The sequence below is a fragment of the Sus scrofa genome, chromosome 3, assembly GCF_054392235.1.
Source record: "Sus scrofa isolate SSC_HxYL_T2T_F1_AM1 chromosome 3, Sscrofa_HxYL_maternal_Yorkshire_Landrace_v2.0, whole genome shotgun sequence".
Taxonomy (NCBI): Eukaryota; Metazoa; Chordata; class Mammalia; order Artiodactyla; family Suidae; genus Sus; species Sus scrofa.
This window is the reverse complement of record NC_139385.1, coordinates 22,460,005-22,716,453: the sequence shown is the minus strand read 5'-3', so window position 1 is coordinate 22,716,453 and position 256,449 is coordinate 22,460,005. Positions and strand designations below refer to the sequence as shown.

Below are 256,449 nucleotides of genomic sequence, written 5' to 3'. Positions count from 1 at the left end.
TAAAGCTGTATATGATTTTAGTGCTGACTGAGATGACTACCTCATTAATGTGAGGTCACAGTAAGTTCTTTAGCGGGGGGGGGGGGGGTGTTTCTGTGTGAGTGTAAAGATGCTCTACCTATCTGGAAATGGGTTATAACCACGAATGCAGAGACATTCTTTAAGGGTGTTGTTTGTTTGGCCTGTGATCTAATGCCTTTTTGAGAAAGGCATCCATAGGTATATTAAAAGTCATAGATATGTTGATGTATGTCTTTGCCACCAATGTTTGGCATCTTGGAGGCACTTCTCCACTTCTCAGTGGACATCAGGGGTGAGCAGCCTGCTTTGCCTGGATCTTGCTCTCATCAGTTGTGGCCGGGCCTTGTTTCTGTCTCTCATGGTTGGTTATACTTCACTCGGCCCTGTGATTCCCACAGTCCTCAATGTCCTCACTACTGTCGTACTTGGCATATGACTTTTAACCTTTCCCTCTACTCTTTTAGCAAAAAGGCATTAGGTCATGGGCCACTTGTCCTCAGGGCTGAGTTTTAACATCTGTCCTGAAGGACTATATTGAGAGAAAACAAGGAGCACTTGGTCCACAAGAGTTTTCTCTTGCTTTCTCCTGAGTCCTAGTATATACTGTAATAGTCATCACAAGCCCCATTTTTGCTTTCTATCATGAAACTTTCCAAGGACTAAAAAACAGATATTAAAGAAAATAAAGCTCTTCTTTCTCAAGGTTAAATGTTACAATAGAAATATATTTTTATGATTACTGTCATTTCATCAAATCTGGAATATCACTAAATCATATTTTTGGAAAGAAATTCCTCATAGCTTACCAGGTTTTCATGCTTTCATTAGAGGAGTTTGTTTTATTTTATTTTATTTTGTCTTTTCTAGGGCTGCTTCCCATGGAATATAATGGTTCCCAGGCTAGGGGTTGAATTGGAGCTGTAGACACCAGTGTGCACCAAAGCCACAGCAACATGGGATCTGAGCTGCATCTGCAACCTACATCACAGCTCATGGCAACACCGGATCCCCAACCCACTGAGCAAGGCCAGGGATCGAACCCACAACCTTGTGGTCACTAGATGGATTTGTTAACCACTGCACCACGATGGGAACTCCTAGAGGAGTTTATTGATGCTGAGTTGATCCTGTTTCACAGGTCACCTTTCAAAATAATTTACTTTGTTTTGCCTTACAGATTATTTCTGTGGTCTTGCCAAAGGTTTGTAGCAATATATTACTATTATCCATGTCTACAGTACCATAATGCATTTTTATAATCAACACCACTTTCTAAGCAGAAAACTGAACTTTTTGGGTGACTTTCTCTGAAAATCGATTAATATTCTTCAGCCAGGAACATGGCCCTTTTCCAATAGAAACACACTGAGAACTCTTAATGGACTTTGAGGAGCATGGTGATGTATCATGGATCATATGTGATTAGAAGCAAGAAGGAGAAGAAACTGTTGATGCCTTGGTTTCTTTAACAATCTCTCAGTGTTGGCATAAATGTCTACAAACCATCCACTCATCTTCACCACGCCTCCTTCCGTGAAGGTTCGGCTGTTTTGACAGGATAATCTGAAGATGTTTCCTGATGAAAAAGATACTTCGCTGCCTGGATTGCTCTGTGATAAGCACTGTTAAAGATCATATTCAGTGAATTGCAAAATTCTCAGCAGGAGAAGGTAGATGAAGAAAAGCCACAAAGACATTGCAAAAGGTAAGGAAAAGGACAGTGGGCAGATTATAAGAAAGGGGAGTGGAAGGGAAAACAACTGTACAACTTTACCAGTGTGATGGGAAAAAAGGACAATTAAGGGATACTTCACGCAGGGCAAAACACACAAAAGCATTCATTTTTAAATTTCTCATATTTGTTTTTGCCGAAAGATGTGTGTGTATGTAATTATTACTCTCCATTTAGTGAATATCAGTGGTGTAGATACAAAATGGCACAAAACTGATTTTCTTTCCTTCCTTCTCCTGACTAGCTGGAAGCGAAAAGTTCCATAAGTGGTGATTAAGCCATAGACTCTTGAGGTATCCGTTTAATACACTGGTGGAAAAAAGCCCTAAAAATTAGAAAAAGCTTATTGAAATGAAAATTCCTTACTTCAGTCAGTTCAGAGATTCAAAAGAGTTTGGGGATGAACTAGGAATTTATCAAAAAAACTAGTCTTTCTTATCAGAGTCGAAAAACTCGCACTCTGAGTCTCATAGTATATCTCTTTTAGGATTTTGAAAACTGTGACCTGAGGGCCACATCTGGTCTGTCACCTGTTTTTTGTTGAAGCTGTATGGTAACTCTCACTTGCACCTTTGTTTGCATGTCTCTGTTTCATCTGGCTGCTTGGGTGCTACAAATCCAGAGGTTAGTAGTTGTCACAGAGACTGTATGTTCCACAAGGCCAAGACTATTTATTATTTGACCCCATAAAAATTTTGTTGACTTCTGTATTTATTTTAAACATACCTATTATTCCAGGTTCAACTTGAATCTTTCTAAGAATTTTCTTGCAATTTTCCCTGCTCACACTGCCCTCTGTATCTGTAGATTGTTGTTAAAATTATAGATATATCCATACCATCCACAGCTTAACTAAACTTCAGGTAAGTTTTTTTTTTTCTTTCTTCATTACCTTATTCTTGCAGCATTTATATGAGAAAACAAAATTTTAAATTCCTTCTCCTTCCCTAGGATATGTGAAAGTTTTACAACCCAGGAATGTCTTGCTCAAGAACCTGGGAGACTTCCTTTCTCAAAGTAATAATTGAGAAAGATAAGGCCCCTTTATCCCAGTCTCTGTGCAGAGGTAGACACTAACTCCCATTAGTGCTACTTAGAAGGCCACCCTTCAGGCTAAGGACCGGGAGTACTTTTTAATTAGTTCACTCTGTGTTTGCAAATCCACCCCCATCTTTGTTTCAGAGGAGCTGAGTTCAATCTCTTGCAGTCATCTTTAATAATCTTGACCTTCAGCAAATTGTGCTTGCATTTTTTGTTTGTTTGTTTGTTTATTTGTTTTAGGCTATACCCTAGGCCTATGGAAGTTCTAAGGCTAGGGGTTGAATTGGGCACAGCTGCGGGCCACAGCCACAGCCATAGCAATGAGGAGCCAAGCCTCCTCTGTGACCTCTCACAGCAACGTTGAATCCTTAAGCCACTGAGGGAGGCCAGAGATTGAACCTGCATCCTGATGGATAGTAGTCAGATTGGTTTCCACTGAGCTGCTACAGGAACTCCTATCACAAAGTTTTGGATAAAGTTTTCCTTGCCAAGTTAATTCTATCTAGTGCAATACTTGTTTGAAACATCTGTGACTCTTTTCTATCAAATAAAAGTCTTACTCTCAAAATCCATAGTGATGGCTGCCTTAGTGAGCTTGGACTGCTACAACAGAATACACTGCATGGGGTGGCTTACACAATAGTTATTTATTTCTCATATTTCTAACAGTTAAACATTCAAGATCAGGTGGAACAAAGTCAGGTTCTGAGGAATGCCATGTTTCTGATTTACACAGGGTGGGTCATTTTTCTCATGCATCCTCACATGACAACAGAAGAGGAAAAGGGTAGAGCTCTTTTCTTCCTAGAGGGACTCCACCCTCATAAACTAATTGCCCCCCAAAGGCCCCAGCTCCCAGTACCATCCCTCTGGAGGTTGGTGTTCCAATATAGGATACAGTATGGGGCATCACAAATTTGCAGTCCACAAGCATAGTAGCTTACACTATTTAGAGTCAGTGGGATTTGGTTAGACTCTTCATGATACTCTGTGTGTAAGAGTGATAGTCTCCAAGTTGGCCTTATTTCATCACTTTTATGTATTTACCTTGATTCATTATGATAAATAGTCACCAACTATAAAAACAGTTGTTGGATCAAAGATAGGAGGGTTTTCAAAAGAAAAAAATATGACCGGGTCAAAGAAATGCCAATCAGGTTGGCATTTGAATCTATATCAAAACCCGGTCAATTCTCCACTTCTAAAATCAACAATAGCACATTTACAGATTTCTTTTAATCACAAACTCATTTAATGTGTGTTAACTAACATTTACTGAGTATGGCCCTCTTTCCCAGCAAACACCTACAAGTTCATTATTGGATAAAGAGGCACATGGTAAACCTAATGTGTTTAAGTGGATGAATCATTAGTGCCCCATCATTATCACATCCAAAATGTTCTGAGGTTTTTATTTGAGACATAAATAACCACGTGTGCTTTACAACACCTTTTATGAATGGACTGGGATATTTCTGGCTGTACATAACTTCTGGGGAAAAAGTCCTTTCCTTTTCCTGAAAAGGGATGGTGGGGCCGCTTACGCAGCGCTGGAAGTAAGGACAGGGGTTTCCTGCGGATCCCAGGCCTGCAGCCTGGCCTTGCACCATCCGAGCACCACGCTTGGCCAAACATTCCCCCTGCAGAGGCAGGGGCTGCTCCCAAGTGTTCGCATCCCCCTGCGATGGGTGGCGGGGGCTCTGGCCACCTCCCTGTGGGGCCTGTGTAAGCTGGGCCAGCTTGGCCATGCAAACCGCTGCCACTAGAGGGCAGTGCGGCACCATGCTGACTGGACTCAGGCTGCCAGCTGATCTTTGGGAGGGGTGCTTGGGCAGGGCACCCAGCGCTAGAGCACCACGTTCCTAGCGCGATGGGCCCTGGCATTGTGCCACAGTGTCTTTTCCACGGCGATGGTGGTTGGCTCCGTGGAGGGGCCTGCTGGCACCATCACCAAGGAGACTGGAAGGGTGAGGGGGTGGGCGCTCTCCAGCGGGGATTCTGGGTCCCAGAGGACCCCTCGGCGACATCACTGGCCACATTCCCTGTGGGGCCAAGCTGCGGGGGAGCCTGGCAGGAACAAGTAGGGTGGGGGGCGATGGCACGTGCCACTCCATGGTTGCTGGACATCCCCAAAGCACCCCCACCCCCTCCAGACCTAGAAATGATCATGCTAAGTGAAGTCAAACATGCAATGAGACATCATCAAATGGATTCACTGACATGTGGAATCCAAAAAAGGACAGGAGGAGACAGTTTTGGGGGGTGGCGGGATGTGCCTGGGTTGTGGGATGGAAATCCTGGTGACATTAGCTTGTGATGATCATTATACAACTACAGATGTGATATATTCATTCGATAATTTTTAAAAAATGAAAAGAAAATTAACACACCAAGTAAGAAAAGCCAAAAGATTATATCAATAAATGTAGGAAATGCCTCTGACGAAATGCAGCATCAACTGAGAGTAGAAGGAAATTTCCCTAACCTAATAAAGAACATGTATTTAAAAAACTACAGCGAAGATAAAAAAAAAAAAAAATCACCTCCCTCAAGTAGGTAGGTGGTGTACCCCGCCTCACCCTCATTCATGTGGTGTGTCCACAGCTGCAGGACCCATGCACCTGGCTGGATACTTATCAGGCTGGGACTTCCCGGGTCACTGAGCCTCTGGCCCTGGGGGCGGGCATTGCCTCCAACAGCATGCCAGACCTGACCGCTCAGTATGCCTGCACCCTGGCCTGAGACAGGCTTGGCAGCGACAGCCACAGTGTTGGGGAGGCTGTCCCCAAGGCCACCTCCAGCACGAGCTCTAACAGGAAGGTGCCAGCTGCATGCCTCTGGGTCTCTAAGATGCTCAGGCATGCTGAGCGGCCAGACAGAGTGAGGAGAATGGGACGAGGAGCTCTGGGGGTGGCTACAACCAAAAAGCACACCCAAAGGATCTTTGCCGCTGCAGCCTCTGCTGCCTCTGAACACAGGTTCTAGAAACAGTGCAAACTGCAGGCTTGGCAGCATGCCTACCAACTGCTTTGCACAGTTCCCCACTGCGTCCCAGGTGGCCAACCTGGTGGCCTTCCAACGACCAGAGAGGGGGACTGCCTTGGGTCCTCAGAACCATGGGGGACCATGGAGGCCATGAAGCAGGGAAAGTAACGTACCCAACCCCACGGAGAAGGACCTTGCCTATGGGGGCCAGTGGCCAGGGCCCCAGGTCCAGGGCGAGGGGGGCTGGGTGAGCAACAGGCCCCACCAGCTGGCCCTCCCTGCCTCCATCTGGAGTCAAAAGACCAGTGTCCATGGAATCCCGCAGAGCTGAGCCCGGGAAGCTGGTGCCATGCCCCTTGGCCCCAGGCTTCACCACAGGGGTGGTGGCTGGGCTTAGGAATTCGGCACCAGCAGCAGCACACAGCACCACAAGCAGGGGGGTATAGGCAGTGGCCAGAGCATGACAGGCCTGAGACCCAAGCACACAAAAGCACGAGAGGCAAGAATCGGCCGGCTCTGTCCCCGTCACAGAAGGCCGCCATGGATGTGGCGGCAGTAGAACATGAGCCAGGTGGTCTACTGGAGCGAGTGACTTGGGCAACGCAGAAATTCTCAGGGGAAAGAAAAAGACAAATACCATAGGAGATAACGTAATGGTGAACTCTAAGAAGGATCGGATGGTGCTGTCTACAAACCCACCCACCAATGAGCCAAGAACACCACAGAACCAGACACAGAGGGTGGACAAGGAGCCAAAACTTGGGATTGGGGATGGGGGAGGGGGGAGAGGAAAAGGTCCGCCCTGGGATGAATGGGGATGGACCTTTGGGCTACTTTGCGGATGAAAACTGTTTGGTGGGGAATGGATAGGCCACGAGAGCAGCCAGAACAACCCGTGAGCGGGTCAATTTGACCACAAAGACAATTGAAAGAAACATTGGACATAAAATCTGATTCAGTCGGAAAAAAAACATATTAAACTTGGTATATAAAAACGAAGGGAATGGAATGGTACAGAAGAGGGTCGTGGTGTATAGAATAGGAAATGGTAATCAATATACTGTGATTAAATATATTGGAAAGAGAATGTGAAGAAATAAGGATGTGTCTCTGTGTAACTGAATCCCATTGTAGCCCCACAGAAATAATCAGAACATTGAAAAATCACCTATACTGCCATCAGACTTAGAGACATTAAAAATGTGGCGGGGGGGAAAGACTCGACCTCAAACGCAAAGCCAACGAAGCCACTTCCTTTGTGACCACAACAGGAGGCTGAGGGGGGTAAGCCCAGCGCCTCCCCTGTGGGCTCCCAACCCTGTGGAGAAAGAGACTCTCCCCCACCCAGACCTCAGCAGAGCGTCACGAGCGTGGGGTGCCACAGTCCGATCCTCACCCCACCAAACTTTGTAAACCACGACCACCAAAGCCATCCTTCGCGCGGGGTTTGTCCAAGATCGGGTAGAGGGGGCCCTGAGGTCGTCTTGGGGATGTTGGATGCTGTGGCAAAGGGGGGGGTGGGGTCTCGTGCAGGCGTGGTGTGGGGGGGAGAGCCCAGGTGCGCAGGACGCCCTGCAGAGGGAGCGGGCCTGGCGGGGAGGGCAGGAGGCTCGCGGCGGCGGCGGCGGCGGCGGCGGCGGCGGCGGCGGCGGCGGCGGCGGCGGCGGCGGCGGCGGCGGCGGCTTGGGGACGGGGGGCCGGCTGCGGTGGCGGCGCTGAGGGAAGGTGGAGGTAGTTGTCGATCTGTGGCTTTGAGGCCAGAGAGAGCATGGCGAGGCCCGAGGGTGTGGGTGAGGGTTGCGGGGGGGGGGGGGGGCGGGTGAGGAGGAGCGAGGGTGCGGGGTGCGGGAGGTGTGTTGGGGAGAGCGAGGCAGGCCCCGACAGCGGGCGAGCAAGGCCAAGGCGAGGCAGAAGGGCGAGGGCCGGGCCCGGGAGCGCCCAAAAAGCGGCCGCCCCTGCGGCCGGTGGAAGTTCCGAGGCCGGGGGTCGAGCAGCCGCAGACGGCGCCAACAGCAAGACTGCGGCGGGAGGGGGTGAGCCACAAGGGCAGCGTGCGCGCCCGCCTACACAGAGGCCCTCAAATGGAGCCGGGCGGCCGACGTCACCGGGGCCTGCGGCGAGAGGGGGCGCGCGCGCCCCCTGGTGGGCTGCCGGGGAATGGGCGCGCCGCGCGCTGCTGGGGACAGTGCCTTGGGGCCGCGCGCTGGGAAGCCCACGCCCTGCCGTGGGGTCTGGCCGGCCTAGCCCTTGGCACCCGCGGCTCCCCCAGCTCCAGGGCCTCCCCTGCCTCCGCTAAATGCCCTGCTTCCCCTGTGCAGGGGCACTCCTAGACGAGAGTAAGGGCGACCCCCAGGTGCCCTGCCTGCATGTTTGCTTGACGGACCAGAAACATGGGGGAAGAGAGAGGGTCGTGGCCAAAGACCCAACACCAGCCCCAGCCCCAGCCCGCGCTCCTTCCCCACCACCTATTTCTGGTGGCTGTGGGTGTGTTGGCTGGTGGGTGTGTGGGTGGGTTTTGAGGGAGCAACATCCGATCTGCCTGGGCGCTCCAGCGGGGTTGGAGGGGAGTGGGGTTGGAGTGGGGGGTCGCCTGCCCCTGCCTGCCTCTGTAACCTCCCCTCGTCTGCCCCTTGGCCTCCGGGGCCGAGCCAAGCCCTTGGTCGGGCTTTCCCCCAGGAGCCCCTGCCAGCAGCAGCCCAGGGACCTGAGGGCACCCTGCCCCCTTCCCTGGCCTCAGGCCGCCTCCTGCTTGGAGCGCCTCGGCTTCCCCGGGGCCCTCCTGCTCGCAAGCACGGGGCGCTCCCCCGGGTGGGGGGCCTTCTTTGCCCCTCCGGGGCTGCTGGGCTGGCATGGATCGCGAGGGGGACCGTCCTGGGCATCCCCTGTGGACCGAGCAGCAGCGTCCGGCAGGCTCCCGGCCCCGTCGGCCCGACCGACCCTCGAGACCCCGGGTGGGCGGCAGGGGACCAGGGCCATTGGGCTCTCGCTGGGGCTCCCGCACCAGACCCCCAACGGGCCCCGACCCGAGGCCGCGCCCCCCCCCAATCCCCCGTGGTTCTGGTCTCCAGCCTCCGGCCCAATGCCCCTGCAGCCGGGCCCCAGCCTTCCTCCCTGCCACCCCCGAGGAGGCCCCGGCGCAGGGCTGGCCAGGCGCGTCCGCCCTGGGCTGAGCACGAGCGGGGACGAGGCAGGCAGGTAGGCAGGCAGGGCAGCTGGGGGTCGCCGTCCCTCTCGGGCAGGAGTGCCCCTGCACAGGAGAGGCAGGGCAGTCAGCGGAGGCCCTGGAGCTGGGGGAGCCGCGGGGGCCAAGGGCCAGGCCGGCCAGGCCCCAGGGCAGGGCGGGGGCATCCCAGCGCGCGGCCCCAAGGCACTGTCCCCAGCAGCGCGCGGCGCGCCCATTCCCCGGCAGCCCACCAGGGGGCGCGCGCGCCCCCTCTCGCCGCAGGCCCCGGTGACGTCGGCCGCCCGGCTCCATTTGAGGGCCTCTGGGCAGGCGGGCGCGCATGCTGCCTCTGCAGCTCACCCCTTCCCTCTGCGCTCTTGCTTTTGGCACCGCCGGCCGCAGCGGCGGCGGCTCGACCCCCGGCCTCGGAACTTCCACCGGCCGCAGGGGCGGCCGCGTGGTGGGCGCTCCTGGGCCTGGCCCTCGCCCTTCTGCCTCGCCTTGGCCTTGCTCGCCCGCTGTCGGGGCCTGCCTCGCTCTCCCCAACACACCTCCCGCACCCCGCACCCTCGCTCCTCCTCACCCCCCGCAACCCTCACCCCTCACCCACACCCTCGGGCCTCGCCATGCTCCCTCTGGCCTCAAAGCCTCCAACTTCCCTCAGCGACGCCGCCGCAGCGTGCCCCGCGGCCCCACGCCGCCGCCGCCGCCGCCGCGAGCCTCCTGCCCTCCCCGCCAGGCCCGCTCCCCCTGCAGGGCCTCCTGCGCACCTGGGCTCTCCCCCCACACCACGCCTGCACGAGACCCCCCCCCCGCCCTTTGCCCCAGCAGCCAAGATCCCCAAGACGACCTCGGGGTCCCCTGTACCAGACCTTGGACAAACCCCGTGCAGAGGATGCTTTGGTGGTCGTGGTTTGCAAAGGCTGGCGGGATGGGGGAGCGGACTGTGGCACCCCACGCTCGAGACGCTCCGCTCAGGTCTGGGAGGGGAGAGTCTCTTTCTCAACAGGGTTGGGAGCCCACAGGGGAGGCGCTGGGCCTTTTCTCCCCTCCCCCCCATCCATCCTCCTGTGGTCACAAAGGAAGTGGCTTCGTTGGCTTTGCGTTTGAGGTCGAGTCTTTTTTTTTTTTTTTTTTTTTTTCCCCTCCTTACACATTTTCAATGTCTCTAAGTCTGATGGCAGTATAGGTGATTTCCAAGGTTCTGATCATGTCTGCGGGGCTGCAAAGGGATTCGTTGACACAGAGACACACATCCATTTTTCTTCACATTCTCTTCCCATATATTTAATCACAGTATATTCATTTCCATTTCCTATTCTATACACCAGGTCCCTCTTCTGTATCATTCCATTCCCTTCTTTTATATATACCAATTTTAATATATTTACTTCGACTGAATCAGATTTTTGTCCAATGTTTCTTTCAATTGTCTTGGTGCTCATATTGACCGGCTCGTGTGTTGTTCTTGCTACTCTCTTGACCTATCCATTCCCCACCAAACAGTTTTCATCCGCAAAGTAGCCCAAGGTCCATCCCCATTCATCCCAGGGCGGACCCTTTCCCCCCCCCCCTCTCCCACCCTCAATCCCAAGTTTTGGCTCCTTGTCCCCCATCTGTGTCTCCTCCTGTGGTGTTCTTGGCTCATTGGTGGGTGGGTTTGTAGACAGCACCATCCGATCCTTCTTAGAGTTCACCATTACGTTATCTCCTATGGTATTTGTCTTTTTCTTTCCCCTGAGAATTTCTGCGTTGCCCAAGTCACTCGCTCCAGTAGACCACCTGGCTCATGTTCTACTGCCGCCACATCCATGGCGGCCTTCTGTGACGGGGACAGAGCCGGCCGATTCTTGCCTCTCGTGCTTTTGTGTGCTTGGGTCTCAGGCCTGTCATGCTCTGGCCACTGCCTATACCCCCCTGCTTGTGGTGCTGTGTGCTGCTGCTGGTGCCGAATTCCTAAGCCCAGCCACCACCCCTGTGGTGAAGCCTGGGGCCAAGGGGCATGGCACCAGCTTCCCGGGCTCAGCTCTGCGGGATTCCATGGACACTGGTCTTTTGACTCCAGATGGAGGCAGGGAGGGCCAGCTGGTGGGGCCTGTTGCTCACCCAGCCCCCCTCGCCCTGGACCTGGGGCCCTGGCCACTGGCCCCCATAGGCAAGGTCCTTCTCCGTGGGGTTGGGTACGTTACTTTCCCTGCTTCATGGCCTCCATGGTCCCCCATGGTTCTGAGGACCCAAGGCAGTCCCCCTCTCTGGTCGTTGGAAGGCCACCAGGTTGGCCACCTGGGACGCAGTGGGGAACTGTGCAAAGCAGTTGGTAGGCATGCTGCCAAGCCTGCAGTTTGCACTGTTTCTAGAACCTGTGTTCAGAGGCAGCAGAGGCTGCAGCGGCAAAGATCCTTTGGGTGTGCTTTTTGGTTGTAGCCACCCCCAGAGCTCCTCGTCCCATTCTCCTCACTCTGTCTGGCCGCTCAGCATGCCTGAGCATCTTAGAGACCCAGAGGCATGCAGCTGGCACCTTCCTGTTAGAGCTCGTGCTGGAGGTGGCCTTGGGGACAGCCTCCCCAACACTGTGGCTGTCGCTGCCAAGCCTGTCTCAGGCCAGGGTGCAGGCATACTGAGCGGTCAGGTCTGGCATGCTGTTGGAGGCAATGCCCGCCCCCAGGGCCAGAGGCTCAGTGACCCGGGAAGTCCCAGCCTGATAAGTATCCAGCCAGGTGCATGGGTCCTGCAGCTGTGGACACACCACATGAATGAGGGTGAGGCGGGGTACACCACCTACCTACTTGAGGGAGGTGATTTTTTTTTTTTTTTATCTTCGCTGTAGTTTTTTAAATACATGTTCTTTATTAGGTTAGGGAAATTTCCTTCTACTCTCAGTTGATGTTGCATTTCGTCAGAGGCATTTCCTACATTTATTGATATAATCTTTTGGCTTTTCTTACTTGGTGTGTTAATTTTCTTTTCATTTTTTAAAAATTATCGAATGAATATATCACATCTGTAGTTGTATAATGATCATCACAAGCTAATGTCACCAGGATTTCCATCCCACAACCCAGGCACATCCCGCCACCCCCCAAAACTGTCTCCTCCTGTCCTTTTTTGGATTCCACATGTCAGTGAATCCATTTGATGATGTCTCATTGCATGTTTGACTTCACTTAGCATGATCATTTCTAGGTCTGGAGGGGGTGGGGGTGCTTTGGGGATGTCCAGCAACCATGGAGTGGCACGTGCCATCGCCCCCCACCCTACTTGTTCCTGCCAGGCTCCCCCGCAGCTTGGCCCCACAGGGAATGTGGCCAGTGATGTCGCCGAGGGGTCCTCTGGGACCCAGAATCCCCGCTGGAGAGCGCCCACCCCCTCACCCTTCCAGTCTCCTTGGTGATGGTGCCAGCAGGCCCCTCCACGGAGCCAACCACCATCGCCGTGGAAAAGACACTGTGGCACAATGCCAGGGCCCATCGCGCTAGGAACGTGGTGCTCTAGCGCTGGGTGCCCTGCCCAAGCACCCCTCCCAAAGATCAGCTGGCAGCCTGAGTCCAGTCAGCATGGTGCCGCACTGCCCTCTAGTGGCAGCGGTTTGCATGGCCAAGCTGGCCCAGCTTACACAGGCCCCACAGGGAGGTGGCCAGAGCCCCCGCCACCCATCGCAGGGGGATGCGAACACTTGGGAGCAGCCCCTGCCTCTGCAGGGGGAATGTTTGGCCAAGCGTGGTGCTCGGATGGTGCAAGGCCAGGCTGCAGGCCTGGGATCCGCAGGAAACCCCTGTCCTTACTTCCAGCGCTGCGTAAGCGGCCCCACCATCCCTTTTCAGGAAAAGGAAAGGACTTTTTCCCCAGAAGTTATGTACAGCCAGAAATATCCCAGTCCATTCATAAAAGGTGTTGTAAAGCACACGTGGTTATTTATGTCTCAAATAAAAACCTCAGAACATTTTGGATGTGATAATGATGGGGCACTAATGATTCATCCACTTAAACACATTAGGTTTACCATGTGCCTCTTTATCCAATAATGAACTTGTAGGTGTTTGCTGGGAAAGAGGGCCATACTCAGTAAATGTTAGTTAACACACATTAAATGAGTTTGTGATTAAAAGAAATCTGTAAATGTGCTATTGTTGATTTTAGAAGTGGAGAATTGACCGGGTTTTGATATAGATTCAAATGCCAACCTGATTGGCATTTCTTTGACCCGGTCATATTTTTTTCTTTTGAAAACCCTCCTATCTTTGATCCAACAACTGTTTTTATAGTTGGTGACTATTTATCATAATGAATCAAGGTAAATACATAAAAGTGATGAAATAAGGCCAACTTGGAGACTATCACTCTTACACACAGAGTATCATGAAGAGTCTAACCAAATCCCACTGACTCTAAATAGTGTAAGCTACTATGCTTGTGGACTGCAAATTTGTGATGCCCCATACTGTATCCTATATTGGAACACCAACCTCCAGAGGGATGGTACTGGGAGCTGGGGCCTTTGGGGGGCAATTAGTTTATGAGGGTGGAGTCCCTCTAGGAAGAAAAGAGCTCTACCCTTTTCCTCTTCTGTTGTCATGTGAGGATGCATGAGAAAAATGACCCACCCTGTGTAAATCAGAAACATGGCATTCCTCAGAACCTGACTTTGTTCCACCTGATCTTGAATGTTTAACTGTTAGAAATATGAGAAATAAATAACTATTGTGTAAGCCACCCCATGCAGTGTATTCTGTTGTAGCAGTCCAAGCTCACTAAGGCAGCCATCACTATGGATTTTGAGAGTAAGACTTTTATTTGATAGAAAAGAGTCACAGATGTTTCAAACAAGTATTGCACTAGATAGAATTAACTTGGCAAGGAAAACTTTATCCAAAACTTTGTGCTAGGAGTTCCTGTAGCAGCTCAGTGGAAACCAATCTGACTACTATCCATCAGGATGCAGGTTCAATCTCTGGCCTCCCTCAGTGGCTTAAGGATTCAACGTTGCTGTGAGAGGTCACAGAGGAGGCTTGGCTCCTCATTGCTATGGCTGTGGCTGTGGCCCGCAGCTGTGCCCAATTCAACCCCTAGCCTTAGAACTTCCATAGGCCTAGGGTATAGCCTAAAACAAATAAACAAACAAACAAACAAAAAATGCAAGCACAATTTGCTGAAGGTCAAGATTATTAAAGATGACTGCAAGAGATTGAACTCAGCTCCTCTGAAACAAAGATGGGGGTGGATTTGCAAACACAGAGTGAACTAATTAAAAAGTACTCCCGGTCCTTAGCCTGAAGGGTGGCCTTCTAAGTAGCACTAATGGGAGTTAGTGTCTACCTCTGCACAGAGACTGGGATAAAGGGGCCTTATCTTTCTCAATTATTACTTTGAGAAAGGAAGTCTCCCAGGTTCTTGAGCAAGACATTCCTGGGTTGTAAAACTTTCACATATCCTAGGGAAGGAGAAGGAATTTAAAATTTTGTTTTCTCATATAAATGCTGCAAGAATAAGGTAATGAAGAAAGAAAAAAAAAAACTTACCTGAAGTTTAGTTAAGCTGTGGATGGTATGGATATATCTATAATTTTAACAACAATCTACAGATACAGAGGGCAGTGTGAGCAGGGAAAATTGCAAGAAAATTCTTAGAAAGATTCAAGTTGAACCTGGAATAATAGGTATGTTTAAAATAAATACAGAAGTCAACAAAATTTTTATGGGGTCAAATAATAAATAGTCTTGGCCTTGTGGAACATACAGTCTCTGTGACAACTACTAACCTCTGGATTTGTAGCACCCAAGCAGCCAGATGAAACAGAGACATGCAAACAAAGGTGCAAGTGAGAGTTACCATACAGCTTCAACAAAAAACAGGTGACAGACCAGATGTGGCCCTCAGGTCACAGTTTTCAAAATCCTAAAAGAGATATACTATGAGACTCAGAGTGCGAGTTTTTCGACTCTGATAAGAAAGACTAGTTTTTTTGATAAATTCCTAGTTCATCCCCAAACTCTTTTGAATCTCTGAACTGACTGAAGTAAGGAATTTTCATTTCAATAAGCTTTTTCTAATTTTTAGGGCTTTTTTCCACCAGTGTATTAAACGGATACCTCAAGAGTCTATGGCTTAATCACCACTTATGGAACTTTTCGCTTCCAGCTAGTCAGGAGAAGGAAGGAAAGAAAATCAGTTTTGTGCCATTTTGTATCTACACCACTGATATTCACTAAATGGAGAGTAATAATTACATACACACACATCTTTCGGCAAAAACAAATATGAGAAATTTAAAAATGAATGCTTTTGTGTGTTTTGCCCTGCGTGAAGTATCCCTTAATTGTCCTTTTTTCCCATCACACTGGTAAAGTTGTACAGTTGTTTTCCCTTCCACTCCCCTTTCTTATAATCTGCCCACTGTCCTTTTCCTTACCTTTTGCAATGTCTTTGTGGCTTTTCTTCATCTACCTTCTCCTGCTGAGAATTTTGCAATTCACTGAATATGATCTTTAACAGTGCTTATCACAGAGCAATCCAGGCAGCGAAGTATCTTTTTCATCAGGAAACATCTTCAGATTATCCTGTCAAAACAGCCGAACCTTCACGGAAGGAGGCGTGGTGAAGATGAGTGGATGGTTTGTAGACATTTATGCCAACACTGAGAGATTGTTAAAGAAACCAAGGCATCAACAGTTTCTTCTCCTTCTTGCTTCTAATCACATATGATCCATGATACATCACCATGCTCCTCAAAGTCCATTAAGAGTTCTCAGTGTGTTTCTATTGGAAAAGGGCCATGTTCCTGGCTGAAGAATATTAATCGATTTTCAGAGAAAGTCACCCAAAAAGTTCAGTTTTCTGCTTAGAAAGTGGTGTTGATTATAAAAATGCATTATGGTACTGTAGACATGGATAATAGTAATATATTGCTACAAACCTTTGGCAAGACCACAGAAATAATCTGTAAGGCAAAACAAAGTAAATTATTTTGAAAGGTGACCTGTGAAACAGGATCAACTCAGCATCAATAAACTCCTCTAGGAGTTCCCATCGTGGTGCAGTGGTTAACAAATCCATCTAGTGACCACAAGGTTGTGGGTTCGATCCCTGGCCTTGCTCAGTGGGTTGGGGATCCGGTGTTGCCATGAGCTGTGATGTAGGTTGCAGATGCAGCTCAGATCCCATGTTGCTGTGGCTTTGGTGCACACTGGTGTCTACAGCTCCAATTCAACCCCTAGCCTGGGAACCATTATATTCCATGGGAAGCAGCCCTAGAAAAGACAAAATAAAATAAAATAAAACAAACTCCTCTAATGAAAGCATGAAAACCTGGTAAGCTATGAGGAATTTCTTTCCAAAAATATGATTTAGTGATATTCCAGATTTGATGAAATGACAGTAATCATAAAAATATATTTCTATTGTAACATTTAACCTTGAGAAAGAAGAGCTTTATTTTCTTTAATATCTGTTTTTTAGTCCTTGGAAAGTTTCATGATAGAAAGCAAAAATGGGGCTTGTGATGACTATTACAGTATATACTAGGACTCAGGAGAAAGCAAGAGAAAACTCTTGTGGACCAAGTGCTCCTTGTTTTCTCTCAATATAGTCCTTCAGGACAGATGTTAAAACTCAGCCCTGAGGACAAGTGGCCCATGACCTAATGCCTTTTTGCTAAAAGAGTAGAGGGAAAGGTTAAAAGTCATATGCCAAGTACGACAGTAGTGAGGACATTGAGGACTGTGGGAATCACAGGGCCGAGTGAAGTATAACCAACCATGAGAGACAGAAACAAGGCCCGGCCACAACTGATGAGAGCAAGATCCAGGCAAAGCAGGCTGCTCACCCCTGATGTCCACTGAGAAGTGGAGAAGTGCCTCCAAGATGCCAAACATTGGTGGCAAAGACATACATCAACATATCTATGACTTTTAATATACCTATGGATGCCTTTCTCAAAAAGGCATTAGATCACAGGCCAAACAAACAACACCCTTAAAGAATGTCTCTGCATTCGTGGTTATAACCCATTTCCAGATAGGTAGAGCATCTTTACACTCACACAGAAACACCCCCCCCCCCCGCTAAAGAACTTACTGTGACCTCACATTAATGAGGTAGTCATCTCAGTCAGCACTAAAATCATATACAGCTTTAACAGTAGTTTTAGTCAATCACTGAGAGTAAAGTTTGAAGGCTTTACTATATATATAGTCCAAAAATTACACATAATTTTTTACCTATGGATATTTTGTGTATATTTTGTGTTTCTTCTTTGAAAACATAGTGTCCATATCAGCTTGGATAACAAGATGACAATACAGCTCATTGTCAAGAAGTCTGCAAATCTGGGAGTTCCCGGCAAGGCTCAGTGGTTAACAAATCTGACTAGGAGCCATAAGGTTGCGGGTTTGATCCCTGGCCTCCCTCAGTGCGTTAAGGATCTGGCCTTTCCATGAACTGTGGTGTAGGTTGCAGACTCTGCTCAGATTCCACATTGCTGTGGCTATGGCATAGGCCAGTGGCTACAGCTCTGATTGGACCCCCACCCTGGGAACCTCCATGTCATGGGTGAGGCCCAGCAAGACAAAAGAAAAAAAGAGAGAAAAAAGTCTGCAAATCACTTGGTTATAGATGAGCAAATACAATTTCCTTGGCATCAACCATACAAATTAAATATTTTTTCTTCAAAGAAGAAGAAACTGAGTCAGAATGAACACATAATTATAGGCTTATTTTCCTTGGGATTAAATCTCAGATATTCTACTGGGGAAAATCCTTCTCCCACCACACTCTAGAGCGATCTCTTTTTCTTCCTGGGACAAATAAGCATTTCTTTTCTTCCACTGCAGAAAAGTTGTAACCGAGAAGAACAAACCTGACTCTCTGTTAAATCTATTCCTTTAGCTCTCCCCTTTTAGTAGAAACTCTTTGGGACCCTGGTCCACTGGCTTCTTGGTCTGCTAGCTTTCTGAATAATGCTGCTATTTCTTTAGCCTACATTTCTGTATCACCTCTCACTTTATTGTCCTGTTGTGTGATGAGCCATTTGAGCCTGAACTTGGTAATAAAATCTGCCCTTTTATGCATTCCCACAGGTCTTGTCTCTTTTCTCTGTATTCCAGCCTTTGTCATCCCAATTGAGCCCATAACATGGAATAAGTTTTCTTTGTAATCCAAATGATTTTATTAAAATTGCTTTTATACTCTTTATATATGTTCCATTCAGTGTCACACGAAATGATTCACCCTTATAGAAAATACTACTCTAGGGATAGCAATTATAAATAATCACCAAAAGTTAACAAAAAGGAAATTTAAGAACTTTTTTCTAGATACTGCAAATGGATCAGGAGAAAATAGGCATCCTAAAATTTTTTCTGCCTTTAACAAACCTAGTATCACTAAAGAAAAAAAACCCTCATATCTGCAGCATGCGGTGAAATGCAGTAGGATGCATTATTAATTAATAATTATCTTAAGTAATATACTTTAAATATGGAGTTTCCTAAACAAATTGAAAATAGAAATTTCAGAAAATCCAACAATTCCACCTCTGGGTAGTTTTCCAAAGCATCTATGAATAAATGAATGCATGAGAAGATGTGATTGATACACACACACACACACACACACACACACACACACACACACACACACACACATATATGTCACAGATGGACAATTAGTCATAAAAAAGAATGCAATCTTACCATTTGTGACAAGATGGATGGACCTACAGGGTATTATGCTCAGTTAAATAAGTCAGAGAGACAAAGACAAACACAGTGTGATGTCACCTATATGTAGAAACAAACAAAACAAGTGAACAGGGGAGTTCCCATCATGACACAGTGGTTAATGAATCCGACTAGGAGCCATGAGGTTGCGGGTTTGATCCCTGCCCTTGCTCAGTGGGTTAACAATCCCCAAGATATGGCAAAAAAAAAGACAAAAAACAAAAAAAACCAAGTGAACAAACCTAACAAAAACACATAATGCAGTCATAGATACAGAAAACCAAGAGGTGGTTTCCAGAGGGGATATGGGTGCACTGATGAGAGAAATAGGCCAGGGAAATTAATAAGACTTACAAAATTCTAGGTAAAACATAAATGAGTTATGAGGATGAAATGTATAGCATAGATAACCTAGTGACCTTGTAATAACATTGGCTTGTGACAGATGGTTACTATATTAACTGTGATGATCATTTTGGAAAGCACAGCAATATCAAAAAAGTATATTCTTGCATCTGGACCTCTTAGTGTTATAGGTCAATTATACTTCAATTAAAAAAAAGGATTTTCCTTGAGGCTCAGCAGGTTAAGGATGTGGCATCATCATTGCAGCTGCTTGGGTCACTATTATAGTGCTAGCTTGATACTTGGCCCAGGAAACTCCACATGCCATAGGCATGGCCAAATAAAATTCAATAAACAATTTTAAAAATCCCAAAAAACTCTGGGATAAGTAAGCCCAATCCAAATGCTTATCAACTTCTCCATGGATATGATGATCCTCTTGTCATGCATGATGATGTGATTAATAATAAAGACCAAACACTGTAAAAAAAAAGAAATGCAGAAGAAAAAGTGAAAATAATCCAAGTGCCTCAGAGATCAGAATTTTAAAAACTCAGCAATTAGGGTATAGGATTCAAAAAAGAATTAAGAACATATGGAGTTCCCGTCGTGGCGCAGTGGTTAACGAATCCGACTAGGAACCACGAGGTTGCGGGTTCGGTCCCTGCCCTTGCTCAGTGGGTTAACGATCCGGCGTCCCGTAAGCTGTGGTGTAGGTTGCAGACGTGGCTCGGATCCTGCGTTGCTGTGGCCCTGACGTAGGGCGGTGGCTACAACTCCGATTCGACCCCTAGCCTGGGAACCTCCATATGCCGTGGGAGCGGCCCAAAAAAAAGCCAAAAAAAGCCAAAAAAAAAAAAAAAAGAATTAAGAACATACTGAAAAATCATTTTGTAAATGAAGTTAAAACTAGGAGAAACAGGGTGAGAAATAAGACCTTATCAGAAATGGTGGATGAAAAGGAAGAAATTTTTAACAACTATTAAAACAAAAACAAAAACAACTCCTGGAAAATAAATCAAGCCAGACATTGTAAAATATCTGACGAATGTATTGGAATAAAAGACACTCATAAGAGATCTGAAAGATGAATGATTGATGGACCTGAAAGAGAAAAACCAATGATACAAAGCAAATTTTAAACAGCATCATGCAGATTTTTTGGAAAATTAAAAAGGTCGGTCTTGAAATTGTTTTCAAAAGAACACTGATCATTTACTTGCAATGACTAATAAGAAATGATACTGCAGTGTAAGGCTTAAAAAAATTCCTCTGGGCATCTAGAATAAAAAGGAGAACTATAAGGGAATAAAAATTAGAATTTCAGAAACATTGCTGCAGATAAATTCTCTGTGCCAGAAGGAAATAGAGAAACATATTTAAGATTCACAAGGGGATAGATGATGAATCATGAATTTTTTACCAGCCAGGCTGGGTGGGTATCAAGAGTCCTGATATCCAAGCCACCATGAAAGATCTTGGGTTTATTACCCCCTGGACCACTGGATTGAACAGGCTTCAGACAATGGACTCCCTAGGAAGACTGACATGGGGAGTTCCCATCATGGCTCAGCAGAAACGAATCTGACTAGCATCCATGAGGACGCACATTCAATCCCTGGCCTCGCTCAGTGGGTTTGAGGATCTGGCACCACAGCGAGCTGTGGTGTAGGTCCCAGAAGTGGCTTGGATCCAGCATTGCTGTGGCTGTGGCATAGGCCAACAGCTATAGTTCCGATTCCATCCCTAGCTTGGGAACCTCCAAACGCTGCTGGTGCAGCCCTCAAAAGAACAACAACAACAACCACTGACATGGGACCGGTGTAAAGTATGAACTTTGGAGTTCCTTACTGAACTGAGACTTGGTGAGGGATAAGCGAGGGAGGGAGTGATCCTGGTGGACACTAGGGCACCTGCCTTCCAACAATTCATGAAGCGCTGCCTCTGCTGAGGGTGCTTTTCTATCTCTGTGTGTATTTTATTTTATAAAGCAGGATTCTAAAAGCAGCTGTATAGATAAATACAGTGTAATAATAAATTAAATTTAATAAGAAACATTTTATTTCATAAAAGACAGAACATAGAGATAAATATTGAACATATAGAACATATAGAGAAAACTAAAAGATAAAACTAGGGATATAACTAATACACTAAATCTATGCAGTTAAACAACGGAGATTATACTAAGTGAGGTGCCCTAGGAGGTGAGCATTGAGTGAGGCTGCTTCTGGACTTATTTAGGTGGAGGTCCTGATGGTATGGATGTGCTGAGGCGTAGGCTGGGGGTGTTCACATCCAGGTTGTCATTGATGCCAAACTGACAATCTGTAACACAAAGAGAGGTGATCATTTAGGGAAAAAACTGATTTTTATTTATTTTTTTATTTATAAAAAAATTTTGGCTATACCCTCAGAATGCAGAGTTTCCTCAGCCAGGGATGGAACCCATGCCATACCTGTGACCAGAGACAGCAGGGACAAGCCAAAACCTTACCCCACTGAGCCACAAGGCAACTCCACAACACTGCTTTTTAAAAATGTAATAAAACAAGCTGTGTTTATGTTATTTAATGACAAAATTGGAGAAAAAACAAAAGGAACAGAAGTAACATAAATCCTGCCTGGAAACCCATCCCAAATGAGCACTGCAATGAAGTGCCACCTCATGCTGCTTTAGTGTGACTTGGACACACATAATATAGTATCTACAGAAGCTCCAGCGCAGGTTGTGAAATGGGGCCATAAGGTGACCGAGACCTTACAAGGGGGCTGCAGAGGCTGAGGGACCCCCAGGGCTCAGGCACCTCCTAGGCAAGCAGGGATCCTGCAGCTTCCCAACATGATACCAGGACCATGAAGAGTCCATAGGGATGCAGAGCAGGGACAGGTGAGTTCCCTGCTCACAGAGCAGTGGGTGTCTGGGTCTTCTTCACCCTTTTCCCAGAAGTCCTGAGACTGGGCAGGTCAGGGCCACTCCTCCATTGCCTCACATCACCTGGTGATTCCCTGGGGGGGGAGGCTCCCTGGTAACTTGAGGGGGTGGGGATTGGCACTGCAGGGATGGGTCCTGCAGAGGATGTCGGACCACTCCAGTGGGGCTCTTCAAAAAGAACACACTGGGGAGTTCCCGCCGTGGCGCAGTGGTTAACGAATCTGACTAGGAACCATGAGGTTGCAGGTTCAGTCCCTGCCCTTGCTCAGTGGGTTAACGATCTGGCGTTGCCGTGAGCTGTGGTGTAGGTTGCAGACGTGGCTCAGATCTTGCGTTGCTGTGGCTCTGGCGTAGGCTGGTGGCTACGGCTCCGATTAGACCCCTAGCCTGGGAACCTCCATATGCCGCAGGAGCGGCCCAAGAAATAGCAAAAAAAAAAAAAAAAAAAAAAAAAAGAACACACTGGGAAGAGCCCCTAGTGAGTCATGCACTTGATGGCCCTACAGCGCCCCTCTGACTAGCAACCTCAGGGGCTCCTGGGATGGGGATGTGTTGCTTGGGAGGTGTGCTCATGGCATCCTCTGGATGGATTAATACCCTCCTCTTTTCTCCACTTCGTGGTCACACACAAGGGCGGCCACACAGAGTTTTGTCTGGCTTTCTGAAAAACCAAAAGGAAGTTGGGCATGCTGTGGAGAACAGGCGCATCTGTCTCCTCACCTTTGCACCCCCGGTCTGCCACATCGACACTGCCTCTTCCTAGGTGTGCTCATCATCGGCATCGGAGGCTGTCCCCCCAAATGCTTTTCTTAAACGCAGGAACAGGGAGCGTTTCCGCTTCTGGGAGGAAAAGTACAGTCTCTGAGACCAAATCCATCATGGTAAATATCATAAAAGGATGGAGCAAGGAGGTGGTTAAGACTTACAAGGAAGAGTCTACGGGTGACACAAAGAGAGGAAAATGAAAAGATGTGAAAGAGGAAATAGATTACCCGCTTAATTCTGCTTTCCTTGTCAGAATTCTCGTTATCTGCCATGTAACATTCTGTGTCCAGGGGCAGCCACCAGGTTGGGGAGGCCATGGGAAAGGAAAGGGGTGATTTAGAATCAAGATGGAACCTCAGGACCATGATGCTGCAGGGAGCTCAGTCTCGGGCCCCTTTCTGTCCTCACCTCCATGGACCTCCCAGGGCCTCAGCTGGTTCACATCTACAGTGGAGAAGGTCTCTGATCCCCAAGATCCTGCTGCAGCCCTCTGCTTCCCTCAATGTGACTTGGAATAAGACCTGTGTCTTCCTGCCTCACACACAGGCTGCCTCTGTCCCCATGAACCTCGGAGCATGCCCTCGCTTTCCTCCAGAACCCCTGCTTCCGACTCCCTCCTTCCTCATTTCTCTCCTCTGATTACTGCTCATTTCCTTCCTCCAATGAGGGCAGGGTGGAAGAAGGGCCATGGCAATCTTGCCACTCTCCAGGCAGTCAATGTTTCTCTTAACCAATCGATGCCACCCAGGGAGTTCCTGGCATGGGCCTGATCCTGTGCTGGCACCTGGGGTGACCTGAGGTATCTGGCAGAAGCTTATTGCTCACAACACCACCCTGACTTTCCCAGCTCCTCAGAGAGGATAAAAGCACAATCAGAGGTGAAGGAATGTATCCAAATTCCTTGCCCCAAAATGAGCCAACAGGCATCTACATAAACATAGGGTGCCTACCAGGATTTGCCCTTAGACTTGGAAGGACAAGGAGGGATGAGAGCTGGTCAGGCCTGAGGAGAGGACATGGTGTGCACATGACTGGGGTGTGGGGAGCAGGGCCAAGGCTGCCTGGATGAGCGGTGGATTCTCAGGGAACCAGGGGTCCCAGGCCCTGCTGCCCTGAGCCTCTGTCCTGGGCCTGGTCAAGCCCAGGAGACCAGGTGGATGGGTCTGTGGGAGCAAGTGTGCAGAGAAGCCCAGCCTCCCCTTCACACATTCCTCTAGACTTCCTTCTGGTGGGGAGGGTCCCCAGGCAGGTGGACATGGAGCCCTCCCTCAAACATGATGTGTGCATCAGCACATCAGCCTTGGGTGAGCTGTCCAGGCTGAGATGAGCTGAAGGAGGCTGGAGCACATCCGTGATCCCAGAGACGTGCTCTATAAGCCATCCTACCCTGGGAGTGCTTTTACGTGAGGAAGAAAGAGCAATGGGATCCTGAAAGTGCAGACAGAGTATACTTCTCATCCACCACCAGACACTTGCTCCAAGAACTTGGGTCTCCAGTGTCAAGCGACTCGCAGAGTTTTGTTGTGCCCTGTCAGCTTATGGTTTTCATAGGCAAATTTAAAAACAAAGCCAAAATCTGCTGTAAGGGATCCCCTCCAGCTGGGAACCTGAATCCAAGCTTTCACCCTTGGCAGTGTTGTTCCTACCTTCATCTTCGTTAGTGATGCTGCCAACGCTCTCCGCAATAAATTCTGCAGAATCATAAACATGAGCAATAATGTTATAAGGAAAGTTGCCCCACCCATTTCTCCCCTTCCCCTTCAGCTAATGCTGCCTTCCAAGGCATCCCACTAGTCCTCTCTCCAGGTGCTCACATCTCCCCTGGGCTCTGTGGAGCAACAGTCCTTCAGTAAGACATCGATCACAGTTTCAAACCTTCAAGAAAGAGATGCTGAGAGAAGCATCTGTCAACCTCTCACTTCCACAGGTCCATTACAGCTCTCCCTTTCAAGCTGACCCACTAGAAACTCCAACACTTATGGGCACACTTGAAATATGGCTAGTGTGATCAAACCATTGGGTGTTGTGTGTGTGTGAGCATGCTTCTTTTTAATTGCTTGAGTTAACCACAATTTGAACTAAGTTAAATATAAGCAGGCACTTCTGGCTAGTGGGTACCACAGTGGACAGAGTGGCTCTAAGAGCTTGCAAGATGAAGAAGAGACAACCAACCACCCTCACCTCACTGTTCATTCAGAGAATTTGGACGACCAGAGGGGATCTTTCATTTGCAGGTTATCTTGGGCACTTGGACCCATGCTAGGCATTGTGAGAGTCCTTGGGGACACTCTAACAGCAGTGTCAACAACACTCTGACCTGGGAGGAATTCCCAGCAGGGCACCCCACTTTTTGCCAGTAGTGAGGAGCATGGCCCAGGGCACCGGTGCTGGACAAAACCAGAGAGAATGGGCAGAGGGGAGGGAGGGATGCATCACTCTTTTCATGATCCCATCCTTCTCACCCCTGAGCCTGGAAGACCCAAGGAAGGCAGTGGCACCCCCTTACGGGGTGAACAATTTGTACACTGAAAACTACAGATCATGGCTGAAAGAAATTAAAGAAGGTGCAAGTGCTTGGAACGACACACCATGTTCATAGACTGGACGGTTTAATGTTGTCGACATTTCTCTGCTACTGAAAATGATGTACACATTATACTGCAACAACTCAGAAAACCTCATGCCATTTTTTGAGACTTGGAAAAGAAAATCCTAAAATACATGTAGAGCCCCAAAGAATAAAAAGATGATCTTGACAGCAAAGAACAACAATGGAGACGTCTCAATTCCCAGATTCAAAACACACTGCCAAGCCACAGCAGCAAAAACATCTACCCCTGGCATCTAAACAGGAAGACAGACCAATGATCCATAAGAGAAGGACCTAAAAATAAACTCATATATGTATGGCCAAATGATCACTGCCCAGGTTCTAAGATTCCCCAGTCAAAAAAGTATAGTCTCTTCAACAATCAACAGAATGAAAAGGCAATGTATAGGATGGGAGGAAATACTTGCAAATATTGCTTCTGGATAAGGGACCCATATCCAAAAAATATAAGAAACTAACACTCAATTAAAACAAAACAAATACACATGCACACACACAAACCAAAAAAATGAAAAACAAAGACTGTGGGCAAATAGCTGAGTTTAAAAATGGGTAAACACCTTGAGAAGATATGACCCCATAGAAGCTATGATGGTGATCAAATATATGTGAAAATGTATGTTGCGCTCAACTGGGACTCTGTGGTTAAGAGGTGCAAGCAACTGCTTTGGGAGTGGATAAGCAATGAGATCCCACTGGATAGCACAGGGCACGATATGTGGTCACTTATGAAGGAAAAGACAAAAAGCACTAAAAAAATTACAACTTTACTGGAAGGCTGATTTCCAGGAAAAGCATGCTAATAAATGGATTCACAAAACACTGCTCTTAAAGAAAACCCAATATAGAAGAACTTACAATACTGAAATCCTACCATTAAAAACAGCCACTATCATTCATATCATGGTTGTTCTCCAGGCTTCATTTTCTACACGGTGTGTGCAGCATGTGCCCTGATTAAATGTACAGCCACACTAACAAGAGTCTTACAACATGAGGGACTTATTTCATGGAGAGAAACACAGAGGGAACACAGAGTCCTTCTCACCCAGGTGGGCAGCAAGTTTGTACAGTGGTGCCGGACACCAGGATGAGGGTGAACTCTGAGCTCTTACTTGCAAGATCGCCTGGGTGTGTGCTACCTAGGGTGGCCAAATGTAAGAATGACAGTGACACTGTCCAATACAAGAATACGCCTCGCCGATTCCCATCTGCTTTGGCCATGTTGAAGCGATGATGTCAGCACTGACAGGGACCTTATAAGATGCATAGCATCTACAGGACCTCTGGAGACCCTGGTATTACCAGGCATAGACATGGAGCAGGGACCCTTCCCCGTCAGTGCTCCATGACTGACAAAATCCTGGCTGAGAGAGAGGTGCAGGTCAGGGGTCCAGGCACTCCCATGGATAACCTGGCCTGGGGTCCCCATTTAGATTTTCCATGTAGGAGGTCAAGAGCTTGGGCCAACTGTCTCTGCACCATCTCCAGCTGAGCAAGGGGAAACTTAAGCCAAACTGGGAACAGTGGTGGTGAAGGGAGAATGCATGAATGTAGAGAAGTTGTGCAGAAGGGATGGAAATTGTGTTGGGGAAATTCAATGGTTGTCATGTCCATGTAAATATGAAATATCTCATGAGGAAAACACCACATGTGCTCGCACATGGACCTCACTCCCTGTCCCTCATAACATGTAAAAACCCAAGGCATCAACATGATATACTTGTGTCCAGGGCATGGACATCTTGGGCAAAACTATGAGTGGCGAAGAGCTGTATGCTCTAAACCCCCAAGTCTCCTTCCAAAAGGAACCCAGGATATGGAGGCTCTGCAACCAATGTCAGCAAGGAAGCCCCACATTCTACTGCACCAAGATTGTTTGTCACTGGAGAGATGATCTCTGAATACACACCGCTTCTGTAAGGCCACTCGTACAACATGAGCTGGAGAAAAGAAAACAGTGTGAGAATCTAAGCTTCATGGGCTCTATGAACAAAGAATATTTCATACTATTTCTTTTCTCAGAAAGCTAAATGAAGCTTTTCTTGAGTCCATGGTCCCAAAGAAAACAGAGATGTCATTTGTGAGAAATGCTTCAAAATTTCCTGGAAGACCTAAGTCTATTTTGACCGAACACTAAAAAATTCTCTTTCAAGGAGGGTAATACTCTGCAGAAAAAATGCTCCCAACCACACATGCAGTGTGCAACAGATGCTGTTGTACTGAAAATAGCTTTTACAGTCAATCACTGGGAAAGGCATTCAGTCATCCAACCCAGGAAAAAAGTATGTCTCCATACTTTCAACTGTATAGATTTTCACATTTGAATTTGATTGAAAACAAGGAGAAAATGAAGCTATGCTTTTATCTCAAATAATAAAAGGCACTTACTGAGGGGTCAGATGGAATATCTTCTGAGCTGCTGTACTCCTTCACCAAAATATGCCGAGGGTGAACTGGGAGAACATAGAGTATGAGTCATGATATTGGTGACGCTGCTCAGGAACTATTCAGGCAGCATTGTTGGGGAGTGGTGTGTGAACCCAGGGAGGGAGAGTAAGGATGAGGGTGATTTTGAAGCATGGGCACACATGCTGTTGGCTGACCACTCTGGTGGGATGAGGCTGGCCAAGGGGAGGTTCCTTGACATCATGAGAAGGGGAGCTTTAAGCTTCCTAGCCAAAGCCAACATACTCAATTCAATGTAGGCAATTTGAAAAGAGGTAAATTCCAAATTCATGTTCTGGGGAACCTCCCGCTGTGGCTCCGTGCGTTAAGGACCCGAAGCTGTCTCTGTGAGGAGGCAGGGTCGCTCCCTAGCTTCCCTCAGGGGCCTAAGGATCCAGGGTTGCTGCATGCTGCGGCGTAGTGTGCACATGTGGCCTGGATCCGGTGGTGCCATGGCTGGGGTACAGCTCTGGGTGAACCCCTCCCCTGGGAACTTCCATATGCCACAGGTGTGGCCACACACACATAACAAAACAAAAACAAGTCATGCCATGTTTCAAGGACAGAGTCCAATGACTCCTCCAGCCTATTTTAAATCCCGTGGCGACTCCCGCTACTTCTTGGAATGTTCCAAGACCATTTTTCATCTCCACACGGTCACATGCCCTGCTTCTGCTCAGCACAGTGTGATGGCACAGGTATAATATTTATCCTTTGCATAACTGTTAACTATACAGTTCCGTAGCCTTTTTGACTTCCACACGCTTTTCTACCCATCAACACTACCTACACCCACACCTTTGTCATCCTACCCGACATGACCCATCACAACTCACCTTCCCCTGGCCACCAGGCCTTGGTAATTCCTGCTTCTGCTATATGAACGTGCCTACACAAGTAGTATTACACGGTATCTGTCTTGCTGTGCACCTGCCTTATTTCACTCACCACAATAGCTTTTTGTAGTGTTCGGTCCACCCATACCCTAACGTATTTCGAGCTTTAACTCCACTCTGCGGCTAAAGAGTAGCTCACTCGGAGTTTCTTTGGCATTTCATTTTGCCAGTCCTCTCATTCATCACCACATTCAACAAGGCCTTTTGCATGATGCCCATCTTGGGACTCCTGGGAGAAACAGGCCAGGGAGCATTCGGGTACGGATTTCTCTGTGCTATAATGGTGAGAAATCACATTGCACATCTGTCAAAGGGCAGAGCTTATAAGAGCACCAAGTATGACTCCTAAGGCAAACTATTAGTGTTCTGCTAATTGGAATAAAGGTACCACCAGCATGTGATACACTGTCAATGGCTGGACCTGGAGCGGTGGGATTCGGGAACCGTCTGTGTCATCTGTTGGACTTCTTTGTCCACATAATCCAGGTCGAAACAATGTCTAATAATTTAAAGACACCTGGAAACACGGCTTCCCTGAGGGAGACACAGCAGCTAATGTCCAAAAGCCAGCCGTCATCGACACCCTGGCTAGAGATCATCTTCACCCTCCAACATCAACCGGCTGTTGAGATTTCAAAGTCGTTTTATTTCCACAGGTATATAAACACTACCACCTGACTAAGTATGTTTCAACTTGGACACACACGCACGCACGCACACACGCATGCACGCACAAAGGATACCACAAAATACTTCCGAGTTCATTCGTATACAGGGGACCCTAAAGAAAAATTATTCTTGCATGCACCGAAGGAGAAAATCTCCACGTACCTGTCCCCGACCCATTAGCCCGTTGCATTCGCTGGTGGAGCCAGGAGCATAATTTTCTGATGCAGCCAGAGGTGGATCTTTGTGACATCTGTCGATTGTTCCTTTGGATCCGGAAGCAGCATCCTATGCAATCTATCACAACAGGGAGGACTGCTGACATCTTGCTGTCAGAAGACCGTAGGGAAATTTGTACTCATTTATTCCATTTAATCTTTTGGTCCCCTGGCTCACCAGCTGCCCAGGAGTGCTGCCTGGATCAAGGTCAGACTTAGAAGGATCATGCAGTTTAAAACAACCAACAGACAGGATTTTTGAACAACCACCTTTGTTTAACTGAGACCTTCTAGAAACAGAGCCAAGTAAGAGTGATCGTGCCTGATGGTCTGGTTCAAACACATTCAGAAGAATCATGAACCTGGGGAAAGGGTTGTAGATCCCTAAGGGCCTCGATGCCCTGTTCTACGAGGTGGAAATGGTATTCTAGAAGGCTGACTTTTAGTATGATGTTATGAGGACGACTTCATGAAGTACGGGTAACATTTTAGAAAAAGGAAGGACGGGTGCCTCGTCAATGCTCCGTATGCGTTCAGCCTTGAGTGATGGCAAGAGTAAGCTAGACAGTCAGTGGTGGCTGAAAACCAAAGGGGGTAAATGGATGCCTCAAGTCGGGAAGGGTGGAAGCTTATTCCCCAGCATCTTCATGGGAACGATGCTTCGCAGCTCATGGACAGTACCTATTTTCATCTCCTCTGATACTCAGTCCTGTTGAAGGTGAGGAAGTGCAAACAGGACCCACATGAGGGGTAACCAAGTGACAGTCCAAGCGTCACAACAATGACGGGTGATGAATCTGAGGCAGGTGGACCAGACATATTAATTAAGACAACGAACCCGGAAGTTATACGCATAACTCTAGAGATAGCTCAGAGGGGTAGAAATGAGAAGAAAAACACAAGAAGGAAAAATGCAGGAGACAAAGTGAGCGAGCCCATCTGAAGGAACAGCCACTCGGGGGAGCAATGTAAACTTACCTTAGGAACAGTGATTGAGATTGCCCATTCCTAAAGCATGAGCCGTGAAGTGAGAGCGTCACACTGGCCACCACGTACAAACCTCTCAGGCCACAGAGCGACAGCCTGACCATGAGGCAAGAAGTGCACAAGCACATTACCGTGGTGACGTGTCATCGTACCACTTTCAGAGGGAAGTCAACCCCTACACAGGATGGGTCCAACGGCTGCCGGCAGAGAGCGTGTTTCCATGGACAAGCTTGGCTTTTCAGAGGAGCCTTGTCATTTCCGAAACGGAATCTCAGGCTCCCACAGAACCCTCTGACTAAGAAAATAATTTCCTATGAGAGAGAACGACCTGTCCCCCAGGAGGAGTTGAGAGTGAACCTTGCAGGGTGAAGAGGCCAAAAAGCCAGCATGTGCAGAATTTAAGGAAGAACTACCCCTCCATTTCTACTCTTCCTGAGTCACTAGACATTTGCCAATCAAACCATTTCAAAACGTGAGATTTAAGGTTATTGTAACCAGGGTGAATGTTTTCATGTTTCATGACGACTGCTATTCTGCAGTGTCCTATTCAAGTTTGCTGCTCACAAAAATTACTATTTTTGATGCACATTGCAAGTAAGTCTCCAATTTGTCACATGCTTGTATCTTACTACAGTTACTCGTACATACAACCTGAGGAAAGTTTTCTTCTTTTGCCAAAAAGAAAAAAAAAAAAAAGGAAGAAAGAAAAAGAAAAAAAAATCAGTAATTATTTCTGTAATTTCTGGCTTTGAGAAAGAAAAGGAGGAAGAATATTGTGACCATTATTCACACCAAGGATTAACGGCGCCCTTAAGAAAAGTTCCTCCTACTTAGGAACGTGAGCACAGGGGTTTCAAGACAAATTTTTCTATTAAACCATTGTGACTATTTCTAGACATGCATGTCAAAGGGGGCAATCGGTTTTTCAGGAGGAGGATACAACTTTTCCCCTAGAAGTTACGTACGGCCAGAAGTGTCCCAGTCCAGTCATAAAAGGAGCAGAATGTTTTGTAAAGCACACATGGTAATTTATGTCTCAAGTAAAAATCTCAGAACATTTTGGATGGGATAGTGATGGTGCACCAACGATTCATCCATTTAAACAGATTAGACTTACGACGTGCCTATTTATCCAAGAAGGAACTGGTAGGTGTTTGCTGGCAAAGAGGGGCACATTCAATTTGCAACTAAAAGAAACTTGTCAATGTCCAATTATTGATTTCAGTAGTGGAGAATTAACTGAGTTCGGATATAGATTCAACTTGCCATGTAGATCAGGCATTCCTTTGGCCAAGCCCTATGGTGGATTTGTTTTGTTTGGGGGTGGGGTGGGGGGGCGATCTTCCTCTAGTCAGATACTACAAATGTTTTGAAAAGCTGGTGACTATCGATACTAATGCATCAAGATAAATGATGTAAAAATGATGGGACAGGGCCAACTTGGAGAATATCACCGCTACATGCATTGTATCATGAACAGCCTAGCCAAATCCTGCTGCCTATAAAGAGCATTAGCCACCATGCTTATGGAGTGCACCTCTGTGTTCCCTCCTAATTGCATCCTATGTTGGAACCCCAACTTCCAGTGGGATGGTACCGGGAGGTGGGGCCTTTGGGAGGCAATTGGTTTATGAGTGTGGAGTCCCTCTAGGTGGACTAGAGCTCTCCCCTTTTCCTCTTTGTTCTTTTTTATTTTTTGTCAGGTGAGGAGGATGCATGAGAAAAATGACCCTGTGTAAACGCGAAAGAAGGAAGACAAAACAAGGAGAGGCGGTAGACAAGGGGATGGGCAAAGGCCCTGGAGTGCACACGGGTAGCTGCAGAGGGCCAAGGAACAGGAGGAAGGCTGCTCTCCCCAGGCTTGCAAGGAGACACCTCCCCCAGTGTTCACTCCAGGGGAGGGGATGGCCTTCCTCTTAGCCACTCAAGCAGGGGTCCAAGGAAGAACCCAAAGCATTAAACATCTGGGGGCCAACCTGAGCCAGGAGCTGCAAGACCTCTGCGCCGAGAGCAATAAAACATGACTCAAGGAAATTAAGGAGGAGTCAAAGAAGGGCAGACATAGGCCACGCTCCTGGCTTGGAAAAAATGAATATCCTAAAAATGGCCGTTCTACGCAAAGCAATCTACAGATGCAATGGCATCCCTATCCGTGATCGTTTTCGCAGAACTAGAACAAAACCGTCCAAACATTTACACGGAACCTAAACAGGCCCGGAATGGCCAAGGCAATCCTGAGGAGCAAAAACCAAGCAGGAGGCACACCTCTCCCAGACTTCGGTCAATATTACAAAGCTACGGTAAGCAAGACAGTGTGGCAAAGGTACCAAAACCGACACACAGACCACTGGAACAGAAGACAGAACCCAGAAATAAACCCCAAACCGACGGTCAATTATTCTTCAACAAAGGGGGCAAGAATGTCAAGGGGGGAAAAGACAGTCTGTTCAGCGCGTGGTGCTGGGAAGCTGGACAGCCACATGAAAATCCAGGAAACTGGAAAACAACACCCTCAAACCGTGCACAAAAAGAAACTCAAAACGGCTTAAAGACTTAAACCTAAGACAAGACACCATCAACAGCAAACACAAACAACGACCCACTTGAAAAATGGGCAAGAGAACTGAATAGACAGTCACCCAAGGAAGATAGACAGATGGCCAACAGGCACACGAAAACATGCTCAACACCATGAATGATTAGAACAAGGCAAATCCAAGCTGCTAAGAAGTACCACCTCGCACCTGTCAGAAGGGCCATCATTAGTAAGGCTAGAAATTACAAATGCTGGAGAGGGTGTGCAGAAGAGGGTACCCTCCCACCCTGTTGGTAGGAATGTAACTTGGCACAGCCGCTATGGAAAGCACCATGCAGGGACCTCGGAAAACTAAATATAGAACTAGCATGTGGCCCAGAAATCCCACTCTTGGGCGTATGTGGGGACAAGACTTGCCTTGAACAAGATACAGGCACCCATGGACGTTGACGACAGCGCCGAGTGTCCAGTGCGGCACTCCTCACGCTAGCCAAGACGTGGAAACCACCTAAACGTCCACCGACAGATGAATGGGTTAACAAGAGGTGGGATATATACACAATGCGGTACTCCTCAGCCGTGAAAGGAAGGAATTAGTGCCATTTGCAGCAGAGTGGATGGAACTAGAGGCGCTCATCCTAAGCAAAGTCCCTCAGAAAGAGAAACACCAACCCCACATGATGTCACTTATATCTGGACTCTAAAACACAGCACAAATGATCCTTTCCACGGAACAGAAACTCAAGGACTTGCAGAAGAGACTTGTGCTTGCCAGTGGGGTCAGGGAGGAAGTGGGATGCACTGGGACTCTGGGCTTTAGGGATGCAAACAATTGCATCTGGACTGGCTATGCGATGAGAGCCCACTGGATCGCACAGGGATACAATATCCAGCCACTCACGAAGGAACGTGATAGAGGATAGTGGGAGAAAATGTAAGCATGTATATGGGTGTGTCTGTGTGCGTGTGTGCACGCGTGTGCGACAGGATCACTTTCCTGCACAGCAGAAATTAACAGAAAAATTTAAACCGAGTGTAAAGGAAAAAATTAAAATCATTTAAGAAAACTTAGAACTTTCCTGGAGGGGTAATTCTAGGAAAAGTATGCTAATGAAGGGATCTTAAACCCAAAACGTTGATCTTAAAAACCAAAAATAGAACACATGACAATACTGAAATCCAACCACTATCCATCACATGACAGTTTTTCTGCAGGCTTCATTTGGTGCATGGGCCTTGAGCAAAAAGGATGTCTGCCCTCCCAAGAGCCTTACAACAAGAGGGACTTACTTCATGGAGAGAAACACAGAGGGAGCACGGAGTCCTTCTCACCCAGATGGGCAGCGAGTTTGTACAATGGTGCCGCACACCAGGCTAAGGATGAGGGTGAACTGTGAGCTCTTACTTGCAAGGTCGCCTGGGTGTGTGCTACCTAGGGTGGTCAAGTGTGAGAATGACAGTGACACTGTCCAATACAAGCATACGCCTCGCCGATTCCCATCTGCTTTGGCCATGTTGAAGCAATGACCGCAGCACTGACAGGGACCTTTTAAAATGCACAGCATCGACAGGCCCTCTGGAGACCCTGGAATTCCCGGGCATAGACACGGAGCAGGGACCCTCCCCGCTCCGTGCTCCCCACGAACGACCAAGTCCTGGCTGAGGGAGAGGTGCAGGTCAGGGGTCCAGAGCGTCCCCATAGGGAACCCAGCCTGGGTCCCACTTTGGCTTTCCCATGTAGGAGGTCAAGAGCTTGGGCCAACTCTCTCTGCACCATCTCCACCTGAGCAACGGGAAAATTAAGCCAACGTGGGGACAGCAGTGGTGAGGGGCGAATGCATGCCTATAGGGGTGGTACGCAGAGGTGATGGGATGTTTCTTAAGGAACGTTGAGCGGTGTATTTTCTGTATAAATAGGAGAGAGCTCATGAGGAAACAGATACTTACACCACATGTGCTCACACATGGACCTCACTCCCTGTCCCTCGGAATGTGTCACAACCCAAGGAATCAACACAAGAGACTTGTGTCCAGGGCAGGTGCCACCAGGGCATCACTATGACTGGGAAAGAGCTGCCTGCTCCACATCCCAGACTACCCCCTTTCCAAAAGGAACCCAGGATCTGGCTGCTCTCCAACCAATGCCCGCAAGGAAGACCCACCTTCTTCTTCTTCACCCCGATTGTTTGTCACTGGAGTGGGGCGCTCCAAAGCCATGCCATTATTATTAGTTGCGTCATCGGCCGGCATCTAGTGCAAGAAAACAGTGTGAGAATCTAAGCTTCCTGGTCTCTATGGACATGAGAATTTTCATGGTCTTTCTGCCCAGCAAAACCCAAAAGGGAAACACTCCTCGAGTCCACGGTCCCAAAGAAAACACAGAGGTCATCCTGGACAAAGGCTTCAAATCTTCCTGTAGGAATTCTTATGTGTACTTTGACCCAAACCCACCAAATTCTCTTGCAAGGAGGGCAATTCTCTGCTGGTAACATTGCTCTCAGCCGCACTTCCAGTTTCTAGAGGCTGCTGTCAATTTTTCAATCAGTCATGCATTGGGAGAGACATTCCGTCAACACTCGTCCAACCCAGGAAAAATGTAGGTCTCCACTGATTTGAACAGTGTAGACTTGCATAGTTGAAACTGACAGACAAAAGGAGGAAATTGGAGCTCCCGTTGTGGCACGGCGGAACCAAAACTGACTAGAAAGCATGAGGCTGCAGGTTTGATCCCTGGACTCGCTCAGTGGGTTAAGGATCTGGTGTTGCCATGCGCTGTGCTGTAGGTCACCGACTCGGCTCACATCGTGACTTGCTGTGGCTGTGGTATATGCCGGCAGCTGTAGTTCTGATTAGACCCCTAGCCTGGGAAACTCCATGTGCAGCAGGTGCAGCCATTAAAAACCAAAACCAAAACCAAAACCAGAGAGAGAGAGGGAGACAGAGAGAGACAGAGAGAGACAGAGAGAGAGAGAGAGGATAAAAGAAAAATTGAGGAAATGAAGTTATGCTTTTATCTCAGATAAGACAAGGCACTTACTGTGCAGCCACTTGGAGCCTCTATTCCTCCTGCGGTGCTGGGCAGCCTTTCATGGGAGCCCGGGGTTTCTTCTAGGAGGACACAGATGGAAGGGTCATGATATTGGTGACGCTGCTCAGGAACTATTCAGGCAGCATTGTTGGGGAGTGGTGTGTGAACCCAGGGAGGGAGAGTAAGGATGAGGGTGATTTTGAAGCATGGGCACACATGCTGTTGGCTGACCACTCTGGTGGGATGAGGCTGGCCAAGGGGAGGTTCCTTGACATCATGAGAAGGGGAGCTTTAAGCTTCCTAGCCAAAGCCAACATACTCAATTCAATGTAGGCAATTTGAAAAGAGGTAAATTCCAAATTCATGTTCTGGGGAACCTCCCGCTGTGGCTCCGTGCGTTAAGGACCCGAAGCTGTCTCTGTGAGGAGGCAGGGTCGCTCCCTAGCTTCCCTCAGGGGCCTAAGGATCCAGGGTTGCTGCATGCTGCGGCGTAGTGTGCACATGTGGCCTGGATCCGGTGGTGCCATGGCTGGGGTACAGCTCTGGGTGAACCCCTCCCCTGGGAACTTCCATATGCCACAGGTGTGGCCACACACACATAACAAAACAAAAACAAGTCATGCCATGTTTCAAGGACAGAGTCCAATGACTCCTCCAGCCTATTTTAAATCCCGTGGCGACTCCCGCTACTTCTTGGAATGTTCCAAGACCATTTTTCATCTCCACACGGTCACATGCCCTGCTTCTGCTCAGCACAGTGTGATGGCACAGGTATAATATTTATCCTTTGCATAACTGTTAACTATACAGTTCCGTAGCCTTTCTGACTTCCACACGCTTTTCTACCCATCAACACTACCTACACCCACACCTTTGTCATCCTACCCGACATGACCCATCACAACTCACCTTCCCCTGGCCACCAGGCCTTGGTAATTCCTGCTTCTGCTATATGAACGTGCCTACACAAGTAGTATTACACGGTATCTGTCTTGCTGTGCACCTGCCTTATTTCACTCACCACAATAGCTTTTTGTAGTGTTCGGTCCACCCATACCCTAACGTATTTCGAGCTTTAACTCCACTCTGCGGCTAAAGAGTAGCTCACTCGGAGTTTCTTTGGCATTTCATTTTGCCAGTCCTCTCATTCATCACCACATTCATCAAGGCCTTTTGCATGATGCCCATCTTGGGACTCCTGGGAGAAACAGGCCAGGGAGCATTCGGGTACGGATTTCTCTGTGCTATAATGGTGAGAAATCACATTGCACATCTGTCAAAGGGCAGAGCTTATAAGAGCACCAAGTATGACTCCTAAGGCAAACTATTAGTGTTCTGCTAATTGGAATAAAGGTACCACCAGCATGTGATACACTGTCAATGGCTGGACCTGGAGTGGTGGGATTCGGGAACCGTCTGTGTCATCTGTTGGACTTCTTTGTCCACATAATCCAGGTCGAAACAATGTCTAATAATTTAAAGACACCTGGAAACACGGCTTCCCTGAGGGAGACACAGCAGCTAATGTCCAAAAGCCAGCCGTCATCGACACCCTGGCTAGAGATCATCTTCACCCTCCAACATCAACCGGCTGTTGAGATTTCAAAGTCGTTTTATTTCCACAGGTATATAAACACTACCACCTGACTAAGTATGTTTCAACTTGGACACACACGCACGCACGCACACACGCATGCACGCACAAAGGATACCACAAAATACTTCCGAGTTCATTCGTATACAGGGGACCCTAAAGAAAAATTATTCTTGCATGCACCGAAGGAGAAAATCTCCACGTACCTGTCCCCGACCCATTAGCGGGGTGCACTCGCTGGTGGCGCCAGGAGCATAACTTTCTGATGCAGCCAGAGGTGGATCTTTGTGACGTCTGTCGATTGTTCCTTTGGATCCGGAAGCAGCATCCTATGCAATCTATCACAACAGGGAGGACTGCTGACATCTTGCTGTCAGAAGACCGTAGGGAAATTTGTACTCATTTATTCCACTTAATCTTTTGGTCCCCTGGCTCACCAGCTGCCCGGGAGTGCTGCCTGGATCAAGGTCAGACTTAGAAGGATCATGCAGTTTAAAACAACCAACAGACAGGATTTTTGAACAACCACCTTTGTTTAACTGAGACCTTCTAGAAACACAGCAAAGGAAGAGTGATCGTGCCTGATGGTCTGGTTCAAACACATTCAGAAGAATCATGAACCTGGGGAAAGGGTTGTAGATCCCTAAGGGCCTCGATGCCCTGTTCTACGAGGTGGAAATGGTATTCTAGAAGGCTGACTTTTAGTATGATGTTATGAGGACGACTTCATGAAGTACGGGTAACATTTTAGAAAAAGGAAGGACGGGTGCCTCGTCAATGCTCCGTATGCGTTCAGCCTTGAGTGATGGCAAGAGTAAGCTAGACAGTCAGTGGTGGCTGAAAACCAAAGGGGGTAAATGGATGCCTCAAGTCGGGAAGGGTGGAAGCTTATTCCCCAGCATCTTCATGGGAACGATGCTTCGCAGCTCATGGACAGTACCTATTTTCATCTCCTCTGATACTCAGTCCTGTTGAAGGTGAGGAAGTGCAAACAGGACCCACATGAGGGGTAACCAAGTGACAGTCCAAGCGTCACAACAATGACGGGTGATGAATCTGAGGCAGGTGGACCAGACATATTAATTAAGACAACGAACCCGGAAGTTATACGCATAACTCTAGAGATAGCTCAGAGGGGTAGAAATGAGAAGAAAAACACAAGAAGGAAAAATGCAGGAGACAAAGTGAGCGAGCCCATCTGAAGGAACAGCCACTCGGGGGAGCAATGTAAACTTACCTTAGGAACAGTGATTGAGATTGCCCATTCCTAAAGCATGAGCCGTGAAGTGAGAGCGTCACACTGGCCACCACGTACAAACCTCTCAGGCCACAGAGCGACAGCCTGACCATGAGGCAAGAAGTGCACAAGCACATTACCGTGGTGACGTGTCATCGTACCACTTTCAGAGGGAAGTCAACCCCTGCACAGGATGGGTCCAACGGCTGCCGGCAGAGAGCGTGTTTCCATGGACAAGCTTGGCTTTTCAGAGGAGCCTTGTCATTTCCGAAACGGAATCTCAGGCTCCCACAGAACCCTCTGACTAAGAAAATAATTTCCTATGAGAGAGAACGACCTGTCCCCCAGGAGGAGTTGAGAGTGAACCTTGCAGGGTGAAGAGGCCAAAAAGCCAGCATGTGCAGAATTTAAGGAAGAACTACCCCTCCATTTCTACTCTTCCTGAGTCACTAGACATTTGCCAATCAAACCATTTCAAAACGTGAGATTTAAGGTTATTGTAACCAGGGTGAATGTTTTCATGTTTCATGACGACTGCTATTCTGCAGTGTCCTATTCAAGTTTGCTGCTCACAAAAATTACTATTTTTGATGCACATTGCAAGTAAGTCTCCAATTTGTCACATGCTTGTATCTTACTACAGTTACTCGTACATACAACCTGAGGAAAGTTTTCTTCTTTTGCCAAAAAGAAAAAAAAAAAAAAGGAAGAAAGAAAAAGAAAAAAAGAAAATCAGTAATTATTTCTGTAATTTCTGGCTTTGAGAAAGAAAAGGAGGAAGAATATTGTGACCATTATTCACACCAAGGATTAACGGCGCCCTTAAGAAAAGTTCCTCCTACTTAGGAACGTGAGCACAGGGGTTTCAAGACAAATTTTTCTATTAAACCATTGTGACTATTTCTAGACATGCATGTCAAAGGGGGCAATCGGTTTTTCAGGAGGAGGATACAACTTTTCCCCTAGAAGTTACGTACGGCCAGAAGTGTCCCAGTCCAGTCATAAAAGGAGCAGAATGTTTTGTAAAGCACACATGGTAATTTATGTCTCAAGTAAAAATCTCAGAACATTTTGGATGGGATAGTGATGGTGCACCAACGATTCATCCATTTAAACAGATTAGACTTACGACGTGCCTATTTATCCAAGAAGGAACTGGTAGGTGTTTGCTGGCAAAGAGGGGCACATTCAATTTGCAACTAAAAGAAACTTGTCAATGTCCAATTATTGATTTCAGTAGTGGAGAATTAACTGAGTTCGGATGTAGATTCAACTTGCCATGTAGATTAGGCATTCCTTTGGCCAAGCCCTATGGTGGATTTGTTTTGTTTGGGGGTGGGGTGGGGGGGCGATCTTCCTCTAGTCAGATACTACAAATGTTTTGAAAAGCTGGTGACTATCGATACTAATGCATCAAGATAAATGATGTAAAAATGATGGGACAGGGCCAACTTGGAGAATATCACCGCTACATGCATTGTATCATGAACAGCCTAGCCAAATCCTGCTGCCTATAAAGAGCATTAGCCACCATGCTTATGGAGTGCACCTCTGTGTTCCCTCCTAATTGCATCCTATGTTGGAACCCCAACTTCCAGTGGGATGGTACCGGGAGGTGGGGCCTTTGGGAGGCAATTGGTTTATGAGTGTGGAGTCCCTCTAGGTGGACTAGAGCTCTCCCCTTTTCCTCTTTGTTCTTTTTTATTTTTTGTCAGGTGAGGAGGATGCATGAGAAAAATGACCCTGTGTAAACGCGAAAGAAGGAAGACAAAACAAGGAGAGGCGGTAGACAAGGGGATGGGCAAAGGCCCTGGAGTGCACACGGGTAGCTGCAGAGGGCCAAGGAACAGGAGGAAGGCTGCTCTCCCCAGGCTTGCAAGGAGACACCTCCCCCAGTGTTCACTCCAGGGGAGGGGATGGCCTTCCTCTTAGCCACTCAAGCAGGGGTCCAAGGAAGAACCCAAAGCATTAAACATCTGGGGACCAACCTGAGCCAGGAGCTGCAAGACCTCTGCGCCGAGAGCAATAAAACATGACTCAAGGAAATTAAGGAGGAGTCAAAGAAGCCACGCTCCTGGCTTGGAAAAAATGAATATCCTAAAAATGGCCGTTCTACGCAAAGCAATCTACAGATGCAATGGCATCCCTATCCGTGATCGTTTTCGCAGAACTAGAACAAAACCGTCCAAACATTTACACGGAACCTAAACAGGCCCGGAATGGCCAAGGCAATCCTGAGGAGCAAAAACCAAGCAGGAGGCACACCTCTCCCAGACTTCGGTCAATATTACAAAGCTACGGTAAGCAAGACAGTGTGGCAAAGGTACCAAAACCGACACACAGACCACTGGAACAGAAGACAGAACCCAGAAATAAACCCCAAACCGACGGTCAATTATTCTTCAACAAAGGGGGCAAGAATGTCAAGGGGGGAAAAGACAGTCTGTTCAGCGCGTGGTGCTGGGAAGCTGGACAGCCACATGAAAATCCAGGAAACTGGAAAACAACACCCTCAAACCGTGCACAAAAAGAAACTCAAAACGGCTTAAAGACTTAAACCTAAGACAAGACACCATCAACAGCAAACACAAACAACGACCCACTTGAAAAATGGGCAAGAGAACTGAATAGACAGTCACCCAAGGAAGATAGACAGATGGCCAACAGGCACACGAAAACATGCTCAACACCATGAATGATTAGAACAAGGCAAATCCAAGCTGCTAAGAAGTACCACCTCGCACCTGTCAGAAGGGCCATCATTAGTAAGGCTAGAAATTACAAATGCTGGAGAGGGTGTGCAGAAGAGGGTACCCTCCCACCCTGTTGGTAGGAATGTAACTTGGCACAGCCGCTATGGAAAGCACCATGCAGGGACCTCGGAAAACTAAATATAGAACTAGCATGTGGCCCAGAAATCCCACTCTTGGGCGTATGTGGGGACAAGACTTGCCTTGAACAAGATACAGGCACCCATGGACGTTGACGACAGCGCCGAGTGTCCAGTGCGGCACTCCTCACGCTAGCCAAGACGTGGAAACCACCTAAACGTCCACCGACAGATGAATGGGTTAACAAGAGGTGGGATATATACACAATGCGGTACTCCTCAGCCGTGAAAGGAAGGAATTAGTGCCATTTGCAGCAGAGTGGATGGAACTAGAGGCGCTCATCCTAAGCAAAGTCCCTCAGAAAGAGAAACACCAACCCCACATGATGTCACTTATATCTGGACTCTAAAACACAGCACAAATGATCCTTTCCACGGAACAGAAACTCAAGGACTTGCAGAAGAGACTTGTGCTTGCCAGTGGGGTCAGGGAGGAAGTGGGATGCACTGGGACTCTGGGCTTTAGGGATGCAAACAATTGCATCTGGACTGGCTATGCGATGAGAGCCCACTGGATCGCACAGGGATACAATATCCAGCCACTCACGAAGGAACGTGATAGAGGATAGTGGGAGAAAATGTAAGCATGTATATGGGTGTGTCTGTGTGCGTGTGTGCACGCGTGTGCGACAGGATCACTTTCCTGCACAGCAGAAATTAACAGAAAAATTTAAACCGAGTGTAAAGGAAAAAATTAAAATCATTTAAGAAAACTTAGAACTTTCCTGGAGGGGTAATTCTAGGAAAAGTATGCTAATGAAGGGATCTTAAACCCAAAACGTTGATCTTAAAAACCAAAAATAGAACACATGACAATACTGAAATCCAACCACTATCCATCACATGACAGTTTTTCTGCAGGCTTCATTTGGTGCATGGGCCTTGAGCAAAAAGGATGTCTGCCCTCCCAAGAGCCTTACAACAAGAGGGACTTACTTCATGGAGAGAAACACAGAGGGAGCACGGAGTCCTTCTCACCCAGATGGGCAGCGAGTTTGTACAATGGTGCCGCACACCAGGCTAAGGATGAGGGTGAACTGTGAGCTCTTACTTGCAAGGTCGCCTGGGTGTGTGCTACCTAGGGTGGTCAAGTGTGAGAATGACAGTGACACTGTCCAATACAAGCATACGCCTCGCCGATTCCCATCTGCTTTGGCCATGTTGAAGCAATGACCGCAGCACTGACAGGGACCTTTTAAAATGCACAGCATCGACAGGCCCTCTGGAGACCCTGGAATTCCCGGGCATAGACACGGAGCAGGGACCCTCCCCGCTCCGTGCTCCCCACGAACGACCAAGTCCTGGCTGAGGGAGAGGTGCAGGTCAGGGGTCCAGAGCGTCCCCATAGGGAACCCAGCCTGGGTCCCACTTTGGCTTTCCCATGTAGGAGGTCAAGAGCTTGGGCCAACTCTCTCTGCACCATCTCCACCTGAGCAACGGGAAAATTAAGCCAACGTGGGGACAGCAGTGGTGAGGGGCGAATGCATGCCTATAGGGGTGGTACGCAGAGGTGATGGGATGTTTCTTAAGGAACGTTGAGCGGTGTATTTTCTGTATAAATAGGAGAGAGCTCATGAGGAAACAGATACTTACACCACATGTGCTCACACATGGACCTCACTCCCTGTCCCTCGGAATGTGTCACAACCCAAGGAATCAACACAAGAGACTTGTGTCCAGGGCAGGTGCCACCAGGGCATCACTATGACTGGGAAAGAGCTGCCTGCTCCACATCCCAGACTACCCCCTTTCCAAAAGGAACCCAGGATCTGGCTGCTCTCCAACCAATGCCCGCAAGGAAGACCCACCTTCTTCTTCTTCACCCCGATTGTTTGTCACTGGAGTGGGGCGCTCCAAAGCCATGCCATTATTATTAGTTGCGTCATCGGCCGGCATCTAGTGCAAGAAAACAGTGTGAGAATCTAAGCTTCCTGGTCTCTATGGACATGAGAATTTTCATGGTCTTTCTGCCCAGCAAAACCCAAAAGGGAAACACTCCTCGAGTCCACGGTCCCAAAGAAAACACAGAGGTCATCCTGGACAAAGGCTTCAAATCTTCCTGTAGGAATTCTTATGTGTACTTTGACCCAAACCCACCAAATTCTCTTGCAAGGAGGGCAATTCTCTGCTGGTAACATTGCTCTCAGCCGCACTTCCAGTTTCTAGAGGCTGCTGTCAATTTTTCAATCAGTCATGCATTGGGAGAGACATTCCGTCAACACTCGTCCAACCCAGGAAAAATGTAGGTCTCCACTGATTTGAACAGTGTAGACTTGCATAGTTGAAACTGACAGACAAAAGGAGGAAATTGGAGCTCCCGTTGTGGCACGGCGGAACCAAAACTGACTAGAAAGCATGAGGCTGCAGGTTTGATCCCTGGACTCGCTCAGTGGGTTAAGGATCTGGTGTTGCCATGCGCTGTGCTGTAGGTCACCGACTCGGCTCACATCGTGACTTGCTGTGGCTGTGGTATATGCCGGCAGCTGTAGTTCTGATTAGACCCCTAGCCTGGGAAACTCCATGTGCAGCAGGTGCAGCCATTAAAAACCAAAACCAAAACCAAAACCAGAGAGAGAGAGGGAGACAGAGAGAGACAGAGAGAGACAGAGAGAGAGAGAGAGGATAAAAGAAAAATTGAGGAAATGAAGTTATGCTTTTATCTCAGATAAGACAAGGCACTTACTGTGCAGCCACTTGGAGCCTCTATTCCTCCTGCGGTGCTGGGCAGCCTTTCATGGGAGCCCGGGGTTTCTTCTAGGAGGACACAGATGGAAGGGTCATGATATTGGTGACGCTGCTCAGGAACTATTCAGGCAGCATTGTTGGGGAGTGGTGTGTGAACCCAGGGAGGGAGAGTAAGGATGAGGGTGATTTTGAAGCATGGGCACACATGCTGTTGGCTGACCACTCTGGTGGGATGAGGCTGGCCAAGGGGAGGTTCCTTGACATCATGAGAAGGGGAGCTTTAAGCTTCCTAGCCAAAGCCAACATACTCAATTCAATGTAGGCAATTTGAAAAGAGGTAAATTCCAAATTCATGTTCTGGGGAACCTCCCGCTGTGGCTCCGTGCGTTAAGGACCCGAAGCTGTCTCTGTGAGGAGGCAGGGTCGCTCCCTAGCTTCCCTCAGGGGCCTAAGGATCCAGGGTTGCTGCATGCTGCGGCGTAGTGTGCACATGTGGCCTGGATCCGGTGGTGCCATGGCTGGGGTACAGCTCTGGGTGAACCCCTCCCCTGGGAACTTCCATATGCCACAGGTGTGGCCACACACACATAACAAAACAAAAACAAGTCATGCCATGTTTCAAGGACAGAGTCCAATGACTCCTCCAGCCTATTTTAAATCCCGTGGCGACTCCCGCTACTTCTTGGAATGTTCCAAGACCATTTTTCATCTCCACACGGTCACATGCCCTGCTTCTGCTCAGCACAGTGTGATGGCACAGGTATAATATTTATCCTTTGCATAACTGTTAACTATACAGTTCCGTAGCCTTTCTGACTTCCACACGCTTTTCTACCCATCAACACTACCTACACCCACACCTTTGTCATCCTACCCGACATGACCCATCACAACTCACCTTCCCCTGGCCACCAGGCCTTGGTAATTCCTGCTTCTGCTATATGAACGTGCCTACACAAGTAGTATTACACGGTATCTGTCTTGCTGTGCACCTGCCTTATTTCACTCACCACAATAGCTTTTTGTAGTGTTCGGTCCACCCATACCCTAACGTATTTCGAGCTTTAACTCCACTCTGCGGCTAAAGAGTAGCTCACTCGGAGTTTCTTTGGCATTTCATTTTGCCAGTCCTCTCATTCATCACCACATTCATCAAGGCCTTTTGCATAATGCCCATCTTGGGACTCCTGGGAGAAACAGGCCAGGGAGCATTCGGGTACGGATTTCTCTGTGCTATAATGGTGAGAAATCACATTGCACATCTGTCAAAGGGCAGAGCTTATAAGAGCACCAAGTATGACTCCTAAGGCAAACTATTAGTGTTCTGCTAATTGGAATAAAGGTACCACCAGCATGTGATACACTGTCAATGGCTGGACCTGGAGCGCGGTGGGATTCGGGAACCGTCTGTGTCATCTGTTGGACTTCTTTGTCCACATAATCCAGGTCGAAACAATGTCTAATAATTTAAAGACACCTGGAAACACGGCTTCCCTGAGGGAGACACAGCAGCTAATGTCCAAAAGCCAGCCGTCATCGACACCCTGGCTAGAGATCATCTTCACCCTCCAACATCAACCGGCTGTTGAGATTTCAAAGTCGTTTTATTTCCACAGGTATATAAACACTACCACCTGACTAAGTATGTTTCAACTTGGACACGCACGCACGCACGCACGCACGCACAAAGGATACCACAAAATACTTCCGAGTTCATTCGTATACAGGGGACCCTAAAGAAAAATTATTCTTGCATGCACCGAAGGAGAAAATCTCCATGTACCTGTCCCCGACCCATTAGCGGGGTGCACTCGCTGGTGGCGCCAGGAGCATAACTTTCTGATGCAGCCAGAGGTGGATCTTTGTGACGTCTGTCGATTGTTCCTTTGGATCCGGAAGCAGCATCCTATGCAATCTATCACAACAGGGAGGACTGCTGACATCTTGCTGTCAGAAGACCGTAGGGAAATTTGTACTCATTTATTCCACTTAATCTTTTGGTCCCCTGGCTCACCAGCTGCCCGGGAGTGCTGCCTGGATCAAGGTCAGACTTAGAAGGATCATGCAGTTTAAAACAACCAACAGACAGGATTTTTGAACAACCACCTTTGTTTAACTGAGACCTTCTAGAAACACAGCAAAGGAAGAGTGATCGTGCCTGATGGTCTGGTTCAAACACATTCAGAAGAATCATGAACCTGGGGAAAGGGTTGTAGATCCCTAAGGGCCTCGATGCCCTGTTCTACGAGGTGGAAATGGTATTCTAGAAGGCTGACTTTTAGTATGATGTTATGAGGACGACTTCATGAAGTACGGGTAACATTTTAGAAAAAGGAAGGACGGGTGCCTCGTCAATGCTCCGTATGCGTTCAGCCTTGAGTGATGGCAAGAGTAAGCTAGACAGTCAGTGGTGGCTGAAAACCAAAGGGGGTAAATGGATGCCTCAAGTCGGGAAGGGTGGAAGCTTATTCCCCAGCATCTTCATGGGAACGATGCTTCGCAGCTCATGGACAGTACCTATTTTCATCTCCTCTGATACTCAGTCCTGTTGAAGGTGAGGAAGTGCAAACAGGACCCACATGAGGGGTAACCAAGTGACAGTCCAAGCGTCACAACAATGACGGGTGATGAATCTGAGGCAGGTGGACCAGACATATTAATTAAGACAACGAACCCGGAAGTTATACGCATAACTCTAGAGATAGCTCAGAGGGGTAGAAATGAGAAGAAAAACACAAGAAGGAAAAATGCAGGAGACAAAGTGAGCGAGCCCATCTGAAGGAACAGCCACTCGGGGGAGCAATGTAAACTTACCTTAGGAACAGTGATTGAGATTGCCCATTCCTAAAGCATGAGCCGTGAAGTGAGAGCGTCACACTGGCCACCACGTACAAACCTCTCAGGCCACAGAGCGACAGCCTGACCATGAGGCAAGAAGTGCACAAGCACATTACCGTGGTGACGTGTCATCGTACCACTTTCAGAGGGAAGTCAACCCCTGCACAGGATGGGTCCAACGGCTGCCGGCAGAGAGCGTGTTTCCATGGACAAGCTTGGCTTTTCAGAGGAGCCTTGTCATTTCCGAAACGGAATCTCAGGCTCCCACAGAACCCTCTGACTAAGAAAATAATTTTCTATGAGAGAGAACGACCTGTCCCCCAGGAGGAGTTGAGAGTGAACCTTGCAGGGTGAAGAGGCCAAAAAGCCAGCATGTGCAGAATTTAAGGAAGAACTACCCCTCCATTTCTACTCTTCCTGAGTCACTAGACATTTGCCAATCAAACCATTTCAAAACGTGAGATTTAAGGTTATTGTAACCAGGGTGAATGTTTTCATGTTTCATGACGACTGCTATTCTGCAGTGTCCTATTCAAGTTTGCTGCTCACAAAAATTACTATTTTTGATGCACATTGCAAGTAAGTCTCCAATTTGTCACATGCTTGTATCTTACTACAGTTACTCGTACATACAACCTGAGGAAAGTTTTCTTCTTTTGCCAAAAAGAAAAAAAAAAAAAAGGAAGAAAGAAAAAGAAAAAAAGAAAATCAGTAATTATTTCTGTAATTTCTGGCTTTGAGAAAGAAAAGGAGGAAGAATATTGTGACCATTATTCACACCAAGGATTAACGGCGCCCTTAAGAAAAGTTCCTCCTACTTAGGAACGTGAGCACAGGGGTTTCAAGACAAATTTTTCTATTAAACCATTGTGACTATTTCTAGACATGCATGTCAAAGGGGGCAATCGGTTTTTCAGGAGGAGGATACAACTTTTCCCCTAGAAGTTACGTACGGCCAGAAGTGTCCCAGTCCAGTCATAAAAGGAGCAGAATGTTTTGTAAAGCACACATGGTAATTTATGTCTCAAGTAAAAATCTCAGAACATTTTGGATGGGATAGTGATGGTGCACCAACGATTCATCCATTTAAACAGATTAGACTTACGACGTGCCTATTTATCCAAGAAGGAACTGGTAGGTGTTTGCTGGCAAAGAGGGGCACATTCAATTTGCAACTAAAAGAAACTTGTCAATGTCCAATTATTGATTTCAGTAGTGGAGAATTAACTGAGTTCGGATGTAGATTCAACTTGCCATGTAGATTAGGCATTCCTTTGGCCAAGCCCTATGGTGGATTTGTTTTGTTTGGGGGTGGGGTGGGGGGGCGATCTTCCTCTAGTCAGATACTACAAATGTTTTGAAAAGCTGGTGACTATCGATACTAATGCATCAAGATAAATGATGTAAAAATGATGGGACAGGGCCAACTTGGAGAATATCACCGCTACATGCATTGTATCATGAACAGCCTAGCCAAATCCTGCTGCCTATAAAGAGCATTAGCCACCATGCTTATGGAGTGCACCTCTGTGTTCCCTCCTAATTGCATCCTATGTTGGAACCCCAACTTCCAGTGGGATGGTACCGGGAGGTGGGGCCTTTGGGAGGCAATTGGTTTATGAGTGTGGAGTCCCTCTAGGTGGACTAGAGCTCTCCCCTTTTCCTCTTTGTTCTTTTTTATTTTTTGTCAGGTGAGGAGGATGCATGAGAAAAATGACCCTGTGTAAACGCGAAAGAAGGAAGACAAAACAAGGAGAGGCGGTAGACAAGGGGATGGGCAAAGGCCCTGGAGTGCACACGGGTAGCTGCAGAGGGCCAAGGAACAGGAGGAAGGCTGCTCTCCCCAGGCTTGCAAGGAGACACCTCCCCCAGTGTTCACTCCAGGGGAGGGGATGGCCTTCCTCTTAGCCACTCAAGCAGGGGTCCAAGGAAGAACCCAAAGCATTAAACATCTGGGGACCAACCTGAGCCAGGAGCTGCAAGACCTCTGCGCCGAGAGCAATAAAACATGACTCAAGGAAATTAAGGAGGAGTCAAAGAAGGGCAGACATAGGCCACGCTCCTGGCTTGGAAAAAATGAATATCCTAAAAATGGCCGTTCTACGCAAAGCAATCTACAGATGCAATGCCATCCCTATCCGTGATCGTTTTCGCAGAACTAGAACAAAACCGTCCAAACATTTACACGGAACCTAAACAGGCCCGGAATGGCCAAGGCAATCCTGAGGAGCAAAAACCAAGCAGGAGGCACACCTCTCCCAGACTTCGGTCAATATTACAAAGCTACGGTAAGCAAGACAGTGTGGCAAAGGTACCAAAACCGACACACAGACCACTGGAACAGAAGACAGAACCCAGAAATAAACCCCAAACCGACGGTCAATTATTCTTCAACAAAGGGGGCAAGAATGTCAAGGGGGGAAAAGACAGTCTGTTCAGCGCGTGGTGCTGGGAAGCTGGACAGCCACATGAAAATCCAGGAAACTGGAAAACAACACCCTCAAACCGTGCACAAAAAGAAACTCAAAACGGCTTAAAGACTTAAACCTAAGACAAGACACCATCAACAGCAAACACAAACAACGACCCACTTGAAAAATGGGCAAGAGAACTGAATAGACAGTCACCCAAGGAAGATAGACAGATGGCCAACAGGCACACGAAAACATGCTCAACACCATGAATGATTAGAACAAGGCAAATCCAAGCTGCTAAGAAGTACCACCTCGCACCTGTCAGAAGGGCCATCATTAGTAAGGCTAGAAATTACAAATGCTGGAGAGGGTGTGCAGAAGAGGGTACCCTCCCACCCTGTTGGTAGGAATGTAACTTGGCACAGCCGCTATGGAAAGCACCATGCAGGGACCTCGGAAAACTAAATATAGAACTAGCATGTGGCCCAGAAATCCCACTCTTGGGCGTATGTGGGGACAAGACTTGCCTTGAACAAGATACAGGCACCCATGGACGTTGACGACAGCGCCGAGTGTCCAGTGCGGCACTCCTCACGCTAGCCAAGACGTGGAAACCACCTAAACGTCCACCGACAGATGAATGGGTTAACAAGAGGTGGGATATATACACAATGCGGTACTCCTCAGCCGTGAAAGGAAGGAATTAGTGCCATTTGCAGCAGAGTGGATGGAACTAGAGGCGCTCATCCTAAGCAAAGTCCCTCAGAAAGAGAAACACCAACCCCACATGATGTCACTTATATCTGGACTCTAAAACACAGCACAAATGATCCTTTCCACGGAACAGAAACTCAAGGACTTGCAGAAGAGACTTGTGCTTGCCAGTGGGGTCAGGGAGGAAGTGGGATGCACTGGGACTCTGGGCTTTAGGGATGCAAACAATTGCATCTGGACTGGCTATGCGATGAGAGCCCACTGGATCGCACAGGGATACAATATCCAGCCACTCACGAAGGAACGTGATAGAGGATAGTGGGAGAAAATGTAAGCATGTATATGGGTGTGTCTGTGTGCGTGTGTGCACGCGTGTGCGACAGGATCACTTTCCTGCACAGCAGAAATTAACAGAAAAATTTAAACCGAGTGTAAAGGAAAAAATTAAAATCATTTAAGAAAACTTAGAACTTTCCTGGAGGGGTAATTCTAGGAAAAGTATGCTAATGAAGGGATCTTAAACCCAAAACGTTGATCTTAAAAACCAAAAATAGAACACATGACAATACTGAAATCCAACCACTATCCATCACATGACAGTTTTTCTGCAGGCTTCATTTGGTGCATGGGCCTTGAGCAAAAAGGATGTCTGCCCTCCCAAGAGCCTTACAACAAGAGGGACTTACTTCATGGAGAGAAACACAGAGGGAGCACGGAGTCCTTCTCACCCAGATGGGCAGCGAGTTTGTACAATGGTGCCGCACACCAGGCTAAGGATGAGGGTGAACTGTGAGCTCTTACTTGCAAGGTCGCCTGGGTGTGTGCTACCTAGGGTGGTCAAGTGTGAGAATGACAGTGACACTGTCCAATACAAGCATACGCCTCGCCGATTCCCATCTGCTTTGGCCATGTTGAAGCAATGACCGCAGCACTGACAGGGACCTTTTAAAATGCACAGCATCGACAGGCCCTCTGGAGACCCTGGAATTCCCGGGCATAGACACGGAGCAGGGACCCTCCCCGCTCCGTGCTCCCCACGAACGACCAAGTCCTGGCTGAGGGAGAGGTGCAGGTCAGGGGTCCAGAGCGTCCCCATAGGGAACCCAGCCTGGGTCCCACTTTGGCTTTCCCATGTAGGAGGTCAAGAGCTTGGGCCAACTCTCTCTGCACCATCTCCACCTGAGCAACGGGAAAATTAAGCCAACGTGGGGACAGCAGTGGTGAGGGGCGAATGCATGCCTATAGGGGTGGTACGCAGAGGTGATGGGATGTTTCTTAAGGAACGTTGAGCGGTGTATTTTCTGTATAAATAGGAGAGAGCTCATGAGGAAACAGATACTTACACCACATGTGCTCACACATGGACCTCACTCCCTGTCCCTCGGAATGTGTCACAACCCAAGGAATCAACACAAGAGACTTGTGTCCAGGGCAGGTGCCACCAGGGCATCACTATGACTGGGAAAGAGCTGCCTGCTCCACATCCCAGACTACCCCCTTTCCAAAAGGAACCCAGGATCTGGCTGCTCTCCAACCAATGCCCGCAAGGAAGACCCACCTTCTTCTTCTTCACCCCGATTGTTTGTCACTGGAGTGGGGCGCTCCAAAGCCATGCCATTATTATTAGTTGCGTCATCGGCCGGCATCTAGTGCAAGAAAACAGTGTGAGAATCTAAGCTTCCTGGTCTCTATGGACATGAGAATTTTCATGGTCTTTCTGCCCAGCAAAACCCAAAAGGGAAACACTCCTCGAGTCCACGGTCCCAAAGAAAACACAGAGGTCATCCTGGACAAAGGCTTCAAATCTTCCTGTAGGAATTCTTATGTGTACTTTGACCCAAACCCACCAAATTCTCTTGCAAGGAGGGCAATTCTCTGCTGGTAACATTGCTCTCAGCCGCACTTCCAGTTTCTAGAGGCTGCTGTCAATTTTTCAATCAGTCATGCATTGGGAGAGACATTCCGTCAACACTCGTCCAACCCAGGAAAAATGTAGGTCTCCACTGATTTGAACAGTGTAGACTTGCATAGTTGAAACTGACAGACAAAAGGAGGAAATTGGAGTTCCCGTTGTGGCACGGCGGAACCAAAACTGACTAGAAAGCATGAGGCTGCAGGTTTGATCCCTGGACTCGCTCAGTGGGTTAAGGATCTGGTGTTGCCATGCGCTGTGCTGTAGGTCACCGACTCGGCTCACATCGTGACTTGCTGTGGCTGTGGTATATGCCGGCAGCTGTAGTTCTGATTAGACCCCTAGCCTGGGAAACTCCATGTGCAGCAGGTGCAGCCATTAAAAACCAAAACCAAAACCAAAACCAGAGAGAGAGAGGGAGACAGAGAGAGACAGAGAGAGACAGAGAGAGAGAGAGAGGATAAAAGAAAAATTGAGGAAATGAAGTTATGCTTTTATCTCAGATAAGACAAGGCACTTACTGTGCAGCCACTTGGAGCCTCTATTCCTCCTGCGGTGCTGGGCAGCCTTTCATGGGAGCCCGGGGTTTCTTCTAGGAGGACACAGATGGAAGGGTCATGATATTGGTGACGCTGCTCAGGAACTATTCAGGCAGCATTGTTGGGGAGTGGTGTGTGAACCCAGGGAGGGAGAGTAAGGATGAGGGTGATTTTGAAGCATGGGCACACATGCTGTTGGCTGACCACTCTGGTGGGATGAGGCTGGCCAAGGGGAGGTTCCTTGACATCATGAGAAGGGGAGCTTTAAGCTTCCTAGCCAAAGCCAACATACTCAATTCAATGTAGGCAATTTGAAAAGAGGTAAATTCCAAATTCATGTTCTGGGGAACCTCCCGCTGTGGCTCCGTGCGTTAAGGACCCGAAGCTGTCTCTGTGAGGAGGCAGGGTCGCTCCCTAGCTTCCCTCAGGGGCCTAAGGATCCAGGGTTGCTGCATGCTGCGGCGTAGTGTGCACATGTGGCCTGGATCCGGTGGTGCCATGGCTGGGGTACAGCTCTGGGTGAACCCCTCCCCTGGGAACTTCCATATGCCACAGGTGTGGCCACACACACATAACAAAACAAAAACAAGTCATGCCATGTTTCAAGGACAGAGTCCAATGACTCCTCCAGCCTATTTTAAATCCCGTGGCGACTCCCGCTACTTCTTGGAATGTTCCAAGACCATTTTTCATCTCCACACGGTCACATGCCCTGCTTCTGCTCAGCACAGTGTGATGGCACAGGTATAATATTTATCCTTTGCATAACTGTTAACTATACAGTTCCGTAGCCTTTCTGACTTCCACACGCTTTTCTACCCATCAACACTACCTACACCCACACCTTTGTCATCCTACCCGACATGACCCATCACAACTCACCTTCCCCTGGCCACCAGGCCTTGGTAATTCCTGCTTCTGCTATATGAACGTGCCTACACAAGTAGTATTACACGGTATCTGTCTTGCTGTGCACCTGCCTTATTTCACTCACCACAATAGCTTTTTGTAGTGTTCGGTCCACCCATACCCTAACGTATTTCGAGCTTTAACTCCACTCTGCGGCTAAAGAGTAGCTCACTCGGAGTTTCTTTGGCATTTCATTTTGCCAGTCCTCTCATTCATCACCACATTCATCAAGGCCTTTTGCATAATGCCCATCTTGGGACTCCTGGGAGAAACAGGCCAGGGAGCATTCGGGTACGGATTTCTCTGTGCTATAATGGTGAGAAATCACATTGCACATCTGTCAAAGGGCAGAGCTTATAAGAGCACCAAGTATGACTCCTAAGGCAAACTATTAGTGTTCTGCTAATTGGAATAAAGGTACCACCAGCATGTGATACACTGTCAATGGCTGGACCTGGAGCGCGGTGGGATTCGGGAACCGTCTGTGTCATCTGTTGGACTTCTTTGTCCACATAATCCAGGTCGAAACAATGTCTAATAATTTAAAGACACCTGGAAACACGGCTTCCCTGAGGGAGACACAGCAGCTAATGTCCAAAAGCCAGCCGTCATCGACACCCTGGCTAGAGATCATCTTCACCCTCCAACATCAACCGGCTGTTGAGATTTCAAAGTCGTTTTATTTCCACAGGTATATAAACACTACCACCTGACTAAGTATGTTTCAACTTGGACACGCACGCACGCACGCACGCACGCACGCACGCACAAAGGATACCACAAAATACTTCCGAGTTCATTCGTATACAGGGGACCCTAAAGAAAAATTATTCTTGCATGCACCGAAGGAGAAAATCTCCACGTACCTGTCCCCGACCCATTAGCGGGGTGCACTCGCTGGTGGCGCCAGGAGCATAATTTTCTGATGCAGCCAGAGGTGGATCTTTGTGACATCTGTCGATTGTTCCTTTGGATCCGGAAGCAGCATCCTATGCAATCTATCACAACAGGGAGGACTGCTGACATCTTGCTGTCAGAAGACCGTAGGGAAATTTGTACTCATTTATTCCACTTAATCTTTTGGTCCCCTGGCTCACCAGCTGCCCGGGAGTGCTGCCTGGATCAAGGTCAGACTTAGAAGGATCATGCAGTTTAAAACAACCAACAGACAGGATTTTTGAACAACCACCTTTGTTTAACTGAGACCTTCCAGAAACACAGCAAAGGAAGAGTGATCGTGCCTGATGGTCTGGTTCAAACACATTCAGAAGAATCATGAACCTGGGGAAAGGGTTGTAGATCCCTAAGGGCCTCGATGCCCTGTTCTACGAGGTGGAAATGGTATTCTAGAAGGCTGACTTTTAGTATGATGTTATGAGGACGACTTCATGAAGTACGGGTAACATTTTAGAAAAAGGAAGGACGGGTGCCTCGTCAATGCTCCGTATGCGTTCAGCCTTGAGTGATGGCAAGAGTAAGCTAGACAGTCAGTGGTGGCTGAAAACCAAAGGGGGTAAATGGATGCCTCAAGTCGGGAAGGGTGGAAGCTTATTCCCCAGCATCTTCATGGGAACGATGCTTCGCAGCTCATGGACAGTACCTATTTTCATCTCCTCTGATACTCAGTCCTGTTGAAGGTGAGGAAGTGCAAACAGGACCCACATGAGGGGTAACCAAGTGACAGTCCAAGCGTCACAACAATGACGGGTGATGAATCTGAGGCAGGTGGACCAGACATATTAATTAAGACAACGAACCCGGAAGTTATACGCATAACTCTAGAGATAGCTCAGAGGGGTAGAAATGAGAAGAAAAACACAAGAAGGAAAAATGCAGGAGACAAAGTGAGCGAGCCCATCTGAAGGAACAGCCACTCGGGGGAGCAATGTAAACTTACCTTAGGAACAGTGATTGAGATTGCCCATTCCTAAAGCATGAGCCGTGAAGTGAGAGCGTCACACTGGCCACCACGTACAAACCTCTCAGGCCACAGAGCGACAGCCTGACCATGAGGCAAGAAGTGCACAAGCACATTACCGTGGTGACGTGTCATCGTACCACTTTCAGAGGGAAGTCAACCCCTGCACAGGATGGGTCCAACGGCTGCCGGCAGAGAGCGTGTTTCCATGGACAAGCTTGGCTTTTCAGAGGAGCCTTGTCATTTCCGAAACGGAATCTCAGGCTCCCACAGAACCCTCTGACTAAGAAAATAATTTCCTATGAGAGAGAACGACCTGTCCCCCAGGAGGAGTTGAGAGTGAACCTTGCAGGGTGAAGAGGCCAAAAAGCCAGCATGTGCAGAATTTAAGGAAGAACTACCCCTCCATTTCTACTCTTCCTGAGTCACTAGACATTTGCCAATCAAACCATTTCAAAACGTGAGATTTAAGGTTATTGTAACCAGGGTGAATGTTTTCATGTTTCATGACGACTGCTATTCTGCAGTGTCCTATTCAAGTTTGCTGCTCACAAAAATTACTATTTTTGATGCACATTGCAAGTAAGTCTCCAATTTGTCACATGCTTGTATCTTACTACAGTTACTCGTACATACAACCTGAGGAAAGTTTTCTTCTTTTGCCAAAAAGAAAAAAAAAAAAAAGGAAGAAAGAAAAAGAAAAAAAGAAAATCAGTAATTATTTCTGTAATTTCTGGCTTTGAGAAAGAAAAGGAGGAAGAATATTGTGACCATTATTCACACCAAGGATTAACGGCGCCCTTAAGAAAAGTTCCTCCTACTTAGGAACGTGAGCACAGGGGTTTCAAGACAAATTTTTCTATTAAACCATTGTGACTATTTCTAGACATGCATGTCAAAGGGGGCAATCGGTTTTTCAGGAGGAGGATACAACTTTTCCCCTAGAAGTTACGTACGGCCAGAAGTGTCCCAGTCCAGTCATAAAAGGAGCAGAATGTTTTGTAAAGCACACATGGTAATTTATGTCTCAAGTAAAAATCTCAGAACATTTTGGATGGGATAGTGATGGTGCACCAACGATTCATCCATTTAAACAGATTAGACTTACGACGTGCCTATTTATCCAAGAAGGAACTGGTAGGTGTTTGCTGGCAAAGAGGGGCACATTCAATTTGCAACTAAAAGAAACTTGTCAATGTCCAATTATTGATTTCAGTAGTGGAGAATTAACTGAGTTCGGATATAGATTCAACTTGCCATGTAGATTAGGCATTCCTTTGGCCAAGCCCTATGGTGGATTTGTTTTGTTTGGGGGTGGGGTGGGGGGGCGATCTTCCTCTAGTCAGATACTACAAATGTTTTGAAAAGCTGGTGACTATCGATACTAATGCATCAAGATAAATGATGTAAAAATGATGGGACAGGGCCAACTTGGAGAATATCACCGCTACATGCATTGTATCATGAACAGCCTAGCCAAATCCTGCTGCCTATAAAGAGCATTAGCCACCATGCTTATGGAGTGCACCTCTGTGTTCCCTCCTAATTGCATCCTATGTTGGAACCCCAACTTCCAGTGGGATGGTACCGGGAGGTGGGGCCTTTGGGAGGCAATTGGTTTATGAGTGTGGAGTCCCTCTAGGTGGACTAGAGCTCTCCCCTTTTCCTCTTTGTTCTTTTTTATTTTTTGTCAGGTGAGGAGGATGCATGAGAAAAATGACCCTGTGTAAACGCGAAAGAAGGAAGACAAAACAAGGAGAGGCGGTAGACAAGGGGATGGGCAAAGGCCCTGGAGTGCACACGGGTAGCTGCAGAGGGCCAAGGAACAGGAGGAAGGCTGCTCTCCCCAGGCTTGCAAGGAGACACCTCCCCCAGTGTTCACTCCAGGGGAGGGGATGGCCTTCCTCTTAGCCACTCAAGCAGGGGTCCAAGGAAGAACCCAAAGCATTAAACATCTGGGGACCAACCTGAGCCAGGAGCTGCAAGACCTCTGCGCCGAGAGCAATAAAACATGACTCAAGGAAATTAAGGAGGAGTCAAAGAAGGGCAGACATAGGCCACGCTCCTGGCTTGGAAAAAATGAATATCCTAAAAATGGCCGTTCTACGCAAAGCAATCTACAGATGCAATGCCATCCCTATCCGTGATCGTTTTCGCAGAACTAGAACAAAACCGTCCAAACATTTACACGGAACCTAAACAGGCCCGGAATGGCCAAGGCAATCCTGAGGAGCAAAAACCAAGCAGGAGGCACACCTCTCCCAGACTTCGGTCAATATTACAAAGCTACGGTAAGCAAGACAGTGTGGCAAAGGTACCAAAACCGACACACAGACCACTGGAACAGAAGACAGAACCCAGAAATAAACCCCAAACCGACGGTCAATTATTCTTCAACAAAGGGGGCAAGAATGTCAAGGGGGGAAAAGACAGTCTGTTCAGCGCGTGGTGCTGGGAAGCTGGACAGCCACATGAAAATCCAGGAAACTGGAAAACAACACCCTCAAACCGTGCACAAAAAGAAACTCAAAACGGCTTAAAGACTTAAACCTAAGACAAGACACCATCAACAGCAAACACAAACAACGACCCACTTGAAAAATGGGCAAGAGAACTGAATAGACAGTCACCCAAGGAAGATAGACAGATGGCCAACAGGCACACGAAAACATGCTCAACACCATGAATGATTAGAACAAGGCAAATCCAAGCTGCTAAGAAGTACCACCTCGCACCTGTCAGAAGGGCCATCATTAGTAAGGCTAGAAATTACAAATGCTGGAGAGGGTGTGCAGAAGAGGGTACCCTCCCACCCTGTTGGTAGGAATGTAACTTGGCACAGCCGCTATGGAAAGCACCATGCAGGGACCTCGGAAAACTAAATATAGAACTAGCATGTGGCCCAGAAATCCCACTCTTGGGCGTATGTGGGGACAAGACTTGCCTTGAACAAGATACAGGCACCCATGGACGTTGACGACAGCGCCGAGTGTCCAGTGCGGCACTCCTCACGCTAGCCAAGACGTGGAAACCACCTAAACGTCCACCGACAGATGAATGGGTTAACAAGAGGTGGGATATATACACAATGCGGTACTCCTCAGCCGTGAAAGGAAGGAATTAGTGCCATTTGCAGCAGAGTGGATGGAACTAGAGGCGCTCATCCTAAGCAAAGTCCCTCAGAAAGAGAAACACCAACCCCACATGATGTCACTTATATCTGGACTCTAAAACACAGCACAAATGATCCTTTCCACGGAACAGAAACTCAAGGACTTGCAGAAGAGACTTGTGCTTGCCAGTGGGGTCAGGGAGGAAGTGGGATGCACTGGGACTCTGGGCTTTAGGGATGCAAACAATTGCATCTGGACTGGCTATGCGATGAGAGCCCACTGGATCGCACAGGGATACAATATCCAGCCACTCACGAAGGAACGTGATAGAGGATAGTGGGAGAAAATGTAAGCATGTATATGGGTGTGTCTGTGTGCGTGTGTGCACGCGTGTGCGACAGGATCACTTTCCTGCACAGCAGAAATTAACAGAAAAATTTAAACCGAGTGTAAAGGAAAAAATTAAAATCATTTAAGAAAACTTAGAACTTTCCTGGAGGGGTAATTCTAGGAAAAGTATGCTAATGAAGGGATCTTAAACCCAAAACGTTGATCTTAAAAACCAAAAATAGAACACATGACAATACTGAAATCCAACCACTATCCATCACATGACAGTTTTTCTGCAGGCTTCATTTGGTGCATGGGCCTTGAGCAAAAAGGATGTCTGCCCTCCCAAGAGCCTTACAACAAGAGGGACTTACTTCATGGAGAGAAACACAGAGGGAGCACGGAGTCCTTCTCACCCAGATGGGCAGCGAGTTTGTACAATGGTGCCGCACACCAGGCTAAGGATGAGGGTGAACTGTGAGCTCTTACTTGCAAGGTCGCCTGGGTGTGTGCTACCTAGGGTGGTCAAGTGTGAGAATGACAGTGACACTGTCCAATACAAGCATACGCCTCGCCGATTCCCATCTGCTTTGGCCATGTTGAAGCAATGACCGCAGCACTGACAGGGACCTTTTAAAATGCACAGCATCGACAGGCCCTCTGGAGACCCTGGAATTCCCGGGCATAGACACGGAGCAGGGACCCTCCCCGCTCCGTGCTCCCCACGAACGACCAAGTCCTGGCTGAGGGAGAGGTGCAGGTCAGGGGTCCAGAGCGTCCCCATAGGGAACCCAGCCTGGGTCCCACTTTGGCTTTCCCATGTAGGAGGTCAAGAGCTTGGGCCAACTCTCTCTGCACCATCTCCACCTGAGCAACGGGAAAATTAAGCCAACGTGGGGACAGCAGTGGTGAGGGGCGAATGCATGCCTATAGGGGTGGTACGCAGAGGTGATGGGATGTTTCTTAAGGAACGTTGAGCGGTGTATTTTCTGTATAAATAGGAGAGAGCTCATGAGGAAACAGATACTTACACCACATGTGCTCACACATGGACCTCACTCCCTGTCCCTCGGAATGTGTCACAACCCAAGGAGTCAACACAAGAGACTTGTGTCCAGGGCAGGTGCCACCAGGGCATCACTATGACTGGGAAAGAGCTGCCTGCTCCACATCCCAGACTACCCCCTTTCCAAAAGGAACCCAGGATCTGGCTGCTCTCCAACCAATGCCCGCAAGGAAGACCCACCTTCTTCTTCTTCACCCCGATTGTTTGTCACTGGAGTGGGGCGCTCCAAAGCCATGCCATTATTATTAGTTGCGTCATCGGCCGGCATCTAGTGCAAGAAAACAGTGTGAGAATCTAAGCTTCCTGGTCTCTATGGACATGAGAATTTTCATGGTCTTTCTGCCCAGCAAAACCCAAAAGGGAAACACTCCTCGAGTCCACGGTCCCAAAGAAAACACAGAGGTCATCCTGGACAAAGGCTTCAAATCTTCCTGTAGGAATTCTTATGTGTACTTTGACCCAAACCCACCAAATTCTCTTGCAAGGAGGGCAATTCTCTGCTGGTAACATTGCTCTCAGCCGCACTTCCAGTTTCTAGAGGCTGCTGTCAATTTTTCAATCAGTCATGCATTGGGAGAGACATTCCGTCAACACTCGTCCAACCCAGGAAAAATGTAGGTCTCCACTGATTTGAACAGTGTAGACTTGCATAGTTGAAACTGACAGACAAAAGGAGGAAATTGGAGTTCCCGTTGTGGCACGGCGGAACCAAAACTGACTAGAAAGCATGAGGCTGCAGGTTTGATCCCTGGACTCGCTCAGTGGGTTAAGGATCTGGTGTTGCCATGCGCTGTGCTGTAGGTCACCGACTCGGCTCACATCGTGACTTGCTGTGGCTGTGGTATATGCCGGCAGCTGTAGTTCTGATTAGACCCCTAGCCTGGGAAACTCCATGTGCAGCAGGTGCAGCCATTAAAAACCAAAACCAAAACCAAAACCAGAGAGAGAGAGGGAGACAGAGAGAGACAGAGAGAGACAGAGAGAGACAGAGAGAGAGAGAGAGGATAAAAGAAAAATTGAGGAAATGAAGTTATGCTTTTATCTCAGATAAGACAAGGCACTTACTGTGCAGCCACTTGGAGCCTCTATTCCTCCTGCGGTGCTGGGCAGCCTTTCATGGGAGCCCGGGGTTTCTTCTAGGAGGACACAGATGGAAGGGTCATGATATTGGTGACGCTGCTCAGGAACTATTCAGGCAGCATTGTTGGGGAGTGGTGTGTGAACCCAGGGAGGGAGAGTAAGGATGAGGGTGATTTTGAAGCATGGGCACACATGCTGTTGGCTGACCACTCTGGTGGGATGAGGCTGGCCAAGGGGAGGTTCCTTGACATCATGAGAAGGGGAGCTTTAAGCTTCCTAGCCAAAGCCAACATACTCAATTCAATGTAGGCAATTTGAAAAGAGGTAAATTCCAAATTCATGTTCTGGGGAACCTCCCGCTGTGGCTCCGTGCGTTAAGGACCCGAAGCTGTCTCTGTGAGGAGGCAGGGTCGCTCCCTAGCTTCCCTCAGGGGCCTAAGGATCCAGGGTTGCTGCATGCTGCGGCGTAGTGTGCACATGTGGCCTGGATCCGGTGGTGCCATGGCTGGGGTACAGCTCTGGGTGAACCCCTCCCCTGGGAACTTCCATATGCCACAGGTGTGGCCACACACACATAACAAAACAAAAACAAGTCATGCCATGTTTCAAGGACAGAGTCCAATGACTCCTCCAGCCTATTTTAAATCCCGTGGCGACTCCCGCTACTTCTTGGAATGTTCCAAGACCATTTTTCATCTCCACACGGTCACATGCCCTGCTTCTGCTCAGCACAGTGTGATGGCACAGGTATAATATTTATCCTTTGCATAACTGTTAACTATACAGTTCCGTAGCCTTTCTGACTTCCACACGCTTTTCTACCCATCAACACTACCTACACCCACACCTTTGTCATCCTACCCGACATGACCCATCACAACTCACCTTCCCCTGGCCACCAGGCCTTGGTAATTCCTGCTTCTGCTATATGAACGTGCCTACACAAGTAGTATTACACGGTATCTGTCTTGCTGTGCACCTGCCTTATTTCACTCACCACAATAGCTTTTTGTAGTGTTCGGTCCACCCATACCCTAACGTATTTCGAGCTTTAACTCCACTCTGCGGCTAAAGAGTAGCTCACTCGGAGTTTCTTTGGCATTTCATTTTGCCAGTCCTCTCATTCATCACCACATTCATCAAGGCCTTTTGCATAATGCCCATCTTGGGACTCCTGGGAGAAACAGGCCAGGGAGCATTCGGGTACGGATTTCTCTGTGCTATAATGGTGAGAAATCACATTGCACATCTGTCAAAGGGCAGAGCTTATAAGAGCACCAAGTATGACTCCTAAGGCAAACTATTAGTGTTCTGCTAATTGGAATAAAGGTACCACCAGCATGTGATACACTGTCAATGGCTGGACCTGGAGCGGTGGGATTCGGGAACCGTCTGTGTCATCTGTTGGACTTCTTTGTCCACATAATCCAGGTCGAAACAATGTCTAATAATTTAAAGACACCTGGAAACACGGCTTCCCTGAGGGAGACACAGCAGCTAATGTCCAAAAGCCAGCCGTCATCGACACCCTGGCTAGAGATCATCTTCACCCTCCAACATCAACCGGCTGTTGAGATTTCAAAGTCGTTTTATTTCCACAGGTATATAAACACTACCACCTGACTAAGTATGTTTCAACTTGGACACACACGCACGCACAAAGGATACCACAAAATACTTCCGAGTTCATTCGTATACAGGGGACCCTAAAGAAAAATTATTCTTGCATGCACCGAAGGAGAAAATCTCCACGTACCTGTCCCCGACCCATTAGCGGGGTGCACTCGCTGGTGGCGCCAGGAGCATAATTTTCTGATGCAGCCAGAGGTGGATCTTTGTGACATCTGTCGATTGTTCCTTTGGATCCGGAAGCAGCATCCTATGCAATCTATCACAACAGGGAGGACTGCTGACATCTTGCTGTCAGAAGACCGTAGGGAAATTTGTACTCATTTATTCCATTTAATCTTTTGGTCCCCTGGCTCACCAGCTGCCCGGGAGTGCTGCCTGGATCAAGGTCAGACTTAGAAGGATCATGCAGTTTAAAACAACCAACAGACAGGATTTTTGAACAACCACCTTTGTTTAACTGAGACCTTCTAGAAACACAGCAAAGGAAGAGTGATCGTGCCTGATGGTCTGGTTCAAACACATTCAGAAGAATCATGAACCTGGGGAAAGGGTTGTAGATCCCTAAGGGCCTCGATGCCCTGTTCTACGAGGTGGAAATGGTATTCTAGAAGGCTGACTTTTAGTATGATGTTATGAGGACGACTTCATGAAGTACGGGTAACATTTTAGAAAAAGGAAGGACGGGTGCCTCGTCAATGCTCCGTATGCGTTCAGCCTTGAGTGATGGCAAGAGTAAGCTAGACAGTCAGTGGTGGCTGAAAACCAAAGGGGGTAAATGGATGCCTCAAGTCGGGAAGGGTGGAAGCTTATTCCCCAGCATCTTCATGGGAACGATGCTTCGCAGCTCATGGACAGTACCTATTTTCATCTCCTCTGATACTCAGTCCTGTTGAAGGTGAGGAAGTGCAAACAGGACCCACATGAGGGGTAACCAAGTGACAGTCCAAGCGTCACAACAATGACGGGTGATGAATCTGAGGCAGGTGGACCAGACATATTAATTAAGACAACGAACCCGGAAGTTATACGCATAACTCTAGAGATAGCTCAGAGGGGTAGAAATGAGAAGAAAAACACAAGAAGGAAAAATGCAGGAGACAAAGTGAGCGAGCCCATCTGAAGGAACAGCCACTCGGGGGAGCAATGTAAACTTACCTTAGGAACAGTGATTGAGATTGCCCATTCCTAAAGCATGAGCCGTGAAGTGAGAGCGTCACACTGGCCACCACGTACAAACCTCTCAGGCCACAGAGCGACAGCCTGACCATGAGGCAAGAAGTGCACAAGCACATTACCGTGGTGACGTGTCATCGTACCACTTTCAGAGGGAAGTCAACCCCTGCACAGGATGGGTCCAACGGCTGCCGGCAGAGAGCGTGTTTCCATGGACAAGCTTGGCTTTTCAGAGGAGCCTTGTCATTTCCGAAACGGAATCTCAGGCTCCCACAGAACCCTCTGACTAAGAAAATAATTTCCTATGAGAGAGAACGACCTGTCCCCCAGGAGGAGTTGAGAGTGAACCTTGCAGGGTGAAGAGGCCAAAAAGCCAGCATGTGCAGAATTTAAGGAAGAACTACCCCTCCATTTCTACTCTTCCTGAGTCACTAGACATTTGCCAATCAAACCATTTCAAAACGTGAGATTTAAGGTTATTGTAACCAGGGTGAATGTTTTCATGTTTCATGACGACTGCTATTCTGCAGTGTCCTATTCAAGTTTGCTGCTCACAAAAATTACTATTTTTGATGCACATTGCAAGTAAGTCTCCAATTTGTCACATGCTTGTATCTTACTACAGTTACTCGTACATACAACCTGAGGAAAGTGTTCTAGCTAAGAGGAACCTAATCAATGGGAAAAGACCCCCAAAGCCAGCCCTGTTTCAAGCATAGATACCCAGACACGTTCTGCTGGTCTGAAGTTTCTGCTAAATAGACACTGTCTTCTTGACTTCCTCCCAGATCATCTGCTCCCAAAAAGCCACATTGTACTGACTGTATTTATCATCTCTTCCGTAAGTCTTTGCACTTAATTACTGTTTAAACTTTCATAGAGGGTTGACTTCTATTCTAGGAAAAGTATGCTAATAAATGTATTCCCACACTCTCCTAAAGAAAATCAAATACGGAATATGTAACATTACCAAAATCCTGCCGGTAAAGATGGTCACTATCAATCACACCACTATTTTTCTCCCAGTATTCATTGTCTACAAAATGTGTGCAGGTGCCTGAATGAAATGCTGTCCGACTTCACAGTGTGGGACAGTATATCTCAGAGAGAAACAGAGAGTGATCAGCACTGACTGCTCACCCAGCTGTGCAGGAGGTTTGTGCAACCGTGCTGGACACGAGGCTACAAATGAGATGATGAGGTTTCACTCTAAGCTTTTATTTGCAGCATCCCCTGGGTGTGTGCTATGTAGGGTTATCAATTGTAAGCCCTAAAGTGAATATATACAGATGTATGTATATACATATACATATATATGTGTATATATGTATATAGGGTTATATATATGTATATGTATATATATATGTCTATATGTATATGTATATAGGGTTGTCAATTGTAAGCCTTAAAGTGACTATATATGTGTGTGTGTATATATATGTATCTGTATATATATACATATCCCTGAATTCTCTGCTGTTTTGGCCATGTTTAAGAAATGACACCAGCACTGAGAGTTCATATTATAAGGATGGGCATGGTCTAGAGGAGCTGTGGAGCTATGTAGATGCTGCTAGGCCCAGGCATGGATGTCAAGCAGGACCCTCACCCTCTTGTTCCATGACTGATCATTCCCTGTTGAGTGATAAGTGCAGGTCGGGGGTCCAGAGCATACCCATGGGATTATGGCATGGTTCCCACTTTGGCTTTTCCACATAGGTCAGGAGCTTGGGCCATCTGACTCTGCACCATCTCCCCCTGAGCAACCGGAATATTAAGCCCACTTGGGAACAGCGGTGGCAAAGGGAGAAGGAATGAATGCAGAGCAGCTGAGCAGAGGGGGTGGTATTTGTCTTCCATGAAGTTGCCAGGCCTATTTGTGGTGGAAACAGACAATAGGTCCTGAGGAAACATATACTCACACCACATGTGCTCACATATGGACCTTGCTTCCCATGTCTCATATCTTACCACAAAGCACAATCTACAGGATAGACTTGCATCCAGGGCATGTACGACTTGGGCATCACTATGACTGGGAAAGAGCTACATGCTCTACACCCCCAATCCTCTTTTCAAAAGGAACCCTGGGTCTGGCTGCTCTCCAACCAATGCCAGCAAGGAAGACCCACCTTCTTCTTCATCCTGATTGTTCGTCACTGGAGTGATAATTTCTGTATAAGTATCATTTTCATCAGTTACCTCATCTACAAGGACCTAGAGAAAAGAAGACATGGTGAGAATCTAAGCTTCCTGTGCTCTATGAACACAAGGTTTTTCATTGTCTGTCCACACAAAACCAAATGGGAAATTGTCCCTGAGCCCATGTTCCCAAGGAATCTAAAGAGGTTGTCTGTGAGAAATGCTTCAACTTTTCCCGGAAGATCTCTCGATTTTGACCAAAAATTACAAAACCCTATTGTTATTAGGCCTATTCTCTGAGAAAATGCTCCCAACCAAAAACACATGTTGTAACAGATGCTGTCATTTTTAAAATGTCCATCTGAATCATCCATTTGGACAGACACACAATTAAGAGTCATCCAAGCCAGGAAAACTGTATATATCCACTGCTCAAAACACTGTAGACTTTTGTATTTGAATTAGTTTGAAAAGCAGGAAATGAAGCTATGTTTTTTTTTAATCAGATAAATAAACATCACTTACCATGGTGGCAGAAGGAGCGGCCACGACTGACCTGAGGCTGGACCACTCCTCCCCCAGGTCCTCAGGATCTTCTAGGAGAACACAGAATAAAGGTCATGGTTATTGTTGATGCTGGTCAGGAATTATTCAAGCAGTGATGTTGAAGGTAGTGTGTAAAAGCAAGGTGGGTGAGTAAGGATGTGGGTGACAAATAAGCATGGGCTCTCATGCTATTAGCCGACCTCTTTGGTGGACTGAGGATGGCAAAGGAGAGGTCCACTGAAAAACGGAGGAAGGGAGCCTTAAGCTTGCTAGCTAAAGCCAACCTCATCAATACAACTTAGGGAATTTGAAAAAAGGGTGAATTAAAAATTCATGCTTTGGGGAGTTCCTGCTGTGAGTGGCTCAGCAGGTGAAAGAATCCAGTGTTGTCTCTCTGAGGATGCAAGTTCAACACCAAGCCTCCCCCAGAGGGTTAAGGATACAGCTTTACTGCATGATGCAGTAAAGTGTGCAGATGTGGCTTGGATCTGGTGTTGCCATGGCTGGGGTACAGCTCTGAGTCAATCCCTAGCCCAGGAACTTCCATATGCCACAGGTGTGGCCATAAAAACATAACAAAACAAAAAGAAGTCATGCTATGTTTCAAGGACAGAGTCCAATGACTCCTCCAGCCCATTTTAAATCCCATGGCGATTCCTGCTACTGCTTGAAATGTTATGAGACCATTTTATCTCCCACATATTCACATGCCTTGCTTCTGCTCAGCATCTCTTCTGCTTGATGATTTTTTACTTCCTTCAGTGTGATGACACAGATATAGTATGTACCCTTTGCATAATTTTAAAGTAAACAGTTCCATAGCATTTTTTACTCCCACACTGATTGGAACCCATCAATGCTAGCTATACCCACATCTTTGTCATCATAATCAACATGACCTCTATACACATTAGGTCACAATTCACCTTCCCCTTGCCACCAGGCCTTGGCAATTTCTACTTCTACTATATGAATTTGCCTATACAATTAGTATTACATGATATTTGTCTTGTGCACCTGCCTTACTTCTCTCACGACAATAGATTTTTGTATTATATGGTCCACCTATACTCTAGCATATTTCAAGCTTTAACTCCACTCTGTGGCTGAAGACTATTCCATTTTGTGTTATACTTCCCATTTCATTTTTCCAGTATTCCCATTCATCATCACATTATTCACACCCTTTGGTTACTGCCCATCTTTTGACTCTTGGGAGAAATATGCCAGGGAGCATTAGGGTATAGATTTCTCTGTGGTATAATGGTGACAGGTAAAGGTGTGCATTTGTCAAACAGCAGAGCTTATAAGAGCACCAAGTATGAATCTTAAAGCAAACTACAGACTTTCCATCAATAAAAATGTATCCATATTGTCTCACTAATTGTAATAAAGGTACCAAAAGCATGTTATATGTTATCCATGGCTGAACCTGGAGTGATGGGATTCAAGAACTGTCTGTGTCATCTCTTTGACTTCTTTGTTGATATAACCCAGTTCTAAACAATGTCCAATAATTGAAAGAAATCTGGAAACATGGTTTCACTAATGGAGGCCTATCAGCTAATGTCCAAAAACCAGCTAATATCTATACCCTAGACAGAGACCATCTTCCCTCTTAAACTTCAACCAGCCATTGAGATTTCCATGTATTTTTATTTCCATAGCTATAACATGACCACTGACTAAATATCTTTCAATTTGGAATCACAGGAAAAAAAAGGGACATCACATAATATGTAATGGTTCTTCCTTATATAGAGGACACTAAAGTAAAATTATTCTTTCAAGAACTGAATGAAAAATTCTCCACAGTACATTCATCAGACTCATGTGGAGTGTGAACCATCTGTTTGTGGTGACAGCAACATAAGTTTTTCACACAGCCATAGGTAGATTTTTGTGACCTCAGAGCCCAGCTACTTCTAATCTGGAAGCAGGATCCCACAAAATGCATTACCACAGAGAGAACTGTTAACAACTTGCTGTCAGAAAATCATAGGGAAATTAGTACGCATTTATTCCATTTAATCTTTCAGTCCCCAGGCTCGCTAGCTGCCCAGGAGAGCTGCCCGGATCAGAACATAGAAAATTGAGCAGTTTAAAACAACTAATAGACAGGTTTTATGAAACAAATAACTTTAACTAAGAGGTTCTAGAAACACAGAAAAGCACAGTGATTGTGCCTAATGGTCTGGTTCAAACATATTTAGAAGAATCATGAACCTGGGAAAGGGTTGTAGATCCCTAAGTACCTCAATGCCCTGTTCTAAGATATAGAAATTATAATCTGGCCAACTTTTAGTATTATGTTATGAGGATGACTTCAGGATGTATGGGTAACAGTTTAGAAAAAGGACAGATGGGTGCTTCATCAGTGCTCAGTATGTGTTCAGCCTTGAGTGATGGCAAGAATAAGCTATACATTCAGTGGTTGTTGAAGCCAAAGAGGATAAGTGGATGCTCCAAGTCAGGAAGGGTGGAAGCTTACTCTCCAGCATCTTCATGGGACCGATGCTTCCCAGCTCATGGACAGTATCTATTTTCATCTTCTCTGATACCCAGTCCAGTTGTATGGGAGGAAGTGCAAACAGGGGCTATAACCCATAGAGTACAGTGGGGGGCACTGACATGTAGAGTGATGAAGTGACTTTCCAAGAGTCACAACAATGTTGAATAAAAGATATGTGGCAGGAATGGAGCTGGTTGCTGGAGGACAGAAATCCCTGCCCAGGGTTCTGAGATCATGTCCTGGACACCTGAATCAGTAGCTCCCTTCAATCACAATCCCTCCTGCCCCATGGTTTCTGTAGGTTAGTTCTGATGTCCCGGAGGAATTGCCTGAGCTTAGAGAAGAGCCCACACCCTCACTCCACCTTTGATCCCATCTTTCACCTAGTGAACCACAATATAAATATTTCTTCCAAACAAAGCCCTTCTGAAGGTCTGAAGGACCTGGGGATTCTAATTGCTCTTGTTCTCCCCGAATCTTCTTCCTGTCAGCTGTCTTTGTCCAGAGGAGCTTCCCAATGACCACTTGACCCAGAGCTCCAAACATTCAAAACCAAACTCCACATGATGGCTCTGCCAAGAACCAGCTTCCTTTCATTGGACCAACCCTGGAGGCTGAGTCAAGAGTAAGTCTGAGGTGCTCAGGGTCTCCCTGAGAGTTGATCTGAGTATCCATCTGGGCAGCCTGGACAAAGGGCTGGCTAAGGATGGGCAGGGCTCAGGTCCTCACCAAAATTCTGCTCTATCAACTCCTCATCCATCTCTAGACCCTTGTAGAGGAAATAAAGTGTCCCACATCAATTTGAAAGCCACGTCCATGCCCAAGAGGCTTGAAATGCCTCGCAGATTGCTCCTTGAGGATCTCCAGACTGACCCTCCTTCCATCACTGACCAAATGTTCACTCCACTCAGCAATTGCACTCTTCCTTCTCATCAAACACCCTGGCAACACCCAAAGAGCCCGTGATCCTGTCCAAATCAACCCATGGGAATCCTGCCAGTAAATCCCAGTTTCCTTGCTTTATAACACTCTCTGTATGTAGACCCCCCCACTGTTTGGTTTCAGATTTTGACAGCTACATTCAGAAGAGCTGAGTTGTAATCCCTGTTCCTCCTGGAATATCCATTCCTGGGGAGGCACCCTGTTTTACCTGCTTCAGTGGAAGCAGTGTGGGTGCATTCCCTTTGTCTTTTCTCTGGTTGAGTGTGTACAAAATTGGCATTAGGAAATAATATGGTTCTCTACATTCAGGGAAACATTTCAGGCTGGTGTATCAGACATAGGAATTAATACAACAAAACTGGAAGTTACACTTATAACTCTATAGATAGTTTAGACTGATAGAAAAGAGAAAAAAAATAAAAGATGAGGAAAATGAGCAAAATTAGCAAGCCCATTTGAAGGAACACACATTAGAGGATCCATGTAAACTTACCTATGGGACAGCGATTGAAAATTCCTTCTCCTAAATTCTGAAATCTAAGTCAGAGATTCACAGTTGCGGGCAGACAGCAAATGCTAAGTCCACAGAGTGAGAGTCTGACCATGAGGCACGAAGTGCATAATCACATTACCATGGTGATGTGTCATAATAGAACTTTCAGAGGCAAGTCAACCCTGCCCAGGATGGGTCTAGGGGCAGCTACCAGAAAGTATGTTTCCAAGGACAAGTTTGGCTTTTCAGAGGAAACATTTTATTTCCAAAATTGAATCTCAGGCTCCCACATAACTCTCTGATTAAGAAAATAAATTTCTATGAGAGAGAATGACCTGTCCCACAGGAGGAGTTGAGAGTGAACCTTGCAGGGTGAAGAGGCAAAAAGCCAGCATGTGGAGAATTTAAAGAAGTCCCATTACTATTTAACTTATCATACCCCTCCATTTCTTCTCTTCCTGAGTCACTGGACATTGACAGATAAAACCATTTCAAAATGTGAGATTTAAGCTTATTATAACCAAAGTTAATGTTTTCATGTTTCATCTCAACTGCTATTCTGCAGCATCCTATCAATACACATTTTCTCCTCACAAAAACTTATAATTTTGGTGTGTATTGCAAGTAATTTTCCAATTTATCACATTTTTTTCATTTACTACAGTTACTTGTACTTATATAATGAGAAAATTCTTTTCATTTGCCAAAAAAAAAATCCAGTAAATATTTTTGTAATTTATGGCTTTGAGAAAGAAAAGGAGGAAGAACACTGTGACCATTATTCATACTAAGGGTTAAATACACCTTTAAGAAAAGATTTTACTTAAAAAAAAAAAAAATGAAGTTCCCGTCGTGGCGCAGTGGTTAACGAATACCACTGGGAACCATGAGTTTGCAGGTTCGGTCCCTGCCCTTGCTCAGTGGGTTAACGATCTGACGTTGCCATGAGCTGTGGTGTAGGTTGCAGACGCGGCTCAGATCCCGAGTTGCTGTGGCACTGGCATTGGCCGGTGGCTACAGCTCCAATTGGACCCCTAGCCTGGGAACCTCCATATGCCGCAGGAGCGGCCCAAGAAATAGCAAAAAGACAAAAAAAGAAAAAAAAAAAAAAAGCTTTTACTAATTAGGAAAATAAGCAGAGGTGTTGCAAGACAAATTTTTCTGTTAAGCAATTGTATTTCTAAAGATGCATGTCAAAGGAGACCAATCAATTTTTAGGAAGAGGATACGATGTTTCCCCCAGAAGTTATGTACAGCCAGAAATATCCCAGTCCATTCATAAAAGGTGTTGTAAAGCACATGTGGTTATTTACGTCTCAAATAAAAATCTCAGAACATTTTGGATGTGATAATGATGGGGCACCAATAATTCATCCATTTAAACAGATTAGGTTGCCAATGTGCCTCTTTATCCAATAATGAACTTGTAGGTGTTTGCTGGGAAAGAGGGCCATACTCAGTAAATGTTAGTTAACACACATTAAATGAGTTTGTGATTAAAAGAAATCTGTAAATGTCCTATTATTGATTTTAGCAGTGGAGAATTAACTGAGTTTTGATATAGATTCAAATGCCTACCTGATTTGCATTTCTTTGACCCAGAGATATTTTTTCTTTTGAAAAATCCTCCTTTCTTTGATGCAACAACTCTTTTTATACTTGGTGACTATTTATGATGATGAATAAAGGTAAAGGATGTAAAAATGATGAAATAAGGCCAACTTGGAGACTATCACTGTTACATGCATAGTATCATGAACAGTCTAACCAAATCCCACTGACTATAAATAGCGTAAGCTACTACGCTTGTGGACTGCATCTTTGTGATTCCCCCATACTGTATCCTATATTGGAACACCAACCTCCAGAGGGATGGTACCAGGAGCTTGGGCCTTTGGGAGGCAATTAGTCTATGAGGGTGGAGTCCCTCTAGGACGAATAGAGCTCTGCTCTTTCCCTCTTCTGTTGTCATGTGAGGATGCATGAGAAAAATGACCCACCCTGTGTAAATTAGAACCATGGCATCACCAGAACCTGACTTTGTTCCACCTGATCCTGAATGTTTGACTATTAGAAATATGAGACACAAATAATTACTGTGTTAGCCACTCCGTGCAGTGTATTCTGTTGTAGCAGCCCAAACTCACTAAGGCAGCCATCACTATGGATGTTGAGAGTAAGATTTCTTTTTTTATTTATCTGATAGAAAAGAGTCACAGATACTTCAAAAAAGTATTGCACTAGATAGAATTAAATTGGCAAGGAAAACTTTATCCAAAATTTTGTGATAGGAGTTCCTGTAGCAGCTCAGTGGAAACCAATCTGGCTACTATCCATTAGGATGCAGGTTCAATCCCTGGCCTCACTTAGTGGCTTAAGGATTCAACATTGCTGTGAGCAGTGGGGTAGGTCACAGAGGAAGCTTGGCTCCTCATTGCTATGGCTAAGGTTGTGGCCCACAGCTATGCCCAATACTACTCTAACCTTAGAACTTCTATAAGCCTAGGGTACAGCCCTAAAAAGACAAAAAAAAAAGCAAGCCAAGTTTGCTGAAGGCCAAGATTACTGAGAGATTATTGCAAGAGTCTGAACTCAGCTCCTCTGAAACAAAGATGGGGGTGAATTTGCAAACACAGAGTGAACTAATTGAAAAATACTCCCGGTCCTTAGCCTGAAGGGTGGTCTTCTAAGTAGCACTAATGGGAGTTAGTGTCTACCTCTGCATAGAGACTGGGATAAAGGGGCCTTATCTTTCTCAATTATTACTTTGAGAAAGGAAGTCTCCCAAGTTCTTGAGCAAGACATTCCTGGGTTGTAAAACTCACATATTCTAGGGAAGAAGAAGGAATTTAAAGTTTTGTTTTCTAATATAAGTACTCCAAGAATAAAGTAATTAAATAAAAAAATACTTATCTGAAGTTTAGTTAAGCTGTGGATGGTATGGATATATCTATAATTTTAACAACAATCCACAGAAACAGAGGACAGTGTGGGCAGGGAAAATGGCAAGAAAACTCTTAGAAGATTCAAGTTGAACCTGGAATAATAGGTATGTTTAAAATAAATACATAAGTCAACAAAATATTTATAGGGTCAAATAATAGTTTTGGCCTTATGGAACATACAGTCTCTGTGACAACTACTAACCTCTGGATTTGTAGCACCAAAGCAGCCACAGATGAAACAGAGACATGTAAACAAAGGTGCAAGTGAGAGTTACCATACAGCTTCAATAAAAAATAGGTGACAGGCCAGATTCAGCCCTCAGGTCACAGTTTTCAAAATCCTAAAAGGGATTACTATGAGACTTAGATTCCCAGTTTTTTGACTCTGATATGAAAGACTAGTTTTTATGATAAATTCCTAGTTCATCCCCAAACTCTTTTGAATCTATGAACTGATTGAAGTAAAGAATTTTCATTTCAATAAGCTTTTCCTAATTTTTAGGGCTTTTTTCCACCAATGTATTAAACGGATACCTCAAGAGTCTATGGCTTAATCAACGAATACGGAACTTTTCTCTTCCAGCTAGTCAGGAGAACTAAAGAAAGAAAATCAGTTTTGTGCCATTTTGTATACACCACTGATATTCACTAAATGGAGAATAATAATTACATACACACACCTTTCGGCAAAAAAAAAAAAGAGAAATTTAAAAATGCATACTTTTGTGAGCTTTGCCCTGCATGAAGTACCTCTTAATTGTTGGTTTTTCCCATCATGCTGGTAAAGTTGTACAGTTGTTTTCCCTTCCACTCCCCTTTCTTATTATCTGCCCACTGTCCTTTTCCTTACCTTTTATAATGTCTTTGTGGCTTTTCTTCATCTACCTTCTCCTTCTGAGAAGTTTGCAATTCACTGAATATGATCTTTAAGAGTGCTTATCACAGAACAATCCAGGCAGCAAAGTATCTTTTTCATCAGGAAACATACTCAGATTATCCTATCAAAACAGCCAAAGATGAGTGGATGGTCTGTAGGAATTTATGCCAACACTAAGAGACTGTTAAAGAAACCAAGGCATCAACAGTTTCTTTTCCTTTTTTTTTTTTTTTTTTTTTTTGTTGTTGTTGTTGTTGCTATTTCTTGGGCCACTCCCGCGGCATATGGAGCTTCCCAGGCTAGGGGTTGAATCGGAGCTGTAGCCACTAGCCTACGCCAGAGCCACAGCAACGCGGGATCCAAGCCGCGTCTGCAACCTACACCACAGCTCACAGCAACGCCAGATCGGTAACCCACTGAGCAAGGGCAGGGACCGAACCCGCAACCTCATGGTTCCTAGTCGGATTCGTTAACCACTACGCCACGACGGGAACTCCTCCTCTTTTCCTTTTTGCTTCTAATCACATATGATCCATGATACATCACCATACTCCTCAAAATCCATTAAAGTTCTCAATATGTTTCTATTGGAAAAGGGCCATGTTCCTAGCTGAAGAATATTAATCAATTTTCAGAGAAAGTCACCCAAAAAGTTCAGTTTTCTACTCAGAAAGTGATGCTGATTATAAAAATGCATTATGGTATCATAGAGATGGATAATAGTAATATATTGCTACAAACCTTTGACAAGACCACAGAAATAATCTGTAAAGCAAAACAAAGTAAATTATTTTGAAAAGTGACTTGTGGAACAGGATCAACTAAGCATCAATAAACTCCTCTAATGAAAGCATGAAAACCTGATAAGCTAAGAGGAATTTCCTTCCAAAAATATGATTTAGTGATATTCAAGATTTGATGAAATGACAGTAATCATAAAAATATATCTATTGTAAGGCTTATTAACCTTGAGAAAGAAGGGTTTTATTTATTTAATATGTAACCATTTAATATTTTTTAGTCCTTGGAAAGTTTCATGATAGAAAGCGAAAATGGAGCTTGTGATGACTGTTATCGTATTTACTAGGACTCAGGAGAAAGCAAGAGAAAAAAACTCTTGTGGACCAAGTGCTCCTTGTTTTCTCTCAATATAGTCCTTCAGGACAGATGTTAAAACTCAGTCCTGAGGACAAGTGGCCCATGACCTAATGCCTTTTTGCTAAAAGAGTAGAGGGAAAGGTTAGAAGTCATATGCCAAGTACGACAGTAGTGAGGACACTGAGGACTGTGGGAATCACAGGGCAGAGTGAAGTATAACCAACCATGAGAGACAGAAATGAGGCCCTGCCACAACTGATGAGAGCAAGATCCAGGCAAAGCAGGCTGCTCACCCCTGATGCCCACTGAGAAGTGGAGAAGTGCCTCCAAGGTGCTAAACATTGGTGGAAAGCCATACATCAACAGAGCTATGACTTTTAATATATCTATGGATACCTTTCTCAAAAAGGCATTAGATCACAGGCCAAACAACACCCTTAAAGAATGTCTCTGCATTCATGGTTATAACCCATTTCCAGATAGGTAGAGGGTCTTTTCACTCACACATACACATCCTCCCCCCTCAGAAGAACTTACTGTGACCTCACATTAATGAGGTAGTCATCTCAGTCAGTACTTAAATCATCACACATACAGCTTTAACAGTAGTTTCAGCCAATCTCTGAGAGTAAAGTTTGAAGGCTTAACTAAATACAGTCCAAAAATTGTTCATAATTTTTTTTTACCTATGAACATTTTGTGTATATTTTGCATTTTTTCTTTGAAAACTTAAGGTACATATCAGCTTGGGTAACAAGATGACAATACAGTTCATTGTCAAGAAGTCTGCAAATCTGGGAGTTCTTGTCGTGGCTCAGTGGTTAACAAATCCAACTAGGAACCATGAGGTTGTGGGTTTGATCCCTGGCCTTGCTCAGTGGGTTAAGGATCTGGCCTTGTCGTGAGCTGTACGTGGGTCGCAGATGCAGCTTGGATCCCATGTTGCTGTGGCCGTGGTGTAGGCTGGCAGCTACAGCTCCAATTGGCAGCTACAGCCTGGGAATCTCCATATGCCCATGTACGGCCCTAGAAAAGATAAAAAGACAAAAAAAATATGATGAGAAAAGTAAAGAGAGCCTGCTGTTAAGCACTGAGAACTATGTCTAGTCACTTATGACAGAGCATGATAATGAGAGAAAAAAGAATGTAAGAATGTATTGCAACTGGGTCACTATGCTGTACAGTAGGAAAAAAAATTGTAGTGGGGAAAAAACAGTAAGAGAAATGTGATAAAAAATAGAATAAAAATAAAGTGTGAAAATGCTCAGCTGATTGAAATGCGAAGAGATGCACATCAGTTAATCTTTCAAATGTAAAGGGAAAGACAGAAGGATAAAACAGTTCAGGCAGAGTAAACTTTATGAGCTAAGGCACAAGTTACAAGTCAAAATTTTGTAAAAAGCATTGGTGTGCATTATTGAAAGGAGAGGAATCAAGATTAAAATATACTCTGAGAAGTGCTGGGGCATTAGATCACCAGTCTGGAGAAATACAGATGGATTTGAGAGAGATTTAGTGGGAAATGATTTCTTCCCCAGGCAACACAGACTCTAGCCACACTTCCTATATCCTCCCCTCACTCTGACTTCTGCATTTGGAATTTCTTTTACATCACCCATAAAATAGTTACTTCTGAGGCTTCCATAACTGCTTTATCTAATGTAGTAATTATCATCAAATTTTTATTTTTCTTTATAGCCTTACAAAGAATTTATTGTATACTGCATGTTTATTTGATTATCTCTTTGTATTTTATGTATTCTTTTGAAAGTAAGATTTAACCATGTTGCTTACTGATGGGTCCCAGCTAGAATAGCACTGCCACACATTGCTTAGAATAATGGTGTTTTAAATGCTATAATCATAGGCTGCATCTCAAAAGACATGTATTAAGCGACACTGAGGGATGGTAACTAGTCATCACCAGTGATGATAAAATACAGCTTCACAACCTACATGGCTTCACTTCACCTCATGCCTAGAAGAGCTCTTTACAGTCACCAGCAGCAGACCCAGGATTTTCTTACCTCTTGTCAACACAGCCTCATTCTAGTTCATGAGAAATTCTGATGGCCAAAGTCTATGCAAGCCATCCACTGAAGTTGCTATTAATCACTAGCATTCTCCAGGTAGAAGGTGAGTATGGAAGGAATCTGGGGGCAGTTTTGTGAGTAGGTCCTCTCTGCTCAGAGTACCAGTTGTTCTTTGGACAGAAGGCAGATGCAAGGATGACCCCAGCAACCCTTCATCACAGCCCACAGGCTAGCACATAGTCAGCTGTAGTGCCTGGCATCTTGAAAGTTATCTGAATGAAGTCCTTTGCCATTATTTCTTACATAAAATTGCTTTTGATAAGCTTTTTTAAATCCAGCACTTTTTCAGGAATGCCTCCCTCAAGTGTCAAAGGTAGCTGGCTATCATACTTAGCTCTCTTTCTTATTCCTAGCCTCTTAGGGACCTTTATTTTTATTCTTAACATTGCTGTTTCAGAGATAATTCATATTTATGCTTTGGAAGTATTAGGAGACAAGTACAGTCATACCAAAATATGGGTTTTCAAATTCTTGAGACTCTTTACTAAATGAAGAACAGATATTTTATTTTATATTTTCCAAGGAAGCTGCCTCTTTTCTTTCTTGCCTTAATCACTGTTTATGGTCAGAGCTTATGTCACAAGTTATATGCCTTAACAATCATTTGATTTTTATCAGTGCATGTGAAAAATATTTTCTTTTAGCTAAAAAACCAAACTATCATGAATATTGTGATGTTTTATCACCTTGAATATCAGCTGCCCTCAATGTGCCGAGTTTTGTTCATTTTGAATAGGGTACTTTTCTGTCATCTCCTATATAACACAGCTTGTTAAAACACTCAACAGAAATTGTGCTCTGGGGGAGATTTCTTATCCTCCAGTCTTTCAAGATCATGTGCTCCAAAGTTGCAATGGGCTTTATGATTTCTTAAAAAGTCTTATAGCACTGCCAAGCTTAATTTGATTCAAGTGAGGGCTCACTTTTTAAATGCCACGCTGTCTTATCCTCAAATTAAAATATTACTATCTCATTGAATCTTTCAACAACAAAATATATATACATATATATATATGTATATATATATAATTTCCTTTCCTAATTATTGCAAATTAAGTCATCAAGGAAATATTTTGCTAAGACAGAAAAAAAAGTTTTTAGGCTTCAATTATTCAAATATAAAATCCAACACAGTGAAATAGGTTAGGGAAAAATTAAATTGTGTTTTGCAGATTCTGACATTAAAGACATGTTTTTGTTAAGCTTTACTGCAAGAATACACTGATATGCATATTTAAACAAATTTCATTCCTTAATACTGCTCTAAATAGAATTAGTTGTAATGTTCTTAATGAATTGCTAAACTTGAAAATTTTCAGGAATACAAAGAGGAACCTAATTCTTTTCTTATAAATCTGTGCATTAATACATAGAGATAACTTTAAATACGCTCAAAAATAACACCCCCCTACATACAGTTACCAAGTATTTTTTAAACATTCTAGTGGTAAGCTATTATCTAATAGACCCTAAAATTAGACAAATATGATAAATGCCTTTAGGTTACCTGTTGTCATTAAAGATTATTGAATTAGGAGTTCCTGTCGTGGTGCAGTGGTTAACGAATCCGACTAGGAACCATGAGGTTGCGGGTTCGGTCCCTGCCCTTGCTCAGTGGGTTAACGATCCGGCGTTGCCGGGAGCTGTGGTGTAGGTTGCAGACGCGGCTTGGATCCCGCGTTGCTGTGGCTCTGGCGCGGGCTGGTGGCTACAGCTCCGATTCAACCCCTAGCCTGGGAACCTCCCATATGCCGCGGGAGCGGCCCAAGAAATAGCAAAAAAAAAAAAAAAAAAAAAATTATTGAATTGGTTGAAAATAAAGAATATTATACAGCAAAAATGTAGCAGTCAACAATACTAGGATAAGAATTTGCCCTGCATTTGGAAGCTCTCTTGATCAACACTTGCATCCCATGGGGTGAGGTGTAAATGTACCCATTTTAGGGGATGAAGCATGCAAATGCACGTTGTGTACTTCAGTCAGTGTCTGGAATTTCAACCTCCTCATGCAGCTTGTGATATTACTTTTACAAGTATTAATTCTCTGGCTTCAACTGAAAACTCTACTCATTGGATTCCTGTCATTAACTTCTTTACATTTTTATTAGAAAAAAACCAATTTTCTATCATTTATATGAGAGAAATACATTTGCTTCCTGAGAAGTGAAATTCTTCTGCTCTTATCCCTTGAGGATGCCTGATTCTGTTGCCACTTCAGATTTCATAGGATCAAGAACTCACAATTATGCTGGCTCTATGTTTTGTCTATGGCTCAAGTCAATGGTCTTCCAGTATTTACTTGTGATGGTCTGGTCTATGTCAGTAAACATTCTAAGCTGAACCATTATAACCCATCCCTAGCTCTTTCTTCCTCGCAGGAGGATCCTTTATCTATTTTCCACATTTTTCTTTTCTTTTTACAGCTGCATCCATGACATATGGAAGTTCCCAGTCTAGGGGCTGAATTGGAGCTCTAGATATAGCCTATGTCCCAGCCATGCATGGCAACACTGGATCTGAGCTAGGGCCTAGGCTGCAGCTTGCAGTAAGCCAGATCCTTAATCCACTGACTGAGGCAAGGGATCGAACCCACATCCCCACGGACATTATGTCGGTTTCTTAATCTGCTCAGCCACAATGGGAGCTCCCCATTTTCAACACATTTCAACCCTTCCCTTGCCCTTTTAAAACAAATCCCATCCCTCATGTTCATGGTTTCTATTCCGTATCTTCACCTTAGACAACAACTGTTCTTTCCTTTAGATTCCTCTGTGATTAACAAAGTATTCCCTTATGAACTTATCAACAACATATTGAACCCCAATTTCATATGGAAGCTCCAATTTCATATATGGGTGGCTACCATACAATGTCTTTAGATTCCTATTAGGGGACACTGTGGTTTCTTGACATTTGCAACTTTCTGCCCACCCCCTCCCCCTCCACAGACTTTCAAAGATAACTCTATTTCTGACTTTTACAAGTCATTAAGTCACTCTTTATATTTGTCTTGTATAAACAGATAAGAATGTTGCACTTCATCAAGGAAATAGGCTAGAGGGAAGAAGTAAAACACAGAAATTCACTTTAAATTTTTTTCTATTTGTACAGCATTTTAATGTAACTCATTAGAATAATGTATTTAAAAATTTCTGCAAGCAGTTGAATTCTGCCAAACCACATGTGCCTGGAAGAAGACTCCAAGTTCCAAGAGAACATGCTGCCCCTGCCACACTCTGATTTTGGATTTATGGGACCCTGAGCAGAGAATTCAGCAATGAGCTGTCTGAGCTTCTGATCTACACAGCCATGAAATAACAAATGGGAGCTGTTATAAATCACAAAGTGTGTGGAAATTTGTTCCTCAGCAATAAAAGCTACTATATCACACACATATAGAGGTACAGCAACAGAGGGAAGGGGTGGAGGGAGGGAGGAGGAGATGAGGGAGAGAGAAAGATTTAAATAGTAGGGAAAGAATTGCAATTCCTTCTGTTTCTACTCAAGGAGATTCTAGCTTAGAGTGAGCCTGTGGTAGAAGATACCACTGCTCTGCCTCCAGATGTTTTAGTATCTCTATAACTTTCACAGAATGAGTTTCGCACATTACCGAGACACTTCTTTTGATTAAGGAAAGTTAGGAAAAGCTATTTTCTATTAAATATGATTGTAAGCCCAAGTCAGTAGCATCATCTCATGGTCAAACTCAGACAAATGTATCTGTTTACACATGGGAGAAAAACAGGACTGGGTTGGATTTCTTAAGAAACCCACATTGTTAATTAAGTGAGGCAGGAGTATGGCCATGCATTCAGTTCAGATGATTTAACACACTCTCAAGATAATTTTATTTACATGTACTTATTGCTTTACAAATTCAGTGTATATCTATGTCTTTTTTATTTTTATTTTGGCCCTGCTCATGGCACACGGAATTTCTTGGGCCATGGATTGAATCCAAACTTCAACTGTAATCTATGCCACAGCTGTAGCAAAACTGGATCCTTAACCCTCTGCACCAAGCCAGGGATGGAACCCATGCCTCAGCAGCAACCTAAGCTGCTGCAGAGACAATGCCAGATCCTTAACCTGCTGTGCTACAGCAGAACTCCTATCTATGTCTTGAATTAGAGCTAACTTTACTATGGTCCCAAATCTTTTTACTGTTATGAATTCAATAGAGAAAGGTGAATTAAAATTATTTATTTTACATAATTTAAAAACTAGGAAAACATTTTGTCATTTTTTAAATGTAGAAACACTCATAAAATAAGCTTCTGTAAAGAAATGCTTTTGTAAATGAATGTATTCATCTGTCTAATCAGGATGTTATTTACAATTTGGTAATTTTTACTTATTTGTCACACAAAATGTATCAAGAAGCTTTTTTGCTAGGTCTCCACTCTTGGTTAGGTTCTGTTTTATGTGTGTATGTAGCATTGGAAACTGCTCTCTCTTAGAACTCCTTACAACGTATGGAGATTATCTTAACTCTGACTCACCAAGCCATGAGCTCACTGAGGAAAGGAATCTTGCCTTGCTCAATACTGAATGTCTCACACAAATATATGCTCAATATCTATTGAACAAGCATTACTTTAAAATTCTAAAATAAAATTTATCAGAGTTTCCAGGTGGTACAGAGTGTTAAGGATCTGGCATTCTCACTGCTGTGGCTCAGGTCACTGCTATGGTGCAGGTTAGATCCCTGGCCTGGGAACTCCCACATGACACAGGTGCTGCCAAAAAGATTTTTAAAAATAAATAAAATTTATCATACCTTATTTTTTATTTAATTTCATTCATTAACTCAGATATTTTCAGTTCAGGTCATGTGGCAGTGGGGATGCAAAAAAGAATGTTATCTTAGTTCTGCAATCAAGGTGCCCACAGTCTAGTGCCATGAAGCTACACATCGAATTTAGAGCCCAACTGTAACAGCTCATTCTCGGTGACGTGTAACATCCACTGCAATGTATTCATTTCAAACTGTCTCAGGTGATTCCCTAATTATATGGTAACTTAGCAAATGATTTCAAATCTGTTAGGAAAGAGGCATAATAAAAATTAAGAAATACATTTAGTAAAAGAAAGGGTCCTGTGGCAATAATATGATGTGCTTCCTTTGATTTATAAACTGGTTAATCTTGAATGAATATCTTGGTAGCATTTCCTCTGGTTTTCCATTTTACAAATATAAGAAGTTCATCTGGAAAAATTTTGTTGATTCCTGCTGGGTTTAAAACTTCAATTAAGTGACTACCATTCTATTTCCCATGAGAGCTAGCCTAACTTCTTCAATATTTCTTCATAATTCACATATCTGAGAGCAGGAACATATTGGTTAGAATGATTTTGTGTCCCAGTAGGAGCAATTATACATTTTCTTACATGATTGGTACTGCATGCAAGTCTATTGGTGAGCAGTAACCTGTGCCTTCTAATTCCTTTAATTTCACTTATATTCCAGCTGGAAGAGGAGCCAGATTTCTCCTGGCTTCCACATACTCACTGATGGTTAGACAGTAAAGAAGTTTTTATTTTCCCCTCTGCAGTTGCAGACTTGACAGCTCTAACACTTTTCTTTTTGTGGCATTTTCTGCCACTACCTATTATTCACCAGGAATAGATTTTCTACATTTATCATGTTTACCCAGGAAACTTCCCCATTCCTTTACTTTTGAATGTAAGTTCATTTGAATCCTTTAAAAATAGCCTAGATTTGGAACTACAAATTAAATTTCTTAAGGTAAAACGTTGCCAAGAGGCTATATTTTGGAAGCGCTGTGTTTACTATGTATGTCAAAGGTTACATACTATTGCTATGCTCCATTTATCTTGGCATCTGTTATTTTCTTAACTAAAAATGAACATGTTTTAACTTTACTGGCTGTTCTCCCTAGTAGAGTGAGGGCTGGCCTTGAGATTCTAACTTTATAAAGTGATGTGCCATTTTCATTTTTAATTTGGGTATGGTAGAGCTATAATATGTATATGTAGATTTTCAATGTATGTATCTTTTAAGAGAGTGATAGGTGTGAGGAGCATCCTATTCTTAAAAAATAAGGGTAATTAAAAAATAAGGGTAATTAAGGGTAATTAAGCTGAGGGACTGTAGTGCACTCCATTAACAGTGAAACTGTCCTCTGCCCAAACTAGTCCAGCAATGCTGCCCCCCTCCAATGCCTACAGGTAAAAGCTAACAGATTCAAGATATTACATTCCCTCAGAAGATAAATAGCAAAAGTTCAATCTGCTGAAAGTCACTTGCTTACTAAACTATATAATTGAATATATTAAACATTAAGCACATACACATATATACAATATGGACATTAAACATATATATACACACACACAAAACAAACTACTATATATAAAGAAAATAAGATACAGTGATGCAACATACAGCACAGGGAATATAGCCAATATTTTAGAATAACATTAAATGGAGTATAATCTATACAAATATTGGATTACTATGTTATACATGTGAAATTAATATTGTAAATCAACTATAAATAAAAAGATATACAAAAATATACATAATGCAAACATCATTTACCCTTGCTCCTCAATTAATTGATGAAAAAATATCAGCAGTGTCTTTGAAGCCCATTTTCATCTTTAAGTCATTGCATTTTTCTGACAGGATTTAATCTCTTTTCCTCAATATTTTATTACCCATTCTACTTTTCTTTATACCTTTAATCATGCAGTTGTATTTACTTAAGTACTATATCCCAAATACAGTGTATGGATTCATTTGTGGCTATTATTTCTTAATGTTTTGTCTTGGAGATGTGATCATGCTGTTTTATATTTATTTTATTATCATTTTTAATGGTTACACCTATGATATATGTAAGTTCCCAGTTCAGGGACTGAATCTGAGCTTCAGGTGCAGCAACTCTGGATCCTTTAATGCACTGCCCCAGGCCCAGGATCAAACCTATACCTCAGCAGTGACCTGAGCTGCTGCCATTGGATTCTTTTTTCTTTTAATGACATTTTTTTTTAATGGGGAGAAACCATTCTGAATCCAGACTTCTTTACAAATAAGCATTTTAAGGATGGAGACAGGAGGTATTTGAGTCACACAGAGTGTTCCTTGGCTCTTAAGTCAGCAGGGCAACTGGAAGTGAGTCTGTCTTTAGTTGGCAGAGTGCCATGTAGACCCCTGGGGTGCTGGTGGAAGAAGTGGAGCATGGCAGGTGGCTCCTGCAGGCACTTGAGTGTCCAGGCCACTAGAAATGGAACCGAATCTTGATTATGATGATTGTTCTGGCACTTGTTATCTCTGTAGGCACCAAGAGCCCCACCACCCAGACCGCCCCCCCCCCCGCCCCCGGTTGCCTGCTGGCCCCTCAGGAGGGAATCAGAGGACTTGATGCTGTAGCCTGTGAGAGGCACAGGGAGAAATGTCACCTGAGAGATCAAAGGTTATCTCTGCGGGCAAGCATCATGAGAGGGGCTCGTGACCACCTTGCTGCCCAACTACCAAACCTCCAGGCCTCATCAGAAACTACATGGCCAGAGGTTCTGCAAAGCCATATCACAGGTGCCTAAGATGCCTTCTTTCCTCTGTGCTGGATGTGAGTGGTGAGCTCATGTCTAGAAAGGCGTCACACACAGACTGGCATCAATAGTCACTTATGTAAAGCTGCTACTTTAGAACAGCTTTTTAGACGTGAGTCAAGAATTCGAACCAAAGAACCCAAGGTTCTCAAGGATCAAATTGAAAACCAAGAACCCAAGGTTCTTGAGGATCTCTGTCAACGGGACTATAAAGAAGACAGAGCAAGGACGTGAATAACCCCATTACCTGGACGTATGTCAGTGGTTTAAAGGCCTGCTGAGCTGAGTGGCCCTGCAGACAAGAAGTGGAGCTGGTGGGAGAGCATCCACAGCACTGGTGGGGAGCAAGGTGTAGGCCCAAGGCCGATGAGAAAAAGGGGACAATTCACAAGCAAAACCACCTGGAAAGAGTCCGAAACCAGTCTCTGATGGATGACAGGTGGCGATTCTCAGGTAAGATGGGGCCAGGATTTGACCTGGCAACGTGGGGCCCCTCGGAAGACCCAGCTACAGAATCTTTCCATCAAGCCTAAGACTGAGAACAGTGTTCTGGTGTTCTGCTCACCGGCACGGAGGAAAAGCAATCAAGGTATTTTAAGAAAATGTGTGGAACTCAAGAGAGAAACTGAGGTCCTGGGAGTGGAGGCCGTGAGCCCAGAGGTCACAGCCCGGGGATTTGAGGGTCTCCACAGAGACCCCCCCAGACTGAGGGTGTCCACGCCAGCCCCTCCGTCCCACATGAACCGACCAGGGGTTGCCTTTTTCTCCCAAAGATGCTAACTGCAACCGTGTCAGTGACTCCCGGATGCCCAATGAGACTACACACCAAAGACGAGAAGATCCCACTCCCTGGGCCACCAGAGGGGCCTCTCCCACGGGCACTGTGTCCTCGGGTGTCTGGAAGCCCAAGGCCTCAGGACAACTGTGGAGCCAGGCCGCAGGCCCCCCACAGACCCTCTCCCCACCCCGCTCCTTTGGGCTGAAAGAAACTATCTAAAATCCTATCTCCCAGGCTTGTCTGGCAGTGAGGGATGTGGCGGTACCTCAGTAGAAGGAGATGCTGGACTTGCCCCCGGGCAGGTTCAGGACTTTGTTGTGAGAGTGCGACCATGGGCCCAGCCTGGGCTCATGGCTGTCCACCAGGGGCGCGGGCTCCTGAGTGCAGGCTGCCTCCCTTGGGCCACCTTGCTTGCTGGCTCCTGCCTGGGCAGTCTGGGTGAGGCACTCGCTGAGGCCTTGAGGTCAGGGGTGGGCTCCTCCCCCTCATGCAGGAGCACGTGGTCCTTGGCCTTGTTTGGGTGTGCCAGGGGCGAGGCAGCAGTGACGGGGACCCAAAATGTCACTGGTCTTCCCGCCAGGGGGGTTCAGATGCTGTCCAGTCTGCACAGGCATTCATTTGTCAAAGATACCACTTCCTTTGCCCCCAGGGGATTGATCCTTTTAGGTACATTCTGAGGCTCTTCGGTTGGTCCAAAAATGTTAGATGCCATCCTATTGGGCCTGCTTGAAGGGACAGCTTCTTCTGGACTTCCAAACAGACTGCTTGAGTCTTCTCCCGAGGGCTTCATGGCCCTGGAGCCAGCCTGGCCACCCTCGGTCTCCGGTGCCCGGAACATGTCACCTGCCAATCCTGCCGTTGCATTCTTAACTCTCTGCACCACAGTGGGAAATCATGTACTGTTTTAAATTACTATAGTTCATTTGATTTCATTACTTTGTCATATCCCACAATGTATTCATTTTTTGTGATCTTTACAAACATTGCCAGTATAAAAATTCTTCCTTGTACATGTGTGTAAGGGTGTATTCATGGAAGTAGAATGGTTGTAACATAAGGAATATGCAGTACACTGTGTAACATCAAACTGTTTTGTAAAGTATCTGTATCAATCCATATTCCCATCAGCACTAAAGGAGAGTTTCTGTTCTTCCTCATCCTACTCATCACATAATAGTTTTCTTCCTTTACTGTATTTACTGTATTTATAAATAGATAATCTTATTTTCTAAAGTTGAACTAATTTGCATTTTTAGTATAGACACATGTGCATAACTAACTCTTGGACACTATTGCATTCAATTTGCTAATAATACTTTGTTTAGAAATTTGTTATATTGATGACTAACCTTTATTTTTCATATATTTATCTGCTATTAATATTTCATTGGAATAATACTGAGCATAAATGTCTGAATAATCTTAGCAATATGTGTTCCTTGAATAAATACTATAATTTCCTAATAAAATTAGGTGGTTTTCCTAATAAAATTAGGTGGTTTGTATTTTCTTTATATATAAAATACTATTATTTCTGGAGTTCCCATTGTGGCTCAATAGGTTATGAACCCAACTAGTATCCATGAAGATGTGGGTTTGATTCCTGACCTTGCTTACTGGGCTAAGGATTCAGCATTACCACGAGCTGTGGTATAAGTTGCAGATATGACTCAGATCCTGTGTTGCTGTGGCTGTGGCATCGGCCTAGAGCCATAGTTCTGATTCCACCCCTAGCCTGGAAACTTCCATACACTGCAGGAGTGGCTCTTAAAAAAAAAAAAAGGCAAAAGAAAACTATTTCAATTTATTTGTTATAGACTATTTAGATTTTCTATTCTGCCCTGTATAGGTATTATTATTATTATTAATATTATTAAGAAATTCAGTTATTCTAATCATTACATAATGCTGTTTGCAACATTATATTATCTCTGCAACAATTAGGCCATGGTGTTTTCTTTTTCATTCCTAACATAGCTTATTGCTCTTTACACTTTCTAATTTTTTTGCACTTTCTAATGCTTGTACATCTTATCAGTCTTTCTAAAGGATGAAATTTTGCTTACTGATTTTTTATGTTGTATTTATTATTTTCTGCTTTTATAGTTAATATTTTTCTTACATTGATTTTATTTAGTGTTTTCTGTTATTCTAACTTAAGTGCCAAACTGATTTTTTTATCTTTCTTTAAATTAAATATATATACATATATATTTACACACAGTACTACTTTAGCTTTAACGAAAATTTTAACTCTGCAGTATATTCATTACCATTCAGTCATATTATTTTCAATTTTAATTACTATTTCTTCTTTTATGTAAAGGTCACTTACAAGAGTGAATTTACTTCCACTAGTTTTGTGTTGTGGTTGTTCCTGAGTAATGTCTTTATATTGAATATCAACTTTATATTTTTTATACTGAATATCAAAATTGCATTCTGGTCAAGAATGTGCTCTTAGGGTACTGATTCTGAGAATACAATAAGACTTAACTTATTGCCTTGTAGCTGATTAATTTTTATGACTATGGTATGTTTGCTTGAAAATGTTATACTTTCTACGTGTGTTTGGTGTCAGGTTGTATTTATATTCATTATATCAAGTTTTTGTTTAGTTTAAATCTTATATATCTTTATTAAATTTTTAACATCTTCTTAATGTCCCTGGCTTGGAATTATGATTTTTTTCTTAGCATTTCTACAGTGTCATTAACCACTGAGCCATGATGTGAATTCCTTCAACATTAATTATTGTGTTAAAAAAGATAATTCAGGGAGTTCCTGACATGGCTCAGTGGTTAATGAATCCAACTAGGTACCATGAGGTTGTGGGTTCACTCCCTGGCCTTGCTCAGTGGGTTAAGGATCCAGCATTGCTGTGAGCTGTGATGTAGATTGCAGACTTGGCTCAGATCCTGCATTGCTGTGGCTGTGGTGTAGGCCAGTGGCTACAGTTCCAATTCAACCCCTAGCATGGGAACCTCCTTCATATGCTGCGGGAATGACCCTAGAAAAGGCAAAAAGACAACAACAACAAAAAATATAATTCAGGAGTTCCTGTTCCAGCTTGGCAGGTTAAGAACCCGACATTGTTTGTAAGGATACAGGTATGATCCCTGGCCTCCTTCAGTGGGTAAAGGATCCAGTGTTACTGTGGTGTAGGTTGCAAATGTGGCTTCAATCTGGTGTTGCTGTGGCTGTGACACAGGCCAGAGCTGCAGCTCCAATATGACCCCTAGCCCAGGAGCTTCCATATGCTGCAGGTGTAGCTGTAAAAAGAAAAAATAAAAAACAAAACAAAACCTAATCCAACTGACTGAAAGATCTAACTGGCTGCATTCAGTGATTCATGAATTGAGTAGCATTCTGTCTGGCAAGCAGAAAGGAGGTCTGAGGAGCTGTACAAAACGGAAGGATTTTACAGGCAGAAGCCACACCTAAAAAGGGCATATGGAAGTCCCCTTGCTAGCTGCTGAATCAGAGCTATAGCTACCAGCCTACACCACATGAGAAAAGTTTCTAACAAAGAGCAGATTGTTTCAGGCAGGGTCACCTTCTTTTGGGGATGGTGGTTCTACTGGACAGATTACCTCAGTAGAGCTAACCAGGTAATTCCAGAATAACTGGTAAAAGATGACATTCCTGGGAGAGGCTGGAACTCATAGGTATTAAGTCTTGGTATGCTGATGTGGGGCTCATCACAACTAGCTCCATTTTGGGTCTGTTATTTCTTTTTTAAACATTTGCCACTGAAACCTTTATGGTAAGTTTCTTTCCATGCGAAGTCCATTCTTTAGAAATTCCTTTAGCGAAAGTCTGCTATTAATAAAATTTCTCAGCTCTTGCATATAAGCTCTTGCTTATATTATAAACCCATTATAATTTGACCTTAATTTTTAAAGATAATTTGTCTTAGTAGAGAATTCTAGAATGGTAGTTATATTTAAGTATTTAGAGGTCATTGTTCCATTATCATCACTTCATCAATTTTTTTTTTTTGCTCATGAGAAAATATACAAGAAGGACAAATTATTTGTCTGTCTTTTTATCATCCTTACCATCTTTTATCAGCAGACCTAAGCTATCATCATGTCTCACCTGGTTTCCTGTGATAAAATCCTAACTTGAACTCTCCCAGACCACCCTCTTCCTCAAACATGCCTTATCTATTATTACACAGAAGCTGGACTGATCCCTTTAAAGTACAAGATAAGTCACTTTTCCTTCTTAGAACCCTCCAGAGAGTTCTCTTTTCTATGCTAAGTCAAAACCAAAATCATGACCAAGGTCTGGCCCCACTTGCCTGATTCCATTAACTCTCTGATCTTATATGTCTTTTTTCTCTCTTTTGCTAACTTTGCTCCAGGCTCTTTGGCCTCTCTGCTCTTCCTTGACCAAACTAGATACACTCTAATCTTAGTGCATTTTTACTTACTTTTCTTCTTCATGGAATAATTTTTTCCCCCAGACATGCAATGTTTAACTCCTTCAGTGACTTTAAGATTTTCCTCAATGCTAACTTCACCTAGAGTAATGTCTTGAAAACCTCACTTGGAATTTCAAGCCTTACTCTTACCACTCTCAGTGTACCTGACCCTGGCCTAATGTTATAACTCTTATAGCCTTATAACAATATTATGTACTTATTTTTTATGCATATAATTCATTTTCTTTCTCTTTTCTATGCCATGTAAGCTCTGTGAGGGCAAATTTTATCTATTTTTGCCAGTAAGGGGCATTCAGGGTAATTTGGGGATCAGAGGCTTTTGCTCACTGCCACTGCATGTTTCAGTGACCTACAGGTCCAATGTGATGTAGACAGAGGAGGTTCTTGTGCCTGGAAATTTTCTCTTTTAGTGCTGTCACCCTCATCATCAAGTGTTTGTTTGTTTGTTTTTGGTCTTTTTGTCTTTTTAGGGACACACCTGTGGCATATGGAAGTTCCCAGGCCAGGGGTCTAATCAGAGCTGTAGCTGCCAGCCTATGCCACAGCAATGCAAGATCAGAGCTACATCTGCAACCTATATCACAGCTCATGGCAATGCCAGATCCTTAACCCACTAAGCAAGGCCAGGGATTGAACTTGCATCCAAGCTGTGTCTGTGACCTACACCACAGCTCACAGCAAAGCTGGATTCTTAGCCACTGAGGGAGGCCAGGGATTGAACCCACATCCTCCTGGATACTAGTCAGGTTCGTTTCCACTGAGCCACAATGGGAACTCATTATTGACTTTTGTCACCATTAAGTGCCCTTTCCCCCGTCATCATTACTAATTGCCTTCCACTCCTACATTTTTTATGAAGAATATCCTTCAATACTTTTGTCGATGCTAACTATGGTTATTATGAACTGTAGGATTTTATTTTCCCTCATTCTGGAATGATGTTTGGGCACTGTATTCAATTCTCCACTGAGTCTCCAAGCCTCTGTCCCAGTCCCGTGTGGACGTGAAGCCCAAGGACTAAGTGGATCCAATAATCCCCAGCATAGCTGCAGAAATGCTAGCTCATGAGTCAAAGCTACAGTTTTCAGCAATTTATTGTCTTCTGAAATATGGGAATTTCCTTTTCTTTTGTAACCCCAGGCATACTTTTTAACAAACATTTTTGTTACATTTTATCTGGCATTATATATTTTTGTGAGTACTACAGCATAACCCATTCTTTCATATCACAGGCACTGAAAAGTCTTAGTACTATGACTTCATGGGACTAGATTATGCCTGTATAGTTAGAACAAGGTCACTTTGATTATACTTGAATATAAAAAGATATTCAATGATATGCCACATTAAAATTTTGATAAATTCTTTAAGAATATTTTGCTCCAAAGATATTAAATTAGGATTTAGTAGGACTTTAAAGTGCTTCTAATTGCACCTCCAACCTGCCAAAAAATCCCCCATTCACCTTTGACTTTAACAAGAACACCCATGATAAAGTTAATTCACATATCGAGGCCCACACAGTGAAGGCCACCATGAGGCCCAGCCCACATTACAAATCTAAACTCAGGTCAACCTATGCTTATAGAAAACTTCACTGTCAAGGACATCTAATACTTGTCACAACCCTCCAACTCAGCATCAGCTAGCTTCCCTCACCTGAGAAAATAGGACCTTCTAGCCTTAGCAGGAAATCCCCACCTCCTAGCCAATCATGCCCTGTTTCCACATTGCCTTTTGTAAGGCTCTAGGAAACTCACTCTCACCCAAAATCCCCAGGAGGAAAGTTCCATCCCCCGCTTGTGAGGCATGGTACTCCTCCCCCAACCCCCTTCCCAATCCATGGATTACTTTTCCCTTAATAAAGGACTTCAAATTCATTATTAAGTTGTTATTCTTGTCAGTTAACACATTCCCTTTGCTTTAAGAACTTAGGGGAAAAGATCACACATCAACATTTTTGATATTATCAGATATCAATGTTTGCTGAATTGGCTCAAAGACATTATTTTATATATAACTTAGTTTGCATTTCCTTGACAATATATCTTCATGAGATGAGCCCTGCTTTGATAAATTGACTGTTCATGAGTTTTACCAGTTACTTTTATATTTTTCATCAATATGTAGAACTTATTTATTTATCTATCTATTTATTTATTTATTGCTTTTTTTTTCAGGGCCATACCCACAGCATATGGAGGTTCCCAGACTAGAGGTCAAATTGGAGCTGTAGCCACTGGCCTACACCACAGCCACAGCCATGCCAGAACTGAGCCATGTCTGCAACCTACACCACAAGCTCACAGCAATGCTGGATCTTTAACCCACTGAGTGATGCCAGGGATCAAACCTGCAACCTCATGGTTCCCAGGTGGATTAGTTTCTGCTGCACCATGATGTGACCTCCCTGTGTCATGATAGGAACTCTGAATTTCTTCATTCTTCATTCTTTGTACTCTGTATCTCACCAAATATATTCTTTAATATTGAACAAGCCCATCTGATCCATAAAAGTAGAAAATCAATTGTTCTATGGTGAGAGTGCAGTGAGTTCTTAACTGCCCTTTTGGCTATTACTCTTTGTTTTCCACTTATAGTCAAATGACCCTATCTTGCTCCAAGTACAATTTCTTCCACACAGTCTGCTACCTGTTATCAAACGGTGAGTGGAATCACATCATCATTCAACATTTTTGCCCACTCTCTTTTAGAATGTTTGCACAATTGTCTACACACATTTTTCCATGTGTCAAATTCTCTTCATTGTTCCCCACATTTATCGAGACTTAATTGTCACATAACATTGTGTAAGTTTAAGATGTACACTGTGGTGATTTGACATACGTGAGCACTGCAAAATGATTACCATGATAAGGTTAGTTACTGCACTGATCACTACACAAGGTTACCTTTTCTTCCCCTGCCATAGTGAGGACTTGTAAGACATACTCTCTTGGCAGCTTTCAAGTAGACAATATGGTGGTGCTACCTACAGGTGGCCTTTGAAAAATGAAGTGGAACTTATATTTAGCTCTCTGTGTCCAGGATTCTCTCACATCCTGAGATTTGAACACTCATGGCCATGCAGCACTGTGGTGTTTGCTACTGAAAAATATCCATGTATAAGTAAGTGGATCTGCACAGTTCAAACCTGTGTTGTTCAAGGTCAACTGTGTAGACATCATATCATACATTAGATTCTCAAAAATTAATTCACCTTGTGACTGGCGGTTTGTATCCTTTGCCCAATAAATTGTTGTATTGATTTACCAAACACAATGTTCACTTCCTGAAAGTGATAAAGTAGCTCAAAATACATTTTACTGTCATTTTAGTAAAATGCTCATCTGATTAAATGAGTTTCTCAACCAATGCACTTACATATATATGATCTATTAATAACATATATTGGAGTTCTATGAAATAATTTTACAAGATTCGTTTGAAAAAGAAAATATAGAAATTATGAATTTTAGGATATAAACATTAATTTTTCAGAATTAATAAAGATGTAAAATTTCTAAACTTTAAATACTGGAATGTATTCCTTTAAATAAAGGGTGTTATTATACATGGTGAAGCAAACAATCTTGGGTCAAACTCTAATTCTAAATGAAAAAATGATAGCTCATGCTGATAGAAATTAAGTGATATTAATCCCACTAATCTAAATTGTTCCTATCCTTTCATCCTACATCTCTTGTTTCAGCATAATAAGGAGTGATCTACAGAATTTTCTCTGTTAGTTAAGAAGCTTCTCTAAAATGTTATCCATATTTGGAAGCATAGTCCTCTCATTATTTTCCTTTGTATATATAAGTAATGGGTTATGATCATTTTTCTCAAGTGAAAAATATGTCATAGACACTGAAGACAAAATTTATAAAATCTCAAACTATTTAAGTACCAAACTTTTAAAATACAGTAAAGTTTATCTCCCCACCACCAATTTTTAGTGTTTTTACATTCAGGAAGGATGTAAATTTTCCCAGAGGTTACTAATAACTTGCAGATTCATATCTTCAACTCTGTATATAATTAGAAAGGCTTTAAGGATTTTACAAAAACCAAAACCAAAAGCCCTCCAAAACCCAAATGCCTATTTGCCTTATCTTCCCCCAACATCCTCCAGTAGTCTTCATTTTATACTTAGCACCTGGCAGGATACAGCAGTGGCGATGGAGTAGAGAGGAAAGAAGCCAGAGAATTATCATTTGTCAAAGAGTTACTGTGCAGTAGCTTTGGCCTAGTAGATCTCCTATATTAGATTTTACAAAAAAAAAAAAAATCACGTCTATCTCACAGATATACCAAATGATATTTGGAAACACTAAATGACTTGCAAAAGGGCAAGTATATTTGATGTTAAGAACCATGTTGTTTCTAGTACATTATCCTGGGTTTTTCTTGGCCTTCCTTAGGCTATGTTCAAATATTCCTATTTACTCTACCACTGGATTCATCTAATGCACAGATGAAAGTAATGTGGTGGAGAGTGTCTGTAATTTAGAGAAGATCAAGATACACGCCTGGTAAAAGCATTGAAAAAAAATGTAAGCCTATGAATTTTCTTCCTTTGACCAAAGAAATTCCACGTTGTAAGAAGGTAAGCATTAGCAGCATTGTGGAGCAATGACTGAATAGGAATTTCATGACTAGGCAGTGGTGATGGGTGGTGTTGATTTTGTGATATCAGGTCCAAAGGGTGAATACATCAGGATGTTTTGTGGTTACACTATGGATCTTATGAGAAAATCCTTTGAATGTGTGCGAGCAAAAGGCTGTGATATGCTTTACTTCATACTGTCACTCAGTGTTGACTGTGTTCTGTATAGTGAGTTAAGAAACAGAGAAGTCATAGAGATCAATGGGACCTAAGTGCCTCACACATCTGGCCACATTACCTACTTAGATGATCCTGGAACATTTATTCCAGATACCATTTCTAAAAGAGCTGCTTTTGTTTTGGATTCATTATGTATTATGGTGCTTGGCAGATAATATATTAATCCCACAATCAGTTGATATTGTATTTTCCCACTGAAACAACTATTGCACTATTTTCAGAGAAAAACAAACTTTCTTCATTCACATCTGCTATCAATTACTTTTATTCTAGAGTGCAGATAAACTTTTAATTATCTCAAATATCCTAACTGAAAATAAGTCCTAGGAATTCTCTAAATAACTGGTTATAAATGGTACCTGTTATACAGAGCAGAGAAACAGTCTCATTAGTTGCTATAATTATGTTCAGAATTTTGAACCAGTGTAATTACCACAAAAAGTATAACCTTTGAACTTAAATAATTAAAGCACAGCTTTTACTGCTTAATTATGGCATAAAACAAATGTTTCTGGGTTCATAAGTAAGTAGATATCTGAAAAATTATAGTTATTTCAAACTTATTCAATAACAGCCTATGAAGACATTTCAGTAAAAAATCCTGGAATTCATTCTTTTAAAAGTTTGCATTTTCTGGGAGTTCCCATCGTGGCACAGTGGTTAACAAATCTGACCAGGAACTATGAGGTTGTGGGCTCCATCCCTGGCCTTGCTTAGTGGGTTAAGGATCCGGCATTGCCGAGAGCTGTGGTGTAGGTTGCATTTGCGGCTCAGATCCTGCATTGCTGTGGCTCTGGCATAGGCCAGTGGCTACAGCTCTGACTGGACCCCTAGCTTGGGAACCTCCATATGCTGCAGAAGCGGCCCAAGAAAATGTCAAAAAGACAAAATAAAGTCTGCATTTCTGAAGATGTTATGATTGTAATAATATTCTTAATCTCAGTATTAAAATAACCAAAACCTGTAATTAGTCTTTGAATTTGGAAATAATCTTAAAATTCTGCTACTTTGTTAAATACTTTAGAGAAAAAAAAAAAAAAAAGATGATGTTAAGTGCCTTTTAAAAGGGATCCAGTTCTGGAGTTCCTATGAGGGCTCAGTGGAAATGAACCTGACTAGTATCCATGAGAACATGGATTAGATCCCTTCTCACTCTGTTGGGTAAGGATGCAGCATTGCTGTGAGCTGCTGTGTAAGTTGCAGATGGGGCTCGGATCCCATGATGCTGTGGCTATGGTGTAAGCCAGCAGCTGTAGCTCCAATTCGACCCTTAGCCTGGCAATTACCATATGCTGTGAGTGCAGCCCCCCCCAAAAGACATAAAAAGGGACCCAATTCATTATTTAAATAATTATCATTTCATTATTTTAAAAAATTTTTGATCAGAGAAGTTTAGCATGGCATAAATCTGACACTTTTATTTCACTTTAACATTAAAGTGATACCATGAAGGAAACATTGTTAATACACTTTCACAGGTGAGGAAATTGACCCTTAGAAAGGTCAATTTCCAAGGTCACACAGATGGATTTAATGGCTAATCTAGAAATCATATATGGGCAACCTGATGTCAATATGCAAGCTCTTAATCAGGCAGTTTTTTCAGTCTCTTGAAAACAGTGCATTAACTTACAATAATAATAATAATAAAAATATGCATTTGTTAAGAACAAAAGGCATTGTGTTATAGAAAGAACATTAGACCTAGAAAGAAAAAGATAGGTTAGAAATCTGGTTCAAATATATAAAAATATATTTAAAAAAAAAGAATTCTGGTTCAGCCATTTACTGGGTCTGGAAAACAGGTTAAACCACATTAAATTCTGGATTAATCATTCCACATGTTTGTATACAAATTGTTTTGTTCTTATATCATCTGCCTCACAAGACTGAGGATAAAAATAACATTGTACTTCCTGGTCATGCTATGGGAACTTCAGTAATTATAATTAACAAAACCAGATATGGTTTCAATTAACCAGGCTCATATATCTCTAGACTACATAGATGAGCAACAAATTTCTTAGCAAAGTTACATGTTCCATCTTCAGCTCATCTGAATAGAATATTTTAATTTTTTGGCCACATTTGAGGCATGTGGAAGTTCACAGGCCAGAGATCGATCCCACACCACAGCAGTGACCCAAGTGGCTCCAGTAACAACGCTAGACCCTTAACCATCTGTGGCACTGGAGAACTCCTAGAATACTTTAATTTTCATATCATCCCTTAGCATTATTACAAAACAACCAAATACACTGTATTTTCAAAACCCACTGGATATCCAAAGCCCTCATAGTTTTCTGCTTGTCAAAAATCTTTGCCCCATTTCTACTATTTTTTTGTCAAAACCCATTCTCTTTCTGTCTTCTTCTCTGTCATTAACTTCACCTGCAGTTTTTGATAAGCCTCAAATACTGGATATGCCTTTAAATATCTGAGGAAGTACATCTCTTCTCAAGCTCTTTCTGAAATAGCTCTAAATAAAGCTATTTATGTCTACCATTGAACTATAGGACTTCAATCCTGATTTATTATTTGACCTCTAGATTTTTATCTCCAACTACTGACCCTACATACTCACTTAGGTGTTTGTATATCCATGTCAAATGTTGCACTGAAAAAGAGACATGCACCCCTATGTTCGCTGCAGCACTACTCAAAACAGCCAAGACATGGAAACAATCTAAATGTCCAACAAGGACAGATGAATGCATTAACAAGACATGGTACATATAAACAATGGAATACTACTCAGCCATAAAAAATAATGTCATTTTCAGCAACATGTATGGAGCTGGAGACTTTCATGCTAAGTGAAGTGAGTCAAGTCAAAAAAAGAAAGACAAATACCACATGATAGCACATATTTGGAATCTAATATATGGCACAAATGAACTTGTCTACAGAAAATAAACAAACTCATGGACATGGAGAACAGGCTTGTGGTTGCCAAGGGAGGGGGAGGGGCAGGAGGAGGAAGTGGGATGGACTGGAAGTTTGGGGTCAATAGATACAAACTATTGCATTTGGAATGGATAAGCTATGACATCCTGCTGTACAGCACAGGGAACTATGCTCAATCACTTGTGATAGAACATGGCAGAGGATAATGCAAAAAAAGAATATATATATATATATATAAAACTGGGTCACTTTGCAGTACAGAAGAAACTGACAGACCATTATAAATCAACTATAATAAAATCATTTTTATAAATCAAAAAAGTTCCCATGACACACCATTTGTTTACCCATCCCCTTCGAATGCTCTAATTCAAGCCCCAACCTCAATTTAGAATACATGTTATCTACACATTTATTGAAGACATACATTTCAAAAGTATTCTATCTCTCATTCACTCTCTCAGGCTCCCTACCAGCCAGACTTTTGACTGTGAGACTGCATTTTATTATTTCAACAGTTTTCCCATGACTACTCCAGTCCAAGCTGCTATATGTGTACTTTCCTTTAAATAATTCAAAAGGCTCCTAATTAATTAACCTCTTTCCACTCCTGTGTCTCAATAGTCAATTTCCACCAAGCGTACAGAGTAAAACTTTCAAACTAAGTCATTTAAGCCATTCTTCTACAATAAAATAATAATTAAAGGACAAATCAAAATACAAAAACAAAAACAAACAAACAAAAACCCAAAGCAACAGTACATATTAGTATCTTCCCATAGACAAAATCCAAAGTCTTATTGTGGATTTCAATGACTCAAGAGTCTGAGGGTCCTAACTGCCTCACCATCCACATCAGCCACAAAAGGGGAGCCAACCCTTTTGCTCCACTCACAAAGGCCATGCTGTTTTTCTATTATTTAAACACTTCAATCTTATTTCCATCTCAGGTAGGCTGTATTTGCTGTTCATGATGCCTACAAAGCAGTTATCTTGAGTCTATTAGTGGGTGGTCCCTGTATGTCAGTGGGGTCTCAGTTCTACTCAGGAGTTCCTATACACCCTGAGGCATGCATTTCTCTCCCTTTCTTCCTCCCTCTCTCCTTCCCACCTCCCCTTCCCCCCTTTTTCCCCTCTTCCATACCCCCCACCCCTCATTTCCATCTGACCAAAATCTTATGTTGCTTAGTGATTTCTGAGAGGCAGAACCTGTTTCCTAATAAAGAAAACCCCAGATATTCATTTCCTCAGTTTCCTGAAGGCCACATTGATCCAATCTGAGCTAATTAGATTCACACTTTGAATCAAGTGCTCTGGCAACAACCAGGACAAGGGAAAATGCATTCTGAGAGGTGTAGCAGCAGCAACACAGGGTTTCCTAGGACTGCAGCACCAGCAGGGCCAGAGAGCACATTGTGTCCTCAGAGCCAGGAGCCACCTGGGCAGGATACTGGTGCAAAGGCTTGCCTCCACCTATGGATATGCCTGCCTAGTATCCCTCATTCCGGTGCCATTTTTCTGAGCCCAAGTTCTGCAGGCTTCTCCAGAATTCTCTGACTTCTTCAACATTATATATACCAATTTTGTGTCTAAATGAAAGGCAGCTTCAATTGCTTGTCAATACACATCTCCATGGTCATTCTCTAGTCCATTACTCAATTTTATGTTCTTCAGACAATGTATTCAAAACTAAAATCCTCTTATGTATTGATTTGTGTGTTTGGTTTTTGTGCATTTTCAACTTTTAATTCTAGGTCTGACATGGCATTAAAGACGCTCGTATACAGGAGTTCCCGTCGTGGCGCAGTGGTTAACGAATCCGACTAGGAACCATGAGGTTGCGGGTTCGGTCCCTGCCCTTGCTCAGTGGGTTAACGATCCGGCGTTGCCATGAGCTGTGGTGTAGGTTGCAGACGCGGCTCGGATCCCGAGTTGCTGTGGCTCTGGTGTAGGCCGGTGGCTACAGCTCCGATTCAACCCCTAGCCTGGGAACCTCCATATGCCTTGGGAGCGGCCCAAGAAATAGCAACAACAACAACAAGACAAAAAAAAAAAAGACGCTCGTATTTTAAATACAGAGAAGAAAGAAATGCCGTATTTTTTTTCTATATGGTTTCCTTCCTTAAAATTCTCAATAATATAAATCTTAACAATTGACTTTCTTTTTAACTTACTGGTATTACTTAGGAACATAGAACTAAGTTGTGAGCAAATGACAGTGCAAGATATTACAGCTTTAGTTTAGAGGTAAATGTTTTTTTCTAATAGATATTTGATTTTTATTTGCCACTTTTTCCTTAATTGAATTGTGTTCAGTTTTCTTGTGCACATTTTAGAAGATAGTTTAGTGTTCTTAAGTAATAAATGAAGGCATTATTTACTTATTGTATCATCTTAAGTTTCTATACTCTTCAATGTTGCCCTAAGAATGTGACCTAATGAAATTGTAGAAGGAAATCAACAAAGATAAAAGTACACAGAAATATATATATAGACCAATGATAAATTAAATTACAGATATTCACCCATACACAGTGACTGTATTTATAGTTTTGCTTTTTTTTTGAAATTGAGTTCCCACATTTTAAGTTCTACATGATGCCCTTGAACATTTTTTACTGACATTTGTTGAGTTTTTAATATTCACCTTTATTAATTTTATCCTGAACGTACACATGCAGTGTTCTAGAACACTTTATGGGAAATGCTACATGTGTTGGTTTCCCTTTGTCTGGTCCTAGTCTTAGGGACAGGATGAGAGCCAAGCCATCTTTCCTACAAAAGTAGCTGAATACCCCCAAAGGCAAACAACAAAGATAAATGATTCTTCTCTGCTTATAAAGAGGAAAGAGGAGGTGTTTCCTTCCCTTCCTAAGAGAACCTCCATGGAAACTAATGGGCCTGAATCCTATCTCCAATCTTTGGTATATGAACAAAATATTTCTGGGAGTCAGATAACCTCAGGCTTTTCTATATAGTACAACGAAGTATTGTCTCTAAATTCTGGGCTTCTTTTCTTTTGAAAGATAAATACTTAAATAATCTTCCAGTCTCCCCAGCACCTAGGAACCTTGTCCAGCCAGGCTGTAAGCATTTGGCCCTTTCAGGAAGAGAGAAAGCCTTATGTGATCCTTTGAGATCAGATCAATTAATCAGATATTGACTACAGATCTAATTCTTACAATATATCAAGAAATTTCTAGGGGAAGTGAAGTCAAACAGTCCCCGGCTTTATATCACATATATCCCCATGTCCCAGACAACTAAGGCCTTCAACAGGAACAATGAAAAATCCAGGAAAGTTTCTCTCTCCATAACATCTTTCCCACTCTCAATGTGTCATTCCATCTAAAACTTTCCTAGGTCAGTCACTTTTTAATTTCAGAGACTGTCTTGCATACACTCATGAATTAGGAGCAACCAAAAACACATGACTTTGTTCTAAAGAAATTTATAATTGGTTTAAGAGACAAGATACATGGAAATTAAAAAATAATATTACAAATAATTCAGTGTGAAAATATTGTGATAGTACATAATTAAATGTCAAACGGGGTTAGCAATATGTTATATCAGAAAGATCATGGAAATATTACCTTGTTATATCCAGAGTGGGTATTTAGAATATAAATAAATTTCTATTTATTTATTTATTTTTTTCTCTGTCAAGATCATTACATGCAAGCATTTGATATATTTGAAAGATCATTTAATTTAAAGGGAATTCATTTTATTTCCACCTCTTTCATGCATGAGTTATACACACACCTTAGAGTTCTAAACTCTGATTCTCAACTTTCTTTAAATTGAAGAAATTATATTAGTTCATCCCAAATAATAATCTAAATCTAGCATTCAGGAAGATGAATCTGAAAGTAGTAAGTAGGACAAATTCAAAATATTTATGCAATAGTTTTGATAGATTTTACAAAATTGCTATGTGACTGCCACTGGATAACTTTAAGCAAGGGTGGGACAACTTAGAATGTTGTCATGTTCTAGTGATTCTGCTGGGGTCTTAACATTCATCTTTACTATTTAAATTAATGAAGATGGATATTGTTTTATTTTTTTTTTTTTTGTCTTTTTTTGCCATTTCTTGGGCCACTCCCACAGCATACGGAGGTTCCCAGGCTAGGGGTCGAATCGGAGCTGTAGCCATCAGCCTACGCCAGAGCCACAGCAACTCGGGATCCAAGCTGCGTTTGAGACCTACACCACAGCTCACGGCAATGCCAGATCATTAACCCACTGAGCAAGGCCGGGGATCGAACCTGCAACCTCATGGTTCCTAGTCAGATTTGCCAACCACTGAGCCACGACAGGAACTCCAAAGATGGATATTCTATCCCAGCAGATATACCATTAAAGAGAATTTGAAAAACTGAAGAGGGTTTTATTTATTTCTTTCTTTATTTTTGTTGAGGCAGTATTATTTATTTTTTTTTTATTTTTTGTCTTTTTTGTCTTTTGTTGTTGTTGCTATTTCTTGGGCCGCTCCCGCGGCATATGGAGGTTCCCAGGCTAGGGGTTGAATCGGAGCTGTAGCCACCGGCCTATGCCAGAGCCACAGCAACGCGGGATCCGAGCTGCGTCTGCAACCTACACCACAGCTCATGGCAACGCCGGATCATTAACCCACTGAGCAAGGGCAGGGACCGAACCCGCAACCTCATGGTTCCTAGTCGGATTCGTTAACCACTGCGCCACGACGGGAACTCCGCAGTATTATTTAATTTCAGTTTTCACAAGCACTCATCAGGCTGATTCCTTTCCACAAATCTACACCTTCTCACCACTCTGTGGCTGGGTTGTGTGTCATTTATATTAATGTGTAGCAATTCTGTATTGATTATAAATACAAATCTTGAGCCATTGCTATCTGTTGCAAATACACATTCCCAGCATGTATGTTAATTGATACATTTACAATGTACTTAATGGATATGGCATCCTTATAATTTTTTTTTTTTTTTTGCTTTTTTAGGGCTGCACCTGTGGGACATGGACACTCCCAGGCTAGGGGTCAAATCAGAGCTGTAGCTGCCAGCCACAGCCACAGCCACAGCAATGTAGAATCTGAGCCTTGTCTGTGGCCTACACCACAGCCCACGGTGACACTGGATCCTTAACCCACTGAGCAAGGCCAGGGATCAAACCTGCATCCTCATGGATGCTCGTCAGATTCATTAACCACTGAGCCATGATGGGAATTCCATGATGTCCTTATAATTTTGACACAATCACATTTGCTTTCTTTAGGGATGGACTCTCTGCATATATGCAGCAGAGAGGGAGAAGGGGAGGGTTCAATCATTTCACATGCATATTTCATCAGCTCTCCTGTTCTCACCCCACTTATAACCAACATGTGCCTTGTTTCATTGACTTACAAGCCTCTCAAGAGGTGAACCATTAACTCTTCACCCTAAACCCTCAACAAGCCACTAAGACAAAGTGTTCTCCCATGTTCCACACCGGCTACCACACCTACTCCCTGTTTGCTCTCTTCACACTTCCTGGCTTTTACTCACATACTCCACTATTCATTTGATCATTTTCCTCCCCTTACTGCCACTGAGTGCAGGGACAAGCTATGAATGAGTGTGATCCACTCACCCCCTTTGAATGCAAAGACTGCACATTCTCTGCTAGCTCTGAAGCCCTCTTTCCAGGAAAATCCTCATTCCTTTGCACAGACAAGGGATGGCTGCCCCGCTCATTGTGAGAGTGAGTCTTTTTTTTCTTAATCACATCTTTAGTTGTATAATGATATCAATCCAATGATACAGGATTACTATCCCACAACCCAAGCACATCCCCCCACCCCCAAACCATCTCCTCCAGAGACGATAAGTTTTTCAAAGTCTGTGAGTTAGCATCTGTTCTGCAAAGAAGTTCAGTCTGTCATTTCTTCAGATTCCACATGTCATTGAAAGCATTTTATGTTGGTGTCTCATTATATGGCTGACTTCACTTAGCATGATAGTTTCTAGGTCCATCCATGTTGCTAAAAATGCTGGTATTTCATTCTTTTTAATGGCTGAGTACTATTCCATTGTGTATATGTACCCCATCTTCTTGATTCACTCCTCTGTTGATGGACATTTAGGTTGTTTCCATCTCTTGGCTATTGAAAGTAGTGCTGAAATGAACATCAGAGTACATGTGTCTTTACAAGTCATGGTTTTCTCTGGATAGATGCCCAGGAGTGGGACTGCTGGATCAAATGGGAGTTCTATGTTTAGTTTTCTGAGGAATTTCCATATTGCTTTCCATAGTGGTTGCACAATGTACAATCCCACCAACAGTGTACTGGTGTTCCTTTTTCTCCACACCCTCTCTAGCAATTATTGTTTGTAGACTTTTGGATGATGGCCATTCTGGCTGGTTTAAGTTGGTACCTCATCGTGGTTTTGATTTGCATTTCTCTAAGAATGAGTGACGAACATCTTTTCATGTGTTTTCTGGCCATCTCTCTGTCTTTTTTTGGAGAATTGCCTGTTTAGATCTTCTGCCCATTTTTTGATTTTTTTTTTTTTTTTGTATGGAGCTGCAGAAGGTGTTTATAAATTTTGGAGATGAATCCCTTGCCAGTCGATTCATTTGCAAAGATTTTCTCCCATTCTGTGGGTTTTCTTTTCATTTCAATTAGGGTTTCCTTTGCTGTGCAGAAACTTTGAAGTTTGATTAGATCCCATTTGTTTATTTTCGTTTTTACTGTCATTACTTGAAGAGGTGGATCTGCGAAGACGCTGCTGTCATTTATGTCAGAGACTGTTTGACCTAGGTTTTCCCCTAAGAGTTTTATAGTGTCTGGTCTTATATCTAGGTCTTTTAATCCATTTGGAGTTTATTTTTGTATATAGTGTTAGGGAGTGTTCTAATTTCATTCTTTTCTATGTGGCTGTCCAATTTTCCCAGCAACACTTATTGAACAAGCTGTCTGTTCTCTATCATATGTTCTTGCCTCCTTTGTCATAGATGAGTTGGCTGTAGGTGCGTGGGTTTAATTCTGGGCTTTCTATCCTATTCCACTGATCTACATTTCTGTCTTTGTGCCAGTACCATGTGGTTTTGATGATTGTTGCTTTGTAGTATAGTCGGAAGTCTGGGAGACTGATTCCTTCAGCTCCATATTTCTTTTTCAGGATATCTTTGGCTATTTTGGGTCTTTCGTGTTTCCAAACTTTAAACTATTTTGTTCAAGTTCTGTGAAAAATGTCCTTGGTAATTGGATAGGGATTGCATTGAATCTGTAGATTGCCTTAGGTAGTACAGTCATTTTGACAATATCGATTCTTTCAATCCAAGAGCATGGTATGTCTTTCCATCTATTTGTGTGTCATCTTTGATTTCTTTAATCGGTGGCTTATAGTTTTCAGAGTACAGGATTTTTGTCTCTTTAGGCAGGTTTACTCCTAGGTATTTTATTCTTTTGGATGTGATGGTAAACGAGATTGCTTCCCTAATTTCTCTTTCTGATCTTTTATTGTTAGTGTATAGAAATGCAACTGATTTCTTTGTGTTAATTTTGTATCCTGCAACTTTGTCATATTCATGGATGAGCTCTAACAGTTTTCTGGTAGAGTTTTTAGGATTCTCTAGGTATAGTATCATGGCATCTGCAAATAGGGATAGTTTTACTTCTTCCTTTACAATTTGGATTCCTTTTATTTCTTTTACTTCTCTGATTGCCGTGGCTAGGACTTCCAAAACTATATTGAAGAGTAGTGGTGAGAGTGGACATCCTTGTCTTGTTTCTGATCTCAGCAGGAATTCTTTCAGCTTTTCACCATTGAGAATGATGTTCGCTGTGGGTTTGTCATATGTGGCCTTTATTATGTTGAGGTAAGTTCCCATTATGCCCACTTTCTGAAGGGTTTTTATCAGAAATGGGTGTTGGATTTTTTCAAAGGCTTTTTCCGTGTCTATTGAGAGGATCATATTGTTTTTCTTCTTCAGTTTGTTAATGTGGTATATCACATTATATTATATCTGATGGATTTGCAGATATTGAAGATCCCTTGCTTCCCACTTGATCATGATGTATAATCCTTTAATGTATTGTTGGATATAGTTTGCTAGTATTTTGTTGAGGATTTCGGCATCGATGTTCATCAGTGAAATTGGCCTGTAGTTTTCTTTTTTGTGGTATCTTTGGTTTTGGTATCAGGGTGATGGTGGCCTCATAGAATGAGTTTGGGAGTATCCCTTCCTCTGTAGTTTTCTGGAATAGTTTCAGAAGGAGAGGTGTTAGGTCTTCTCTAAATGTTTGATAGAATTCACCTGTGAAGTCATGTGGTCCTGGACTTTTGTTTGTTGGAAGTTTTTTAATCACAGTTTCAAGTTCAGTTCTTGTGATTGGTCCATTCATCTTTTCTATTTCCTCTTGGTTTAGTCTTGGAAGATTGTACCTTTCTAAGAATTTGTCCATTTCTTCTAAGTTTTCCATTTTATTGGCATATAGTTGCATATAGTAATCTCTTATGATCCTTTGTATTTCTGTGATGTCCGTTGTTACTTCTCCTTTTTCATTTCTAATTTTATTGAGTCCTCTCTATATTTTGCTCAGTAAGTCTGGCTAAGCATTTATCAATTTTGTTGATCTTTTCAAAGAACCAGCTTTTTGTTTCATTGATCTTTTCTATGGTTTTGTTTCTATTTCATTGATTTCTGCTCTGATATTTAGGATTTCCTTCCTTCTGCTAAATTTAGGTCCTGTTGGTTCTTCTCTCCTGAGCTGCTTTAGAGGTAAAGTTAGCTTGTTTCTTTGAGCTTTGTCTTATTTCCTGAGGTGGGCTTGTATTGTTATAAACTTTCCTCTTGAATGGCTTTTGCTGCATCCCATAGGTTTTGGAGTGTCGTATCTTCGTTGTCATTTGCTGCTAGGTATTTTTTAATTTCCTCTTTGATTTCTTCAGTGATCCATTGGTTGTTTAGTAGCATGCTGTTGAGTCTCCATGTGTTTGTGTTTTTTGCAGATTTTTTCTTGTTTTGATTTCCAGTCATATAACATTGTGGTCAGAAAAGATGCTTGGTATGATTTCAATTTTCTCAGAGTTACTGAGGTTGGATTTGTAGCCCAGGATATGATCCATTTTACAGAACGTTCCATGTGCACTTGAGAAGAATGTGTATTCTGTTGCTTTTGGATGGAATGTCCTATAAATATCTATTAAGTCCATCTGGTTTAATGCATCATTCAGGGCCTGTGTTTCCTTATTGATTTTTTGTTTGATCTGTCCATTGTTGTAAGTGGGGTGTTAAAGTCCCCCACTATTATTGTGTTATTGTTGATTCATCCTTTTAAGGTTGTTAGCAGTTGCCTTATATATGGTGGTGAACCTATGTTTGGTGTGTAGATATTTAAAATTGTTATATCTTCTTCTTGGATTGATCCTTTGATCATTATGTAATGTCCTTCTTTGTTCCTTAAAATAGTCTTCATTTTAAAGTCTATTTTGTCTGATATGAGTATTGCTACTCCAGCTTTCTTTTGATTCCCGTTTGCATGAAATATTTTCTTCCACCCTCTCCCATTCAATTTCTGTGTGTCCCTAGAAGTGAAGTGGGCCTCTTGAAGACAGCATGTATATGGGTCTTGTTTTTGTATCCATTCAACCAGTCTGTGTCTTTTGGTTGGGGTGTTTAGTCCATTAACATTAAGGTAATTATTTATATATGTTTTATTAATATGAAACAGGTCAACCACAAATCAAAACCAAACATTACATTCACAAAAACTAAAAAGAAAGGGACACAAGCATAAAATAAAAGGAAATCATACAACCAAAAAAAGCAAGCAACAAAGGATAAACATAGAATCAACTGAAAAACAAGGTTTAAAATGGAAATAAATACATATTTATCAATAATTACCATAAAAGATAATGGACTGAATGATCCAATCAAAAGACATAGTGGTAGTTTGGATAAAAGTGCAAAAGCCTATAATATACTGTGTACTAAAAGTGCAAAAGCCTATAATATACTGTGTACAAGAGACTCACCTTAGGACAAAGGACACAAATAGATTGAAATTGAGGGAATGGGAAAAGATATTTCATGCCAATGAACAAGACAGGAAAGCAGGAGTTGCAAGACTCCTATCAGACAAAATAGACTTTAAATTAAGGCCATCAAGAAAGACAAAGAAGGACACTATTTAATGATAAAATGATCCATTCGAGAAGTGGGTATTACAATCATCAATATATATGCCCCTAATATAGGAGCACCCAGATACCTACAACAAATACTGACAGAAAAGGAGAAATTGATGGGGATACAATAATAGTAGGAGACATTAACATTCCACTCACATTAATGGACAGATCCTCTAGACAGAAAATCAGTAAGGCAACAGAGATCCTAAATGACACAATAGAAAAGTTAGACTTTCACTGACATTTTTAGGACATTCCATCCAAAAAAAGCAGAATATACATTCTTTTCAAGTGTACATGGAACATTCTCAAGGATTGACCACACACTGGTGCACAAAACTAACCTCAACAAATTTAAGAGCATACAAATTACTTCAAGTATGTTCTCTGACTACAATGGTGTGAAACTAGAAATCATCCACAGGAAAAGAAATGAGAAAAAAACTGATTATATGGAAACTAAACAACATGCTACTAAAAAAAAACCCAAAAGTCAGCAGAAGGAAGGAAATTCATTAAAATCAGACAGGAAATCAATAAAATAGAGATTCAAAAAAACAGTAGAAAAAAATCAATAAAACCAAGAGCTGGTTCTTTGAAAAGGTAAACAAAATTGAGAAGCTTTTGGCCAAAACCACCAAGAAGGGGAGAGAAGAAAAAAAAATAATAAACACAAGAAATGAAAAAGGAGAAATATCAACACATAATGCAAAAATATAAAAAAAAGAGAGGACTATGAACAATTATATGCCAACAAATGTGAAAACCTAGAAGAAATAGACAACTTTCTAGAGACTTACAGCCCACCAAAACTGAATCAAGAAGAAACAGATCAACTGAATAGACAAATCACTAAAAACACTCCCTACAAACAAAAGTAGCTCCAGGACCAGATGGCTTCACAGGTGAATTATACCATAAGGACAAAGAAGAACTTCTACACAACCTTCAAACCAGACAAAGATAACACAAACAAAGAGAAAATTACAGGTTGATATCACTTGTGAACACAGGTGCAAAAATCCTCAACAAAATACTAGCAAACTGAATCCAACAATACATTAAACAGATCCTATACCATGATCAAGTGGGATTTATCCCAGGGACACCAGAATTTTTTTTCAATTTCCACAAAACAATCAGTGTGATACACTACATCAAAAAACTGAAGAGGAGTTCCCGTCATGGCGCAGTGGTTAACGAATCCGACTAGGAACCATGAGGTTGCGGGTTCGGTCCCTGCCCTTGCTCAGTGGGTTAACGATCCGGCATTGCCGAGAGCTGTGGTGGAGGACACAGACATGGCTCGGATCCCGCGTTGCTGTGGCTCTGGTGTAGGCCAGCAGCTACAGCTCCGATTCAACCCCTAGCCTGGGAACCTCCATATGCCGTGGGAGCGGCCCAAACAAATAGAAAAAAGACAAGAAAAAAAAAAAAAAAACTGATGAATAAAAAGAATATGATCATCTCAATATATGCAGAAAGAGCTTTTGATAAAGTTCAATACATATTTCTTTCTTTTTTTTTTTTTTTGTCTTTTGTTGTTGTTGCTGTTGTTGCTATTTCTTGGGCCGCTCCCGCGGCTTATGGAGGTTCCCAGGCTAGGGGTTGAATTGGAGCTGTAGCCACCGGCCTACGCCAGAGCCACAGCAACGCTGGATCTGAGCCGCGTCTGCAACCTACATCACAGCTCACGGCAATGCCGGATCGTTAACCCACTGAGCAAGGGCAGGGACCGAACCCGCAACCTCATGGTTCCCAGTCGGATTCGTTAACCACTGCGCCACGACGGGAACTCCAAAATTACGATTAAATTTTTTTTTTAATTTAATTTTTTTTTTTGTCTTTTTGCCATTTCTTGGGCCGCTCCCGCGGCATATGGAGGCTCCCAGGCTAGGGGTCGAATCGGAGCTGTAGCTGCCAGCCTACGCCAGAGCCACAGCAACTCGGAATTCGAGCTGCGTCTGCGACCTACACTACAGCTCAGGGCAACGCCAGATCCTTAACCCACTGAGCAAGGCCAGGGACCAAACCCGCAACCTCATGGTTCCTAGTCGGATTCGTTAAACACTGCGCCACGACGGGAACTCCTCAATACATATTTCTGATAAAAACTCTCTGCAAAGAAGCCATAGAGGGAACATATATCAACCTAATGAAGGCCTCCTTAACTTTTTGTGTCTTTCTTTAGGTCAGTACTATACTGTTTTTCTGTAATATAAATTGGCCTATCACTAATCATCAGAGAAATATAAATCAAAACCACTATGAGACATCACCTCACACCTGTTATTCTGGCTATCCTCAAAAAACCTGCAAAAGATAAATATTAATGAGAGTGTGGAGAAATTAGAATATTTGAACACTATTGGGAATGTGAAATGGTGCAGCAGCAATAGAATGTAATATAGAGGTTCCTCAGAAAAAACTTTAAAAAACCTACCCAATAACCTAGTTATTCCACTTCTAGGTACTTACTGAGAATTGAAATCAGGATAATAAAAATATATTAGTACTCTCATGTTCACTGCAGCACTATTCACAATGGCCAAGAGGTTGAAACAACCTAAAAGTCTACTGGTGGATAAATGGATAAAGAAAATGCTGTACTATACACAATAGAATATTATTCAGTCTTTAAAAAGAAGGAAATACTGTAACATGCCATGACATGAGTAAAACTTGAAGATATGTGCTAAGTAAAATAAGCCAGTCATAGAAGGGCAAATACTACATGATTCCATTTAAATGACGGCACCTAAAAGAGTCAAACTCATGAAAACAAAGAGCAGAATGGTAGTTGCCAGGGGCTGGAGGAAGGAGGGAAGTGAGGATTTGCTCATCAAAGGACATAAAGTTTCAATGAATACATTCTAGAGATTAGCTGTCTGTTTATAGCTACCAGTACTTTACAGTGCACTTAAAAAGGTGTTAAAATGGGAAATCTGGAGTTCCCGTCGTGGCGCAGTGGTTAACGAATCCAACTAGGAACCATGAGGTTGCGGGTTCGGTCCCTGCCCTTGCTCAGTGGGTGAAGGATCCGGCGTTGCCGTGAGCTGTGGTGTAGGTTGCAGACGCGGCTCGGATCCCGCGTTGCTGTGGCTCTGGCGTAGGCCGGTGGCTACAGCTCCGATTCAACCCCTAGCCTGGGAATCTCCATATGCCGCGGGAGCGGCCCAAGAAATAGCAACAACAACAACAACAACAACAACAACAAAAAAAAAAGACAAAAAAAAAAAAGGGAAATCTCATGCTGTGGTTCTTAGCACAAAAATGTAATAAAAAAAAAGAAGGTGCTCAGTAAATCCATATGGAATTAATAGAGATAAATTAGTTTGAAAATAACATTAATGAGACTAGTAGCAAAACATGAGACGGGGGACGGCAAGATGGCAGAAGAGTAGGGGAACTCGCTCACCCTCTCCCACGAACACACACACACACACAAACACATCTACAGGTTAAACAACTCACATAGAACAGCAATTAATAACTGGCAGAAGAACATAAAATCCAATAACAGCAAGAATCTCATGACATAACAGGGTAAAACAAGAGAAAATAAGAGACTGAGAGAAGGAGAATCAGGGCTGGATGGGTGCTCCTAAAAGGGAACTGTGGAGGAGAAAAGGATTCCACACCCTGGAAAGTCACCTAATGGACAGAAAGATCAACCGAGTCAGAGGGATGTCCAGACACCAAGAAGAGCACAGCAGTAGGTCTGAGATCTGAAAAGCAGAGTGAGAGCTGAACAGATCATCTGAACTACTGGCACAGTCTCCAAAAACCCAAAAACTGAGAGGCTTGGGTGGTGGCTGGGCACCGAGACCTTGGCTCCAGAGGTTAGTTCCCAGAGAGGGCTGGGGTGGGCAGTGCAGAGACTGCCTGGGGGACTAGGAAGCAGTCTGTTGGGTTGGCAGTACAGAGACAGCCTGAGGGATTAGGAAGTGGAGAATCATGGGTGGAGGGAGCAATACACTAAGGGCTGGGGAGTGGAAAGCCACAACAGAGGGAAGCTGAGAGAAGAGGTGGAACCAGAGGAGAGACAAGGCACCAGTGTTGGGGAGGGCAGAGGAGGAGGGGTAGGCCACCATAGAATACTCCTTGCACCACAGAGAGCACACTTGCCCACCAGCTAGCAGAAAGCAGTGCTTCCCAGTGCATCCCCCCTCCCCCTACCCCATGCACAGGCCTGACCCGAGGCTGCCTGCCATCCCAGAGGGCTGGCCTCACCACTTGCATGAAGCCAACCACCTCAGGAGCTTTCCCTGCCCTGGCCTCCCTGCTCTACACCCCAATGGAGTAGCGCCCAGCACCACCGGCCCCCTGGAAATGTCCTGTAGCCCAGATATAATAGAGCAAGCTGTGCCTGGCCATCCAAAATCTGCTGCCATTGCGGGGTGGTCCTGCCAGTTCTGGCTGCCCTGGGGAAGTGCCCCTTTGTTTCCCAGTGGCCCAGCTAGCCACTCGGGCCTTCAGGGGGTGCTGCACTCCCATGGAACCGCTGCCCAGGATGGCCAGCACCCTGGAAGAGGCCCACAGCCCAGAAAAGCTTAGAGGAAGCTCCAGCAGGCCATGGGAAATCTGCTTCCCTTGCGGGACAGTCTTGCCAGTTCCAGCTGCCCTGGGGAAGTGTCCCTTTGTCTCCCAGCAGCCCAGTTAGCTGCTCCTGCCCTCAGGAGGTGCTACACTCCTGTTGAGCAGCTGCTCAGCACTGCCAGCCCCCTGGAAAAGTCCTGCAGCCCAGAAAAGCTAGAGAAAGCTCCACCCAGCTGCATGAAATCTGCTTCCAATGCAGGGCAGTCCTGCCAGTCCTGGCAGCCTTGGGGAAGTGCCCCTTTCTCAACCAGTAGCCCAGCTAGCCGCTCCCACCCATGGGAGGTGCTGCACTCCTGAGCAGCAGCACCCAGCACCGCTAGCCCCCTGGAAGAGCCCCACAGCCCAGAAACACAAGAGCAAGCTCTGCCTGGCTGCATAAAATTTGCTTCCAACACAGTGCGGACCTCCCAGTCCCGCCCAACCTCAGGAAGTCCTCCTTTGCTTCAGAAAGACCCTGCTAGCCCAACCCACCCTCAGGAAAAGCATGCTGCCTCAAAGAAGACCAGCCAACACTGCCAGCCCTTGGGAAACATCCCACAGCAGGTGGAGGAAATGTAGAGACATTAGTCAAAGGGTCTATACTTCCAGTTATAAGACTGACAAGTTCTGGGGATCTACATATACAGCATAGTGATCACAGGTAAAATTACTGTGTTACATACATGAAAGTTTATAAGAGAGTAGATTGTAAATGTTCTTAATACACACATACCCCTGGTAATTATATGATGGGAGGAAGGCATTAGCTAATTAGTGCTACATGGTAATCATTTTGCCATATATAAATAAGTCAACACACTGGTCATCTTAAACTTATACAATGTTATGTGTCAATTATCTCTCAACCTGGAATTTTAAAAAAGAATAACGGAGGGCTGTGGGAACTTCACAAGTAGGTGGAAAGTAATATATCTGTAAATAACTGATGATCAACAAAAATTTAAATGTGTTAAACAATAGACTTCCTTTTTCCTCCTGAGTCTTTTCAAATTACTTTTTATGGCTAAATAAAAAAAAATACAACACTACCTGATATTCTCCATATATGTAGAGTCAATATTTTAGACACTTATAAGAGTGGAACTATCTCATTGTGTATTGAATAATCCAATATTGTAAATCTTTATTTTGTTGTTCAAATTATTCAAACTTTCACAATTGGAGAATTTCCACATTGACTTCCTTTCAGACATGCCTCACCCATTTTTCACTTTTGAGAAATTCCCTATCTTCTACCAATGCAAGATGCTTCAGGCTTATCTCGTATTTCCCCTGATCCAGCCCTGGATTTTGCTATTTCTTCAAGTAGCTCTCATTCCCTTTATTGGAGAATGGTAATTAAAATCAAAGATCTGAGCATAAAGCAGTTTCATTGTTAGTGATGTTTTGCTTATTTTAAACCTCCTCACAGGACAGAATTAGGAAATGTGTCCATAAGTAGTAACCTACAAATAAATATACAGCTGTTTATTTTTCTATCAAGCAAGCAACACAGCCTTTAAAGCAATTTAATCACATGAATTTAATATACCTGGAGTACTTATAGGTATATTAAAGAGACAGAAAGAGAGAGAAATATTCTATCTGAAAATATTCAATTTTGAATATTATCTACTAACTTATCCCTTTATTACAAATAACTGCTATTAGTATCTTTTGTAGTACAGTTTGGCTGGAGATGAATTTTTTCAATATTGCCTGTTTAGAGTATTTTCATTTAGATGTTATTTTTGAATGATATTTTCACTGTCCTTAGTTTTCTAGATTGATAAATTTTTTTCTTAGTACTTAAAAAATGTTTTCCTATTGCCTTCTGATCTCCATTTTTTTTTTTTTTTTGGCTATGCCCATGCACCTGGGCATGTGAAAGTCCCTGGGCCAGGGTTCAAACTCTTGCCACAACAGCAACCTAAGCTGCTGCAGTGACAACACAGGGTCCTTAACCAACTTCACCACAAGGGGGAACTCCTGATCTCTACTGCTTCTGATAAGAACTTTTCACCCTTTTTCTTGGTGTCTTCCTGAATGTATCTTTTTATCTGGTTGCTTTAGGAATTTTTTTTTTTTAAAGGGCTGCACCTGTGGCATATGGAGGTTCCCAGGCTAGAGGCTGAATTTGACCTGTAGCTGCTGGCCTACATGTTGCCACAGCAACATGGGATAGGAGCTGTGCAACCTACACACCACAGTTTAGGGCAATGCCAGATCCTTAACCCACTGAGCAAGGCCAGAGATGGAACCTGCATCCTCATGGATGCTAGTCAAATTCATTTCCGCTGAGCCACAAAGGGAACTCTAGAAATTATTTTCATTAATCTACTTTTGTTTGAAGTTCCCGTCGTGGTACAGTGGTTAACAAATCCGACTAGGAACCATGAGGTTGCGGGTTCGGTCCCTGGCCTTACTCAGTGGGTTAACGATCCGGAGTTGCCGAGAACTGTGGTGTAGGTTGCAGACACGGCTTGGATCCTGCGTTGCTATGGCTCTGGTGTAGGCTGGCAGCTACAGCTCCGATTCGACCCCTAGCCTGGGAATCTCCATATGCTGCGGGAGTGGCCCAAGAAATAGCAAAAAAAAGACCAAAAAAAAAAAACTTTTTTTTTTTTGTATTTTAGTTGGAATAATTTCTATTGATTATTATTATTTTTTTTTTATCTTTTGTCTTTTGTTGTTGTTGTTGTTTCTCCCAGTTGTGTCTCTAAGATTTGATTTTCAAAGGATCCTTGAGTATTCACCTGGGGGAGGCTCAGCATGCCTTCTGAACTTCTCTCAAACTGAAGGCAATTGCTGCCTCCTCAGAGTAGACTTGATGTGCCTGGTGGACGTCTCTCCTCCTTGACAACTCTCAGAGGTTAGCACTCTTTCCTCAGGGGAGGGCTCTTTCAGCTTCCAGTCACTCTCAGGAGCTGTCTGTTGGAAGCCTGTGTAAAAAGTGGAAATTGCATGGAGATTTCTGTTGTGTCTGGGCTTCCCAGGGATTCTGGACTCTCATGCCAGAATGCCCTCAAGGTTTTACTAGTTTTATCAATTTCATCAGTGCTCTTGCATCTGTGGCAGTTCCCTTTGTTTCCTGCTGCTCTGCCAAGAATGACAGTGACTGTCGGTCCCTCGTTCCCCAACAGAGCTGCCATTTTTTGGATTTGAGTTAGATTCTTTGCAACTAAGTTCTCAGATATTTTGATCATGTTGCTAGGGTGTAAGAACATTCTCTTGTGACTATATCCTAAGAAAAAGCAGGAGTTTTATTTTAAAATGTCAATAATTACAGCACTTCAGAAACTATACAACTTGGAATGGTTTTAATTATGAAGTTTTGATGTCAAATTTTAAATGACACACATTTTGTTCCCAATTTCTGCAAAAACACTTTATTTCAAATTTCCTCTACAATGTTCCTGAAATAATCAAAGCATTTCCTAATAACTGCTAAGTCTGGTGGTGAAAGAAAATGACTTATTACAGAACCCAAGGAGTCATAAGATCCAGACAGCTATGACTCCTCAATAAGAGAGATTCTGGCCTCCTCTATCCCCAAATAAACAACCCTGGCCATCCAAAAAGTTAATGGAACATAGGAAATGTGGGGGAAAAAAGTTTTTCAAAATATGAACTTTGGGCAGTTGCCTAAGTGAGGACTGTAGCAGAAGCTGTTCATCCTTCTCACCCTGCCTTATAAAGACATTGTGTGCTAGAGGTTGTTTGCCGATGTTTGAATTACAGAAATAATAATCACTCACAGATAAATGAAGTAAATAAAAGGACACTCAGATATTCCCTGGTAAGATGTTAAATGCATGCATGTATCTGTGGACATGCCAAGAATAAGTACAGTACATTAGGTGTGCACGGTTGTTTATTAGTGGATTTTACATGTCTTTATAAGTTGTATAGATCTTCAGTAGGAAGCCAGGGTAGAATACGGCTTGTTAATTCTCCACATCCATTCTTATCTTCTTCTAGTGTGTGCCTTTCTGAACTTAGAGATGAAAAAGTCAAAACTATTTTTTTTCTATTTCCTTGTGGCTTCATTTGGAGAAGAGATATGATCCAGGCTAAGAAGCATTTGTTTGATATGTAGAAGGAATATTTAAGAAGGGGAGCCAACCAATGCTGATTATTTCTTCCAGCGAGCAAACCAGTATTTGGATGGCCAGTTTCTAGGTCATCTGCAGTGACCCTGGATCACAGCAGTGACCATTGGTTCCTTTTCATTTAAAGACTTTATTCTTGGAGCAGTTTGAGGTTAACCACAATATTTACAGGAAGGTACAAAGATTTCTCTCTTACACTTCCTGCCCTCCCCCACACACAGTCTTCCCTATTGTCAATGTCACATCACTAGTACCATTTCATGGAGGATGAACCTACAGTGAACACATCATCATCACCCAAGGTTCATCCTTTACCTTCAGTTTCACTCTTGATGTTATACAGTGAGTTTTGATGAAATGACATATATCCAACATTATAATGTCATACAAAGTTATTTTCTTCTTTTAGTTATATTTGATTTACAATGCTGTGTCAATTTCTGCTGTACAGAGTTATTTTCAAGGTCCTAAAAGTCCTCTGTGGTCTGTCTATTCATCTCCCCCAACCCTGGCAACCACTGATCTCTCTTTTTTTAAAACTTCTATTTATTTTTTATTTATTATTTCCCCAATACATTTTTTTCCTACTGTACAGCATGGTGACCCAATTACACATACATGCATACATTCTTTTTTTCTCACATTATCATGCTCCATCTCTTTATTGTTGCCAAAGTTTTATGACCATTAATTCTAGTGCAGGAACTTGATTCTCACTCCTACAGGCCATCTGTTGATTTTTTAAGTCTTAAACTTCCCTATATTAACTCTATTTCTGCTCTTTACACCTGGAATGTTTCTTTTTTCCCACCACTCATTTATAGTGATACACTAAGGATGAGCTCAAAGAACAGAAATTAACTGGAAACAAAAATGTAAATTTCAAGTATGCAAGTATTGGGTCCCCAAATTTAGCAAATTCCTTCCCATCTAAACTTTGATGTAGTATAAGAAGAAACAATACATGAGACACCATGTCAGGAAGCTAAATGGCTATTCATTTCATGATTGCATATAACGATAAGCATGAATGGTTCTCCTCTGAATGAACTGCTGTTGTAAATACTACAATCAAAAATTCTTTCTGTACAGTACATTCAGACACAAGAAAGTACAGCAATAAAATATAATTTTTTTAAAATGTAATTTCTCTGATAAAGTATTTCCATGTTTCCTATGACAAAATACTGTAATTATAAACCCTAGATGCCTTATTTCTATCACACATGAGGTGCATTCAGGAAGCATTTTACATAATCTGAAAATCATTCTATTTCAATATGCCAAAATGCCCTCTCAGCTTTTGTAATTACAATGCTGGGAATCCAGCCTAAGAAAAAAGTTTTAAATATAAGAAAAGCTTTATGCATTTCAATATATGTCCATTTCATTTATATTAATAGGAGTGGAATTTACCCTTAAATAATCATACTTTGGTTAAGGAAGATGATGACCACTCTAAATTACATAATCATTAATATTGATTAAACTGATATTCTGGGTGTATGAGAGATTGTTATTCTACATGGAATGACAAAAGAATTACAAATTGTATGAAAGAAAAAATATCATGCAGAAAGTGTGGAAAAACATGATTTTAAGATACATTCATTTTTTTCTCATGTGAAATTGGCTAAATTATGTTAGATTTTTTTAGTAATGATTTTGTTGACATCTAAATGTCATGAGAAAAGATGTAAGACTAAACATTACTGCACATTTGTCTCCAGCTTTCATGGAGCTTATGGTGTAGTTGGAAGAACTGATGTAATTCAGGCCTTACCACAATTAATGTAACTTTGATAAACAGTCTGAGGGGTTGATATGTGCTGCAAGATTACAAACTGATTGAAGTGTACATATTCATGAATGCTACAGAAGTCTTCAGGAAAACAAAAAACAGAAGAAGCTTGAAAGCATATCAGATTGGTGACTGAAAAAATAAAAGAGCATTCTACACCTCTTTTCTAAACTATCATTCCATTATGCCACGTGTTTGATTTTTAGGTTCAATCCATAGACTGCCCACTATTAACTTCGGGATGGTACCGACCATCAATTCCATCTCTATGTGGTCCACAAGGTAGAGTGCAGGAATCTTACATTGCATTTACTCCTCTACAACAGTACTTGAGTCAACATGGTGATTAGACTTTCCAGAAATATTCTAAAAAGGATGCAAATCTTGTGAAGGCAGATATCATGTACTTTACCTTCCTCTTTGGACCAAAATAGCTTTTTTTTACACCATAAAAGATCTAGCAGAAACCCTCAGGATTTATTCACTGCAAAGGTGGTAGTAAGGAGAAGAGATTACCAGGGGACTTGAATTCTAATTTTACCACTTTACTTATTCTTTAACCTATGGAAAGTCAACATCTCAGGATTCTTGTGTATAAAATGTGAGTTATCAAACATTTAACTAGATGGGAGTCAGGATTTGGTAAGGTTTAAACCAGTAGCCAGATTAGTCTGTATTAAAGTTCAAATGTCAAACTTTTGATATGGAGTTTTCTCACAGAATATAGCTTATAAGGTACAATTTAAAATTAGGAATGTTGGAAAAAATTGAAGTAAATTATCATTTAAAGGACTCCACTGCTAAAACAGCAGTAACAGAATTTATACATATGTATACAATAGAAATAGTGATCATGGTAAAAATGATTTTATTAAGTTTTTCAGCACATAAGCTGTTATTTCTTTGTCCACACTGATTTATAAATAACAATAAAATATAAACATTAAAAAAATAGTGGATGTATTTAGTGCCAGATAAAGTTAATTGAATTTGTAGGTCATAAAAAAATCAATGACTTAGAAAAAAATATAGAAATTTTTAAAAATGTAAGTATGGGAGTTCCCGTCGTGGCGCAGTGGTTAACGAACCCGACTAGGAACCATGAGGTTGCGGGTTCGGTTGGATCCTTGCCCTTGCTCAGTGGGTTAATGATCCGGCGTTGCCATGAGCTGTGGTGTAGGTTGCAGACGCGGCTTGGATCCAGCGTTGCTGTGGCTCTGGCGTAGGCTGGTGGCTACAGCTCCGATTCAACCCCTAGCCTGGGAACCTCCATATGCCATGAGAGCGGCCCAAGAAAATGGCAAAAAGACCAAAAAAAAAATGTAAGTATGAAAGAGAGGAGACATGATGCTCAAAGAAGTTCCAGAAAGACAAAATCAAGAGAAAAGGAAAAGATTTATAAGATCTGAAGAGAAACCAGAGTAATCATGCACCTCAATGTTCACTGCAACAGTATTTAGTGGCCAAGACATGGAAGCAACCCAAATGTCCATCAACGAAGAATGAAGAAGATGTGGTACATACATACAATGGAATGTTACTCACCCATTAAAAAAGAATGAAATAATGCCATTTGTAGCACCATGGATGGATCCAGAGATTATCATTACAAGTGAAGTCAGAATGAGAAAGACAAATAACATATGCTATAACTTATATGTTGAATCTAATAAAAATGATACAAAACATATTCACAAAACAACAGGCTCAAAGATTTCAAAACCAAACTTATACTTACTAAAGGGGAGACACTGTTGGGGGGAAGAAATGGAGGAATAGATTGGGAGGTTGGGATTGGCATAGACATACTATTATATATACAAAATAGATGAATAACAGGGACCTACAGCCTGGGGAAATGTATTCAATACTCTCTGATAGCCCATATGGAGAAAGAATCCAAAAGAGAATGGATATATATGTATATGAATGGCTGATTCACTTTGCTGTACATCTGAAACTAACATAACATTTTAAGTCACCTATATTCAAATAAAATTTATTTAAAACTAAAAAAAAGAGAGAGAAAAGGAGATAGGCCATATTAAAGGGCATAATGTCAAAGAATGGTCCTTATTTTAAGGAAGTCATGAGGTAGTAATAGGATAACACTGGCATCTAGATCTAAATCACAGTCTCTTTTTGAGTCATAAATCAGATGCAGACTCCAGAGCAGAGTCTAAAGGATTCGTGTATATTTACCTGTTTACATGTAATGTGAATTGTAGTGTTCTCTGTCTGCTAGTTGTCTGACATCTATAGATAATTGGATTTTTTCCCTCTCATCTTGTGTTTGATCTGTTTTTCTATAACTTTTATTTTTTATTGAAATAAAATTGATTTATAGCATTTCAAGTACATGGCAAAGTGATTCAGTTTATACACACACACGTACACACACACACACACACACACATACACTTTACAGATTCTTTTCCATTATAAATTATTACAAGATACTGAATAGGCTCCTTATAGAAATTTCTCACCATAGGGGCTAGGGCAGGGAAAATAACAGATGAGCTTGGGGGCATTCAGTAGTGTCACAAAGTAAAAAAGTGCTAAAAAGGAGGAGAGGTATGATAAAGGACCTAGGAACCAACCTGAAATAAGCTTCTAATGAGCAAAGCTAGAAGGATGTGAGTACCAAAACACAGCACAAAATCATTTGTTTATATACCAAAGAATAAAATAAGTAACTGTGGTAGGAGGATTGTGGCTCCTTTAATCTCTGTTGCCTGGAACACTTTATGTTACCTGGCAAAAAGAACTTTGCAGATATAATTAAGGTTATGAAACTTTAAATAAGGAGATTATCCTCAGTTCTCCAGATAGGCCCAATCTAATCACTTGAGCCCTTAACAGCAGAGAGATTTCTATCCAGCAGGGCTCGGAGAGAGAGATGCAGCACAGAGAGAGTCAGAGAAGAGATTCAAAGCATGAGGTGGCCTGCCCATCCTTTCTGGCTTGGAAAGGGACTGTGAATCTGCAAATGCTGGTGGTTTCTAGAAGCAGAGAAGGACACCTGGCTGAAATCCAGCAAGTACACTTCAGGCCCATGACTGCAGGTAAATGAATCCTACCAACAACCTGAGTGAACTTGGAAGTGACTCTACAAAATTATTCAGCCCTGTGTATACCTGGTTTCTGCCTTGTGGGTCTTAGAACAGGGCAACTGGCTGAGCTACAGCCTGCCCAGACTCTGACACATGAGAAATGTGAGACGATAAATGCATGTTGTTGTTGAGTCACTAAATGCAATATCTTTAAAGATGCAATAGAAAGCTAATATAATAACCATGAATCCATCTCATTTAAATAAAGAACAGATCTTTCATAGGAAACAATTTAAAGTAACAAATGAAGAAGAAATGTGAAAATAGAAAATCACCATGAGAATACCACAGTAATCACTGTAGGCAAGGCCAATGATGAATGATAAAATGTGTGAACAAATATTTAAGGATAAACAGTATATCTGCATAGCCTCAAAGTATCTCTCCCAATAGATACATTAACTTCAGTGGTGAATTTTAACACATCAAAATATTTAATTATTCTATTACCAGGATTTTGGAGTCCCGTCGTGGCTCAGTTAATGAATCTGACTAGGAACCATGGGGTTGCAGGTTCGATCCCTGGCCTTGCTCAGTGGGTTGGGGATCCGGCGTTGCCGTGAGCTGTGATGTGGGTCACAGGTGTGGCTTGGATCCCGTGTTGCTGTGGCTCTGGCGTGGGCCAGCGGCCACAGCTCCAATTTGACCCCTAGCCTGGGAACCTCCATGTGCCATGGGAGTGGCCCTAGAACAGGCAAAAAAAAAAAAAAAAAAAAAAATTATGCTATCACCAGGATATAGAGCTTAATTTCCTCTCCTTTTGAGTATGGGAAAGTAAGCATTATATTTCTATTTTTATTTAAAATAATATATGATAAATATAATAAAAGAACCACACTTCCACTAAGGCTGGACAGAACATCAAAGAAGGTCCCAGACCACAGAAACATGTATATAAAAAACAATGGGGAGTTCCCGTCGTGGCGCAGTGGTTAACGAATCCGACTAGGAACCATGAGGTTGCGGGTTCGGTCCCTGCCCTTGCTCAGTGGGTTAACGATCCGGCGTTGCCATGAGCTGTGGTGTAGGTTGCAGACGCGGCTCGGATCCCGCGTTGCTGTGGCTCTGGCGTAGGCCGGTGGCTACAGCTCCGATTCAACCCCTAGCTTGGGAACCTCCATATGCCGCAGAAGCGGCCCAAGAGATAGCAACAACAACAACAAAAGACAAAAAGACTAAAAAAAAAAAAAAAAACAATGGGTTGCAGCCTGGCATTTGGTAAAATTTGGGCCAGCAATTCTCCTAGAATTTGGCATAATTTAATTGCTAAGTAAATAGATCAAAAACATATCAAAGGCATCTGAAATCACATACATTGGCAGTTGCTGGTGTAAGCAACTGAAAATTTATTGCACACCATGAATCACAATATATTAATATCAAAGAGAACTGTGGGCTGTGATGAGTTGAGATGGGCAACGAGAAAAACAGGATAATGTCAAGGTTAAGGCAGAGTTTATGAAAAACAAATGTATTAAATAACAACTTTATATGGCAGAGATTTCATAAACACATATGCACAGCTAGTTATAATACAGGATAACTAATAGCAGTAGCATGTAAGCCACAAAATTCAAAATATTCAGGCAAATAAATGAGGTTCTGCAGTCTCTTCATTTTTCTTGGCTCTGAAAAAGTTACCTCCACTTTAGGACTCAGCTTAGAGTTCTCAGTGGGATTAATCTCTCAGGTGATATTTCAGTGAACCCTGAACATAAATGACAGAAAAAAATAAACACTATTGTCTGATGGGGAGTGAAATAAACCCATAAACACCAAGAAAATAATAAAGAAAGGGACAGAAACATAATGTAAAGAAATTAGCTTCAGCCATCGGAATTGGGTTGGTTTAATCACTATATTAAAGGAAAATTAAGGCTAAATGGTCATTCTTATCCAGTCTGTTCCATCAAACATTGCAAAGGTCAAATGAAATAATATAGAAACATAAGCATGGAAACATCCCTCATTTTTTAAAATGAGGTTTCAAATATAAAATATTCTTTTTTATTAATAAAATGTCTGTATTAATAATTTATTGAACTGTGAGAAACAAATCCACTGGTTCAGTGGAGAAGTAAATTCTCAAGAGTGTATTGGGGGAATTTTGCTGGCAACTAACTAGATTCATAGTCACTTAACAACCTCTGTAAGTCAGCTGGATGCAGAAGCTCTTTCTCAGTTAAGTGCTGAGAAAGTACCTTTGAGGAGAGTTAAGATAAAAAAGTACTTCTTTAAGGCCCTGATTCATACAGTGTATGAGAGTGAACTCACACTCATGGTGGAGATAATCAGGCCAAGAAAACTGAAAAGTCAAGGCTCAAGAGAGTCTTACATATTCAAATCACCTCCTCTACAGACTGAGCTATAGTTAGATTGCTAGGTGGGAAAACAGCTGTTTTGAGGTCAGAGTTGAGATATGATTTTCCTTAATTTATTCATTTATAAAGTTTAATAGCCAGAAGTTTGAGAGAATAGTACAGTATAAAGGCAAAGGCCTATTTACCTTAAAAATATATTGATACACATTTTTTGAGCAATTCAAAATTTTTAATTTTAAAAATAACAACCTCTACAAAGGATAATGGTTCAGAATTCATTTAAAGAAAACTGGGGCATTCTTGCTGTAGCTCAGCAGTTAATGAACCCAACTAGGATCCATGAGAATGCAGGTTTGATCCCTGGCCCCATTCAGTGGCTTGAGGATATGCTATTGTTATGGGCTCCGCTGTGGGTTGCAGATGTGGCTCAGATCCTGTGTTGCTGTGGTTGTGGTGTAGGCCAGCAGTTGCAGCTCCAATTCAACCCCTAGCCTGGAAACTTCCACAGGTGCGGCCCTAAAAAAAAACAAAAACAACAAAAACTTGTATTATAGTATAGTTGACTTACAGTGTTGTGTTCCTTCCAAGTGTACAGCAAAGTGAAACAGTTATACATATATCCATTCTTTTTCAGATTCTTTTCCCAATAGTTTGTTACAGAATATTGAGATTTCCCTCTGCTATACAATAGGCCCTTGATATTTATCTATTTTATGTATAGTACTATGTAAGATTAATCCTTAACTCCTAATTTATCCTTCTGCCAACATTTCCCCTTGAAATAAATTTTAAACATTTTGAATTTCTCAAAAAATGTTTATCAATAAATAAACTCCTGTTTAATATAAAGCTGCATGAGATGTTTGTATATTTTGGAGATTAATCCCTTGTCATCTACATCTGCAAAGATTTTCTCCTATTTTCTGGGTTGCCTTTTCATTTTTTATAGTTTCCTTTGTTGTGCAAAAGCTTTTAAGTTTAATTAGGTCTCATTTTTAATTACTCTAGGAGGTGGATCCAAAAAGATACTGCTAGAGTTCCCATCATGGCTCAGCAGAAACAAATCTGACTAGTGTCCATGAGGTACGATCACTGGCCTAGCTCAGAAGGTTAAGGATCCTTCACTGTCATGAGCAGTGGTGTTGGTCGCCGATGTGGCTCAGATCCTGTGTTGTTGTAGCTGTGGTGTAGGCTGGCAGCCATAGCTCCAATTTGACCCCTAGCCTGGGAACCTCCTCCATATGCCATGAATGCAGCACCACCCCCCCAAAAAAGGATATTGCTGAGATTTATGACAAAGAATGTTCTGCCTATGTTTTTATGGTATTTGTTCTAACACTTAGGTCTTTAATCCATGTTGACTTTAAGAGTTTTATTTTTTCTACTGTACTTAATTCACAATGTTCTATCAATTTCTGCTGTACAGCAAAGTAACACAGTCACACATATATATCTAGATAAATAGATAGATACACATTCTTTCTTTGACATTAACCTTCATCATGTTGCATCACATGTGACTAGGTATAGTAACCTGTGCTATACAGCATGATTTCATTGCTTATCCATTCCAAAGGCAAGAGCTGACATCTACTAACCCCAAACTACCAGCCCATTCCACTCCCTCCCCTTGCCCCCTGGCAACCACAAGTCTGTTCTCCAAGCCCATGAGTTTCTTTCTTTCTGTAGATAGGTTCATTTGTGCTGTATATTAGATTACAGATACAAGTGATATCATATGGTATTTGTCTTTCTGTTTCTGATCTAATTTACTTAGTATGAGAGTCTCTAGTTCCATATCATGTTGCTGCAAATGGCATTATTTTGTTTTTTTCTATGGCTGAGGAGTATTCCTTTGTGTATATATACCACACTTCTTAATCCATTCATGGACATTTTGTTTCCATGTCTTGGCTATTGTGAATAGTGCTTCAATGAACATATTGGGTGCATGTGTATTTTTCAAGGAAAGTTTTGTTCAAGATATATGCCCAGGAGTAGAACTTCTGGGCCATATGGTAGCTCTATATTTAGTTTTTTGAGGTACCTCCATACTGTCTTCCAGAGTGGTTGTACCAATTTACATTCCCACCAACAGTGAAGGAGGGTACCATTTTCTCCACACCCTCTCTAGCATTTGTTATTTGCCAGACAAAACAGACTTTAAAATGAAGGCCATAAGAAAAGATGAAGAAGGACAATATTGAATGATAAAATGATCCATTCAAGAAGAGGATATTACTATCAAAAAAATAGAAAAAAATCAATAAAACAATGAGCTCTTTCCTTGAAAGGGTAAACAATTGATAAATCTCTGCCCAGACTCACCAAGAGGAGGAGAGAAGAAACTCAAATAAACAAAATGAAAAGTGAAAAAGGAGAAATATATATGGATACTGCAGAAATACAAAAAAAATAAGAGAATACTATGAACAATTTTATATGCCAACAAACTTGATAACCTAGAAGAAAAGGACAACTTTCTAGAGACTTACAGCCTGCCCAAATGGAATCAAGAATAGATCAAGTCAACAGACCAATCAATAGAAATGAAATTGAATATGTAATAAAAACACTCCCTACAAACAAAAGTCCAGGACCAGATGGCTTCAAAGGTGAATTCTACCAAACACACACAGAAGAACTTATACCCATCCTTCTTAAAATTTTCCAAAAGGTTGAAGAAGGAATACTCCCAAACACATTCCATGAAGCCACCATCACCCTCGCACCAAAACCAGACAAAGATACTACTAAAAAAGAAAGTTCCAGGCCAGTATCTTTAATGAATATAGACACAAAAATTCTCCACAAAATTTTAGCCAACTAAATCCAGCAACATATTAAAAAGCTCATACACCATGACCAAGAGGGGTTCATCACAGGTTCACAAGGATGGTTCAACATATGCAAATCAATCAATGTCATACATCACATTAATGAACAAAAAGTCAAAAGCCACATGATCATCTCAGTAGAAGCAGAAAAAGCATTTGACAAAATCTAACATCCATTCATGATAAAAACTCTTACTCAAGTAGGTATAGAGGGAACATATCAACATAATCAAAGCCATTGATGTCAAACCCACAGCCAATGTAACACTCAACGGAGAAAAGGTGAAAGCCTTCCCACTAAAATATGGAACAAGACAAGGATGCCCACTCTCACCACTTTCATCAGTTTATTTTTGTGAATGGTGTTAGAGAAACATTCTTTTACATGTAGCTGTCTAGTTTTCCCAGCATCACTTACTGAAGAGATTGTCTTCTCCACTGTAGATTCTTGCCTTATTTTGTTATAGATTAGTTGACCATAGGTGAGTGGGTTCATGATTGGGCTTTAGAGCCTGTTCCACTGATCTATGTTTGGTTTTGTGTCAGTTCCATACTGTATTGATAATCGTGGCTTTGTAGTATAGTCTGGAGCCAGGGAGCCTGATTCCTCAATTTCTGTTTTTCTTTTTCAAGATTGATTTGGCTACTCAGGATCCTTTGTGTTTTCACACCAACTCAAAAACTTTTGGTTTTAGTTCTATGAAAAATGCCATTGGTAATTTGATAGGAGATTTCACTGAATTTGTAGATTACCTTGGGTAGTACAGTCATTTTGACAATATGGACACTTTCAATCCAAGAGCATGGGGTACACGTTGATATGTGTGTGTCATCTTCAATTTCTTTTATCCACATTCCACACTTTTCACTACAGATCCTTTGCCTCTTTAGGTAGGTTTATTCCTAGTTATTTTAATACTTTTGATATGATAATTAATGGGATTGTGTCCTTAATTTCTCTTTCTGATGTTTTGTTACTATATATGAATGCAAGAAATTTCTGTGTATTAATTTGGTATCCTGCAACTTTACTGAATTCATCGATGAGCTCTAATAGTTTTCTGGTAGCATCATCAGGATTTTCTATGTATAGTATCATGTCATCTGCAAACAGTGTTTCACTTCTTTTCCAATTTTGATCCTTTTATTTCTTTTTTTCTGACTGCTATGGCTAGGACTCTCTTTTTTTTCATTTTTTTTATTACTCAAATGAATTTATCACATCTGTAGTTGTATAATGATCATAACAATCTGATTTCACAGGATTTCCATCCCACAGCCCAAGCACATCCTCCCATCCCCCAAACTGTCTCCTCTGGAGACCATAAGTTTTTCAGTGTCTGTGAGTCAGCATCTGTTCTGCAAAGAAGTTCTCTCTGTCCTTTTTTCAGATTCCACATGTCAGTGAAAGCATTTGATGTTGGTGTCTCATTGTATGGCTGACTTCACTTAGCATGATAGTTTCTAGGTCCATCCATGTTGCTAAAAATGCTGGTATTTCGTTCTTTTTGATGGCTGAGTAATATTCCATTGTGTATATGTACCACATCTTCTGGATCCACTCCTCTGTCAATGGACATTTAGGTTGTTTCCATGTTTTGGCTATTGTAAATAGTGCTGCAATGAACACTGGAGTACATGTGTCTTTGCGAGTCGTGGTTTTCTCTGGATAGATGCCCAGGAGTGGGATTGCTGGATCAAATGGTAGTTCTATGTTTAGTTTTCTGAGGAATCTCGATACTGCTTTCCACAGTGGTTGCACCAATTTACAATCCCAGGACTTTCAATATTTTATGGAATAAAAGTAGTGAGAATGGACATTCTTGTCTTATTCCTGATTTTAGTGGAAATACTTTCAGCTTTTCACCAGTGAGAATGATGTTAGCCATTGGTTTTTCTTTTTTTTTGTCTTTTTGTCTTTTTGCCTTTTCTAGGGCCACACCCATAGCATATGGAGGTTCCTAGGCTAGGGGTCTAATCAGAGCTGTAGCTGCCAAGCCTATGCCAGAGCCACAGCAACGCAGGATCCAAGCCACATCTGCAACCTACACCACAGCTCGTGGCAATGCTGAATCCTTAACCCAGTGAGCAAGGCCAGGGATCAAACCTGCAACCTCATGGTTCCTAGTTGGATTCGTTAACCACTGAGCCATGACAGAAACTCCTGGTTTTTCATATATGGCTAAAAATTAATTTCACTAATACAAATTCAAATAGCCAAATTTCTCTTTTTTTTTTACTAGTAACCATTCTATTAGTATTATATAACTTAAAATTTATAGTGTTTAATAAAGTTTATTCATTTCTTGTTTTCTTTCTCTTTTTTAGGGCTGTGCCTGTGGTATATGGAAGTTCCTGGCATTAAGAGTTGAATCAGAGCTGCAGCTGCCAGCCCACACCATAGCCACAGCAATGCCAGATCCAAGTCACATCTGTGACTTACACCACCACTCATGGTAACATCTGATCTAAACCCACTGAGTGAGGTCCGTATTGAACACCCCTCCTCATGGGCACTATGTCAGGTTCTTAACCCAGTGAACCACAAAGGGAACTCCATAAAGTTTATTTTTAATTGTTGTAGTTAAGAATAATAAAACACACAATATTTCATATATTCTTACTTATTTTAAAGTGATTTTTCTTCTAATATTTGAGAAGTATGAGCTATTCATTGGTATAAACAATTTAGTGGAAAGTATTTCCACTAAAATCAGGAATAAGACAAGAATGTCCATTCTCACTTTTATTCCATCAAATATTGAAAGTCCTAGCCTAATAAAACCTTATACTTTTCCCTTTTAAAAAATGAAGTATTAAGAACAAAAATCTTCTGTTTAGCTCTGCTGACACTCAAATTGACTCATATTAAAAGGTCACAATAGGAGTTCCCGTTGTGGCGCAGTGGTTAATGAATCCGACTAGGAACCATGAGGTTGCGGGTTTGACCCCTAGCCTTGCTCAGTGTGTTAAAGATCCAGCATTGCCATGAGCTGTGGTGTAGGTTGCAGATGCGGCTCAGATCCTGCATTGCTGTGGCTCTGGCATAGGCCAGCGGCTACAGGTCCAATTAGACCCCTAGCCTGAGAACCTCCATATGCCATGGGAGCGGCCCTAGAAATGGCAAAAAGACAGTAAATAAATAAGTAAATGAATACAGAGTCACAATAAAATAATCTATATTAAATAAAAATAAAGTAATTATTATGTAGGCAAACTGCCACAATTTTTGGTTGAATGCATTTTTAGCAGTTGGAATTTACATCTTTTGAATTCTACACATGATTTGTTTGGTTAAGTGATTTTGTACATTCTTCCAGATTTACATTTATTTATCTATTCGTGTATGGAGTTGGTTATCCAACATGAAGAGATCTGAAGACAAGAGTAAAATCAGCAGTGAAAAATGGGACCTTTGAGGAACATGGCGTGCAGCATCAATAAGTGTCTTTTACAAATGCCTATCTGAAGGTGAATGAAATAAGACTGCTATTGAAATCCATGCAGTAAGAGACAAGTGACTTGTGCAATAAGATAATATGGCATAAATAATGATTAGAATACTGTTTTGAGTTAGTTCTTTTTGAGTGATTACAGAAAGCAAAGGACAATGTCAGGAATTTAAATTTCCATTTCAAGTAATGATCAGAGAGTGAGAGGGCTTCTATGATTTCCCCTAAATTCTCTTTTAAAGCTCTTTTTAGACACACTACAAATATTTCAGAAAGTTAGACGCAGATTATGAGGCTGCCATTTGCTGAATGACAATTCACATCCTTTCTAGTCCTATAATTAGCAAAGTAGTGTTTGGATAGCAGTGAGACAATATGGGGGATTCTGATGAATCTATGCTCCTTGAATCCTAGTTGCCTTGAAACTCTTTTCCTGGATAAGCAATCTCTCCTTCCCATTCTGAAGTTAATGGCCCTTTAACTCTAACAATTTCACTTGGGTAGTTGCCTCGTAAACATCTTGCCTTAGAACCTACCTCTAGCATGTATCATTGCTATAAAACCTATAATTAGGTTTCAATCCAAATAGGTCTCATTGGGGGATCAATGCCAAGTACAAAGTCTGCATTGGAGTATATCATACACATCAAATATCTGGTATGATTTTAAAAAGTTATGTTGTAACCCAATACTGGATGCCAGATCAGGGAAGAAAGAACACAACACTGAATCAGGCTGAACCTGTCCAGGTGGGCTTACTTGCATACACAGATAGGGTATTCTAGATTCATGGTGTTAGCTTCATTGTGGGAAATAGTTCTAACAATTTGATTTGTAACTGGAGCATGAATTCAAATATGGCTTATATTATATGAGGTTGAAATAGCCTAACTCCATGTGATAGATAGGAAGGAATCACAGAGCTTATGGGGATAGGACACCTGATGTGTGCGCAAATTGCTCAACATCCAAAAAAAAAGAGAATTTTCCCTTGGATTTCACAGAAAACACTCTCCCCAAAAAAGGCACTGGAAAGAATGCATTGTGGTTTGAGTAGTGTGTGGAGAAAATATCTTTGAAAAGTTTGGTGGTATCTGCCCACTGGAAGCAGGGAGTAATTATGAGAGGTGCTACTATTTGAATGCCTTCCCTGATTTCAACATATTAAGTTCCTGAAGTGGCAGACCACAAGAAAAAAGTCTTAAGGTTTGGAGTCAAGGTAGGCCTGTTTACTGTAATGGAAAATAGGACTGGCTCAGTAAACCGAGTGTTTTCACCTGCAAACATTGTCATGGGCTAATTGATCATAATGAACTAAAGCCTGAAACAGATGGGGTACCTAAAAAAAAATCTTACTGCAATTGCATAGGTAAAAGTCCCTAGGTCAGATGGTAAGTAACTTGAATCACTTCACTGGAGAATCATTTTCTAATCTGATCTAGTCATAGACCAAATGAATGGATGGAAAGTCAAATCTCATTGAGAAAAAACTCTGTAAACCATCACAATAACATGTCATGACTGACCCCAATTTCTTCTTCCTTTTAAATCCTTACACTTTTTAAAAAAGGCTGCATAGGGAGTTCCCGTCGTGGCGCAGTGGTTAACGAATCCGACTAGGAACCATGTGGTTGTGGGTTCGATCCCTGGCCTTGCTCCGTGGGTTAAGGATCCAGCATAGCCGTGAGCTGTGGTGTAGGTTGCAGATGCGGCTCGGATCCCATATTGCTGGGGCTCTGTCATAGGCCAGTGGCTACAGCTCCGACTTGACCCCCTAGCCTGGGAACCTCCATATGCCGTGGGAACAGCCCAAATAGCAAAAAGACACACACACACACACACACACACACACCCAGGCTACATAGATGGATTACCTGGTTATCTCACAAAATAAAATAACTACATCAAGTTTGCTATCTGTGTATCCTACACAATCAATCAGTGGTATAGCATATCCCAGAAAACAGGGCAGGTTCAATGTGTTGAGCTCTTTGAAGCATTTCAACACAAATGTTGTGCCAAAAGCATCAAAAAGATTTTGCCTTCATCTCTGTCTTTTGACCATTTCAGGTAGTGTGGACAGTCAGAATGAGAGCTACTGAAAGCTGCATTTTTTTTTGTCTTTTTTTTGTCTTTTTTTGCCATTTTCTTGGGCCACTCTCATGGCATATGGAGGTTCCCAGGCTAGGGGTCGAATCAGAGCTGTAGCCACCAGCCTATGCCAGAGCCACAACAACGCTGGATCTGAGCCGTGTCTACAACCTACACCACAGCTCACAGCAACGCTGGATCATTAACCCACTGAGCAAGGGCAGGGATCGAACCTGCAACCTCATGGTTCCCAGTCGGATTCATTAACTACCACGCCACAACGGGAACTCCTACATATTTTTTTAAATACAGAGTGATGCTTCTAGTAATTCTTAGAAGAAGCCCAAGCTCTCCCCCAACACACGCTGCTTGCATTGTCACCCTATTTGCCTATGACAGGTGAAGAGGCTCAGAAGGTGTCTCCCCACAATGTACCACTTTTGCTTGAGGATTACTTGGAGCTCATGGCAATCAAGAACCTGCAGGTTGAAGATAAACCCCTGTCTCTCTCTAAGCTACCTAGATATGTTTATACTGGGGGTCTTCCCCAGGTAAGAGTCATTACCAGGGATAATTTTTATCTGAGTGGCAAACATCTCATCACCCAACATCTGTTCTTCTTATAGTCATGTGAATTTCCCTCCTCTTCTTGGAATCCCCAGGCTATTTGGTCTGTCCCTCAGCTCAGGATGCCATGCATATCTTTCCATCTTTGAAGCTCTCATGTGTGTGGGGTTCTTATACATTTGTTTTTTCTCCTGTCATCTGTCTTATGTCAATTTGATTCTTGGAACAGCCAAAAGAAACTCTGAGGGGTGGAGAATTCTCCCTCCCCTACACAGGTTTCTTTGCACCTTTCAACTCCAGCTTTCTGGCTGTGTCATCTCAGGGCCCTCCCTCAGTCGGTCTATTTTTTTTCCCTTAAGTGAACTTATCACAAATCACATTGGTTCAGCACTTATAGACATTCTGTGAACGTTTCCCATACTGTAAAATATACATTTTCAATATTTGGCAATATTATATATTAAAAATAGCAATTGATTTTCAGAATGTAAATGACGTGTATTACAAACATGGTTTCAATATTGGGCAACATTATAAGTTTAAAAACAGTATTTGATTTTTAGAATCAAAACATCCTATTTAAATTCATGTTCCAGTTGTATATTATTCACTGAATTTTCACTTGTGAATTGCCTTTTCATGTTCTTTGTGTATTTTTATTTTTAGCTTTCTGAGTTTTCTTATTGGCTTATAAGAAAGATGTCTGTTTCAAGTATTACAAATATAACCTGTTTTTTGTCTTTTGAAACTAATTTCTCATTTAACATATACTTGTTAGAATCCATCTCAACAAATATCTCAACTTCAATATCGTTTAAAGTATGTGATGCTATAATAACCTGCTTTCAAACTAATATAAAATATACGAATATATTTATAAAACTATTTTGCACCTGGAGTTCCTGTCGTGGTGCAGTGGTTAACGAATCCGACTAGGAACCATGAGGTTGCGGGTTCGATCCCTGGCCTTGCTCAGTGGGTTAACAATCCGGCGTTGCCGTGAGCTGTGGTGTAGGTTGCAGATGCGGCTCGGATCCCATGTTGCTGTGGCTCTGGCAAAGGCCGGTGGCTGCAGCTCCGATTCGACCCCTAGCCTGGGAACCTCCATATGCTGTGGGAGCGGCCCAAGAAATAGCTAAAAAGACAAGAAAAAAAAAAACTATTTTGCACCTATAAAATGTTTATTTTTATCCAACAGTAAATATTCATAAAGTATTGATTAACTGAGACATATTCTGACAAGAGGCAAACTATAATATGAAGATTTGGAGATACAAACATGAGATTTAAGATTTAAAATGCAATTCACTAGTTTGTTCTCTTCTAGTGTTTAAATATAACATTTTAACTTTAATATCTGACTTCGTGATTTTAATAATTATTCCTTTTAAAATGTGTGTCATATAATAAATGAAAACTAGAATGCAAATAAGTTTTAATTAAATCATAAGCAGAAATATTACTGTAATTGTTTCTTGGTTTGTGCAAATGTATGTGCATAAAATATTTATAACAAAACTCAATAACAATATGTACAGTAATTTGTAACTTTCCCTTTCCTGTTAACAATAAAAATGAAAACTTATTTCACTGTGTTAATGGTTGGATTTAGACTGAAATCCATCAAATATTTTAGCAACATAGTTAAAATGCAAATGACTTATCTTCAAGTAGATAAATTTTTCCCTGACATAACAAACTATATATTTACCTCCAAAATGTCAACTGTAAAGTGATTTCGGAACCAATAAAATAATTTGGGATAAAAGGGAAAGAAAGAATCTTCTAATATAGCTAAAAAAACTAATAGTTGTGATAATCATGTCAGGATTATATTAGAATGATGTCATAGCAAATTAAGACTTTAAAATTTATATGCATATGCTTAATTACAAAATTTAAAAAGCTCCATGTCCTTTTTAATACTATAAATTATTAAAATATATATTTCTAAATCATGGATGATTAAATTACACATCTTAATTTTAAATGGAATATAAATGTATGATTGTGTTCTGAATCACTGCTGCTTGATACTTTAAATGTCCATTTAATTTCCACTTTCATTTAATTTCTTATGAAATTATTATATCCTGCTGAGATTATAGAAATATACTCTGCAGACAAGAGGGTAATTTCCATGTGCCAAGCATCTACATCTATAACAATATCATACTGCAATCAAGAATACTATAGCACAAACTCTCCAATTAATTCAGCCTCATTCTTAATTCACATGGGCATAGCAGTAAAGGAAGGCATTACATTAGTTATGAGGGCAAAGGAATAAGTGACACTATTAGGTCTTTCACAGCCTAGTCCACTCAATTCACCATTTCATAAAACCTGAGACTCTCTGCAGACAACTACCAAGATATCCCAGGACCTCCCTTAAGATGTTACTTATTTAGTGAATTTTTCCCTTGTTTTCACACCTTAATGATCCAGAATATTAATTAGAATTTTAATATATATATATAATCTCATAAATTGCAAATGCATACCCATACAAACAAGACATACAATAAAAAGAAAGTCACTTTAAAGTATTATCATACAAAAATTACATTTGTCATTGAGGATATGGTCAGTGTTTAATAAGAAAAGTCACATACCTCCACATTTTGTTTTCCTACCTTCTCTGAGTAGCCAAGTCTTATTCTGCTTTAAGGTAGGACCCCAAAATGCAACCGTTTCCTGCTGTAAGTTCTGGAAACAGAGCTCTTGAAGAAGCAAGTGCTTTCAAAGCTATCAAAGATTCCCAGCCTTCCAAGCTTTATTTTGCTGAGTGTCAGAAATTTAGGATCATCTACAAAAAGGACAAAGTTTGAAAATAAAAAATTAGTCTTAAAGCTAAAGAAAAAAATCAGAGTATTAGAACCTGGGTGACGTTATAGCCTGTGCCTTTGTCTCCTGACCCTTACTTAAGTGGAAATGGAGCTCACAGGGTCTACATATTGTGCTTGAGGTAAAATATAGTCTAGTCATTAGCAAGGTCAGGTCATCAGGCCTCCAGAGCCCATTTGTAATAGTACTTAAATACATGATTACACAACAATGCATTATAAATACATATATATATATATAAACTTATATTAATTTATAAATATGAAAAAATCAGTCAATATCATTGTCTTAGGCTGTTTTTCTTTTTCTACTCCTGCTATAATTCCTGGAGATAACAAAAGGCATCCTTCATTTCTGTGAGGATTCAAAACATTGGCCCTTATAGTCAAGCATTTTGGATGCATTAAAAGCTCTTGGAATCTAAATGCTTGACTGTTTCATTTAACTGCTAAGTCAGACTAATCACATACAAAGAAAATCAGTATATGCTGATCTCTCAAAAATGTCAATTTCCCTGCTGCCTTCAATGTGGCTTTTGCCTTGGCCTTTAATAGAAATACAGAGAAAAACACTCTTTCCAAGAAGAAACTATCTGTGGCTCCCTTACAAAACTTCTCTTTACTTCAGAGGCCTCTAATACCTTAGCTCCAGTTCAAGCTAAGACATATACACTTAATTTTAACTGCCCAGGTTTATAGTTACCTCTTTCTAAAATAAGAAATGGAAGCAGCTATTTTTCCAAACTCAGCATACCTAGAATAGACACTTTCTCCAAATACATTCCATCCTGTGTTTGAAATCTCTTTGCTAATACTCAATGTTCATTCCTCATGACTGTTTTGCCTCACGAAGGTCAAGTAAAAGGAAGATAAACAGTTTTCCATTTGTGCTTCATTTTGAGTGAATCACAAGTGAATAAATACTCAGTAACAGAATATATCTTATTGGAGGATGTACCACCATGATGCCACCATGTATATGTTAGGTCAGTGTCTGTTCCTGGAGAGTCTACCAACTTTCCAGGAACACTTCAGATGTGACTACTTGATGTGCTGTGGCTGTGTTTTATTTAATTGTTTTTAGAAGGTTTGCTGATATGGTTAGCATTATGAGTACATATCCAAGGCTGAAATTAATGGCTTGCAGGGATTATAAAAAGACATCTTTGTTGAAATTAGGAGTACAGGTGAACTGTTTACAATATTTAGAAATCTTCCATATCCCTGAATGACCAGACCTGAAGCATCTTGCACACCATGTAGCATGTAACATTAGGCATTAAACCCAAGGCTTGATGACTACTTTTTTCTATGACCAACCAACGGATCTAAGTATTGGTGGCCTGATATTGATCCTAAGAATAAGAGAATTCTGCCTCTAGAATACTTTTTCTCTTCTTAGAATAAATCATTATTTAGTAAGTTTTAGATCAGAGCACTTGAAAGAACACATTTTAAAACCAAGCTTCTGGAATACAATACACGTAGTGTTTTATACCAGCTTGGAAAAAAATAATGTGTGCTTAACAATATCAGCCTGGTGGCAGGATTTGGTTTTTAACTTTCATTCATTAGTATCTGAAAGTGATTGAGGAGAACTGTAACTCTAAATACAGGCTACTTCCATTATGTAGCAAACGAGTTTACACCAGAACAACCTTGAATCATTATAAGGAACATTCACTTGTCCAAAGCTTCCTGAATTATGTATTTTAGAAATATACAGAGAAGGCAGATGTGATCAAGCATGTAGCTCTGACTCTGCTTAGTCCATATAAGCCTCCCTTACATAAGTCCAGTATGTCCTTGAGGTATTTGTTTTCTATCTTCAATAGTAATAACTAAGCTAATACAATTTGCTAAGGCATCAGTGGAATCATGATTCTTCAATGGGAATCATGAGAAATGGGGCGAGCAAGGGGCCATGAAATCATATTTAATGGTTGACAGGAGCCTGATCTCTAAGTTGCTAATCTCAAGGCAGAAATCATATGTAATTGCAATCAACACCATTGATTTATCGCACATAGGTATACATAGTTAAGTATAAAATATAGGAAAATTTGGTTGAAAATACAATAAAAATAACATATAACTAGGAAATATGCATCCTATGTTTATCCAATATCATTAAAGTGTATGCACCTATTTAAATAATACAGAAAAATCACTTATTATTTCACCATAATGTATGCAAGTTATAAACACTTTAATGACATCTCTAGAAACAATGCTGATTTCAACTGGTTGCTTCAAAGACGTTTCTCTTAAATGAAGTTATTGTCTTATATTATGAACAGATTTCTAAATTCATTTCTTTTAAATATATTTTTCCCAAAACTTTTCCAAATACTTCTTTTGATTAAATTCTCAAACTTCACACATCTTAGGAGAAAAGTTTAAAGTAATTAAATAAAAGTGGAATGATTTCTGGTATTGCTTTATTTAGAATATAAGCTACTGAAAAAGAAACATAATATTCCCTATGGCTACTAACAGGCAATTAGTATTCCTTAACATTTGTAAAACTAAGTTCATAACCACTCTGCATGATAAAAAATGCATTTTAAGGCACATACTATTTTCTTATATGTTTTAGAAATCTATTATTATTTATGATACAAAACATATCAACTACTTTAATTTAGACTGAATCTGTAAAATGTTTTGAAACATAAAGATTGGAATTCACTTGTATGCACTAGAAGAAAACTAAGTCAAGTGATGATTTATTTAAGTGTGCTAAGAAAGACAAATATTAAGTCCCCCAATTAGTTCATTCTCATTACTTCATCACTTCTAATTTAAGTCTTTGCTTCTAATTAAAACAGAATTTTGGGAAGGGTAATTTTTTTTTTTTGGTCTTTTTGCCATTTCTTGGGCCACTCCCACAGCATATGGAGGTTCCCAGGCTAGGGGTCGAATTGGAGCTGTAGCCGCCGGCCTATGCCAGAGCCACAGCAATGCCAGATCAGAGCCAAGTCTGCAACTTACACCACAGCTCACAGCAATGCTGGATCCTTAACCCACTGAGACAAGGCCAGGGATTGAACCTGCAACCTCATGATTCCTAGTCGGATTTGTTAACCACTGAGCCATGATGGGAACTCCAGGGAAGGGTAATATTTTTAACCAGAGCATTTAACTCAATTTCCTAGCTAGTCCAAGCAGATGTGATAAAATATGTGAGTGAGGGTAAGTAGAAGAAACAGAAATCATATTAATCATTTTTGGAATAGCAGGAACAAGAACTAAAACAAAACACCTAATTTATTTCTAATTATTTGTTGAATTTTAAAATCTAGTTTCCAAACTATGAATATCATTGAATTATAGCAAACTCCAAACTCTTACAAAATGGAACAGTGCCTTTTTTTTTTTTTTTTTTTTTTTTTTTTGGTAAACTGGTAAAAAAAAGTTCTGAGAGCTTTGAAAGATTATTCTTTTGTTGGAATGAAAGGACTAGAAGAGGGAGGAGACCAAGTAACAAACCCATTCTGAGAAATTAGTTTCACATTAAAAAAATGTAGTGAGGCAAGTATAAAGTAAATGGGCCATGACCAAAATAGACTAATTAAAGTATAGGAGTCACTTCATGACACAGGATTCACTTATCTTTTCTGGAAGCAGCCTCCCTGACAGATTAACAGAACAACCTACTGAAGACTGAGCTAGGGTAGCACCCTTGAAATGTCACTATGCAGGGCTGGGCACTGCCATCAAGAATGCAAAATATGCACAGAGGAGTTCCTGTCGTGGCGCAGTGGTTAACGAATCCGACTAGGAACCATGAGGTTGCAGGTTCGGTCCCTGCCCTTGCTCAGTGGGTTAACGATCCGGTGTTGCCGGGAGCTGTGGTGTAGGTTGCAGACGCGGCTCGGATCCCGCGTTGCTGTGGCTCTGGCGTAGGCCGGTGGCTACAGCTCTGATTCGACCCCTAGCCTGGGAACCTCCATATGCCGCGGGAGCGGCCCAAGAAATAGCAACAACAACAACAACAACAACAAAAATATGCACAGAGCTGCCAACAGCCTATGCGTGGAGAGACTATTTAAGTAACAAAAGAAAAGATCCCATCCTTCACACAGTCATTGCTCCATTTGGGATTCTCATTTCAACATTAGGTTGTGCTGGTTTAGGAGTCCAGTTTCCTAGAAGTGAATACTTCTGACAAAAGACAGAGGACACTGCTTGGAAGTTTTAAGTACCATCTGGCTGCTTGGAGCTCCAATGATCAATAGGTAAATGCAGTTATCTTGTTAGCTGGGGCATTCATCCTGAATTGTAATATGGATCGAGGGTTTTCAATACAAAATGTTGCAAAGGTAATATGTCTGGAATCTAGGAGATTCCTGGGGCCATCACTTTGCAGGCCATGTTCAGTAATAACTGTCAATAACAATTACAGTAACCATAATCCACCAAGGCAAAACCACTCAGGCAATGCAAAGGAGCCAAGTTACTGGTTAAAAACAAGGGAATTCTATGATAGGTGGTAGAGAAACTAGATGAAAATTTTCAATTACAGACTCGGAACCAGCCTGCCTCAATAACTAAAAGCTCATGAAACTTTCTATTTGCTTTCCAGCATTCTCTGCTTTTTTCCCTTTCTCCTGTGTTGGAATTACATCACACAATAAAGAAAACATCAACACTAAGTTTTGCTTCAAGCTCTATCTTACAACGAACCCAAAGACATTCCCTTAGAACCAAGCAATAGCAACTGATTATAGGCAGTTTCATAAGCAAGCACAGAAAATGAGATCCTATTTAGTATAAATCCAGAAAGTAGCAGTCTGGGAAACAAAGATGTACATTTAACCCACTAATCGAATATCAAATATTTCATCAAATATTAAATACATTTAACTACATCAAATATTGTAGTCACGTACCTATAGTGTTGAACATCAGCATTCTTTACGTAATCAGTTTCTCATTTTAAACAGTTTTATTTCAATTCAAACATATTTGAAGACCAGATTTTTTTTTAAAGTTCAATTTCAAGCACAGAAGTTCTACAGAATAAAAAGCACATCTTCTAAGTAGCAAGCAAATCAAAGCATAATTAATACAAAAGAGACAATGGAGCCTTACAACAAATACTAAAGGAACTTCTCTAGGCAGAAAAGAAAACACAGCAACAGGAAACAAAAATTCCACAAATGACAAGGCTCACCAGTAAAGGTATATATACAGTAAAAATACAAAATCATCCATGCACAATTATACCGCCAAAATCAGACATCATGAGAAGAGGTGGGTACAAATGAAGGACAATGGAGATGAATTTACAATGAAGAGAACAACTGAAAACAATCTCATATAGACTTGTATCAAAACTTCAGAATAACTGCAAACCAAAAATCTACAATGGATACACAAACAAGGAATCTCTGGAGAAGGAATATGTCTCACAGTAAATAAGTGCATAATCCACCATGAAGGGGGTCATTTGACATCACTCTTGGAAAGCTGAGGTCTTCTTAGATCTGATTCTGATTTCCTCTCCATCAAAGAATTTATGATAATTATATTAAATAATGCAACTCTACAATTAAATAATACAGTTCTACAATTGTATCATTAATAACCATTTCTCTCCATGGTACAATGTAAGGTCTATGATGTCTTGTTTATCACATCACCTAGAATGGTGTAATGCCTATACTGAAGAATCAATAAGATGTAACAAATTGTGAGGACATATTTATATAGTTACACTGTTTTTTAATCAATTTATGCATTTTATATTTTACTTCTTTTCAGAGGGTGTATTATTTTTGTTATTCTTACCAGTTATTCTTTTTATTATGTTATATAAAGTATTTAATGGTATATAAGGCTTTCTTCTTTATAAATTTTAGTTGCATAATATACACAATTTTAATATAATGCTAATTTTTAAAGAAAAATTGAAATGTGATAATACTAAATAGTAAAGATGAAAGCCATACAAAATGGGATAAAGTGTAGAATAAATTTCCTATTTGTCTCAGCATATTTTCCATTCCACTTCTCCAGAGGGAGTCACTTAAGCTCTTTCTTAAGATCCATGATATAATAGTATGTGTGAATGTAATTGTGTTTATAAATATATGTATTTTATTCTGTAAAAACAAAACAAAAACAAAAACACAGTGCCTGCATTAAAGTGAAGATAATAAAATGGAAAAAAAAAAAGAGAGATAATGGAATCCCCTTTACAAAAGAAGCCACCTGGGATCAAAAGTGCCCTTTTAACTGTTGCTAATGTTATAATAGAAATCATTATGCAACCTCCAAAGTTTTTTCTAAGGTTGAGAGACGTGACCTTGTATGTGTTGTATGTGTGTATGCTCTTCTTCCCTCAACTTTTTTTTTTTTTTTTTGGTCTTTTGTCTTTTTTTGTTGTTGTTGTTGTTGCTATTTCTTGGGCCGCTCCTGCGGCATATGGAGGTTCCCAGGCTAGGGGTTGAATCGGAGCTGAAGCCACCGGCCTATGCCAGAGCCACAGCAACGCGGATCCCTACACCACAGCTCATGGCAACGCCAGATCGTTAACCCACTGAGCAAGGGCAGGGACCGAACCTGCAACCTCATGGTTCCTAGTCGGATTCGTTAACCACTTTGCCACGACCTGAACTCCTTCCCTCAACTTTTTAAAAGCTCATTTAAACTCTTTGTCCCAAAGTTCCCCAGAGATTATGTCCTGATTTAAGGGCTGATAAGAATTTTCAAGTCAAATCACCTTATTTTAACACTCTGCAAGCATCCACTGATGCCAAAAAAAATTTACAAGGTTTCAAGTACTTCTTAAATATTTAGTTTTAATACTTTTTATGACTGAGAAGTCAGGGAACAGGAGGGCAAAAGGATAAAAAGTGCATTATATAATTGTATGGATAATTTGAAATAGTATCTTCAATAAACCCCAAACTTTTATATGGATAAATCTGCCTACTCTTCCTACCTCTCCCACATACCGTATTTCACCAATTTCAATTTTTTTTTCTGATATACCCTATGTAACATTTTTCTTTTACCACTACCACTTGTAAATGCTACTCTGTCATTAAGACTTCCCACTTATTCTTTCAATCAGTACATATAAATTTAAAACCTGGTACATTAACACATTGTACTAAATGCTGGATATTCAGTGTTCCTGACATAGTAGTTTACAACCTAGGAAGAACATAAGCACATATGAAACTTGTCCTTATATCATGCTTTTGTCTTTATCTTATCTGTTTTGTCCACCACTATATTCTCAATAACTAATATACTGCCTGGAACACAACACATGCTAAAAATATCAGATTCATGAATATATAAATTAGGCATCTGCTCTTATATTTTTTCCAAATGAATAGTAGTATTTAATAAGCTTTTAAAAATGAAAGTCCAAATTTACTCACTTTACTTCCAACTTTATTATAGGTTACATATTATACTGAAATAGAGTTTTAACTGAAGAACAACCCCCCTTGGCTAAGAAGGCAGCTGCAGGCCTTTCCAGCTATGCTCTTCACTATACCACCCTTCTTGTAATAATGTAACAACTGTGTGCTCTCTGTCCAAGCCAGCAGCCCTGCTAATCAGGTACCCAGCATTGCTTATCAGTTCTGCTTCTGTAACCTTGCTTGCTCAGTTTCTTAGGGAGGAACACTGTCTGCTTGGGGATGGGGGAGTTCCGGGATGCTTACATGGGAAAATCAAGACCTTGTAGTGTATAAAAGTTACTGAGAACAAAGACCTGGTGCTCAGACTCTGGAGGTGACTCCTCTGAGCCCGCACCGGTGCTGAATAAACCTTGCTTTTTTGTATCTCTGAGTGCTGTTTGTCTCCTTCCGTTGCCACAGTTTTTGCGGTTTTCGCAACAATACATTAGTCCATTTATGCAACTGCTATTCCGTATCTTTAAATTCTTTTAGGTTTCCATAAAATAAAATATTTTTATTTTTTTAAACTATTCTTTTCTCACCTAAGTTTCTCCCTTTTGTTATGCAAAATTTAAATAATTTGTTTCTGGCTATTGTCTGGTATATATTTTTTGAAGGATACTTTTAAAATCAAACTTAACTAGTTCCAATTTTGTTTTTTTTCTAGGGCCACACCTGCTGCATATGGAGGGTCCCAGGCTAGGGGTTGGAGCTGGGGGCCTACACTACTGCCACAGCAACCTGGGATTGAGCTGCATCTGTGACCTACACCACAGCTCAGGGCAATGCAGGATCCTTGAGGCTAGGGATCAAACCCACATCCTCCTGGATACTAGTCAGGTTCATTACTGCTGAGCCACAATGGGAACTCACAAAATAAATTTGAAAAGAGGCCATGTACGCTTATAATAAAGAAGTAGCTTTTTTCCCCCCACTGTTTGGAGATTTTTCACATGCATATTTTAAGGTTTCTGTCTTCTGTTTTTCTAAATAGACATACAATTGTTTTTTAGTACCTGAGTATTCCCATTTTGTTTGTTTAACATACCCCACTAGTAGTGTTTTATGTGAAGGTCTCTGTTTTCCATGTCTTTGACTGTATGTCAGTTGCACATGGAGGTGTCTAATGGTTATAGCTGTGATGCAAACTGCACCATTTTTATTCATATAGGGATCATTCATTAGTTTGTAGATCTAACAAAATTTTGTACTATTATCACTTGTCCTTATCCCTTCTATTTGCATTGACTTGGATGGTATGAAAGTTTTTATTTTTATTTTTACATTTTCTAACTTAAAATTTTTTAAACAGATGTATCTTTTACAGATGGGTTATGTTCAGAGTAAAATTGAGAGAAAAGTACAGAGATTTCCCTTATATCTCCTGCCCCCACACATGTAGAGCCTAACCCAAAATGCTACATTTGTTACAACAGATGGACCTACACCCTACACATGGTAATCACCCAGAGTCCATAGCTCACAGGATTCATTTTAGTGTTGTAGATCCTGAGGGTTTTGGCAAACACATAATGAAATGAATCCACCATTATAGCATAAAACAGAGTAGTTTCACTGTTCTAAAACTCTGTCTGTTTTTTGTATTTTTTGACAATTTTTAAAAATAACTTTGCTATGACTTTAAGGTTTTAAAGCAATCTGAGGACCAGTCTTTATGAGTTCATGAGTTCATCTTATGTAAATAATTTTATAGAAACTGTTCTCATTTTGTTTAACAATTATTTGTTATGCTTCTTTCTAGTTTCATTTTTCCCCATCAGCTTGGTGTATTTTTCTTCCCCTTTCCCTTCTTATCCTCACTACACAGTGCAAGTAATATGGACTGTATATGCTATTATTACCTTTAGAATTTTTAGTCTTTAGCTTATAAGCTATGTATTTTAATTAATTAAACTCATAAATAAGTCAATATGTGCTGACTCTTTCAATGACTTTCCCAGTATGAGGAAACTGTCAAAGTTCTAGGAAAACAAAAATTAAAAACTAAAGTATATCTGCAATCAAACTCTTCTGAGGTTTAAGTTTCTAGTGTTGGTAATCTGACAGATTTCAATTTATTTTTTTAACCTAGATAAACTCATTATTTAACTAATATGTGGTAAAAATAAATTAATTCCACATGAACCTTAAATGGGTGTATCTGATGCATTTATCCTTAAAATCATGCCTTTTTTTTTTTTCTGTTATTTCTTGGGCCGCTCCAGCGGCATATGGAGGTTCCCAGGGTAGGGGTCCAAATGGAGCTGTAGTCTCCGGCCTATGCCAGAGCCACAGCAACGCGAGATCCGAGCTGCGTCTGCAACCTACACCACAGATCACGGCAATGCCGGATCGTTAACCCACTGAGCAAGGCCAGGGATCGAATCCGCAACCTCATGGTTCCTAGTCGGATTCGTTAACCACTGCGCCACGACGGGAACTCCAAAATCATGTCTTTAAATTATGATTAAAATAGATCAAAATAATGTTCATATATATTTAGATTGTATAAATGTGTAGGTATTCATAATCTAAATATATATATGAATGTACAGGCCATTTGGGGGTAAGCAACTGATTGTGCCAATGTCAACATCTTTCTTAGGCAAGTACACTACATTGGCCCAGGAAATGATAGAGAAAATTTTAGGTGAAAACATGAACAAAGTTGTTTCTTTATAATTTTTTTTTTTTTGGCTTTTTGCTATTTATTGGGCCGCTTCCGCGGCATATGGAGGTTCCCAGGCTAAGGGTCCAATCGGAGCTGTAGCCATTGGCCTACGCTAGAGCCACAGCAACTCGGGACCCGAGCCGCGTCTGCAACCTACACCACAGCTCATGGCAACGCCGGATCGTTAACCCACTGAGCAAGGGCAGGGACCGAACCCGCAACCTCATGGTTCCTAGTCGGATTCGTTAACCACTGTGCCACGATGGGAACTCCTCTTTATAATTTTCAAATACGCAAGGCAGCTTTGCTTTTGATCATATGGTTTCATTTGCTGTCTAATCAATTTCCTGGTATGGACTGAAGAAATTCCAGTTCTGCAAATTTCATATTTTTTCCCCTGGTCTCATGTTCAACAGGTTGCCTGCAATTAAAAGCTAAAAAAGCATTAAAAGAAGCCCATGTTTTTACACACTGTAGCTTAAAATAACAAGCAAAATGCTTTTTGTAAGGAAACAAATCAATTATCTAAGGAAGAGAAAGTGAAAGAGCATACCCTACAGAACTTTTAAGTATGCCTAAATAATCTTCAGAAATAAATATTTTTGAAGTTGTATTTTTACCTTTTGCCCCAGGAAGAAAACCTAGGTAAAACACATTCATACATTTCTCTAAACTATCAAGGAAAGTTTCCTGAATAAGTAAAGTAAGGTTCAATAGAAAACTACTCATTATAATAACATTCTCTATTTTTCTCTAAATCTGAACCAATTCCATGAACATGCTTACCTTTTTCCCAATTTATACTTTCCTCACTCCATGCAAAATATACACACTGTCAAAGAGTCTTTTCAAAATCTGCTTTTAATCTCATATTCTTTCTAAAATATCAAGTATATTGGAATAAACAGTGGTTGTCATTTTAAAAATCAGTATTTCACTACTGCTATGTTCATATTAAATCCAATCTTATAGCACTACACAGTCTAAATCAAAACTGCAATGTAATTTATTTTAAATGAGTATTTAAGTTCAAGTTATATTTCCAAATAGAAAATCCTTTTTTTTTTTTTTTGTCTTTTGTCTTTTCAGGGCTGCACCCATGGCACATGGAGGTTCCCAGGCTAGGGGGTCCAATCAGAGCTACGGCTGCTAGCCTATGCCAGGGCCACAGCAATGCCAGATCCAAGCCACATCTGTGACCTACACCACAGCTCACAGCAATGACAGATCCTTAACCCACTGAGCAAGACCATGGATCAAATCCACAACCGCATGGTTCCTAGTCAGATTTGGAAACCCATTTCAAAATGAATGTGGTTTCTAGCTCAACGGGAGTTAATCACATATTAAGTTAATTGTGACAAACAATGTAAACAAAATCTAAAAACAGATTATTCTATGATAGGTGTGTATGATCTAAACCACATATTTGTGGCATGTTGAATGCACACTGGAGAAGCAGGCATTTTCCAAGTATACTCCCCTGTACCAGCTCTCACAAAAAGAAGGTGCCCCCAATGCCATATCTATGCCACCCCATTTGGAAAATAAGACCTTAGATTTTTTTGGCTTTTTTTTTTTTTTTTTAATAAGCTACTACCACATATCTTCTGGAAATGTGTGGATTTGTTCTAGGGGCAGCTCTCCTCTTTCTGAAGTGTGTGTTCTTATGCAGCGTCTCTTAACTAGATACAAAGCCATTGTTTTAAACACAGGAAACCATGATTAATGCTTCAAGCATCATGATGGTCTCATAATAATATATAGAATCCCCCCATGCCTATAAACCAATTCTCCCCTCCCTCCTCAGATCTTTAAACTCCCCAGAGCAAGGACATTTCCTACCCCCACAGAAAATAGTTTCCTCCTTTTTACAAGCAATAGGGCAAGAAACTGGTCAGCCACTGCCACCACCCACTTAGCTCAGTGCTGGGTTAGCAGGCGCCATCCTTACCTGGCCGCTCCACCCCACGTGCTCTCTCACACCAATCATCTATACATCCCAGTTGCTCCGGAGGTCTCTGGGTTGACCTTCTGCTGACTGCCTCCCCCGGTAATCAGGAAGCCAGTGTCCTAGGACCAGTGCGCCCAAGCCCCAGGGCCGTGCTTCTGTTCATCGCGGTCTTCCTGGAAGATCTGTGGTGGACCTGGTGATGTGCAGCGTGGGGATCCAGGATGGCACAGGCTTACCCGGCTGTGTGGTCTCTGTACTCCGAGCACACCCACAGTGTCTAGCGGAGGGGCGCAGCACATACTGCCTCCAAGCAGGGGCAGCTGCCCCTACCCCAGCGCCCACCCTCCTGCTCCACACTGCTGCTCTCATGGCCGCCGGCCCCCTGCACGCTCTAGCCTTTCACTGCTGTCCTTTTCCCTCTGTACCCCCTTCACTTGTCCCTCTTCTTCCTCCCGTCTTCTCCCTTATCTTGTATTCTCTTTTCCCCAAAGCAGACAGGAGGGGTGGAGAGTGCTTCCCTCCTCAAGAACTCTTCCTCTGCCGGGTAATGGCCGCCCGTAATGGCCGCCCGTAATGGCCGCCCGTAATGGCCGCCCGTAATGGCCGCCCGTAATGGCCGCCCGTAATGGCCGCCCGTAATGGCCGCCGTGGCTACCACAGGCCACTCCTCCTCGCTGAGCTTGAGCGCTGCTCTCAGCCTACGTGCTGTCTCGGGAGATCCCGCCTGCCAGCTTCTACGCATGCGCAGTCCCAACCCCTGCAGGGCAGAATGGGCGTTTCCCTCCCTCCCCTGAAGGCAAGACTCACCCAGCCAGCCCTTTCAGGTGTGCCCAGATTGTGCCCCAGGTCCTTCAAGCACACATTTTCTTCGCCAGTAGTTAGTTTCATCCTGTTTTCTCCTAAATTAGTTTGCATGAACTGCTTGAAAGGAGTGCAAAGAAGTAGAGTCTTGAGCACAACTTACTGATGAAAGAACATCAGTTCAGTTGATTCCGTGTAAAACTTGTAGCAGTCTGATGCCTTTATTTTTTGATTTTAGTGAAGAGTGTGTTCATACACAGCAACATACTAATTAACAGAGGAGGTCTGGGTGTTCCTTCTTTCAAAGTTTACACATTAGGAGTAAATGAAACAAATGTGCGAAAAAGGCGCACATGCGCGCCTATGCACACACACGTGTGCCTGTGCGCGCACACACGCACGCACAGAAAGAAACAAGCAAACAGCAGTTTCTGTTTTGTTTTTTTAATCAGAAAAAAAGGATCTTGCTAGCTAGGCTAGCTTTTAAATTTCAAATATAACTGAAGACAAACCAAATGCTAAAATGGGAGAAAGGAAAGAAATGGGGGAAAAGGTAGGAAGAAGGCGGAGGGAAAATAAATTTACTACATTTTAACTAGATACAAACCAGTGGAAAGATAACAAAGTTGCAAAGATGCCAAGGCTGCCTCACAGCAGGCTAAAAGCATTTTAAATAGTATGTAAGGAAAGATTGTAGGCGAACCCCACAGGAAGGACAGAGACAATCAGTAGTGGTAAGGAGGGGGGCAAAGTTAGAGCACGGTATGAAATGAAACTTTTAACAATATTAAAAGAGGCAAAATGATTGTGTTCATTTTATTTGGAGCAAGACAATAAACTGCAAAGAGCAAACAAAACCTCTTTGGGAAAATAAGTAAGGCTAAGAAAAATAGAAATACACAAATTCCTTTCTGAGTCTATATGTTTCTTTTTAAGTGGAACAATTTTGAGAAGGGACTAAATGTTGATTACAGAGAATTAAGAGCATAGTAGGAAAAAGACAGTGAGAAAACATGTGGCTATTTAAATTAGTACATGCAGCGAAGCTCAGGTGAATTAAGTGCAGAACACTGACGATCATCTTAGTATATGAGCCGGCTTGTTTGGGTAACTCAGAGAGAGAGTTCCCTACTCTTCAAAGCAAACTTTCAAAGAAATATTTTATCCCCAGTTAATAAAGGGGGACAGTAATAAATAAAAGAAAGTTAAAGGACTAAGTAAATTGCCCATTACATAGCTAGTAAGAGGATTATGAATTCAAATGTAACATATCTTTCCCATTACATAAAATTGCTATTTGCCTGTGGGAACAGGAGTGGCATGGATAATCTTTGGTAAATCCATGAACAACAAACAGACTAGGAAAGGGGGCATATAGATATTTTTTAAAAATAGATTCTATTATCTATATGGTGATTAAGTTTGAAATCATTTCCATTTCATTCTAGAGAAGAGAGTGAAATGAATTATTTGGCTGTAGTCAGAAAAGAATAGGGAACAAGTACAATGGAGTTAAAAGGTCTTACCAGGCTACCTTTATTTCTCTTTGTAAGTAGCCTTTAAACATATATAAGGCATTTTCCAATTCCAGCCAAACTTCCCTTTATCCATATGAACAAGATAAATGTAAACTGGTATTAGTATCGAACAAACTAAAAACTAACAGGCCAGAGTTGCCCCCAAATGTCCTAATTAGTAGGTTTTTCTTAGATTAAGTTATTTGATTCTGAGTTTACTGCCCTACTAGTCACAAGATTTATCAGATTATATTGAAGAGAAAATATAAAAGAGATACTGATTAGATCTGAGAAGGAACCAAATGAGGGACAGTACTAAGGTACAAGATGCCAAAATAAGAACCCAAAGAGTAACATGACTTTGGATGTGGACCTAAAGCAAAAGATGTAAACTAGAACTAATATGTGTTCTGAAATCCTACATTTTAGCGTTTTTTACAAGGTTACGCCTAGGATTTATTCATTTATTCTTAGGCAAGACTACTTTAGGTATGGACAAGACAGTACCTAATCACACACTTCTCTTTCTACCATGAAATAATTACAAAACCTGGACAAAATATGTAGAACTACACATTTATCAACAGCCACAGAAGGCTGCAATGTTTGGGTCAGAGGAGGCATGTGAGGAGCCCACTCAAAGGGCTATTTTCCCAGGGGCCATATTTTCAAGCAGAAGTACTGGGAATTTGAGACCAAGCAGTGAGTGTCACCAAGCAGAGGACACCAAGTGCAAGAGCCTGGAGCTGCAAAGGTAACAGATTTGGGAAGGAGCAAGGGGACTCAGTTGGCAGAGTTAGGGGCCAACTGAGGAAACACCAGAAGACTCTGGAAATTCTGGGGAGATCTCTCGCTGAATTATTGTGCTGCATGGATCCAGGAGCATGATTCTGGACCCTGATAAGAGTCTAGTGTCTGAGAAACAGTAATTGGATTACAGATCCTAAAAATCTCAAAGTTATGGTAAGATCGGCCAGCAACGCAGTCCAGGCAGCGCGGTGCCACACTGCCCTCTAGTGGCAATGGGCTGGCGCTCCCAGGTGGCCGAGCCTGCACAGGCCCCGGGGAGGCAGCCAGAGCCACGCCCCCCATCGCAGGGGGATGAGGGCGCTTGGGAGCAGCCCCTGGCTCTGCAGGGGATATGCTTGGCCGAGCAGGAGGCTCAGAGGGCGCAAGGCCAGGCTGCAGGCCTGGGATCCCGGGGAAAGCACTATCCTGACAGCGGGCGCTGTCAGCATCTCACAGGGAGCTAGGCGCTCCCTGCCTGGGGCTCCTCTAGGCTTCCAGCAGGCTGGACTCTTGCGCTGCATTGCAAGAATGGTGGATGCAGCATCTTGGCCTCCGGATCCCTGGCGGGGGAGGGAGCCTACCACCACTGCCCATTTGCCTGGCGAGCCAAGGGGCCCCAGAGGCTTGGCGCTTCTGCCTGCCAACAGGCAAGCAATACCCCGGTTTAGCGACTCCAAGCCCCTGCCTTGGCGGGGCTCTGAGAAGGGAGCTGTGCCAGCAGAGGGTAGGCACACTGCCCAGCCTGCCTGGTGCCTTGTTTCCATCTCTCCAGCGCTTCTTGTTTGTAGACTTTTTGATGATGGCCATTCTGGCTGGTGTAAGGTGGTACCTCAGAGTGATTTTGATTTGCATTTCTCTAAGAATGAGTGATGCTGAACATCTTTCCATTGGTTTGTCACTTCATTCCAAAACTGCCTGCATTAATCATGTAGAATTCTGAAGCAGGATTAGTGCAAGTGCTGAGGAATCTGAAAATTTTACCTTCAGGGTTTAATGAAATCAGAAGAGATTTTGATGCCTGCTGGTTTTATCTGGCTACCACTTCTGCAATAACCAAGATTTATTCAGGCCTGAAATGAAGAGACTCTAAGGTATTCAGCATCCATTATTTCATTATCAAGAATGAGTCATAATATCGATAATCTTGCAGTTCGCCTGCCCTTTTCTCTGTCCAGGGTGTCCTCAGAGAGGAGATACAAACTTATTTCTAATAGTATCCTACAACCTATAATACAAGGTTTGGATTTATATGTCAAAGATGAAAACTCACTGATAGATTTTAAATTGACCAGATATGTATATTAGGAGGACAGATGGTGACAGTGAAGGCAGAAGCACATGGATGTAACAAGAAAAGGGTGGCTGGGGCTCAAACTAAGGGAGTTGAAAATGGAAATGAAGAGGGAATGCTGAAGTGAAAGAATATTTAAAAGAAGGCATCCACACAGTGAAGTTTTTGATTCACTGCAATGGCTGAATTGTTAACACAGAAAGAACATATTCTTGTCACTGTATCCACAACTTCATGTAATCCCTATGCAAAGTGCTCATTGCTAATTGAAGAATAGATTTAACATGACCTTTGAAGAAGTTGGGCATTTCCCTCATTTAGAACATGATCATGTGATTTCACTACTTGCTTGATCTTATGCAACCTACCTACAATTCATCATAATATACTGCCAAGGTTACTCAGTATGGTATCTTCAATTTGTAATTAACAACATGAAAAAGAACACTGTGTGTTGTGTAATTTATACAAAGAAAATTAACAAAAGGACAGTATATTTAAAATACAATAGAATCTGTGACCATATTAATTACATGAAAATGAATTCTTTACATTATAACATAAATACCTTTTACACTATCTATATCTTATTTAGAAAATAATGACTCTGTGACAAAGCTATTCTGCCTCAATGCCCTTCATGAAGAAAATGTATTATTTGAATTTTAATAGAAGACACTTCTTTTAAACTTTATTCAGTTGGAATAAATCTTTAGGATTAATTTAACTTAACTGTTCTCCTATCATTCATAAACTACTTATGTTGAACTCAAATAGTTTATGATGTCAGCAGAAACTAAATTATAACCCTTGTGTTCAGTAGGGAATCATTTTTAAAAAATAATCTGACATCAGAAAATAAAAATCTTTTTCTAATATATGATAATTGTAGTTCATTATGAAAATGGGACAAATTGCTTACACTCTCATTTTAGAAAAAAATAACAGTGTGTGTGAGCTCAACTGATTTAACAAAATAATAAGTTTGAAAGGGGCAATTACTATAAACTGGCCATAAAATCTCTGGTAAAATCATAATCAACTCAAAATAGTTTATAAATATACAGTTTGACCTGTTTACTATTGTTAGAAACATGCCAAAACTTAACATACCAACATATTATTTATTATTATTTATTTGAAAAGTCATAGAGGTTTTGTCTTGTTTGTAGACATAATATTTCAAATCTTAATTGATGAGCCTAAAATTGAGCAAATTTAACTCAAACACTCACTTTTTCATTTTAAATTCAGTATTTGCACATTTCCTTCATCTCCAAGGAACAATCAACAAGTTGCCATTAAACTTGAATGAATTTACAGCCTGCTTTTGCAAATAGCCGAAGACTTTTACAGTCATATGCACTTTTGTCAGCAGGGCTATGATTTGTACTTAACTATCTCTTGGTGGCAATATATAGAACTTGATGAACAGGTAGATATGAATAACAACATCATAGATCAACACATTTTGCTGTCCAAAAAATTGCATTTCTCTTTGTGTAATATATGTTTTGATTAGAAACTAATGCCTCATATTTCTCCCAATTTTTGTTGTTGTTGTTGTTGTTATAAGGGCCTCCAATAGTACCTGATCTCAATTCATCCACAGGTTCTGAAACACACACTGCCAGTCTCACTCTTGGACAGCAATCCAGTGTTGTCTTTTGAGATCTTGGTCTTACCCACCCAACAACAGAGAGCATTGTTGGCAAATTTACCAACTATCTTGGCCATATCATTTAAAAACCAAGCTTAAGAAGTCCTGGGGAGGAGTTCCCGTTGTGGCGCAGTGGTTAACGAATCCGACTAGGAACCATGAGGTTGCGGGTTCGGTCCCTGCCCTCGCTCAGTGCGTTAACGATCTGGCGTTGCCGTGAGCTGTGGTGTAGGTTGCAGACGCGGCTCGGATCACGTGTTGCTGTGGCTCTGGCGTAGGCCGGTGGCTACAGCTCCAATTCAACCTCTAGCCTGGGAACCTCCTATGCCGCAGATAGCAACAACAACAACAACAAAAAAGACAAAAGACAAAAAAAAAAAAAGTCCTGGGGAAATTCCTTGCCTCTTTATCACAGCCTCATCCTCATGACTCTTCACAGCCAGGAATGGACTCTAAGATTTGGAAATTCTTTTTGGAGCTAATAGAAGGAAAAACCAGGAATATTCTTCTCTAAGTTCTGTCTTAAGAGGTCAGAACTATTCACCCCCTTTCACCTTTTAAAAATTATAATTCAATATAATTACATTAAAATAAAAATGAGTTCCCACTGTGGTGCAACAGGATTGGTGGCTTCTATGGAGCACTGGGACACAGGTTCAATACCCAGTCCAGCATAGGGGGTTAAGAGTTCAGCATTGCTGCAGCTTGTGGCATAGGTCACAACGGCTGCTCCAATCTGATCCCTGGCCATATGCCACCAACTGGCCAAAAAAGAAAAAAAAAATGAATGAATGAATGAATGAATGTATTCCTTCCACTTCCCACCCTTTGCCTCTGACAACCATCAATCTGTTCTCTATATCTATGAGCTTGTTTTGTTCTGTTTTGTTTAATATATAGTCACCTTTAAGAGAAATCAAACTGTATTTGGCTTACTCTATTTGGCTTATTCCCCTTAGCATAATGTTTTCAAGTTCCATCCTTGTTATCCCAAATAACAAGATTTCAAATATATATGAATTATACATATGTATTTATATCTATATAGATATATATCCCACAATTTCTTTATCTTTTTATCACCCATTAATAAAAACTTAAGTTGTTTCTGTATTTTGGCAGTCATAAATACTGGTGTGATGAACATAGGTGTGTATATCTATTTTTAGATTAGTGTTTTTTGCTGGGTTTTTTGTTTTCCAGATCAATGCCCAAAAACTGATTTGCTAGATCCCAGGTAGTTCTATGTATATATCAAATGATTACATCAAAAAGAGTAAAATAACTGTGAATAACTTTAACCAAGGTTGTAAAAGACCTGTATCCTGAAAATAGTACATTAATAAAATAAATTGAAAATGAAACAAATAAATGAAAAGATACTCTATGCTTATGAAATGGAAGAATGAATATTGCTAAAATGTCTATATTACACAAAGTAATATAGAGATTCAATTCAATCTCTATCAAAATTAATGGCTTTTGTCACATGAATAGAACAAACCATCCTAAAATATGTATGGAAACAATCAATGGACACACTTGGGTTGCTTCAACATTTTGGCTATTGTGAATAATGCTGCCATGAATATGGGTGCACAGATAACCCTTCAAGACTCTATTTACAATAATTTTGAGTACATTACCAGAAGTGGAATTGCTGTACCATACAGTAATTCCATTTTTAATTATTTTAGAAGTCACCATGATGTTTGCCAAAGTGGCTCTATAATTTCGCATTCCCACCAACAGTGCACATTCTCAAAAACACTCATTATTTCTGCTTTATAAAAACAGGAGCCATTCTATGGTATCTATCCTAAACAGTCGTTCCTTCATGAAGTATTTATCATGTCCTTCCTCAAAAACATTCTAAGTCAGTGGCGTCCAGAATAAAATTCAGATTCCTTAGAAAGACACACTAGGCTTTCTATGATCTAGTGCCTACATACCTTCTCTGCCCTTATCCACTATTTTCCTTCATGCCAGTCCCAAGGGTACTAATCGCATTCCTCAAATATGCCACCCACTTCCACCTAGGCAGTTTTTTCAACCTAAATGATCCCCCTTTCCACCATCTCTGCCCAACTAAAACTTTCACTTTCATGGGTCAGGTACTGTTTCTTGGGCTTTTTACATTAAATGAGTTCTTACTGCTATGCATCTTTATCTCACTAGATTGTAAGCTCCTAATAGGAACTTTCTCATTCATTTCCATATCATTTGTTTAAGAAATGTATTTTGAATTATGTGCCATTATAGGTGCTGGGATACAAAAATAAATCAGACAAATTTACAAGCCTTCAAAGGCTCACAATTTAGTGGAGGGAAACAACAGCCTCCCTCTCTGTAGTTCAAATGCAAGACAGAAGGTAACACTGTCACAAAGAGGTAGAAAAAATTGTTCTATGGAGTTCCCATTGTGGCATAGTGGAAATGACTCTAACCAGTATCCATGAGGATGTGGGTTTGATCTGTGGCCTCACTCAGTGGGTTGGGGATCTGGTGTTGCTGTGACTTGTGGTGTAGGTTGCAGATGAGGCTCAGATCCCATGTTGCTGTGGCTGTGGTGCAGGTCAGCAGCTGTAGCTCCAATTCAACCCCTAGCTTGGTAGCTTCCATATGGTGTGGGTGCAGCCCTAAAAAGAAAAAAAAGAAAACATTGCTCTAGCAGTCAGAGGAGAGAGAGGTCCTTTGGCCAAGGATACCTGGTGAGTACTCTTCTTGGAAGAGGTAGCATCTGAGCTCAGCCTAGACAAAGACTTAAACTGATGAAGATCGGATATAGAGGAAAGTGACCAATAAATGCCTGGAGGCAGGAAATTCAAGGTGTGCCTGATGAATCTTCACATTTAAATGCCAAGCAATGAAATACCAGAGTTTGGTTTTTTGGTATCTGGTAGTCAGTGGAAGTCACTGCAGTTTGGGGGAACAGGAGAGATAGGGTGAAGTAAGGTGGTTGAGAGGTGATGGATGAGGGTCCTGACTGGGGACCATTGTTGCAAATACACAACAGGAAGTTCAGAACATACACACCTCCAGCCACATCTGCACAGAATATACCCTTCTCTGACACACCCTACATGTCCCCTTGGCCCCTCTGAACACTCACTGCCAGCCTTTTTTTTTTTTTTTTTTTTTTGCCTTTCCCATGTTTGCAAAGTTGATGGCTTTCCTGAGTTTTGGGGCCCTCATTCATCTCTGTCTTTGACAGGCCAGGGCCTGCTGTGTATGTGTGAAAGCAGAGGTCCTCTCTCTGGGAAGAGAGTGATTGCCCCTGGGAGACAGCTTCATGTCATCTCTCAACCCCTTCCATCACTCACATGATGGGAGTGGAAGCTAAAGACTGCACCCCAACTCCTCAAGTTCTCTTGAGTGCCATCTCTTCCGGTACCCTGATGCCTCCCCACTGTAACTCCTTTTCCCCTTCTCCAAACTGGCTCACCCTCAGGCACTAGATGCTACCTTGGTTTCCATTTTTTGCTTGGACTGCATTCCCTCCAGAGTTCATTTCTCACATGCCCCCAAAAGTATCCCCCTCAGAAACTCTAGACTCCCTTTTCTATATACTGAATGTTTGTGTCCCCCCCCATTCATACATTGAAACATAATTCCCAATGTAATAGTCTTAGATGTAGGGCTTTAAGCAGGTGATTAGCCATGAAGATGGAGACTTCATGAATGCTGTTAGCGCTATTATAAGAGACCCTAGAGGATGTCCCCGTGGTGGCTCAGAGATAACAAACCCAACCAGTATCCATGAGGACCCATGTTTGACCCCTGGTCTCATTCAGTGGGTTAAGGATATGGCATCGTCATGAGCTGTGGTGTTGGATGCAGATGCAGCTTGGATCCAGAGTTGCTGCGGCTGTGGCACAGGCCAGAAGCTGAAGCTCTGATTTGATGCCTAGTCTGGGAACATCCATATGCCATGGCTACGGTCTTAAAAAGACACAAAAATAAAAAAATAGAAGAGACCCTAGAGAGACTCCCTTGCCTCTTCGGCCAAAAAAAAAGAAAAGAAAAGAAAAAAAAGAAAAACAGTAGCCATTCTAAAAAGTATGAAATAGTATATCATTGCGGTTTTGATAGGAATTTCCCTAATGATTACTGATTGTTGAATATATTTTCATGTGCTTATAGGCATTTGATTATCCTCTTTGGAGAATTGTCTGTCTTTTGTCCATCCTTGAATTGGGTTGTTTGTATTTTTGTTGTTGGATTTTAGGTGTTCTCTGTACATTTTGTATTCTAATCATTTATCAGATAGATGAATTGCAAATATTTTCTGCCATTCTGTGTGTTCGCTTTTTACTCTGTTGATGGTGTCATTTGATGCAATTATTAAGAATAATTTTTATGAATTCTATTTTTTGAATTTGTTGCCTAAAGCTTTTTGATATCTATTCAAGAATCACTGCCAAAAAAAAAGAAAAAAGAAATCACTGCCAAATCCAATGCTGTTTTCATTCTTCCTTTTACAGATTTAGCTCTTACATTAAGATTTTCAAGGAGTTCCCGTCGTGGCGCAGTGGTTAACGAATCCGACTAGGAACCATGAGGTTGCGGGTTCGGTCCCTGCCCTTGCTCAGTGGGTTAACGATCCGGCGTTGCCGTGAGCTGTGGTGGAGATTGCAGACGCGGCTCGGATCCCGCGTTGCTGTGGCTCTGGCGTAGGCCGGTGGCTACAGCTCCGATTCGACCCCTAGCCTGGGAACCTCCCATATGCCGCGGGAGCGGCCCAAGAAATAGCAACAACAACAACAACAACAACAAAAAAGACAAAAGACAAAAAAAAAAAAAAAAAAGATTTTCAATTATGTTTGAATATTTTTATACATGGCATTAAGTAAAAATCCAACTATATTCCTTGCCATGTGAATATCCAACTTTTCTAGCACTATTTAAAAACTGTCCTCTCCCCATTGAATAGTCTGGCATCCTTGTCAAAAATTATTTGAATAGGAGTTCCCCTTGTGGCTCAGTGGTAATGAAATTGACTAGTATCCATGAGGATGTGGGTTCAATCCCTGGTCTGAACACCCATGGAATATGGAAGTTCCCAGGGCAGGGATGGAATCTGAGCCACAGCTATGACCTATGCCACAGATGCAGAAATGCCCGATACTTAACCCTTAACCCTCTGTACCACAGCAGGAACTCCCAAGGTCTTACTTGCTTTTTACAATGTGATCCACAGGGGAAGTTCAATTGCTTTTTAATATAAGCATTTATGGCTATAAATTTCCCCTTTAGTACTGTTTTTTCTGTGTCTCATGAGTTTTGCTCTACAGATATACCTCATTTTACTATGCTTTGCTTTACTGCATTTCATAGATGTTGCATTTTTTACAAATTGAAGGCTTTTGGCAACTATGTGTTGAGCAAGTTTAATGGCATCATTTTTCCAACAGCATTCTCACTGTATGTCTCTGTGTTACATTTTGATAATTCTCACAATATTTCAAACTTTTTCCTTAGTATTATATTTGTCATGGTCATCTGTGATGGCGATCTTTAGTGTTACTATGACTTGCTGAAGGCTCAGATTATGGTTAGCACTTTTTCAGTAATGTATTTTTAATTAAAGTATATAGGGAGTTCCTGTCATAGCTCCAAGGAAATGAGTCTGACTAGTATCCATGAGGATGGGGGTTTAATCCCTGGCCTCACTCAGTGGGTTAAGGACCCAGCATTGCTACAGATTTGTAGGTCATAGCTGGAGCTCAGATTTGAGCCCTGGCCTGGGAACTTCCATATGCTGCAGGTGTGGTCAAAAAAAATTCTAATGGAAGAAGCAATTCAGCCAATTACACTTTGGAAGTGTAATTACTTCTACTGGGACACTTGTAGGATATTCTCACCACATGAAACATCCCCAGTGTCATAAGGGAAGGAAAGACTTTGGTGATCACTCAAATCTCATGCAACATTAGTAAATCCCAGGTCATCAAGATCACAGCCACAGATCTGATAATTCTGAATAATTATTTAAGAAATCACACAGCTATTACAGCACCACTTAACATATACCTCCCTACGATTAACACACTCCACAACATAAATATATATCTCTATTAATAAAAGGCAGTAAAATGACAATTTGAGAAAATTAAATGGGCCACCCTTTTATCACTACTAACTGCAATATGGACATTACTTCCTTTAAAATCAACTTTATCAGTACTGGTCTAGAAATTTTGATTAGCATATTTCAAAAGCCTTCAAAGCCCTAAACAAATATAACTGACTCAATTCCTGGAAAATAAGGATTGCAAGGCTTTATTTCGCATCAATTAAATGCAAATCAATTTTATTAAGCTAAATCCTTAGTAGGTGGGTTTCCATCCCACAAGATTTTAGTTAACAGTCAATAACCCTCATCAGCTGGTTTCTAGAGGAGAGAGACAGGCCACTCTGAATTTGCAATTCGGTGTCATTCATCACCAACTGGGCAGGGCAAAAAGAAGGCATGGCTGGTAAACTACCTCATGTGGGATCTTAACCTTGACCTAACCATTTCTCCTACATTTAGCAGGTATGTCCTCAATTAATGTTGCTATCAATTTTATCACTACAGCTATTAATATGAAATCACCAGCCTTATCTCAAATACCACTATTTTTTTAATCAGATCTACTTACAGACATATCATTACTACTATCATTCCCAGGCTTAGCAGCTGGAATTACTATATTATTAACATGTGAGAAGAAGAATGTATGCATATATGTGTGAACAGGTCACCTTGCTGTACAGCAGACAACTGAGAGAACCCTGTAAACCAGCTATAATGGAAAAAATAAAAATCATTATTAAAAAAACTATATTATGGAGTTCCCATCGTGGCGCAGTGGTTAACGAATCCGACTAGGAACCATGAGGTTGCGGGTTCGGTCCCTGCCCTTGCTCAGTGGGTTAACGATCTGGCGTTGCCATGAGCTGTGGTGTAGGTTGCAGACACGGCTTGGATCCCGCGCGGTGCTGCGGCTCTGGTGTAGGCCGGTGGCTACAGCTCCGATTGGACCCCTAGCCTGGGAATCTCCATATGCCATGGGAGCGGCCCAAGAAATAGCAAAAAAAAAAAAAAAAAAAAAAACACTATATTATTAACAGACCACAATCTAAACACTACCTTCCTTCATTCACAGAATAATCAATTTTATATCAACACTAATTCTGATTCATTGGTCATCCCCAAGTTTATACTCTTTTGAGCAGGGCACACCCAGGGCATATGTAAATTCCCAGGCTAATGGTCTAATTGGAGCTTCTCCTGCTGGTCTATGCCACAGTCACAGTAATGCTGGATCCAAGCCCTGTCTGTGACCTACACCACAGCTCATGGCAACACCGGATCCCTGACCCACTGAGCAAGGCCAGGGATCAAACCCATATCCTCATGGATACTAGTTGGATACATTTCCACCACAACAGGAACTCTGAAATTTGTATTCTTACTCTTCCAGGTTCAGAATAATTTCACATATGGTTACATATTACTCAGGGGAAAAGGAGTATTTTGAATAAACAGAAATATTTGGAGGTATAATGCGGGGAGCTGAGGAGATGCAGGGACTTGAAAAAAGGACCTTGCCTGATGGGAGAAAAACCTGAAGGCAGGTTCCTAACCAAGGAAGGGAGCTCACCTGAATGGTACAAGCCAAAGGTGGACCTCTGGTCAGGATAAAACCTGCCTGTATGGTACAAGCCAAGGGCAGGCCTCAGGTTACACAGCTCTCATTTTGATGGTGATGGGGAAGAATTGGGGCTTTCCTGGGAAAACAATTTCCATGTTTGCACTGGAGAACATGGATTGTTTCCTGGGTGACCTAGTCGTTCCTGTTGTTTTATTTGTTATTCAGTTTTTTTTCCTCAGTCTTTCCTGATTATTTACCTATTATTCTAATTTTCCATTCTTATTTTCCTGTGATTTGTGATTTAACAAAGTTACAACAATAATATAATAAGAATTTCATCCTGAAAGACTTTCCCCTATTTAAATCCAACTTAGTTAAAACATAGTGTTTATCTACTAACTAGTTATTTAGTAAACTTTAGAATTAGGATTTTTAATGAGGTTCATAGAAGTTAGAAATATATTATCCATGAAACCTAGCTGTGAGTTTTGTCCTTGGATTTTAAAAGCTTTTAAGTGATAGCTAGTTAAGTTGGTTTATATTTTCTTACACTGCCTCCCTGCCATAACAGTTTAAAGATAAGCACCAGTCTAAAAACAAGATTTGTGAATGCCAAATTCTTGTGTCTGTGACCTCTTCAAATTGTAAAGACTGGCTGGCCATGGGATGATTTGTACTGAGTCTCCTCCTTTCCACATGATGTATTGTACCTAATTGCCCTTAAATTGTACCCACTAAATTTAGTTAAGATAAAAATCTTAGAACATGATGTATAGCTGCTATACCATGTAATAGTTAACCAATGTACTTTTAACACTGTGATGTAACTGTAGTGAAAAACTGTCTATATAATCAACCACTTATGCCAATAAAATTTGAGCAGTCCAGTGCCCTGAAAGAAGGGACAAAGAGGCTGTCTCTGTATGTACATTCGTCGAAGCTGTCCATCTCCTATCGGGAAAGTGTAAACTTCCTGGCCGCCAGACCTGGCCTCCGGCAGTGTAAGAGCCATTATTTTTAGGTTTTATTGTAACAAGAAAGACCATCCTTCCCTATGATATATTCTTTGTTTCTTTTTCAAAATTAATTAACCATTTACGCATAGAATTATTTTACAAGGCCTCCACTCTTTCCCATTGATGTATGTGCCTGTTTTTTCCAAATACTAAAAACTATTTTGGTTAATATAGGTTGGTAGTATAGTCTGAAATCATAATCTCTGATGACTCCAGCTTTTGTTCTTCTACTCAACATCACTTTTGCTATTCAGGATGTTTGTGTTTCTGTATGCATTTTAGCAGTCAGGAGTTTGATCTACCAATGGATATTAGGAGAAAGCACATTTCCCAAAGTAGGTCATGTTCCACTTCTGCTTTGGTTCCAACTAAAAGTTGGAGAACCACTGTTTGGTTTTATTTATGGAGAGATCATTGTGATCTTCACAAGAGTTATGGCCATAGAGAACATAAGTGATCCTAGGAAGCCAAAGCTGTGGGGGTTTGAGGACACTGTAAGTAAATGTGTCCTGCTCTTTCATGTTCATGTTTAAGGAAAGAACTCCATGAAGAAAGGAGTAGAGATGAGGGACTGAGGGGAGTCTTTGTTTCTCTTGCTTGGTTATTCTTGTTTCAAGAATGAAGAGAATATGTGAGTTAAAGGAGGTCAATGAGGAAGTGATGGGGAGGTTGCTATTAAAAGAGATTCAGTTAATCATCACTGAGGAAACCTTCTCAAGAGAAAACAGGAAAGAAAAAAAAGCAATTAGAGGAGGCCAAGAATTGAATTGATTTTTTCCCCCTGCCATGCCCACAGCAGGCCTAAGTTCACAGCCCAGGAATCAAACTTGAGCCACACCAGGAACCTTAGCCACAGCAGTGACAGTGCTGAGTCCTTTAACTGCTAAGCCACCAGGGAACTTCTGACTTTTCAATTTCAAGCAGAGGAGTCAAGGATTAGGAATGCAGGGATATTTCTAGATTTCATGGAATGTGCTGAATTTTTTTTTCAGATGACTGATTTTGTAATAGGGAAGAACAAATATGACTCCATTTTAGATCTGTTCCTTTTATTTTAACCTAAATTTAACCTCCAGGCTCTGTGGCTTGTGTTTACTCATGCTCTGCACCTTCTGCAACAGAATGTTGCCCATACCTGGAAATATACAGGACTGCTTATTCTCAAGGCTCTGACCTTTAAGAGTCCATTCACATAGAGGTACAAAGTTGCAGAAGAAAGAATAACCTTTGTTTTTTTTGGAGGTTTATAGGAACATTTGACCTGACCTACACGAACAGATGCAAGAACAAAGGATTTTTCCAACAACTAACCATGGCCCTCCCTCACCTTGCCTTTAAAAGTGTTTTGTTGAAATCCTTTGCAGGTTAGAGCTTTGAGGGCACAAGTCATCCATCTCCTTTCATGGGCCTAGCAATAAACTTTTATCTGCTCCAAATTCTGATGTTTCCATGTTGTTTGGCCTCATGTAGTCAGACACACAGACTTGCATTTGGTAACAGAATCAGCTGTGTAGCAGAAGGTGATCATAATGGGACGGCAGGTATCTCTGAAAGCCACTGGATTTCTGGGGACACTGTAAGTAGACCTGTTCAGTATGCTAATCTTGTACTGGGACAGATGAAGCCATACAAATGGGAGGTATTTGGAGTTCTCTGTGATTGGTCATCATGGTGAAAGTTGGAGGGACATGATAACTGAGATCCTGTTTGCATGTTGAAACATGAGGGAAAAAAGCTAGTGAAACTGAGAAAAGCATGAGTGACTATTTGGAGGGGGAGATTGGCCTGTGTCAGGAGAGAGGGCATGGGGAGTGACTGTGACTATACTGGAAGGAGAATGGTTGTAAGAGGAAAAGGGCCTCTGATCACTGATGTGTTAGGGGACATAGCCAGGAAACACAGAGACTTGACAACTATTTCTCCAGAAGATGGTATTTTGGAATTTGAGATTCAAAGAAAACAAGTTTAAATTCTAGCTCTGTCATTTACAACCATGTCATTTTTTTATCTGAATAATGATTTATGAACCTAGTTTATGTCACATACTGAATGGGTAAGTTACCATAAATAGCAGAATCACGTAGATTGTAAGGAATTAATATGCAAATCTCATGAGTCTCATTTAATGTGACTAGAATTTTCTTTTCTCTTTTCCAGACTTCCTGTGCAAAGAGTAGCATCACTACTCCTATTCATGTCACTTCATCATTTGTCCATGCAGTGCTATTGATTATCAATAATGATTTGGTTATACTTTATCTTTGAAAAACACTTTCATTGGGACAGTCTGAAGAAATTTCAATGTTTTTTCTTTCTTACATTTTTAGAATATTTCATGAGCCCAAGTCTCAAATTTTTCCTTGTGGAAATTTAAAAATTTGTTTCAAAACTTAGTTTGATTTTTGAATAACTGGTTCATTTCTTAGACATAGGAGTTTTGTCAAATATCTTATGTTAGGCTATGTAAGTTGGTTTTTAAAACATTGTCCATGTAATATTTTTTTAATGGCCACACCTACAGCATATGGAAGTTCCTGGGCCAAGGATCACACCCTTGCCTCTGCAGCAACCCTAGCTGCTGCAGTCAGATTCTTAATGCACAGCACCACAGTAGGAACTCCCATGCATACAACTTTGGAGTCAAATTTTTCAACCTATTTATTTCATAGGATTCTCTTAGTATTATGTTAATAGCCACAGGCTCTGTAGAGAATGCCTTGGAATTTATACCTAATATTTGTCATATGTCTTTCTTATACATTTTGCTAGGAGTTGATTATTATTTTAAGTGCTTCTATTCTCACAGAGTTGTATTTTGGTTTTTACTTCAGTGATGTCTGATCATACCCCTATCTGTGCCTTCATTTGAAATTCTTCATGTTTAAATGTCCTTTAATTTTTGAGAGGAAATATGACATGATTGATTGTCAGTATTTATGATGTACCTGCATACCCACTTATGGCTAGAAATACTTTTTTGAAAGTACTGATCTGTCTGGTATCCCATATCTTCCCTCCTCCTTTCAAAATTCTCTGTGTGCAGGTGATGTGTGTCCTCTAGATGATCCAACTCATGGGCCTGCAGGTGCCAGGCTTCCTGAGTCACCCAGCTAGTCCATGTCAACAACTACTACTACACCCCACCCCCCTCTGGCCCATCTGCAGTACATTCCAGCACTGAGCATCTCTTCCCTGTGCCTGCATCTCATGCCAATCCTTGTGTATTTGCCTCCCCTCTGCATATAGCCATGTCTTCCCTCACATGTGCCTGTTCCAGTCTGTGCAGCCCATGTAAGGAGTCATGTCTCCACCCTTCAGCCCACAGGCAATATCTCCCCTGGAGGATCCTCCTCTTTGGTGTTCCCAACCCACACATACCTTTCTGTACCTCTGTATCCCCTGATTACAGCCATGCCTTGCCTCAGGTGTGTTCCTTGCATGTGCCTGTGGCCAGTGTCATCCCTTTGTGTGTGGAACCCTTATGACTGCAGCCTGTGTCTACTCACATGTCTTCATTCTCTGTTACTGCAGCCCATGGCACCCTCGAATATCTCCATCCCCTGTTCATGTAGCCCAGCCAGGCCTGGCTTCGCAGGTCGCCATCCCCTGTGCCTGAACCTCATGTCTGCCTCAAGAAACTCATAGGGTTTTTTTGTTTTTTGTTTTTTTTGCACCATTTTAGTAAATAAAAAGACATAATTACTGCATCATATGGGGATACTAGCCTCATCTTGGAAATCATATGCAAGATGACTTGTAAGATGGCTATAATTTTACACAGTTATAAATTCCCACCAGTAATGCATGAAATAAAGCATGATTCTGTGTTTTTGCCAACAATTAGAATTGTTGAATTCTTTCATTTGTTTGTTTGGGTTGTAGCCATTCTAATAGATGTGTAGGATATCTCATTGTTGTTTTTAATTGCTTTTCTTTAATAAGTAATTAATTCTTTTCCCATAATTCCCTGATGTTCAGCATCTTTTGGGTGCTAATTTCCCATTTCTAGGTCTTCGTTGGGGAGATATCTATTAATATATGTGCCCTTTTTTGTCATGCCCATGAAAAAGGGAATGTGAAAGTTCCCAGGACAGGGATTGAACCCACACCACAGAAGAGACCCAGATGCACTACAGGGGATCTCCTCTATGTGCCTTTTTTTAATGGGGAGTTTATTTTTTTATTGAGATTTCCATTTTTTTGGTATATTTACATGGGAGATTTCTTTTTTTTTTTCTTTTAACAGCCACACCTGTAGCTGCAGTTCCCACCATAAACTATAGCCATAGCAACACCAGATCTGAGATGTATCTTCACCGTAAGATGCAGCTTGCAGCATTGCCAGATCCTTATTCTCCTGAACAAGGCTAGGGACCAAGCCTACATCCTCACGGATACCAGGTGGGTTTTTAACCCACTGAGCCACAATGGGAACTCCTATATGGGAGTCTCTCTTCAGATACTTGGCATGCAACAATTTTCCCCCAGTTTATAACATATCTTTCCATTCTTGAAACACAAGCTGTTGGAGAGTGGTCATTTTTGTAGTATAATAAAGTCCACATTATCACTTTTATCACATCTCACAATTTTGATAGTGTATAGTGTATATATAAACATGTCACCAAACCAAAATTCTTGTAGACTTTCTCCCATGTTTTTAATAGAATGCAAACAGCCCTGAGTGCTTGCTGCTAACTGTGTGTCACTGGCCCATTGCATGTTTGATTTTTGTGAGACAGAAAACAGGCACTTGCATTGGCTGGTTGAGACACCTCTGGCAAGTCATGGAGTTCAGACACCAGGGTATTCTTTCCTAGAGCACTGGATTAGCCTAAAAGAGAGCATTGGTAGGGATTTGCTCTTTGGGACAAGGCTTGATCATTTGGCTTTTTTCTCTGATGGGGCATTGGTTTGGATTTTCCCTCTTCTGGGGGTTCAGGGCAGTGAGACCCTGAGAGAACATTTTGCACTGCACTGGTTTGCTTGCTTGATACTTGAAAACCCAAGCTGTGAATACTTATGTATGGGTGATCAGAGCTCTGTTCCATTGGTTTAGTCCCCCAGGGTGTATTTTAAGCTTGGTTTGATTAATATACACATATCTATAGACTCATCAATATTACATAAACTAGTTTTATTACACCTAGGATTACTGAAAGTCAATTTCACATTGTTTCTGTTCTACAACTGATCAAAAGAAACATACCCTGATATGATAAAACATCTGAATAAAGTAAAAGTCAATGAGGAAAGTTTATTGGGTTATACCTGATAGGGATAGAGTAGGATAGTTACACAGGTAGTTGCAGAAGTCCAGTAGGGACCATAGATAGAGAGGAAAACCTAGAGAGCCTTGGGAGAACACTGTAAGTTAACAAAATGGCTCAAGAAAGCCACCAGAACATCCTTGGAGAAGGAAGCAGGCTTGCTTAACTCTAAAACCATGAGATATGCCTCAAGTAATTAAGTAAAAGATAAAATGAGGCCTGCATTCAAGTACAACAAGACAATGACCCTTTAAGGGAAAGATAACATTTCAAAGAATAAGCCCCTCAATATGCAGAAAACTGGGATGATTCAACTTATTTTAGCATAAGTTACCACCTTTCTGCTGATCTGAATAAGCACTAGGGCCATCCTAGTTTGAGCTCATAGGATCAAATACACTCTTACCTGATGCAAAGTCCTGGAATTTGCCACTGGTTACACAGGGAGAAGAAAACTTTGACTGAGGACCCACCACAGAAGGCAGCCAGGAAGAGCCAGCATTAGTGAGGGGCAGCACAGCCTCTGTCTAATGCACAGCTGGGAGAAAATGGTCAGGGCAAGGGAAGATGCATGGACTTGTGAGACCAGAGCCAACCTGGGGTCCTGCCCGGACTGCCAGAAATACCATCTGTGGTGTCTTGTAAAATGAGTAGCTGGCTCTGTTGCTACAGTTCTTCTTTCCTAGTCTTGAGTTTCATTTAGACAGGAAAAAGTCCTTGGCCGAGCCCCATATCCCCAGTTCTGCCTTCCACATCAGCATGAGCTCTCCAGTCCTGTGCCAGGAAAAGACAGACATTTCCTGAAAATTCCTGACTGTGGATCTGCATGAGGCTGGGCCTGGAAGAAGCAGAAGCAGGTATCGACAAACCTTTAGACTGTGACATTCCACACTGGTCACACCTGCATCCATGGACACACAACATTCCTCATGTTCTGAGAGGAGACACAGTGGCAGATTATGACCTTTCCTGGAGCTACCTTTCTATTAGCTTCCATTAGGTTAAGTTGTACTACTGGCAGCTACGTTTAAGTACTGAGTATCTACTTCTTTTTTATATTTTCCTATACTATTTACTATTAAATCTTCCTAAGCATAGAGTTACTTGCCAAGCAAACACTGAAGAAGTTACTTTAAATCCAAAGACCTCCATGTACCTCCACATGCAGATTTGGAAGAAATCATAGATTCATTAAAATAAAATGAAGTCTTATTTCGATTCTCACATAATTCATTCCTTTGTTTGCATCCATATTGAACCTATTATGTAATGGGTACTGAAATAATGCAGTAAAAAACTGGTGAAAAAAAAATCTGCCCTCATGAAACTTCCAGTTCAGTGAAGAACTAGACAATTCAAAGAAAAAAGAGTACTTGGCATATGAAATGTAATGAGGACAGGGAAGGGAAATGAGACAAGGAGGTGGTATACGGGGATGTCATTGTAACTGGCTTGCTTTATAACCACGAGTTTGTTAACATTTAAAGACAACTCTAGGGTTTGATAGACTGGATCCTGTTTGAATTTGCCTGTTTTGCTCTTTTGTTTGTTTTTCCAGAAATACATGACCACCCATCCATAGAATAGATGTGCTGATCTAGAAAAGGCAATGACCACACTCAAGTTCCAATGCTAGCCAAGGCACCTCATGGCTAAGAGACATGTCCTAGAAAACAGAAGATCAGCCTAGCCCAGCATGTTGCCTGCAATTTCCTGTATTAGTTATTATATGTATCCTGGCCAAAACTTGGGGAGATGGGAGTTGGTTCTTCTGGACAGTAGTCCACCTTCTCCCCAGGTTGCCAGCTTCCTTAAAATACATCTACTTTTCCTTTACCCAACACCTCTCTCAGTTTTGCCTTCTGAAGTGACAAGCAGCTGAGACAGAGTTTGGTAGCATCATCAATGTTGCCACTGGGTGGGGACTACAAGGGAACTGGGAAGACCTCAATGACAAGCAGTCATTGGAGCAGAGACCTGAAGGGAAGCAGAGGGACCATCATGTGAATGTCAGGGGAGGACTTCAGACAGAGAGACAAGGTAATGCCAGGTCCTGGGGCAGGAGCATCCTTTCACACACAAGAAGCATCAAAGGTCCTATGAGGCTGGAACAAAGAGGCATGGCCAGCCTGTAGATTTACATCAGAAAGCTAACTAGGTGTCAGATCACAGAGAATTCATGGGTGATGTGTGCATTTTGACTTGACCTTTGCTGAGCAGAAATAAATGGGGAGAATGAGCTGAGGAATAACCTGACTGGATCCTCTGGTGCTGGGTGGACAACAGCCTACAGGGGTAAAGGCAAGAGAAGGAACATGCTTAGCAGCAGCCTGAATCATCCTGTCAAGGGTTGATAGAAGCTCTGACCAGGGAGAATAGGGAGAGGTCATATTCTGAAACTAGGGGTGGAGGTTTTGATGATGGGAAGGAGATGCAGTGGAGAGAGGGGAGACATCAAAAGAGCCCACAAATCTTCAGCTTGAACACCTGTTAAGATGGATGGAATTACTCTCACTGGAAAGGGGGAGATAAGGGAAAGCAGGTTTGTGTGAGGAGTCTAGTTTAGTTTTGTTATCTTAGATGTCCATTTGGAAATATGTGGAGAAGCTGGCTGGGAGTAAATCTGAATGGTATGGAAACATATGGAATGGATGACGATATGTAGAAGTCATGATAGACTAGATTAATGCCACAAGGCTGGATGAGGTCAAAAGAGGATGAGTTATGGAGAAAGAAAAGTGGAAAAAGTACTATGTCCCAGGTCAAATCTAATGCTAACAAAACTAGAACAAAATATGTTAAAGTTTGTTTGGAAGAACAAAAGACCCAGAATAGCCAAAGCCATCCTGAGAAAGAAATTGAAGCCTAAGGAATCAGGCACCATGGGTTCAGACTATACTACAAAGCTATTGTCATTAAAAACATGGCTGGAGTTCCCATCATGGCTTAGTGGTAAATAAACCAGAGAAGCATCAGTGAGGATGTGGGTTTGATCCTTGGCCTTGTTCAGTGGGTTAAGGATCCAGGATTGCTGTGAGCACTGGTGTAGGTTGCAGACTTGGCTTGGATCCTGCATTGCTGTGGCTGTGGCACAGCCCAGTGGCTACAGCTCCAATTAGACCCCTAGCCTGGGAACCTCCATATTCCATGGGTGTGTCCCTAAAAAGACCAAAAAAAATATGGCACTGTCACAAAGTTAGAAATACATATCAGTGAAACAGGATAATAGCCCAGAATTAAACCCATGCACCTGCAGTCAACTAGTCTATGACAAAGGAGGCAAGAATATACAATGGAAAAAAGACAGTCCCTTCCATAGTGGTGCTGGGAAAACTGGACAGCTACATGTAAGAGATTGAAATTAGAACACTTCTTTACACCATACACAAATATAAACTCGAAATGGATTAAAGATCTAAAAATAAGCACAGATAGTATAAAACTCTTAGAAGAAAACATAGGCCAAGCACTCTACAACATAAACCACAGAAATATCTTCTCAAAACCACTTCCTAGAGTAATGACAGTAAAAACAAAACTAAACAAATGGGATCTAATTAAACTTAAAAGTTTCTGCACAGCAAAGGAAACCCTACACAAAATGAAAACCCAACCCACACAATGGGAGAAAATATTTGCCAATGAATGGACTGACAAGGGAACAATCACCAAAATTTATAAACACCTGCAGCTCAATACTAAAAAAACAAACAACCCCATCAAAAACGAGGCAGAAAATCTAAACAATTCTCCAAAGAAGACATACAGATGGTCAAAACACATGAAAAGATGTTTGACATCACTCATTATTAGAGAAATGCAAATCAAAACTTCTATGAGGTACCACCTTACAATGGCTAGAATGGCCATCATCAAAAGTCTACAAACAATACATGCTGGAGAGGGTGTGGAGCAAAGGGAACCTTATTATACTGTAGGTGGGAATGTAAATTGTTGCAGCCACTATGGAAAGCAGTATGGAGATTCCTCAGAACCCTTAATACAGAATTACCATTTGATCCAGTAATCCCAGTTCTGGGCACCTATCCAGAGAAAGCTGTGACATGAAAAACAAATGTACTCCAATGTTCATTTCAGCACTATTGACAATAGCCAAAATATGGAACCAACCTAAATGTCTGTGGACGGAAGAGTGGATAAAGGAGCTGCAGTACATATACACAATGGAATATTACTCAGCCATTAAAAGGAAAGAAACAATGGCACTTGAAGAAACATGGATGGCCCTAGAAATTATCATGCTAAGTGAAGTTAGTCAGACAGTGAGACACCAATGTCAGATGCTGTAACTAACATGTGGAATATAGAAAAAGAACACAATGAACTTCTTTGCAGAACAGATACTGACTCACAGACACTGAAAAACTTACGGCTGCCAAAGGAGACAGTCTGGGGGTAGAGGGATGGGCTGGAGGTTTGGAATGAAAATGCTATAAAATTGGTTTGTGATGATGGTTGTACAACTATAAATGTAATAAAAATAAAAAAACAATAAAAAGGGAAAGGAAAAAAAAAACCCTCATTCTAAGGAAAGCAAAAGCCACCACTGGAGTTAGCAAAAGAAAGGCCAGTGAGTGCAGAAAAATACACAGAACAATATCAAAAACAATTAATAAAACAGTAAAATGCACTAAACCAGAATGTATTTATTGGAAGCGTTTTAAAGACAGAGAGAGAGAGACAGAGAGAATGACTGTATCAAAAGAAGCCAACAGAAAAAACTGAAAATTGAGAAATCTTTTTATCATGATTGAATTGTTCTAAAATTGGACTGTGATGGAGACACATCTTTACACTTAGACACACAAAAAAGCAAAGAATTGTGGATTTAAATGGTGAATTCATGGCATTTAAATTACACCTTGGAGTTCCTGCCATGGTGCAGTCGGTTAAGATTCTGACTGCAGTGCCTCAGGTTGCTGTGGAGGCATGGTTTCAATCCCCAGCTGAGGGCAGTGTGTTAAAGAATCTGGCATTGTTGTAGCTGTGGCTGTGATTAAATCCTTGGCCCAGGAACTTCCATATGCCAAAGATTCAGCAGCCATTTAAAAAAATACACTTTTAAGAAATCTCTTTCAAAATAAAAGAGTATTTACTTAGTACATATCTACCCAGTGTTGTGCCTCCCCAGTGCTCTTTACCCAGGATAAACGAAAACAGATATTTAAAAAAAAGATGTGCATCAATATTCAAACACACTTATTCATAATACTTCACATCTGAACTAATCAAAATGCCCATTATTAAGAGAATGCATAAATATGTTGTGAATTGTTCAGCGCTAAAAACAGCATGAATTTCTTATTCAAATAACAACATGTGGCTCTTAAAAACATTACTAGGAGGGAGTTACCATCATGGCTCAGTGGTTAACAAATCCAACTAGGAACCCTGAGGTTGCAGGTTCAATCCCTGGCCTTGCTCAGTGGGTTAAGGATCCAGCACTGCCGTGAGCTATGGTGTATGTCGCAGACGTGGCTTGGATACCATGTTGCTGTGGCTCTGGAGTAGGCTGGTGGCTACAGTTCTGCTTTGACCCCTAGCCTGGGAACCTCCATATGCCACAGGAGCAGCCCTAGAAAAGGCAAAAGACCAAAAAAAAAATTACTAGAATACTAGCAGAAAAAGAGACATCAAAGTGTACATTATGATTTATTCCATTTCAGGAGTTGAGCCACCACTGAACTGATGGATGTTCACAAAAATTAATACATAGGCTGCATGTAGTAAGAGTGTGTGTTTCACCTGAAATGTGATGGAGCAGTATTTTCTGTGTTAATGGATATGACATATACAGATGATACAGACTCTGAGTTTTTGGATACTGTACTGGGTTATGCATTTTAAAGATTTCTGAAGCCATCAACTTAAGATTGACAAATTTCCCTATGTTTCAGCTCTCTACTGATATGAATACAATAAGAAAGAGGTAAAGAAAAATTCCCTTGAGATAATGATGGGGAGAGTCACATTTTATTTACAAATCTCCCCTCTCTCACCCTCCCCCAACACTGAGCAGATAACTGACCAATCCAGGATGGCAGCTGCTGGTTGGGTTCCATGCAGAATATTGGGGTTTGTTGTTTCTGGTGGATCCATGTTAACTGGCAGAGTCCTGTGCTGGATAAGTGCCATGGAGGGGCTGCCATCCTCTGTGGAGCTTAGCTTTGGGCTGATCCTTGGGCAGCTGAGTGAGGTGCTGGTGTTGCTGCTGCCCAATGGCTTTGGTTCATGGTTCACTACCCAGAGCCTCCAGTGGGAGACAGTGGTGTGTTGGGCTGTCATCAGCCCCTTCTTGGTAGGTCTCTTCTTTACACTGTGACTGCTTCAGTCTGTTCAAAGTCAATTTTACCTGAGATGGAAAAAGCAGCTCGCAAAAACACTGGCTGCACATATTGAGGAGAAAGGCCAACCCACTGACAAGATCTGTGCTGCTCAAAAGGATAATGCAGAGATGGAGACATCTTTAGAGAAGGCCAAGCTAGAGACAGAGTCATTAAATATACCCAGCCTCACAGACACCTACAGAGAGATGCTGAAGTTCAACCTGATTTTGATGGAGGAACTAAGTTCTCTGGCTCAAGAATTAGATAAAGAGAGAGTCAAGCTGTCTAAACAAGAAGAGCAGGTGGTGGAAATGTTCAAAGAACTCAAATTCCTGAAGACGTCATGAGAACCATCACATTACATGAAGTCTTTCCAAACAAGCCAGGAGGCCAAGCACCAAGCCCTGATGGCTCTTTCCCCAGGAGTGGACCTGGGTATTAAAAGTCATGCTGTTCCCTCTCCACCACTCAGGCCTCCTAAGCTGCCAGGTCACATCCATCCCCTCTGATGGATCCCTACCTAAACTACACTGAGGCCAGTGGCTGTAGGGTGGCTCCACCAACTTTATCTGCTGAGCAAAGCAGTGAGTTCCTTCCCAATCATCTTCTCCCATCCAAATATATTTCAGTTCTAAAAACACACCAAGAAATGTGGGACTTTTTCTATATTCACAGAATCCTTGTGTTCACTTGCATTAGTGATGAAAAAAATGTTGTACTGAAGAGACGAATCTTTTACTCAGTTTGAAGCTTCCTTAAGCCACATTTCTCAAAACAATATTGGTAACTATTATATATCAATATTATAAGTGGAATACATAGTCATTTTCTGTACAAAAATTGCATTATAAATTTGAAAATAGAAGCAGCTTATCAATATACATTCTTAGTGGGCAAGAGTTATATTATCTTTCTAGATTTAAATTCCCCACAGTTGTAAGTTGGTAAAAACAGATTTCTTGCCCATGTTTGTATCATTAAAGAAGAAAAGCTTCTTGAAATAGTTAAATGGTATGCTTAGAAATAAATTATATAAAATTTGTATTCTATTATAATGATGGTTACATGTGAAAAATTAAACTTTGTAAGTCCCATGAAGTTTGCTTCTTTCTCCTGCAAGAATATTGCAGTATGTGTTTTCTGACCCAGAAGAAATCTAATTTGACAATTTGGGGGGAGCTCCACATCACTGCCTGTCATCTCTCCCTCACCATCTCCCACTCACTCCTCAGTGGAAATCCAGGGAAGTCTCAAGGTTTTTGTTTATTTTCTCACATAATGATGTCTGACCCCACAATTAGTTTCTTTATTCATAAATGGCACCGTCTCAATAGATGATGAGCACAGACTGGTTTTTCTCACAGTGGAAGGGAGGCTGCACACAACACTTTGATAACTGGAGGGAATCAAAGAAGTAAATGGCACAGGTAGCATAATGATAAGATAAATGAGAAGTTCCTGCGGTGGCTCAGCATGTTAAGAACCTGACATAGTGTCTGTGAGGATGCAGATTTGATCCTAGGCCTTGCTCGGTGGGTTAAGCATCCAGTGCTTTCACAAACTGTGGTGTAGGTCCCAGATGTGGCTGGGATCCCAAGTTGCTGTGTCTGTGGTATAGGCTGGTGGCTACATCTCTGATTGGATCCCTAGCCTGGGCACTTCCCTCTGCCATGGGTATAGCTCTAAAAATACAGAGAGAGAAAAAAAAAAGAGAGAGATATAAAAGAAGAAAAAAATGTCCCTGGCCTCACTCAGTGTGTTAAGGATCCAGCATTGCCACAAGCTTCAACACAGGTCACAGATGCAGCTCAGATCTGGCATCGGTGTGGCTGTGGCACAAGCCACAGCTGCAGCTCCAATTCGACCCCTAGCCTGGGAACTCCCGTATGTCACAGATGCAGTCATATGAAGAAAAACTAGGGGAAAAATGAAATGATAAGGTAAATGACACTGCCTCACAGCTCATAAATTGTGTTTGTGTTGGAAAAGGTTACTTAAAACTAAAAAAAAAACCTATGTCTTTGTGTTGGAAGGAAAAGAAGATTCCAAGTACTAAAATTAAACAGAAAATATGGCATGTCAGGTGGTGAGTTTTACTGATTACATAAGTAGGAAAAAGGGGAAGCAGTGGACTTGACTGGTTCTTGGCAGGAGTGGTGCAGGAGCCTCTCTGAAGGGGGGAACAAGAATATGGCGGATATCTGGAGAGAAGCTTTGTGGGATGAGGGACAAAAAAGGTGATAGAGCACTGATCATGGCATGTGTGAGGACCAGCCAAAATCCAGAGGGGCCAGAATGCAGTGAAGGAATGGCAGAAATTTGGGTACAGGCCACCTTGGCTTAGAAGATGGAGGGAGGTGACACAGAAATAAAGACTTGATGTTTTTTGGTTTGCTTTTTAGGGCCACATTTGTGGCATATGGAGGTTTCCAGGCTAGGGGTCCACTTGGGGCTACAACTGCCATCCTACACCACAGCCACAGCAACATTATACCCAAGCCATGTCTGTGACATACACCATGGCTCATGGCAAAACTGGATTCTTAACCTACTGAGTAGGGCCAGGTATTGAACCTGAAACCTCATGTTTCCTAGTCGGATTCATTTCTGATGCACCACGATTGGAACTCTGAGGTTTTGTGGTTTTGTTTTTTTCCTCCATATCCATGGCGTATGGATGTTCCCAGGCCAGAGATAAAATCCTAGGTGAAGCTGCAACCTATGCTGCAGCTATAGCAATGATGGATTCTTAACCCACTACACTAGGCCAGGGATCGACCTGTGCCACCACAGAGACAACAGCACTTCCTTAAAGTGATGTGCCACAGCAGGAAGTCTGATTTTTTTTCAGGGGGGATATTTCAATTTAAATACACAATGCCTACCACTTTGGAAAAAGGATAAACCAGGTGGCAGACCATGACAATGATTGGAGGCTGAGGACAAGGATGGCTGGACCAGGGGAGCAAAGGAGATAGAGATGGAGACATGAAATCAGATCCAGACCCTGACCTAAGGCAGAGGCCATGTGACATGAGGATATCTGTGTATTTAAGAGAAGAGGGGAGTCAATATGAAGGCAAGAATTCCTCCATGAGCATCTGCATGGGCATGAAGGCAGGAGGGTGTATTTGCCAAATAGATGGGAATGAGACTGTTTGGAAGGAGACTGTACACAAGGCCTCCTGACAGCAGAGGAGAAATACCAAGTGCTCAGTGTGATACAAGGGTCTGGGGCTCATGGAGTCATCACAGCTGCAGCTAAAACTGTGAGGGGACATTGGGGAGTAAAGTGGCTTTAGCAGAGAAGCAAAGCTGGGTTGATTTCACAGGGTAAACTCCATGGGTCTGTTTGTGCTCACACGTCAACTTAGGTTTCAGTATCGGCAATAAAATAAATGGTCACAGTGGGGGGTCTCCTTGAGTCTGTCCCCAGATGCTGGGGCTGGACTTGTGCAAAATCCACATCCTGGTCCCTTTCACAACATGGGGAGGTACACCTCAGGGGGTCACAGAGCCCTGGAGAAAAAGGAAGGATGTGGTCTGAACCATCACATAAGGGTCATGGTATAGGAAGTGCTGCTCTTGTCTTTGGCTCTTCAAAAACGATGCCAACCATGCTTGACCCACACACTCAGCCTGTGAATGGGTTCTGAACCCTGGGATCTGTTTCCAGGTACCCTGTTTCACTCACTACCAAGTGATCTTGGGATGTTAAAAGGTCCCACCTTGCCTCATGCTTCTGAGGGTGATTTCCTGCACTATCGCCTGAGGAACTCCTGAAACCATGAGCTCCCACTCCCCAAGGCTGAGGTTCAGCATTCTTGAGTCAGATGTCAGAGCCCATGTAGGCTGCATAAGTCCTCCAAAGCTGCCTACCAATTACTCAGAAACTGCCTCACCCAGGTGTGAGAAAAGATTTAAAAACCAAAATACGGAGTTCCCGTCGTGGCGCAGTGGTTAACGAATCCGACTAGGAACCATGAGGTTGCGGGTTCGGTCCCTGCCCTTGCTCAGTGGGTTAACGATCCGGCGTTGCCGTGAGCTGTGGTGCAGGTTGCAGTCGCGGCTCGGATCCCGCGTTGCTGTGGCTCTGGCATAGGCCAGTGGCTACAGCTCCGATTCAACCCCTAGCCTGGGAACCTCCATATGCCGCGGGAGCGGCCCAAGAAATAGCAACAACAACAACAACAACAAAAAGACAAAAGACAAAAAGACAAATAAATAAATAAATAAATAAATAAATAAATAAATAAAAACCAAAATACATGATTTGGACTCATTCAGTCCTCATGAGGACAAAACATGTTAGCATCTGCTATTACCTCATACAGAGGTAGAAACTGAGATGCAGGTAAACTCACTCACTCACTCCTAGTTGACCCATCTTGTGAGAAAAGGCCAATATTCACAGGGGGCTATGATGAAGACACTGCATGTGAATTCTAATATCATGTATCCTGTGGGAGCCAATGGACCAGGGAACAGAGGGAGATGTTGAAAGCTGTCTTGAAGGTAAAGCTGACAATGAAAGCATTAGAGGTGATGTGTGGTGGGGGTTCCTGAACATGATCCATGTATTGAGAGTGCACTGGAGGGGGAGGCCCTTTCTGAGGACCAGAAAGCCAAGTGGTTCCATTCAAACTCTCCAAGGAGAGTCAGGGGCTTTCATTCCATTCAGGTTTAGAGAGCTGCAAATGAGTGTACAAGCATGTGGCTGGAAGTTTCTTGGAGCTTGTGACCCCATACATATATACATAGTATATATACACACATCCCTAGGCAGAGACACACACACATATACATGTAGAGTTGTGCTATACCTAGGTAATAGTGCTCACTGGATACAGTATCTCCTCTATTTATCTGAAATACTTTAATAGACAGTTTATTTCATGTTTTCCTATGATCTTTTTAATTTTTCTCTTTCTTCTGTCTGCAGAAAGGAAACAGCAGCACCTAGTTTCAGAGGGTTTTACTTGTAAATTCTAGAAAACAGTGAAGGTGATCTATGAAGCAGTGTCATACAAACACAGGAGGATTCCATCTGTATTTTTACCACTGTGCAATTCTGTCACTGAGCCACAAAATTATCCCTGAAATCACAGAAAACCCTTCCATTTCCTAATTCTACGAGTACTGTGAACTGTTCACTAGATTCCAGACTTGAAGATCTCCTATCTTGCACGCTAAGAGGACCACCCTCTCTCCACATTCCTGGCTTCCATCAGGAAGTGTGTGCCCTAACCACTCATTCCAGGCCCCCCTGTCTCTTCACTGTCTCCATCCCCAGGAGATGGCCTGACCTAGCTGACCACTAAACTTGGGGTAAAATAGACCTCCTGGCTCAGCTCTGCCCTTTCTTCCTCTTGGGAACAAGCCACATATAAGAAGAATATGTCCCCTCTCAGTAATAAATGTGATGCTCTACTCTTTGATCTGCTTTACTCTTTTATTTCCCACATTCCTCTGAACCTAGGCAAGAAACTCAATGAGTGGGCCTACCTGGACCAAAACACCAACATCACCCAAGAAGAGGCACACAAAACCCAAGCTCTCAATAATTATGCAAAAGTCCTGAAATAATTAGGGCCTCTGGAAACACAGCAGAGTGATTAAGAATGCAATGCTTGAATCCTTCTCTGCCAACTTTACACCTGGGAGCAAATTTCTTACTTTCTCTGGGCCTCAGTTTCCTCATCTGTCAAGTGGGGATAACAACAATAACTTCTTGGTTTCCACTGTGGCACAGTGAGTTAAGGATCCAGCATTGACACTGTGGCATAGGTCACAGATGTGTCTCATATTCTATACCTGGTCTGTGAACTTCCATATATGCTGGAGGTACTTCAAAAATGGAATAAAAAATAGTAACTCATGATGATTAATATATGGAAACATATAGAACAATGTCAGGACATAAGCTAAGAAATTTTAACCATTACTAATATTACTGTTATTGTTATTACTGTTATTATTTATTATCACAAGATAAGATTTAAAAAGAAGTACTCATCCATGATAGGTCACATTACTATTTAAACTAGTAAGAGGTTAGACAGGTGCCTGTCTAACCTAGGTTAGATAGGTATTTTATAAGCTCATGTCTGTGGTAGGACCCCAAGAAAAATGCACTATCATGCAAAGTTGTAGGAAAATAAATCAAACGGGTACACTATGAGTGCTATCACCTGAAAAGAGAGATCTTTCCCACAATTAGAAGGGGAAATTCGGAGTTCCCGTCGTGGCGCAGTGGTTAACGAATCCGACTAGGAACCATGAGGTTGCGGGTTCGGTCCCTGCCCTTGCTCAGTGGGTTAACGATCCGGCGTTGCCGTGAGCTGTGGTGTAGGTTGCAGACGCGGCTCGGATCCCGCGTTGCTGTGGCTCTGGCGTAGGCCGGTGGCTACAGCTCCGATTTTACCCCTAGCCTGGGAACCTCCATATGCCGCGGGAGCGGCCCAAGAAATAGCAACAACAACAACAACAACAACAAAAAAAAAAAAAAAAAAAAAAAGAAGGGGAAATTCCATGAGAGTGCACCATTTATCACACACATAAAAGACCCTTGTGTTTCTATTTTTGTTTTTCTTATGTCTCTGATCTTGTTGGTCACGTCAGTAATTACTCATAAGCTGCTCCCCAAAAGTGTGATGTGCGTGAGTATGTCTGAGGATGGACATACTGGGGCAAACCTGTGGTGTGGCCAAATTTTTTCTGGGTGGCAGAAGACATGTTATGCATCCTTTGCTCAGAGTTTCTATGACCTAGAGGGACTTCTTTCTCTCCCTCTCTTACATAACTTAAAAAATAGGAGGGGAAAAGCAAGCTTTGTTACTTCACTCACTAGAGTACATGCTAACTGAGAAATATGTGTACAGCTAAAATAGCAACTCTGGGTACAGCCACTATGGAGAGCAGTTTGGAGATACCTTAGAAATCTATACATAGAACTTCCATATGACCCCGCAATCCCACTCTTGGGCATCTATCCAGACAAAACTCTACTTAAAAGAGGCACGTGCACCCGCATGTTCATTGCAGCACTATTCACAATAGCCAGGACATGGAAACAACCTAAATGTCCATCAACAGAGGATTGGATTCGGAAGATGTGGTATATATACACAATGGAATACTACTCAGCCATAAAAAAGAATGACATATTGCCATTTGCAGCAACATGGGTGGAACTAGAGACTCTCACACTGAGTGAAATGAGCCAGAAAGACAAAGACAAATACCATATGATATCACTTATAACTGGAATCTAATATCCAGCACAAATGAACATCTCCTCAGAAAAGAAAATCATGGACTTGGAGAAAAGACTTGTGGCTGCCTGATGGGAGGGGGAGGGAGTGGGAGGGATCTGGAGCTTGGGCTTATCAGACACAACTTAGAATAGATTTACAAGGAGATCCTGCTGAGTAGCATTGAGAACTTTGTCTAGATACTCATGTTGCAGCAGAACAAAGGGTGGGGGGAAAAATGTAATTGTAATGTATACATGTAAGGATAACTTGATCCCCTTGCTGTACAGTGGGAAAATAAAAAAAGTAATAATAAATAAATAAATAGCAACTCTGGGAATAAAGGTAGGCTGTCAGAGACCTTTCATCTCATTGAGAATCAAAATTGATTTTATCCCTTACCTAACTGTTCAGGACCATAAGTGCCTCTTTGTCTATCACAGAGACATACAGAGGCCTGTTAATGGGCTCAGATGAACCATCAGCAATAGTTTTCAGGACACACACTATCTTTATGTTTGTTTGTTTGTTTTAGGGCCACACCTGCAACATATGGAGGTTCCCAAGCTAGGGGTCCCATCAGAGCTACAGCGGCTGGCTTACTCCTCAGCCACAGACAATGCCAGATCCAAGCCATGTTTGCAAACTACACCACAGCTCATGGCAATGCTGAATCCCTACCCCACTGAGTGAGGCCAGGGATCAAATCCTCAGCCTCACGGTTCCTAATCAGATTTGTTTCCACTGTGCCACAATGGGGATTCCAGAACACATGTTACTTTAAGGATGCAAGGCAGCAAGCACCAGGACCATAGCTCAGATGGAAGCTTGGAAAAAGGTAGCACTGAGACACCTCATTTTTAGAAAAGCACCACAGTATCTTAAATTACCTTTGGAAAAATAAGTCCACCTACGCTGGTGGGACTAGGTGCACACCACAGGTTTTAGAATTTTCATCATCTAATCTATAGAAATACGTGCTCTAAACTGGGAATTCAGCAAAATTCTGAGTGCTATCACTCCTTCCAATGACTTAACTTTCTTCTATTACTAAATTATAGGCTGTAGATTTCTCAGTTCTCGTAACACCTGTATCATTTCAAACTGATTTGTATATGTAGAAAGAAGGTCTTAATTAAAATAGCCATCCAAAATAACATAGGGAAAACTTGCCCTCATATATATCCTCAAAACAATAATATGAGGAAGAAACCTAAACTTGGATTTGGAAAATGCCATTACTACCAGACTGTTAGGACAATTGCCCCAAAGCTAAAAGCAGAGTTGTATCTACCTTCATCACAGGTATTATCAAAAATATAGGAGTTCCTTTCATGGCTCAGTGGAAACAAATCTGACTAGCACCCAGGAGAATGTAGGTTCTATCCCTGCCCTTTTTCCTCTGATTGAGGATATGTCATTGCTGTGATCTGAGGTGAAGGATACAGATGTGGCTCAGATCTGAAGTTGCTGTGGCTGTAATGTAGGCCAGCAGCTACAACTCCAATTCAACAGCTGGTCTAGGAACCTCGAAATGCCATGAGTGTGGCCCTAAAAACGACTAAAAAACCCTCTTGAATGTAGACTAAAAACCTCAACGAAGAAGAAAGACACTTCTTTCCAGTGAACCACAAATTTCTGAGGAAAGAGGATAGTCACAGAAAAAGATATACCTCCACGTGGACAAACAAAACAAGTTTAGAATAGGTTTTAAGAGCCATAACATTTACAGCTTCTCACTAGCTTATTTTTGCACAAACATATCCACTACGCATAGGAATCATTTTTTATAATAAATTCAGAAAGAAGATACAAAATGTCACAACAACATGGGAGGGAGGGACTGGGGAATTGGAACTATCGTATGCACACTGACATATATGGAATGACTCCCCACGGAGATCTGTTGTACAGCAAAGAGAACATTATGCAGCATTCCATGATAATCTATGTAAGGAAAGAATATGAACAAGAATGGATATGTGTGTAAATATGGTGGAATAAATTTATGGGACATCAGCAATGAGCACATTCTTGTACACAAAACATACTTCAATAATACTTGAAAAAAAAGTCACACACAAAAAAGAGATCCAGGGTAAAACGGGTACATAGGTTCTACTCTAGCCAACAGCATGCTTTCTCCGTAGTACCTTCAACTAGTTACTGGCAAAAAAATAAAAATATCTGATCACCAAGAAGATGTTATATAAATTTATAAATTTGTGTCTTTGAAAAATCAAAACAAAGGAGAAAAGGGCCTGGGCCCAAGCACAGATGGGGAACGCCCACGGGACGAGAGGCCTGCCGCGCAGAGACCGAGAGAGGCGCCCGCTTACCTTGCTTGAGCGGACCCGGTCGACGCGTTGCTGCCAGCTGGGGACTAGGGACGATGGGCAAGGGCCGGCCGGCATCCTGGACCCCCGGCCGGGGCCCTGCCAGGGGTGCACCGCCAGAAGGGAGAGCGTGGCTCAACCCCTCTCTGGCTCACCCCTCCAGCTCCGGCTCCTGGGTGGGCGGACAGCAAGCCGGCCCCGTGACCCACCTCACTCCCGGGTCTGCGCAGCGGGAGGTGTGCGCCGGCTAGCACCACCTCCGGGCAACCCCGGGGGGCGGGGGGCGGGGGGCGGAGTTGGGGAGAGGGGGAGGGGCGGGGCCCCCAGCACCAACAGCCCTAAAGCAAACAATCAGCAAGGTCACACATCCCTCAACCGAAAGCCTGCCATCTTATTTACAAATTGCGTACACCACTACCCCAGGGTCTGAGCTGAAAAGGCTAGTACTGACGCAATGACATGGAAGAGAAAATCCCTGACCACCACCACCCAGAAAAGCTGTCTTCCACAAGCCACTGCCTAAGGACCCCAAAGCCTCTCCTATCCCCGTACACGACACATACGCTTCCTGTGCATTTAAGTCAAGAAATAGGCATGAAGCCCGTTGCTAACTCCACTTAACGTGTGTCTACTAAAACAATTTCATGCTCCTGGCTTGGCACAATTACTATTGCAAACACAGCCACACTACCCAAAGCAATCTACTGATTCAATACAATCTCTACCCAATTACCCGTGACACTTCTCACACACCTGGAACAAGCAATCCAAAAACCTATGTGCCACCACCAAAGACCAAGACCTGCCAAAGCAATCCTGACGAACCAAAAGCAAGCAGGAGGCATCACTCTCCCAGACTGCAGGCAAAATTACAAGGCCACCGTCATCAAGACTGTGTGGCACTGGTACCAAAGCCCACAGCGAGACCAATGGAACAGACCAGAGAACCCAGAAGGAAACCCAGACACTGACGGCCAAATTCATCTTTGACAAAGGAGGCAAGAACATAGAACGGGAAGAAGTCTTTTCGGCAAGTACTTCCGGGAAGCCTGGGCAGCTGTATGCACATCAATGAAACCAGAACACGCGCTCAGATCATGCATGACCTCCAGGCAACCAGGGATGGGGAGCCAACAGCACAAGCAGAAAGCCAGCAGGACGGGTGGTGGAACCGGGGAGGGGGGTGGCCCATGACTCCCTCGGCCTTGGGCCTGCATCCCCAGCCTCAGCGCCAAAAGGACTTGGACAGCTGGTCCCCGGAACCCGGGGAAAGGGAGCTTGGTCCCTAGCACTGGCCCCTCACCCAACCTCAACGTGTCCAACCAATATGCTGACTCTTGCCATCTGATCGTCCACCAGGTCTCGTCCAAGCAGAGTCACAAGGAGGACAAGGCTCACTCACCCACCGCCGCGCAGTCACGTTACTCTCTACCCTAAAGCGCTCCACATTCCCTTCTCACACACGCACTCCACCGGGGTCAGGCCACTCCACCGCCAAAGGCCACCGATCCAGAACACACAGCTAGAACATGCCCGTGCCCTCGGTCAACAGCGCTTCCAGCCCGACAGCGCGTCCTGGGGGGTGTCGGTCTTCATCTGTGAATTTGGGGCCTGCCTCAGCAACCATCACCGAGTCAGTCCTTCACCAGAAGCATTTCACTGGTCCCTTGGGCCAAACACAGTCCATGAGGCAAAGATGAAGAAAACCATGGCCCCTTCCCTCAGGGAGCTGACCACCGACGGCCAAAGAGAAAGAAACAAAGAAACAAAGCCAGAAATGCACCATACCGTTCCAGATAGGACTAAACCCTTGAGACAGCTACAGGGATAGTGGACCCGATGTTCAGAAAAGACGGGAGTTGCTACCCTAGGGCACAACCGACGGTGCTCACCTAACGGAACGCCCGCCCCCAAAGAGCGGGCATGCATCCTCTTCACACCCTCTCCCCCCAAGGGTCTCCCACTGACCGTGGGCCTCACACTTGCCTGAATTCTTCCTGAAGGCGGACGGACGGATCCCTCCCAATCCCCTCGATGGACCGCTCTGTCTCTGGACACAGCTTAGATGTCGGCTGCCCCAGGGTTTCGTCGCGTGCCATCGTCTCTCCCCTCTCCCTCTGGCAGACAGCCTGGCCCAAGCCCTAACGCCATCCCGACCAAGATCGCAATGCACCCCATGGGAGAACCTTAGCAACGCTCACCCAAATACCACCAAACATACACAAAAACCCACCCGTTTCATACACACCTACATACAGACACACAGACATTCGGACATAAGTAAACAAAGAGAATCCATGCGTGAAAACGTCAACCAAGTTCCAAATGCAGCCGACTTTTCACAACGTACCCTCTAGGCCCAAACTCATTAAAGGCTCCAGGGGGCAAAGCCTCGGAAAAGGAGGGAAGCAAGCAAAGCAAGCCAGACAACCCACCAACCACCAACCACCAACCTCAGATTTCCACACTCTCCCAGATCTGAGCCAACACTGGGAATGGGGTTCAACGACGCAGGGGAAACCAGCCTCTCAAGGAAACCACAGCCTGACCAGGATATCGGCTCAGGAGGAACGTGGAGACCACCTCCTTCAGGCGCCAAGATGAGGGCAGTCCGGCCGAATATTAACGGACCACGGCGAGACCAGCCAACCAGGATGCGCAGCAGAGGAGCCTCCCTCAAGGAGTCCTGCTCGGGCACCCTTGGAAAAGAGGCTTCTTCGGGCGCAAGCAGGGCCCACTCTGCCCATCCTGCAGCTAGCCCCGGGAACCCAGGGGAACTGAAGGCCGACCCCAGCCAGGTTCCATCCAGCCCGGGCGGCCGGAGTGCCCTGGGCCACCGGGCGGGGTGCCCCCGGCCAGCAGGCCCGGCTCTGACCCAGATCAGCAGCTAGAGTGGCTCCTCTTAGCCCAGGGACCCGACAGGTCCAAACAAAATGTACAGACGGGTCCAACAGAAGCCCCAGAAGCCACCCCACCCCACCCCACGCGAGGGAAAAGGGAGCAGACAGATGAGGACACAAAAGAGGCCTGGAGGCTGACTAACCTCCACAAAGGTGACTCACCCAACCCAGGTCCAGGCGAGAGGTTCCCAGTGGGGCCCCTGAGGACAGGAGGCCAAAAGCCAGCCCCACCCCCACCCCCGGGAAGCGACAGCACCGCCCGCTGCGGGACTGCCACCGCCGGGGAACAGAGAGAGATCCCCGCCAACCAGAGAAGGGAACCGAGGCTAGAGGAGGCAAGAGGAAGGCGGATCGGACAGAGGGAGAGAAGGGCCTGGGCCCAAGCACAGATGGGGAACGCCCACGGGACGAGAGGCCTGCCGCGCAGAAACCGAGAGAGGCGCCCGCTTACCTTGCTTGAGCGGACCCGGTCGACGCGTTGCTGCCAGCTGGGGCCTGGGGATGATGGGCAAGGGCCAGCCAGCATCCTGGACCCCCGGCCGGGGCCCTGCCAGGGGTGCACCGCCAGAAGGGAGAGCGTGGCTCAACCCCTCTCTGGCTCACCCCTCCAGCTCCGGCTCCTGGGTGGGCGGACAGCAAGCCGGCCCCGTGACCCACCTCACTCCCGGGTCTGCGCAGCGGGAGGTGCACAGCTGCCCCACCACCTCCAGGCAAATGGAGGGTTTGGGGGTAATGGTGGAGCCAACAGCAGGAACACAATGCCAGAAAGTAAAAACATCAACATGCTCACACATCATTCCATGGAAAGACTGCCATGTCATTTAATAAATGGATCCTCCATTATCCCAGCCTCTGAGCTGAAATGTCTAGTTATTACTTATTCAATGACATGGAAGAGAAAATCCATAACTGTTGACCTTGACCACCATCCAGGATAGGTGCCTTCAACAAGTCACTGGATAAAGACATAAAAGCTTCTCCTGTCTCCGTCCATGACACATAGTCTTCATATGCATTTAAATCAAGAAATAGCTGCGAAACCCGTTGCTCTTTCTACTTAATGTCTATCTCCTAAAACAATGTCATGCTCCTCCCTTGGAAAAATTAATATTGTACAAATGGCCACAATGCTCAGGGCAATTTACGCATTCAATGCAATCTCTATCTCATTACCCATGACATTTTTCGCACAACTAGAACAAGCAATCCAAAACTTTCTGTGCAACCACAAAAGACCAAGGACAATTTTGATGAACAAACTGCAAGCAGGAGGCATCACTCTCTCAGACTGCAGGCAATATCACAAAGCCACAGTCATCAAGACTGTGTGGCACTGGTACCAAAACAGGCGGTGAGACCAATGGAACAGAGCAGAGAACCCAGAAGCAAACTCAGACACATATGGTCCATTGATCTTCGGCAAAGGAGGCAAGAACATAAAATGGGAAGAAGTCTTTTCGGCAAGTATTTCCGGGAAGCCTGGGCAGCTGTATGCACATCAATGAAACCAGAACACATGCTCAGACCACACATGACCTGCAGGAAACCAGGGATGGGGAGCCAATAGCACAAGCAGAGAGCCAGCAGGACAGGTGGTGGAACCGGGGTGGGGGAGGGGGGTGGCACATGACTCCCGCGGCCTTGGGCCTGCATCCCCAACCTCATCACCAAAAAGACTTGGACAGTTAGTCCCTGGAACCCGAGGAATGGGATCTTGGTTCCCAGCCCTGGTTCCTTAGCCAACCTCCTCTGTGTTCGGAGAGCAAGTTGGCCCTGTGACCTGCTTTACTTCTTGGTTCACTCAGCGGGAGGCATGTGCCTGCAAAAAGCACACCCAGCCAACAAGTTGCCTGGTCTGACCTCAAAAATGATAGCCTGCAAGAGGTGGATCCAGGTCCTAGGAATCTTGCTGCCTTGGGCCTCTCTCCTGAACCTTAGCCCCAAAACCGCTTGCTCAGCTCATCCCAGGAAATGGTCCGTAGCACTGATGCTCACCTAACCTCAACATTTGCAACACATATCAGTACTCTTGTCCCCTGATCATCTACCAGGTTTCATTCAAGGGAAGCCTAGGAAGGGCAAGGCTATATCACCATCTACAGCTCAGTCATCTTACAGTACCATCACCTGCTCCACATACCCATCTAACAAACAGAGTCTACATGGGTCACTCTACTCCATGGTCAAAGCCAACCAAGGAGCCAAAGCACTTGATCAATGGTTCTAGCACTATAGCGAAAGTTGTTTTTCTGTTTTCATTTGTGAACTTGGGGCCTAAATCAGCAACCATCAGTCAGTCATTCATTCACCATAAGTGTTGTTTTACAGGTCCCTTGTGCCAAACACAGTCCACAATTCAAAGTTGAATGAAACCATGTTTCCTTCCCTCAGGAATCTGACCACTGTCTATCACAAATAACGAAACCAAGAAATGAAGTCATACATGCATAATACTGATCAAGATAGGGCTAAACCCTTGAGACAGCTACATAGATACTGCTTCCATCGTTCAAAAAAAAAAAAGGAGTTGCTTACAGAAGGCACAACATATTTTTCGCATCTAATTAGAACTGCGGATCCAAGGAGCATGGGTTCCTTTTTTTTTTTCATACTCTCTCTCCCCCAGGATCTACCACTCACCTTTTTCCTTCCATGGACCTCAGACTCTCCTGAATTCTTCCTGGACTGTGACTGATGGATCCCTCCCCATCCCCTTGATGGGCCTCTCTTTCCTCTCTACACAGCTTAGATATTGGCTGCCCCATTGTTTCATCAACTGTGATCATCTCTCCCCTTTCCCTCTTCCCAATGACCTGACACAAGCACTATCACCACCCCAACCAAGACTGCAATGCACCCCATTGGAAAACCTTAGGAAAGCTAACACAAATTCCACCAAACATGTATGAAAACCCACTGATTTTATACAAACATACCTACATACATACATTCAGACATAAATAAACAAATAGAATCACTGCTTTAAAATATCAAGCAAGTTCCAAAAGCAACAGAGTTTTCACAAAGTACCTTTTATGCAAAAACTTATTAAATGCTCCAACGTGCAAACACTCAGCATGCAAAGGAGCAAGCCAGACAACCAACCAACCACCAACCATCAAACTCAGATTTCCACACTCTCCCAATTTAGAATACTGGGAATGATTTTCAGTGATGTTGCGGAAAACAGCCTCCCAAAGAAACCACAGCCTGCCCAGGATATTAGCTCATGAGGAAAGTGGAGACCACCTCCTTCATTCACTGATATGCAGAGATTCCAGCAGGATATTAACTGACAATGATGAGACTAGCAAACCAGGATCCACAGCAGCAGAGGAGCTGTCACAGATTAATGCTCATGTATGCTTGAAAAGGATGCTTAGTGTGCTAGTGGGGCCCAGCCTCCCCATCCCACAGACAGCCCCAGGAAGCCAGGGGACCTGAAGCTTGCCCCCATCCAGGTTCAGACCAGCCCGGGCTGCCGGGGTGCCTCCACCCTGCCTGTCTGCAGCTACACCAGGCCTCCTGTGTCTCCACCTTAGAGCTGAAAACCCATAGCTCATGTGTTAAGCTGATGTTCCTTTCCCTTGTTTTTACATATCTGTTAGAGGATTTTGATTTATGGTTACCTTGGGTTTCATATATGTTGATGTATAACAATGTTCAGTTGTTTTAATCTGATACTCATTGAAGTTCAAATAAGTTCTAAAAGATCTACTGTTTTACTCCCTCCCCCATGTTTTCTGTTTTTGATGTCCTCTTTTCCATCTTCATATCTGTCCCCTAACTATTTGTCATAGGTGGAGTTGATATTATAATTGTTGTTTTCAAACATTCATAGCAGCTGATTTAAGTGGTGTCATTCACAGCCTTTAGTACTTTTTTTTTCTTTTTAGGGCTGCAAATACAGCATATGATTTGACACCAGAGCTGGGGGTGGAATCACAGCTGCAGCTTCTGGACCACACTACAGACACAGAAAGGCTAGATCTGAGCCACATCTGTGACCTGTGCTGCAGCTTGCCCCTATACCAGATCCTTAAGCCAGTGAGGAATTAACCCTGCAGCCTCCTGGATATGAGCTAGGTTCTTAACCTGCTGAGCCACAATGGGAACTTCCATTTTTTGCCTTTAAAGTGGGATTTTTCTGCTTGCTATCCATTCTTATTTATCTTTTGTCTTCTTTAGAGCTACACCTGTGGCTTATGGCAGTTCCCAGGTTAGGGGTCAATTGAGGTGTAGCTGCCAGCCTGCACCATATCTTGGGGCAACACAAGGTCCTTAATCCATTGAGTGAGGCCAAGGAACAAACCCATGTTCTCATGGATACAAGTCGGGTTTGGTACCAATGAGCCGCAACGGGAACTCCCATTATTTCTTGTAATCTTTTCTTTTTCACTTAAAGAAGACCTTTTAGGAGTTCCCGTCGTGGCGCAGTGGTTAACGAATCCGACTAGGAACCATGAGGTTGCGGGTTCGGTCCCTGCCCTTGCTCAGTGGGTTAACGATCCGGCGTTGCCGTGAGCTGTGGTGTAGGTTGCAGACGCAGCTCGGATCCCGCGTTGCTGTGGCTCTGGCGTAGGCCGGTGGCTACAGCTCCAATTTGACCCCTAGCCTGGGAACCTCCATATGCCGCGGGAGCGGCCCAAGAAATAGCAACAACAACAACAACAACAACAAAGAAAAAAGACAAAAAAAAAAAGAAGACCTTTTAATATTTCTTATGTCAGTTTAGGACTGATGAACAGATATGGGAGGGGTTAACATACTTGAAAAACATGGCAACCAAATATCCAAATCAAACACTACATTCACCAAAACCAAAAAGGAGAGCAAATAACCCTAAAATTAGAGGAAATCATCCATGAAAGAAAGAAAAAGATAAGAAAGGAATGAAACAAAGTGAAACACAAAATCAGCTGGGATAGAAGTTTTAAAACACAATAAAGACATATTTTTCAATAATCACCTTAAACATCAATGGACTGAATGCTCCAATCAAAAGACAGAGTGGCAGACTGGATTAAAGAAAAAAAAAAAAAAGAGCCTACAATATGCCACCTCCAAGAGACTCAACTGAGGGCAAAGACACACATAAACTGAAAGTGAGGGAATGGAAAATGATATTTCATGTGAATGGAAAAGACAAGCAAGCAGGTCTATGTAACACTCACTTTAGACAAAGCAGACTTTAAAACAAAGGCCATAAAGAACAACAAAGTAGGACACTAATGATAAAAGGAAAATGTAAGAAGCAGATATTACAATCATCAATATATATGCCTCTAAAATAAGAGCACTCAAATACATACAATTAATACTAACAGACAGAAATAGACAAATTGATGGGAATACAATAAGGTTAGAGGAAATTTTAACACCCCACTCACATCAATGCACAGGTCTTTGGGACCGAATATCAGTAAGCCAAACAAGATCCTAAATGACACAATAAAAACATTACACTTAATGATATTTTCAGGACTTTACACCCAAACGTATACAGTACATCCAAAAATAGCAGAATATACACTCTTTTCAAGTGCATGTGGAATATTCTCATGGACTCATCACATACGGGGGCATATAACTAAAGTCAAAAATTTCAGAGTAGAGAAATTGTTTCAGGCATCTTTTCTGATCACAATGGCATGAAACTAGAAATCAACCACAGGATGATAAAAAAAAGACTACATGGAGACTAAACAATATGCTACTAAACACACACAATGGGTTGATTAGGAAATCAAAGGGAAATTTAAAAATACCTTGAGACAAATGACAGAGAAAACACAACCAGTCAAAAATCTATGGGATGCACAAAAGCTATGCTTAGAGGGAAGTTCATAACAATACAGGCCTTCCTCAAAGAAGAAGAAAATCATCTTCTACCTCCTAAAAGCATTAGAAAAAGAAGAACAAACAAAAGCTAAAGTCCTCAAAAGGAAGGAAATCATAAAGATCAGAGAGGAAATCAGGAAAATAGAGATTCAAAAAAACAACAGCAAAAATTAAGAGAACCAAGGTGGTTCTTTGAAAGGGTAAAACAAAACTGACAAAACTCTGGACAGACTCACCAGAAAGAGGCAAGAACTCAAATCAACCAAGTGAGAAATGAAAAAGAAGACATCTCAACAGATACTACAGAGACACAAAAAACCAAAAGAGAATATGAAGAACAATTATAACGCCAACAAATCTGACAACCCAGAAGAAATGGTCAACATTCGAGAGACACGAAGCCTCCAGGTCAAGAAGAAATAAAGTTGAACAGAATTATCATCAAAAATGAAATTGAATATGTAATAATAACATTCACTACAAGCAAAAGTCCAGGATGTGATGGCTTCAGGAGCAAATTGTACCAAACACACAAGAAGAAAGTTAGACCCAACCTTCTTAAATTTCTAAAAAGGTGCAAGAACAAGGAACACTCCCAAAGACATTCGATGAAGCCACCTTCACCCTCATACCAAAACAAGACAATGACATTACAAAAAAAAAGAAAATTATAGGCCAATATCTTTGATCCATCTAGATGCAAAAATTCTCAACAAAATTTTAGCCTACTGAATCCAACTACATATAAAAAAGATCATACACCATGACCACGTGGGATTCAACCCATGTTCACAAGGATGGGTAAACATACAAAATATTCAATGTCATACATCACATTTTAAAAAAAAGGAGAGTTAAAAACTACAAGAGAAGTTCAACAGCTACAGCAAAAGCATTTGGAAAAAATCCATCTTCCATTCATGATAAAAACACTCTAACCAATTTGAGTAAAGAGGGAATATGTCTTAACATAACAAAGGTATATTATCTTTATATCCAATATAATCCTCAATGGAGAAAAGCTGAAAGCCTTCCATAAAAATATGGAACCAGACAAGGATGCCCTCTCTCACCCCTTTTATTCAACCTAGTATTGGAAATCCGAGCCACGGCAAACAAACAAACCAAAATGAAAGGGAGAACAAGAGGTAAAACTGTGACTCTATGCAGATGACATGATACCATAGAGCAAAAACCCTAAGGGCTCCACACAAAAACTACTTTAACTGAATGATGGATTTAGCCAAGTTGCAGGACACAAACTATCACTCAGAAATTGGCTGCATTTCACTACACTAACAATGAAATATTAGAAAAGGAATATAAAAATACAATGCCATTTATTTATTTATTTATTTATTTATTTATTTATTTTTGTCTTTTTGCCTTTTCTTGAGCTGCTCCCACAGCATATGGAGGTTCCCAGGCTAGGTGGTCTAATTGGAGCTGTAGCCACTGGCCTACTCCAGAGCCACAGCAATGCAGGATCCCAGGCATGTCTGTGACCCACAGCACAGCTCACAGCAATGCCAGATCCTTAACCCACTGAGCAAGGCCAGGGAACAAATCTGCAACCTCATCATTCCTAGTCAGATTCATTAACTACTGCACCATGATGGGAACTCCTACAAAGTCTTTTAAAATCAACCCCACCAACATTGAATACCTAGGAATAAACCTGACCAAGGAGGTAAAAGACTTTTATGCTGAGAACTATTAAACGTTACTCAAGAAAATTAAAGTGGATACTTAGAAATGGAAAGATATTCCATGTGACTTGATTGGAAGAATTCATATTGTTAAAATGGCCACAGTACCCATAGCAATCTGCAGGGTTAATGCAATCCCTTGACAATTACCCATGACATCTTCCACAGAACTAGAATAAACGATCTGAAAATTTATGTGGAACTAAAAAAGACTGAGAATGGATGGAGTTCCCGTCGTGGTGCAGTGGTTAACAAATCCGACTAGGAACCATGAGGTTGCGGGTTCGGTCCCTGGCCTTGCTCAGTGGGTGAAGGATCCAGCATTGCCGTGAGCTGTGGTGTAGGTTGTAGATGTGGCTCGGATCCCGTATTGCTGTGGCTCTGGCATAGCCTGTTGGCTATGGTTCCGATTAGACCCCTAGCCTGGGAACCTCCATATGCCGCAGGATTGGCCCAAGAAATGGCAAAAAGACAAAAAAAAAAAAAAAAAAAAAAGACTGAGAATGACCTACAAACAATTCTAAGGGAAAACAACATCAACAAACATCCAGATGCATAACTTTCCCAGACTTCAAACAATACTACAAGGCTACAGTAATCAAGTCAGTGTGGTACTTGCAAAAAAAAAAAAAAAAAAAAAAAAAAAAAAAAAAAAAAAAAGAAAGACATGGAGATGAATGGAACACAGTAGAGAGTCCAGAAATTAACAAAGATACCTAAGGTTAGTTCACTTTCAACAAAGGAGTCACGAATACAAAATTGGAAATAGACATTCTCTTCAGCAGGGGGTGCTGGGAAAACTGGAGAGCTAGGTGTAAATTGAGGAAACCAGAACACACCCTTGCACTGTGCACAAAAATAAACTCAAAATGGCTCAATGACTTAAAACTAAGACAAAACACTCTAAAACACCTAGAAAGGAACACAGGCAAACATTCTCTTACAAATGACCATGCAAATATTTTCTTAGGCCATTCTATCAGGGTATTAATAGAAAGAGAAACAAAAATAGATCAATGGGACCTAAGCAACCTGACAAGCATTTGCACAGCAAAGGAAACCAGGACAAAATAAAAAAGACAACCTACAGAATGGGAGAAAATAGTTGCAAAGGCTGCAACTGACAAGGGCTTCATCTACAAAATATACCAACAACTCACAACCTCAAAAGCAAAACATCAAACAACCCAAGTGACAAACAGGCTGAAAAGACCTACATAGACATTTCTCCAGAGAAAACATACAGATGGGCAACTGACACAGGAAAAATTGCTCAACATCACCACTATTAGAGAAAAGCAAATAAAAAAATGACAATGAGATACCACCTCACACCAGTCAGAATGGCTACCATTTATAAAGAAGTCTACAAATCACAAATGCTGGAGAGGGTATGGATAAAAGAGAATCCTCCTACACTGTGGGTGTGAATGTAAATTGGTACAACCAGTATGGAAAATGGTATGGATGTACTTCAGAAAACTAAATCTAGAACTATCATATGATCCAACCATCCCACTCCAGGACATATCTGGAACAAGCTTTCATTAAAAAAGATAAATGCACCAATGTGTTCACTGCAGCACTATTCACAGGAGCCAAGACATAGAAACAACCTAAAAGTCCACTGACGCATGAAAGGATTAAGAAGTGGTAGCTATACACAGTGGAACAGTACTCAGCCACAAAAAAGAACTAAATAATGTCACTTGCAGCAACAGGGATGGAACTAGAGGCTCTCATACCATGTGAAGAAGTCAGAAAGAGAAAGACAAATACCATATGGTTTCACTTATATCTGGAATCTAACATATGGCACAAATGAACCTACCTACAGAAAAGAAACAAGCTCATGGACATATAGAAGAGACTTGCGGTTGCCAAGGAGGAGGGGGTGGGTGTGGGATGGCATGTGCCTTTGAGGTTAGTAGATGTAAACTATTGCCTTTGGAGTGGATAAGCAATGAGATCCTGTTGCATATCACAGGGAACTCTATCCAATCACTTGGAATGGAACAGGAGGGTGGATGATATGAGAGCAGAAACTGACAAAACATTGTAAATCAACTATAATACCTTTAAAAAAAGTTACATGCACCCATAAGCTCATGGCAACTTAACTGACAATATCCAACATAAAGAGGTCAACAAAATCTTCACTGATTTGTGAATTTATTTGTGAAAGAGGTGGGGCGGGTTCAGAGAGTAGGAACAGAAAAAGAATGACAGACAAAAACAAAGCCAGAAAAAAAGACAGAGTCAGAGAGAAAGAGCACCGAGAGACAGAAAGAATGAACACAGGGAAAGGGGAGCTAGTAGAACTCCCACAATTTCCCTGTGCTTATGTATATGTTAGAACCCAGTCACCAGAGTCCATCCACTCTGGAAAGGTGAGGGTTACATGTGGATGTTTGACCTGGAAGCAAGAATGCCCCAGGAGCCACTGTGGGGGCAGCATGCCACAAAGGCTGAGAAGAGACACTTGGACTTGAACCCAAATATAACAGGTGCACCTGGAAGGTTGTGTGCCAGAGGAGTGATCTCTTAATTTTACTGAATGTCAACCCTACCATGGGGGGACTAGGAAATAGGAAGAAATGGGACTTTTCCTAGATCCTAGAGCAGACCCAGGCCTGTCTCTCTTGTATTTTGGGCTATGCCAGCCCTTTAAGTCACCTTTCCTTTGCCAAGTCTGGGCATGAGCTCCATGGCATTACCAGCCCAATGGGTTTTAAAGGCACTGTCTGTTGTTCTCGTTCTATGTACCCGATGGCTTCCATGGGAAGTAGAGGGTGGAATGACCTCCACTGTACAGAGGGAGGATGGGGAGATCCTGAAAGGAATGTAGCTGGTCCAGGCTCACATGACTGGTAATCAGGAGAAGCCAGGTCTGAAGCCAATTGCATCCTCAGAGTTGGGGCCCTGGTGGCATCCAGGCCTCCCAGAGATTTGGGGATGGGCTGTGTGGGTGTCAATGGGCTTGGACTTGGCCTGCAGTCCGGGGTGAGCAGGCAGCATCCCAGATGTGTCTTTGTGTATGTTTCTGTAAGGAGGAAGCCTGGGTAAGGAGACTCAGGCAGTGACATCACTTCCCTGGCAAAAAAGGCCAAGAGAACTTGCAACCTGGGTAACCAGTCACCCTCATTCTAGACAAGACCCCTTCACAGTTCAATTCATTGGAGAACCTCAAGGGAACATGTGCTATTGTGGCCTTGGGGAAGCCAGCAGTAACAGCTGGTTTTGATGGTTGTAGGCACTGGGTCAGGTCTCACTTGAGATTCCTACGGCCCTTTGCCTGGAGGAAACCAATGGCCCAAGAGAGCCCAAGGGTAGGAAAGTCCAGGCCTCGCCACTACTCTGATCTCAGCTATGTAGCCCTCTCTGCCCTCCCAGTATGTGTGGAGGTGGGGGCAGGGAGGGTTTAGGAGGGGTGGGTCTGCCTCTAGGCTGATGACAGGTCAGAAGCCTCGTGGACCAGTCATGTCCAAAGCCCAGGTCAAAGCTGGATGCTTGAGGATATGGAGAGCTAGAGCAGTGCCCTTCAGGCCAAGCTTTATCTCAAGTCCTCTAGGAATATCTCTTTCTACCTGGGTGGATATCTGAACAGACACACATATGGACCTGATTTGGAAGAAGGTTGTGTGGGCAGAAGCAGCAGTGAGGATGGCCAGACGGGACTCTGATACCTCTGGGATGGACTGACTGCTGGTCTTGTGGGTGCAGATCCCCACACCAGAGCTTGGCAATGGTCTGGTTGATGGGGACACTCAATCTCTCTCTGTGAGTGATGGACTGGTGAGCCCCTCACTGAGGGCCAGTTCACACCTGAGTCTGCATCTGTCCCTGCAGGAAACGCAGAGGCAAGAGAGTATCCACAACCCCTGCAGGGGGAACTTGCACCTGCTCCTGCAGGAGATCCACAACAAGGTCAGGATCCACAGCAACAAGAAGAAACTGCAACTGATGCTGGAGGAGACCCAGAGCCTGGCCAGGATTCCCAGCTCCTGCAGGGAGAACCAGCACCTGTTCCTGCATTAGACCATCAGCCCAATGAGGACTGACCACCCCTCAAGAGAGAATGTGCTCCTGGGCTTGCACGAGACCAAGATCCAGGTCCAGAACTAATATCCCTGGTGGGTGAACCTGGAACTACTATTACTCCTGTTTCTGCACTGGTAGGAGCCACGTCAGCAGTCACTGAGCCCATGGGCCCAATGGCTCTGCAACCACTCTCACTGTCAGCTCTATTTCCACACCATCAATGCACTCCCCAACCCAATCTTTACTTCATTCTACATGGCATATTTTCTGTGTTTTTATTTATTTGATTCTTTCTTTCTTTCTTTCTGTCACGTTATTTAGGTTCTGTATATTTAAGTTCAAAATAAAACATTAGAAATAATAGTAATAATAATAAAATTTAAGTTTAAAATAATAACATTGAAGCATTTTCCATTTTAAATGGTGTCACTCAGATGCATTCCCAATGTGTGTCACCATCACCACTGTCAAGCTTCAGACTATTTCATTCCCCAAAATAAAACCAAAGCGGAGTCCCCATTCCCCCATCCCCCAGCCCCTGAAAACTTCGAATCCTCTTTCTTTCTCTGCATCTTTCCCTATTCTGGCTGTTTCCTGGAATGAAACCATATAAACTCGGGCTTTCTGTCTCTGCCCACATATTTTAAGAGAGCAGAGAAGGCCTGAGCATGCCTGTGCTCCAAAATCCTCTCAAAAACATATGTTCTAATAAGAAACAGAGCAAACACATGCAATTCCAACAAGAGGCCATGCACATGGCTAGTCTCTGTTAGAGATGCCTGACCACTCAGAGGAGGACACATACAAATGTAAACATTACGGAGACAGCATTGGTTATCATCAATCTGGCAGGTTTTTAGGTGGGTGACCACCAGCCCAGGAGACAATGTGAGGATGCAGAGCACCCCAGGAGATCTCTGAGAGGGAATCATGAACAAACAGTCCACTCTGGAAGAATGGTGTGCAAGACCCAGCAAAGTCCCAGGGGTGCACCCCCTTCCTAGCATTGTGGTTCCTTAGAGTTGATCCCACTAAAATTTGTGCTCAAATCTTTAAACATGTTTTTCATGTGAATCCTTCACAGCATGAGTTCACACAGTAGGGGATTGGAAACAACACAAATTTTTATGGGAGGGGATGGGATCCATGAATTCTGCTCCAATGGACAAATGAAGACTGTGCAGCTCACAAAGGGAGTGCTGAATCATGACCTGTCAATAGGCGATATACATTTTTTTAAAAAAATTTATATGCACCCCTATGCTCATGGCAGCTAAATTGACAACATCCAATACATGGACATTATGTGCCACAAAAGCAGCCCTAAATAGACAAAAACAAAACAAAACAAAATAAATAAAATAAAATAAAACAAAATGGGAAAAAGATACTCTCTTCAGCAAGTGGTGCTTGGAAAATTCGAGCACTGCATGTAAATCAATGAAACCAGAACACCACCTCACACCATGTACAAAAATAAACTCAAAATGGCTTAATGACTTAAACCTAAGACAAGACACTATAAAATGCCTCATAGTGAACACAGTCAAAACATTCTCTGACATCAACCATACAAATGTTTTCTTAGGTCATTCTCCCAAGGCAACAGACATAAAGACATATATAAACCAATGGACCTAATCAAATGGACAAGCTTTTGCACAGCAAAGGAAACCATAAAAAAAAGACAAGCAACAGAATGTATGGAAGTAGTTGCAAATGGGGCAACTGACAAGGGCATAATCTGCAAAATATACAAACAATTCACACAACTCAACAGCTAAAAAACCACCCAACTGAAAAACTGTTAGAAGACCTACACAGACATTTCTCCAAAGAAGACATATGGATGGCCAAGAGGCGCATGAAGAGTTTCTCACCATCACTAATGATTAGAGACATGCAAATCAAAACTACCATGAGGTACCACCTCACACCAGTCAGAATGGCTAATACTTAACAAGTCTACAAATCAAAAATGCTGGAAAGGGTGTGGAGAAAAGGGAACCCTCCTACACTTTTAGTGGGAATGTACACTGTTACAATCAATATGGAAAATGGAATGGATGTATCTCAGAAAACTAAACATAGAACTACCATATTATTGAGCAATCGCACTCCTGGGCCTATATCAGGACAAAACTTTCATTGAAAAAGATACAGGCACCCCTATATTCATTGCAGCACTATTCACAACAGCCAAGACATGGAAATAACCTAAGTGTCCATAGATAAACGAAGATGTGGTACATATGCATGATGGACTACTACTCAGCTATAGAAAAGAACAAAATAATGCCATCTGCAGCAACATGAATGCTCTCATACTAAGTGAAGGTAGTCCAAAAGAGAAAGACAAATTCCATATGATGTCACTTATATCTGGAATCTAATATATGGGACAAACGAACCCATCTACATAAAGAAACAAACTCATGGACAGGGAGGACAAACATGTGGTTGCCAAAGAGTTGGGGAGGGCATGGGAAGGACTGGGAGTTTGGGGTTAGTAGATGCATTTGGAGTGGACAAGCAATGAGTCCCACTGTATAGCACATAGAACTATATCCAATCACTTGTGATGGAACACGATGGAGGATAATGTGAGAAAAAGAATGCATATATGTGTATTACTAGGTCACTGTGCTGTATAGCAGAAATTGACAGAACATAAGAAGTCAACTGTAATGTAAATAATTTCTTTAAAAAAAACGGATAACAAGGACCTACTGTATAGTACAGGAAAATCTACTATGTACTGTGTGATAACCTACATGGGAATAGAATCTGAAAAGGAATGGATATATGAACATGTATAACTGACCTATATTGCTGTCCATCTGAAACTAACAACTCTGTAAGTTAACTATACTCAAATAAAAATTTAAAAAAAGACACAGAGTGGCTGAATTAAAGGAAAACAAGACTTTTATATATGCTGTCTATGAGAAACTCACTTCAGGCAAGAGGATGGAAAAAGCATTCCATGTATATGAAAATGAAAAGAAAGCTGGAGGAGTTCCCATCGTGGCACAGTGGTTAATGAATCTGACCAGGAACCATGAGGTTGCAGGTTCGATCCCTGACCTTGCTCAGTGGGTTGTAGGCTACAGCTCTGATTCAACCCCTAGCCTGGGAACCTCCATATGCTGCCGGTGCGGCCCCAGAAAAGGCAAAAAAAAAAAAAAAGAAAAGAAAAGAAAAGAAAAGAAAGCTGGAATAGCAATACCTATATCAGATAAAATATACTTTAAAACAATGACTCTAAGAAGAGACACAGAATGTCAACACATGATAACAGATCCAACCAAAATGAAGATATAGTTGTAAATACATAGGCAACCAACAGAGGCCCACCTCAAATCACAAGGCAAAAACAATCAAACACAAATGGAAATCATGATAGTAGCACAATAAAAGTAGGGGGCTTTAGCACCCCACTTACATCAATGAACAGATCATTCAGACAAAATCAATAAGGAAATGCTGGCCTTTAATGACACATTAGACCCCAAAATTAATAGACATATATAAATTTTTCATACAAAAGCAGGAGTACACACAATTTGATGTTGTAAGCAAGAGAACCAGGAAAGCCAAAAACCAATGTACAATGTAGTCCAAGTCTGAAGGCTGAGAACCAATTAAGCTAATGCTGTAAACCTGAGCCCAAAGACTTGAGAATCTGAGACTCTGTGGTGGATGTCCCGATCTGGTCTGAGGGTCTAAAATCCAGGAGCACCAATATCCAAGACAAGAGATGGATGACCCAGGTCATGACCAAAAGAAAATATCTTCTTCTTCACCTTTGTCTTCTATTTAGACTCTCATCAGGTTGGATGATGCCCACACGCATTGCGGAGGGCAATCTTCTTTACTTCGTCTACTGATTCAAATGCTAATCTCTACCAGAAATACCCTCACAGACACACTAAAATTCTTTTACCAACTAGTAGGGCATACCCTAGCCAGTCCAATTGACATATACAATTAAGCATAACAGAAGTCACATTTGGTTTTGCTTATTTTGACTCAAAGTATACCCTCCAAATTCCATAACTTAAGACACAGATTTGGGCAAAACAGCTTGCCACCTTAATCTTTCAAAAACACAGCCTATAGCTATAGCACAAAATGCAGCATTTCCAAATGTCCTCTAAGTTATAGGGCTGTGACTATTTATCTGTTCTTGCAATAAAAATATGAGAATTTGTTGGGCATTATAGACTCTTCCCCAGAAAATCTGAAAAGGATGTGTATATGTGATCCATATACACATACAAAGGAATGAAATTAGACTACTGTCTTACACCATATCTAAAACATTAACTCAAAATGGATTAAAGGCATGAATGCAGAACCTGAAAACATAAAATTGCTCAAAGATAGCACAGATGAGCTCCTTGACACAGGTCTTGTCAATGATGTTTTGGGTCTGCCTCCAGAAGCAAAGGCAACAAAAGCTAAGATAAGCAAGGAGAGCTACATCAAACTAAAAAGCTTCTGCAGAGCAAAGGAACTCACCAATTAAAAAGCAACCTACTGAGTGGGAAAAGAATGTTTGCAAATCCTACATCTGATAAGGAATTAATCTCCAAAATATATAAATAACTCATCTGGCCCACACCGAAAAACTAAGGAATACAATTAAAAATGAGACAGGAGTTCCCATCGTGGCGCAGTGGTTAACGAATCCGACTAGGAACCATGAGGTTGCGGGTTCAGTCCCTGCCCTTGCTCAGTGGGTTAACGATCCGGCGTTGCCGTGAGCTGTGGTGTAGGTTGCAGACGCGGCTCGGATCTTGCGTTGCTGTGGCTCTGGCGTAGGCCGGTGGCTACAGCTCCGATTCAACCCCTAGCGTGGGAACCTCCATATGCCTCGGAAGCGGCCCAAGAGATAGCAACAACAACAAAAGACAAAAAAAAAAAAAAAAAAAAAAAAAAAAAAAAAAAATGAGACAGAGTAGTTATCTAACAAACAGAATGTGTACATGGAGGTGTAACTGGGACACCATGCTGTACAGGACAAAGAAAAAAGGTATTGGAGAAGTAACTATTTAAAAAACAAATAAAATAATAACAAACAAAAAAGAAATACAGTACACAGAATAGAGAAGACGGTTGGTCTTCCAACTTAATGCAAAATTAATTTTTTTTTTTGTCTTTTTTTGTCTTTTGTTGTTGTTGTTGCTATTTTTTGGGCCGCTCCCGCGGCATATGGAGGTTCCCAGGCTAGGGGTCCAATTGGAGCTGTAGCCACCGGCCTACGCCAGAGCCACAGCAACGCGGGATCCGAGCCGCGTCTGCAACCTACACCACAGCTCATGGCAACGCCGGATCGTTAACCCACTGAGCAAGGGCAGGGACCGAACCCGCAACCTCATGGTTCCTAGTCGGATTCGTTAACCACTGCGCCACGACGGGAACTCCCGCAAAATTAAATTTAAAATCCATAGTGAGGAGATGGGATTAAGATAGTGGAATAGAAAGACTGGAGCTCAACTTCTCTCCTAAAAACAACAAAATTCACAAATAAAGACTGAGCAGTCTCCATCTAAATGGACTGAAAACCATAAAAAAGATATCCTACTCCAGAAGAAAAAGAGGAGATGACATCAAGAGATAGGAGGGGCTATTTCATGATATAAACAACTCCATACTTCCTGGGTGGGAAGCCCCACAGACTGGAAACTAACTGGTTCACAGAGGCTCACCTACAGGAGTGAGAGTTCTGAGCCCCACATAAAACTCTCACCTGTGGGGATCTGGCAATGGTAGAAAGAGCTCCTGGAGGACCTTGCATTGAAGGCCAGTGGGGCTTGTGTACAGGAGCTCCACAGGACTGGGGGAAATGGAGGCCCCATTCTTAAAAGGCACACATAGATTTCCACATGCCCTGGGGGCCAGGGCAAAGCGAGGTCTCCATAGGAATCTGGGTCAAACCTGACTGCAGTTCTTGGAGGACATCTTGGGAAAACAGGGATGAATGTGGCTTGTTGTGAGGGAAGGACATTGAAGGCAAAGCTCTCAGGAATATTCAGCAGTTGCCTTTCTCTGGAGGTGGCCATTTTGGGAAAATCTTGCTGAGCTGTCAGTCAGCTCTGAGAAGCCCCAGGGCAAACAACAATCCAGGTGGTATCACAGCCCTGCCCATCAGTAAACAGGCTACCTAAAGACCCCTCAGGGACACAGCTGCCTCTAATCCCATCCAGAGACTAAGTCCCACCCACCAGAGGGATTACAATCAGCTCCACCTACCAGTGGGCAGGCATCAGCCCTCCCACCAGGAAGCCTACAGAAAGCCCCCATACTGACTTCAGCCACAAGGGGGGCAGACACCAGAAGTAAGAGAGGCTACAGCCCTATTATCTGTAAAAAGGTCACCACACCAAAAACCTATAAAAATGAAAAGACAGAGAACTATAACTCAGATGGGGGAGAAAGGAAAAACCCCAGAAAATCAGCTAAGCGATGAGGAGATTCTCAGCCTCCAAGAAAATGACTTCAGGTTGTTGATGCTGAAGATGATGCAAGACATTGGAAATAAACTGGAGGCAAAGATGGATAACTTACAGGACACACAGAGCAAAGAGATACAAGATATAAAACTTAAGATATGCAAAATACAATAAATGAAATAAAAAATTCACTAGAAGCAGCTAGCAGCAGAATAAAGGAGGCAGAAGAATGAATAAGTGAGGTGGAAAACAGATTAGTGGAAATTACGGATGCAGAACAGAAAAGAGAAAAAGACTGAAAACAAATGAAGAGAGTCTCAGAGAACTCTGGGACAATGTTAAATGCACCAACATCCATATTATAGGGGTGCCAGAAGGAGAAGAGAGAGTGAAGGGGACAGAAAAAATATTCCAAGACATAACAGCCAAAAACTTTCCTCACATGGGAAAGGAAACACTCACTCAAATCCAGGAAGCACAATGAGTACCATATAAAATAAACCCAAGGAGGAATACACCAAGACACATATTAATCAGACTGACCAAAATTAAAGACAAAGAGAAAATCTTGAAAGCAGCTAGGGAAAAGAAACATGTAACATACAAGGGAACCCCAATAAGGTTATTGGGAGATTTTTCAGCAGAAACCCTGCAGGCCAGAAGTGAGTGGCATGATATACTTAACGTGATTAAAGAAAAAAACCTCCAACCAAGATCACTTTACCCAGCAAGACTCTCCTTCAGATTTGAAGAAGACATCAAAAACTTCACAGATAAGCAAAAGCTAAGAGAATTCAGCAACTCTAAACCAGCCTTACAACAAATACTAAAGGAACTTCTATAGGCAGAAAAGACAAGACAGCAACAGGAAACACAAATACCTCAAATGACAAGGCTCACCAGTAAAGGTATATGTACAGTAAAGATACAAAATCATCCAAGCACAATTATACCACCAAAATCAGAAATCATAAGAGGAGGAGTTCCCGTCGTGGCGCAGTGGTTAACGAATCCGACTAGGAACCATGAGGTTGCAGGTTCGGTCCCTGCCCTTGCTCAGTGGGTTAACGATCCGGCGTTGCCGTGAGCTGTGGTGTAGGTTGCAGACGCGGCTCGGATCCCGCGTTGCTGTGGCTCTGGCGTAGGCTGGCGGCTACAGCTCCGATTAGACCCCTAGCCTGGGAACCTCCCATATGCCGCAGGAGCGGCCCAAGAAATGGCAAAAAGACAAAAAAAATAATAATAATAAAATAAAATAAATAAAATAAAAATACCTAGAAGCAAATGACAATGAAGATACGACACTCCAAAACATATGGGATGCAGCAAAAGCTGTTCTAAGAGGAAATGTTTATAGCAATACAAGACCACCTCAGGAAACAGGAAAAATCTCAAATAAACAGACCTAATTTGCATCTAAAGCAGCTTGAGAGAAAAGAGCAGACAAGGCCTAAAGTTAGTAGAATGAAAGATATCATAAAGATCAGAGCAGAAATCAATGAAATAGAAACCAAGAAGAACATAGAAAAGATCAATGAAATGAAAAGCTGGTTCTTTGAAAAGATCAACAAAATTGATAAACCCCTAGCCAGACTTATCAGGCAAAAAAGAGAGAGGACTCATATCAATAAAATTAGAAATGAAAAAGGAGAAGTAACAATGGACATCACAGAAATACAAAGGATCATAAGGGACTATATGCAACTATAGGCCAATAAAATGGAAAAGCTAGAAGAAATGGACACATTCTTAGAAAAGCACAATCTTCCAAGACTAAACCAAGAGGAAATAGAAAAGATGAATATACCCATCACAAGAACCAAAATTGGAACTGTGATTAAAGAATTTCCAACAAACAAAAGTCCAGGACCAGATGGCTTCACAGGCGAATTCTATCAAACATTTAGAGAAGAGCTAACACCTCTCTTTCTGAAACTATTTCAAAAAACTGCAGAGGAAGGGATGCCCCCAAACTCATTCTATGAGGCCACCATCACCCTGACACCAAAACCTGACAAAGATACCACAAAAAAAGAAAACTATACATCCATTTCACTGATGAATATTGATGAAAAAATCATCCATGAAATACTAGCAAACCGGATCGAACAATACATTAAAAGGATTGTACATCATGATCAAGTGGGATTTATCCCAGGGATGCAAGCGTTCTTCAATAGCCACAAATCCATCAGTGTGATACACCACATTAACAATCTGAAGAATAAAAACTACATGATCCTCTCAATAGACACAGAAAAAGCCTTTGACAAATTCCAACACCCATTCTGATAAAAACCCTTCAGAAAGTGGGCATAGAGGGAACCTACCTCAACATAATAAGGGCCAAATATGACAAAACCACAGTGAACATCATTCTCAATGGTGAAAAGCTGAAAGAATTCCCACTGAGATCAGGAACAAGACAAGGATGTCTGCTCTCACCACTACTCTTCAATATAGTTCTGGAAGTCCTAGCCACTGCAATCAGAGAAGTAAAATTAATAAAAGGAATCCAACTTGGAAAGGAAGAAGTAAAACCATCCCTATTTGCAGATGACACGATACTATACCTAGAGCATCCTAAAAACTCGACCAGAAAACTGTTAGAGCTCATCCATGAATTTTGCAAAGTCACAGGATACAAAATTAATACACAGAAATTGATAGCATTTCTATACACTAACAATGAAAGATCAGAAGGAGAAATTAGGGAAGCAATCTCGTTTACCATCACATCCAAAAGAATAAAATACCTAGTAGTCAACTACCTAAAGAGACAAAATACCTGTACTCTGAAAACTATAAGACACTGATGAAAGAATTCAAAGGTGACACAAACAGATGGAAAGATTCTCATGCTCATGCTCTTGGATTGGAAGAGTTATATTATCAAAATGACTATACTACCTAAGGCAATCTACAGATTCAATGCAATCCCTAATCCAATTACCAAGGACATTGTTCACAGAACTCGAACAAAATATTTTAAAGTTTGTTTGGAAGCACAAAAGACCCAGACTAGCTAAAGACATCCTGAAAAAGAGAAATGGAGCTGGAGGAATCAGGCTCCCCAACTTCAGACTACACTACAAAGCAATAATCATCAAAACCATATGGTACTGGTACAAAGATGGAAATATACATCAGTGGCACAGGATAGAAAGGCCAGAATTCAACCCACGCACCTACAGCCAACTCATCTATGACAAAGGAGGCAAGAATATACAGCGGAGAAAGGACAGCTTGTTCAATAAGTGGTTCTGGGAAAACTGGACAGCCACATGGAAACAAATGAATTGGAACACTCCCTAACACCATACACAAAAATAAACTCAAAATGGGTTAAAGACCCAGATATAAGGTCAGACACTGTAAGACTCTTAGAGGAAACTAAGGCCAAACACTCTCTGACATAAATGACAGCAACATCTTCCCAGATCCACCTATCAGAATATTGACAATAAAAAGAAAAATAAACAAATGGGACCTAATCAAACGTAAAAGTTTCTGCACAGCAAAGGAAACCCTAAACAACACAAAAAGACAATCCACAGAATGGGAGAAAATCTTTGCAAGTGAATAAACTGACAAGGGATTAATCTCCAAAATTTACAAGCAACTTCTGCAGCTCAATACCAAAAAATCAAACAACCCCATCCAAAAATGGGCAGAAGGTCTAAACAGACAGTTCTCCAAAGAAGACATACAGATGGCCAAGAAACACATGAAAAGATGTTCAACGTCACTCATTATTGGAGAGATGCAAATCAAAACCACTCTGAGGTACCACCTTACATCAGCCAGAATGGCCAGCATCAAAAAGTCTACAAACAAGAAGTGCTGGAGAGGCTATGGAGAAAAAGGAACCCTAGTACATGGTTGGTGGGATTACACATTGGTGCAACCACTGTGGAAAGCAGTTTGGAGATTCCTCAGAAAACTAAACATAGAACTCCCATTTGATCCAGCAATCCCACTCCTGGGCATCTATCCAGAGAAAACCATGACTCTCAAAAACACATGTACTCCGGTGTTCATTGCAACACTATTTACAATAGCCAAAACATGGAAACAACCTAAATGTCCATTGACAGAGGAGTGGATCAAGAAGATGTGGTCCATATACACAATGTAATATTACTCAGCCATTAAAAGGAGTGAAATACTGGCATTTTTAGCAACATGGATGGACCTAGAAATTATCATTCTAAGTGAAGTCAGCCATACAATGAGACACCGATGACAAATGCTTTCACTGACATGTGGAATCTGAAAAATGGACAGACGGAACTTCTTTGCAGAACAGATGCTGACTCACAGACATTGAAAAACTTATGGTCTCCAGAGGAGAGAGTTTTTGGGGTGGGGGGGGTATGCTTGGGCTATGGGATAGAAATCCTGTGAAATTAGATTGCTATGATCATTATACCAAAAAAAAAAGTCACCTTGGTTTTAGGTCAAGACTGGTGGAAAGGGGAACTTTTTCACTAAGATTTCACATGCAATAATGTTACAATCTCCCCCAAATTCTTTCTAATTACTGCAGTTATCCATATGGGAAGATGGGGGGAAATGTTTAAGATGATTTTCTTATATATTAAAAAACCTTTAAAAATAAATAAATAAATAAATAAAAAGTTTCTGCAATATAAAAAAAAAGTCTATGATAGCTACTGCATATACACAATATAAACAGAACCAGTAAGATACAGAGAGATACATGTATGGATATAAATATAGATACAGGTAAGGGAATTTTTAAAATGGAAGTCAACTCACAATTTTGAAGGCGGAAAAAAATCCCATAATCTGCCATCTGGAAACTGAAAAATTAGAAGTGACTGTGAGTTGTGTGAGTGTGACCCCAGCAGCCACTTGGCCCCTGGCCCCACCTGGGCATGACCGTCCTCCCCACCACAGGTGTCCACCACCACCCTCGGCTCCAAGCACCACACCAAGGGACGGACACCGAGTCCCCAGCGACACGGCGGCTGCAGAGGACCCCAGGCAGGGGCTCCCCGACACCCTGCTTACCTTCTCTGAGCTTCCCATACTGGAATCTGCTACCAACATCCGCTCTGCTCCCAGGGATGTCTTCAGATCCAGTAGAGAGCAGACGGCTGGCCGTTCACTGTCCACAAGATGGCGGACTCCCAGGAGCCCCTGCGGCACCACAGAGGAGCTGAAGACCTGGATTCCGGCTGTCTCACGAGAATGCCTGTCCTCCTTGGGCTGCTGTCTTGGGGTCCTCCCCTCGTGCAGAGCTGTTATGGAGACTCTCCCGCCCGGAGGAAAATGAAGAAAAAATACATTTTGGGGGGAATAGAGGACTTCAGGTAAAATCCACGACAGTAAGATTCAGCCTACACCAGAGCCACAGCAATGCAGGATCCAAGCCATGTCTACAACCTTCACCACAGCTCATGGCAACACCGGATCGTTAACCCACTGAGCAAGGCCAAGGATCAAACCCGAAACCTCATGGTTCCTAGTCGGATGTGTTAACCACTGCGCCACAACAGGAAATCCTTTTTTTTTTTTTTTTGTCTCTATTTAAGTCTTTCAGCCATTTTGAGTTTATTTTTGTACATGGTGTGAGGGTGTGTTCTAATTTCACTGATTTGCATGCAGCTGTCCTGGTTTCCCAGCAATGCTTGCTGAATAGACTTTCTTTTGTGGTTCCACGTAAATTTTTGGATTGTTGGTTCTAGTTCTGTGAAAAATGTCATGGGTCATTTGATAGGGATTGCATTGAATCTGTAGATTGCTTTGGGAAGTACGGCCATTTTTACAATATTGGATTTTCCAATACATGAACATAGAATATCCCTCCATTTCTTTACATCTTCTTTAATTTGTTTGATTAAAGTTTTATAGTTCTCGGCATATTAGTCCTTTACCTCCTTGGTCAGATGTATTCCGAGGTATTTGATTTTTTGAGGTGCAATTTTAAAAGGTATTGTACTTTTGTATTCCTTTTCTAATATTTCATTGTTGGTATACAGAAATGCAACTGATTTCTGAATGTTAATCTTATATCCTGCTACTTTGCTGAATTTATTAATCAGTTCAAGTAGCTTTTGGGTTGAGTCCTTAGGGTTTTCTATGTGTAGTATCACGTCGTCTGCATACACTTTTCTCTCTTCTTTTCCTCTTTGGATGGCTTTTATGTCTTTTGTTTGTCTAATTGCTGTGGCTAGGACTTCCAAAACTCTGTTAAAGAGCAGTAGTGAGAGTGGGCATCCCTCTCTTGTTCCAGATGAGTGAGAAGGCTTTCAGTTTTTCTCCATTGAGTATTATATTTGCTGTGGGTTTGTCATAAATGGCTTTGCTTATGTTCAGGAATGTTCCCTCTATACCCACTTCGGCGAGAGTTTTGAACATGACTGGATGTTGCGCTTTGTCAAATGCTTTTTCTGCATCTATTGAGATGATCATATGGTTTTTGACTTTTCTTTTGTTAATGTGGGCAGGGTTTCCGGAGTGCAGTGGTTATCACATTCACCTCACACGACCGTGTTTTAAGCTGTGCATCCTTAAAACAGGATGTGTGCAGTCTGGGAGGGCAAGGGTTGCCCTGGGCCAAGCTGCTCGGGTGGAAGGGGGTCCAGGCAAGGGATGGTGGGGGCAAAGCCAGCTCTGTGGCCTCCCCTTGGCTTCTGTCCCTCCATCTGTAAACTCCTAGGAAGTCCCACATTTGTCCAGCCTGCTCTGGGACTTGCAGGAGAGTGAGGTCCACGATTGGTTGCCTTCACAAGGGTTCCTGGATTGGAACAAAGGGGCAAGACCTCTCCTTCAGATTTGAAGAAGACATCAAAAACTTCACAGATAAGCAAAAGCTAAGAGAATTCAGCAACTCTAAACCAGCCTTACAACAAATACTAAAGGAACTTCTATAGGCAGAAAAGACAAGACAGCAACAGGAAACACAAATACCTCAAATGACAAGGCTCACCAGTAAAGGTATATGTACAGTAAAGATACAAAATCATCCAAGCACAATTATACCACCAAAATCATAAATCATAAGAGGAGGAGTTCCCGTCGTGGCGCAGTGGTTAACGAATCCGACTAGGAACCATGAGGTTGCGGGTTCGATCCCCGGCCTTGCTCAGTGGGTTAACGATCCGGTGTTGCCATGAGCTGTGGTGTAGGTTGCAGACGCGGCTCGGATCCTGCATTGCTGTGGCTCTGGTGTAGGCTGAATCTGCACTCCCACAGGCCCAACCCTTCCTAGGACCTCTCCTCCACTTTTCCAAGGGATCCCATCCACCCTCTTCCTGCCTCTCAAAACTCACCCTAACTTCAACCTTTCAGCTGGGGCTCCGCTGCCATCCTCACCTCCCTCCCCCACGCTCGCGGTGGCCCTCCGAAGTCCCTGCGCGCTCCCTTCCCCTGCACGCACCCAACCCCCACGCCTGCGCTGCCCTGAAGCCGCTCCCGCCCCCCTCGGCCCTCCCCAAACACGCACCTTTCCCCCAAACACTTCCTGGGACCTTCCATCCCCTTTTCCCAAGCATCCTAGGCACCCTCTTCCCTTCTCACCAAGATAAACACAAACCTGCCTTGGACCTGCCCGCTGCAGCCCTGCTCACACCCTCAGCTCCTCCACCCATGCTCGCTCGCTCGCCGCGGTGTCCCTCAGCAGTCGCTCCCGGGGCTCCCTTCCCCGGCACGCACGCAACCCCCACGCACGCCACGGCACGCACGCAACCCCCACGCAGGCGCTCTGCACAACCGGATCCCCGCCCCCCTCGCCCCTCTCTGCCCCCACCCACACCCCCCCCCCCTCCTGGAAACTTTCCCCATCAGTTCAAAGGCATCCAACCTATCCACCCCTCTACCCCCTTCTCAAACAAACAATCAAACGAACAGACACACACAGCAAGCCCAAAACCAAAACAAAAACCACCTCACTTGAACCTGTCTGCTGGAACTCCACTCACAGCCTTACCTCAGTCCCCCCCCTGCTCGCCCTGGCCCTCAGCACTCCCTTCAGCTCTCCCTTCCCCTCTGTTCAGCCACGACCCACAAGCCCCTCCCAGCTGCCCTGGCCCATTCCCACACTAACCCCTCTGGGCTCCTTTCCTGACATCCTTCCGCTCCCATGTGCTAAGGGGTCCTCATCCTCCACCCTCTTCCCCCCTCACACCAACCAACCAAAAACCAAAAACCAACAACAAAAACCACCACCACCACCGCAGCAGCCACCAAAACCTACCTTGAACCTATCCCCTAGAATGCCCCTCACAACCTCACCGCAGGGCCCCAGGCTCTCCGTGTCCCTCTCCATTCCCTCCGGCCTCCCTTCCCCTGCACCCACGCAACCCCCACGCACGCTCGGGGGGCAAGGGGTGCCCGCCCGCCTCCATGCTCCCCGCACTCGCACAGGCCCAACCCTTCCTAGGACCTCTCCTCCACTTTTCCAAGGGATCCCATCCACCCTCTTCCTGCCTCTCAAAACTCACCCTAACTTCAACCTTTCAGCTGGGGCTCCGCTGCCATCCTCACCTCCCTCCCCCACGCTCGCGGTGGCCCTCCGAAGTCCCTGCGCGCTCCCTTCCCCTGCACGCACCCAACCCCCACGCCTGCGCTGCCCTGAAGCCGCTCCCGCCCCCCTCGGCCCTCCCCAAACACGCACCTTTCCCCCAAACACTTCCTGGGACCTTCCATCCCCTTTTCCCAAGCATCCTAGGCACCCTCTTCCCTTCTCACCAAGATAAACACAAACCTGCCTTGGACCTGCCCGCTGCAGCCCTGCTCACACCCTCAGCTCCTCCACCCATGCTCGCTCGCTCGCCGCGGTGTCCCTCAGCAGTCGCTCCCGGGGCTCCCTTCCCCGGCACGCACGCAACCCCCACGCACGCCACGGCACGCACGCAACCCCCACGCAGGCGCTCTGCACAACCGGATCCCCGCCCCCCTCGCCCCTCTCTGCCCCCACCCACACCCCCCCCCCTCCTGGAAACTTTCCCCATCCGTTCAAAGGCATCCAACCTATCCACCCCTCTACCCCCTTCTCAAACAAACAATCAAACGAACAGACACACACAGCAAGCCCAAAACCAAAACAAAAACCACCTCACTTGAACCTGTCTGCTGGAACTCCACTCACAGCCTTACCTCAGTCCCCCCCCTGCTCGCCCTGGCCCTCAGCACTCCCTTCAGCTCTCCCTTCCCCTCTGTTCAGCCACGACCCACAAGCCCCTCCCAGCTGCCCTGGCCCATTCCCACACTAACCCCTCTGGGCTCCTTTCCTGACATCCTTCCGCTCCCATGTGCTAAGGGGTCCTCATCCTCCACCCTCTTCCCCCCTCACACCAACCAACCAAAAACCAAAAACCAACAACAAAAACCACCACCACCACCGCAGCAGCCACCAAAACCTACCTTGAACCTATCCCCTAGAATGCCCCTCACAACCTCACCGCAGGGCCCCAGGCTCTCCGTGTCCCTCTCCATTCCCTCCGGCCTCCCTTCCCCTGCACCCACGCAACCCCCACGCACGCTCAGTGGGGCTAGGGGTGCCCGCCCGCCTCCATGCTCCCCGCACTCGCACAGGCCCAACCCTTCCTAGGACCTCTCCTCCACTTTTCCAAGGGATCCCAGCCACCCTCTTCCTGCCTCTCAAAACTCACCCTAACTTCAACCTTTCAGCTGGGGCTCCGCTGCCATCCTCACCTCCCTCCCCCAGGCTCGCGGTGGCCCTCCGAAGTCCCTGCGCGCTCCCTTCCCCTGCACGCACCCAACCCCCACGCCTGCGCTGCCCTGAAGCCGCTCCCGCCCCCCTCGGCCCTCCCCAAACACGCACCTTTCCCCCAAACACTTCCTGGGACCTTCCATCCCCTTTTCCCAAGCATCCTAGGCACCCTCTTCCCTTCTCACCAAGATAAACACAAACCTGCCTTGGACCTGCCCGCTGCAGCCCTGCTCACACCCTCAGCTCCTCCACCCATGCTCGCTCGCCGCGGTGTCCCTCAGCAGTCGCTCCCGGGGCTCCCTTCCCCGGCACGCACGCAACCCCCACGCACGCCACGGCACGCACGCAACCCCCACGCAGGCGCTCTGCACAACCGGATCCCCGCCCCCCTCGCCCCTCTCTGCCCCCACCCACACCCCCCCCCTCCTGGAAACTTTCCCCATCAGTTCAAAGGCATCCAACCTATCCACCCCTCTACCCCCTTCTCAAACAAACAATCAAACGAACAGACACACACAGCAAGCCCAAAACCAAAACAAAAACCACCTCACTTGAACCTGTCTGCTGGAACTCCACTCACAGCCTTACCTCAGTCCCCCCCCTGCTCGCCCTGGCCCTCAGCACTCCCTTCAGCTCTCCCTTCCCCTCTGTTCAGCCACGACCCACAAGCCCCTCCCAGCTGCCCTGGCCCATTCCCACACTAACCCCTCTGGGCTCCTTTCCTGACATCCTTCCGCTCCCATGTGCTAAGGGGTCCTCATCCTCCACCCTCTTCCCCCCTCACACCAACCAACCAAAAACCAAAAACCAACAACAAAAACCACCACCACCACCGCAGCAGCCACCAAAACCTACCTTGAACCTATCCCCTAGAATGCCCCTCACAACCTCACCGCAGGGCCCCAGGCTCTCCGTGTCCCTCTCCATTCCCTCCGGCCTCCCTTCCCCTGCACCCACGCAACCCCCACGCACGCTCAGGGGGGCAAGGGGTGCCCGCCCGCCTCCATGCTCCCCGCACTCGCACAGGCCCAACCCTTCCTAGGACCTCTCCTCCACTTTTCCAAGGGATCCCAGCCACCCTCTTCCTGCCTCTCAAAACTCACCCTAACTTCAACCTTTCAGCTGGGGCTCCGCTGCCATCCTCACCTCCCTCCCCCAGGCTCGCGGTGGCCCTCCGAAGTCCCTGCGCGCTCCCTTCCCCTGCACGCACCCAACCCCCACGCCTGCGCTGCCCTGAAGCCGCTCCCGCCCCCCTCGGCCCTCCCCAAACACGCACCTTTCCCCCAAACACTTCCTGGGACCTTCCATCCCCTTTTCCCAAGCATCCTAGGCACCCTCTTCCCTTCTCACCAAGATAAACACCAACCTGCCTTGGACCTGCCCGCTGCAGCCCTGCTCACACCCTCAGCTCCTCCACCCATGCTCGCTCGCTCGCCGCGGTGTCCCTCAGCAGTCGCTCCCGGGGCTCCCTTCCCCGGCACGCACGCAACCCCCACGCAGGCGCTCTGCACAACCGGATCCCCGCCCCCCTCGCCCCTCTCTGCCCCCACCCACACCCCCCCCCTCCTGGAAACTTTAACCATCCGTTCAAAGGCATCCAACCTATCCACCCCTCTACCCCCTTCTCAAACAAACAATCAAACGAACAGACACACACAGCAAGCCCAAAACCAAAACAAAAACCACCTCACTTGAACCTGTCTGCTGGAACTCCACTCACAGCCTTACCTCAGTCCCCCCCCTGCTCGCCCTGGCCCTCAGCACTCCCTTCAGCTCTCCCTTCCCCTCTGTTCAGCCACGACCCACAAGCCCCTCCCAGCTGCCCTGGCCCATTCCCACACTAACCCCTCTGGGCTCCTTTCCTGACATCCTTCCGCTCCCATGTGCTAAGGGGTCCTCATCCTCCACCCTCTTCCCCCCTCACACCAACCAACCAAAAACCAAAAACCAACAACAAAAACCACCACCACCACCGCAGCAACCACCAAAACCTACCTTGAACCTATCCCCTAGAATGCCCCTCACAACCTCACCGCAGGGCCCCAGGCTCTCCGTGTCCCTCTCCATTCCCTCCGGCCTCCCTTCCCCTGCACCCACGCAACCCCCACGCACGCTCAGGGGGGCAAGGGGTGCCCGCCCGCCTCCATGCTCCCCGCACTCGCACAGGCCCAACCCTTCCTAGGACCTCTCCTCCACTTTTCCAAGGGATCCCATCCACCCTCTTCCTGCCTCTCAAAACTCACCCTAACTTCAACCTTTCAGCTGGGGCTCCGCTGCCATCCTCACCTCCCTCCCCCAGGCTCGCGGTGGCCCTCCGAAGTCCCTGCGCGCTCCCTTCCCCTGCACGCACCCAACCCCCACGCCTGCGCTGCCCTGAAGCCGCTCCCGCCCCCCTCGGCCCTCCCCAAACACGCACCTTTCCCCCAAACACTTCCTGGGACCTTCCATCCCCTTTTCCCAAGCATCCTAGGCACCCTCTTCCCTTCTCACCAAGATAAACACCAACCTGCCTTGGACCTGCCCGCTGCAGCCCTGCTCACACCCTCAGCTCCTCCACCCATGCTCGCTCGCCGCGGTGTCCCTCAGCAGTCGCTCCCGGGGCTCCCTTCCCCGGCACGCACGCAACCCCCACGCACGCCACGGCACGCACGCAACCCCCACGCAGGCGCTCTGCACAACCGGATCCCCGCCCCCCTCGCCCCTCTCTGCCCCCACCCACACCCCCCCCCCTCCTGGAAACTTTCCCCATCCGTTCAAAGGCATCCAACCTATCCACCCCTCTACCCCCTTCTCAAACAAACAATCAAACGAACAGACACACACAGCAAGCCCAAAACCAAAACAAAAACCACCTCACTTGAACCTGTCTGCTGGAACTCCACTCACAGCCTTACCTCAGTCCCCCCCCTGCTCGCCCTGGCCCTCAGCACTCCCTTCAGCTCTCCCTTCCCCTCTGTTCAGCCACGACCCACAAGCCCCTCCCAGCTGCCCTGGCCCATTCCCACACTAACCCCTCTGGGCTCCTTTCCTGACATCCTTCCGCTCCCATGTGCTAAGGGGTCCTCATCCTCCACCCTCTTCCCCCCTCACACCAACCAACCAAAAACCAAAAACCAACAACAAAAACCACCACCACCACCGCAGCAGCCACCAAAACCTACCTTGAACCTATCCCCTAGAATGCCCCTCACAACCTCACCGCAGGGCCCCAGGCTCTCCGTGTCCCTCTCCATTCCCTCCGGCCTCCCTTCCCCTGCACCCACGCAACCCCCACGCACGCTCGGGGGGCAAGGGGTGCCCGCCCGCCTCCATGCTCCCCGCACTCGCACAGGCCCAACCCTTCCTAGGACCTCTCCTCCACTTTTCCAAGGGATCCCATCCACCCTCTTCCTGCCTCTCAAAACTCACCCTAACTTCAACCTTTCAGCTGGGGCTCCGCTGCCATCCTCACCTCCCTCCCCCAGGCTCGCGGTGGCCCTCCGAAGTCCCTGCGCGCTCCCTTCCCCTGCACGCACCCAACCCCCACGCCTGCGCTGCCCTGAAGCCGCTCCCGCCCCCCTCGGCCCTCCCCAAACACGCACCTTTCCCCCAAACACTTCCTGGGAGCTTCCATCCCCTTTTCCCAAGCATCCTAGGCACCCTCTTCCCTTCTCACCAAGATAAACACCAACCTGCCTTGGACCTGCCCGCTGCAGCCCTGCTCACACCCTCAGCTCCTCCACCCATGCTCGCTCGCCGCGGTGTCCCTCAGCAGTCGCTCCCGGGGCTCCCTTCCCCGGCACGCACGCAACCCCCACGCACGCCACGGCACGCACGCAACCCCCACGCAGGCGCTCTGCACAACCGGATCCCCGCCCCCCTCGCCCCTCTCTGCCCCCACCCACACCCCCCCCCTCCTGGAAACTTTCCCCATCCGTTCAAAGGCATCCAACCTATCCACCCCTCTACCCCCTTCTCAAACAAACAATCAAACGAACAGACACACACAGCAAGCCCAAAACCAAAACAAAAACCACCTCACTTGAACCTGTCTGCTGGAACTCCACTCACAGCCTTACCTCAGTCCCCCCCCTGCTCGCCCTGGCCCTCAGCACTCCCTTCAGCTCTCCCTTCCCCTCTGTTCAGCCACGACCCACAAGCCCCTCCCAGCTGCCCTGGCCCATTCCCACACTAACCCCTCTGGGCTCCTTTCCTGACATCCTTCCGCTCCCATGTGCTAAGGGGTCCTCATCCTCCACCCTCTTCCCCCCTCACACCAACCAACCAAAAACCAAAAACCAACAACAAAAACCACCACCACCACCGCAGCAGCCACCAAAACCTACCTTGAACCTATCCCCTAGAATGCCCCTCACAACCTCACCGCAGGGCCCCAGGCTCTCCGTGTCCCTCTCCATTCCCTCCGGCCTCCCTTCCCCTGCACCCACGCAACCCCCACGCACGCTCAGGGGGGCAAGGGGTGCCCGCCCGCCTCCATGCTCCCCGCACTCGCACAGGCCCAACCCTTCCTAGGACCTCTCCTCCACTTTTCCAAGGGATCCCATCCACCCTCTTCCTGCCTCTCAAAACTCACCCTAACTTCAACCTTTCAGCTGGGGCTCCGCTGCCATCCTCACCTCCCTCCCCCAGGCTCGCGGTGGCCCTCCGAAGTCCCTGCGCGCTCCCTTCCCCTGCACGCACCCAACCCCCACGCCTGCGCTGCCCTGAAGCCGCTCCCGCCCCCCTCGGCCCTCCCCAAACACGCACCTTTCCCCCAAACACTTCCTGGGACCTTCCATCCCCTTTTCCCAAGCATCCTAGGCACCCTCTTCCCTTCTCACCAAGATAAACACAAACCTGCCTTGGACCTGCCCGCTGCAGCCCTGCTCACACCCTCAGCTCCTCCACCCATGCTCGCTCGCTCGCCGCGGTGTCCCTCAGCAGTCGCTCCCGGGGCTCCCTTCCCCGGCACGCACGCAACCCCCACGCACGCCACGGCACGCACGCAACCCCCACGCAGGCGCTCTGCACAACCGGATCCCCGCCCCCCTCGCCCCTCTCTGCCCCCACCCACACCCCCCCCCCTCCTGGAAACTTTCCCCATCCGTTCAAAGGCATCCAACCTATCCACCCCTCTACCCCCTTCTCAAACAAACAATCAAAGGAACAGACACACACAGCAAGCCCAAAACCAAAACAAAAACCACCTCACTTGAACCTGTCTGCTGGAACTCCACTCACAGCCTTACCTCAGTCCCCCCCCTGCTCGCCCTGGCCCTCAGCACTCCCTTCAGCTCTCCCTTCCCCTCTGTTCAGCCACGACCCACAAGCCCCTCCCAGCTGCCCTGGCCCATTCCCACACTAACCCCTCTGGGCTCCTTTCCTGACATCCTTCCGCTCCCATGTGCTAAGGGGTCCTCATCCTCCACCCTCTTCCCCCCTCACACCAACCAACCAAAAACCAAAAACCAACAACAAAAACCACCACCACCACCGCAGCAGCCACCAAAACCTACCTTGAACCTATCCCCTAGAATGCCCCTCACAACCTCACCGCAGGGCCCCAGGCTCTCCGTGTCCCTCTCCATTCCCTCCGGCCTCCCTTCCCCTGCACCCACGCAACCCCCACGCACGCTCAGGGGGGCAAGGGGTGCCCGCCCGCCTCCATGCTCCCCGCACTCGCACAGGCCCAACCCTTCCTAGGACCTCTCCTCCACTTTTCCAAGGGATCCCATCCACCCTCTTCCTGCCTCTCAAAACTCACCCTAACTTCAACCTTTCAGCTGGGGCTCCGCTGCCATCCTCACCTCCCTCCCCCAGGCTCGCGGTGGCCCTCCGAAGTCCCTGCGCGCTCCCTTCCCCTGCACGCACCCAACCCCCACGCCTGCGCTGCCCTGAAGCCGCTCCCGCCCCCCTCGGCCCTCCCCAAACACGCACCTTTCCCCCAAACACTTCCTGGGACCTTCCATCCCCTTTTCCCAAGCATCCTAGGCACCCTCTTCCCTTCTCACCAAGATAAACACAAACCTGCCTTGGACCTGCCCGCTGCAGCCCTGCTCACACCCTCAGCTCCTCCACCCATGCTCGCTCGCTCGCCGCGGTGTCCCTCAGCAGTCGCTCCCGGGGCTCCCTTCCCCGGCACGCACGCAACCCCCACGCACGCCACGGCACGCACGCAACCCCCACGCAGGCGCTCTGCACAACCGGATCCCCGCCCCCCTCGCCCCTCTCTGCCCCCACCCACACCCCCCCCCCTCCTGGAAACTTTCCCCATCCGTTCAAAGGCATCCAACCTATCCACCCCTCTACCCCCTTCTCAAACAAACAATCAAACGAACAGACACACACAGCAAGCCCAAAACCAAAACCAAAACCACCTCACTTGAACCTGTCTGCTGGAACTCCACTCACAGCCTTACCTCAGTCCCCCCCCTGCTCGCCCTGGCCCTCAGCACTCCCTTCAGCTCTCCCTTCCCCTCTGTTCAGCCACGACCCACAAGCCCCTCCCAGCTGCCCTGGCCCATTCCCACACTAACCCCTCTGGGCTCCTTTCCTGACATCCTTCCGCTCCCATGTGCTAAGGGGTCCTCATCCTCCACCCTCTTCCCCCCTCACACCAACCAACCAAAAACCAAAAACCAACAACAAAAACCACCACCACCACCGCAGCAGCCACCAAAACCTACCTTGAACCTATCCCCTAGAATGCCCCTCACAACCTCACCGCAGGGCCCCAGGCTCTCCGTGTCCCTCTCCATTCCCTCCGGCCTCCCTTCCCCTGCACCCACGCAACCCCCACGCACGCTCAGGGGGGCAAGGGGTGCCCGCCCGCCTCCATGCTCCCCGCACTCGCACAGGCCCAACCCTTCCTAGGACCTCTCCTCCACTTTTCCAAGGGATCCCATCCACCCTCTTCCTGCCTCTCAAAACTCACCCTAACTTCAACCTTTCAGCTGGGGCTCCGCTGCCATCCTCACCTCCCTCCCCCAGGCTCGCGGTGGCCCTCCGAAGTCCCTGCGCGCTCCCTTCCCCTGCACGCACCCAACCCCCACGCCTGCGCTGCCCTGAAGCCGCTCCCGCCCCCCTCGGCCCTCCCCAAACACGCACCTTTCCCCCAAACACTTCCTGGGACCTTCCATCCCCTTTTCCCAAGCATCCTAGGCACCCTCTTCCCTTCTCACCAAGATAAACACAAACCTGCCTTGGACCTGCCCGCTGCAGCCCTGCTCACACCCTCAGCTCCTCCACCCATGCTCGCTCGCTCGCCGCGGTGTCCCTCAGCAGTCGCTCCCGGGGCTCCCTTCCCCGGCACGCACGCAACCCCCACGCACGCCACGGCACGCACGCAACCCCCACGCAGGCGCTCTGCACAACCGGATCCCCGCCCCCCTCGCCCCTCTCTGCCCCCACCCACACCCCCCCCCCTCCTGGAAACTTTCCCCATCCGTTCAAAGGCATCCAACCTATCCACCCCTCTACCCCCTTCTCAAACAAACAATCAAAGGAACAGACACACACAGCAAGCCCAAAACCAAAACAAAAACCACCTCACTTGAACCTGTCTGCTGGAACTCCACTCACAGCCTTACCTCAGTCCCCCCCCTGCTCGCCCTGGCCCTCAGCACTCCCTTCAGCTCTCCCTTCCCCTCTGTTCAGCCACGACCCACAAGCCCCTCCCAGCTGCCCTGGCCCATTCCCACACTAACCCCTCTGGGCTCCTTTCCTGACATCCTTCCGCTCCCATGTGCTAAGGGGTCCTCATCCTCCACCCTCTTCCCCCCTCACACCAACCAACCAAAAACCAAAAACCAACAACAAAAACCACCACCACCACCGCAGCAGCCACCAAAACCTACCTTGAACCTATCCCCTAGAATGCCCCTCACAACCTCACCGCAGGGCCCCAGGCTCTCCGTGTCCCTCTCCATTCCCTCCGGCCTCCCTTCCCCTGCACCCACGCAACCCCCACGCACGCTCAGGGGGGCAAGGGGTGCCCGCCCGCCTCCATGCTCCCCGCACTCGCACAGGCCCAACCCTTCCTAGGACCTCTCCTCCACTTTTCCAAGGGATCCCATCCACCCTCTTCCTGCCTCTCAAAACTCACCCTAACTTCAACCTTTCAGCTGGGGCTCCGCTGCCATCCTCACCTCCCTCCCCCAGGCTCGCGGTGGCCCTCCGAAGTCCCTGCGCGCTCCCTTCCCCTGCACGCACCCAACCCCCACGCCTGCGCTGCCCTGAAGCCGCTCCCGCCCCCCTCGGCCCTCCCCAAACACGCACCTTTCCCCCAAACACTTCCTGGGACCTTCCATCCCCTTTTCCCAAGCATCCTAGGCACCCTCTTCCCTTCTCACCAAGATAAACACCAACCTGCCTTGGACCTGCCCGCTGCAGCCCTGCTCACACCCTCAGCTCCTCCACCCATGCTCGCTCGCCGCGGTGTCCCTCAGCAGTCGCTCCCGGGGCTCCCTTCCCCGGCACGCACGCAACCCCCACGCACGCCACGGCACGCACGCAACCCCCACGCAGGCGCTCTGCACAACCGGATCCCCGCCCCCCTCGCCCCTCTCTGCCCCCACCCACACCCCCCCCCCCTCCTGGAAACTTTCCCCATCCGTTCAAAGGCATCCAACCTATCCACCCCTCTACCCCCTTCTCAAACAAACAATCAAACGAACAGACACACACAGCAAGCCCAAAACCAAAACAAAAACCACCTCACTTGAACCTGTCTGCTGGAACTCCACTCACAGCCTTACCTCAGTCCCCCCCCTGCTCGCCCTGGCCCTCAGCACTCCCTTCAGCTCTCCCTTCCCCTCTGTTCAGCCACGACCCACAAGCCCCTCCCAGCTGCCCTGGCCCATTCCCACACTAACCCCTCTGGGCTCCTTTCCTGACATCCTTCCGCTCCCATGTGCTAAGGGGTCCTCATCCTCCACCCTCTTCCCCCCTCACACCAACCAACCAAAAACCAAAAACCAACAACAAAAACCACCACCACCACCGCAGCAGCCACCAAAACCTACCTTGAACCTATCCCCTAGAATGCCCCTCACAACCTCACCGCAGGGCCCCAGGCTCTCCGTGTCCCTCTCCATTCCCTCCGGCCTCCCTTCCCCTGCACCCACGCAACCCCCACGCACGCTCAGGGGGGCAAGGGGTGCCCGCCCGCCTCCATGCTCCCCGCACTCGCACAGGCCCAACCCTTCCTAGGACCTCTCCTCCACTTTTCCAAGGGATCCCATCCACCCTCTTCCTGCCTCTCAAAACTCACCCTAACTTCAACCTTTCAGCTGGGGCTCCGCTGCCATCCTCACCTCCCTCCCCCAGGCTCGCGGTGGCCCTCCGAAGTCCCTGCGCGCTCCCTTCCCCTGCACGCACCCAACCCCCACGCCTGCGCTGCCCTGAAGCCGCTCCCGCCCCCCTCGGCCCTCCCCAAACACGCACCTTTCCCCCAAACACTTCCTGGGACCTTCCATCCCCTTTTCCCAAGCATCCTAGGCACCCTCTTCCCTTCTCACCAAGATAAACACAAACCTGCCTTGGACCTGCCCGCTGCAGCCCTGCTCACACCCTCAGCTCCTCCACCCATGCTCGCTCGCTCGCCGCGGTGTCCCTCAGCAGTCGCTCCCGGGGCTCCCTTCCCCGGCACGCACGCAACCCCCACGCACGCCACGGCACGCACGCAACCCCCACGCAGGCGCTCTGCACAACCGGATCCCCGCCCCCCTCGCCCCTCTCTGCCCCCACCCACACCCCCCCCCTCCTGGAAACTTTCCCCATCCGTTCAAAGGCATCCAACCTATCCACCCCTCTACCCCCTTCTCAAACAAACAATCAAACGAACAGACACACACAGCAAGCCCAAAACCAAAACAAAAACCACCTCACTTGAACCTGTCTGCTGGAACTCCACTCACAGCCTTACCTCAGTCCCCCCCCTGCTCGCCCTGGCCCTCAGCACTCCCTTCAGCTCTCCCTTCCCCTCTGTTCAGCCACGACCCACAAGCCCCTCCCAGCTGCCCTGGCCCATTCCCACACTAACCCCTCTGGGCTCCTTTCCTGACATCCTTCAGCTCCCATGTGCTAAGGGGTCCTCATCCTCCACCCTCTTCCCCCCTCACACCAACCAACCAAAAACCAAAAACCAACAACAAAAACCACCACCACCACCGCAGCAGCCACCAAAACCTACCTTGAACCTATCCCCTAGAATGCCCCTCACAACCTCACCGCAGGGCCCCAGGCTCTCCGTGTCCCTCTCCATTCCCTCCGGCCTCCCTTCCCCTGCACCCACGCAACCCCCACGCACGCTCGGGGGGCAAGGGGTGCCCGCCCGCCTCCATGCTCCCCGCACTCGCACAGGCCCAACCCTTCCTAGGACCTCTCCTCCACTTTTCCAAGGGATCCCATCCACCCTCTTCCTGCCTCTCAAAACTCACCCTAACTTCAACCTTTCAGCTGGGGCTCCGCTGCCATCCTCACCTCCCTCCCCCACGCTCGCGGTGGCCCTCCGAAGTCCCTGCGCGCTCCCTTCCCCTGCACGCACCCAACCCCCACGCCTGCGCTGCCCTGAAGCCGCTCCCGCCCCCCTCGGCCCTCCCCAAACACGCACCTTTCCCCCAAACACTTCCTGGGACCTTCCATCCCCTTTTCCCAAGCATCCTAGGCACCCTCTTCCCTTCTCACCAAGATAAACACCAACCTGCCTTGGACCTGCCCGCTGCAGCCCTGCTCACACCCTCAGCTCCTCCACCCATGCTCGCTCGCCGCGGTGTCCCTCAGCAGTCGCTCCCGGGGCTCCCTTCCCCGGCACGCACGCAACCCCCACGCACGCCACGGCACGCACGCAACCCCCACGCAGGCGCTCTGCACAACCGGATCCCCGCCCCCCTCGCCCCTCTCTGCCCCCACCCACACCCCCCCCCCTCCTGGAAACTTTCCCCATCCGTTCAAAGGCATCCAACCTATCCACCCCTCTACCCCCTTCTCAAACAAACAATCAAACGAACAGACACACACAGCAAGCCCAAAACCAAAACAAAAACCACCTCACTTGAACCTGTCTGCTGGAACTCCACTCACAGCCTTACCTCAGTCCCCCCCCTGCTCGCCCTGGCCCTCAGCACTCCCTTCAGCTCTCCCTTCCCCTCTGTTCAGGCACGACCCACAAGCCCCTCCCAGCTGCCCTGGCCCATTCCCACACTAACCCCTCTGGGCTCCTTTCCTGACATCCTTCCGCTCCCATGTGCTAAGGGGTCCTCATCCTCCACCCTCTTCCCCCCTCACACCAACCAACCAAAAACCAAAAACCAACAACAAAAACCACCACCACCACCGCAGCAGCCACCAAAACCTACCTTGAACCTATCCCCTAGAATGCCCCTCACAACCTCACCGCAGGGCCCCAGGCTCTCCGTGTCCCTCTCCATTCCCTCCGGCCTCCCTTCCCCTGCACCCACGCAACCCCCACGCACGCTCGGGGGGCAAGGGGTGCCCGCCCGCCTCCATGCTCCCCGCACTCGCACAGGCCCAACCCTTCCTAGGACCTCTCCTCCACTTTTCCAAGGGATCCCATCCACCCTCTTCCTGCCTCTCAAAACTCACCCTAACTTCAACCTTTCAGCTGGGGCTCCGCTGCCATCCTCACCTCCCTCCCCCACGCTCGCGGTGGCCCTCCGAAGTCCCTGCGCGCTCCCTTCCCCTGCACGCACCCAACCCCCACGCCTGCGCTGCCCTGAAGCCGCTCCCGCCCCCCTCGGCCCTCCCCAAACACGCACCTTTCCCCCAAACACTTCCTGGGACCTTCCATCCCCTTTTCCCAAGCATCCTAGGCACCCTCTTCCCTTCTCACCAAGATAAACACCAACCTGCCTTGGACCTGCCCGCTGCAGCCCTGCTCACACCCTCAGCTCCTCCACCCATGCTCGCTCGCCGCGGTGTCCCTCAGCAGTCGCTCCCGGGGCTCCCTTCCCCGGCACGCACGCAACCCCCACGCACGCCACGGCACGCACGCAACCCCCACGCAGGCGCTCTGCACAACCGGATCCCCGCCCCCCTCGCCCCTCTCTGCCCCCACCCACACCCCCCCCCCTCCTGGAAACTTTCCCCATCCGTTCAAAGGCATCCAACCTATCCACCCCTCTACCCCCTTCTCAAACAAACAATCAAACGAACAGACACACACAGCAAGCCCAAAACCAAAACAAAAACCACCTCACTTGAACCTGTCTGCTGGAACTCCACTCACAGCCTTACCTCAGTCCCCCCCCTGCTCGCCCTGGCCCTCAGCACTCCCTTCAGCTCTCCCTTCCCCTCTGTTCAGCCACGACCCACAAGCCCCTCCCAGCTGCCCTGGCCCATTCCCACACTAACCCCTCTGGGCTCCTTTCCTGACATCCTTCCGCTCCCATGTGCTAAGGGGTCCTCATCCTCCACCCTCTTCCCCCCTCACACCAACCAACCAAAAACCAAAAACCAACAACAAAAACCACCACCACCACCGCAGCAGCCACCAAAACCTACCTTGAACCTATCCCCTAGAATGCCCCTCACAACCTCACCGCAGGGCCCCAGGCTCTCCGTGTCCCTCTCCATTCCCTCCGGCCTCCCTTCCCCTGCACCCACGCAACCCCCACGCACGCTCGGGGGGCAAGGGGTGCCCGCCCGCCTCCATGCTCCCCGCACTCGCACAGGCCCAACCCTTCCTAGGACCTCTCCTCCACTTTTCCAAGGGATCCCATCCACCCTCTTCCTGCCTCTCAAAACTCACCCTAACTTCAACCTTTCAGCTGGGGCTCCGCTGCCATCCTCACCTCCCTCCCCCAGGCTCGCGGTGGCCCTCCGAAGTCCCTGCGCGCTCCCTTCCCCTGCACGCACCCAACCCCCACGCCTGCGCTGCCCTGAAGCCGCTCCCGCCCCCCTCGGCCCTCCCCAAACACGCACCTTTCCCCCAAACACTTCCTGGGAGCTTCCATCCCCTTTTCCCAAGCATCCTAGGCACCCTCTTCCCTTCTCACCAAGATAAACACCAACCTGCCTTGGACCTGCCCGCTGCAGCCCTGCTCACACCCTCAGCTCCTCCACCCATGCTCGCTCGCCGCGGTGTCCCTCAGCAGTCGCTCCCGGGGCTCCCTTCCCCGGCACGCACGCAACCCCCACGCACGCCACGGCACGCACGCAACCCCCACGCAGGCGCTCTGCACAACCGGATCCCCGCCCCCCTCGCCCCTCTCTGCCCCCACCCACACCCCCCCCCCTCCTGGAAACTTTCCCCATCCGTTCAAAGGCATCCAACCTATCCACCCCTCTACCCCCTTCTCAAACAAACAATCAAACGAACAGACACACACAGCAAGCCCAAAACCAAAACAAAAACCACCTCACTTGAACCTGTCTGCTGGAACTCCACTCACAGCCTTACCTCAGTCCCCCCCCTGCTCGCCCTGGCCCTCAGCACTCCCTTCAGCTCTCCCTTCCCCTCTGTTCAGGCACGACCCACAAGCCCCTCCCAGCTGCCCTGGCCCATTCCCACACTAACCCCTCTGGGCTCCTTTCCTGACATCCTTCCGCTCCCATGTGCTAAGGGGTCCTCATCCTCCACCCTCTTCCCCCCTCACACCAACCAACCAAAAACCAAAAACCAACAACAAAAACCACCACCACCACCGCAGCAGCCACCAAAACCTACCTTGAACCTATCCCCTAGAATGCCCCTCACAACCTCACCGCAGGGCCCCAGGCTCTCCGTGTCCCTCTCCATTCCCTCCGGCCTCCCTTCCCCTGCACCCACGCAACCCCCACGCACGCTCGGGGGGCAAGGGGTGCCCGCCCGCCTCCATGCTCCCCGCACTCGCACAGGCCCAACCCTTCCTAGGACCTCTCCTCCACTTTTCCAAGGGATCCCATCCACCCTCTTCCTGCCTCTCAAAACTCACCCTAACTTCAACCTTTCAGCTGGGGCTCCGCTGCCATCCTCACCTCCCTCCCCCACGCTCGCGGTGGCCCTCCGAAGTCCCTGCGCGCTCCCTTCCCCTGCACGCACCCAACCCCCACGCCTGCGCTGCCCTGAAGCCGCTCCCGCCCCCCTCGGCCCTCCCCAAACACGCACCTTTCCCCCAAACACTTCCTGGGACCTTCCATCCCCTTTTCCCAAGCATCCTAGGCACCCTCTTCCCTTCTCACCAAGATAAACACCAACCTGCCTTGGACCTGCCCGCTGCAGCCCTGCTCACACCCTCAGCTCCTCCACCCATGCTCGCTCGCTCGCCGCGGTGTCCCTCAGCAGTCGCTCCCGGGGCTCCCTTCCCCGGCACGCACGCAACCCCCACGCACGCCACGGCACGCACGCAACCCCCACGCAGGCGCTCTGCACAACCGGATCCCCGCCCCCCTCGCCCCTCTCTGCCCCCACCCACACCCCCCCCCTCCTGGAAACTTTCCCCATCCGTTCAAAGGCATCCAACCTATCCACCCCTCTACCCCCTTCTCAAACAAACAATCAAACGAACAGACACACACAGCAAGCCCAAAACCAAAACAAAAACCACCTCACTTGAACCTGTCTGCTGGAACTCCACTCACAGCCTTACCTCAGTCCCCCCCCTGCTCGCCCTGGCCCTCAGCACTCCCTTCAGCTCTCCCTTCCCCTCTGTTCAGCCACGACCCACAAGCCCCTCCCAGCTGCCCTGGCCCATTCCCACACTAACCCCTCTGGGCTCCTTTCCTGACATCCTTCCGCTCCCATGTGCTAAGGGGTCCTCATCCTCCACCCTCTTCCCCCCTCACACCAACCAACCAAAAACCAAAAACCAACAACAAAAACCACCACCACCACCGCAGCAACCACCAAAACCTACCTTGAACCTATCCCCTAGAATGCCCCTCACAACCTCACCGCAGGGCCCCAGGCTCTCCGTGTCCCTCTCCATTCCCTCCGGCCTCCCTTCCCCTGCACCCACGCAACCCCCACGCACGCTCAGGGGGGCAAGGGGTGCCCGCCCGCCTCCATGCTCCCCGCACTCGCACAGGCCCAACCCTTCCTAGGACCTCTCCTCCACTTTTCCAAGGGATCCCATCCACCCTCTTCCTGCCTCTCAAAACTCACCCTAACTTCAACCTTTCAGCTGGGGCTCCGCTGCCATCCTCACCTCCCTCCCCCAGGCTCGCGGTGGCCCTCCGAAGTCCCTGCGCGCTCCCTTCCCCTGCACGCACCCAACCCCCACGCCTGCGCTGCCCTGAAGCCGCTCCCGCCCCCCTCGGCCCTCCCCAAACACGCACCTTTCCCCCAAACACTTCCTGGGACCTTCCATCCCCTTTTCCCAAGCATCCTAGGCACCCTCTTCCCTTCTCACCAAGATAAACACCAACCTGCCTTGGACCTGCCCGCTGCAGCCCTGCTCACACCCTCAGCTCCTCCACCCATGCTCGCTCGCCGCGGTGTCCCTCAGCAGTCGCTCCCGGGGCTCCCTTCCCCGGCACGCACGCAACCCCCACGCACGCCACGGCACGCACGCAACCCCCACGCAGGCGCTCTGCACAACCGGATCCCCGCCCCCCTCGCCCCTCTCTGCCCCCACCCACACCCCCCCCCCTCCTGGAAACTTTCCCCATCCGTTCAAAGGCATCCAACCTATCCACCCCTCTACCCCCTTCTCAAACAAACAATCAAACGAACAGACACACACAGCAAGCCCAAAACCAAAACAAAAACCACCTCACTTGAACCTGTCTGCTGGAACTCCACTCACAGCCTTACCTCAGTCCCCCCCCTGCTCGCCCTGGCCCTCAGCACTCCCTTCAGCTCTCCCTTCCCCTCTGTTCAGCCACGACCCACAAGCCCCTCCCAGCTGCCCTGGCCCATTCCCACACTAACCCCTCTGGGCTCCTTTCCTGACATCCTTCCGCTCCCATGTGCTAAGGGGTCCTCATCCTCCACCCTCTTCCCCCCTCACACCAACCAACCAAAAACCAAAAACCAACAACAAAAACCACCACCACCACCGCAGCAGCCACCAAAACCTACCTTGAACCTATCCCCTAGAATGCCCCTCACAACCTCACCGCAGGGCCCCAGGCTCTCCGTGTCCCTCTCCATTCCCTCCGGCCTCCCTTCCCCTGCACCCACGCAACCCCCACGCACGCTCGGGGGGCAAGGGGTGCCCGCCCGCCTCCATGCTCCCCGCACTCGCACAGGCCCAACCCTTCCTAGGACCTCTCCTCCACTTTTCCAAGGGATCCCATCCACCCTCTTCCTGCCTCTCAAAACTCACCCTAACTTCAACCTTTCAGCTGGGGCTCCGCTGCCATCCTCACCTCCCTCCCCCAGGCTCGCGGTGGCCCTCCGAAGTCCCTGCGCGCTCCCTTCCCCTGCACGCACCCAACCCCCACGCCTGCGCTGCCCTGAAGCCGCTCCCGCCCCCCTCGGCCCTCCCCAAACACGCACCTTTCCCCCAAACACTTCCTGGGAGCTTCCATCCCCTTTTCCCAAGCATCCTAGGCACCCTCTTCCCTTCTCACCAAGATAAACACCAACCTGCCTTGGACCTGCCCGCTGCAGCCCTGCTCACACCCTCAGCTCCTCCACCCATGCTCGCTCGCCGCGGTGTCCCTCAGCAGTCGCTCCCGGGGCTCCCTTCCCCGGCACGCACGCAACCCCCACGCACGCCACGGCACGCACGCAACCCCCACGCAGGCGCTCTGCACAACCGGATCCCCGCCCCCCTCGCCCCTCTCTGCCCCCACCCACACCCCCCCCCTCCTGGAAACTTTCCCCATCCGTTCAAAGGCATCCAACCTATCCACCCCTCTACCCCCTTCTCAAACAAACAATCAAACGAACAGACACACACAGCAAGCCCAAAACCAAAACAAAAACCACCTCACTTGAACCTGTCTGCTGGAACTCCACTCACAGCCTTACCTCAGTCCCCCCCCTGCTCGCCCTGGCCCTCAGCACTCCCTTCAGCTCTCCCTTCCCCTCTGTTCAGCCACGACCCACAAGCCCCTCCCAGCTGCCCTGGCCCATTCCCACACTAACCCCTCTGGGCTCCTTTCCTGACATCCTTCCGCTCCCATGTGCTAAGGGGTCCTCATCCTCCACCCTCTTCCCCCCTCACACCAACCAACCAAAAACCAAAAACCAACAACAAAAACCACCACCACCACCGCAGCAGCCACCAAAACCTACCTTGAACCTATCCCCTAGAATGCCCCTCACAACCTCACCGCAGGGCCCCAGGCTCTCCGTGTCCCTCTCCATTCCCTCCGGCCTCCCTTCCCCTGCACCCACGCAACCCCCACGCACGCTCAGGGGGGCAAGGGGTGCCCGCCCGCCTCCATGCTCCCCGCACTCGCACAGGCCCAACCCTTCCTAGGACCTCTCCTCCACTTTTCCAAGGGATCCCATCCACCCTCTTCCTGCCTCTCAAAACTCACCCTAACTTCAACCTTTCAGCTGGGGCTCCGCTGCCATCCTCACCTCCCTCCCCCAGGCTCGCGGTGGCCCTCCGAAGTCCCTGCGCGCTCCCTTCCCCTGCACGCACCCAACCCCCACGCCTGCGCTGCCCTGAAGCCGCTCCCGCCCCCCTCGGCCCTCCCCAAACACGCACCTTTCCCCCAAACACTTCCTGGGACCTTCCATCCCCTTTTCCCAAGCATCCTAGGCACCCTCTTCCCTTCTCACCAAGATAAACACAAACCTGCCTTGGACCTGCCCGCTGCAGCCCTGCTCACACCCTCAGCTCCTCCACCCATGCTCGCTCGCTCGCCGCGGTGTCCCTCAGCAGTCGCTCCCGGGGCTCCCTTCCCCGGCACGCACGCAACCCCCACGCACGCCACGGCACGCACGCAACCCCCACGCAGGCGCTCTGCACAACCGGATCCCCGCCCCCCTCGCCCCTCTCTGCCCCCACCCACACCCCCCCCCCTCCTGGAAACTTTCCCCATCCGTTCAAAGGCATCCAACCTATCCACCCCTCTACCCCCTTCTCAAACAAACAATCAAAGGAACAGACACACACAGCAAGCCCAAAACCAAAACAAAAACCACCTCACTTGAACCTGTCTGCTGGAACTCCACTCACAGCCTTACCTCAGTCCCCCCCCTGCTCGCCCTGGCCCTCAGCACTCCCTTCAGCTCTCCCTTCCCCTCTGTTCAGCCACGACCCACAAGCCCCTCCCAGCTGCCCTGGCCCATTCCCACACTAACCCCTCTGGGCTCCTTTCCTGACATCCTTCCGCTCCCATGTGCTAAGGGGTCCTCATCCTCCACCCTCTTCCCCCCTCACACCAACCAACCAAAAACCAAAAACCAACAACAAAAACCACCACCACCACCGCAGCAGCCACCAAAACCTACCTTGAACCTATCCCCTAGAATGCCCCTCACAACCTCACCGCAGGGCCCCAGGCTCTCCGTGTCCCTCTCCATTCCCTCCGGCCTCCCTTCCCCTGCACCCACGCAACCCCCACGCACGCTCAGGGGGGCAAGGGGTGCCCGCCCGCCTCCATGCTCCCCGCACTCGCACAGGCCCAACCCTTCCTAGGACCTCTCCTCCACTTTTCCAAGGGATCCCATCCACCCTCTTCCTGCCTCTCAAAACTCACCCTAACTTCAACCTTTCAGCTGGGGCTCCGCTGCCATCCTCACCTCCCTCCCCCACGCTCGCGGTGGCCCTCCGAAGTCCCTGCGCGCTCCCTTCCCCTGCACGCACCCAACCCCCACGCCTGCGCTGCCCTGAAGCCGCTCCCGCCCCCCTCGGCCCTCCCCAAACACGCACCTTTCCCCCAAACACTTCCTGGGACCTTCCATCCCCTTTTCCCAAGCATCCTAGGCACCCTCTTCCCTTCTCACCAAGATAAACACCAACCTGCCTTGGACCTGCCCGCTGCAGCCCTGCTCACACCCTCAGCTCCTCCACCCATGCTCGCTCGCTCGCCGCGGTGTCCCTCAGCAGTCGCTCCCGGGGCTCCCTTCCCCGGCACGCACGCAACCCCCACGCACGCCACGGCACGCACGCAACCCCCACGCAGGCGCTCTGCACAACCGGATCCCCGCCCCCCTCGCCCCTCTCTGCCCCCACCCACACCCCCCCCCCCTCCTGGAAACTTTCCCCATCCGTTCAAAGGCATCCAACCTATCCACCCCTCTACCCCCTTCTCAAACAAACAATCAAAGGAACAGACACACACAGCAAGCCCAAAACCAAAACAAAAACCACCTCACTTGAACCTGTCTGCTGGAACTCCACTCACAGCCTTACCTCAGTCCCCCCCCTGCTCGCCCTGGCCCTCAGCACTCCCTTCAGCTCTCCCTTCCCCTCTGTTCAGGCACGACCCACAAGCCCCTCCCAGCTGCCCTGGCCCATTCCCACACTAACCCCTCTGGGCTCCTTTCCTGACATCCTTCCGCTCCCATGTGCTAAGGGGTCCTCATCCTCCACCCTCTTCCCCCCTCACACCAACCAACCAAAAACCAAAAACCAACAACAAAAACCACCACCACCACCGCAGCAGCCACCAAAACCTACCTTGAACCTATCCCCTAGAATGCCCCTCACAACCTCACCGCAGGGCCCCAGGCTCTCCGTGTCCCTCTCCATTCCCTCCGGCCTCCCTTCCCCTGCACCCACGCAACCCCCACGCACGCTCAGGGGGGCAAGGGGTGCCCGCCCGCCTCCATGCTCCCCGCACTCGCACAGGCCCAACCCTTCCTAGGACCTCTCCTCCACTTTTCCAAGGGATCCCATCCACCCTCTTCCTGCCTCTCAAAACTCACCCTAACTTCAACCTTTCAGCTGGGGCTCCGCTGCCATCCTCACCTCCCTCCCCCAGGCTCGCGGTGGCCCTCCGAAGTCCCTGCGCGCTCCCTTCCCCTGCACGCACCCAACCCCCACGCCTGCGCTGCCCTGAAGCCGCTCCCGCCCCCCTCGGCCCTCCCCAAACACGCACCTTTCCCCCAAACACTTCCTGGGACCTTCCATCCCCTTTTCCCAAGCATCCTAGGCACCCTCTTCCCTTCTCACCAAGATAAACACAAACCTGCCTTGGACCTGCCCGCTGCAGCCCTGCTCACACCCTCAGCTCCTCCACCCATGCTCGCTCGCTCGCCGCGGTGTCCCTCAGCAGTCGCTCCCGGGGCTCCCTTCCCCGGCACGCACGCAACCCCCACGCACGCCACGGCACGCACGCAACCCCCACGCAGGCGCTCTGCACAACCGGATCCCCGCCCCCCTCGCCCCTCTCTGCCCCCACCCACACCCCCCCCCTCCTGGAAACTTTCCCCATCAGTTCAAAGGCATCCAACCTATCCACCCCTCTACCCCCTTCTCAAACAAACAATCAAACGAACAGACACACACAGCAAGCCCAAAACCAAAACAAAAACCACCTCACTTGAACCTGTCTGCTGGAACTCCACTCACAGCCTTACCTCAGTCCCCCCCCTGCTCGCCCTGGCCCTCAGCACTCCCTTCAGCTCTCCCTTCCCCTCTGTTCAGCCACGACCCACAAGCCCCTCCCAGCTGCCCTGGCCCATTCCCACACTAACCCCTCTGGGCTCCTTTCCTGACATCCTTCAGCTCCCATGTGCTAAGGGGTCCTCATCCTCCACCCTCTTCCCCCCTCACACCAACCAACCAAAAACCAAAAACCAACAACAAAAACCACCACCACCACCGCAGCAGCCACCAAAACCTACCTTGAACCTATCCCCTAGAATGCCCCTCACAACCTCACCGCAGGGCCCCAGGCTCTCCGTGTCCCTCTCCATTCCCTCCGGCCTCCCTTCCCCTGCACCCACGCAACCCCCACGCACGCTCGGGGGGCAAGGGGTGCCCGCCCGCCTCCATGCTCCCCGCACTCGCACAGGCCCAACCCTTCCTAGGACCTCTCCTCCACTTTTCCAAGGGATCCCATCCACCCTCTTCCTGCCTCTCAAAACTCACCCTAACTTCAACCTTTCAGCTGGGGCTCCGCTGCCATCCTCACCTCCCTCCCCCACGCTCGCGGTGGCCCTCCGAAGTCCCTGCGCGCTCCCTTCCCCTGCACGCACCCAACCCCCACGCCTGCGCTGCCCTGAAGCCGCTCCCGCCCCCCTCGGCCCTCCCCAAACACGCACCTTTCCCCCAAACACTTCCTGGGACCTTCCATCCCCTTTTCCCAAGCATCCTAGGCACCCTCTTCCCTTCTCACCAAGATAAACACCAACCTGCCTTGGACCTGCCCGCTGCAGCCCTGCTCACACCCTCAGCTCCTCCACCCATGCTCGCTCGCCGCGGTGTCCCTCAGCAGTCGCTCCCGGGGCTCCCTTCCCCGGCACGCACGCAACCCCCACGCACGCCACGGCACGCACGCAACCCCCACGCAGGCGCTCTGCACAACCGGATCCCCGCCCCCCTCGCCCCTCTCTGCCCCCACCCACACCCCCCCCCCTCCTGGAAACTTTCCCCATCCGTTCAAAGGCATCCAACCTATCCACCCCTCTACCCCCTTCTCAAACAAACAATCAAACGAACAGACACACACAGCAAGCCCAAAACCAAAACAAAAACCACCTCACTTGAACCTGTCTGCTGGAACTCCACTCACAGCCTTACCTCAGTCCCCCCCCTGCTCGCCCTGGCCCTCAGCACTCCCTTCAGCTCTCCCTTCCCCTCTGTTCAGGCACGACCCACAAGCCCCTCCCAGCTGCCCTGGCCCATTCCCACACTAACCCCTCTGGGCTCCTTTCCTGACATCCTTCCGCTCCCATGTGCTAAGGGGTCCTCATCCTCCACCCTCTTCCCCCCTCACACCAACCAACCAAAAACCAAAAACCAACAACAAAAACCACCACCACCACCGCAGCAGCCACCAAAACCTACCTTGAACCTATCCCCTAGAATGCCCCTCACAACCTCACCGCAGGGCCCCAGGCTCTCCGTGTCCCTCTCCATTCCCTCCGGCCTCCCTTCCCCTGCACCCACGCAACCCCCACGCACGCTCGGGGGGCAAGGGGTGCCCGCCCGCCTCCATGCTCCCCGCACTCGCACAGGCCCAACCCTTCCTAGGACCTCTCCTCCACTTTTCCAAGGGATCCCATCCACCCTCTTCCTGCCTCTCAAAACTCACCCTAACTTCAACCTTTCAGCTGGGGCTCCGCTGCCATCCTCACCTCCCTCCCCCAGGCTCGCGGTGGCCCTCCGAAGTCCCTGCGCGCTCCCTTCCCCTGCACGCACCCAACCCCCACGCCTGCGCTGCCCTGAAGCCGCTCCCGCCCCCCTCGGCCCTCCCCAAACACGCACCTTTCCCCCAAACACTTCCTGGGACCTTCCATCCCCTTTTCCCAAGCATCCTAGGCACCCTCTTCCCTTCTCACCAAGATAAACACAAACCTGCCTTGGACCTGCCCGCTGCAGCCCTGCTCACACCCTCAGCTCCTCCACCCATGCTCGCTCGCTCGCCGCGGTGTCCCTCAGCAGTCGCTCCCGGGGCTCCCTTCCCCGGCACGCACGCAACCCCCACGCACGCCACGGCACGCACGCAACCCCCACGCAGGCGCTCTGCACAACCGGATCCCCGCCCCCCTCGCCCCTCTCTGCCCCCACCCACACCCCCCCCCTCCTGGAAACTTTCCCCATCAGTTCAAAGGCATCCAACCTATCCACCCCTCTACCCCCTTCTCAAACAAACAATCAAACGAACAGACACACACAGCAAGCCCAAAACCAAAACAAAAACCACCTCACTTGAACCTGTCTGCTGGAACTCCACTCACAGCCTTACCTCAGTCCCCCCCCTGCTCGCCCTGGCCCTCAGCACTCCCTTCAGCTCTCCCTTCCCCTCTGTTCAGCCACGACCCACAAGCCCCTCCCAGCTGCCCTGGCCCATTCCCACACTAACCCCTCTGGGCTCCTTTCCTGACATCCTTCAGCTCCCATGTGCTAAGGGGTCCTCATCCTCCACCCTCTTCCCCCCTCACACCAACCAACCAAAAACCAAAAACCAACAACAAAAACCACCACCACCACCGCAGCAGCCACCAAAACCTACCTTGAACCTATCCCCTAGAATGCCCCTCACAACCTCACCGCAGGGCCCCAGGCTCTCCGTGTCCCTCTCCATTCCCTCCGGCCTCCCTTCCCCTGCACCCACGCAACCCCCACGCACGCTCGGGGGGCAAGGGGTGCCCGCCCGCCTCCATGCTCCCCGCACTCGCACAGGCCCAACCCTTCCTAGGACCTCTCCTCCACTTTTCCAAGGGATCCCATCCACCCTCTTCCTGCCTCTCAAAACTCACCCTAACTTCAACCTTTCAGCTGGGGCTCCGCTGCCATCCTCACCTCCCTCCCCCACGCTCGCGGTGGCCCTCCGAAGTCCCTGCGCGCTCCCTTCCCCTGCACGCACCCAACCCCCACGCCTGCGCTGCCCTGAAGCCGCTCCCGCCCCCCTCGGCCCTCCCCAAACACGCACCTTTCCCCCAAACACTTCCTGGGACCTTCCATCCCCTTTTCCCAAGCATCCTAGGCACCCTCTTCCCTTCTCACCAAGATAAACACCAACCTGCCTTGGACCTGCCCGCTGCAGCCCTGCTCACACCCTCAGCTCCTCCACCCATGCTCGCTCGCCGCGGTGTCCCTCAGCAGTCGCTCCCGGGGCTCCCTTCCCCGGCACGCACGCAACCCCCACGCACGCCACGGCACGCACGCAACCCCCACGCAGGCGCTCTGCACAACCGGATCCCCGCCCCCCTCGCCCCTCTCTGCCCCCACCCACACCCCCCCCCCTCCTGGAAACTTTCCCCATCCGTTCAAAGGCATCCAACCTATCCACCCCTCTACCCCCTTCTCAAACAAACAATCAAACGAACAGACACACACAGCAAGCCCAAAACCAAAACAAAAACCACCTCACTTGAACCTGTCTGCTGGAACTCCACTCACAGCCTTACCTCAGTCCCCCCCCTGCTCGCCCTGGCCCTCAGCACTCCCTTCAGCTCTCCCTTCCCCTCTGTTCAGGCACGACCCACAAGCCCCTCCCAGCTGCCCTGGCCCATTCCCACACTAACCCCTCTGGGCTCCTTTCCTGACATCCTTCCGCTCCCATGTGCTAAGGGGTCCTCATCCTCCACCCTCTTCCCCCCTCACACCAACCAACCAAAAACCAAAAACCAACAACAAAAACCACCACCACCACCGCAGCAGCCACCAAAACCTACCTTGAACCTATCCCCTAGAATGCCCCTCACAACCTCACCGCAGGGCCCCAGGCTCTCCGTGTCCCTCTCCATTCCCTCCGGCCTCCCTTCCCCTGCACCCACGCAACCCCCACGCACGCTCGGGGGGCAAGGGGTGCCCGCCCGCCTCCATGCTCCCCGCACTCGCACAGGCCCAACCCTTCCTAGGACCTCTCCTCCACTTTTCCAAGGGATCCCATCCACCCTCTTCCTGCCTCTCAAAACTCACCCTAACTTCAACCTTTCAGCTGGGGCTCCGCTGCCATCCTCACCTCCCTCCCCCACGCTCGCGGTGGCCCTCCGAAGTCCCTGCGCGCTCCCTTCCCCTGCACGCACCCAACCCCCACGCCTGCGCTGCCCTGAAGCCGCTCCCGCCCCCCTCGGCCCTCCCCAAACACGCACCTTTCCCCCAAACACTTCCTGGGACCTTCCATCCCCTTTTCCCAAGCATCCTAGGCACCCTCTTCCCTTCTCACCAAGATAAACACCAACCTGCCTTGGACCTGCCCGCTGCAGCCCTGCTCACACCCTCAGCTCCTCCACCCATGCTCGCTCGCTCGCCGCGGTGTCCCTCAGCAGTCGCTCCCGGGGCTCCCTTCCCCGGCACGCACGCAACCCCCACGCACGCCACGGCACGCACGCAACCCCCACGCAGGCGCTCTGCACAACCGGATCCCCGCCCCCCTCGCCCCTCTCTGCCCCCACCCACACCCCCCCCCCTCCTGGAAACTTTCCCCATCCGTTCAAAGGCATCCAACCTATCCACCCCTCTACCCCCTTCTCAAACAAACAATCAAACGAACAGACACACACAGCAAGCCCAAAACCAAAACAAAAACCACCTCACTTGAACCTGTCTGCTGGAACTCCACTCACAGCCTTACCTCAGTCCCCCCCCTGCTCGCCCTGGCCCTCAGCACTCCCTTCAGCTCTCCCTTCCCCTCTGTTCAGCCACGACCCACAAGCCCCTCCCAGCTGCCCTGGCCCATTCCCACACTAACCCCTCTGGGCTCCTTTCCTGACATCCTTCCGCTCCCATGTGCTAAGGGGTCCTCATCCTCCACCCTCTTCCCCCCTCACACCAACCAACCAAAAACCAAAAACCAACAACAAAAACCACCACCACCACCGCAGCAGCCACCAAAACCTACCTTGAACCTATCCCCTAGAATGCCCCTCACAACCTCACCGCAGGGCCCCAGGCTCTCCGTGTCCCTCTCCATTCCCTCCGGCCTCCCTTCCCCTGCACCCACGCAACCCCCACGCACGCTCGGGGGGCAAGGGGTGCCCGCCCGCCTCCATGCTCCCCGCACTCGCACAGGCCCAACCCTTCCTAGGACCTCTCCTCCACTTTTCCAAGGGATCCCATCCACCCTCTTCCTGCCTCTCAAAACTCACCCTAACTTCAACCTTTCAGCTGGGGCTCCGCTGCCATCCTCACCTCCCTCCCCCAGGCTCGCGGTGGCCCTCCGAAGTCCCTGCGCGCTCCCTTCCCCTGCACGCACCCAACCCCCACGCCTGCGCTGCCCTGAAGCCGCTCCCGCCCCCCTCGGCCCTCCCCAAACACGCACCTTTCCCCCAAACACTTCCTGGGACCTTCCATCCCCTTTTCCCAAGCATCCTAGGCACCCTCTTCCCTTCTCACCAAGATAAACACCAACCTGCCTTGGACCTGCCCGCTGCAGCCCTGCTCACACCCTCAGCTCCTCCACCCATGCTCGCTCGCCGCGGTGTCCCTCAGCAGTCGCTCCCGGGGCTCCCTTCCCCGGCACGCACGCAACCCCCACGCACGCCACGGCACGCACGCAACCCCCACGCAGGCGCTCTGCACAACCGGATCCCCGCCCCCCTCGCCCCTCTCTGCCCCCACCCACACCCCCCCCCCTCCTGGAAACTTTCCCCATCAGTTCAAAGGCATCCAACCTATCCACCCCTCTACCCCCTTCTCAAACAAACAATCAAACGAACAGACACACACAGCAAGCCCAAAACCAAAACAAAAACCACCTCACTTGAACCTGTCTGCTGGAACTCCACTCACAGCCTTACCTCAGTCCCCCCCCTGCTCGCCCTGGCCCTCAGCACTCCCTTCAGCTCTCCCTTCCCCTCTGTTCAGCCACGACCCACAAGCCCCTCCCAGCTGCCCTGGCCCATTCCCACACTAACCCCTCTGGGCTCCTTTCCTGACATCCTTCCGCTCCCATGTGCTAAGGGGTCCTCATCCTCCACCCTCTTCCCCCCTCACACCAACCAACCAAAAACCAAAAACCAACAACAAAAACCACCACCACCACCGCAGCAGCCACCAAAACCTACCTTGAACCTATCCCCTAGAATGCCCCTCACAACCTCACCGCAGGGCCCCAGGCTCTCCGTGTCCCTCTCCATTCCCTCCGGCCTCCCTTCCCCTGCACCCACGCAACCCCCACGCACGCTCAGGGGGGCAAGGGGTGCCCGCCCGCCTCCATGCTCCCCGCACTCGCACAGGCCCAACCCTTCCTAGGACCTCTCCTCCACTTTTCCAAGGGATCCCATCCACCCTCTTCCTGCCTCTCAAAACTCACCCTAACTTCAACCTTTCAGCTGGGGCTCCGCTGCCATCCTCACCTCCCTCCCCCAGGCTAGCGGTGGCCCTCCAAAGTCCCTGCGCGCTCCCTTCCCCTGCACGCACCCAACCCCCACGCCTGCGCTGCCCTGAAGCCGCTCCCGCCCCCCTCGGCCCTCCCCAAACACGCACCTTTCCCCCAAACACTTCCTGGGACCTTCCATCCCCTTTTCCCAAGCATCCTAGGCACCCTCTTCCCTTCTCACCAAGATAAACACCAACCTGCCTTGGACCTGCCCGCTGCAGCCCTGCTCACACCCTCAGCTCCTCCACCCATGCTCGCTCGCTCGCCGCGGTGTCCCTCAGCAGTCGCTCCCGGGGCTCCCTTCCCCGGCACGCACGCAACCCCCACGCAGGCGCTCTGCACAACCGGATCCCCGCCCCCCTCGCCCCTCTCTGCCCCCACCCACACCCCCCCCCCTCCTGGAAACTTTCCCCATCCGTTCAAAGGCATCCAACCTATCCACCCCTCTACCCCCTTCTCAAACAAACAATCAAACGAACAGACACACACAGCAAGCCCAAAACCAAAACAAAAACCACCTCACTTGAACCTGTCTGCTGGAACTCCACTCACAGCCTTACCTCAGTCCCCCCCCTGCTCGCCCTGGCCCTCAGCACTCCCTTCAGCTCTCCCTTCCCCTCTGTTCAGCCACGACCCACAAGCCCCTCCCAGCTGCCCTGGCCCATTCCCACACTAACCCCTCTGGGCTCCTTTCCTGACATCCTTCCGCTCCCATGTGCTAAGGGGTCCTCATCCTCCACCCTCTTCCCCCCTCACACCAACCAACCAAAAACCAAAAACCAACAACAAAAACCACCACCACCACCGCAGCAGCCACCAAAACCTACCTTGAACCTATCCCCTAGAATGCCCCTCACAACCTCACCGCAGGGCCCCAGGCTCTCCGTGTCCCTCTCCATTCCCTCCGGCCTCCCTTCCCCTGCACCCACGCAACCCCCACGCACGCTCGGGGGGCAAGGGGTGCCCGCCCGCCTCCATGCTCCCCGCACTCGCACAGGCCCAACCCTTCCTAGGACCTCTCCTCCACTTTTCCAAGGGATCCCATCCACCCTCTTCCTGCCTCTCAAAACTCACCCTAACTTCAACCTTTCAGCTGGGGCTCCGCTGCCATCCTCACCTCCCTCCCCCACGCTCGCGGTGGCCCTCCGAAGTCCCTGCGCGCTCCCTTCCCCTGCACGCACCCAACCCCCACGCCTGCGCTGCCCTGAAGCCGCTCCCGCCCCCCTCGGCCCTCCCCAAACACGCACCTTTCCCCCAAACACTTCCTGGGACCTTCCATCCCCTTTTCCCAAGCATCCTAGGCACCCTCTTCCCTTCTCACCAAGATAAACACCAACCTGCCTTGGACCTGCCCGCTGCAGCCCTGCTCACACCCTCAGCTCCTCCACCCATGCTCGCTCGCTCGCCGCGGTGTCCCTCAGCAGTCGCTCCCGGGGCTCCCTTCCCCGGCACGCACGCAACCCCCACGCACGCCACGGCACGCACGCAACCCCCACGCAGGCGCTCTGCACAACCGGATCCCCGCCCCCCTCGCCCCTCTCTGCCCCCACCCACACCCCCCCCCCTCCTGGAAACTTTCCCCATCCGTTCAAAGGCATCCAACCTATCCACCCCTCTACCCCCTTCTCAAACAAACAATCAAAGGAACAGACACACACAGCAAGCCCAAAACCAAAACAAAAACCACCTCACTTGAACCTGTCTGCTGGAACTCCACTCACAGCCTTACCTCAGTCCCCCCCCTGCTCGCCCTGGCCCTCAGCACTCCCTTCAGCTCTCCCTTCCCCTCTGTTCAGCCACGACCCACAAGCCCCTCCCAGCTGCCCTGGCCCATTCCCACACTAACCCCTCTGGGCTCCTTTCCTGACATCCTTCCGCTCCCATGTGCTAAGGGGTCCTCATCCTCCACCCTCTTCCCCCCTCACACCAACCAACCAAAAACCAAAAACCAACAACAAAAACCACCACCACCACCGCAGCAGCCACCAAAACCTACCTTGAACCTATCCCCTAGAATGCCCCTCACAACCTCACCGCAGGGCCCCAGGCTCTCCGTGTCCCTCTCCATTCCCTCCGGCCTCCCTTCCCCTGCACCCACGCAACCCCCACGCACGCTCGGGGGGCAAGGGGTGCCCGCCCGCCTCCATGCTCCCCGCACTCGCACAGGCCCAACCCTTCCTAGGACCTCTCCTCCACTTTTCCAAGGGATCCCATCCACCCTCTTCCTGCCTCTCAAAACTCACCCTAACTTCAACCTTTCAGCTGGGGCTCCGCTGCCATCCTCACCTCCCTCCCCCAGGCTCGCGGTGGCCCTCCGAAGTCCCTGCGCGCTCCCTTCCCCTGCACGCACCCAACCCCCACGCCTGCGCTGCCCTGAAGCCGCTCCCGCCCCCCTCGGCCCTCCCCAAACACGCACCTTTCCCCCAAACACTTCCTGGGACCTTCCATCCCCTTTTCCCAAGCATCCTAGGCACCCTCTTCCCTTCTCACCAAGATAAACACCAACCTGCCTTGGACCTGCCCGCTGCAGCCCTGCTCACACCCTCAGCTCCTCCACCCATGCTCGCTCGCCGCGGTGTCCCTCAGCAGTCGCTCCCAGGGCTCCCTTCCCCGGCACGCACGCAACCCCCACGCACGCCACGGCACGCACGCAACCCCCACGCAGGCGCTCTGCACAACCGGATCCCCGCCCCCCTCGCCCCTCTCTGCCCCCACCCACACCCCCCCCCCTCCTGGAAACTTTCCCCATCCGTTCAAAGGCATCCAACCTATCCACCCCTCTACCCCCTTCTCAAACAAACAATCAAAGGAACAGACACACACAGCAAGCCCAAAACCAAAACAAAAACCACCTCACTTGAACCTGTCTGCTGGAACTCCACTCACAGCCTTACCTCAGTCCCCCCCCTGCTCGCCCTGGCCCTCAGCACTCCCTTCAGCTCTCCCTTCCCCTCTGTTCAGCCACGACCCACAAGCCCCTCCCAGCTGCCCTGGCCCATTCCCACACTAACCCCTCTGGGCTCCTTTCCTGACATCCTTCCGCTCCCATGTGCTAAGGGGTCCTCATCCTCCACCCTCTTCCCCCCTCACACCAACCAACCAAAAACCAAAAACCAACAACAAAAACCACCACCACCACCGCAGCAGCCACCAAAACCTACCTTGAACCTATCCCCTAGAATGCCCCTCACAACCTCACCGCAGGGCCCCAGGCTCTCCGTGTCCCTCTCCATTCCCTCCGGCCTCCCTTCCCCTGCACCCACGCAACCCCCACGCACGCTCGGGGGGCAAGGGGTGCCCGCCCGCCTCCATGCTCCCCGCACTCGCACAGGCCCAACCCTTCCTAGGACCTCTCCTCCACTTTTCCAAGGGATCCCATCCACCCTCTTCCTGCCTCTCAAAACTCACCCTAACTTCAACCTTTCAGCTGGGGCTCCGCTGCCATCCTCACCTCCCTCCCCCAGGCTCGCGGTGGACCTCCGAAGTCCCTGCGTGCTCCCTTCCCCTGCACGCACCCAACCCCCACGCCTGCGCTGCCCTGAAGCCGCTCCCGCCCCCCTCGGCCCTCCCCAAACACGCACCTTTCCCCCAAACACTTCCTGGGACCTTCCATCCCCTTTTCCCAAGCATCCTAGGCACCCTCGTCCCTTCTCACCAAGATAAACACAAACCTGCCTTGGACCTGCCCGCTGCAGCCCTGCTCACACCCTCAGCTCCTCCACCCATGCTCGCTCGCTCGCCGCGGTGTCCCTCAGCAGTCGCTCCCGGGGCTCCCTTCCCCGGCACGCACGCAACCCCCACGCACGCCACGGCACGCACGCAACCCCCACGCAGGCGCTCTGCACAACCGGATCCCCGCCCCCCTCGCCCCTCTCTGCCCCCACCCACACCCCCCCCCCTCCTGGAAACTTTCCCCATCCGTTCAAAGGCATCCAACCTATCCACCCCTCTACCCCCTTCTCAAACAAACAATCAAACGAACAGACACACACAGCAAGCCCAAAACCAAAACAAAAACCACCTCACTTGAACCTGTCTGCTGGAACTCCACTCACAGCCTTACCTCAGTCCCCCCCCTGCTCGCCCTGGCCCTCAGCACTCCCTTCAGCTCTCCCTTCCCCTCTGTTCAGCCACGACCCACAAGCCCCTCCCAGCTGCCCTGGCCCATTCCCACACTAACCCCTCTGGGCTCCTTTCCTGACATCCTTCCGCTCCCATGTGCTAAGGGGTCCTCATCCTCCACCCTCTTCCCCCCTCACACCAACCAACCAAAAACCAAAAACCAACAACAAAAACCACCACCACCACCGCAGCAGCCACCAAAACCTACCTTGAACCTATCCCCTAGAATGCCCCTCACAACCTCACCGCAGGGCCCCAGGCTCTCCGTGTCCCTCTCCATTCCCTCCGGCCTCCCTTCCCCTGCACCCACGCAACCCCCACGCACGCTCGGGGGGCAAGGGGTGCCCGCCCGCCTCCATGCTCCCCGCACTCGCACAGGCCCAACCCTTCCTAGGACCTCTCCTCCACTTTTCCAAGGGATCCCATCCACCCTCTTCCTGCCTCTCAAAACTCACCCTAACTTCAACCTTTCAGCTGGGGCTCCGCTGCCATCCTCACCTCCCTCCCCCAGGCTCGCGGTGGCCCTCCGAAGTCCCTGCGCGCTCCCTTCCCCTGCACGCACCCAACCCCCACGCCTGCGCTGCCCTGAAGCCGCTCCAGCCCCCCTCGGCCCTCCCCAAACACGCACCTTTCCCCCAAACACTTCCTGGGACCTTCCATCCCCTTTTCCCAAGCATCCTAGGCACCCTCTTCCCTTCTCACCAAGATAAACACAAACCTGCCTTGGACCTGCCCGCTGCAGCCCTGCTCACACCCTCAGCTCCTCCACCCATGCTCGCTCGCTCGCCGCGGTGTCCCTCAGCAGTCGCTCCCGGGGCTCCCTTCCCCGGCACGCACGCAACCCCCACGCACGCCACGGCACGCACGCAACCCCCACGCAGGCGCTCTGCACAACCGGATCCCCGCCCCCCTCGCCCCTCTCTGCCCCCACCCACACCCCCCCCCCTCCTGGAAACTTTCCCCATCCGTTCAAAGGCATCCAACCTATCCACCCCTCTACCCCCTTCTCAAACAAACAATCAAACGAACAGACACACACAGCAAGCCCAAAACCAAAACAAAAACCACCTCACTTGAACCTGTCTGCTGGAACTCCACTCACAGCCTTACCTCAGTCCCCCCCCTGCTCGCCCTGGCCCTCAGCACTCCCTTCAGCTCTCCCTTCCCCTCTGTTCAGCCACGACCCACAAGCCCCTCCCAGCTGCCCTGGCCCATTCCCACACTAACCCCTCTGGGCTCCTTTCCTGACATCCTTCCGCTCCCATGTGCTAAGGGGTCCTCATCCTCCACCCTCTTCCCCCCTCACACCAACCAACCAAAAACCAAAAACCAACAACAAAAACCACCACCACCACCGCAGCAGCCACCAAAACCTACCTTGAACCTATCCCCTAGAATGCCCCTCACAACCTCACCGCAGGGCCCCAGGCTCTCCGTGTCCCTCTCCATTCCCTCCGGCCTCCCTTCCCCTGCACCCACGCAACCCCCACGCACGCTCGGGGGGCAAGGGGTGCCCGCCCGCCTCCATGCTCCCCGCACTCGCACAGGCCCAACCCTTCCTAGGACCTCTCCTCCACTTTTCCAAGGGATCCCATCCACCCTCTTCCTGCCTCTCAAAACTCACCCTAACTTCAACCTTTCAGCTGGGGCTCCGCTGCCATCCTCACCTCCCTCCCCCAGGCTCGCGGTGGCCCTCCGAAGTCCCTGCGTGCTCCCTTCCCCTGCACGCACCCAACCCCCACGCCTGCGCTGCCCTGAAGCCGCTCCCGCCCCCCTCGGCCCTCCCCAAACACGCACCTTTCCCCCAAACACTTCCTGGGACCTTCCATCCCCTTTTCCCAAGCATCCTAGGCACCCTCTTCCCTTCTCACCAAGATAAACACAAACCTGCCTTGGACCTGCCCGCTGCAGCCCTGCTCACACCCTCAGCTCCTCCACCCATGCTCGCTCGCTCGCCGCGGTGTCCCTCAGCAGTCGCTCCCGGGGCTCCCTTCCCCGGCACGCACGCAACCCCCACGCACGCCACGGCACGCACGCAACCCCCACGCAGGCGCTCTGCACAACCGGATCCCCGCCCCCCTCGCCCCTCTCTGCCCCCACCCACACCCCCCCCCCTCCTGGAAACTTTCCCCATCCGTTCAAAGGCATCCAACCTATCCACCCCTCTACCCCCTTCTCAAACAAACAATCAAACGAACAGACACACACAGCAAGCCCAAAACCAAAACCAAAACCACCTCACTTGAACCTGTCTGCTGGAACTCCACTCACAGCCTTACCTCAGTCCCCCCCCTGCTCGCCCTGGCCCTCAGCACTCCCTTCAGCTCTCCCTTCCCCTCTGTTCAGCCACGACCCACAAGCCCCTCCCAGCTGCCCTGGCCCATTCCCACACTAACCCCTCTGGGCTCCTTTCCTGACATCCTTCCGCTCCCATGTGCTAAGGGGTCCTCATCCTCCACCCTCTTCCCCCCTCACACCAACCAACCAAAAACCAAAAACCAACAACAAAAACCACCACCACCACCGCAGCAGCCACCAAAACCTACCTTGAACCTATCCCCTAGAATGCCCCTCACAACCTCACCGCAGGGCCCCAGGCTCTCCGTGTCCCTCTCCATTCCCTCCGGCCTCCCTTCCCCTGCACCCACGCAACCCCCACGCACGCTCGGGGGGCAAGGGGTGCCCGCCCGCCTCCATGCTCCCCGCACTCGCACAGGCCCAACCCTTCCTAGGACCTCTCCTCCACTTTTCCAAGGGATCCCATCCACCCTCTTCCTGCCTCTCAAAACTCACCCTAACTTCAACCTTTCAGCTGGGGCTCCGCTGCCATCCTCACCTCCCTCCCCCAGGCTCGCGGTGGCCCTCCGAAGTCCCTGCGCGCTCCCTTCCCCTGCACGCACCCAACCCCCACGCCTGCGCTGCCCTGAAGCCGCTCCCGCCCCCCTCGGCCCTCCCCAAACACGCACCTTTCCCCCAAACACTTCCTGGGACCTTCCATCCCCTTTTCCCAAGCATCCTAGGCACCCTCTTCCCTTCTCACCAAGATAAACACCAACCTGCCTTGGACCTGCCCGCTGCAGCCCTGCTCACACCCTCAGCTCCTCCACCCATGCTCGCTCGCTCGCCGCGGTGTCCCTCAGCAGTCGCTCCCGGGGCTCCCTTCCCCGGCACGCACGCAACCCCCACGCACGCCACGGCACGCACGCAACCCCCACGCAGGCGCTCTGCACAACCGGATCCCCGCCCCCCTCGCCCCTCTCTGCCCCCACCCACACCCCCCCCCCTCCTGGAAACTTTCCCCATCCGTTCAAAGGCATCCAACCTATCCACCCCTCTACCCCCTTCTCAAACAAACAATCAAACGAACAGACACACACAGCAAGCCCAAAACCAAAACAAAAACCACCTCACTTGAACCTGTCTGCTGGAACTCCACTCACAGCCTTACCTCAGTCCCCCCCCTGCTCGCCCTGGCCCTCAGCACTCCCTTCAGCTCTCCCTTCCCCTCTGTTCAGCCACGACCCACAAGCCCCTCCCAGCTGCCCTGGCCCATTCCCACACTAACCCCTCTGGGCTCCTTTCCTGACATCCTTCCGCTCCCATGTGCTAAGGGGTCCTCATCCTCCACCCTCTTCCCCCCTCACACCAACCAACCAAAAACCAAAAACCAACAACAAAAACCACCACCACCACCGCAGCAGCCACCAAAACCTACCTTGAACCTATCCCCTAGAATGCCCCTCACAACCTCACCGCAGGGCCCCAGGCTCTCCGTGTCCCTCTCCATTCCCTCCGGCCTCCCTTCCCCTGCACCCACGCAACCCCCACGCACGCTCGGGGGGCAAGGGGTGCCCGCCCGCCTCCATGCTCCCCGCACTCGCACAGGCCCAACCCTTCCTAGGACCTCTCCTCCACTTTTCCAAGGGATCCCATCCACCCTCTTCCTGCCTCTCAAAACTCACCCTAACTTCAACCTTTCAGCTGGGGCTCCGCTGCCATCCTCACCTCCCTCCCCCAGGCTCGCGGTGGCCCTCCGAAGTCCCTGCGCGCTCCCTTCCCCTGCACGCACCCAACCCCCACGCCTGCGCTGCCCTGAAGCCGCTCCAGCCCCCCTCGGCCCTCCCCAAACACGCACCTTTCCCCCAAACACTTCCTGGGACCTTCCATCCCCTTTTCCCAAGCATCCTAGGCACCCTCTTCCCTTCTCACCAAGATAAACACAAACCTGCCTTGGACCTGCCCGCTGCAGCCCTGCTCACACCCTCAGCTCCTCCACCCATGCTCGCTCGCTCGCCGCGGTGTCCCTCAGCAGTCGCTCCCGGGGCTCCCTTCCCCGGCACGCACGCAACCCCCACGCACGCCACGGCACGCACGCAACCCCCACGCAGGCGCTCTGCACAACCGGATCCCCGCCCCCCTCGCCCCTCTCTGCCCCCACCCACACCCCCCCCCCTCCTGGAAACTTTCCCCATCCGTTCAAAGGCATCCAACCTATCCACCCCTCTACCCCCTTCTCAAACAAACAATCAAACGAACAGACACACACAGCAAGCCCAAAACCAAAACAAAAACCACCTCACTTGAACCTGTCTGCTGGAACTCCACTCACAGCCTTACCTCAGTCCCCCCCCTGCTCGCCCTGGCCCTCAGCACTCCCTTCAGCTCTCCCTTCCCCTCTGTTCAGCCACGACCCACAAGCCCCTCCCAGCTGCCCTGGCCCATTCCCACACTAACCCCTCTGGGCTCCTTTCCTGACATCCTTCCGCTCCCATGTGCTAAGGGGTCCTCATCCTCCACCCTCTTCCCCCCTCACACCAACCAACCAAAAACCAAAAACCAACAACAAAAACCACCACCACCACCGCAGCAGCCACCAAAACCTACCTTGAACCTATCCCCTAGAATGCCCCTCACAACCTCACCGCAGGGCCCCAGGCTCTCCGTGTCCCTCTCCATTCCCTCCGGCCTCCCTTCCCCTGCACCCACGCAACCCCCACGCACGCTCGGGGGGCAAGGGGTGCCCGCCCGCCTCCATGCTCCCCGCACTCGCACAGGCCCAACCCTTCCTAGGACCTCTCCTCCACTTTTCCAAGGGATCCCATCCACCCTCTTCCTGCCTCTCAAAACTCACCCTAACTTCAACCTTTCAGCTGGGGCTCCGCTGCCATCCTCACCTCCCTCCCCCAGGCTCGCGGTGGCCCTCCGAAGTCCCTGCGCGCTCCCTTCCCCTGCACGCACCCAACCCCCACGCCTGCGCTGCCCTGAAGCCGCTCCAGCCCCCCTCGGCCCTCCCCAAACACGCACCTTTCCCCCAAACACTTCCTGGGACCTTCCATCCCCTTTTCCCAAGCATCCTAGGCACCCTCTTCCCTTCTCACCAAGATAAACACAAACCTGCCTTGGACCTGCCCGCTGCAGCCCTGCTCACACCCTCAGCTCCTCCACCCATGCTCGCTCGCTCGCCGCGGTGTCCCTCAGCAGTCGCTCCCGGGGCTCCCTTCCCCGGCACGCACGCAACCCCCACGCACGCCACGGCACGCACGCAACCCCCACGCAGGCGCTCTGCACAACCGGATCCCCGCCCCCCTCGCCCCTCTCTGCCCCCACCCACACCCCCCCCCCTCCTGGAAACTTTCCCCATCCGTTCAAAGGCATCCAACCTATCCACCCCTCTACCCCCTTCTCAAACAAACAATCAAACGAACAGACACACACAGCAAGCCCAAAACCAAAACAAAAACCACCTCACTTGAACCTGTCTGCTGGAACTCCACTCACAGCCTTACCTCAGTCCCCCCCCTGCTCGCCCTGGCCCTCAGCACTCCCTTCAGCTCTCCCTTCCCCTCTGTTCAGCCACGACCCACAAGCCCCTCCCAGCTGCCCTGGCCCATTCCCACACTAACCCCTCTGGGCTCCTTTCCTGACATCCTTCCGCTCCCATGTGCTAAGGGGTCCTCATCCTCCACCCTCTTCCCCCCTCACACCAACCAACCAAAAACCAAAAACCAACAACAAAAACCACCACCACCACCGCAGCAGCCACCAAAACCTACCTTGAACCTATCCCCTAGAATGCCCCTCACAACCTCACCGCAGGGCCCCAGGCTCTCCGTGTCCCTCTCCATTCCCTCCGGCCTCCCTTCCCCTGCACCCACGCAACCCCCACGCACGCTCGGGGGGCAAGGGGTGCCCGCCCGCCTCCATGCTCCCCGCACTCGCACAGGCCCAACCCTTCCTAGGACCTCTCCTCCACTTTTCCAAGGGATCCCATCCACCCTCTTCCTGCCTCTCAAAACTCACCCTAACTTCAACCTTTCAGCTGGGGCTCCGCTGCCATCCTCACCTCCCTCCCCCAGGCTCGCGGTGGCCCTCCGAAGTCCCTGCGCGCTCCCTTCCCCTGCACGCACCCAACCCCCACGCCTGCGCTGCCCTGAAGCCGCTCCCGCCCCCCTCGGCCCTCCCCAAACACGCACCTTTCCCCCAAACACTTCCTGGGACCTTCCATCCCCTTTTCCCAAGCATCCTAGGCACCCTCTTCCCTTCTCACCAAGATAAACACAAACCTGCCTTGGACCTGCCCGCTGCAGCCCTGCTCACACCCTCAGCTCCTCCACCCATGCTCGCTCGCTCGCCGCGGTGTCCCTCAGCAGTCGCTCCCGGGGCTCCCTTCCCCGGCACGCACGCAACCCCCACGCACGCCACGGCACGCACGCAACCCCCACGCAGGCGCTCTGCACAACCGGATCCCCGCCCCCCTCGCCCCTCTCTGCCCCCACCCACACCCCCCCCCCTCCTGGAAACTTTCCCCATCCGTTCAAAGGCATCCAACCTATCCACCCCTCTACCCCCTTCTCAAACAAACAATCAAACGAACAGACACACACAGCAAGCCCAAAACCAAAACCAAAACCACCTCACTTGAACCTGTCTGCTGGAACTCCACTCACAGCCTTACCTCAGTCCCCCCCCTGCTCGCCCTGGCCCTCAGCACTCCCTTCAGCTCTCCCTTCCCCTCTGTTCAGCCACGACCCACAAGCCCCTCCCAGCTGCCCTGGCCCATTCCCACACTAACCCCTCTGGGCTCCTTTCCTGACATCCTTCCGCTCCCATGTGCTAAGGGGTCCTCATCCTCCACCCTCTTCCCCCCTCACACCAACCAACCAAAAACCAAAAACCAACAACAAAAACCACCACCACCACCGCAGCAGCCACCAAAACCTACCTTGAACCTATCCCCTAGAATGCCCCTCACAACCTCACCGCAGGGCCCCAGGCTCTCCGTGTCCCTCTCCATTCCCTCCGGCCTCCCTTCCCCTGCACCCACGCAACCCCCACGCACGCTCGGGGGGCAAGGGGTGCCCGCCCGCCTCCATGCTCCCCGCACTCGCACAGGCCCAACCCTTCCTAGGACCTCTCCTCCACTTTTCCAAGGGATCCCATCCACCCTCTTCCTGCCTCTCAAAACTCACCCTAACTTCAACCTTTCAGCTGGGGCTCCGCTGCCATCCTCACCTCCCTCCCCCAGGCTCGCGGTGGCCCTCCGAAGTCCCTGCGTGCTCCCTTCCCCTGCACGCACCCAACCCCCACGCCTGCGCTGCCCTGAAGCCGCTCCCGCCCCCCTCGGCCCTCCCCAAACACGCACCTTTCCCCCAAACACTTCCTGGGACCTTCCATCCCCTTTTCCCAAGCATCCTAGGCACCCTCTTCCCTTCTCACCAAGATAAACACAAACCTGCCTTGGACCTGCCCGCTGCAGCCCTGCTCACACCCTCAGCTCCTCCACCCATGCTCGCTCGCTCGCCGCGGTGTCCCTCAGCAGTCGCTCCCGGGGCTCCCTTCCCCGGCACGCACGCAACCCCCACGCACGCCACGGCACGCACGCAACCCCCACGCAGGCGCTCTGCACAACCGGATCCCCGCCCCCCTCGCCCCTCTCTGCCCCCACCCACACCCCCCCCCCTCCTGGAAACTTTCCCCATCCGTTCAAAGGCATCCAACCTATCCACCCCTCTACCCCCTTCTCAAACAAACAATCAAACGAACAGACACACACAGCAAGCCCAAAACCAAAACCAAAACCACCTCACTTGAACCTGTCTGCTGGAACTCCACTCACAGCCTTACCTCAGTCCCCCCCCTGCTCGCCCTGGCCCTCAGCACTCCCTTCAGCTCTCCCTTCCCCTCTGTTCAGCCATGACCCACAAGCCCCTCCCAGCTGCCCTGGCCCATTCCCACACTAACCCCTCTGGGCTCCTTTCCTGACATCCTTCCGCTCCCATGTGCTAAGGGGTCCTCATCCTCCACCCTCTTCCCCCCTCACACCAACCAACCAAAAACCAAAAACCAACAACAAAAACCACCACCACCACCGCAGCAGCCACCAAAACCTACCTTGAACCTATCCCCTAGAATGCCCCTCACAACCTCACCGCAGGGCCCCAGGCTCTCCGTGTCCCTCTCCATTCCCTCCGGCCTCCCTTCCCCTGCACCCACGCAACCCCCACGCACGCTCGGGGGGCAAGGGGTGCCCGCCCGCCTCCATGCTCCCCGCACTCGCACAGGCCCAACCCTTCCTAGGACCTCTCCTCCACTTTTCCAAGGGATCCCATCCACCCTCTTCCTGCCTCTCAAAACTCACCCTAACTTCAACCTTTCAGCTGGGGCTCCGCTGCCATCCTCACCTCCCTCCCCCAGGCTCGCGGTGGCCCTCCGAAGTCCCTGCGCGCTCCCTTCCCCTGCACGCACCCAACCCCCACGCCTGCGCTGCCCTGAAGCCGCTCCCGCCCCCCTCGGCCCTCCCCAAACACGCACCTTTCCCCCAAACACTTCCTGGGACCTTCCATCCCCTTTTCCCAAGCATCCTAGGCACCCTCTTCCCTTCTCACCAAGATAAACACCAACCTGCCTTGGACCTGCCCGCTGCAGCCCTGCTCACACCCTCAGCTCCTCCACCCATGCTCGCTCGCTCGCCGCGGTGTCCCTCAGCAGTCGCTCCCGGGGCTCCCTTCCCCGGCACGCACGCAACCCCCACGCACGCCACGGCACGCACGCAACCCCCACGCAGGCGCTCTGCACAACCGGATCCCCGCCCCCCTCGCCCCTCTCTGCCCCCACCCACACCCCCCCCCCTCCTGGAAACTTTCCCCATCCGTTCAAAGGCATCCAACCTATCCACCCCTCTACCCCCTTCTCAAACAAACAATCAAACGAACAGACACACACAGCAAGCCCAAAACCAAAACAAAAACCACCTCACTTGAACCTGTCTGCTGGAACTCCACTCACAGCCTTACCTCAGTCCCCCCCCTGCTCGCCCTGGCCCTCAGCACTCCCTTCAGCTCTCCCTTCCCCTCTGTTCAGCCACGACCCACAAGCCCCTCCCAGCTGCCCTGGCCCATTCCCACACTAACCCCTCTGGGCTCCTTTCCTGACATCCTTCCGCTCCCATGTGCTAAGGGGTCCTCATCCTCCACCCTCTTCCCCCCTCACACCAACCAACCAAAAACCAAAAACCAACAACAAAAACCACCACCACCACCGCAGCAGCCACCAAAACCTACCTTGAACCTATCCCCTAGAATGCCCCTCACAACCTCACCGCAGGGCCCCAGGCTCTCCGTGTCCCTCTCCATTCCCTCCGGCCTCCCTTCCCCTGCACCCACGCAACCCCCACGCACGCTCGGGGGGCAAGGGGTGCCCGCCCGCCTCCATGCTCCCCGCACTCGCACAGGCCCAACCCTTCCTAGGACCTCTCCTCCACTTTTCCAAGGGATCCCATCCACCCTCTTCCTGCCTCTCAAAACTCACCCTAACTTCAACCTTTCAGCTGGGGCTCCGCTGCCATCCTCACCTCCCTCCCCCAGGCTCGCGGTGGCCCTCCGAAGTCCCTGCGCGCTCCCTTCCCCTGCACGCACCCAACCCCCACGCCTGCGCTGCCCTGAAGCCGCTCCCGCCCCCCTCGGCCCTCCCCAAACAAGCACCTTTCCCCCAAACACTTCCTGGGAGCTTCCATCCCCTTTTCCCAAGCATCCTAGGCACCCTCTTCCTTTCTCACCAAGATAAACACCAACCTGCCTTGGACCTGCCCGCTGCAGCCCTGCTCACACCCTCAGCTCCTCCACCCATGCTCGCTCGCCGCGGTGTCCCTCAGCAGTCGCTCCCGGGGCACCCTTCCCCGGCACGCACGCAACCCCCACGCACGCCACGGCACGCACGCAACCCCCACGCAGGCGCTCTGCACAACCGGATCCCCGCCCCCCTCGCCCCTCTCTGCCCCCACCCACACCCCCCCCCTCCTGGAAACTTTCCCCATCCGTTCAAAGGCATCCAACCTATCCACCCCTCTACCCCCTTCTCAAACAAACAATCAAACGAACAGACACACACAGCAAGCCCAAAACCAAAACAAAAACCACCTCACTTGAACCTGTCTGCTGGAACTCCACTCACAGCCTTACCTCAGTCCCCCCCCTGCTCGCCCTGGCCCTCAGCACTCCCTTCAGCTCTCCCTTCCCCTCTGTTCAGCCACGACCCACAAGCCCCTCCCAGCTGCCCTGGCCCATTCCCACACTAACCCCTCTGGGCTCCTTTCCTGACATCCTTCCGCTCCCATGTGCTAAGGGGTCCTCATCCTCCACCCTCTTCCCCCCTCA

The 256,449-nt window shown here is 46.1% G+C and overlaps 1 protein-coding gene and 1 pseudogene across 31 annotated transcripts; both read right to left on the bottom strand.

Moving 5' to 3' along the window:
* Positions 1-21,038: 21,038 nt before the first annotated feature.
* LOC100519166 (uncharacterized) lies at positions 21,039-212,796 on the bottom strand. 31 transcript variants are annotated; one of them, XM_085017174.1, is made up of 27 exons: positions 212,717-212,796; positions 210,190-211,918; positions 209,935-209,978; positions 136,025-136,197; positions 115,848-116,033; positions 74,565-74,712; positions 66,802-66,872; positions 66,267-66,351; positions 63,086-63,217; positions 61,315-61,385; positions 60,430-60,517; positions 54,689-54,820; positions 52,896-52,966; positions 52,021-52,108; positions 46,280-46,411; positions 44,495-44,565; positions 43,620-43,707; positions 37,891-38,022; positions 36,100-36,170; positions 35,225-35,312; positions 29,487-29,618; positions 27,703-27,767; positions 27,224-27,254; positions 24,347-24,391; positions 22,928-22,980; positions 22,656-22,775; positions 21,039-21,328 (listed from the first exon to the last, which is right to left on the bottom strand). In XM_085017174.1, the coding sequence occupies exons 6-26, from the start codon at positions 74,593-74,595 to the stop codon at positions 22,695-22,697; spliced, it is 1,758 nt and encodes a 585-aa protein (XP_084873300.1). In that variant the 5' UTR covers positions 74,596-74,712; positions 115,848-116,033; positions 136,025-136,197; positions 209,935-209,978; positions 210,190-211,918; positions 212,717-212,796; the 3' UTR covers positions 21,039-21,328; positions 22,656-22,694. The 31 variants fall into 31 exon arrangements, 24 of the variants coding, with proteins under 24 accessions (XP_084873300.1, XP_084873301.1, XP_084873299.1 ...); XM_085017175.1 differs by having other exon boundaries at positions 210,190-210,433; XM_085017173.1 differs by lacking the exon at positions 115,848-116,033 and having other exon boundaries at positions 210,190-210,433.
* Positions 86,256-87,111, bottom strand: LOC146404467 (jupiter microtubule associated homolog 2 pseudogene; annotated as a pseudogene).
* Positions 212,797-256,449: the final 43,653 nt, after the last annotated feature.

Coding starts and splice junctions, on each gene's coding strand:
- LOC100519166 (XM_085017174.1), bottom strand. CDS start 74,595: ATGAAGAAAAGCCACAAAGACATTATAAAAG. Junction 60,518..61,314: donor AGGCTCCAAGTGGCTGCACA/GTAAGTGCCTTG, acceptor TTCTTGCACTAG/ATGCCGGCCGATGACGCAAC. Junction 22,776..22,927: donor AGGAAAGCAGAATTAAGCGG/GTAATCTATTTC, acceptor TTTTCCTCCCAG/AAGCGGAAACGCTCCCTGTT.